General features: G+C 40.8%; 14 protein-coding genes across 25 annotated transcripts; 7 read left to right on the top strand and 7 right to left on the bottom strand.

The window, feature by feature from the left end:
* Positions 1-4,252: 4,252 nt before the first annotated feature.
* Positions 4,253-23,849, bottom strand: b4galnt3b (beta-1,4-N-acetyl-galactosaminyl transferase 3b). Its single transcript, XM_068314200.1, has 20 exons — positions 23,717-23,849; positions 19,770-19,828; positions 19,582-19,662; positions 18,657-18,752; positions 17,514-17,604; positions 17,315-17,415; positions 17,137-17,204; positions 14,800-14,878; positions 14,571-14,637; positions 14,268-14,402; positions 14,052-14,161; positions 13,127-13,227; positions 10,629-10,681; positions 9,688-10,543; positions 9,012-9,256; positions 8,705-8,858; positions 8,546-8,618; positions 8,304-8,457; positions 7,355-7,481; positions 4,253-6,315 (listed from the first exon to the last, which is right to left on the bottom strand). Exons 1-20 carry the CDS (start codon positions 23,847-23,849, stop codon positions 6,204-6,206), a joined length of 2,895 nt encoding a protein of 964 aa, XP_068170301.1. The 3' UTR covers positions 4,253-6,203.
* A 2,011-nt stretch (positions 23,850-25,860) lies between these two features.
* Positions 25,861-33,826, bottom strand: fkbp4 (FKBP prolyl isomerase 4). Its single transcript, XM_068312677.1, has 11 exons — positions 33,385-33,826; positions 32,981-33,125; positions 32,754-32,896; positions 32,523-32,643; positions 31,708-31,864; positions 31,426-31,516; positions 31,267-31,350; positions 30,983-31,168; positions 30,249-30,392; positions 28,829-28,924; positions 25,861-27,137 (listed from the first exon to the last, which is right to left on the bottom strand). The coding sequence occupies exons 1-11, from the start codon at positions 33,481-33,483 to the stop codon at positions 27,036-27,038; spliced, it is 1,368 nt and encodes a 455-aa protein (XP_068168778.1). The 5' UTR covers positions 33,484-33,826; the 3' UTR covers positions 25,861-27,035.
* A 349-nt stretch (positions 33,827-34,175) lies between these two features.
* Positions 34,176-42,868, top strand: ddx11 (DEAD/H (Asp-Glu-Ala-Asp/His) box helicase 11). 2 transcript variants are annotated; one of them, XM_068314052.1, is made up of 27 exons: positions 34,176-34,236; positions 34,519-34,661; positions 34,743-34,946; positions 35,030-35,116; positions 35,222-35,358; positions 35,454-35,511; positions 35,618-35,725; positions 35,915-36,002; positions 36,264-36,463; positions 36,596-36,670; positions 37,143-37,220; positions 37,295-37,341; positions 37,429-37,508; positions 37,615-37,656; positions 37,734-37,801; positions 37,878-37,916; positions 38,024-38,162; positions 39,661-39,795; positions 39,878-39,990; positions 40,067-40,139; positions 41,029-41,132; positions 41,241-41,390; positions 41,481-41,549; positions 41,627-41,812; positions 41,933-42,008; positions 42,091-42,245; positions 42,323-42,478. In XM_068314052.1, exons 2-27 carry the CDS (start codon positions 34,533-34,535, stop codon positions 42,350-42,352), a joined length of 2,670 nt encoding a protein of 889 aa, XP_068170153.1. In that variant the 5' UTR covers positions 34,176-34,236; positions 34,519-34,532; the 3' UTR covers positions 42,353-42,478. The 2 variants fall into 2 exon arrangements, with proteins under 2 accessions (XP_068170153.1, XP_068170152.1); XM_068314051.1 differs by having other exon boundaries at positions 42,091-42,868.
* Positions 42,869-43,046: 178 nt separating this feature from the next.
* Positions 43,047-47,640, bottom strand: wash1 (WAS protein family homolog 1). Of its 2 annotated transcripts, none has more exons than XM_068314054.1 (11): positions 47,504-47,640; positions 46,921-47,061; positions 46,213-46,324; positions 45,937-46,083; positions 44,836-44,972; positions 44,599-44,734; positions 44,294-44,486; positions 44,048-44,212; positions 43,688-43,846; positions 43,426-43,494; positions 43,047-43,345 (listed from the first exon to the last, which is right to left on the bottom strand). In XM_068314054.1, the coding sequence occupies exons 1-11, from the start codon at positions 47,509-47,511 to the stop codon at positions 43,203-43,205; spliced, it is 1,410 nt and encodes a 469-aa protein (XP_068170155.1). In that variant the 5' UTR covers positions 47,512-47,640; the 3' UTR covers positions 43,047-43,202. The 2 variants fall into 2 exon arrangements, with proteins under 2 accessions (XP_068170155.1, XP_068170154.1); XM_068314053.1 differs by having other exon boundaries at positions 43,050-43,345; positions 43,426-43,497.
* Positions 47,641-48,246: 606 nt separating this feature from the next.
* Positions 48,247-73,527, top strand: iqsec3b (IQ motif and Sec7 domain ArfGEF 3b). Its single transcript, XM_068313548.1, has 15 exons — positions 48,247-49,017; positions 54,086-54,160; positions 57,372-57,489; positions 58,427-58,828; positions 59,466-60,190; positions 60,805-60,966; positions 62,787-62,909; positions 67,396-67,562; positions 69,362-69,501; positions 69,627-69,758; positions 69,856-69,955; positions 70,708-70,866; positions 70,982-71,059; positions 71,703-71,752; positions 72,716-73,527. Exons 1-15 carry the CDS (start codon positions 48,485-48,487, stop codon positions 73,133-73,135), a joined length of 3,384 nt encoding a protein of 1,127 aa, XP_068169649.1. The 5' UTR covers positions 48,247-48,484; the 3' UTR covers positions 73,136-73,527.
* Positions 73,528-75,903: 2,376 nt separating this feature from the next.
* On the bottom strand, positions 75,904-117,516 carry ptprq (protein tyrosine phosphatase receptor type Q). Of its 2 annotated transcripts, XM_068312399.1 has the most exons (63): positions 117,359-117,516; positions 117,088-117,213; positions 116,855-116,999; positions 116,464-116,748; positions 116,167-116,384; positions 114,374-114,554; positions 113,804-114,178; positions 113,397-113,708; positions 112,477-112,770; positions 108,236-108,535; positions 107,360-107,490; positions 105,909-106,038; positions 105,584-105,737; positions 105,310-105,416; positions 104,672-104,769; positions 104,058-104,226; positions 103,700-103,960; positions 103,407-103,567; positions 101,439-101,550; positions 100,784-100,892; positions 100,276-100,390; positions 97,974-98,043; positions 97,450-97,649; positions 97,051-97,279; positions 96,819-96,947; positions 96,583-96,729; positions 96,142-96,305; positions 95,024-95,531; positions 94,741-94,902; positions 94,463-94,651; positions 94,258-94,365; positions 93,737-94,018; positions 93,374-93,652; positions 92,839-92,959; positions 91,243-91,397; positions 90,989-91,134; positions 90,717-90,888; positions 89,124-89,444; positions 88,765-89,040; positions 88,498-88,649; positions 88,109-88,250; positions 87,433-87,708; positions 86,997-87,359; positions 86,652-86,761; positions 86,296-86,482; positions 85,955-86,193; positions 85,158-85,227; positions 84,627-84,785; positions 84,121-84,412; positions 83,968-84,041; positions 83,767-83,866; positions 83,498-83,626; positions 82,345-82,389; positions 81,257-81,283; positions 81,038-81,119; positions 80,118-80,208; positions 79,900-79,976; positions 79,468-79,602; positions 79,146-79,271; positions 78,731-78,876; positions 78,392-78,527; positions 76,516-76,639; positions 75,904-76,428 (listed from the first exon to the last, which is right to left on the bottom strand). In XM_068312399.1, exons 1-63 carry the CDS (start codon positions 117,401-117,403, stop codon positions 76,391-76,393), a joined length of 10,806 nt encoding a protein of 3,601 aa, XP_068168500.1. In that variant the 5' UTR covers positions 117,404-117,516; the 3' UTR covers positions 75,904-76,390. The 2 variants fall into 2 exon arrangements, with proteins under 2 accessions (XP_068168500.1, XP_068168501.1); XM_068312400.1 differs by lacking the exons at positions 90,717-90,888; positions 90,989-91,134; positions 91,243-91,397; positions 92,839-92,959.
* A 1,095-nt stretch (positions 117,517-118,611) lies between these two features.
* On the bottom strand, positions 118,612-146,500 carry otogl (otogelin-like). Of its 5 annotated transcripts, XM_068313431.1 has the most exons (58): positions 146,333-146,499; positions 145,908-145,950; positions 145,509-145,554; positions 145,215-145,293; positions 145,011-145,103; positions 143,659-143,813; positions 141,433-141,554; positions 140,999-141,204; positions 140,395-140,519; positions 140,027-140,133; positions 139,826-139,932; positions 139,605-139,730; positions 139,415-139,523; positions 139,284-139,330; positions 139,063-139,208; positions 138,753-138,879; positions 138,425-138,602; positions 137,848-137,972; positions 137,234-137,443; positions 136,908-137,076; positions 136,697-136,771; positions 136,434-136,477; positions 136,118-136,283; positions 134,784-134,891; positions 134,417-134,555; positions 133,614-133,748; positions 133,370-133,516; positions 133,169-133,288; positions 132,910-133,026; positions 131,177-131,333; positions 129,885-129,911; positions 129,611-129,790; positions 129,254-129,532; positions 129,043-129,160; positions 128,881-128,960; positions 127,860-128,758; positions 127,328-127,505; positions 127,093-127,235; positions 126,982-127,005; positions 126,769-126,861; positions 126,486-126,675; positions 126,006-126,223; positions 125,371-125,512; positions 125,105-125,290; positions 124,751-124,963; positions 124,359-124,463; positions 124,145-124,252; positions 123,909-124,010; positions 123,657-123,761; positions 122,551-122,591; positions 122,382-122,445; positions 122,103-122,281; positions 121,870-121,974; positions 121,684-121,803; positions 121,457-121,502; positions 120,132-120,203; positions 119,352-119,431; positions 118,612-119,235 (listed from the first exon to the last, which is right to left on the bottom strand). In XM_068313431.1, exons 1-58 carry the CDS (start codon positions 146,403-146,405, stop codon positions 119,035-119,037), a joined length of 7,899 nt encoding a protein of 2,632 aa, XP_068169532.1. In that variant the 5' UTR covers positions 146,406-146,499; the 3' UTR covers positions 118,612-119,034. The 5 variants fall into 5 exon arrangements, with proteins under 5 accessions (XP_068169532.1, XP_068169530.1, XP_068169534.1 ...); XM_068313429.1 differs by having other exon boundaries at positions 129,043-129,532; positions 146,333-146,500; XM_068313433.1 differs by lacking the exon at positions 120,132-120,203 and having other exon boundaries at positions 146,333-146,500.
* Positions 146,501-148,578: 2,078 nt separating this feature from the next.
* Positions 148,579-153,269, bottom strand: syt1b (synaptotagmin Ib). The gene is made up of 8 exons (XM_068312113.1): positions 153,131-153,269; positions 152,736-152,911; positions 152,223-152,333; positions 151,947-152,114; positions 151,673-151,840; positions 151,371-151,488; positions 148,992-149,125; positions 148,579-148,782 (listed from the first exon to the last, which is right to left on the bottom strand). The coding sequence occupies exons 1-8, from the start codon at positions 153,267-153,269 to the stop codon at positions 148,579-148,581; spliced, it is 1,218 nt and encodes a 405-aa protein (XP_068168214.1).
* Positions 153,270-158,155: 4,886 nt separating this feature from the next.
* Positions 158,156-161,802, top strand: bbs10 (Bardet-Biedl syndrome 10). Its single transcript, XM_068313033.1, has 4 exons — positions 158,156-158,194; positions 158,874-159,066; positions 159,157-160,119; positions 160,272-161,802. The coding sequence occupies exons 2-4, from the start codon at positions 158,876-158,878 to the stop codon at positions 161,008-161,010; spliced, it is 1,893 nt and encodes a 630-aa protein (XP_068169134.1). The 5' UTR covers positions 158,156-158,194; positions 158,874-158,875; the 3' UTR covers positions 161,011-161,802.
* A 202-nt stretch (positions 161,803-162,004) lies between these two features.
* Positions 162,005-170,507, bottom strand: cd9a (CD9 molecule a). 2 transcript variants are annotated; one of them, XM_068313034.1, is made up of 8 exons: positions 170,291-170,507; positions 167,130-167,232; positions 166,923-167,020; positions 166,398-166,472; positions 166,002-166,103; positions 165,405-165,494; positions 163,076-163,159; positions 162,005-162,981 (listed from the first exon to the last, which is right to left on the bottom strand). In XM_068313034.1, the coding sequence occupies exons 1-8, from the start codon at positions 170,357-170,359 to the stop codon at positions 162,916-162,918; spliced, it is 687 nt and encodes a 228-aa protein (XP_068169135.1). In that variant the 5' UTR covers positions 170,360-170,507; the 3' UTR covers positions 162,005-162,915. The 2 variants fall into 2 exon arrangements, with proteins under 2 accessions (XP_068169135.1, XP_068169136.1); XM_068313035.1 differs by lacking the exon at positions 170,291-170,507 and adding an exon at positions 168,752-168,918.
* A 1,351-nt stretch (positions 170,508-171,858) lies between these two features.
* vwf (von Willebrand factor) lies at positions 171,859-193,829 on the top strand. Its single transcript, XM_068312032.1, has 53 exons — positions 171,859-172,022; positions 172,103-172,154; positions 172,267-172,410; positions 172,645-172,747; positions 172,830-173,038; positions 173,310-173,431; positions 174,286-174,505; positions 174,586-174,708; positions 176,587-176,698; positions 176,777-176,823; positions 176,926-177,062; positions 177,174-177,312; positions 177,595-177,695; positions 177,786-177,981; positions 178,057-178,272; positions 178,549-178,795; positions 178,895-178,989; positions 179,158-179,309; positions 179,390-179,493; positions 179,566-179,704; positions 179,861-179,995; positions 180,687-180,833; positions 180,927-181,067; positions 181,435-181,533; positions 181,664-181,820; positions 182,357-182,524; positions 182,630-182,765; positions 182,864-183,170; positions 183,941-185,081; positions 185,158-185,262; positions 185,636-185,779; positions 186,086-186,229; positions 186,333-186,497; positions 186,575-186,621; positions 186,704-186,881; positions 187,036-187,277; positions 187,370-187,559; positions 187,669-188,010; positions 188,098-188,336; positions 188,538-188,640; positions 188,836-188,907; positions 189,011-189,115; positions 189,248-189,453; positions 189,540-189,689; positions 189,841-189,957; positions 190,066-190,246; positions 190,471-190,511; positions 190,607-190,723; positions 190,990-191,088; positions 192,290-192,418; positions 192,518-192,557; positions 192,642-192,739; positions 192,913-193,829. The coding sequence occupies exons 1-53, from the start codon at positions 172,017-172,019 to the stop codon at positions 193,096-193,098; spliced, it is 8,535 nt and encodes a 2,844-aa protein (XP_068168133.1). The 5' UTR covers positions 171,859-172,016; the 3' UTR covers positions 193,099-193,829.
* Positions 193,830-196,171: 2,342 nt separating this feature from the next.
* Positions 196,172-218,328, top strand: ano2a (anoctamin 2a). 2 transcript variants are annotated; one of them, XM_068314056.1, is made up of 28 exons: positions 196,172-196,293; positions 200,245-200,414; positions 200,564-200,854; positions 204,786-204,881; positions 205,094-205,266; positions 205,671-205,725; positions 205,826-205,877; positions 206,018-206,073; positions 206,307-206,354; positions 206,569-206,633; positions 207,209-207,343; positions 207,420-207,580; positions 208,253-208,335; positions 208,700-208,711; positions 209,457-209,531; positions 209,633-209,689; positions 210,218-210,292; positions 210,622-210,823; positions 212,247-212,358; positions 212,441-212,498; positions 212,583-212,683; positions 212,784-212,944; positions 213,046-213,198; positions 213,418-213,470; positions 215,101-215,279; positions 215,508-215,613; positions 216,507-217,062; positions 217,193-218,328. In XM_068314056.1, exons 2-28 carry the CDS (start codon positions 200,286-200,288, stop codon positions 217,849-217,851), a joined length of 3,903 nt encoding a protein of 1,300 aa, XP_068170157.1. In that variant the 5' UTR covers positions 196,172-196,293; positions 200,245-200,285; the 3' UTR covers positions 217,852-218,328. The 2 variants fall into 2 exon arrangements, with proteins under 2 accessions (XP_068170157.1, XP_068170158.1); XM_068314057.1 differs by lacking the exons at positions 196,172-196,293; positions 200,245-200,414 and having other exon boundaries at positions 200,722-200,854; positions 204,990-205,266.
* Positions 218,329-219,132: 804 nt separating this feature from the next.
* On the top strand, positions 219,133-225,953 carry cers3b (ceramide synthase 3b). Of its 3 annotated transcripts, none has more exons than XM_068313575.1 (11): positions 219,133-219,382; positions 220,132-220,305; positions 220,485-220,602; positions 222,293-222,411; positions 222,504-222,561; positions 223,868-223,918; positions 224,016-224,108; positions 224,218-224,346; positions 224,768-224,874; positions 224,963-225,116; positions 225,771-225,953. In XM_068313575.1, exons 2-11 carry the CDS (start codon positions 220,133-220,135, stop codon positions 225,888-225,890), a joined length of 1,122 nt encoding a protein of 373 aa, XP_068169676.1. In that variant the 5' UTR covers positions 219,133-219,382; position 220,132; the 3' UTR covers positions 225,891-225,953. The 3 variants fall into 3 exon arrangements, with proteins under 3 accessions (XP_068169676.1, XP_068169675.1, XP_068169677.1); XM_068313574.1 differs by having other exon boundaries at positions 220,129-220,305; XM_068313576.1 differs by lacking the exon at positions 219,133-219,382 and adding an exon at positions 219,532-219,591 and having other exon boundaries at positions 220,129-220,305.
* Positions 225,954-226,236: 283 nt separating this feature from the next.
* On the top strand, positions 226,237-231,499 carry cfap161 (cilia and flagella associated protein 161). Its single transcript, XM_068313822.1, has 8 exons — positions 226,237-226,547; positions 227,770-227,859; positions 227,961-228,178; positions 228,248-228,329; positions 229,074-229,109; positions 229,297-229,419; positions 229,573-229,646; positions 231,148-231,499. Exons 1-8 carry the CDS (start codon positions 226,476-226,478, stop codon positions 231,332-231,334), a joined length of 882 nt encoding a protein of 293 aa, XP_068169923.1. The 5' UTR covers positions 226,237-226,475; the 3' UTR covers positions 231,335-231,499.
* The last annotated feature ends 5,120 nt before the right edge of the window (positions 231,500-236,619 follow it).

Raw genomic sequence — 236,619 nt, 5'->3', positions numbered from 1 at the left:
TAATATGAGACAATAACGAAGGATTTCAGCACCAGTCCGAAGCAAGAGGGAAGCATTCTAATGTGGGTTAGTGTCTATGTGTATGTGTGTATGTTTTTAAACGGTAACAACAGTTACTATGTGTTATGCTGTGACTACTGTGCATTTTGGATGTGTGCATGTTTGTGAAATCTGAGTATCTATGAAATGAATTTATAAATAATTGCTAATAAATAATTCCCTTTATGAGGATCATTAAAGTTGATTTCACCCATATCTAAACTCCCCCTTGTCTGAGAATAATTCTATGAATTATGCAGTTGTTCATTCATTTATCTAATCTGTCAAATGATGGGACAGTGATTGTGTTTATGGAGACTAGGGTGATGGTGGCTTTATTGATTTTTTTATTAAGAAACAGTATTTTTTCCACTGTGTTTGAAGGTATTATGTATAATACATGATTGACTGAGAAAGATCAGCTCCAAGTGTTGCTATGCATGAAAAACCCTTCTCATTTTCACTAGCTTTATGAAAACAAGGTCTTCCATATCACTGACAAATTGACAACACTCCAAAACAACCACTAACATGTGAAATTTCCATTATACTGTACTTCATCAGTGCATTTCACACCCAGGCCTCCAGTGATGTCCTACGTAGTCAAACTTTAATAAATACGTCTCATAATACTGTAAGCGGCTCACACCTCTGCCCCCAATGTAGCATTCGAGGACTGAGGCGTTCATAACGTCTCTCAAATGGGACAAAGACCGGTACTTCTGGAGACGCATCAGCCCCACTATTTTTACTGTCACTTGCATAGAAGAACTCGTTTTATAGAAGTCACACAACTAGGTCACTGTCAGGATTGGCAGTTGCTCCTTCTCTCTCTCTCCTCTCCGGTGTCACACCTGGGTCCCACCTACCTGGGCATGGCTACTCCTGGCAGCAGAGCAGCACACCTGTCTTCTATTTTCCAATTTCCAGACCTCCATGAGGACCAGCTTCCCACCACTCATCGCCAATTCGTTTGTACTGCTAGTCAGTATCTTCACTGTGGCTCTCATGACTCAAACCTCGACTTGTGGTAACTCTGTTCTCTCCATGTTTCTAGTTCCGGTCTGCTGCCTGTTGCCTGATCACTTTCCAGCCCATCTGCCTGCTTCAACTACTTACCTCTTGCCGACTCACCTGTTCAGCCTGGTCAACCGGTCCACCATCTCTCCACATTTTTGTTAAATACATTTTTTTCTTACTTACCTCTCGTGCTTCGCATTTGGGTCTTACAGTAAACCCTGATAGTCACAGAACAAAACCAGCTGTGCCATTTACATACTGAACAAATGAAACTGAACAAATGAATGAGTTTCCTCTCTTGCACGTAATAAGAATAAACTGTCAGGAAAAAGAATGAATGAATTGGTTTGACAAAACAGGGTTAAGTACAGCTAATTATCTCGTAGAGTTCTCCTAGTCAGACTAAAATTAGACTTTGGACAGTAAAGATCAAAAACATTTTGTATCTACAGTATAATAAGAATGGATCCTGGGTTAGGGGTAGCATATTGGCACAGTTCTTCACAGGAAGAAGGTTTCTGGCTTGATTCCTTTCTTTGTGGCATTTGTATGTTGTCCTCATGTCTGCATGGGTTCTCATGCTTCCTCCTACCTCCAGAAGAGGTCACACCAAATTGTCTGTAGGTGTCAGTGTGAGCATGAGTAGTTGCTTATTTTTTATGTGGTCCTATAATGAGCTGGTGTCTCCTCTGGGTTGTACCCCACCAGCTAAGATATGGGTCATCAAACCCGTGAGCCCCAAAGCAGATAAACGGCTGTAGATGATTGTGATTATCTCGTCTACAACAAGATGAAACACATTTTCTCAGTGTAATTACAACAAGAAATGTAAGTTTTATATATATATATATATATATATATATGAGAATATACAGTATATATATGTATGAGAAATGAATGTATTATATTCTAGCACAAATCCTAATTGTTTTCTCCCTTTCAATTTTTTTCGGGATAACCATTCACCTGTGTGGTCCAGCTGAAAACTGTTCCAATCCCTATCCTTTATCAGCTGCAGAATCTCTCTCTCCTCTTCATGCTCTGGAAGCCACTGCTAGTGTTTGAGACATTCAGATTGATGTTTTTGGTAAGAGGTGGGGAGTAGGTAAGTATGGGGGTGTCCTAGACATTTTTCACCACATAGATTTTCCTTTCTTAGATACACTAGGTTAGGTGGTCGGTGCCAACCTTTCTATTTATTTGTATTTTTTTGTGTCTGCTTTTAGACTAGGCAGGTTTTTGTTTCCATTCACAAAATCAGATTAGGATTGGGGGTTTTTTATTTTGAAATTTTGGCATGACCTTCCCTTCCCTCCTCCCCCACATTCGTTTTCATTTACTTGTTCTCAGAACAACTGATTGTAAAAACAAAGCTTCTTCCTCCTACATGATCCAGACACCTGGTTGGTGTTGGTTATCATTCATTGTCCCAGCACCCTAGACATTCCATCACTCTGGGGTGTAACAAGTTGGAGCTCATCCGGGAGTCGAACACGGGACCTCTCATAACAAATATGAGACGTAATCCAGACGAAACAGGCATTTACACCCAAGAAAAAAAAACCTGTCTTCTGGTACCAGGAACTTATTTTAGCTCAAACATATCACAATTTCTGTCTAGTTCTTCAATAAATTTAATGGGGGCTACTCTGGCATAAAACTTGGTTGCATAAAGCCTCTTGAGAACTCATCCACAAGGTCACAGCTGAAACATAACCCATTGGGTTGAGAACTGAGAACATGTTTGATCTGGATCAGATTTGACGCACTGTGCAGACTCTGGTTTTCAGATGACATAGAATAAAGCCAACATGCAAAGCAGGGAGCTTAATTCACCTGAGTAATAGGTATGTTTAATTAAGTGATGTGAGCTGTTGTAGCTGAACTGAGTAGTGTGTGCTTAGGGTGTGTCAAAGTTTAAAGGTTTGTGAGTTTAAGTACTACCAATGATTCAAATGACGAATACAGTTTCAATGTTTTCTCTCATTTTAAGTTGTTCAAATGTGTGAATTGTTTTGTGAAAATATTTTACTTACAAGATTGGATCATGCTGGAATTATTTTTAAATTCTCTTGACCACAACACAATAACAACTGAATCCCCAAAGGACCACTCCCTTATTTAACAAAGGCATAGGACTGTTGGAAAGTTTGCAAGGATGCAACAGCACAGGCAAGAACACAATATTTAATTATCTCCTTTATTTAACCAGGACGTCCCATTGAAATTGTAAAAAGAGACCTGGCCAAGGTAGCAGCCGTCCAAAGTCAGAAGCGATATTAAACAGGTACTTTTTAAATGAAGTAAACAGTAAAAACGTTCAAATTGAGTGACAGCTGTTCAAGTACAGTGACCTCTCACAAAAAACCGTAACATTCCTCTTTCCCTGCGTCCGTCATGATACTCAAATCATTCAAGTGTTATAAATGTTGAAAATCTGAGTTTTTTGTGGGTTATGGCTGATCAAAACCTGGGGAACATTCGACATGCAGGAGACAGTGCGGTGGTTTACACTCACCCTTCCAAATAAGTGTTTAAACCATCATTGCAAAATCTGGGCAATGATGACAGACTACCTACACCCTGGTTGGTCACAACTAACAGCCAAGAATGAGGACTGCCGTGTCTACCTACTGTATTACTGTATCAGCTGTGGTCTCTGCTGCTCAGCAGCACAGAGTGATGTCACAGGTCTGGATGAGCATTTTCTAAACCACTATAGGTAAGTAACAAAGAATAAGACACAGGGTGCTGATTTCATAACACAAAAACAACCAAAGATATTTTATAAACATTTGTTTGTTCGTTTCATTCATTTCATTTCATTCATTATTCTTGAAGACAGTAGATCAGAAATCACCTTGTTTGCAGCCACTTACCCGAATCCAAGTCATGGGTTTATGCTGGAACCTATCCCAGCTGACATCAAGTGAAACAGCAGGGTACACCCTGGACAAGTTGCCAGTTTTTAACAGGGCCACACAAATAAAGACAGTTGTCCATTTTTAAATCCCTTGAGAGGACATCTAGAGGAGGCCATGGAGGCTTTTAACCTGCATGTTGTATCTGAAACACTGTTTTCATAAACATTTGATACCAGTTCACTTGTTAAATTCCAGGGAACAACTACTTAAAGTACACATAATTCAAAACACAAAAAAGGTGAAGACAAAATAAATTTATTCAACTAGTTCGACACAGCAGTGTAAAAATGGGACAAACTGGACCTGAGAGAGAATGAACCATAAAGCAGATATTAACTCCCAGCACCAAGCAAGATGAGGTATATATCGAAAACAGTGACAGGCAAAAAACATGGAACATTCTGACAAACCTTTTGCTGTATCTAAATTCCCATTGCTTTAGTGAAAGTAAAAAACACCATCCGAGTCATCGGATCAGAATTTATTTACATTTTTATTGTACTGTATAAATAAAAAAACATTTTTCTATTTTTTTTGTCTACGAATCAAAAAGACATGTGTCTTGAACTGGATTCTGAACAATCAGAAGGTCTTAAATAACAGTAAAACAATACGATAAATATAAATATAACAACTTTAGTCCCACAGAAATTTCTATCTGTATTTACTATGCTGACAAGGAAAATATTTCTTCCTATCCATTAGATGGAAAGCTTCACAGACAACAAAAATAAAAAAAACATAGCTTTTGATATTCAGAAAATACACCTCTAAAAAACCACTGTTAAAAGTCAACCCTCAATGCAATATTTATGACCATTCACACGGAAAAACTAACCCCGATACCTGAATTATCTTTAAATCAACTTCTACTGATTATCTTTGGGAAGAACAGTATAGGGAAAACAGATGCCTTTCTTTGAGTCATATATACAAAAGTACCACAAAAATGCGACATTACACTTTTCTATATTTCAAGTATCTGACATGAGCAACAACAATGTCTAAAGACAATATGATTTTTAAAAAATCTATTTCCCTGACCAAACTGAATACAACTATTATAAAAATTGTAATTATAAAAATCCAATTTAAGGCTTTTCCTGACTTCAACACTTTTATGTTTCTCCAGTAACTGAATAACATGTAAGAAGGGCCAATCAATAGTAGGGATAAGTAACTATTCTGAGACAGACCTGTTTCTGATTACATTTATAGAATCATCAAGTGATTCTATAAATCACTTGACAAGAAAGAAAATCCCACAAAAACAGAACAAAAATGAAGTCTACCATTATTTACATGACAAATAAAGTTGTGCTATCCACATACACATTAATTTTTTTATTCATCTTCCTGATTGCTTATTCCGCTTTTGCAGGTCACGAGGGTTGCTGGAACCTATCCCAGCGGACTTACGGGCGAGAGGTGGGCTCCAGTGCACTGCGGAGCCACACGAAAAACAAACAACCATTCACACTCACACTTACGGGCAATTTGGAATAATCAGTTCACTTAATCTGTATGATTTTGAAGGTGGGAGGAAACTGGGGAACCCGGAGAGAACCCAGGCAGACGTGGGGAGAACACACAAACTTGGCACAGAAACCCAGAACCTTCTAGCTGTGAGGTGACATTACTACCCACCGCGCCACCCTCCTGCCCAGTTTCTACACACACTTATAGCAAAAGAATTTACCTGGGCGGCAGTAGGTGGGGACTGCAGGGTGGCCATTTCAGTACTCAAGAGTGTGAACTGGAAATGGAGAGGTGCCAGTTCACCTCCTGAGCACTGCTGAGGTGCCCTTTATAAGGTACTCATTGGGGGCACATCATGAAGGAGCTGCCCACTGCTCTACCTCTGATCTGCAAGCTTGCTTGCAGATCAGAGGTGTGTGTGTGTGTGTGTGTGTTTATTTTTTCAGTATTTCTTATAAGTCATTGGTTCATTTAGTTTGTTTCATCTCCATACACACATACATTATTGCACAGTAAATAACACGCTCTAGTAGTCACCAGTACGTCAAGTCAAACAAACCCTGAACACATCAGTAGCATCTCATTAGCAAGCCACCAAGCTGCTCTCAGTATCCTATGTCACCTTCCCCATTGGTTAGCAGAAATTATGTAACAAGAATCATACTTCTGCCTTAAAGTGCACTGGTTACTGTAGTCGTAACCATAGTAACCATGGTCCTAGATTTGCAGCAGGTGGAAAGATCACCTGGCTCTAGGCGACAGTCCATGATTCCACATGCCACGTTTGGAGTGATAGTAGTGAAAGAAGTGCCTCAAGTAGATCCTATCGACTTCCAGTCCTGACTGGATGATCCTGGAGCACAGAATAACAGTGATTACATGCTTTACATTTTGCTTACCTGTAAGACGGAGTTACCTAAACTTAGTCACAATAACAATAATGTAACAAAATTTTAGGTTTATTCTCCATTCGCAAATGAATATTTCCTTTGTTTTGTTCAAAATTTGTATCAGCTCTAAACTGGGAAAAGCATAAACATGTTGTGAACACAATACTGACATACCATCATCTTATTAGAACAGAGTTGCTGATTTACACATTAGTTTTTTTTGTCACCTGTTCATATATTTACTTTCTTTGACAAATGTTTCGACACTTTTTACCAACAAGTCATTTCCTCTGATTACTGCTGAGCAGACTGTTGTGTGTTTTAGAGATTTTTGAAGGAAAAATTAAATGAAAACAACAAACTGAGGAGGACTGGACAAAAAAAGTACACGTGACAATAATCCAACATAAGGTTCCATAAAACTGAGGGTACTTGCTAATCAGGAAACATTTACATTAACTGTCATCACTTTTAATTATATCCCCTATACAGTTCATCTTAGCGAAGAAGCAGACATACTATACATATTTCAGTACGCTCCATTGTGTGATTCTATCAATCAAACAATCCTGGGAGCGTCAGGGAGAGTCAGTTGTTCCAGCTGCTTTCATAGAACTCATCTCAAGTGATTGCATGGTTTCAGTTCTATGTTTGAAATCACAACATAAAATCAGAGGTGCCAAAAAAGTTTTTTTTTCATGTGGGTGGCAAAACAGTCACTGAATGTGCTGTGAATTAAATCGTGCAAAATTATTTGCCGATCTAAAGCCCTTCATTTGGGATCCATTAATTGTGAACAACAGAAAAACAAATCTGACAACATCTACTGGTGGTCACTTTTACTTGCCCCCTCCACTACCAGCAGCTTCACTGAAGACGACTCTTCCAAGGAAAAAAACTTTATAAACACTGTACGAGTAAACTCCATCCAAGTATTGTTAAACCTGTCTAACACGTTGAAAAACTTATCCAAATAATTGTTCTACTTCTGGAAAAGCATACCTGTCAAGGAGCTCCCAGTCTTCTCCTCCCCAGTTGGCTTTGTATTCCCTCATATTCATTCCTCCAACTGCATCCAGATCTGATTTATATATCCCAAGCAGGCCAAAGCCATTAACCTCCCACAGCCCTGCAACACATAAAATAATTTATATTAAAAGTTCAAGGCACCTTCATCCACTATTTTCCTGCAAATGAAAAACAGCACAGTGTTGTGGCTACAGTCATTATCATAGGAAAAACCTCCATTATATGTCATGTTACAACACAGTATCAGTAGATGCCATCATCTGAAACAGGCTAAACCAGTTGAGATGAGCATATTTCATTTTAATGCTTCAAAGACAATTTAAGAAGTATTTGCTGTTTAAATAAACAGTCTTGTCACAAAACCAATCCCTAAATAAAAAGCATATGAAGAAAACGCATAAAACTAAAAAAAAGGGAAGGAGAAAGCTGGACAAGGCAGCAAGTCTGAACCAAATCAACTCTTTGCAGTGCAAAGCTACACTATTCTCACAGGGACAAAAAAATCAAGTCATCAATGATGTCAGACAAGTTTGAACAAGTTTACACAAGTAAAATTCAAGCACTGTCATCACCACAATTAATGCATTTATCAATGGAAAATGAGTTAAAAATTCTTAACAGAATTCCTTTATGCCAAAAAAGAAAAAAGAAATTAATGCTGTGTTTATTTGGCAGATGCTCACTATAACTTGGCATACTTCTATACTGATTTTTTTTCAATGATTTCTTATGTTAGTGTCAAGAGACAAAGGTTTTTGGCTTGACTGAGTGATTATGTTGAACATCAAATAATATTCAAGGATGAATATTATATATATATATATATAAATATTATTATTCTATTTAGATTTAAGGAACTACTTCCCTGAAAGAATGGCCGGAAATGAGGTAAAAATGTATTAGTATTAGTATATGCATCTACCTCTGGCCTCTGAAGGTGTAGAACCACAGTCCAGCCTTATAACTACTGGAGCAAAGACCATGAATCCCTCCACACAGTGCTTCCTGATGGTATCGATGATGGAGGAATGGAAATAGATGTGGAGGTCAAACAGAAACACAATGCTGTGGGCATCCTGAGGGAGAATCAGTAAAATTATTTCTCTTTGTTCATCGGTCACTTCATCTTAAGGCTTAATTGCTGAGTGATGCTGTTAAACTCACTTTTACAGTGTTGACACCGGCTTGCAGGCCAGCAGAGCGTTGAAAGTTTCCTTTGAGCTTTATGTACTGGTATCTGAATAGTTCCACAGCTGTGGTTAGATCACAGACAATTCTACAAACTTGAAATTTTCAGTATGTAACTGACACACAAGCCTCTACCTGGGGAGCATGGATTTCTCCAAAGCCTTCTTCACATCCATGTCAGTACTGCTGAAGTCAGCGATGATGAGGTTCATGTTGGCATCTTGAGTATCTCTAAACATTCTTTCCATGTCATTAATGAGCTGTTGGACCCACCGAGCCTGGTTTTTCACTGATAGATGCATTGATGGATGACAATAAGAAACATTTTAGTTTTCAAATGTCATCCCAGTAAGACTGTTATTATTCCCATTTCAGACACCAAATCATGACAAGGATCAGCGGATGGAACAGCAGTAATGAACACAAATCAATGTGGGCGTACCAGGTACGACGACATGGACGGTGACGTCTGGTTTCCAATGGAAGTCCACAGGGTTACACAGGACCATTCGAGGTTCTGAAAGCCTGAAATCTTGCCTGTTGTGATCAAGTAAATGGTAGACATAGTGCGACAGAAGGAACAGCTGGCCAGATCCATCTTTGACCTCCAGCTCCAAGAGGTAGCGGCTGCCACGCATGCTGTCCACGCGTTTCACTATGTTAATCACACGTACCAATTTAAACTGTCTGAAAGAGCAAAAAACTAGATTAAAATATGCTACAAAACATGCTGTTATCTTATTTGGTGTGTTGTACTTATTTAAAAAATATTGCAAAACCTTTAAGAAAGGAGGATTTTGTTTTTTCCATGAATAATTTTTAATGTTCACTGATTATTTTCAGTTAGGTTGTTGTCGAGTAACATAAGGTTTAAGATACAAGATAAATTAGCGAGGCTTCTAGGTTATCTTTATGCCTATTTGTGAAATTTTTGATACTTGAATGATATTTTAATTATGGTTTAATCTGCCAATTTAATTAGAGTATGGTGTGAATCTTTCTTTAATAGACATGCAAAGGAAATTCTTTTCATTTATAGATGTGTGAAAAAATCCATACCACATTTACTCTTTTAATCTTATCTTATGATGATTATGAAATGAGTATAACATTTTTACCCTTTGTGCTTCCTGTTAAGCTGATCCATGAACGCCTCAACCACAGGCAGAATCTCACTGGAGTCGGGCAACAAGTTCCCTAAAATTCTGCAGTTTAGTTCAATTGCATCTTTTCGGTGTTTGTGGACGTTCATCTGGTCGACCTGGAATGTCTGGTTCCAGTTCACATCAGTGTCAAAGACCTGTGGCAGGCTGTGGTCCTCTGGAACTGTATTTTCAATACTTTCTTCTTCTAAGTTTCCCTCACCCATTTTGACATTTGACTTTCTTTCAGATTCCGCCTTTGCTTGGTTCTCCTCTCCTTTCGTATCTGACTGTTCTCCATCCACATGTTCTCCATTTACATCTGGTTCTGCATTCCTCCTCTCTCTGTGGATATTGATTTCCTGATCCTGCTGTAGATGAAAATTCCTTTGTATGTCATTGTTACTGATAGTGTCCCTGGAATCTGAAGCCTTTCGAATAAGCCTTCCTAAAGAGTCTAGCCATTTGGGAGTAACCAGATTGTCGAGTTTGTTTCCAATCTTTGGCTGCTTGGTCACTGAGATGAGTTCTGGTGGAAGCTTTGGATAATTGACTCTGATTTCACGAAACTTTGATTTAGGCGCGAGTTTGTCTGATGGGCCCATGGACAACTGCAGATGCTTTGAGGCTTTAGATGCCATTGATTCTCTTGTGTCAGAAGTGATTTTCTGTTTCATGTTGGCTTCTTGCTCGACCAAAAAGGGTTTTCTTCCATGTTTTTGAGCATTATTGTCATTGTCATCACCAGAATCCAAAAAGCGGATATAATCCATCTGGTCTTCTCCAATATCCTCCTCCTGTGACAGTAGTTTCTTCCATGGGAAATGAAATGCTATCATGGAGAAAACACATTAAGTTGGAGAGCAAATGAGAGATAACAAAAGTAAAAAAAGGGATATAGGGGAGAAGCAAAATACCTATTTTCTGCGCAGTAGGATGGTCTAGTGTCATGTATTGAGAGAAGCCATTCCTGAAAATGAGAGGCAAGAAAACAGAATCATGCAAAGAAGAGGTTATTTCTCCCAGATAGTACTACTCACAGCCTCTTCCTCCATCCATCCATCCATCCATCCATCCATCTTCCATCGCTTATCTGTAGTCAGGTCGCGGGTGGCAGCAGCTTCAGCAAGGAGCCCTAAACTTCCCTTTCCCCAGCCACATCCACCAGCTCTGACTGGGGGATCCCAAGGTGCTCCCAGGCCAGTGTTGAGATATAATCCCTCCACCTGGTCCTGGGTCTGCCCTGAGGTTTCCTCCCAGCTGGACGGGCCAGGAACACTTCCCTAGGGTGGTGCCCTAGAGGCATCGGCACCAGATACCCAAACCACCTCATCTGACTAATTGCGATGCAAAGGAGCAGCGACTCTATTCTGAGCCCCTCTCAGCAGTGTTCCTCACCCTATCTCAAAGGGAGGCACCAGCTATCTGCCCGAGCAAGCCCATTTCTGTCGCCTGTATCCACAATCTCGTTCTCTCGGTCATGACCCATCGCTAATGACCATAGGTGAGGGCAGGAACAAAGACTGAACGGTAGACGGAAAGCATTGCCTCTCGGCTTAGCTCCCTCTTTGTGACAACAGTGCAGTACAGTGACTGCAATATCACTCCTGTTGCCCCAATTCTCCATCCAAACTCACACTCCATTGTTCTCTCACTCCTGAACAAGACCCCAAGATACTTGAACTCCTTCACTTGTGGAAGGACCACATTCCCCACCCGGAGAAGGCAGTCCACCGGCTTCCTGCTGAGGACCAAGGCCTCAGATTTAGAGGTGCTGATCCTCATCTCCGCTGCTTCACACTCGGCTGCAAACCAGGCCAGTGAGTGCAGCAGGTCACAAGCCGATGACGCAAACACATCATCTGCAAAAAGCAGTGATGGAATCATCAGCCCACCAAACTCTAAACCCTCCTCATGATGACTACGCCTCGATATCCTGTCCATGAAAATCACTAACAGAATTGGTGACAATGTGCAGCCCTAGCGAAGGGCAACAGCTACTCGGAACAAGTCCAACTTACTGCCAACTTACTCTCATTTTGGGCGAACAGGGATTAAATGGCCTTGAGGAGAGGCCATTGAGGTTAGATCAGGGAGGCCATTCCTCCCAATCACGCCCTTTTAGGTGTCTCCATCATTGCCGATGTATGCACTGACGTATGCATTGATCCAGAACCAAGGCTATGTGTGGAGATAAGTCCCACCAGATCCAACTGGTAACGCTTCACATCCAACACAAGCTCCGGCTCCTTTCCCGCCGGTGAGGTGACATTCCATGTCCCCAAAGCCAGCTTCTGTCACCTGGCTCTGGTCCGTTGTGACCACCTATCATCATTGCCACCCATATGGCAGCACACCTGACCCTATCGGGATGTGCTGCATGTGGTGGGTCCACAGGGGTGGGAAAAATCCAAGTTGCCCTTTTGGGCTGAGCCCATCCGGGCCCCATGGGAGTAACGGCCACCAAGTGCTTGCTGACAGGCCCTCCGTCCAGGCCTGGCTCCAGACATGGGCCCTGGACTTCCTTCGGGCAGGGTCAATTGTTTCCCTTCGCGTTCTTTCATGAGGTCTTCTGAACCATTCTTTGTCTGGCCCTTCACCTGAGATCTGTTTGGCTTGGGTGATCCTACCAGGAGTAGATAGGGTCACCTACTCCCGACTCCTGACAGCATAGCTCCCAGGATCCTTAGGGCACACAAACCTCTCCAAGATAAGGTGGACAGCCACGATAAGGTGATGGTTTCTTGGAGAGGAACCATCACCTTATCGTGGTGGAGAGGTTTGTGCGCCTCTTTCTACCCCCTTCAATTACATGTGTAGTTTCCCATAGAACTTCTGCCACATCCAATCCCATCGCAAGCAGTAACCCTGTCTGAAGTGGGTCATAAAACCCAAGCAGTCATGTGCAACTGACTGATCAAAAGAGCCATTTTACATTTATATTGTCATACAGTCAACATCATAAAGGTGACATTATACTGTATGTAAGATCACATCTACCCCTTTTGGTCTAAAAAATGGTAGAAATGGTATTAAGTGCTGTGGAAAACCAAACGGTTCATTATCACTACAGTGTGACATGAGATGTGTGTAAAAAACATGATCACACCCCTGAAAAGTGCTGATACAGAACCACAGCATCACATAATAGTAAGGAAGTTCCTGTATGAGCTTTGGAAGAGGTTACAAGAGGAAGTAGTGCCAAGGATGTCCTTTTGGAGACAAGAAACAGTGTTCACAGGCATGATGCAGCAGGACTGAATGGCACTCTCTTTCTTCTTCTACCTGAATAAAACCTTCTCAGCAGGTTGAACAACACACCACCATCTGCTGCTGTGCTGTATAAATTTTGTTGTCAGTCTGGCTCACACTTCTCACACTCACAGTTCAATAAACATTGAGTGTGAGGCCTCACGTTTTCTCATGACTGGGGTTGTTGGTGTAGAAGCAGCTCTCCTGGGTCTCCATGTGTGTGAGCCGGGTATAGTCGTTGGGGTAGACGTAAGACAAGTGGACCTGGGGAGATGAGATCTTGTCTGACAAAAATTGTCCAACTCAACAGCTGAATTGAGGGTTAATGCGAATTCAGAGTTAATGCGAAATAAAATTTGTATGCAATAATTTATTTATTGATATATTTTTTCAAAACTACGCATGATGGTTTCTGGAATTAGAATTTCACCATTACTCTGGTGTTTATTATACAGTCAAATGCAAGCTAATCCTGGTTTAAATGCTGAACAGCCATTTGTGTTTTGGGAACCCTAATGTCTTCAGAACACATACAGTTACAAAAGATCTTACAATTAGGTTATAAAATATCATTGCAAAAATCAAAAGGTTTTTAATACAGTGGTTAAACTTTTGAGGTGGAAGGTTTTGTCACCGTTTATTTCCATAGCAAAAAAAGGTCATGGACTGTGGGCATAACAGAAAAATTGGGATCAGTGCTGTGTCTTAGAGAATGCAATATTTGAATCTATATTTCATTCCATATCTGCTGTGTCACAAACATGATAAAAGACTTCAAGAAAAAAAAAAGACACAATACCGACTGAACACTTTCAGAAGCCTCCTGTTTTTGTCTTCAACCACAGTGTGATTGAACTCATATTCTGATTTCTGATTATGAGTTCTTTAAACTCATAATAATAAACTCATAATCTGAAATTATTATCAGACATTTTTCGATGGAACAATTAACACAAAAAGGCTTTTAACAGATCATCATCCTATTAACAATGGTAGTGCTGTTAAACACTCGAGAAGACATCCACAGTTGATCTAGATCCTGCCTGTTAAGAATCAAAGTGAAGTGATTTAACTACATAAATACATACATACTGCAATCCTTGGTAACGGCCCAGAAACCGGGTTTTGATCACATAGCTGGGTTTGTATGAGCAATCAGGGAGAATGCCTTGAAGGAAAGTGTTGTTTAACAAAGGCACTGAAAAGACACACAAAGATTAAGATAGTATTACTTTGTGTAGAAAAGGATTGCACAAAAGCTGCATCTGGAATAGCAGGAAAAGAAATGAATCTCTGTCACTCACTTTGGTACAGGGTGTCTCGTAGATCCTTCCTCAACATGTCTGCTTTGCTGATGTGCTCATTTCTTAAGGGTTGCTGGGTGGTTGCAGCCGTTTGCGGTATGTGGCTAACGTCACCCAATAACAAGGAAGACTCATCTGTGTAGTGCAAACAGGGCACAGCAATAAGAGAAGTGCACTGTATTTATGCAACTAATCCGCAGACACAGAGCGGAATGACATTGTTGCAAATAAAAGCAGTAGGATGATTTTCCCTGATTCTGAGAGAATAAAATTTCAATGATGATGTGCAGTTATTATACTTACTAACAAAAAGGGAGATGTATTTGGAGTCAATAACTGCAAAATTTTCATCTTTATTCAAAAGCAGCCACTGTGTGAAAACAAACACAAAAACTTGTTTCTTGTTTCTTCAAATTTATGACTAAAATTGTACATGAAAATTAAGACATTTCGCACAATTCAGAGTTGGAACCAATGAAACGGACCAAAGACAACAAAACCAAATTCTAAATCGTAAAATGTAATTACTTACTGCCAACTCCACATGATCAGTCCCTTTGTCATCTTGCTTGTGTATGACTTCAAAATAGTACCTTTTCTGAGCAGACAGCCTGTTACACATTAGAAAGGTTATTCATCACAATCATACACATAATAATGACGACAAACATTACACTACAATGAAAACAAATCATGCAGTTGAACAGATGTGGACAAACAGGTTCCAATATTGGCACAATCTGTTTCAGTCTATTTCCTGTAGAGGATAATGAAATGAAATCCATCCATCCATCCATCCATTCTCTTCCGCTTATCCGGGGTCGGGTCGCGGGGGCAGCAGCTTAAGCAGGGAAGCCCAGACTTCCCTCTCCCTAGCCACTTCGTCCAGCTCCTCCGGGAGAATCCCAAGGCGTTCCCAGGCCAGCCGGGAGACATAGTCTCTCCAGCGTGTCCTGGGCCGTCCCCAGGGCCTCCTCCCGGTAGGACGTGCCCGGTGATCGGTTGACAGCTCCGCCCCTCTCTTCACCCGAGTGTCCAAGACATGCGGCCGCAAGTCCGATGACACGACCACAAAGTCAATCATTGAACTGCGGCCTAGGGTGTCCTGGTGCCAAGTGCGCATATGGACACCCTTATGTCTGAACATGGTGTTCGTTATGGACAGTCCGTACAAGCACAGAAGTCCAATTACTGAACACCAATCGGGTTCTGATGGGGGGGGCCGTTCCTCCCAATCACACCCTTCCAGGTCTCACTGTCATTGCCCACGTGAGCATTGAAGTCCCCCAGCAGAACAATCGAGTCCCCAGTGGGAGCGCTCTCCAGCACCCCCTCCAAGGACTCCAAAAAGGGTGGGTACTCTGAACTGCTGTTTGGTGCATAAGCACAAACAACAGTCAGGACCTGGCCCCCCACCCGAAGGCGGAGGGAGGCTACCCTCTCGTCCACCGGGGTGAACCCCAATGTACAGGCGCCAAGCCGGGGGGCTATAAGTATACCTACACCTGCTCGGTGTCTCTCACCATGGGCAACTCCAGAGTGGAAGAGAGTCCAACCCCTCTGGAGAGGACTGGTACCAGAGCCCAAGCTGTGTGTGGAGGTGAGTCCGACTATATCTAGTCGGAAATTCTTGACATCACACACCAGCTCAGGCTCCTTCCCTGCCAGAGAGGTGACATTCCACGTCCCAAGAGCCAGCTTCTGTAGCCGGGGATCGGATCGCCAAGGTCCCTGCCTTCGGCCACCGCCCAGCTCACAATGCACCTGACCCCTATGGCCCCTCCCACAGGTGGTGAGCCCATGGGAAGAGGGACCCAGGTTGTCCTTTCGGGCTGTGTCCGACCGGGCCCCATGGGTGCAGGCCCGGCCACCAGGCGCTCGCCTTCGAGCCCCACCTCCAGGCCTGGCTCCAGAGGGGGGCCCCGGTGACCCGCATCCGGGCAAGGGAAAACGTGTTCCAATGTTTTTCATCATCATGTGGGGTCTTTGAGCAGTACTTTGTCTGGTCCCTCACCTAGAACCTGTTTGCCATGGGTGACCCTACCAGGGGCAGAAAGCCCCAGACAACTTAGCTCCTAGGATCATTGGGACACACAAACCCCTCCACCACGATAAGGTGACCATTCAAGGAAGGGATGAAATGAAATTATGTGTTTTATTCTTATCAGTCAGGTAAATTTTGGTCACAACAATAAAGTGCACTCTTTGTTTTCTCAGGATATCATCCCGACGTGCTGGTCAAGTCAGTGTTAAGAGTAAAACCACGAGCAACAATCATCATCCTGACACAGTCGTGTCTAGTTTGAATTGTTTCAGGTTCCTTTTGGTGAAATTGTTGATCACTGATCCCTTAATAGTTTTAGGCAATAACAGAAATAGCTTCCCCCCCCCCTTCTCTCTTGCTATATGAATACACACACATAAATGTTCTTCACAAATATTTAAAATGTACCTTAAATAAATATAAGCAAATTAAAATTAAAGAAATTAATACAGAGATGCAAACTTCATGTAATCCAACAAAGCATATCTGGAATTTAATTGAATTATATCCAGAGGCTTTTGAATAGTGTACTGACCTTATTCTATGTACAGTGCTGTGAAAACTTGTTTCTTCTGTTTTTATTCATTTCTCAAGCATAAATGTTTCAGATCATCAATATATGTTTAATATAGGAACAGGTACTGCCTACTGTATTAAGTGGAGGCTACTGAGCTGGGAATACAAGAACTTTCCACACAAAAACCGACTTGTCACCCCAGACTGAGAATGGAGAAGCTCAGGCAATGTAACATGCTTTAGATTTAATCTTGTCAAAATGTTTTTGAAGTGTAAATCTAACAACAAAATTCAGTACATTCAACTCACCTTAATGGTGGGGATATCTGACAGGCATACTTATCAAACTCGCCTGGGGCAGTAAATTCCATCCCACTCTAGGAAGAAGGTTCACATGCAGATATGTAATATGGGACAAGAATGAACATTTCATGCAACAATATTAGCTGGTCGGCCACTATTAGGAGAAGATAAAAAACTCAGGTACCTTTCCAACCCACGCCAATAACTCTACGTTGAAGGGAGATTCATCTGTACTGAGCCAAAATTCAGAGTTGTCATCAGAGCTCAAAGCAAACAAATATTCACCTGAGATAAAAATCAAAGACAGAAATTGAGAGAGTGAGCTTTGAGGCACAAATAGCAGTGATGTTATACTCAGAAAACTAGACAAATATCTGTGGTACCATCAGAGTATGGATGTATATAACCAAAAATCCTGAGCCCATAGTCGTTCCACTGAGGAGAAACGGCCAGCTTTTGTACTGTCGTCCTGAACTGAATGAGGGAATGAAAGAGAAAACAAGGATTCAGACATGTTTGTTCAAAGTCAGAATACACCTTCAGTCTAGAGACAGGAAGATCTATCGTGTGGATGTTGAATGCACCTCAGAGGGAAAACTGAGTCTGTATGAGTTTACTTGAGGCCGGGTAAGAGTGTGTGCAAGGATGTTTTACAACACATAAAACACTCATTGTATTTAGACACCTCACAAATCATTATCCTTTAAATCATTAATTCTCATAATTCATGTCATTCTCTCTTGGTTTGTGTGCCAGCAGCTGTGCCACCTGTAATTCTGTGTGCCTTCCCTTGTTTTTTAAAAATAGGTTACTCTATTTTCCTTATTGAATTTCCTTCAATAATTCATAGTTTTAATAGCAGCTTAGCATTTTGCTTTTCTTGTGAAGTTTATTTCTTGTCATTAAATTACTGAGCAATGCTACCTTTTCCTCCTGTTCTTCAGATTTGTCACTTAATAGGTTACTAAATTTCATTTTAATTTTGTGCTTGTAAATATGATATATGGTATGATACGACTGATGGAAACGTGTGCAAATACATACATCTATTGGGACTGAATGGACAGTTTGAAACAACAATGTGCCACAATGACTGTCAAAATTCAATATTTGAACTGGTTAAAAAAATACTGTGATGGGAGAAGTGTTTAAGTTGAATTATGGAGACAGGGAGACATAAGCCAAGACGGCTTCGACCCCTCAATTCTTTTTTATGGATGTCGTTGATGTTGCAAGTGAGATGAAGGTGGTGAAGTCTGTTGTAATAAAATATTGGAAAAAATTGACAAAAAAAAAAATTACATGACCGTTTATCATGGTTTAGTAAAGAATAAGGACTTTCGAGTTGCAGAGCTTGCGAAATATGCTCAAGTATAACATCAGTAGGAAACTCTATATATTAAAAAAAAAATCAAAGTATGTTTAATGAGGGTAATATAAAGTAGTTTTGAGATATGGTCTTTACGAGCAATGATTATGGAAGCCAGGAAGCTGACTAAATGCAGTCATCACATGGATTGACTCACGTGAGGATACAGTGGATAGTGTATGTTCCTGGAGAGGTCAGCCACAGAACCACCACACCAGTCCTCAAAGATATGCAGATTGGCCTGACCCTTATACTGCAGGGAGAAAAGAGAGCGAGGATGACGGGAATGCGCTGCTCTTTGTGTTTTAGTTAGCTGACAGCAGAACAGTTATCCACCCTGCTTCAGGACATTACATACAACAAATACAAACATTTCTTCAACCCTCTTCCTGTGACATTAACTGAAATGATCAACTTGGCCTGAGAATTTTTTAAAAATATCTTAACTTTAAATATTTACAATTATCCATAATGGATTATTTTAGGTAAACCACAGACCTAGCTGTAAAGCTTTTATTTTCTCTGAAACAAATAGGGCGTGTGGGGACGGGCATTTGAGCATAACTGGAGTAGGTTGTGGAAAAATGTATTTTTATCATTATTATTAACTAACTCAATGTATATTCACAATTTTTAACACATTAAAGTGTAATCCCGTTATTTTCCACTGAGTTAGGATGGAGGCAAAATTATGATCTGTTTCAAAATCTCAGGATGTTCGAAAATGGTGGAAAAAAGTCAGGTGGGGTGGAACTGAGTCTTTGCTTTAAAGTGATGCATAATGACAATCAAGGATATTGCTTAACAATTCAGTTTAGAGTGTAAACAACATCATACAGAACGAGCGTCTCCAAAATATAAAGTTATTCTTTCAAGCCACTGTCCAATGCAAAGTGCTGCTAATGCAGTGGAAATGTTATGACTCAAATAGGGTAGTGGAAGCTGCCAGAGCAGCTTCTGCTGTAGGAAATATTGTATACACCAGTACACTGAGTGGGAGAGAGCTAGGCAGGTCTAGACAGGTTATTACGCGTTCAGAGGAGGTAGAACTGTGTTTAAGCATGTGCTTGACATGGACACACCTCTGGTTTCCAGTTGTTTGGAGTGTAGCTGGATCTAAAAGCAGAATCCTCCTTCGAGTTGAGCTGATAGTCCTGTATGTCCTGGAAAGCAAACCAAACTACTCCCTTCAGAATCTTTTCCCACACACCTCCATGTGGAAATGTATTTTCTACTAACGCTTCTTTTTCCGTGCGCCGCCCGTACTTACCCCGATCTCAAACATGGCTTTCTTCCAACTGTCGCTTTTAAGATTCAGACCTGAGAAAGCTGAAGAAAATGAGAGTTCAATGCCTGGCAGACAGATAAATACGCTGCAACTGTCAACAGATGAGCAACACAATACTCATTTGAATGTTATACTGTAAGAAGTGGAACATTTTGGTTTCATATACAAAAAGATACATTTTTAAAGAATAGTGGATTGACTGTCTTCTGGGTGGCATGGTGGGTAGCGGTGCCTCCGCCACAGCAAGGCGGTTCTGGGTTCGAATCTGTTTGGAGTTTGCATGTTCTCCCCGTGTCTCTGTGGGTTCTCTCCGGGTTCCTCCCACCTCTAAAACATGTACTTCAGGTGAATTGGCTGGCTTCAAATTGCCTGTGGGCGTGAGTCCACATGTTTGTCTATACTTGGCTCCGAGGTGCACTGGCGTTGCACCCGGAGTATCCCCTGCCTCACGCAAACAGTTGGCTGGGATAGGCTCAAGCACCTTGCGAAAGCGGATGAAGTGGGTGTAGAAAATGAATGAATGAATGACTGTCTTCTGGTTTGTAATGTTGGAAAATCACTGAACTCAGAGTCTGGGCTGTGAAGGTGTGAGAGCAGAAAACACAAGTCACTCGCTCTTCTCTGAAGAAACCTTTTTTGATATTTAAAAAAGGCTAACACAGGTCCAATTTTCTGCTATTACAAAAATCCAGCAAACTGCTTAATCTGACTCTCGGTGAATGATGTTATATAGGTGTTATGAGTGTTTCAGTCCCTATATACACGATGCCTTTACATTTTCTTGAGCTCTGACAGTACATCGCTTAAATAATGAAGACAAGTGTCACAGCAGAGTTGTGCTCACTCTTTGTTCAAGTTCCGTGCTGATGACCATAAAATTAAATTCCTGTCAGTCTTTGGTAAGCCTCTGTGGTGACAACGTGTGCATGAGTGATTCTTTGTAGCTGCCTCCATCATCTTTATCAAATTACAGGGTGGAGTGCATTTTAAGGACAGCAATGTTTTTTCAAGCTTGAGGTTACACTCAATGAATTGGGGTTACGAGAGAACACAGAGTCTGTAATTATCATCAGGGTGGAGATCTTTTGAGAAACTGGCCAATTTTGGCAGCACCAGAAATTCTAGAGCGGCAGTTAAGAAAAGTGAGGAATATTTTTGTCTCTTTCTGCATGACACCAAGTCTTCATATAACCCTTTTTCTTTTGGCTTTCTGTTGCAATATTTACTAGAGCATTTGCTTCCAGTCATATTGAAGTGTTTCAATGTAAATTTGTCTGCTATAGTGGTTTTAGACACTATTCCTAAACGCACTGCTGCGTTTACGTGTGGACGGAAATTTTTTTGAAAACGCTGTCGTGTGGATGCGAATCATTTTCGATGCGTTTTTAAAAAGCTGCGTTTTTAAAAAAATCCATCATCGTGTGGACGGGGCCTAAGAACGCTACTCTAACAACATCAGTCATTCAATCTATTGTCTTAATCTTTTAGAGGAGGAACATGTTCTTGCTCAGCGATACAGGAGGAAACCACAACAGTATCTGTTTGCAGTAAGACAGCTTGAAGTTTCTATCACTGTATAGAATAAAGAAGCCAAACTTTGCTCTTTTTTTAAATTAATAAATCCTTGTTTCATGATGAAATGCAGTTAAGATTTAATTTTCCCTTATGTTTTGATGTTTAGTTTTCAGTTTTTACGCAACCTGATTTCAGGAGTTTGGTGTGTGAATTTGCAGTAAAAAAAATTAAATACGGGTAGAAAAACAAAGAAGAAAAGGCAACAAGATTTTAATCCCCGACAGTATGATTAATGTAATTACTCATGATATAAAAAACAGCTCAGTCAAGATTTAAACCTATGAGTACATCTGGTAGGTCTTTTAGAGTATTTGATCACAGACCACAGAACTTTGGTATGTGATAATTCAGGTTGTGGACATTTTTCTTTCATCGTTATGAATAGAAGATGACAATCATCTACTTTTGCACCGCTTATCCTAGTTACGGGTCATGGGTCCTGCTGGAGCCTATCCCAGCTGATGACAGACAGCAGGGTACACCCGGAATGAGACGCCAGCTTATCGCAGGACCACATGAAAGACAGACAACCATTCACACATGCACACGCGCACACACACACACATGTTCACACCTACAGAAAATTTTTGAACTATCAATTGATCTATTGATTGCATGTTTTTTGAGGTGGGTGGAAGCCACAGATCCCGGAAAGAACCCAAGCAGACACGAGGAACAACATACAAACTTTGCAAAGAAAAGCCCGAGATGGAATTGAACCTGGGACCTTCTTGCTGCCACTTAAAAGACATGCTTAAACAATAAAAAAAAAGACATTAATGTCTTGAGATTTTTAAAAAATCTCCTACTCCTCCTGTAAGCAGTTGGAAACATAACATTGAAAACAATTGCACTTGACATTATCCTAGAATTACAAGGAAAGTTTCTTTTTTTTAATGTATGTTGGGCATGCGCTTCTGTGTCAGCCTTTGTTCAAAGTACTGTTGTCACATTTTTTGTTTCTCTAGTGTGGGAAGACACATTATTTTCATCTACGATACCAAGGTGGTGACACACCTATGTCATTCTATGCTGCGCTGATTCTGCTTACACCACAACAGACAGTAAGCAGACATGTAAATACGTATGATATAAGGCAGGAAGTTTAATTACCAAGTGTGAGACAACACTTCCTTCTCAGTCCAACCCCACAACCCCATCCCCCTCTCACTCTGCAAGACACACTGTTTCACCTCTTTAAGTCAGCATGTTTTTTCACCTGTCAAAGGGTCATGTTTCCAGCGCAAATGCATCTGAATCACTAATGAAGAGTAAAGGCAAAAATTGATCACCTCTACTTGTTTAAGGGAAAAGAAATAAAAAATTAAAGAAGCATAAGTTCTAAATTGTAATTAACAATCGGTTCAAGGAAATTCGCAAAATCTTCAGTGTCACAGTGTCTTATTGTCTGGCTGGAATTTGCTGTACAGTAAGGCTGTGGCAGCAATTTGATAATTCAGCATCTTCAATTCATTCCAGGACACTTTGTTTAGCAGCAGTGAAGCATTGTCACCTCAACCTAAAACGTAGTTGGGTTGTCAATCATGTTGATTTTTTTTTCCTGCCAGGATCATCCAAGTACATATCTATCTAATATCTAATTGCCCTACAACTTGATAAGAGGAAACTCTTCACTGACTTTCCCCTGGATCTAATGCCAGGTCATAGAGCAGGTTTTTCTTGTAATATCTCAGGTAAAAAGCAGGGATTAAAATTCCAGCATATTTATGAAGTTATTAATGTGATTCACCCACGGGTGTGGGTGAATCAAAATAAAAAATGTTCCACTTCCAAATTTAAATAAGAGGCAAATCCAGTAAAAAAGAAAAGAAAGAAATACGAGCTACAGAGTCATGAATTTGACTTGTTAAAAAGCTTGTCCCACGTGGAGGGGAATTCTGGACTATTCTAGCATTTTCAACTCTTTTGAAGTCTGCTCGGATTCATATTTATGAATGAAGAGGAAAAACATCAGAAGTAACTTTGAAAACGGTGCAGTCTTGCGCACGCACGCAAACACACACACACACACACACACACACACACACATACACACACACACATACACACACACACACACACACAGCGCTGCCTCAGTGGACTTGTTTAACGACGAACACAAGTCAATTCTTCCTTTTGAATTAAAATCAAATGGAGCTGCTGTGTATTTTCACTCTAAGTGGAGACATCTTAAACACGAATCCTTCTACAAGTTCATTTCTTGCTTTCACGCATCAGTATCCGTTATTAAATAGAGAGAATAACGCATTACTAGAACAAACAATTAAACAATAACCACTTGTTGAGTCAGACCTGTGGAACAAGTGATGAGGGACAGTCAAAAACAAACTTACTCCGAATGTTAGTCCATATTTTAAACGCCACCATCTCGTGGTAGACAGCAACTCCCACCAGAAAAATCACCCCCAATGCAAAAAACCTGCTGCGGCGCCGCAGTTTCTTCAGGGGGAAAAACAAAGACATCATCCTAACTCTGGGGCAAAACCTAAGAACACCTTATTCATGAGACACCTCTTCGTCAACAGGAGCTTGGAACCAAAGCGAGCCCATGCGCCTCCCACTCACAGCTGCAGCAAGTCGGTACGTGCTGCTGGCGCCGAGGATGGCACCATTACGCACGGCCACTGGTGGCTCACGTTAAACCCCAGGACCACCTGTGATAATAACCACCAGTTTACACCCAGGGATCCCTCTCATTAATTATTTTGAGAAGGGGTTTCCTCTTCTACCAACTCATTGCTGGTAGATATTCAAAAGTGGCCAGAAATAATTACGCGCGGCAAAATATGAGCAGTGAAACCCCCCAAAAACACACGCCTCCCAACTTCACTGCATGAGGACGAAAAGAAACGTGATGTAGCGGAACAGCGGCTCCGCTTTCAAAGTAAAGGCATCTCCCGTAAGTCAAAGGAGGCGAACTGAACGCTGACAATCTGAGTAAAGACCTTTCAAAAGATTGAGCGCAGAGTCCCCACCGAATGTACTATCTCATAATTGCGTGTCTGGATAAAAAAAAAGTGTAAATGGAATTAACAAAAAAAAAAAAAATTGCAGAAAGGGCTAAACGGAGCTGAAGTCTCTACTAGAGCAGGTTAACTGTATTTGTAAATATACTTCTGGTGTAAGGCTGGACACCAGGTTCTGGTAGAATGTCTGAGGCACCGCAACCCGTCGTCATGGCCCAAGGTGTGTGTGATTTAATCAGGAAGCATCTTTTCCTCCTGGGTAATTGATTTGATTAATTTCTGGTATCTAGACGGACCGGTTACCACAACTTAACTCTATCAAGTCAGAAGGAAATGGATTTTTGCTCAGGGTCTTGTGGACATTTCACCGGCAGAGGTTTCTTCGGTTTGACATGACCGGTTTATTGTTAAACTCTCTGGGTTTTCCCACACACGCACTCCACCTTTAGTTCAAACATACTGTGAAAGCTAACACACACACACACACACACACACACACACACACACACACACACACACACACACACACACAGTCTGTCCTTTACTTCAACAGTTCAAATGTAAACCTCATTTTGTTGAATCATCTATCATTTTGTATTTTTTTGTTGTTGTTGTGTTTTTTTCAGGTAAAATAAGATAAACCTTCATTTGTTCCAGAGCTACTACCAGCCACTGTAAGAAACAATGCATTGACTGGGAATCGAACCCACGCCAACTGCTTGGAAGGCAGAGATGCTAACCACTATACCACCAATGCCATACAAATGAAAGTTCTTAATGGTGAATTTTTCTCCACAATAGAAATACAATGCACTCATAAAAATGGCTCAATATGGCACCTTCAGTAGTTTACAGGTCCTTTGTGATTCTCCTCTCCAGGGGTCTAAATTCTATTCACACAAAAAAAAAAAAGGCAAGAGGATCGATGGTCATTGGCTTGAAATATTACTGACCCTACCAGATCAGTATTTCCTAACTGAAGAAAAAGGAAAAAATGAAAATAAAATGGACAAACACAAAACAGCCACAAAAAAGGACTAAAACACACATCCTCAAGTATCTTTAACGCCTAACCTTGGATAAATAAAATCCTGCTGGAACGTGCATGATAGCTCCTGTTTTTCCCGACAGATGAAGACTTCAGGTCAGCTGTCAAACTGGAGATGGATGATCGATCACACATGGAGATCGATGCCAATGACCTTGTGAGAACTGAGTGATCAGAGCCAGTTAATCGTTAAGGATGGAACACGTTTTTGATGCAGGTCAACACCGTAATTAAACATGAGTTAAATCTAAGTTTTTAACTGATCAACATTTGTGTTGATGACATGAAGTTCCTCATCTTGAAATATTTCAGCTGAAAAAAATTCAGCTGACAGATTTAATTAAAATCATTTGTATTTTTAAGTTTTGTGTCAACCCGTATCTGACAAGTTCACAGTTGATGGCAGTGATTAATAATAGAATATAATGTAACTGGTAGAAAGGTAAAATGACTATCACACAACCAAGCTGAAGCTTTTTTATTTTATTTTTATTTTATATCCTTCAGTCAGGGCAGACCAAGCAGTGACCCATCCAACAGAGAAAGGGAGATGAACACATAACCCACCAGAAACACAGAAATTAGCTTCTTGTTCAGTTTCTGCCCCATCTGGTGAATAAAATGAACAGAGTTCACATATTCCTCATGTGTACCATCTTTTACAGCCTGGCTCTGATGAGCCATATACACACACAACTTTATACAGCTAATATTTATCAGTAAATTAAGACCGACATTTAACCATAACTCGAGTGTGTCCAGGAGTGGACTCATGTCCTCTCTAGGTGGTTTGCAAAGTATCTATTCCAGTTAAGTAAATTGGCTGTATTAATCATTCTGAGAACAATACAGAAATCACAACCACAAGTACAAAGTCAGTATGCTCAAATAAAAAGGTGAACAGTCATTTACCCCACAGGCAATAAGGGAACTTCAAATTTATATCAGACAGTAGCTCAAAATCTGAAAGCTATTCAAGGTTAGCGCCTTATTACTCTATCCACAGTGCTGCTACATACGTACTCTGGGAAACAAGTATGCTAACATTCCGACATACACAACCATCACATCTCCAGGAATTGATCAGTAGGCCAATGAAGAGGGCTGGATGAACAGCTTAAAATGTGAGTAGAGGATGGGCACAGAACAGAAGGGTTGTGCAAGGTGAATGGTCTAGCCCTTGACAGGTGAGCATTTGAAATTCTGCATTTACCACTTCTTTTTTCTTTTTACTACCCAGAATGCCATGAAAACACATGCACAGATAAAAGATGTGGGTTGAAAGGGTTCAGGGGTGAGGCTGTGGTAGAAAATACATTACAACCACATCCCACAGTGGCATCGATTGGGGAGTCCCCACCTGCTCCACTGGCAGCCCAGACACAGAAAAATACAGAGGACGTGGAAGGAATCAGTGATCTCGCTGACACACACACACACACACACACACACACACACACACACACACACACACACACACACACACACACACACACACACACACACACACACACACACACACACACACACACACACACACACACACACACACACACACACACACACACACACACACACACACACACGCAGCTGAAGTTACAAAAGTCTGAAGAACAGATGAAACAATCACATCTTTATCTACGCCTTTGCTTCACTTGCAACTTCCTTGTCTCCATTCTCAATCTCCATCTCAGGATTTCCGTTCTCTTTCCCACAAGTCTTCACCTTCTCTGCTTCCTTCTGTTAATGATGACAGAAGAGAAAACAGCCACAATATAACAAGATCGACAGGATTTTTTCCACAATTTTCAGTCAAAATACAGGTCCTTCTCAAAAATAGCATATTGTGATAGTTAATTATTTTCCATAATGTAATGATAAAAATTGAACTTTCATATATTTTCAATTCATTGCACACCAACTGAAATATTTCAGGTCTTTTATTGTTTTAATACTGATGATTTTGGCATACAGCTCATAAAAAGGCCATCATTGATACCCTCAAGCAAGAGGGTAAGACACACAGAAACAAATTTCTGAGTGAATATGCTGTATCGAGGCACCTCAGTCTGTGGGAAGGAGAAAGTGGCAGAAAATGCTGCACAACCAGAAGAGGTGACCGGACCCTGACAAAGATTGTGGAGAAGGGTCAGTTCCAGACCCTGGGGGACCTGCAGAGGCAGTGGACTGAGTCTGGAGTAGAAACATCCACAGCCACCGTGCACAAGCGTGTGCAGGAAATGGGCTACAGGTGCCGCATTCCCCAGGTCAAGCCACTTTTGAACCAGAAACAGCAGCAGAAGCGCCTGACCTGGGCTACAGAGAAGCAGCACTGGACTGTTGCTCAGTGGTCCAAAGTACTTTTTTTGGATGAAAGCAAATTTTGCATGTCATTTGGAAATCAAGGTGTCAGAGTCTGGAGGACGACTGGGGAGAAGGAAATGCCAAAATTCCTGAAGTCCAGTGTCAAGTACCCACAGTCAGTGATGGTCTGGGGTGCCATGTCCGCTGCTGGTGGTGGTCAGTGTGTTTAATCAAGGGCAGGGTCCATACAGCTAGCTATCAGGAGACTTTGGAGCACTGCATGCTTCCATCTGCTGAAAAACTTCATGGAGATGAAGATTTCATTTTTCAGCACAACCTGGCACCTGCTCACAGTACCAAAACCACTGGTAAATGGTTTACTGACCATGGTATTACTATGCTCAATTGGCCTGCCAACTCTCCTGACCTGAACCCCATGGAGAATCTGTGGGATATTGTGAAGAGGAAGTTGAGACACCAGACCCAACACTGTGGATGAGCTTAAGGCCGCTATCGAAGCATCCTGGACCTCCATAACACCTCAGCAGTGCCACAGGCTGAGTGCCTCCATTGCACGCCGCACTGAAGCAGTCATTTCTGCAAAAGGATTCCCGACCAAGTATTGAGTGCATAACTGAACATAATTATTTGAAGGTTGACTTTTTTTGTATTAAAACACTTTATTGGTCGGATGAAACATGCTAATTTTTTGAGAGACAAGAGATTTTTGTTTTTTCTTTACTTTTTTGCAGATATCATCAGAATCAGAATAGGTTTTATTGCCAAGTACAGTAAAAATTACTATCGAGGAACTTGACGCGGTGTCGGTGCATTGAAAGGTGGAAGAGAATAATAGTGAATGAGGAATAGGAATAGGAATAGAAAAACTATTTACAATTCACATTACGGTCAATATTAAAACAATAAAAAGTTTGAACTACTTCAGTTGTGTGTAATGAATCTAAAATATATGTTTATCAGTACATTACAGTAAATAATGACCTTTATCACAATATGCTAATTTTTGAGAAGGAGCTCATATATATATATATATATATATATATATATATATATATATATATAAAATGACCGCCCTCTGGTGGCTGTTGAAGCAAACTATACCTCACCTTTGAATCCATTGCAGCAAATTTCTGGAACATGTTGGCATAAATCACTTTGTCCTTCTCATGCTGCTCTTTGATGCGTTTCAGACAAAAAGCAAACTGTAGGATGTAAAAGAAGTCATGGAAGAGGTCAGAAAAGCATATACTCCAGGTATAGCAATACCCAACTGATATAGTACAACAAAATACCATATTAATTCCACTTTCAATTGTCACTCGGTTCAGACACAAATCTGGCACACCATAAAAGGCAGTTTGAAATAATTCAACTTAGGCTAATTAGTTAAAATACATTAGATTAATTGCCTATTGATCAATCCACACACACAGGTCAGTTGAGAGTCCCAACACATAGTTAAAAATCAATGAAGGAATTTATAAACATGTCATGATTGTTATTACTATGGACAGGTATTTATACATGACAAATCAACTATCAAATTCACAACACAAACAACCTGCAATAAGCTCTGGACAAACGGTGCAAAAATGCAAATACATTTTAACAAAGTTGGCAAAGTTGGAACCAGAAGTTGATCAGTCAGTTCAAATGCCAAGCATCAATATATTCTCTTCTCTCCACTTATGTCACTGCTGTAAGGACAAGATGTGCTTGGTCTGTCTGCCATGATGACTGGGCGATTCACAAAAACAAATCTTGATGTAGTATGTGTCAGACATGTTGTGGTGGATCAAGAACACCTGAACGATACAAAACACCTGAAAACACATCATTCAGTAAGTCTGAAGATTTTGCAGCAGGCTTGACTGTTCTCTGTGCAGCCTTCAAAACTATATGTCATGATGTCCAGCAGCTGGTGCTGTATATCATGATTGTGCTACAAGGCACTTCCAACCTGACCAAATATTTAAGGCAGCGCTGTGTTGATCTTAGAAATCATATGAACAGTATTGAATGCCTTGTGGTCTGAAAGCCCACATATCATCAGGCAATGTGAGAAACAACTCAGGGACAGCTTACCAAAGACACACCTGAGGACCATCTGTCTACAAATATTGCTCTCTATGTTGAGCACCTCAATATTCAAGCCAGAAAGTTTCAACATGGCTTTTATCTCTGGTGTAACTTCATTTATCCAGTCAAAGAAGTGAAATGTCAGATGTATTTTTCTTTGTGTAATGTTGCTTCTGTCCCAGTATAAGTTCAAGCTCCACTACCCACCAGTCTGGGCTTGGTTCATCTTTGGTTCAGCTTTGACTATCATTCTCAGGCTTTTCTGGTTCGAGTAGATTTACTTCTGGTTATATTTTTGTCTTGTGATACTTTTTTTAATTAATATTTAAGAGAACTATTTTCTTCTTGAAATGCCCTGATCCGAGACCAAAAATTCCACTTAGTGTATTTGTCAAATGAGGTTCACTCACAACTGCAGGCGTATCCTTTAGATACACAACAACACACCTGGGTCTTGGCAGCTTTGTTGTTGGGATAGAGCTGAATAACACGCTGGAAGTCATCTCTTGCCCTGTCAAACTCTTTCATAGCACAGAGTGCCTCGCCTCTTCGGAAAAAAGCTTTCTCATTGGATTCATCCAACTCCAGAGCCTGAATTGACAAAAATAATGTATGATGACATGTTTATGGCATCCTGTATATGATAACGGTGCACCTGTTGACTCAAATAAATCGTATATATCCTTTACCTAGGACCTATTTCTGTTAGTGGCACTGACGTTAACTTTTAAATTAATGATATTAAGTTTGTGTAGTACAATGACGATTGTGTGTTACATGATGTTTTAGTAAAGGTAGTATGTTTGAACACTGAACATTGATTCAAGCTAGATTCCGCAGATAACCAACCCAGATGTCAGCACAAAATTAATGTGGTTTTAAAGAGAAAACAATCTTGCTGCTGTCATTAATGATCACATTAATTTCTCTTCAACACACAAATAGAGAAACTGTGAACATTCTATCTCTGAAGTTTTCAAACACTCAATAATATGCAAAATCATTTCAGAGCTTCCCAACAACGTTCTATTTATTACTGTAATTTCTCTAACCACTACATAATAATGGCTTTATGGAATTAAGACTCTTCTCCAGAAATACAAAATAAGTTGTCTCTCTTAAAAACTGAACAAATCTTTAAGAAATTATATTCAAATGTATGTTGACCTGATGAACAATACCTTGTCACAGTTTTCCAGGGCTTGGTTTGGCTCCTGCAGTTTTAAGAAGCACATGGCCAGGTTCAGATGCGCAGCTAGTCGCAATCCTTTCGCTTTCTTGTCATCTTCCTCCGACAAACCAGATTCATGTTCCAGCCATGATACAATTCTTTTGTACTGCACTGATGCCTGCTTGTATTTTCCCTCCTTGCGTACATGAATAAGTACATTAGAGACCATGAAGCATAAAGCAGTCTTTATCAATTTTCTTAATAGCTGTGAAAATGTTAACATCCTCTACATACTTTAAAATATTGTGTTCCTTTCTCTTTGACAATGCTGCTCTGATCCAGCTTCTCTTCCGTGTTCATCTCCCATGATTCCTTCGACTAAAGACAAAGAACAGTTGTTAAATCACTTCCCCCAGACATCTAACTGCCCAGCTTGAGTCAAAATCTGCTCACCTTCTCAAAGGCTGTCAGCTTAATTTTGTATTGCAGTGTTGCTCCTCCAGGAATGTTATACTTTGTATTTCCTGTACTACCAAAGCCATACCTACAAATAAAATATGTTCAATTATCATTATTCTCAAATACACACTATAAAGCAGAGCTGTCATGATAGTGAAACTGTAGCAGTCAATTAACTGTCATTAAAAACTGCGACAGAAATTGAGAAACTTGTAGAAAACTTTCTTGTTAACTACAATCATTATATAGTCACTTTAAATACACATATGATCATACTTAGGCTTTATAATGAAGAGTGCCTCCTCTCCCTGTTCCATAGCCATGATAGCTTTCTCCACTCCAGCTGGAAAACCAAGCTGTTCTCCATCTCCGATCTCAAATTTCAGCTCTCTCTGGTCGAATACATGACCATTAAAATAACCTTCCATAGTCACTGCAAAGATTTAAAAAATATTGATATTAGCTGGTGCTACAATTACTAACATACAGGCGTTTGAGAGCAGCAGGGAAGTGTTAGCTGATAACAAGCGATGCAATTTCCAGACTGTCAAAATCTGATGATTTTTTAAGGATGATAGTCGTTAAATCATAGCACACTGTATGGCAAACGTCCAACAATGGCTGGTATGTAGTGGGATGAGAAGAACAAAGATGATAATTGTGAACCAGGCCATTCAGTGAAGGTACTAAAGTAGGATTTTATATACATAGTCTATAATCTTTAGTGTCTTTGACTGGATTCAAAATTCATTATGAAATTGAAAGAAACAAAAGCTATAGAAATACATGCTTGGACTAATTCAGTTATACTCTGAGATGTTCATTTAAAAAATGGCTTTCATTACTGTTGTTATAGCAATGCCGATATTACATTATTACATAGTAATTCCATGAAGTATCATTGTATCAAATGTAAAAATGCCTGGGAAAATTTACTGACAGGTTTCCATGGATGGGAATGAATCTATCTTGAAACTTAAGAAATAATTACTATTACAGTTCATATGAATGAATTCTGGAAAAGCTAAAAGTGTATTCTCAGGGGGACTGTAAATTTGAGCAAAGAAATAGATGTGTCTGGTTGAATTTACCGTCAACAGAAGCTCCCTCATTTGGCTTTGAATATCCCTGCCCTTTAGTGATGATGCGACGAATAATTCCTCCATCTTCATCCTCAGTTATGTCCTCACCTTTAAATTCAAACAGTTCCACCTACATGCACAGACATGAAAACATGAAGCTGTTCAAAAGAAAACTATATTTCAAACACAAAGCCAAGAAAAAAAAAAAAGTCAAACCAGCCTAATATCTCTGATGTTTACCTCAAAAACCAGCGTTGCGTTGGGTGGGATCTTGGGTGGGCTGCCAGCAGATCCATAGGCATACTCTGGCTTACAGATGAGCTGGCACAACTCACCTACTTTCATTGTGGCTACGCCGATATCCCATGCCTTTATTACTTGACCTAAACACAAAGGAAGGCTTAGCAAAACTAGCTTTGCAACTGTGTCCGGTGAATGATGATATCTTTGCTTGATAATAAACCAACCTTTGCCCAACTCAAAGGAAAACTTCTCCCCTCTGTCTCTGCTTGAGTCAAAATGAGTCCCATCCAGAAGTGTTCCCACATAATGTACAAACACTTTGTCACCAGTCATGGGCAACTCTGTACCTGTGCCTTCCCTTTTCATCAGCTAGAATACACACAGCAAAGAAAGAATTTTCAAACAAGGATTTTAAGTTTAAAAAAAAAAAATACAAAAAGTTTGTTAAAATCATTTCTTTAATAATTGTGTGCATAAAATGTTAATTTAATATATAACTGTTACTCTGGCTGCATGGACAGGCGAAAGCCTAGCTAACGTTAGCCTAGCCGGGTGAACCAATAGTAGGGAGCCTGTTAGCCACTTTGCTAGCTTGTTTAAATATCGCAGCACCAAAACTTTATTTTACCTTTAATACGCCACCGTCTTTCTTTGGGGTGATGTCCTCGCCCTCCATTGGAATGGCGTGTTGTCCTTCGCTTGTCTGCTCATCTGCCGTCATTGTCATAGAGTAACTTTTAGCTTTCCCTCCTACTCTTAATGCACCACTAATCTAACTAGCAATGATTGATAGCAGCGCTGCTAAAGCTAACGCTACTTCTGAATCAATGCAAAGTGAAACGAGCCACAATCTAAGGTCAAAGTGAGCTAGCCAAATCTAATCTGGCTAAGCCTTTCCGCTTGCCTTAACCAATTCAGTGTCAATAAAGTAAACGCTTTAGGTCACAGCTAGCTGTGAAATCGGTGTGCAGCAGTCACTCTGGTATAAATACAGGTACAAGTTACTGGCTCCCAGCTACACGTTTTGTTGCGGCCAAGCATCTGACAACCGTTTCAAGAAGGGTAGAGAATTTTCCAGACGCTGCAGGAGGAAACACGGGGGTCAGCTTACTTTGGGCGTTACATAATGTTATACGCATCTCTCAAAAGGGCGGTGCACACACACAAATAAGGCCAGATGCGTTATTTAAGGATATATTATGCACTTTTTAACCAAACAATCGTATACTGTAAGTTAAAGTTAAAATCTAAAAATAGGCTAGAAGCACAAAAAAGTTTCAAAAGAGCTAAATTGCCTATAGACTTGCATAGCCCCGCCCAAGCAATTTCTCACGTACAATAAAACACGCAATCTTTATTTCGTCTCACACCCCATTGGTCAGATTCTGTGCTTACTCCGTTCTGTTGGCGGGTAGTTGAACAACCCGGACAATAATATTCTGAAATACGCAAGTAAAAATCTCTTTTAAGGGCATCTGCAGTAAGTATAGTGACATTGTTTTTGTAATGTTAGGACCCGAAATAGATTGGTTATACGACAGCTAGATGCTATTATAGCTAAGGGCTGGAGATTTGTATTTAGGTTAACAAATCACCTGAAGAGTTCTCAGTGAACACGTTTATAATCAAAACTTTGCCGAATGACGTCAGTTGTACAGTAATAGGAAAGCTCAGTTGTTGAGCGATTTGTTTCGTTTCTGGAACTGTTTTTGCATGGCAGATAAATAAAATGTTGAATCTTAACGCATTTGTCGTATTTCAGGCAGGCCCAGGAGCATGGAAAGTGGAAGGGATCATTTTCCTTTTCCCTACCAACCCTACAGCATCCAGGAGCAGTTCATGCAAGCCCTGTACAATGCACTCGACCAGGGCAAAGTTGGCATCTTCGAAAGTCCAACTGGAACGGTGTGTGTGTCCGCATACACATAAAACAGACTACACCATTGAGTGATTTTGTATTTTCATTACTTATGTCCTGTAATGCAGGGAAAATCTCTGAGTTTGATATGTGGAGCGCTGAGCTGGCTCACAGACTATGAGGAGAAGAGAAGACAGGAAAAAGCTGCTTTGCTGCAGGAAGGAGAAGCAGCTCTGTCCACCTCTGCTGCCCAGTCCTCCTCAGCCGAGCCTGACTGGATCACTGACTTTGTTCAAAAAAAGGCTGAACGTGATTTGGTGTCAAAGCTGAAAGTGAGAGTTTCATTATACTTTAATGTGTGTCCTAGATATGGATTCCTTGGAAGTTTTGTTATGTTTTGTTTTTTCCATGTTAGGAGGAAGAATTGAAAAGAAAGAAGCGGGAAGAAAGATTGGAAATGATTAGAAACAACGTTCAACTAAAGTTCGCAATGAAAAGGAAAGTGAGTGATATGATACATTACTGTGTTTAAGATCCCAAGCTTTGGAAGTCAAGTCGTTATAACTCAGTCAATTTACAAATTTCTGGATATGTGATGTGATTGCAGAACTGTGAAGATGAGGAGGCGTTCAAGTTGCTCCAGCTCAGTAAAGAGGAACAGACAGAGTCTGAACAAGGTTGTGAAGATGAGGACCTTGTTGTTCCAGAATATGAGAGTGATGACGAGTCAAAGACCAGAAACAGGTTGGGAAAGTCCCGTAGTGGTTGTCAGTCATTTTGGACATTACATCACACTGAGAATTATAAAGGAACAATTACAGTATTGCTCTCATGCTCAGGTTTAGTGCTGCTGAGGATGACATAGATGATGAACTGGTAGAAGAGCATGTGACTAAGGTGTGTGAGAGATATATTTCCAATTGAATCTGAAAAAAGTGTCAGTGATATACTAAACAGTGTCATGCATTACACTGAAGTAAAATATGCATGTGTATCTTCTTAGATTTACTACTGCAGTCGCACTCACTCTCAGCTGACCCAGTTTGTCCACGAGGTTCAAAAGAGCCCTTTCAGCGGTGAGATCAGTCTCGTCACACTGGGCTCCCGGCAGGTATCTACAGTCACACACAAAAATAAAGCCAGTATATAATAAATTGATATCTTTACTGTCATTTAAATTTGGACAACAGCTGTTGATTGGTGGGGCGTATTTGTATGTAGGTTGCTGGGATGATCTAGAACATTAACCATGATATCTGACAGTATTTTCCCAGTAAACATAAAGGTGTGCCCTTTCCAGAATTTGTGCATCAACGAGGAGGTACGGCAGCTGGGCAGCGTCCAGCGCATGAACGACCGCTGCCTGGAGATGCAGAAAAACAAACATGGTAAGAGCCCCTCTCACACTGACCCCATAGCTCCTTATTCTACTGAAGAACATTTCCATTTCCCCTCAAGTTTATTACATTTTCATCATTTCATTTAAATTTAATTTTGTCTAAGAAAATATTTGAGATTTAATATGTATTTTGAGTGTCTCTTGGCCAAGACTGGCATCTATTGGAAGGAGTTACAAACAAATTAGACACAAAAATGGAAAACTTGCCACAATACACAATTCAAAAGTTCCTTGTTTGTCCATGTTGTAGAGAAGCAGCATGAAGATGGTGTGAAACGTAAGCGCAGCGCAGCAAAGAGTGTGTGTCCCTACATTAAGGCTTCAGCACTGCAGCAGATGAGGGATGACATTCTGGGGGCGGTCCATGATATCGAGCAGCTGCTGAAACTGGGCAAAGAAACACTCTCATGTCCATACTACTCCTCACGCCTCGCTGTTCCTGCTGCACAGGTCACTCTTGGTTTTTCATACATTTCTTAAAGTTAACCTTTTGAGCAGTAGCTGATTAAGTATATTTATTATTTCTATAATTTTACATGCAATTATTGATGTTTATGATTGATGTTTATTGCGTCTGTATAGTTGGTGGTATTGCCCTACCAAATCTTGCTTCATGAGGCTACAAGAAGGGCAGCTGGAGTTCAGCTGAAAGATCAGGTAAACCAGTATCATAACCTCTGGCACACAGCAGTAATACTCTGACCAAAAGCATAAACTGGTATAATGGTGTGTTTCATACTGTTTCAGTAATTCTGCCATACATTGATCAGTTTCAAACAGCCATGAGATCTCATGCATCTCATGAGATCTTATCTCATCTCTACTGCAACTTAAAAAAAAAAGAATCACATGAAGAAAACATCTCCACAAAATGCACAAACAAAGTATTCAAAACATAACATGCAAAAAAACCAACTAGAGGAGCACTAAGAAAGTATGCATCTCCACCAAGGCTACAAATGATGTCTTGCATTCATACCATTATCCATATACTGTACAGTAATTTCAAAATCTGATCACTTCTTCCGTGTCTATAGGCCACCACCTTTTAGAGCCCTGAGAGATAATCATTCTGTGATCTAAAAGAATCAGTCTGGCTTTATACTAATAGGACAAATTTTGCTTACAGGTGGTGATCATAGATGAGGCTCACAATCTCAGTGACACACTCTCATGTATACACAGTGCAGAGCTAACTGGAGCACAGGTAAGTATTCTATGAAATAAAGGTTTTCATGATGCGTGTTCCCTTTAACATGCTAAAATGTGGATCTTTCACAGCTTTGTCGTGCTCACTCTCAGCTCACCCAATATGTTGATCGCTATAAGTAAGTACACACACCTGAACCCTGGACAGTGCATTCATTCACAAATGTAGAGCTGCACCACCTTCCTGACTCCTGATCCGTTTCCAGGAGCAGACTGAAGGCAAAGAACCTGATGTACATCAAACAGATTCTGTTTGTGATTGAGGGACTTGTCCGGGTTCTGGGAGGTGAATATATTTTGTCTTTAATGAGTTTGGATTATTGGTAATCTTCAATCAGAGTACAATGGTGGATATGGCATTTTGAATTATGATAAAAATGTTATCCTTGCAGGTAAGGTGGGGCAGAATCCACAGAATCAGACTACCCAAACAGGTCCGTCTGTAACGCATTCACAGGAACATGCTCTGATAAACACATGAGCTGACAACCATTAACTTTCACTCTTTTAGGCAGTGAAATGCTGACCATCAACAATTTTCTCTTCGAAGCTCAGATCGACAATATTAATTTGTTTAAGGTAGGTAAACTAAATTTACAATGCTCTTAAAATCACAATGACTCCGAAACCTTTTTCAACAACACTCTCTCTTTAGTTACAGAGATACTTTGAGAAGAGCATGATCAGCAGAAAGGTAAGTATGGTATGCACTTATATACAGTATTACTTTGTGCCTCATGTAAATGCCATGCAGTTCAGATGATGACCTGCTGTAAAACCACATGTGTTTCTTCTTTGCAGTTGGGTGGCTTTGTGGAGAAGTATGCAGGATCAGGTGTGAGTCTACACACACAGAGCGCCCCCAACAAGGAGAACCGACGCACCGAGGGCTTACAGCGCTACCTTCAAACCCTACAGAGCAGCCAGGGCACTGTGCCGGGTCAGTGGGCTTGTGTTCACGTCACCCGACATATTAAAAGACATCTTATAGATGGGTATCCTCAGTGCTGATTTGACTTTGTTTATTCAAGTAAATACAAGATCCTATTGCAAGTTGAGAAAGGCAGAAAATGGTTAATTTCAGAAGAAAATGAACCATTTTTAGGCAACAATGTGACTGAAATTTGCTCTGAATTCACATTTCACAGGAGCCCTGACACTGACTTCACCTTTGAAGTGTGAGAAATACAGTAGTTGTACTGCTACTCTAAAAGTCTCCCACGTGACCATAATGGTAAAGGGCACAGACAAGGGGATTCACAATATTGTGATACAGGTAGTCGTCGACTTACGACCGCGATTGGTCCCGACAGATTGGTTGTAATTTGACTTGGTCGTAAATCGACTCTTAAGTAAAAATTCAATCCAGCATCACTGGTGCTGGTGCTTGGCTGTGGGTCATCCGGATCATCAGCTGTGGCAGCGCGTGGGTTGGTGGGAGCGGGAGACGATCTTTTCATAAACATTGTGAGCTTTATCTGACTTGTTCTTTTCTTTTTCTCCTCATAAATTTCACGATATGGACGGAAAGCGTCGTTTGTTTCACTATTTTCTCCCAAATCTGATCAAGTTCTTCGTCACTTTCAAATCCAGCAGAAGAGTTCACATAACGCTTGACACAGTTTTTCCATACGCCATTCATACATTTCTCCATCACAGCCTCCCAAGCAGCCCAGCCCATCAGTAGTGGGCTTTGCCCGGACATTGTGGTCGCAAAGTCATGTCGGTCGTAAGTCGCATAGGTCGTAAGTTGACGACTATCTGTAGATCGTTGTTCTGCAACTTCCATTGCAGACTGCAGTGTGTATGATATGCAGCAAATCATCCTCATTTGATTACTTTGGGTAACCACAGTTGGTTTAGCCCTCTGCTTTTCAACTTTTAGTTTTAGGTATGTGATTCTGACATCGATATTGACAATTAAAACATTGAAATATTAGTCATGCATTTCATACTCTGTAATAAACGATGTTATAGCAGCATTCATATCAAATGGGACACATTATCTTCTTTGGGCCACCATTTTATTGATTAGTTTGATTTGGTGCCTACTTTTTGGTAAAGGTTATACATTGATTGTATGTCACCATTTTGTGATTGAAATATAATGTTCGTAGCAACATTTGTTTAAAAAAATCAATGCGGTAGGAGTTAAAGGAGTTGTCACAGAAAATTAGAACCTTGCAAGTCTCCTTATGTTTGTATGGCCAATTTACAATAGTTTAATGGTTTGTGGTGCAATGTGATTATTACACAATGTTAATAATGACATTAAGTGTTGTGTAGTTTAGGATAGGTAGGAAGATACTGTAGATGTCATGATTGTTGTTATTGTTTGTTATTGTTATTGTTAAAAGAATTTCCCCAAGAGGGATAAATAAAGTATTAATATTATTATTATTATTATTTAACTGTCTGGTCTGTTATCGTGTATGCAGTGACACTGGGTGACCAGCAGGGGTCGACTGAGGCAGAGAGAGTACTTTCTGCCTCTCCCATGATGCAGGTGGAGGGTTTCTTCATGGCTCTCACCAACAGTAACACTGATGGCAGAGTGGTGGTATACAGACAAGGTACCAATTTTAAAGCACAACACCAAATGAAAATATTGCAATGAAATTAAATTGTATAACTTCCCATTTGTTTTATGTCCAGGGACTTTGTCAGAGTGCAGCATCAAGTTCCTGCTGCTGAACCCAGCAGTCCACTTTGCCCAGGTGCTGAAGGAGTGCAGAGCAGTCATCATCGCAGGAGGAACCATGCAGCCAGTAAGTTACTTTCATTCATAAATAAATAAAGACTTTGTTTGGTACATTTTAAAAGTGTAAAATATGTTGTATGTAGGTTTCAGACTTCAAACAAGAGTTACTGTTTGCAGCGGGAGTGAGAGAGGAGCGCATCACTGAATTTTCCTGTGGTGAGTGACCCATTTTATAACACCGCAAGACTTGATGGAGTGTTTTTTTATAATGCACTCTCAGTGATGTGTTTATCAGTATTTCTGTTTGTGGGATTTTTTTTGTTTTTGTTAAATAATACAATGATTGGCAGAAACGTAAATGTTATGTAGCATGAGTGTTAACTGCACTCTGACTGACTAAAAAAAAGAGACATGTTTTTGGTTGAAGGGATGGAGATGAAAGATTACAGTATATAATTCCATCAGAACTGACCACGAAGACCATGGTATCTGTAAGAAGGCCATGGCAATCTGCAGAGGAGGTCTTCCACGTAATATTCGGGTTTTAGAGTACCAGTCATTCCATAAAAGAGCATGGACACCAGGTTTTTGTAGCCACCCCCTGCCTGATAGACCAAGAGTAACCCAGAATCAGGCCTGATCCATTACTACTACAGGCTGTTGGCACTCTTCATAGCTTAGAATGTGCCAAAACAATATGAAACTGACGGCCTTCAAGCTGGACAATTTTACATTGTTTCTGTGGAGACGGGATGCCTTCCAGTATCTAGAGAAAATAATGTCGCATTTCTGAACTGTAGAGATATGACCCCTGACAAACACCTGATAGAAGACCAGAAGGGTTGTTGGTTACTGGTTAAATTTAAGGTAATCTTTAAAAGTTGACAAGGAACGGAATATGGGTTATTTTTGGTCAAAATTACCAGACCAATTTGAAAACAGTGTAGCCTTCCTTAATTCATCCAATGAAGACTTTTACAAGTATCATTCTCTTTCAAGATCTTTTACTTTTTATTAGCATGGAATAAAACTTTATTTTTGTTTCATACTACATGCATTTTATTGCATTTTTAATATTACACTTTTGACCCTGGTATCGTTGTAGGTCATGTTATTCCTCCAGAGAACATTCTTCCCCTCGTCTTGTGTAGCGGTCCATCAGGTCAAGAGCTTGATTTCACCTTCCAGAACAGAGGCTCTCCACGCATGGTAACAATGCTCATTCTCTCCCGTTCCAATTTCCTGCTGTAATGTTCCTGAACGTAGCTGCATTGCTCACACAAGCATTACAGTGAATGTGTGCTTATTTACTGGCAGATGGACGAGATGGGGCGCATTCTCTCCAACATTTGCAACGTAGTTCCGGGCGGCGTAGTGTGCTTCTTTCCATCTTATGAGTACTTGAGACGGATCATTTCTCACTGGGAAACCAGCGGAGCACTGACTCGCCTGGCTAACAAGAAGAAAGTACATCACCTCCATGATTTCTTTCAAAAACCTATCGTGTTATCATGTTTTAACTCAAGAAATTGAGATAACTGTATGTTACTTATTCAGATCTTCCAGGAGCCAAAAAAAGCCAGCCAGGTTGAGCAGGTGCTGAGCGAGTTCTCCCGCTGTATCCAGGTAAAAAATACAGCTCTCACCACCGAGCAATGACAGGACATTCATTAGTACATTATTTATTCATCTCCTTTCATTAGAGGTGTGCTGTGGATCGCGGCGGGCTCACTGGCTCCATGCTCCTCTCCGTGGTCGGAGGCAAGATGAGTGAAGGTATCAATTTCTCTGATGACCTGGGCAGGTGTGTGGTGATGGTAGGAATGCCGTACCCCAATATTAAGTCCCCAGAGCTGCAGGAAAAGATGTCCTATTTGGACAAACACCTGGTGAGACTCCACTGTCCATTGTGGTATCCATAAACCAAAAACCACTGTTACACGAGATGAAGTACATTTTTATTTATAGCATTATTTATAGTATCTTTTTCATCATCTTGTTTTTCCAAGCCTCACACTGGAGGGAGGAGTCCTGGCCAAGCACTGATAGAAAATCTCTGCATGAAGGCAGTCAATCAGTCCATCGGTAATGATGCAGTTTGAATTAATTTATCATCTGGTTAGATAGTGTGATCAATATGCATTTGTCTGATTTAATATACCCAAAGGTAGAGCTATACGTCACCGTGGCGACTATTCCACCATGGTCCTGTGTGACAAACGTTACTCTCGACCCACTACGCTCTCTAAACTTCCCACATGGATCAAAGAACGCACCAGCACACACACAACTTTTGGCCCTGCTTTCGCCGCACTACGGAAGGTGAGAAGCAAGTTGTCCCAATCTCTCCACACGCAAACCTCGTGTCTAAAATGTACTGACGCAATGTTCTTTCCCAGTTCTTCTTGGAGAGGAAGAAGCAAGTGTAGTTTATACAGACGGCTCCTAGAATTAAACTTTACAAGACCGTGGTTCGGAGGAAACCCGATGCGACTCCTCAGCAGCCCAAATAATCAGACATGTTCAAGCAAAAAGGCACTAACATAATTAAAGGGCCTGTGAAATGAGTTCCTCAGTCCAATCCCTCAGACCTGTGTGTGTTACTGGCTTGTGTTTTAAAGGTCAACAAGGGTGACAGTTTTTCAATTTTCAGTACATTACTCTAGTGAACAAAACAATCCAACTTTAATAACAAGCTGACATGTTTAATTTAAAGTACTGTAGTGAAGATAAAATAGAAAATACAAATAAATACAAATATTTGTTGGGGCACTGCTGACAGAGTGCAAAAGAAGCATTTTTTTAGTTTGGCTGGGAAATATTGGTCATGCTTTGTGTTATAATTCAAATTGGAAAATATAAAAAGCAAAAATTATTAAATGAATACATTCTGGAGTGCTGCTTGTGACTGACATACACTCAAAGATACTAAATATTTAAAATTGTTAATGTAAAGTGAAATGTAATGCAGAACACCACTATTTAATAGAGTTGTTACTTGAGGATTTCAGTGAGTTTTGTGGGTTTGCTTGTTTATTTTCTTTGAAAATGTTTTTCACTGAATATTATCAATAAACAAATCTTGAATACATTTTTGGAGTCTTGGCATTTTATTTCATTTGGGAGACAAACCACAACTCTTATTATGAAACAATTTGACCAATGTACATTGAAAGTGTCTATTAGCAGGACATATTATCTTACGGATTTCTCTTTTGTACACAAAATTATCCAACAGTGTCATGTTTTCACGATCGAAGCTTAAAGTGTTAAAATGTTTTACGCTTCCCAATCATCATCGTCTGTTGTTGAATGTGGGGCAGGTAGCGGTGGGATTACATCTGACATCCTGGCAAACGCACCACCCGTACCAGCGGGGACATCGCCCACTTCACCCCCTGCAGGACCCTTTCCAGATATACCTGCAGACGTGACAGGACACATGAGTTACTGTCTGAAGTCAAAACGACAGGCATCAATTTAAAAAGAAAAGGATTCTCACCCTTTCTTCGCATGGCAAGTTTATTGAAGAGATCAGACATAAAGTCTCCTCCACTAGACGCAGCTCCCACTGCTGAACACAAAGAGACAGTGAAATAAATATGCAGTCAGTAAACATTTTTAATGCCATTCAGTCATTTCCTACTTTTTTTTTTGAACAGCTATTACAGCAAGACTTTTTAACTGGTTGGTAACAACAGTCTCCACTAAGCACTGCTCTGGTTCCATGACTTTCCCATCACTTCGCTAAAATAACTGGACACCTTGCTCTTGTTCCTTCTGCTTTTTCTTCTCCATCTTCCGCTCTTTGACATTGCGTAACTTTGCTTTGCCTATGCCTCCAGCATTGCGTATAGACTCCAAGAGGTTGGCACGGCCATCTGACGGCTGAACCACCTCGCTGGGAGCACCAGACACAGGGCCTGCAGCCAAAAGAGACAATCAAGGATGGCAGCCTGTTAATGTTACTCACATTAACAGGCTAATCTAATTGCAGTGACTGAATAAGGTTGCTCTGTGTTTGCGTGTGGCTACTTTTTAACGGTTGTGCTAAATCATATTCTTTCAAGTCCCGAGGTGAGCAGACGAGTAGAGTAAGATTTTCTTGCATGCTTGTGACAAACCTGAACTCTGTGCCTGAGAGACTTCTGTGGGGCCGTAGACAGGAGGTGGTGGAGGAGGTGGTGGTGGGGGAGGAGGGGGAACTCCTGCAGGAATAGCAGGCCCAGGAGGAGGAGGTGGGGGAGGAGGCGGTGGAGGTGGTGCAACATTAGGTTGTAGCTGAAGACCTGAAATGATGTGAAAAGTGAGCTGATGAACACAGAGTGAATATTAACCATAAAGGGATGGTGTAGAGTGTGGCTGGGTACCGGGCGCGTTGCTCTCGGAGAAGAAGGGCAGCTCTGGGATGTTGTGTGTGGGTCCTGATGGGGCGAAGCCGGGCCCTAGGTCTGCGCTGTACGACAGGTCGTCTGCGATGCCTGGCAGGTCGGGTAAGTAAGAAGGCACATCTATCTCAGGCACTTGGCCCAAGTCTGGCACATAAAAATATGAATCTGCAGTCTGTCAGACACAAAATATTATCAACGTTAGTCAGTAAATGTATCATTATGAATATCACAAATAAATAAGTCAGAGCAAGTAATTGTTTCCATTGGAAGAGAACGTTGAGCACCTGTCTTTCCAGTTGCTCTCTCTTTGTAATGGACAATGGTGCTTCAAACGGTTTCTCCTCTTTTTCTGTTTCTAGCGTTGTGTGTGTTTTTGTTACTGCTCCCGCCAGAGGATCAAGGAACACATATTTCTTGTATCTTTTAAAACACAAAAAAATCCAAAGATAGATATAATAAAACAATTTTAATCTCATTTGTGTCTGCAACTAGCATCTGAGGCTACTTGTGTGTGAACTCACAGGTTTTCTGTAGTGTTGAAGAGCAATAGGGAGCTGACGGATGAGATGTTGCGTGGCAGACTGCCCAGCCCCTCCTCCGTCTCATCTTCAGACTTCTTCTTTTTGGTCACACATACTGGGAAATAAATCAGCTTCTCCTGAAAGGCACGACATGGAGTGACAGGAGATGCGGAAAATGTCAACTAAATATTGAATAGCATAAATCACAAACACAACCAAAATGCTTGTACACACAGCAGCGTGCAAACTCACAAACACTGCAATACCAAATGATATGGTGGGAGAAATTTCTTCAGGGGCAGATTAAATAAGGCAGTTCTGCACCTTAGAAAATTGCCAGCACTGTTTTTATTTTTCTCCCACTTGGATAAATACACATTACCAAGACCACGTACATGTAAAGAAAAATAGGTCTGTGTGTGTTTTTAATGTTTGCTAAGAAAATATCAGAACACTGTGGTTTAATGCAGAAGACTGCGCTGAAAAACCTACACACCCTCTTTGGCAAATAAATGAAAAATAAATCCAAACTCATACATTGCATGTTTCTTTTTAAATGTGAAGCTGAGATGTACAGGTAGTCGTCGACTTACGACCTATGCAACTTACGACCGACCGACTTTACGACCACAATGTCCGGGTAACGCGGGCATTCCCTCCAGCCACAGTACTCACGCTCTGAGGCTCCCGCGCTCTCTTCAGTCACCACGGCGCACACACGCTGTTCAGTCACACTGTGAGATCAGCAGCCCAGCATGGGTATTTAAAGGTTGTTAACTATGAGTGTGAGCAATTTGGTGCAGTTTCCACACAAAAATCTTGATCCAACAGATTTAAATTTGCTTTCAAAGGTGGTCTTCTATTCCCTGCAGCTGTATAATAGCAAATGCAGACACTTGAAACTATCACCAATGTGCAGCTAATATAGAACGCTTTCAGATGGGTTTCAGTGTTTTTGAACATTTAAAAAGTGACAGAGACATCAGTGGAGGTATATGCTCTACTGAGCGTCATTTCATTTTTTAAAATTTTCAAATTGGTGGCGTTGCTTGTCGAAAATCCTAATATAGAGTAATTGTTATTTTAATGTATTCATCTTACCTGTAAGGCCTTCTCATCAAAAGGTCGAAGTTTATTCTGTATCCTATGTCGGGATCGAGTTTGAGAGGAGGGATCTACAGCCTCAGTAAAGATTGAAGAGTAATCCTGTAGTCGATCTGGTGCAGGGTACTTGGCACTAGAGAAAACCTACAAACATTAAAGACGTGATGTAATGAAGATATAACGGGTGTAGTTATAGATGGTCTGGTCACTTTAAGGCGTTTGTATTCCATGCACTGTGTGGAGTTGCCACCCAGAGTGAATGAACTGTGTTACCTTGGTGGCCTTCTTACTGCCTTTGATCTTGTCAACACGAGCCTGAGCCAGTCTGATCCGGTCGGTTATGCTCTGCAGCTGGCAGCGGTTCTTCTCAACACTATCAGACACCCTGGAGACACCAGAAGCATACATGTGGCAACATGATTACGGACATAACATAGGTATATACACAATTCAACATGTCTAGGACCTCAATACACAATCCATTCTTCATGAGGGCAAAATCCTAGTCCACTTTTGAAAGGGTATTTCTATAGAGCAATTTGTAAAATGGTCCCTCTTTCCATGTAGCTACAGGACACACTTTCTCCGTTTTCAAAGTGTCAGAGGGACCATCTATTTTAAAAGTAGTGTCATAAAAAGTGACTTAAGATATGGACTCAGAATATAGCATACTAAAATCGATTAAATCTGACAAAACACATTGAGCAATACCTAACGTGGATGTAATGAAATCATCCTATTTCATATTGCCCCTCAAAAGTGCAATTTTTTTCTCATTTGTTGTTGATGGCTGTCAAACATTGCAGAGACACTGCTACCTAAACCACCGAGAACTTCTGTATGCTCTGTAATGTGATGCCAACGTAAAAGTCACTGGTCCCTCATTTTGGATATGCAATCTACTACACATTCACCACTTGTGTGCGGGTACTGTTGTCTTCTTTTTGGACATAAAGTATTAGCAAATAACTCTGAACATACCTTCTGAAAATATCTGAAGATATGACTTCCAGGTAGAGCAATGCATCTGCTATCTGATGGACAGCCTCCTCTCTCCTCAGATCAGGCTGGATAAAAGGCACCGAGTACACCTGGCCCTCCAGGCCGCGTTTCTGGGTCATTCTAAGGAAAAATGACACACAACACATTAATAATCTTATAAAATGTGAGGGTACGTGCACGAACTAACCAGGGTAACTAATTATTAACCAAAAGATAAAAAAATTTGAGAATTGATTAAAAGGCAGTCAAATAGTGGGAAGGTTATTTCTCGGTAATATCAATGAATAACCCCCCCCCCACTGACCATCTGAGTCACACGTGAATGTACAGGCGCTCTAAAGTGGCGACGTTGGGCTTTTCCCGTCATCTGCTTTAAGAAACCACATCGTCATTTGCTAATACTAAATAACCATGAAGCCATACCACCGCTGATTATAAGCAAAGGGAATTCATTCCAAACAATTCAACATAATATTTGCGCTAGACATTGTCTCGTGACTCATCGATTCACGTCCATTGACCGATGAACGTTAACATGTTCGCATGAACACATGAGTCTTACCTGACCATGGAGTAAGTTTAGTTAATGGTTAAAAGTTTCAGAAACCATCCGATCAGTAGCAGCTAGGATAACAATATTACTCTCCGCGACACCTTAACGCCACTGGTTAGCCAAACGTCTGTTCTCATACTTCCGCATTCGCGTGTCATGTGACCAAGCCGGAAGTAGAACAGCTTTGCTTTCTCACTGCACAACGACTTGAACGGAGTGCCGAATTGTGCGTTACGTAAGGATGGTATACACATACAATCAGTTCCATCACATTAGATTGTTTGGTTAACGGGTTTGACCGAATTCGTTATGCATTTGGTCTTCTATTCAAACATTCAAAAAGTTCCATAAAATAAATTACTTTTCATTTCCCGACAGATAGCTTATTTACTCTTTTAAATATAGTCTTTGAACCACATCTCGTTTATTAAAAGATAAACCTGCTAAATTTATTAATTTCTTTTCTCACCTCATCTTTCAATGGTTATTTATTTCCATTACATCTAGGAAATAAAGGCTTAAAACGAGCAATAAAAAAAACCCTGCTACATAGAGAAATAACCACAATCGCAGATACTAAAAGTTACTCTTGATTTCGTGTAGTGTAAAAACTGAGACATTAGCTGGTCATTATTTGAACCCCCTTCGACAGAATAGAGGAGTCGAGCTTTCTCTGTAGTTTTCTCTTGACTGCTTAACGACGCATGCGTGCTGCTCTCCTCCCCCCTCTCCTCCTGTCACATCTGGATCTGGCTCCTCTCATCAGCACCACTCAGCGCAGTGCGAGGGAGAGACAGAGGGAGGGTGGGAAACGACCAGGGAAGTGGAGGCTCGGCCGTTCGCTGCAGCCTCTAAAACGACTGAGCACAACCGAGGAGGGGAGTCAATGAGGGAATATCACCCTCTCTTCTGCATGCCCTCTCTCCTCCATTCATCGACCCACCGTCTTTTTTTCTTCTTCTCCATCTCTTACCTCCTCTTGTCTCAAGTATGATGAGCTCCAGTCTGCTGGAAAACCCTGTGCAGGCGATTCTGTACCTGCGAGAGCTCACCACCATCGTCCAGAACCAACAGAGTCTCATTCAGACTCAGCGCTCACGGATAGAGGAGCTGGACCGGCGAGTGGACGAGCTCATCGGTGAGAACAGGCACCTACGGGACGTCAGAGTACAAGAGCATCATCCGTACCTTCACCATCATCACCATCACTCCGACCCCAGCTGCCGTCATAATCACCACCTCCATCACCACCAAGATCAAGACTCCCAGCACAAGACAGCTGCGGGATCCCTGTCCGAACATGCGGGCGCGCCAGCACAGGTCGAGGCGGCTTCGGCGGTCCACCCGTCGCCACCACAAACTATGGACCCTGGAGACATGCAGCTGGTCCCGGCCGACCCGTCCATGCTTTCCCCGGTCAAAAGTGACTCAGAAAATGGTGGAAGTTGCCACAGCTGTCGCTCTTTGGTTCCGATGACCCCCACAACTCTTTGTCGATCCCTGGCCGTGGTTAGGAAATCCGAGTAAGTACAGGTTCAGTGTCGGTGTGTCTGTCTTAAAATAAGGAGATAGTCTCACTGGTAGATTATTTGTATATCCTATTAAAAAAACGGCAATGACTTGTCTACATTTTCTCCAAAAAACATTAACAAAAAAAATCTACCTTGGTTATTCTAGACTTTAAATGTTCCATAATATTACATTGGCATCCGTCAAATTGGGACACACACGCGTGTTTGCGCTGCAGATAGAGAGGCGTTTAATTGAAGAAGGAGGCGCCTGCAAAATTTCCAATTTTTATCTGTGAGTATCCGCTAAAGACTGTGCCAGAAGTGGAAGAGGTGGATTATTTAAACGCGAAACTAGACCACGATCCCTGGATCATGACATAACTAACAGCTGTAGGCCTGTAGGCCCAGTGTACGTGTGTGACACCAGGAGCCAACTGCTGGTGATGCTGCTGGTTACTCCATTAATTACTATATGGAATAGGGAAACTCTCACGGGATCTTTGGGCCTCTAAAGTGTTAGATCATACATAGGCACACGCTCACGCGCGCGCGCAAACACACACACACACACACACACACACACACACACACACACACACACACTATAACCCCCTACTTGGAACCATGCTACATCACCTACGGTATAATGAAAGACAACCCATCCTCTTCTTCTTATCACATACTGTGTGTTCTGTTCATAAGTTTATCCCTGTAGGAGTCCTGATTGGTCTCTCTGGGACTCCATCCCTGTTGTGGGGAGCATCACAGAAAAGATGAGTGGAAAGGAGCAGGAGCGTGCATAAGGGATACCTTTTTTTTTTTTTTTTTTTAGAAAAAGAATTGTTGGTATTAATATACAGTGCATAATTCAACTGCTACATATATGTCCTGCTCTTGCATTTTTGTGTGTGTAGCTGCTCTCAGAATATCCTCCTGTCATTTAAAAATAGTTTATTGGTGCAGAAGAAATTACAGCATAAAATTCAGCTACGCACCACCTGTTCTGATAGTGTCTGTTCTGTCCTTGGATGGAACCCTAAACTACCGCCTAATAATTGATTTTAAGTTTGTAGATAATTTCTAATTTTGCCTCTGGTTGACTGGGCAGGTGGGGTAATGGGCAGTGAATACAAGCTTTCAGAAGCTTTATGAGAGGACTCACCTTTCCGTCCTTGTATGCTGCATCTTGTCTGCAACTGACTGGAGATCAGTTTTTCCCTTTGCTTTCCCTGTTAGTGACTTGTGTGTGTTACAAATGATTGTGTGTACACTGACCGTCTGTGTATTTGGACACATAATATAGTTTGAATGTACAGGCACATGACTTTATCCCTGTTTTCTCTGCCATGCTGATACATTACATGTGGGCATGTAGGGTTGGCGTTGAGTTTTTGTTTCCTCTGGATTGTTGTCAGTGTTGCTGATGCACATGGATGGGCCTATGGGGGCAGAGACAGGATCTGCTCTTTCGCCGTCTCCTTCTCCAGCTGAGTCTCTGATTTGTCCCACTTAGCCCATGGAGCGAATGGTAATCAGCCATTCTCAGGAGAGAAAGAGGCAGAGAGATACAAAGGAAAAAACAGAGATGCACACTCAGTCATTGTCTTTGATGGAGCCCTTGGACGTGTCTAGAGGAAGGAGCTGGAGGCTGCCATGTGAGTGGACATGTGAAAGGAAGGAGGATGAGAGAAATGGGGAGGAAAAAGGAAAGAAATTGCAATGGAGACAGAGGAGAGCAAGGAGGGTCATTCCATTGCAAGTGAGACAGGTACACAGAAGAACCATGGAAAGGTCTTTAATAGAGTGAATTTTAGATATCTGTCTCCTCAGTTTGTTTATCTCGGAGTGAACAAATAGGTACTTTGGAAAACGGAGCCAGGCACAATGACTGCTACACACAATGCAGTGGCTAGGTTTTATACCAAAATGGAGCTGATCTTGTTTTGTGTGAACACTACGGGATAGTTATAAAAAGATATAGCACTTAAAATACTTTTACAAAGCGATACAAGGAGGTTTGTGTGAGAGAAGGCGGTGCTCAAAGAGACCGAGAGTATTGGCCGACAGGGCTTGGGCATTGTACTGTTAAAATATTCACCTGTTCACTTTGTAAGCATTGTTGGAGGTGGCTGGCCATTCTGTGTGTCTTGTGCAGACCCATAAATGAATCTGCTTAGGGAGGGAAAGAGAGCATGTGTGTCTGTGTACATTCCTTAGGGCTGAACTGTTGTGTGTCAGTCTGGTAAAATTTCTTGTCTCATACTGGTGGTGAACAGGAACTGTTATTTTAAGCACACATCTTGACTTTATGGGATAAAACCTCAAACAGCTGGCCTCCATCTGTCTATATCTGACATTTTACCAAGCAGTCTAACTAAAGCTCAATAACGTGCAATATCTTTATATTTTAGTTAATGTGCTGAGTATGTTTTTGGTCTGGCCCCAAACCCTTGTCAGCCATGAATCGATGTGTTGTTATTTTATTCAAAGACCTCTCAGAACCTCAGTTAAAATTTTAACATTCCACAATGTTACATTTTTTGATACTCGGAAATTTTTCCCTTACTAAGAGATGCCCTCAGAATAGGGCATAGAACTGTGGAATACCTGACGCAACTCTTAAATGCTTTATTTGAAATAGGATGAGACACTCTAAGGTATTTATTCTTAGTAAAGACAAAAGACTCCTGGTAAGACAACCTTTGATATACCTCTACTAGATCCTATTTGGAATTTTACCATCAACCACATAAACAGTGGTATCTCCAGCTACAAGTTTAATCCATTCTGTGACTGAGCTTGTAAGTCAAACAACATTTCCCCATTTAAAATAACGAAAACCTTTTTAATCCGTTCCAACCTTGTGAAAATGCCCCAAACACCTCTAAATTCTGACAAAATTTTATTAAATCAATCAATGCATTCTTTGCCTGTACATAATTAATTATGTAAATTTATGTTAACGATGATAATCTATGAAAAGAAACGCAAAAGTCACAAGCACACGCACCCCACATCTTTTCTCTTTGAAAGACAATGAGAGCCGGTCTCAGTTTATGTTATATCCATCCGCCAGCTCACAGTGGTGTCCTAATGCACTGCGTTTACCTTGAATTGTCGAACACAAATATCTCGAGGTAAGACTGTACTCATCTATCTGCATTAAAAACTGTAATTAAACTGTGTCCATTGTTCATATCTAAAGCCAACTTGTTGACAGATATTTCCAACCTCTGCCAGATAGACAGTCATTACATCAGGCAGGATGCTTTAATCCTAAAGCAATACTCTTGTATTTGGTGGTCTTCATGAGCATGGTTCTCAGCCTCATCTGTTCTCAGATGAGGCAAATCATCTGAGAACAATGATAATACAGCCAAACTTTGCACATACCAATTACAGTTTTAGCATAATTTGTGCATGTGGACACAACACTGTAGACAGGAAACAACAACAACAAACAGAAACGGTGGTGTTAAGTTTGTGCCACAAAGTTGAACACTCTTCCAATGTGATCTGCTGCATCACTCCTGTGATCTTACTGTGTAGTCTTGACTTTGAAAGGGTACACATACAAATAATTTAATGACTCACATACTTATTTTTGCAGATCTGTGTGTAAGGGAGCATTTTGGAAAGGTTACCATGTGAACAGACACATCTGTCCTCTAAATAGGGCCTAAAACTGAGCATTTATTGGAGGTGTCAATGACAGGATGAAATGAGGAATAAACCAAACACCTAAGTATGCAAAGGGATAGTCTGCCATGACTGAGCTTTACACAGTTTAGTTAGGATAAAGCAACAATGACTGTCTGGGATTCCTACATTTTGTGTTGTAGTCTTGTAAAAGACCACATCTAGTTGTCACTTTTCTTTATTTTGTAGAATATTTTAGAGAAACCAAAAATAAGATCATTATCATTCATCTTTTTAGATTTGTATTTTTTCATTCTGTTTTTGACCACAGAAAGAATAAGTGGCTTGTGTTTCAAATATTTTTGTGCATTTTCAAATGAAAATCAAATCAACAAAGATACACTGATCCACCAAAGGTAAATCTCAGCGGATAATTGCTGCAGAAGTAGTGCTAAATGTAGAACAAATATTTATTGACACCATGTTTCTGTTTGAGAGGTGCCAGTCGGTGCTACAACAGATGGAGTACTATTCATGCATGCAAACTGTAGGGGGGGTGTCTATCAGAGATGTTAACAACATTGTTTAAGTTTGCAGAAGTTAATGTAAAAATGCAGGCTTTTATAGCGAGGAATATGTCTTGATTGCTTGTCAGTGTGAATCTGTGTCACAAGCAATATGCTGAGCCCTGGTCAGAAAACTCACTGTCCGCTCATTGTTGAAGACCAAAATGACCTACAGTCACATCCACTTTTCTGCAAAAAATAGACCTCAAAGATTTTTTTAAGACATGGTGATCATGCACATTTTTATACCTATTGCAATAGAAGAAAGCAATTATCCAGAGGGTCAAAGAGTATTTCTATCCGGCATCTTAAAAATGATGTATTTTTGTGAGACTTTCTTTTTGTTCTTCTCTTTCTAAATTGCTCTCGATAAGAACGCTGCAGAAATGCCTAAAATATGAATGCAAATGTAAAATGTATGAGAGAAATGAGAGTCAAACTTAAGAGACCGAGCAAGAAACAGAGTTTGAGTAACCATCTGTCCGGATTGAGTTTGGGAATTCTGCTAAATCACCACAGATGACGAATTTGTTGGGAGGAGACAGAAAGGAACACGCAAACATATAAATACTCACAGTCATTGTAAGTGTTCTCAGCTTCCTATTGACCTACATAGGGTATTTACCCTGGGATCAGTGCCAAATTGTAAACAGAACCAATGGAAGTAATCCAGAGGAGTCTGATGAAAGCCTCTGTTGAATCCTTTGGGATGTTAGTCTTAGAGTGAACATAAGGAGGAACATAAAAAAACAAGGTAAATAACCAGCATCAGCAAATTATAATCGAATGACTTGGTGTCCTTCCAAATTCTGTCAACCTCCCCTCTTTTTTCCCAGTTGTTTACCTCTCCACCTCTCTAATTTACCCCTTTGCAGGAGTGAGACTGTGCTACATCAGTTTTGCTGCCCCGCACCTGAACATCCAGAAACGGACACTACTGGCTCATCCAGGTAAGTGCAGCCAGTCACTTTTATTCTTATGGAAGCTTGCACCCACAGTGGCCGCTGTTCCGCCCACTGAAACTGTATGTCCATCTGCACCACCTGTACTTGCAAGTCAGTGAACTGAGTCATGTCCAGGCTTGTAATCATCCTTGTTAGTGTTTACAAAGAATAGTCTTAGTCATGTGGAGCATAGGGTTACAATCAGAGAATTAAGTTAAAAATGTAGTAATCCTTAAGAGAAAATCATATAGACAGATGGGGAACGGGTGGGGGGATGGATTTGGGGGATACGAACTGACATTATTAAAGTGTCCATGACAACCGAGTATGCTAAGAACAGCTACCTCTGCCATAGTAACCAGAGAATATAACTTTGAGGATATGCTGCAGTCATTTATGCCATCTGGTTCTGTGTGGGCTGCTTGTCTATTTGCTGCATGACTTTGTTCTTTCTTTTTGCATGTGCGGGGGACTGTGAACACACAACATTTGACTTGGAGTGACTGAGCAGAGCCCTGTTGTAGAAATTTGAAAAGCTGATTTTGTCATGTTTCTCAATGCTTACAGTTTGCCCTCCCTCCTCCAGTTTCTATCTTTTAATCCTTTGTGTTTAGAGTCAGTCTTTCCCAGATACAGTTGCTTTTTTTTCTGTGTTTGTCTGATGTCTTTTATGCTTGTGTTGTTTCTGTATGCATCTGTACTCATTATTTATCTCTTAGTTGTAAGACCTTGTCCCTTGCAATCATATCTTTGTAATTATTTCCATCACATCTCTCCATATCAAGTCTCTTACTCTCATTCTGTTGATATTAATATCACCGTCTGCCTGGCTGAAATCCCTCTGTTTTCTCCGATCTGATAATGACTTGGCATCCACACCTAGAGAGCCTTGATTTTATAAGCTAATACCATGGATGCACAGGACAGCCACCTGAAACAAAGAGATGTAGAGGAGCCATGCTGAATCATGGCTCATTATGATAGACTGTGTATTCCATATAGTTTCAGACCTGTCGTTCTAACGGTCAGCCAGGACAGTACAGGAATCTACCCGAGATATCATAAATTCTCCCTCCTCCCCATCCCACTATGCTTTCCTGTCCTATACTCAGGATCCCCCCCCCCCGGCTGTAAAGTACTATAAGTCTCCCAAGAGGTGCCATCTAACAGATGCTCTCTTCCTCCATGACATCATCAAGCAGGAGCAGGACAGCCTGTTGGGTGTGTTTGTTGTTGTCACTAAGCATGTGAACATGTGTGTGGCAATACAAGCTAGAGAAAGAGAAGAATATATAGCACCCATATTACTATGGAGGCTTTTGCTGTCCAGATGCATTAATAGCTCAACTTTTGCTTTTAAATCCTTTAATGCATTCTAATGTACTCTAATGTATTCTGATGCAGTGCAGGGGCATGACAGTGTTTTAATGGAGGTTTTCATAAAGACAGCCTCTAGCGCGCACACACCAACACACTCTTTACATCTTCAGGTTTCCTTTCTGTTCTGGTTCTACTCTATTCCCCTCTTCTCTATTATAGCTATGTTTTATCTCATTTGAAGATATGGCCAAGCTTCTCTGGCCCTATCTTGGACTTTTAGCTGGGGACGCAGAATATTTGCATGTGCATCTATCAAAGGAAACAAAGAGGAACTTAAGTGATGCACTCATTATTTAACCATGAACAGGCTTTCTAGTCTCCCCAATCCTGTTTTGCACTAGTTCCTTTCGTTTAAAGAATATTAGAGTAAGCATTATCTGGGTGGAACAAGGATGCCACAAGCACACAGCATCATGCATGCACACACATGCACCCATAATTGCAAACCATTACATAAACCTCTCGAGTGTGATCATACTTCATTCTCACACTAATCACACTAAGTATTGAAAAGGAGAGACCAGCATCTAGCAGAAGCAATTTGTTGGCCTTGACACATTTTCTTTCAAAATTGACAAAACTTGAGTTTCCCAGATTCGCTTTGATAAGAATCATATGGTTTTCAAATTATTTTTAACCTCCACCCAGGTTAAAACAGGGGTTAAAACATGTTGGACAGGACCTGGTATTAAGAAGAACAACCTATTGGTGGAGAGATAGGGCGTATTTCTGGCCTCTTGCCTGTAACCAGCTCCAGCAGATCCATGACCAGCATAGGGGATAATCAGCTATAGATGACACGATTGTCTCATCTACAAGAAGATCGATGAATGTATTGATGTGACCTCAGCTAATAAGTGATTACTTTTATGTGTCCAGTACAGCCGAACTGAAATGATTATTTGATAGTTTAAGAAAAAATTAGAACCACTGGTCATTGGCTGTAAGAAAATTTAATCTATTCTGTGTGAAGACATTATTTTCATCATTTAATAGCTTTGAGTTACGGATCAGTGACAAATATTTATTAAATTGGGATGGGTAGTTCCGCAGTGCACTGGTGTTGTGCCTGGAGTGTCCCCTGCCTCTGGCCGTAAGTTAGCTGGGATATACTCCAGCAACCCCTGTGATACCCGGCAGCGGAGGAAGCGGTCAGGAAGATGAATGAATAAATGGTTGATGGTAAAAAAAAAACAACTAGACCTGTGGATCTATAGGATAAAGTGGTACATTCTACATCTCACTGCAAGAAATATTACAGATCTGGGGACTTTCTGTGTGGAGTTTGCATGTTGTCCCCATGTCTGTCTTGGTTCTGACTTGGTGTTATTCACCCACAGTCCAAGAACATACAATATATTTTAGATATTGGTGACTGAGGATTCTAAATTGCCAAAAGATGCAAATGTGATTGTGATTTGTCTTACAGTTGACTTTGTCATGACCAGACACTGTGTCCCTTTCCAAAGATAAATGGCAACGAAAATGGATGCATAGATTAAATAAAAATGTTAACAATACAACCAGATAATAATGATTGTGGACATGGGAAAAGTCAACTTGTACATTTTTACATTCTTTTCATTGTGGTCACTTGTCCAGTTTGTCCAGGGGAGCTTGTAAGTTGTAAACAAATATGAGTGGACACATAAATTCAGTTATCCTTGCCTGGAGCCACCTCAGTACTCTCCACCTGATGCTTCCCTCCTAGCACCTCACACTGCGCATACTTGATGACCCTGCCAGTGTGGTAACAGAGTAGAATTTTGAAGGTCAACAGAGAGCACTGATGCCTTTCTGTTTGTTTTTGTTTTTTGTTTTTTTTATTCCATGGCAGTGGACAGATGCTGAGCCTGGAGGATGGAACTTCCTCAAGTGGTGGACAGGAAGTAGAGGCGCCCAAAAGAGAGGGGCCAAGCGAATATGAGATCAGCCTGGAGAATAAAAACAAGCAGGTATGTTCTGTTTGCAAAGTGTGTCTAAATGTGGACCCCTTAAGCACACACTGGGGTGGGGTAAATTCTGCTCCCTCTACTTTGCTTTAACATAAGTTGTGAAGGATAATCCTTTGACATTCACCTTACTTGACAACAAAAGAGTCTCATTGAGATCTATTTCTGTCTGTTGACATGAAAAAGAACAGCAGCCATTCTGCTGGCACAGCGACGGAACATGAAACATGCTAGGTTGTCATGGCAACAGCTAATAACTGCTTCTGGCGGCTTGAGATGTCTTTATTTCTCATACCATATTGCTGAAGGGTCCATGGTTGCTACTGCTGTTGCGCGTGCTGCAGTGGAAGTGTGTGTGTGTGTGTGTGTGTGTGTGTGTGTATGTCCTCTTTTCCTCCCACTCTTTCTCTTCTTCCCTTCTCCCCCCCCTTTTTTTTCGTGTCCCTCTTGCTGAAAATATGGGAGGTTAAAAAAAATTCTTGAGGAAGCTGAGATTTTGAGCTGAGCTGCTCCGCCAACAGACGGCACAGAAATAGGCTTGTGCGAGTGTTTTCTCTTCTATTCATTTTCTCAACAGCACTTTTGTCACAGCCCATTCATCTTCTTGCATGGCCCCTTCAGACAACATTAGCAGTTTAGTGATGATATATGAATTTTCTTTTAGCTATAAGACTATAAACCCTTTCCAGTTTGAACAGAGTGGAGTGGTAAGTAAGAAGAATTCCTCTAAGAAGGGGGTGATGCAAAGCTCACATTCTTAGATACTTTGTGTACATGGAGCACAAAATGGCAAAATGATATATGCCTGCTTTTTGATGAATAAATACTTTCCAGTGGCGGCTGTGTGCTTTGCAATATCACTCTTGCAGCATCATCTGTGAGCTCCAGAGCCTTGTAAACATATTTGATATTTAAACCCTCTCTCTCTTTTCATCTGCAGATAGAAGAGTTGGAGCAAAAGTACGGAGGCCATCTCATAGCGAGGCGGGCAGCCCGTCGTATCCAGACTGCCTTCCGTCAGTACCAGCTGAGCAAAAACTTTCAGAAGATCCGCAATTCTTTGTCGGAGAGCAAGCTGCCCCGCAGGATTTCCCTGCGCCATCCCAGCCCTTCAGGCCGAAACCGCAATGCAAACCAGAGGCACAGTTACAGTCTGCACCCAGGAGGAGGGCAGATACCACTACGTTCCAAAACTCCTCCTCCTCCCCCGTGTCGTTCCACCTCTTTGCCCCCTTCTCCTGCATCTGCCCCAGCAGCGGCTACCTCTCCTGACCCAGGCCCAGTCCCACTCCAGACTTCTGGACAAACACTCACGCAACTGGAGGACTGCTTCTCTGAACAAGTGAGTGCTTTTAGTTTTTGTTACAGCTCCTCTAGGTTTCGTTTAAGTAAGGATGCAAATGTCTGAGAATACATGTCGTATGATATGGCTGTTATTTTGGTCCACATAGATATACTCAAAAGAGTTTGGCCGTGGAATGAGAAGCACCTGATTCAGCTTCATACTTCTGAAAGATGTTTGAACTGTGTTTAAACAACGTCTGGGCTTCATGAGCGTTCATGTTGTCCATCTTTACTTTGTAGTTAGTGGTACAGATGTAAATGTTCGCACTGGCAATGAATTCCAGTGACATCGGGGATCTCCTGGCTTTTCATCTGATGTCATCATCATGTAAAATTTTTAATTTGTCTAATCCCTCACCCTCACCAAAAGTATACACTCAGCAACTTGACCCGCTCTTATACTAAGTTTTATCTGCTTAGACTGCACTACCTTGGCAGACTTTGCTGGGTTGAGAAGCAGTTCTTCTGAATGTAATGGTCTGGTCTGCAGCCAACCTCTATCACTGTTTTATGTTCACTGGTCTTACAAACAGCAATGTAGCAACTCTTGAGAAGAAATTCTTGTCACATAAATCATGTCTCCCATCCTAAGTGATTCATTTTGAATTCTATATTTTTCATGATCATATTTGCAGCTTCATTCCTTGGCCCAGTCAATTGATGATGCCCTTCGTGGTTGGACCTTGTCAGAGGGCGGACAGGGTAAGGGACTGCTGATGGACCCTGGGGCACTTCGTGCAGCTGCTGAAAGCGCTTGCCTGCCCCGCAGTGCTAGTTCGCTGCTCATGGCCTTCAGGGATGTCACTGTTCACATTGACAGCAATAGTTCCTACACAATCTCCTCTGCCACAACCACGACCACCACATCTCTGGGCAATGCAGGGAGCGGAGGACCAGGCAGCAGGAAGGCTTCTCTGAGTGGCATGGGTGGAGGAGGAGATGGTCAGTCAGCAGAGGAGCCGGAGTTCCCTGCACCTCCCCCAAGTGAGGAGCTGGAAATGGCTGATTTTGGATCCAGGAGGGGATCAGCAGTTCCTGCTCCAGGAGGAGGAGGGATGGAGGGAGAGAGTAGTTCAGACAAACAGGGGTCCACCTCCACTTCTACCTCTACGTCCACCTCTATATCCACGTCAGCCCTCTCTAACCAGCAGCCTGCTCAGATTTACACCCAGTACCAGCAGTACCACTACACTCACCCTCAGCAGATCCCTGGGGGGCCGAGCTCCGAGGCCCTGCAGGCACTGGTTGTTTCTCTGCCCAGGGACCGCTGCCAGGATCCATCATCCTGCCGCTCACCAACGCTGTCCACAGACACACACCGGAAACGCCTCTACCGTATAGGACTCAACCTCTTTAATGTGTAAGTTAGATGGCAAGACACTCATGTCCAATGACACATGCAGGACATTGTAGGATATTTCTGCACCCTGTGGATCTGATTTCAAAGCACACTTAATGTTTGTATCCCACAAAAGTTTAACAGTCCATCAGAACTCTTGAAGCGTGTGCTCATTAGCACTTGTGATAGTCTAGAGGAGCTGTCTGTTCGACCGGTTGTGATGTACTTATGTAGATGCAAAAAGGACAGAAGGGGAAAATAGAGAGGGGAGAGGGTGGAGAGAGATAGAAAAGAGGAAAATGCAAATGAGAAGGAAATGCAATAGATGAGGTCTTGGACAATATAATTTTATAAATAGAGTCCATGGTTGGCCTGCGCTTGTTAATAGTTAATACAGATTGAATCGAATGTATTCATGTGCATCAGTGACAGTTCATCCAGAAGTCCAGACTAAACAGCTTTTGTGCATGAATGCATATTTCCTCTCTTTCTTTCTCTGTATCTGTCTTTTTATACACACACTTTTTCTCAGTCTGGCACACACAGCTATCTGCTTCAAAGCGTAAAATTATCACACAATTGCTGTTTGAATTCAAATGCAATCTGTTTTTCTCCATTTGACTACCTGTGGGCAGGAACCCAGAACGAGGAGTCCACTTCCTGATCACACGTGGTTTCGTGCCAGACACAGCCATTGGAGTGGCTCACTTCCTCCTGCAGAGGAAGGGCCTAAGCAGACAGATGATTGGCGAGTTCTTGGGGAATAGCAAGCTGCAATTCAACAGAGATGTCTTAGAGTGAGTTCCGATTGTTAATCAACATATAAGTATAATGCAAATACATGTGGTTGGATTTTGATGCAAAGAATCTTGGTATTGAATTTTAAATCACTCGAGGTACCCTTATTATTCAGTTTATTTGTAGCTTTCCCCTGGTTTGCTCAGATCCAGTTTTCTCAGTTTTCCTGGTGATCACTTTCACAAATTTTTAATAAGAGGTTGTCAGTCATTCTTGGTTAATTTTTTAAAATTTTATCTGATAACTCATGTAATGTTACCAAAGATTGATTTATAAAGTATACCTACTGTATACTTACTATATATCCAGTTAGCCTTTTTTTTTTTTTTTTTTGTAATGTCCGGTGTATCTTTTTGATGGACTTTTCCTGACTGATAAATACTGATGTCTCCTGAGCTCACCAGTTTGAAACTTGGTACTTCCATAATTATCTAATGTCAAGCCTAAACCCAAAAGACTTTGATAACATTCTCAGAGTTTGTATTAAGACTCATTTTTCCGAGATATTTTCACAGATTGAAAGGTAATGTGAAGAACACATGCCAACCTTATGGAATACAATTGTGGAATGCCATTTTATTTTAATCCACTGGTTGTAAAACCCTTCTACCTGTGTGAGACGTGCTTCTTCTTTTAAAAAACCCCAACATAATTCATCATGAAGATCCCTCTACTACATTGTTTTACCATTGACTTTGTGAAAAACCACTGAGGACCCAAATCAATATTTTATTTATCTTATTGGCATTTATACCACTGGACTTGAATTGATGATTTCTTTAAAAAAAATTCAGCTCAAAGTCCATTTAGTAGCTGCTCTGGATGTTTCAGCTGTATCACATGACATCAGCCACCAAAATGAGCACCTCCAGAACCCCTCATCCATGACAACATTAAAGCCAAAAATCAATGTTCCTTCCTGATCTTGGAAAGAACCTGCCCCGTCAACCACTTGGACCATTTAGTAACAGTTCTGGATCTTTCAGTTGTACATGTTTGCTATTTATTCATGTTACTATGTTACTAGGAGATGATGTGAGAGATTAAATAATAGATATCCTCTACTCGGACATTAATAAATTCAGGTATGTTAAAATAGAACGAGTCATTGGACATGAGTTTGAAACATGCACATTGTAACACACACAGAATCACTTGAAATGCAGCACTGGCATACATATATGCAAGACATCAATGGAAACACGCATTTACTTAATGCTCTCACACTCACCCATACTGCATCACATCAGTGGAGACACAGATCCAGGATGGAGAGGCTTTTTGCTGAGGTTGTTGCAGAGACTGTAGAAATAGGTCACTGCACTGAACACACACACACACACACACACACACACACACACACACACACACACACACACACACACACACACACACACACACACACACACACACACACACACACACACACACACACACACACACACACACACATTCTTTCATTCAGACACAGACACACACGCATGTACACAAGATGTGCACATGCACTTGTGCCCCCTTAGTGATAATAAATGTTGTACTCTCACTCTCTCTTTGCTTCTCACTGCCATCAGACCATGTCTCCCTTATTGATCTATAGATAAAATGCATCTTTGCCTCTTTGTGTGTCATCCGGGTCATTGTTTCTGAAAGTGAAGTATGACACTAAGAGACTAAGAGGTTTTCCATCAGTACATGGGTAGTCATAGCTTGATGCACATGCATAAACAGTCACTTTCCTATTACAGTGACATCTTTACCCGATCTCACCCTCTTTTCCCTTTTACCACATTTTGCTTCTCCATCTCTGTCTTCTTTACAGTTGTGTTGTGGATGAGATGGACTTTTCAGGCATGGAGCTCGATGAAGCTCTGAGAAAGTTCCAGGCTCATGTTCGCGTTCAAGGAGAAGCACAGAAAGTGGAGAGACTCATTGAAGCTTTTAGGTAAGACTATCAACTCACTCTCTACCAAGCCTCTCTGGCTATCAGGCTCTGGTTTCACTTTTTCATACAATTCAATACAGCAGCAGACCATAACATGACTAGAAAATATTTTGAAAGACACCTGTTTCCCCTTTTTTACCTGTAGCTGCTTGGAAGAAGAAAAAGGAGAGATTAGTTTTAACCTTACATATTTTGCAATAAAGTAGCAGCAAAAAAACAAAATTGTTTTGATCTTGCACTCTTGGGGTTGCAGACATTTCCAGAAGTGTTTAGCTGGTTCTTTCACAGGCTGTGAAGAAACCAAAGCCTGGTATGATTAACAAATTATGCTGATTGCTGGTAACCTTTGACTGAACTCAGCAGTGTTTGATTGTCAGCCAATCACACTGCAGATCCGAGCTGCAGGCAATCAGTGTTTCATCTGAACAGAAATAGATGCTTTATTTCACTGAACATCACACAGTTGAACATATGCATGTGCTTGACAGTTACACTAAGGATTACGTACAAATATAAGAAGTAAGAAGTGTCTCTTTGATACTCGTGAGGTTTTAGCCTGATTTGGTTTTCTGCCCTGAAGTCACTACAATTCATGAGTATATTTTCTGAAGAGGTAAATAGTTATTAAAGTACCAAGAGGGTCTTGAGAGACCTGCTGTAACTTCAACACTGTAATGTCTGTTCCTCCCACATTTTTATGATCCTATTTTACCTCATGACTTTGACGCCAACACAGAGCAGCTTCGTCAGAAATTAGTGCCTTATCTCTTGACGTACTGTCCTTGAAATGTCCTGGCAGTACCAAAAGACTGCTCCCGGTACTAAAAACATGATAAAATGGCCATTATTGTTTTCATTTTCCAGAGTAATTGGTTTTATTTTTGTGCACATTTTATCTCCCTCTGCTGCTCTCTCCCTCAGGATTGCCAACAATGTCACGACCAGCACATGAGTTGAACTGCTGTCCCATTCAAGTCATTAACCAAGACACCCTTCTGAATTACACTGAATTGCTAGTGTAATTCATTGCTTGGGGGGCATAATCACAATAGAAAATGTGCTGCATAATAATTGTCTGCTTCCATATTCTCAATATATGATCCTATTTCTCTGAGGTGATAACTTTGCTGTCATCTTTTTGTTGTTTTAAAGAATTAAAACTTAGTCTTTAGGTTTCTTTCCCCCCCAAATCTATTGAGTAAAAAAAACAAAAAAACAAAAAACTATGTAGATCCGTTTTTAAATTCTTTCCAACTTTCATCCTATCTGTAGCAGTCAGTCCAATAGTTCCTGAAAATTTAAACCTACATAATTGCTTTGTGAGGCTGTACATAGATTATTGTCCTTTCAGCGAAATGTTGAGGTCATCATCCTCACATTCATAGGCATTATTATCATGGTGATGTTTAAGCAGGTGTAAAGTTTATGTTTATCACACTCGTTCACTTTTAAGCATGCTATGGTTTACTGGTCAGTACAAACAAAAACAGTTCAGGCAATGGGAATATGATAAGCGTTATAGATATTTAGAAACAAGCCATTGATTATGACGTTAAAAGTCAGAGGATCATTAATGTTTCTAAAATACATTCTGAGGGCTACAGGATTTTGGAAATTATTGTAAATTGACATTCCTTCTAGTACTTATTGAGTATTACCAGCAGCTGGGCAGCCTATGTAAGGTTCATTATAAAAAGAACTCCATGTTCATTCTAATAAGCAAAAGTGTCACCTAGTACGGAGGTGAGTCATTGATTTGTATAAATGACTTCAACAGGCTGTGGATAAACATGCAGCTCATGTGAGAGGAATCCCTGTTCCTCCATCGTCAAGAGTTGTTTGAAGTTAATATGATCACTTATGTCTGTTTATTTGGTTGTTGTCTGCAAGGGATCCAGATGTGGATGATTCTTAGGGGTAGAAACGTCACATTATATTTACACGATTTACTGATGATAAACATATCATTGTAATTGCTCAGATTTGACTACCAGGGTCAGTAATTTAGGTGGTATTACTTAGTTAGGCATGAAGCGTTTCTGAATGAAGCAACATGATCATAGTGACATCACTGAAGTGTGTGTAAGTGCCCTAGGTGCAACGATGAAACAATTAATGATGTTCTCATGGTAGTGCAAAAATAAAATCACACATTGGTCAAATTGAGACAGCATTTTTTGCTGACATACAGTAGACTAGAAACTCATTTTGGATTGCTCAGGTTCTAGTGACAATGACGGTGAAATATTACATTCTCTGTGTATTTGTGGTGTGATTGGTAACTACTGAGAAATGGAGAGGGTCGCCATTAAGGAAGGAGCTCTTACTCTCATGCAGCAAGTGCTGAGGAAGGAGGAGAGAAGGAGTAATCATGACACTTCCTCTCTCTGCTTCTGAGTTGAGGGCCAATCAGAACACCCACTGCGGTCATCAGTTAATCACATCACACTCAATGATACATGTTGAGCCCCTGGGTGCAGATTATAAATTCATCAGTGATCTGAGACCACACTGTCAGTAGATGTAGCTTTGAGTGTAGGTCAGAAATGAACTAGCTTTTTTTGGGACGGCCAGACATCCGATGCCATTTCAGTTATGTAACAGTTGTTATGTCATCTGTGCATTACTCATGTCGTGAGTAGTTCCTTTTATACGAAAGGATATTTGTGCCAGCTGGCATGCAACTTTCATATGCAGATATGAAGATAAAAGATCAGGAGCTACTGTTTGAATAAACTGGTTACATAAGGCAGGGATGGGTGCTTGAAAATGTGTAAATGAAGTGCACACACACTCATGCATACACACACTGCTAGCTAAATTTAGCTCATAAACATATGCACTTTACACATTGCACACTCCCATTAGCATATACACATGGCAGATCTTGTCTTGCAGTCAGTTTGAAATTAATTTGCCACTGTGTTACATTCATTTCAGCCACTATCTATATTTGTGTGCATGTGCATGTTTTTAAAGGTAGCAGCATTTGTGTCAGTCAGCTCTCTTCTCCTTCCAACAAAGACATTGCTACTGAGCCTGGCAGTTGTTGGGTTGTACTCTGTGAGTTCTCTGCATGGCCTCAGATCTTGCGTGGGGTCTGGGGAAAGGCATTCTGGCTGTAGTCTCAGATGTGGTCCCTCTCTTGCATACACTGACAAGCACACAGGAATCTGGAGAGGAGCGGTCCTCTCCATGTCTCCCTCCTGCCTGGCTGCAGAGATAAAAGACACCCACCACAGAAATGGCCCTGTTTGCAAGTCTAAGTGACTGTAAAACAAGGGGTGCGTAGAGGTTGGAGGTCTACAAGAGTTTGTGAAGTCTGAGGATGGCAAAGGAGCAAAGCAAGCCCAAACGCACCATCTCTGGTTTCAAAGAACAATGAACTTTGTTACTTTTCCCAAAGCCAAATCATTCAGACCATCAAAAGTATCTAATGTGCTGTCAGTGACTGCTATTTTATTGTATTTCTTAAAATCAGAAGACAAGTTAGAATCACTCTATCCCTTAGTCAGTTTATACTGTAACTTGCTTAGTGACACGTCATCTTTAAATTATGAATGCCAACACTTCACAGCATTAACTACTTGGTTTGTGAATGATCTCTATGATTTCTATAAAATCCAGTAACATTTGCTCGTCTCTGGGAAAGAAACCATAACACACTTTGAGTAGAGCTTTAGCAAATTAGATGTACAACTGGGCGCAATTAGACACTCACAAAGAACATCATTAAGATTTGGTACACTGGCTTTGTAAGCCTGAAAATAGATGTATTGAGTGGTGTTGTTTTTACATTAAGCCTTCCCTAATTGATAATAAATAGGATATAAAACAATGTAATTTAACAACACCAATGCCATTCTCCAAAATGACCACAAAGTTGAATCAGAGCATCTCTAAAATAGTTCAATATTAAAACCTTCATGATGATTATTGTAGCTGTGTTATATTATAGGGTACTTTACTGTTAGCAATGGGTACCTAATAAACTGGCAGCTGAGTGTGATTTGATGTAAGTCTGATTGAAATATGCCAGCATCTTTTTATAAAATCAGTTTGTGTTCATTTTTGTGACTTTTTGGTGTGTATAGTATAAAGTGTGTTTAGAGTGAGCTGGACCGTTTTAAGCTCCCGTTTTGACGCTACAGACAGCAGAACAGTAATTAAGGTGGGAAAAGGTAATATTGCTTCTTTAAGTGATCTTTGCAATAAAATAAGCAAAAGTTCTGAGAGTTTAAGCAATCTTTTCATGAATTTGATTTTAATATGAAAGCGTTCCATTAAGTTTAAAACCCAACAATTTCGGTGCTTTACTCTTCTCAACAGCTACTCCTTTCAAAAGACGAGTAGTACTTCAGTTGAACTAAAAGCTGCCCAGACCCAAAAAAGTTACTGGCATTGGATGACTGTGTAATGATAGTATAATAACATACATAAAGCTCACTTTCAGTCAGACCTATAATATTGTCTGTTTTTCCCGCAGCCAGAGGTACTGTATGTGTAATCCTGATGTGGTGCAGCAGTTTCACAACCCAGACACCATCTTCATCCTGGCTTTCGCTGTGGTCCTCCTCAACACTGACATGTATTCACCCAACATCAAACCGCAGCGCAAAATGGGCCTCGATGACTTCATTCGTAATCTAAGAGGTTGGTGTTTGCCAATGAGTACACTACTGTATTGGGTATATGTCGAACAGGATGGACCCTGGGGGCAGAGCCGGCAAAATACTGTACATCTCAGACATGTTTTAGTTTTTAGGACAAGTTGTCTTAGCCCCTTGACACCTGACTATATATTAGGTCCACCTTGAATGTATATCAAACAGCTTCTGTTGGTATACATACAGAATGTTTTGTCAGCTGCATCTGTATGGAGAAGTGGTTTGTTGCAAAGATGCAACACTTGATAAGGGATTCAACTTTGGCTTTATATTATACAGTATAGTAGATATGTATACACACATTTCAAACGGTTTACTGCAGATATTGATGAGGAATCCAGTGGAAAGAAATGTCAAGAGCAAGGATGATTTTTTTTTTAGCAGAGACCATTGGGAAGTTTTATAACCACTACTGTTTTATCAGCCTTACTAACGGTAAATTGAGCGAGAAACTCCTGAAGTGATAAAAGGCAGCAGATGCTTGCCTCTGCTTGCTGCCATCATGACAACCAATTTCTGATCTCCATGAGTTGGAACTCCGCCCCAGATATCCTGATGCTGAAGGATTTATAGAAGCTCACAAAGAATTAAAACACAAAGTTTCCTGGGGCATTTCATCACCATTGCTCTCTGAGGTTCTCTGAGGTGTCAACTCATTCTCTGTCCATGGTCTTAATAGATAGATAGATAGATAGATAGATAGATAGATAGATAGATAGATAGATAGATACTTTATTAATCCCGGAGGAAATTGCATATATCCACTGCTCAGGCATTACTTAACAAATAATACTGGATAAACACCAGGAGAAAAGGAAACACTGACATCACAGGACATGATGGAATAATAATGGATGGACATATGGTTATATGGTTATATGGTTAATAATAATCATATGGACATGATGGACATAATGGAACGACAGCAAGCACAAAAGGGTTAAAAACACACACATCGGTTGTGTCACAGCTGTAAAAGGTACAATTGAATTGTTTGGCTTCAGTTTCTCAGATAAAATTTATATCATCCCACAAGGCCGAATCTCAGTTAAGTTTGAATTTCAAATAATTTCAACTGTTGCTTTTGCAAATAAACAGAGAATCCCCAAAGTCAAATGATTTCATTCACAGCCTACATGAATAATGAAAATATTCACAAACAAATGAAAAGTAAATGTTTTGATTTATACATTTCTGACACTGAGGAGTATTGACTGTAGCGGAGGCTACTGAAAAAACACCATTGTCATTGAAATATTTATATGAGGAAGTGAATCATGCTCAAAATAAGTGTAATATAGGTTATGTGATCAATTTTTTAAATCACTTTCTCAAATAGGGAAAACATACATTATGTTATCCAACACATCGTGTCACTTAAGTTGTTAATGATTGATCATGCTTTTACTTACCATGACTCCCCATCAGAGTAAAGGTTTCATCTCTGAGACATATAATATCAGATTATTAACACTGTTACTATGCAAAAAGCATTTTTCTGTTTTTCATTTGGGTAGTTTGGCCCATTGTTTTCCCACAGGTCTCAATGCAACTATAAAAATTTGTCTAAATGTTTTAGAAATATCATTTTATTATTGCTGTATTATTTATTTATTCACTGATGAACTTTTTTTTATGTACAGTACTTAAGTAAATGTACTATTCAACATTGAACTAAAGGGAGGAAGTATTTTCAGAGTGATTGTCCAATCACCGTGTCTGAGCTGATAACCTACAGGTTTTTTAGACCACTGCTAGCACTAATGGTGTCCATTCTTTCCACAGGTGTAGATGATGGGGCAGATATCCCAAGAGACATGGTTGCAGGCATTTATGAAAGGATCCAACAGAGAGAGCTTCGCTCCAACGAAGACCACGTCACTTACGTGAGCCGAGTGGAACAGTCCATCCTGGGCCTGAAAACTGTAAGTGATATTCTCTCTTCCCTTTCGTCTTGTTTCAGTGAGCTGACAGGACTACCTCCTGCCTCATGCATTATTTCATTTCTGTACTACCTGTCATCCCCAAATCTTTCACCTTGCCTCTATAGATCCTTGCCGTGCCCCATAGACGTCTGGTGTGTTGCTGCCGTCTGTTTGAGGTGCCTGATGCCAACAAGCCTCACAAACAGAAACTGTCTCAGCTCCAGAGAGAGGTCTTCCTCTTCAATGACCTGCTGCTGGTTAGGAAGCTCTATTCACCTGCTCACTTCACTAATATAAACATAGACTCCGTACCATAAAAATCAGATGCAATTAAACATGTTTCCTCTACTATAGGTTCTGAAACTCTGTCCCAAGAAGAAAAGCTCAGCATCATACAACTTCTGTAAAGCTATGGGTCTTCTGGGAATGCAGTTTCACCTCTTCAGCAATGAATGTACGAAGCTTTTTCTTCTACTCTGCAGCAGCTTATTATTAGTATTGTCCACACTGTAGCTGGAAAAATGCTGAGTTAATGGTCAGAGAGAGTTGTGTGTCAAGCCAGGGTCAAGATGCAGACATGGAATGAATTGCTGGTAAAACAAAATTAACCCACTGTTGCCTTCTTGCAGTGAGGTTGTTTGTGCAGATTTAGTTTTAAAAGAATTACTTGTAAAAAAACAACAACAACCCAAAACAAAATATTTAATCACTCTATGAACTGTTGTCTTCAATAAAACAAAAATTTCATAACTGAAGTCATTATGAACTCCACGTTTATATTAAACAGAATAAAGAAGTTAAAAAAATAAAATTTGATAGTGTCTATAAAAATCAATATTTCTGTGTACTTATTCTACATCTGGGTAATATTTGCTAGCTAAATGTCTTCCTAAATCTATGTACACAACCTATGTTGTGTATGTAGAATGAACCTTCTTCAATCATATACTTAGATCACACAGGAAAGCTGTATTTTAGCAACAGACATACATCAAACCTTAACTTGTTCAAACCTTAACCATGACATGTTCATGAATCCTTTAATACCGATATAGATGATTTTCAAAGCTTGCAAAAATCATTTGAAGTCGAAAAAAAAGATTTTATAGAAAATGTGTTTGAAAATATTTGAAAATTTCCCTGCATCTCCTTTTAGAATCAAATTCTTGGTGAAAGTGCAGTCCTTTTGTCCTTGTTTGTCGTCAGACTACGCGCATGGCGTCACCATGCTGAGCCCATTTACCTCAGAGAAGAAGCAGCTGGTGAGCTTCTGCTCGCCGAGCGGAGAAGAGCTCAGGAAGTTTGGCGAGGAACTCCGAGAGGCAATCACAGAGGTCAACGAGATGGAGCAGATACACATCCAGTGTAAGGAAGGAAACTCTCTCAGACACTCATGAATATCACAATATGCTGATTCAAACACATTCACATCGCACAGCAATGTATGATGCTGGTTGCAATCTCTTTCTTGTGTTTCCAGGGGAATTGGAAAGGCAACAAGGTATACACACAAATGGCGGGCAAGTGGACACACATACAGGGCACGGCTCTCCCTCAGGTGATGGTTTTGCGCTTGCGGCATAAAATGCATAGCACAGCATACGTTACACAGAACAACACATACATCACCCAAGGCAATGTGGAAAATGGGACAACTTCATGGAGAAGGCTTACACACGTTAAAAGAAAGGGGGAAAATGTTTCTTGACCATATGGTTTAAAATTTTACTTATTCTATCATTGATAATTCTTATTGTGAAAAGAAGATAGAGTTCCAAGAAATAACTGAAACAAAGCACAGAATGTTGCTGAAAGGTTAATTAGTTTGGCCTCAGAGATGCTGCTGGGGGGATTCTGTAGATCCAGGTAAGCTTCCCTTCTGTCCTTTTCTTAAGATGCTAGCTCTGGACTCATATTTACTCTAAGCAAGACAACAAGATGAATATACTTCCCAAAATGTTGGAACTGTTAACTGATACAGATTGTCAGCTTTAGAGTCATTATTCTTCATATTTCTTCCACTTTGGAGAAAACCAGTCCAGTTGTTTCCCGTGTTTGTAGCCGTTATGAAAGCATCAATTTTATCTTTTCACTCTCCCTCTGAAACAAATAAGCATGTTTTTAAAGCCCTTGAAATATGTTATGTATATGAGCCTAAAATGTAGCTGTTGACTTACAGATACACTCATTTGTTCCCACAGGCCAACAGGACTTGTATGATAAAACTGGCAGTAACAACAACACAGTAGAGGTAAGTGCTAAAGAATCTTTTGTCTCCCTCAGGTAAGAGCCCCCATCGCCAGCTATGTGGGTGTGATTTATGTGTGTGTGTGTGTGTGTGTGTGTGTGTGTGTGTGTGGTTAGATTTTGTATCATCCTGTAAAGATAATATGTTTAATGCTTTACTTTTAAAAAAGCACCGCCTGAGGCATATCCCCTACTTTGCAGCCTGAGATACAAAGGCCCCTGAATGGGGTCTGCTTTAGTGGCACTCCTGTGAGTGGATCAGCAGTCACTTGACTGGCTGTACAACATCCCTCTTTTCTTCAGCTGCTTTCCAGCCTTACTGTTTAAGCCTTTGCAATCCACTATAAGCCTGGCTGACTCGTAGAATACCATCTACAAAGCCAGATAAGCTTGATAGAGGTAGCAGTTTGTTAAGCGTGTGGGTGTGTGTCTGTCTTTAAAACAAACCCTTCCTTTAACTAGTCTTGGTGATAGATGTTGTTTTACCCTTTCCGTCTGTTGTTCTATACCTTTACCCTTTCTTTCCTCTCTTTCCTACCTTTTGGTCAATCCTTCAGAGCTGTAAATAAGTGTGTTAGGGAGACACCATGCCCTCGGTGTCACCTCTCTCCTCTTCTGACACTCCTTTTATCTCATTCTGCCACTCATTCTGACCCGTTTGGACTTACACACATGAAATCCAATACGTGATAACTCATGATCTTTGAGCAAAAATCTCTTCTCACCTAAAAATCTGTTTATGTCCCTGAGCAGGTGCTTGCGTAAAAAAAAAAAAAATCATTGAGAGAAGTGCAAATCATGTAAAGCCATGAGCGAGGGAAAAAGGGAGAGTGTGTGTACTTTGCATGTGCTCGCTCTGCATACCTGCATGCCTGCATGCCCATGTGCGTAACACACCAGAGGGCTGCGTAGAGGCTGCGTTCAGGCTGGTAACTCCTCATGCATTCTCTGACTGTTCCTAAACTAGGTGTCAATTCACAACAGGCTGCAGACCTATCAACTGAGCCAGCCCAGCATTGAGTCCACACCTTTGGCCCTGGCTGCACCACCTGCCCTTATTAGTCCAATCCAGTCAGGGGAACTCCGCCCAGAAACACTCATCCAATGCCAGCAGATCGTCAAGGTGATCGTTGTCGACCAGAGCGGGCGCGGTCGGATGGAAGCCTTCCTCAGCCAAGGCCCGGCAACTCATCAGCTCATCCAATCAGCCATGTCCACTCCTGTTCGTGTCAGGGAAGGAGAAGGACCTCAGCCCCCTCTGCCGCCCCCTCCTCCACCTTACAACCACCCCCACCAGTTCTGTCCCCCTGACTCACCCATGCCCTTTCATCACACCATGCCTCTGACCCGCAGACGCAACTCCAGTGGCTCCCGCAGCATTGTCTAAGTCACTGGCATCTCAAGGACCCCTGGGCCCACACTGCTGGAATTCACATGCAAGAACACATAGACATACTGGAGGACTAAACAACTCACTTTGAATGGTCTGACAAAGGAATATATACTGTATGAGCCAAAGGAAGAGAAAGGGAAAAGAAAACCAACAAGAAAACACTCAGTCTAGACGGAGAAGACTGAGTAGTGTTGTTCTCAACGTGACATCCATTACTGAAAGACTTTTCTCCTTTCTTTTTCTCTCCAACCTGTCATCCAGTAGCTAATGGTGTTCTCTGCCTAGATTTCACACTCTTTAAGAGAACTTGTGACTGTGCATTTAAAAATATCACCCCTCCGACAAATGTGGTTGAGATATGATTGTGAAAATGTCAGAAAAGCAAAAAAAAAAAAAAAACCGACCACAAAAGGACAAGGGTTTTACTTAAAAAAGAAGGAAAAAACTATTGATATTAAGTTTGCAAATGTTCAGTCCAGATTTTCCTTTCTGCAGAGTTATTCTAGGTTCTCCTCTCTGTAATAATGTTTTTTTTTTAATCTCATCTCTGCAAAATGTGATAAAAAGCTTGTTTTTTTCCTTTAACTTTCTGGGAACAGATAATAAACTAGTGAGGAAGAAGAAGGCAAAGGAAAGGGAATGGGCTCTAATGTCTCTACCCTGTCATGTGTAGCGTAGTGAGGAAGTGTTGCTTCTCACTAACACAAAACCATAACCTGACGACAATCATACTTTGCAGTGCTTCATTGTTGTGTGTTTTACAAAACTTTTTTGATTAGTTGTGATAATGTGTAGGGTGAGACTGTCCTGATTCTGTAGCATGTTGCTTCCACAGCTTAGGAATGGATTTGCTGCAGTGTAAGATGTGATGTCTGCTCCTCTGAGTTGTGCTGAGAGCAGCGTGGTTGTGTACTGTGTATTCAATCTGCTTACTCATGAACAAGAGAGAGTAGGGGTGCAAATTCATCCAAAATGGGGCTTAATCAGCCACCGGAAGCCTTTTTCCTTTATATTTATTCCTAATGGGTTACATAGTGTGAATATTGTTGCATTTGCATTGAGGCAATACTTCTTCCCAGAAAGCTTTCAGTTCGAATTTAGTGATGAATAAAAATGGCTCCACACAGGGTAGATAGACCAAGGTCACCTCACAAGATATATCATCCCTATAATGTCTTACATTTCTTCTTGCACACTTAGAAGTGTTTTAAAAATAGAGTTACATTCCTTTACTGGATGATAATCAGGGGTAAAACCTAAGATGTCCACGGAATACTTAGTGATTTCATCACCGTGTCACTCCTCCCATGTCAGTGGTTTGAGTCTGAGCAGCAGACCACAAGTCGTTCAACCACGACACACCGATTATATATGTACCTTTTGCACCACAGAATATATTGGATATATTGTAAATAGATAATATAGATTTATTCTGAAAAAGTGATTGGTTTCTGCAGTGTGTGTATCTACGTATGTATTTGTACAGAGAAGATCTAGTTTAAAAGAAAAGAAGGATATTATAGTTATTAGAGATAATATTATCATTCACATTCAGTTTCATTTAATAAATCCTACTGCTGTGAGGGACACGAAACAGGCAGCTTTTATAGAACACACTCTAGTTACCATGTTAACAAACAATGATATTATTGCAAATCTACATTCATTATTAGATTACCATGTCCTACTATCATAGGATTATTCTAAGAGATGGCTGTGTCACCTGTGAAGGTGTGTAAAGGGCTATGCTGTATTAACGAATACTTACAAGCACCAACACACAACCATAAAGCATATACAGTATACACACACACACACACACACACACACACACACACACACACACACACACACACACACATGCTGTATACATGTAAACAAACACTGATGTACACAAACTTGCACACAGCTGCCAAAGCAACAACCAGTCTAGCTTAGATTCACCCTTGAAATTGCTTGATTTCTTAAGTCACATTGTTACCAGTAAACACTGACTGACATGTACTATACAGCATGATATGTTTTTTTGTTTTTTTATTTACAGTATCCTGGAGGATTCAATTACATGTTTGTATCATTATTGTCATGGCATGTTGAGTTTATTGATGTCATTCTCTCCTCCCCTCTCTATTTCCTTCCTCCTGTCTGCCTGCCTGCTCCATGGTTGTCATGGAGACGCACCGATCTGAATCCTCACTGTGGAGCACTGTCATTAATCTTTGCACCCTCACGATATTTCTAAAAAAAAAAAAAAGATTTCTTAAAGACCAACATGTTTACAAATGGAATATTTCTAATTTTTTTTGTTTGAAGAGAATGAAAGAATAAAGTAGTTTTTACTCTGTCTCGGACTTTCCGGCTGTGTGGACTGACATGAGTATTGTCTCCACAGTGTGTTGTGTCTGTTGCACTCCAAGCTCTTTAATGAATGAATTTTCACCAGGTGTTCAATAAGAACTGTGGAATGAAGGTGCTCATGAGGAATCAGTCCACGCAGATGACTATGTCCTTTCAGCTCTCAGACTCTGAGCTCATTCATTAGTGGATGAGGTCAACCATAAATACTGAATCTATCTATTTTACGGGATGTCTACAGACGGGTATATGTGTACACGTGTATTAATAATTCAGATTACATCATAGTTATCGTGTCCTCTCAATATCAACTTTGTAATTTGTATCTTCACAATGTCAAAACAGCAATGTTTCATGCATACAGTCTCAGAGGAAAGAGGTTCTAAGCAGTAACTGTCAAGGCCACAAAAAATACAAGTTGCATTTATTTCTGCAAATCACTCTTGAGAAAGGATAAACAAAATAGAAATGCTGTTGACGCAAGCAGAATTACAACGAGAATGAAAAAAACAAACAAAAACTTCATTTTGGCTGAATAAATTATCTTACAAAAACATAGATAATATCACCATAATACAGCAATTATAATACACAGTGAAATCAATTTGTGCAAAGTACCCAGAGGCTTACAGATGTGATCGCACTCTCAGTCATCTCACCATCCTCTCTCCCTTTTGCTTCCCCGGCTGTCTTTCAAAAGTAGTGGATGAGAGGAAGGTTATAAAAGTTGATGACTGTCCTCAGAAGTGGGTCGACACAGCTGTTGTCGAATGATCGCTGTTCACCTCCTTATTTCCTCCCCTCTAAACTTGAATAGCCCACGGTCAACCCCCCCCCAGCGGCCTCAAAACGAGCTGTCTCTCTCTCAGGAAAAGGTGTCCCTCAGGCGAGTCTTTACATTGTGGTCTCTTCCCATTCCAGTTCAACATCACCTGAAAGCCAGTACAGGTGTGAGTGATGACCGTGGTGCTGTGCTCAGTGTGAGGTCTACATGGGGGTGTTTATATGTTGTTGCTTACCTTCCATGGCGTCCAGAGAGTCCATCTTCTCCAGAGCCGAATAGCTGACAAACCAGATGGACTGGCTGTTGCCTTTGTTGTTTAGGAGCTCCAGTGTGCTTTGGTGCAGAAAGATGTACTGTACCTATAACACACAGATGTTTATAGACACTGAGCGAGTATACTAATTGATTTAAAACATTGGTTTTATGGGTTGATCATCTCAGAAAGACAGAAGCAATATTCTCATTACAAGAGAGCAGGAAAAGCACATTGATTTTGGATTGTGAATTGCTAATGTACGATACAACCTTTGACACCTGATTTAATATTTTTGTCTGTCAGGACACACACCGATCCAACTTTTTTGCAGACTGTTTTTCTAACATGCTTGAACAAAATAACATTTTAAAGCTCAAACAATGACTGAACATCAGTGTGAAATCCCTCTATAATGCAGCAGCCATGAATTTATTGCAGTAACAGTAGAGACGCTTCATTCAAATCTATTTTTTACCTTTGTTTGGGGGTGATTTTTTTAAATCTGTATTTGTTTTTTCTTGTTTGTCCGTACTTAAAAATTTCTACAAAACAAATTTTCATGAAGGTTAGTGGAGAGATGGGCCAGGAAGTAACTCATTAATTGTTGGAGTGGATCCAGATAAAGTCTTCATGAAATAACTCTTGTTAACATTATGAGATACCATATTATGAAATATATTTTCTACAATTGAAAAAAAAAATACAAAAGAAATACCCCCAAAACTTTTTATGGAAGAATAGAGAATAATCCATGAAAGCTTATCGACGTGTAGAATAGTTTGGACCAAGGCAACGGTATGTACTGAACAGAGAGAACCTACTAGAATTCCAGGTTTCTTGCTTTGATCATTGACCGTGATACTGCCTAAACTCCACAGGGAATGACATTTCTCCGCTTCTGGGTATTATCCAATATTGATGAGTTCCTGTCATTTTATAGCCGTGAGCTGCAGACGTGGAGATGCAATGTTGTTCAATGCCAGCAGAGACAGGAGCAGTCAGACTTTGTTACAGCTTATAATAAATCCCTATAATTCAATTAAGTTTTGAAATTCCTTAAAAGTAAATATTTAACACACCTGCTATGCTAGTTATCCCAGTAATATTTGTCAGTCTTTTGTCATTTTTCATTGTAAAATAATAGAAATACAACAATGGGAAGCACAGAAGAGCTGATATGTATTTACAATAATAGCTTGTTTTCACTTCCAGTGTTGTGAATAGTGTAGGTAGACTGTCTGTCTGCAGAGGCACCCTGCCTGAGCATCTCAAGGAAATTTGTGAGTTTATTTAACATGACTGGACTGCTATGCTAATAGCTAGCTGTCTGGGGTACTGAACACCGCTGTCTAAAATAATCATGTCCTCTCTAGTTTTGAGCAGCTCTTATAGCTGCAGAAACTACAGGCTCAAACCTTTCTGCCAAAATGTGGCCACAAAATTTTTTTTAAAAAATGCGCAGAACGTCCAGAAATAATAAAACTAAATACTAAGAAGGAGTGCAGGCACTAGGCATATGGTCCCTGCAGACACTGAGGCACTGAAGTAAGGACTCAATCGGGTAATTTTAGGATAGATTCGTGATGTTTTTAAGAGGGGGAATCCTGCTCAGCATATGCCTTTAAACCACCGCCAGATCTTTCCTTTGTCAAAACGAGAATTTTCCAAATATGCCCTCCTGGGGATGAGATCACAGCAGGGCATGAAGTAGAAAGTAGGACAGCTACACTACCCCTGAAAAAACTTACGGGAAAACAGCATGACATGCTTTTCAAAATTTTTTTGTTTATTCTTTCATGGTTGTGAAGTTTAAGAATGGGAATAAAATATGCTGTGTTATTTGATGTTAACCCACCAGATTCTGTACCATACACATCCGCTCACTGCGTAGTTCAGCCACCAGGCCATAGATATCCACAAAGTCGTGATCTCTGACATGCTGGATGAGGTGGTCGAGAGCTATAAACACTCCAGTTCTCCCCACACCAGCACTGAGAATGGAGCAATAAGAAAACAACACACCATTATACTGACTATATTAATGTTACGCATAAAATTACTATTTGTTGGTCAAATTTGGATACATAGATAAACGACTCATGACATGAAACTCAGTTTAATAACCCAAATCGATAAAGTCATTGTCTTAATTTTTCAGGAATGACCTTAAACCTCCACGGACGTCCCACAGTACCTGCAGTGGACCACTATGGTGGTGTTGTCATGCCTGTGGGCTCGGACAGCTCGGACAAATTTAATGAGGGTGCTGCAGGACTCTGGGACTCCATGCTCTGGCCATGATGTGAAGTTGAAATGGCGAACATGAATGTAGTGCCCGTGCTGCACGGAGGAATTCATACATGACAAGGGTCAGTCACTTAAAGTTAATTTGATTTACATTATTTAATGATATGGATGTTAGTTGTTGTCTAACTTTCTGAGGTTTTGCGACAGACAGCACTAACATTTGTGAGAACATGCATTATACCTTACGTGCAGGTCAGCAAGTGTGTGTGTGTGTGTGTGTGTGTGTGTGTGTGTGTGTGTGTGTGTGTGTGTGTGTGTGTGTGTGTGTGTGTGTGTGTGTGTGGTGCTATGAGCTGACTTGCCTTTTCCACTTTTAGGGTTCTAACGGTCCAATCAGGAAGGATTTCCTCCGACACTTTTGAGATGAGAATGTCACTAAACACTGACATGGGCTTATTGTCCTCTGGCCAATACTTGTGACAGCGAATCTGAAATGTCACACAACCACACACACGCACGGTCGCACGCACGCACGCACGCACACACACACACACACACACACACACACACACACACACACACACTCATATAACCCTTCTGGTGTACTTGTAATATAGCTCAAGCCAGAGCCAAGCTTGTTCTGTAAATGCTGTTTCATAACTGAAGCAAATTGTAATGACTCACTCTGCCTTTTTCATAACACTGTGTGAGCATAGCGATGGTGCGGGTCCCCGTTTCCCAGATCATCCTCCAGAAGTCGGCCACAGTGCCAGGCAGAGGACCCTGGGTAGCTATGAACTCATTAGGACAAAGGTAGCCCTGCACACACAGAAAGAGCAGGATATATAAAGGTGTACTTAAATTAAAAATTAGCACCTATAATTCACTCTTGAAAAAAAGTTACGAAACTTGAAGTTTCAAAATTATTTTTGGAAAAATGGTTGAGATTTGTTAATCATCTTCAACGAAGATACATTCCGAACACAGAAATCCGTCAACTACAAAAAATTCTATCTCAAGGCTGCATCACTACATTCATAAGCTGATAATGACTCAGGTAGAGGTAAATCTCCAGGTGCACTGCTGGGTTTTTAGCAGCTAGCAGATAATACTCACTGAGACAAAGCTGGCATTGATGTAGTCGGAGCCAGCACTGCCCGCTTCTGATAGCAGCTTCACTCGGTTGTTATTGTCTAGACACATTTTAGTGAGAAGAGGTATAAACATGAACACAGTATAAATCCATACCAACCCAGGGGCTAATCTAAAATTCAGATCTGTTTTTGTTGTACTAGTGTTATTATGATAGTGTAAATCTAATTTAAACCACCCACAAGGTTTGATGTTTGGGAAACGATTTTTTGATTTGTTCCAGGGCAGGTCAGCATCTGTGGTGCCCAGGTCCTGCAGCAGTTTTGGAAGTTCCTGAGGAGATGAGATGTAATACATCATTTCATATCAATAAAAAAAATGTCAGCAATGAGGGTCCATATGTCTTGGAAAATAAAACAAAGTTTTACTATTTCAGGCCTTTCAAAGATAATTTGTACTTATCAAGTTAACTGAGTGCTGGAGGTCTCCAAGTTGGTTAGAATAAGTTGTCAGATGGCTGCAGTGTAGAGACACAGACCTGTTCTAGCATGAATTTTGTGACCATATGTGATTAGCTGTGATGAATAATAAATTAAGTGATTTTAGGACAAAGAAATATTCTAGCATGAGAATAAATTGTGTCAGATAAAGGTGTTCTTACTTAACTTCAGTATTTACGCACATTTTTTATGAGAAAATACCTGCATATGAGCACTTTTACTTTGCTTTATATATAATATACCATGTGTTGAGTTTTCAGGGTTCCAGATAGGAAACAGGTCCTGTAGTTTGTTTCTCATAAATTTCTTCAAGGTTGATATCATATCATTCCCACCAGACAGACAAAAGCCTCTTATTGTACAAGTAAGTGTGAAGGCTACATCAATTCACATTAAACATTCTTAAGCATTTAAAAAAACAAAATGAAAAAAAAAACCCCATCCTTTTTGTGTTCGTGAAGCAAAGAATCCATAAAACAGAGTTGACTTTGGGACTCCTTTAATGCCTTTTTACTGCAAAACTTGTATTAATTGACTCTTTCTTGCACCAGGCATCTTTATGTAAGCATCAGGGACTTTTCTGTAATTGCATCCCTTTTCCCAAATTCATACATTCTTAAATGTTTGATCCTCTCAGGTCAGGCAGACAGGCATTTACTCACAGAGAACTCCTCTTGAAACTTGGCATTGTCATTGGCACACAAATCCTCGACGTGCTGAAGGAAAGACTTCTTGTTGACAGGCCTGACAGGTGAGGAGAGAAATAACACTGAATATGAGAGAGAAATGAACAAAAACTCTACAACAATGTCATTCAAATTTAATTTGAGCTGCAGCTGCACTGTGAATATTCATATTATTATTTATGCAGGATGACTTACTTGAGTGATTTCCTATAGCTGAGCAGCCTGGACACAAATGGAAACATCAACAAAGTAAACAAATCAAGTAATTAATCACCACCATACTGTCCAGAGCAGTTAAACATATTGCAGAGAATGTGGAATTGTATGAATGAAAAAAAGAAGTTCTTAGTTGATGATGGAACCTATTTGCTGCACTATAATGAGGTGTAAGGTTGCCTTCTCATGGCTGATGTTTCTGTACATCACTGAAGACACGCTGCAGTTACGCTGACTCTGGGGTAAAGATAAATCTTACCCATTCATGTTCTCTAAGTCCGCTAAGCTATCACTGTAATTTCAAGGTAGTGAGATGTAAACAGTCTACAAACACTCAACCAGAAGAATGTTAGCACAACTGCCAGTGACTGAGCGTGAGGAGAAGGCTGTCGGTAAAATGCTGAGGTCGCTAATGGAATCAACTGTGGACCTTCAACAATGCTTCAATATTAAGCACACATGAAGTAATACTTTGAGATATGAGTTTTATTTGTTCTGTGACTGAGCTCGTATATCAAACAACTCGTCAGTCAAACAACATTTCCCCATCTATAATATATAAAATCATTTTGATCCATTCCAACCTTGCAAAAAATCCCCAAACCCCTTAAATTATGAAAAATTATTAAAAAAATTATGCCTGTGCATAATTGATTATGAAAGCTACGTAAAAAATGATCAAGTATGAAAAGAAATGCGAAGGTCACGAGAACACACAAGCTACGTCTTTATCCCGCAAAAAAACGACAACATCCAGACTCAGCTGATGTTTTATTCAACCGGGAATGGATAAAGCCGTGCATCGGAGCTGTGGTGTCCCGAAGCACAGCTCGTATTTTGGATATTGCTAATATGTCGGACAAAAATATCTCAAATAAATTGTATGTCGGGCAGCTTGTATCTCAAGGTACTACCATAGATTTTCTACAGTAATGCAAGCATAGCTGTATATGGGTAACAAGATGATGACACACACATGATGATAGATGAACGTTAGAGAAGAACAAGCAAGCAAAGCATACAAAACAGAGTTTTCTGCACACAAACATGCCCAAAGCCCAACTTACTGGATCACATAAATCTCTTTCCGTCTAAAGAAAAAGGAAGAATACCTGGTGAGAGAAACATGCTGTGTGAGACACAAACAAAGCAAGTGCCAGTGTGCAAGGAAGATTATTTGTGCCAATCGAGTTACAAATAACAAAAAAGTTATTTTTCCACAGATTTTGCCCAGAAAGGTGGTGGTCTCAACATCACAGATTACTCTCTACGCCATGAAGTTATTCTGGTTGCAACAAAAAAGAAAGATACTTTTCTGAAGACAATAGTTTGAACTGACAGGATAGCTGGAGCAGTTTCACGGTGATCACAAACATCAGCTGTCATAAAACAATAATTTTCGCTCTCAGAAAAGAATGGAGCAGCTAAAACAAGCAGACAGCAAATGATCCACCTCCTCATCAGCCTTCTCTTCAGGACTATGAATACTTATTGCATATGAAAAAAAATTGGTTTAATAAGATGGGTCAAATATTTGTCAGAGCAGAGAAATGAGAGAAAACACTTATATTTACGTTGATTCCCTTGTGAGTTTTATGTTTTTAATGCTCTGCTCTTCCTGAAGACAGTTCACACTACTATGGACCCATCTACTCTACTCTGAATTATTTGTGTTCTATCATATTGCCAGAAGTCTTAAGATACTTGGTGTTCATAAGGTTTTATCCACATATTTCATCTTCCAATATTATTGTCTTTATTTATTGTCAGATAACTACATAAAACCAAAAATCTTGCTCTCATATTTTGTTCCTCTTTCTTGCAGGTTGTCGCTTGCGTTATCATTTTAATCCATTCCAAACTTATTTCACTGAAAATAATTTATTTGACTATATTTCTTGCCACTTACCGGTAATTGTTAGAAAAACCTGTGTGAGGAGTTGATTGGCGACACACAGACAAGTTGACTCATCTGTTCTGCAAAGAACTGAAGGGAAGCTTTAAAGTCACAGTGATTCTGTGTTGTGGTACTGCTCCAGCTTCTATTTTCTGCACTTGCTGTGAGATATCTTGTGTTGACAGCAAATCAAGTTGCTGCTGCAAAGTGACTTTTGTCTCGTTGACTTGAATTTTGAATCTTGTCTGGAGTATCTAAATCGAGCGGTGTGCAACCAGCTTCAAACATTTCTGATATATTTGCAACTACGCACACAGACTAACCGGTTAAGTTTTTCTTGTTTCAGCTCCAAATCCGCCACAGCAATCAGCTGATCCAATTTACACTTGTTCTCTATGATTTCTGCCTCCCTGGGTGAATAAGTCCCGCCCTCCTTCTTGCGCTGATGAATCCTGGCACGTCAGTCAAACACAGAACTCAATGAATAAAAAGGGAAACATTGCAGTGCACTTAATGACAATTAAATAAGCCATCTTTAAAAAGTAATTCACACTGTTGCAGTTTCATAATGAATGAATGCCTGTCTTCCTACTTCACTGAGCCACAGATGATGATGATGAGCAACACAGCCAGGAAGAAGGAGAGCAGGACTCCCAAAATGATCTGTTCGTCTCTGGTCAACAGGCCATCCACTGTAGAGAGGAGAGGAGACTTACTGTTATAATGTCATACAATCTATGGTTTCAGTCTATGGTTTCTGTGTTTGAATAGAAACAAACGTTAGAATAAATACCTGCTGTTTTGACATGCTCTGAGTACTCAGAGTCTGTGGATTGGCCATTGATATTTGTGGCCCTGAATTTAAACCTGTGAAAAAAAACAAACAGTCAGATGTCACCCTGAGGGGCTCTAAAGCTACAACTGTCTTTAAGTTTGATCCACTCACACATAGACTGTGTTAGACTTCAGGGGTCCATTGCAGAAATGATCAGTGTTGTTCTCTCTAATGCAGTCATCGTTGTCTCCGATCACGTACACCCCTGCTATCGTGCGGTTGTACCTCTCTGAGGGCAAGCCATCGCCAGGGGTGCTGCGACGTCCTCTGACGTGTGCAGCCGAGCGTGATGCTCCGTCCCCCAACAAGCACAGCGGGTTGGGGAAACCCTTGTCAGTCAGGTAAGGGGCAGGGCGATCAAAAAATGCATTCTTCCAGTTGGTCAGGTTCTGGATGTCCTTCACTGTGACAGGACGAAAGCCGTAGAGGAAATGAGGTGTGGGACAACGGAGTCAAATTTCTGTAGATGTTTAGGCCGATTTTTTCTTGTTTTGAGCTTAGCACAGAGTGACGCCCTATAAGGCAAGATTCTACTAGAGGCTCAACGCTTAGGCAGGACCGAGACCCACGAGTATTCAGCTAAAAGGATGACTGTCAATGTTTTAAAAGAGTCATACCCCCTGACTCTGCCACGATGACCTGGATTTTTGTGATTGGTCCATTGTCGTCACTATAGAAACAGGCAGGCATGCGGATGGTGATGGTCCTGTGGGTTACTATGGCAACCCCTCCATGGCCCAGCACTGCCTGGGGTCTTTGGGCTGGTTTGGCCGGAGCTAGAACACAGAACAGATGTGTTAACACAGGACCACACACACACACACACACACACACACACACACACACACACACACACACACACACACACACACACACACACACACACACACACACAGTTACAGTGATGTTTTTAACAGGTTGTTGCCGAGAACAGTGAGGGAGAACCTGCACCTCTACATCATCGACCCACAGCTGACAATTTAGCTGAGTTGCATCTGCTGTGTCAGAGGACGCCTTCTGCATTCTGCTGTACTTAGGGATAATACTATGCGGCTTTGATTGTCTGTCAACAATCTATGCATCAATGCTGCAACAAGGGGAGAAACTTTGCGCAGTGCAGAGCTCACACGAGGAGTTGGTACTCATACCTTTGATCCCTGTAGTTATCTGGACGTGAGGGCTGGGTGGGCTCCTCCCAGCAGTGTTCCTTGCAGAAATCTAGAAAGGGACAAGTAAATCAACCTTGGTATCCCCCAAAACACTACAACAAATGTAATAGTATTTCACAAATCCTGTGATCATTGAACAAGCCTGTAGCAGTGTATATTGTCCTGAATATAGTATACAGGTAGTCCTCAAGATACGAACATCTGACTTATGAACATTTGGAGATACGAATAACCGTGCGCTGCAATATTCAACTACTGTAGTTCTGCTTTCTGCACAACCCCCACCAAGCAGCACCACTGTGTCCGCGCATCTCCAACACTCATCTCCCCTATCGTGTTCTGTAATTATTTCTGGTAACGTCTTAGGGAATAGTGCTTTTGTATTTTGAGGAGTAATGGTTTAAAGGCAATTATAGATTGACATTTAATAAATAACGAGTTACATGTCATTCAGCTTAGAAACAACCTCTCAGAACCAACTGTATTTGTGGGTTGAGGACTACCTGTATTTGTAGGGTAACAGGTGTCTAACCATTAAAATAATTTTCTCCACAGAAATTGAATTGGTTATGCTATGGAGAGTTTGGTAATGCTAGAATGAACAAATGAATGAATGAATGAATGAATGAATGAATGAATGAATGAATGAATTTATACTGATAGATAAAAAGAGAAAAAAAATACAAAGAGGAGTTAAAACTTGTGACCTATTCTTTAGCTAAATGATGATCTGACCAACTTGGAGGTTTATTTAAGAATGCCTGTGTGTTCGTCACCTGTATGCTGTAGCTGTGGCCTCCCTTTAGACCCCCAATGATGGCTGTCATCATGTTCTGGTCTCTCTGGGTAATATTGAGGCTCATGTTTAACAATATCTGGCCCTTTTCATAGACGTACACATAGTAGTCAGTTATGTTTCCATTGGGCTCCTCTGGAGGGGTGAAAGTTACCATAACACGGTCCACTTCTTCTGGAATAACTGATACAATCACATTCTTGGGAGGATCCTTGGGCTCTGATGACAGATACAAAATAATCATATACAATAATTAATAGTGTACATATTTGCTTGTATTAGAACGTGTAGCAGCTGTCACAGGTGCAGATTTCAACATACCCTCCTCTAGTGTTTGAAATTCGATCGGCCCAATGGCTTTCCCATCACTGGCAGCGTTCTCCAGCTGACCAGTGAAGGCAGTGATAGTCACCAAGTAGCGAGTGAAAGCAGTCAGGTTATTCACAACAACTGTCTTCAGCTCTCCTGGAGCTCGAACCATCGAAATATTGAAATCAGGACCACCCACCTGGTATGACAACAGGGTCCATGGAGAGATTCATTACATCTATGTGGATAGATTTGTCTTCATTTTACCACAACACAAGTGAAAAAACATTAGCAAAAACATAACAGCAGGTTCACATGTTGGTCTGAGAAAACCGGCCTTGTTTAAAAATTAAATTAAGTGAAATGACCTGCACAAGATACGACGTTGGTCCAGAGAGAACAGCTGGGGCTTCCCATGAAATGCGAAAGCCATTGGAGGTGGAAATCACATTCAGGTCTTGGGGAGGAGCATCAGGATCTAAGAGAAACGCAGGTTGTTATGTATAATTAATTAAAATAAACTCAAAATTATCAAAATCTATCTACCAAAAAATAAATTATTATTAAAAGAATTATCATTTCTCTGCTAGATACTGACTTTAGCTACTAACTCTTCTATGCATTCATTAGCACTAGTAGAGGAAGACAGATACAGTATGACTAACCACCATCCTCAGGCAGTAAAAAAGGTCATATCACTGTGATGTTCTTACTTCCAGCCAGGGTACGTGCATAGTTCCAGTGTGTGTATTCTCCAACTCCAGCATTGGTGACTGCAGCCACTTTGAAGCGGTAGTACCTGTATTTAGCCAGGGACTGGAGTGTGATGCTCTTTTCAACGCCATTGGAAGCATTCATTGACACAGTGGTATTAGAGTCCACACAGTCTGATGTCATTTGTTCAGTGTTTGGCTGCATGGTGGTTAAAATGTCCAGTTTGCAGTCGGTAGAAATCAGCTGTGCAATGATGTGGTACTCTTTTAGCAGACCTGGGATGGAGAGTGGAGGAGCCCACCGAAGGGTCACATTGGTAGGAGTGACATGAGAGGTGGTGAGAAAGCGAGGGGCAGCTGGGACTAGGAGAGATAAGGAGGATTTAAGCATTCACTTTTTTTTGATGTACGTTACCATTGGTATTATTCTGTCTACCTGACTCAGGGAGGGTGGACGCAGTGCAGTTTACTTGGTCTCCAGGTCCTACAGAGTTGACTGCAGCCACAGTGAGTGTGTACTCCTGCTCTGATGACAGCCCCGTCACTGTGTACCCTGGTGTGTGAGCCTGGTATGTGAAAGATTGCATGGATACCTCCAATAGAACCTCATAAAAAAGGATCTGTCCGTTGGGATTGGCTGGAAGTTCCCAAGACAGCTGAAGCGAATCCCAGCTCACTCCCAAGCAGGACAAGTTTGCCACAGCATCAGACACTGGAGGCGGAGACGTTGTTGTTAGAAAAATATCAGCCTTAGCTAGCTTTCTTCATCTAATTTCAGAAGAAAAAAATACACATTAACTCACAAAAATGAAAAACTTGTGGACTATAGACTGTAGAATGGCAGATTTAATATATATATGTCTAATGAGTTGCATTTTATTTGTACAGTGAGACTGATTTGAAGGAAGTTACCTCATACTCCTACTTTAAGACAAAGAGACAAGTATTGTCTTTAACAATACCTATAAAAATGGTACAGTATACAACTCAGAATTCATATGATCACACTGATAAAGGCATTACAGCTTTCTGCACTGGATGACATGCATTTCTGGTGTTGGATAAGGTTGGGCAGAATTAAATCCCTTATGTGTCGACAATGTGCTCTTTACCTGACTCATTAGTTGTGAATGTCACTGGGCTGCTGAACTGATTCCCATGGCCCACCCTGGTGTAACTGTAAACACTGATCTCATAGGAGCTGTGAGGCCTGAAGCCTGAGAGATGCTCTGTGGTTGACGGGCCAGATGAATTCTTGTGCACACATAAACCAACACTTTAGAAAGACAGCAAATAAAATCATCCAATCTCAATTACTGGAGTAGCTCTTATTATATCAAGATACATGTGCAGGTTTGTGTACATATAATGTTCCTGCTGAGTGCTATCTGGAGTGTGAAATTAGAACTTTGGTCTGTGTGGCAATGTCTGCTCTTGTAAGTGAGTGTCAGAATGTGTACATTGTTATTATGTAGCTTTCGGTGTGTGAAATTAACAGTACCATGTGTGTGACAGTGTGTGTGATGAGGTCCCGGATCCGGAAGCCGTACTGTATTACTACTCCATTGGGTTCCAGAGGAGGTTCCCAGCTGAGCCACACAGACACAGCTGTGTGGTTGTAAATAGTCAGGTTACGAGGCGGAGACATGGGCCCTGAAACACACAGGCAGACAGCAAAGACTGAAACTGAAAATACACACACGCATCATTGTTTCATAAATACATATCATCTCATTAGGATCTTAATGAATAGTGCTTTCAAACTGACCTCCTTCATCAGTGTGCAAATGCACCAGCAGATAAGGCCCAGAGCCTTTGCGTGTTGCAGCTGTGATAGTGAGGTTATAGGCTGTGTATGGAATCAGGTTGGTGAGGATGAATGAGGTGCTGGTGGTATTTGTTGTGCTGGAGCCTCCGGGGCCAAACAGAGTTAGAGTATAAGATGTTATCTCCCCGTTTGCTTCTAGGGGGCGCTGCCAGACCAACGCAATGGAAGACGATGACACATTTCTGGCGGACACCAGCAACGGCGCAGAACTAGGAACTAAAGGCACCAACATATATCAGTTCACAAAAAATACACAGGGCATCCTTTCCATAAGTGAATGCTTGAGTAGATGAACTCACTGTCGTCATCTGTTCTCAGGTACATTGTACTAGTATGGTTGTAGGCGGGGCCAGCACCAGTCGCCGGGGTAACGGTGAACACATATGGGAAATACTTCTTGAGTTTGGTGAATAGGAAAACAGTGTCAGTGGTGGTGTGCTTGATGGTCTTGCTGACACCTGGAGTCCCTTGGTTGGAAGTGTTAAGGGGGATGCCAGCCTCCTGGAGGGTGAGGAGGTAAGAGGGACGACCGTTTGGCTCCAGAGGAGGATCCCAACTAACAATGATGGCCGTAGAACTGAATATCTGCGCAGACAGGTTTTTGACTGAGTCACTAGGCACTGAAGAGGGAAACAAACAGACCAACATTACTATTTAATCATCTGTAATAACAATGGTTGAAAACTTTAAGTCAATCAATCCATCAGTTTACTAAACTGAAAGGTGATAACATTGGACATCAATCAATTAAACACATCATCATCATCATCATCATCATCATCATCACCATTATCATCATCATCATCATTATCATTTGCTGTTATAAACCCCATTATAATAATTTGGGCTATTATTAAAATGAACTAAATCGACAACCACACAAGGACAAAATGAAACGGAATCTCTTTGGCAACAAAGACACAAAGACGTATAACAGTACAGTGAACAGTAATGGAAACGACACCTACAAGATGAAACGTACATTACATAAAGAGGCATTCAGTCAAGAACCCGGCACACTGAAAACATTATGAGAGATAGCAACTGAGGAGAAAATACTCATCCTGTTTGTCATCTCAGCCCCTCTGAAAATACATGGTACAAAATACTGTAGAAAGAGAGAGGGAGATGAATGGGAAAGAGGAGATTAAACTTGAGAGGTCCATAGGAATCATGAGTGGATGTAAGGGGCCAGGTGTGTGTGGGTCTGAGCCCAGGGGAGTAGGCCCCTCTTGAGCTTGGCTGTACAGGAGAGACAGGGTGCCGTAGGTCCGGTGCTTGTGCTGAGAATGGAGCAGCTGGGGCACAGCAGAGATACAGAGTCAGTACGAGCGAGAATATTTCACAAGTAAACCGTTAACACAACAAAATAAATCACAACATACAAATGTGACAAAGACTGAGATGGTTTTTCTGCAGTCTTTGTTTCCCAAAATCACATAAAAACAAAAGGATTTGCAGGTTGCTATTTCACTAAGTTTGTCAGAAAGACAAGAAAAAATATCCATGGCAGCATCACTATTGTCCTACTCTGATGATTTTTAATACTGTACAACAAGTCAAGCTTGAAAAACAAAAGGCAAACTGGGTGGTTTCAAGGCACAATGTCACAGGCAGTCTAAAACAACCAGTATGCCAGACAAACTCCTCCATCCTTTACAAATTGACAGAAAATGTTTATAAGTTTTTATGTGATTTTTCTTTTAAGTTGAAGAATTTTTTAAAAAGTGTGCGGAATTACCTTCTACCAAAACTGAATTGAACTTATAATAATTGTATTGGTGTGTTGTTGTTTTTTTGCATTTTATGCTTATGTTCTTTTTTCATAGCGGTTTCATGTGGGATAATACTGTATATGTGCATGTGTGTGTGTCCCTGTGTGTGTGACTGACCATCTTCCGGTAACAAGAGGTTTAGTGGTTTGCTCTGCACCCCTCCATCCCCTTGCACAGTGCTGGAGGTCATCCACACTGTGTAGTTGGTGCCCCCAATCAGCCCAGTCAGAGTGTAGGAGTGGGCTGAATCAGGAGAGGCGAGGGCTGGCAAATCTGAAACAGGAACCCTCTGTGGACGACACGAGAGAGCTGCTCTCACTAAACTTTAAATGATGAAATACTGAGTTGAAAAAAAACAAACTGTACTCTATACACAGCATGTGTCTCACCTGTGCAATCACAGTGTTGTTATCAGAGTAGTAGATAATATAGTGTACAATGATTCCATTGGGTTCAGTAGGAGGATACCAGAGTAAGGTGACGGCAGAGGCAGTCACATTTGTAAAAGTGATATGCTGTGGGGGGTCAAATGGTTCTAAAACAAAAGACACAAACAAATATTCAGGACATGAGCTGAGTGTCATTCAAATATTTTAGGAGGATAAAGTTATCTGTTAAAATTGGTTGAAGAGTTGTCAAGTACCTGCATCGAGGGTGGTGAAGCTGATGTAGATCAGCACTCCTCCATCCCCCAGTCTGGTCCAGCTGGAGACAGAGGCGTTGTACCGGCTCTCTGAATCCACATTAATAACCACTGATGTCTCTGTTACATTCTGCCACAGTTCAGTTGTTTCATTCCTAAATAAGACAACAACAATTTATGTTATCTTCTTATTTATAAATTATTTAAAAACTTCTGCCAAGAAGATTATGTTTTCACCTGTGTTTATTTCTTGATTGGCCTGATTGTTGGCAATAGGATTTTGAAAAACTACTGACAGGATTTTCACTAACTTTGGTGGGAGGTTGGTGTCATCCCCAGACAAACCCCATTAAACTTTGGTACAACTCTATAGTGATTTTTTAAAATCCACCTTTCGACCTTGGGTCCTTGGTTTGTTATTTCTTCAAGAAAAACCCTGCCAACCTTCTTACCCTGCCAACCTTCTTACCCTGCCAACCTTCTTACCCTACCACCATAGAATGACTTATGAAAGCTTTGCAATATTTTACATGGTTTGTGTACAGCAGGTTTGATTAACATTAAATCACAACATAACTTCAAGCTATTGTAGCATAAAGTGTAACCTGTGTAATTTATATACTGTATATATGAACCAGTAAGGGATCAGAGCTGAGATATTTTGTTTTCTGTAGCTACTTTGAACAGGTACATTATGAATAATAGTATTTGTTTAGTGTTCTAGCTTGCAGTCCTGTCATAATCAGCTTTTTTTGGAAAGTTTGGAACATGTAAGTTTGCACATAAGAATAGTTAAGAAACCTGGTCAAAAGACCAGATTTTTCAAAAGCACTTGTTTCTTCTCTCTTTAACATCTTGAGGGTCAGTCAGTCATCTTCAGATTACCACCGCTATATCCACCGCAGCTGGCACAGTGGTTAGCGCTGCCGCCTCACAATACGGCGGACCCGGGTTTGAGTCCCGCTCTGTGCGGAGTTCGCATGCTCTCCCCGTGTCTGCGTGGGTTCTCTCCGGGTTCTCCGGCTTCCTCCCACCTCCAAAACCATGCGCTTCAGGTTGATTGGCCGGTCCCAAATTGACCGTAGGAATGAGTGTGTGTGTGAGTGATTATTTGTTTCTATGTGGCTCCGCGGTACACTGGCGTCGTGCCCGGAGTGTCCCCCGCCTAATGCCCTGAGACTGCCGGGATAGGCACCGGCTCCCCCGCGACCTGCGTTAGCGGATTAAGCGGGTTGGAAGATGAATGAATATCCACTGCAGCGGGTCACGGGGAGCCGGAGCCTATCTTGGCAGCATAGGATGTGAGGCAGGGGACACTCCTGGCACGACGCCAGTGCACCGCGGAGCCACACACAAAGACATACAACCATGCACACACACACTCATTCCTACGCTAACCACTGCGCCACCGTGCCGCCCCATCTTGAGGGTATTTTTCCATATTTTAAAGTTACAAATCCTATATAACTCTGAGTTTGAGTTCAGCTAAGGTCTGTTAGAATTTAAGGGGACTATTGGTTCTCGGCAGACATTTTTGTTCATCTGACTGTTATTGGAGTTCAACATTATGTCAACTAAACAGAAGAGTTTACTCACCAAACCCTGACGCTGTAGTAGAGTATCTCTGAATTGCCTTCAAGTGGTGGTTCCCATAACAGCTCTACCTGGTAGTCGGATAACTTCCTTGCATGGAGGAACTGAGGAGGTGTGTCTGGAGCTGAGATGTAGCAGAAACACTTTGCAATTCCGTAATAAAAACAGGAGCACAGACTTTTAGCTCAGAGACTTTGTTGAAGATTGATTTTTTGAATATAAATTTTCACTTGGCAAATAACAGTCTCAGACAGCCCTGGAGGAACACGGACTGAAAGAAAAACCCTGGTTAGTTTAAATGGATGATCTTGTTTGTGTTCCTCAGTCCTGATGGGAGACACAACAGTCAAGTGGCATCAGGTACCTACGATATAACATTTTTATTAGCATGAGTGGAAACTGGGAAATGGAACTGGGGGAAAACCAAAAGGAAAGATTTAATCAGATGTTGAACTCAGTCATGATGTAATCAAGCTGCAGCTGGAAATGAATAAACAAACCGTCCTCTCCCCTCTTTTGCCCCAAACATGCTTCTCACCATCCTCCAAAGTAGTGATGTTGAGTGGCTCGCTGTAGTTTCCCGGCCCTACACGCGTGTGTGCTTGAACCATAATGCGGTAGTTTGCATACTTCCTCAGATGAGTGATGTTGATGTAGTTGACTGGGGAGGTGAGGTTCAAATAATGACTGGAATTCCAAAGCTCTAAGCTGTAGTGGGTAATGACGCCATTTGGTACAAGAGGAGGTTCCCAAGTCACGCTGACCTCGCTGGGACTGATTGATTCATAAGTAACGCCATATGGAGGACTACCTGGGACTGAAGAAACAACACAAGAAGACATTTAAGCCAGTGCTGAAGGCTCTCCCATGTGCGTTTATGTAAGAACAACCATCAACTCACCGTCCTCTCCAGAGAGCAGGTATAAAGTGTCTGACGTTTGGTTGCCATGGCCGTAACGAGTGTACGCTCTCACGGATACGTTGTAGTATGAGAACGGTTTCAGGTTGGCCAGCGTGACTCTGTTAGAGGATGAATTCATCACTGCAGAGAAGGACTGATTTTCATACAGGACCTCATAGTACTGAATCACTCCATTGGCATTCTCTGGTGCAGACCAGACCAGTGTGGCAGTGGAGGGGCTGGTGCCGTCCACTGTGAGGTTCACAGGAGGAGACTCAGGCTCTGAAAAAGGGATGGATGAGACATATCTCAGATTGAATAGAGCGAGTCTTAATGTGATCAACTCACTGAAACAATTTTTGTTTGACTTCACAAGAGGAAACAGCTGCACAAAAACGCCAGATGTTTTATTACAGCTCTACTCCACTTTTTAATCCATCCCAGATTTATTTCAATTATTCAAACAATCATGATTCATTCATTCTTTTTTCTTATGTGTAGAATTTATGGGTGACACATACCATCCTCTAAGGTGAAAACAAAGATGTCATCTTCTTCAGACAGAGCACTCTCCCCCACAGCTGTAGATGCAGCTACACGTAGTTTATAACCAGTATACTTGTCCAAATCTATACATTAAAGCAGAAATACAGTGAGTGTAACTGCTGTGTTGATCTGTGCAATTTAATCATATGAAATAACAAATAATAACAATGAAATGACTACCTGTTATCAACATACTGGTAGTGTTTGTAGTGTTAACAACCCACTTTAGGGCCTGACTGCTGTGCAGTTTGAGGCCATAGACTGTGTAATGTGTGATCCGTCCATTGGGGTTGAGTGGGGGCACCCAGTTTACAAGTATGGAGGAAGAGCTGATGTTTTGATAGGACACATCAAGGACTGAGCTGGGGACTAGATCACACATAGGGTACAATGCATTGTGAGGAGAAAAGGAATATTTAAAAGCTTTACATTATTGTTGAAAGAGTTTGAGCACCCACCTTGCTCCCTGGTCTTCTCTGTGATATTCATGGCAGGACCCTCTCCAATAGTTGTGGAGGCGGTAACTCTGATCGTGTAGTCGGTGAAAGGAATCAGATCCAATACCAGGTAAGACAGCTCCTCAGACAAAACATCCATCACCTCCTCTCTGACTGTTACACCTGTAGCATGCATGCATATGCAGACGGATACATGAGACTGCAAAGGCACACAGGATTTATAATGGAATAGATAGAAATCGTTGAATCAGAGCAGCAGCATTTATTTTTAATGCTCTCCCACCTGTGGCACTAGAAGCTGCTGCACTGCGTGTTGAAAAGTCTCCTGTAATTGATGCACCATGTGTGGACAAGCGAAGCTGCCCTCGGGTCAGGGCCAAGGGGGAGGAATCTGAGGTCACATCCCCATAAAACTGTGATTGCTCTGTCAGCCAGGGTGGAAACGTAGCAGGTGGAGCAGAGGTAATAGAAAAGTCAGAGGTGTCAAAGACTGCAGAGCCAGCAGACCGCGGATCTGTGCTGTTAGAGTGTGAAGTAGAAGCATAAGCGGTGCTGGGCTTCTCAGTGATAGTGGAGACAGCAATCACTTGACCGTCAGTGTTTGTGATTTGACGACGAGAACGTGTGGGATTGGAGGCCATCACATGGGTAGACACTGGGCGATCAGAAATGGTGGCTGTGAAAGCTTGAGGTGATGTGACCAGACTGAGGTTGGCATTTCTCTTACGTCGCCCAGGACTGTTCTGGACATTAGGGGAAAGTGTCTGACCTTCACCCAGATCTGTTGAATTCTGAAAGGAAGAGAAAAATCTATTTTTCTTCAAACCTGTTGATTGGATTGATCCTTCCTAATATTACTTTTGAACATTTGGCACAGCTGTGTCTTTGCTTTGGATAGCATTACAGTATAATGAAAACCTAAATGCAGGTCCTTCGACTGCCCGTCCATCCTGACATATCTCTGCCGAATGTTGACAGTGGGGTATGTCCTAGACGCATTGCCAGGGCATCGTGGGGCCACACAAAAGACACACACACACGCACGCACACACGCACGCACACACACACTCACTCCTATAGTTTTTGAGTTTGGGGTGATCAGTTCACCTAAATTGATTTTTTTTTTTGGGAGAGGGAGGAAGTCGGAGAACATGGAGAGAACCCACACAGACACGGGGAGAACATAAATCTATTTAAAACTTCTTGAGACAGACTTTAGAAAATGCAACTGTCTCTTCAAAATGCATTCATAGCTTTACACAAGCTTTATAGACACTAATAATAATGTATACATATAAACATCCCTTTTATAAACATTACAGACTGGGCTCAGGTTTGAACAGCAGTGCTGAGCTGTGATGGGAGTCATTCTGTGGCATGCATGACCATAATCTACGTTACCTCTTCTGCAGTGAGGGTGATGTCCTGCAGCAGGATGTCATCAGTCAGAACCTGCAGTCTGTACTGGATGATCCTGCCGTTTGGCTGAGCCGGGCTTCTCCAACTCACACGGATTGACACCGAATCCTCAGCTGCTGCTCTCAAGTCCTGCACTGCACTGGGTGCTACACACACAGACACTCATACCTGTCAGTAGTTTTATCATGTTACTGAAAATATTTCTACATTAAGTTAGTCTGACTTTTTCTGTATCTCTTTATATTCTACGTTTTTACCACATTGTCTAACTCACTAAAATATTATCAGCAACTATTTTAAAGGTCATGCTAGTTTTCATAAAGAAAACTACAAATCAGTAAAAATGATGTTAAAGAATAAAAAAAAACATTTATGTTGAGTTTAATCCATTCTGATGTGTCAGTATTTACATATTCTCCTGACCTTCAGAAGGTGTGATTATCACTTCCTGTGCCGCTGGGCCCACCTCCCCTGCAGCCTTGGCTCGCACCATCACTGTGTACCTTATGTAAGGGGTCAGACCCATAAATGCAAAACGCATGTCTACCGTGCTGTTTTCATACAAATACCCTAGAAAGAAGAGGAAATAGATCACTGTGGAGTTGGAGTATGTTTATACACTCATGTCTGTATGTATTCCAGATTTTATATTTAGGAACCTGTTGGTCCATAAAGGTAGACCATGTAGGTAAATTTTCCTGTTATGATGTTAGGAGAGCTCCAGGACACGGAAATCGATCTAGATGTTGTACTCAATACAGAGAAGTTTTGTGGTGGGTCTTCTGGGGCTGAAATGCAGAGAAATAATGATTTTTATAGATTATATGTGATAACAATTATTCACAATCTAATAACAAAACTACAACCCGGGTTGCAGATTTTTTTCCACACCTGACTCTGGCATGCGGACCATAGAAGAGGCTATTTGTCCTTCTCCATCAGAGGTGAATGCAGACACTTCGAACAGATAGGCAGTGTAAGGTCGTAGCTGATCAACTCCTACTGATATGGGCACACTCCAGGAGGCTGCAGGTGGCACGGCCGAGAGGGTGATGGGTGGAGACGAAGCTGTCATCTCCAAGGGACTGAGAGTTGCACGGGACAAAATATCAGCTGCATCCTAAACACCCAAAATCAGCCAGGGATATGAAAAGAGGGAAAAGAATGAGGAAACATTCACTCCTGGCCTTGTGTTGCACCGGTGGGCGGCCTTGTGGCTTGTAAACCTCAACAACTCAAAAAAACAATTTTATTTTTGGATGTCTTGAAGTTGAAGGTATAATACAGTACATTGCAGTGAGGCAGTGCTATGGTCATGATTTCCTCGGCGTTGACCTCCAGCGTGCGAACTGTCTGTCCAGTACGAGCGTGTTTTGCCTTGACAGCAAACTTTGTGATGAGTCCGTTGATGCGGTGCGGTAGGAACCAGGTCACCAAGACGGAGGTGTGGTTCTGGACAGATGTCGTCAAGTTGGTCACGAAGCCAGGTGCTGCAAGGAATGTACACACACACACACACACACACACACACACACACACACACACAAAAATGTACACATAAATATGTTGTATGTGTGTGTGTGTTTTTATATTACAGTATTTTCCGCACTATAAGGCGCATCTAAAAGCCTTTAACTTTCTCAAAAACTGAGAGTGCGCCTTATAATCCAGTGCGCTTTATATATGAAAAGAAGTTTTGAAATAGGCCATTCATTGAAGGTGTGCCTTATAATCCAGTGCGCCTTATAGCGCGGAAAATACTGTACATCTTGAGATTATTTTGCATGAGTGTGTGCACGTGGATCAATACACACGGGATTCAGCTGTTTTTATGTATAAAGATTTGCTGAACGCTCCAATTCCAGCTGGGGATATGGCTGCAACCTACAGGGAAAGAGAGAGGAGGCAGGAGAGAGTTAGTATAATTAATTTATGTTCCTGTCAAAAGGGCAGTCATCAGATCCAGATAAGCTTTGTTAGAGTTGATGGAGTGAGCCTAGGCGCACACACACACACACACACACACACACACACACACACACACACACACACACACACACACACGCACACACACACACACCCACACACACACACACGCTGTATACATGTAAACAAACACTGATGTACACAAACTTGCACACAGCTGCCAAAGCAACAACCAGTCTAGCTTAGATTCACCCTTCACAGGCACACACACACGTAAGAAAAAGGTATATGTTTGAGTATATGTTAACAGTATCTAGACATTCCTCAGCCTCTGAACTGCTGCCCTCATCATGTTTCTTTCAAGATTCAAGCAGCATGAACTGAATATAACAGTGATGTGGAAATGAAATTGAATTTGAAGTCTGATTATCAGGGTACATAACTAAGTAGACAATGATGGATGGCACCTCCAAAGCCTCCGTTTTCAGCCGTCATATGCTTTCTATAGTAGAGATATATGACAAATATTACATATTCACTGCTGTCCTGCTGAGCATCAAGATTATTTCTCAATCATCACTTATGGGTACTAGAAGTGTGTGGTGAAGAACTTGTCTGCAATTTTTATTCTTCTCATTTCTCTACATGGGGGAGGTCTCCATACATCAGCCCTCAGGCAGTGGGCTTCTAAGGCCCCAGCCAAAAACAGGTAGGTGAGGTCAGGCAGTGGGTAGAAAATATAGCAACCACCTAACGTAATTATCACAATCCGTGGTTCACAGCTTCCTCTTAATTCACATAAAATCCAGTTATTTTGTTCTGTTAAGCAGGGATGTGCGAAGATATGTTTAAACCGTACCTTGGAATATAATTGCTATGAAAAAAGAATTGGAAAACTTTTTACATCACTAGTTTTCTATCTTTCTTTGCTGGACTACTACTGTTTTGAGCAAGGAAGTGGAACTTAAATGCTAAACAACCTAAACATCATTATACATATTGCAGCCTTACTGCATATTGGTAGGAGCCACTATGCGAGGAACCATTATGCGATGTCTGCATAGGTTTTCCGTCATGCAACTCTAGGTAAAAAAAGAGCGCAAAATAATTTGCTTTAGGTTTAGTTGAGGATGTTTCACCTCTCATCTAAGATACTTCTTAAGTTCAATATCAGTAGGTAAGAACTTAAGAAGCCTCTTGGAGAGATCAAACGTCTTCAGTCAACTTACAGTAAGTCCAGTTAATTCTTTTTTTCCTGTGAATAATAACTGAAAATAGCAAATATGACACAAAAAATGTGCTATTACAGATAAGTATGTTCAGTTCTAGATGCTCAAAGCCATTTACAGACCTATTACAGAATTACTTACAAGTTAACTACATATTTTCTGTCTTTATCCCACTTCTTTTATTTTCAAGAAACAAGCTTTTGCAGTGTGGAGCGGCACAGCTGCGATTTCCACATTTTCATCTAAAGGACTCTCGAATGCCCTTGTAAGAAAAATACTGGTGTATACAGCTAATGGAATCCTATACATTTGTTCTATTGAGCATTTATTTCAATGTACGTGAAAATAATCCGATGCTTTAAAGGGCTGAATCTTTTACAGCTTGCAGTACGTGCGTGTGTATATTTATTTATTTGTTGATTTGTTTGTTTACATATTATTCTGCAGTATTTTCGATTGCTAAGTTTATGCAGTATATTCAAGTAGAAACATTTTCATCAGTTTCTCAGAATCCACTTGTATTAAGGTCAACATGGGTTAATGAATTCTGAAAACTAATAAGCTTGATCCCATTCAAGCACAGTGACAACAGACAGCGGAAAGAGCCAAGGCTGATCCATAGATCTGTTTACCTGTTTAATAATGCAATCAGGATCAATTTCCTGTATTCAGCCTGATCAAGAGAATGGTCTGAAACTGTGGGCTCTGTGACAGCCAGCCACTTCCAAACGAACATACATGATGTTTGTTATGAATGTATCTTTATCTAAAACAAATAAATACCTACCGGTAATTCTAAACCTGTATATACACCCATGCATTAGTAATATCATTGAATTTTTGACATGTGTATCATCCCATTAGGATTTAATGCATAATGGTTTCATTGTTGTTTGGGATCACTGAAACCGATTCATGTCAACTAGTCCGTCAAGGCAATAGAGCTGAAAATCTTTCCTACCTGAATGTGGTACGTAGAACCTGAGGTGAAGTCGGTTAGCAACGTCTCTGGTATGTCCAGATACTTGGTCACCTGTGTGAAGGTGGGATCAGGGTAGGGACACACCTCCTTGTATCTACAGGAAGACATACATTCTCAGGATTACAGTTACCCATATATTTCATTCAAGTACACTTTTTCATACTGCCTGCTCCACAATATAATGTAGTACTCTAAAGCATTTCATAACTCGTCATGCAAAACAGAGAATGGGCTCCTTAAATCTGATCACCTGTCCAGTAATATTGATGTATTGAAAAAAAACCAGCTTAGACTTGAGTCTTTTCTTACCATTACTGCAACAATTAAAAAATCAAACAAAACATCCCAGAAACTCTACCAGTGCTTTATTAACATTTTAATATCGATCATGACTGGATGATTTCATACTCAAAAACCCACTAAACCCACTAAAGTAGACGAATAAATAAATGCCAAAGTACTCTTTTTTTGAAAGATCAACAAATACCTGATGACATATCCGTCATAATGTTTTGCATCACTTGGCATTGTCCAGGAGAGCAGGATACCATTAGAGCCCACGGCCTCTCCTTCCAACTCTGTAGGTGTAACAGGATCTGGAGAAGAAGATGGAAATAATGGGAGGGAGAGAAAAGAAGAAGAAAAGTATTTTATTTCCATTTGTTCATCTGTGCCCCATCTCTTTTAATACGACACAATATTTTGATAAATATCTGAACTCAACCAAGCAAATGAGTCATTTGAAGAGCAGTGTTATTAATGCCGACCCTCCAAGTGTGTGTGTGTGTGTGTGTGTATAGGGGGCCTCTGTTAGTGTGTTGTGGGCTGAACGCTGATGAATAAGAACTCACACAGCAGTGGCATTTTACTGACATTCAGTTCAGACCCATTCATCCAGTAGCTCAAAAGCTCGGTCTTAAGTTACCTAAGAAGAATTAGACAGGGAAGAGAGTATACCCCCGCATTTGCACACACACACACACACACACACACACACACACACACACATACACACACACACACACACACACACACACACACTACTAGTCCCTATCCTTCACCTTCACTGATTGTGTCTATGACTATTATACAGAGAGTGAATGGCAGAGGGCAAGCGAGACCCTGATGGCACTGAGTCTCACCGCTCTCATTAGTATTGATCATACGGCTGATTCCTGGGCTGATGTTGGACGATGATGCGGCTGTGACTGTGGCTGTATACTGTGTCCCCGGACTGACATTCACCACGTCCGCCTATGAAAACAGGAAGATACGGACATGTGGTCACGACACAGGAATAAACATGCACTGTTGCTTCAACCAAAATGTGTTTTTAGTGATTTATTTTGAGGAGGACGCTATTTAAGTACCTTTGTTTTGAAACTTAAGGCTGACATTTTGTTCAGACATGTATAAATTGAAAATGTGAATGTTGTACTTGGTCTACTGACTTTTATATTAATATTTTTTCCTGAGATTTGTTCACTTTTGGATTCTTTAAGCAAAAACTGTATGTTTTAAACTCATCCTTTAGTTTTAGCTAAGTCATTCAGCTGACTTTCTAACTAATTCCTAAGCACTCTGTTTTTATGTAGTTCGATGAAGGTAAGACATGAGATGTCTTTTTTTTTTTTTTTTAAAGTTCATAGGTTACAATACAAAAAAGACAAACAGTTTAACTGTTGGCATAGGAAATATAGTAACAGAAACATGTCCATTAAATATCCACAGTCACATTGAAGCCCATTGTTAGGTAATATCCACCCAAATACGAAATGACAGGCCTGGACAGTCTCTCCTTCATTTATAGGTGATATAGTGCATGAATGCTATAAAAAAGACATTTTTTGTTAATTTGGTTTCAATCTACTCTGTTAATTAATCTGTTAACTGTTCCTATTTACAAGTATTTTGTGGAGGTAGTTTTTCTTTCTTACTTCTTTGAGCAAAGTACAGCATCACTACAAATACCCACAAATATAGATGCAAAATTAAAACAAAATAAAAGAGTGTGGAAAATATAACAATGTTGTGGATCTATATCAACATGAAGATGGTTGTGCTGGAAGGATAAAGGCTCATTTATGATTTTAATTTGTTTACTGTCAGACAGTCTTAGTCTGTGTTAGTACTGGCAGTCATGTCTTCATCACCTTACATGCTTTGAATGAATATGTATGTGCATTTTTCTGCACAGCCATGGCTGAGGCTGAGTGTTCAATTCTTACCTGAGAGCACATCGGTCCCAAGTAGAGTGTGAGAAGCAGGACTTGAGACTGGAAGGCCATGCTTGGTAGGAGAGTTAGCTTTTCTTTAGACACAGCAGGTTAGAGGCCTCGCCAGCAGTAATAGTGAATCGTTAGCAATGATCAACAGGTAATCCGCTCAGTTAACCAGGAGTAAGTCCACGTCTAGGTGCTGGTTAGTGGCATGAGTAAAGGTCACAGTTAGTTGTCCAGGCATTGGATATTAAAAGCTCTTGGTCTTGAGGTATTCCAAATTTTTATGATCTAGTCAGGGAGGGCAGAGGGTGCTTTCATTAGCACAAGGCTAACATTCTCCCTCTGCTCTCTCTTCTCTCTCTCTCTCTCTCTCTCTCGCTCTTCGGGGAGAGCTGCTCAGGCAAATGAATGATTCAGGGTTGAGCTCATGAAGCAAACTTAATAAATAATGAGATCTATTACTCAATTCCATGGTCTGTCTGTGTGTGTGTGTGTGTGTGTGTGTGTGTGTGTGTGTGTGTGTGTGTGTGTGTGTGTGTGTGTGTGTGTGTGTGTGTGTGTGTGTGTGTGTGTGTGTGTGTGTGTGTGTGTGGTGTGTAAAGTTACATTTTGGGGACTATCTGACACCTGGCAATCGGGTAGAGGCGGGAAGGGGTAGGACTTTACCGAATGCGAGGAGTGATAATTCATGCATGTTTGAATGTGTAGTTAATTCTTACATTTAGTATCATAACTCAGCAGCTAGTCTACAAGTCATCCTGCATTTCACCAGGTTTAATAATGATACACACACTGTATTTAGATAAAATGTGCTGTCCAAGAATCTAAAAACTCAAATATACACTTACAATAGAAGCATTGTGTTGCTCACTGAGTGTGTGTCTGTACCTGAATGTAACCATCACGTGCAGGATGCACTCTGACCCCTCCCTGGTTTGGTTTCAGGGTCACCTGGTAATGATCCACACACCCCACTGCCTGCTCCCAAAAAAGTGAGAATGCTCGTGCAGAAACGTTGAAGACGTGTAGTCCTTGTACCTGGGCTGGCACTCATGAAGGACAGGCAAGGGAGAAATACCATCAGTGTGGTGGAGAAAGTTTGGGTATATCTGATGAACGGTGATGGGAACAGTTGACAGGAACACCAGGTTGACCTGTACCACACTTGTAATATGGTCTACCTGTGGTTACAGCCAGAAAAGCAGCACTCCCTGGTGTCACTCCTCTCACTCGCTCAGCACTAACATTGTAGCTGCAGCCGTCCGCCAGCCCCGTAACCACGGCAACCTGCTCCTCTTTGGGTATGGTGAATACGTTTGTGACAGAGGTGTTTGCCACAGTGACTCTGTGGAAGTCGAACTCTCCAGGCGCATTGTCCCATCTCACAGACACAGACGAGGTGTTCATGTCGGTAAGGCGGAGGGTGTTCAATCCCGCCGGACCTGGACAACAGTTTTGGGTATTTTTTTTATATTGCACAGTTTAATTGTTCATTCAATAAACTTTAAATTGCAGTGTGTTTAAATGTGCGTCTCTTACGTGTGCTGAAATCTCTCTGGACTGCCTCACTGATGTCAGATCCCAGCACACTTTGAATGACGACACCATAATCTGACCCCGGGATTAAGTCTTTGATCTCATAACTTGTGCCTTCCACAAAACTCTCAATCCACGATCTCCTGTTTACCGACTGCTGGCCAAAAATAATCTGAGAAAATAAAACATGAAGAATCAGTCTTTTTGAAAGGAAACACTAAATCCTAATTTAATTTAATGTTACCAATCATACATACCTGTGGATTTGTTTCTGTTTTGTGTGTGTGTTTGTGTGTGTGTGTGTGTGTGTGTGTGTGTGTGTGTGTGTGTGTGTGTGTGTGTGTGTGTGTGTGTGTGTGTTTGTAATGTGCTTTGTCATTGGTCTTGGCTGTGTGTCCACAGAGGTCATGTATTTTTAAAGAGCAGGTAACCAAATCTGTGTGTGATGACAGTGTTTGTTGAGGGACCAGCAGATGAATGACAAACCTGATGGAGATGGCCTCATAAGGCCGGGAAGGCTGTGAACCACATTACCGTGAGTTACTGTACAGTAACATCCCATAATGACTCTCATTTTGTCATTACTCTGAAAGTGAATAGATCCATGAGTGTCTTACCTTGTACCCCTCCACCTGCCCCGGCGGTGGTCTCCAGGTGATGAACGCAGCTGTTCCTGCCTGCTCTGAAAGAGACACTTCCTGCGGCGCCTCTGGGACTGCAGACAAGATTACAATTAGCATTTAACAAAAACTATTTATCATCATTAACAACTGTCAATCTGTGAATATGTGTTTGAAATCAACCTTTTAAAAGTTCTTTTTGGAAGGCAGACACAGGCGGATCATTTTATACCTTTACTTTTATGAGAAGAATTTATAAAAACTTTGCACAAAGTATCACATCAAACACACTATTCATAGCCTCCCAAGCAAATATTGATTCCAAATATGTTGAGGATGTGCAGTATATAAAAAGTGGAAGTTCATTCCTCCCTTTGAAGCTTGATCTCTTATTTCCTTTGAGATGGTGATTTTTTTTGCCAACTGCCGACCTACTCCAATGAAATATTTTATTAAAATATTAAGAATGAAGTAAGGCTAAGGCTTCATGTAAATAATTTCTCATGTTAATATGTGGAAACCTGCAATTCTTAGATATATCTCTTCAATCTCTATGATATATCTCTTTAAGTTGCATTAAATATTTCTAACTGACAACATTTATTTCTTCCACATTACCTTTATCGAGAACTTACTAGTATGCAGGATCATTTCAGCAGGTTTGCTCCTTTTTCCTCTGCTGGTGCTCATCACTTCAATTGTATATTGACTTCCAGAAGTGAGGCCTTCAAAATTGTAAATTCTGTGAAACACAAACAGCTGTGGTAATCAGACATAAACACAATTATCATGTTAAAATCTGTTTACGAGCATAATTCAAGTCTGATAAAAAATATAACAAAGAAGAATTTCACATATACAATCATTTATACTGTATATGTACAGGCCCTAGGACATGCACACACTAACCTGCGCTCCTGATCATAAATGATCAGCTCTTGATTGGTTGTCCTGTTTTTGATTGACAGGACAAGTCCGCTCATCCCTCCCCGGACAACACTCCAACCAACGCATATGGATGATGAGGTTTTATTGACAAGAGAAAGCTCCGCCAGGGTGGGAGCTATAAGAAGTACATTATGTGTAATCGTTAGGGCATTTTGACTGCTGGCGTGTGTGTGTGTGTGTGTGTGTGTGTGTGTGTGTGTGTGTGTGTGTGTGTGTGTGTGTGTGTGTGTGTGTGTGTGTGTGTGTGTGTGTGTGTGCGTGCGTGCGTGTGTGTGTGAGCGTTTACCTGTAGTGATGTTGATGGAGATGGGGGGACTGTCCGTGAAGGACTCCTTCTGAGTTCTGACAGTGAAGTGGTACAGTCTTCCTGGAGTCAGACTAGAAAACGCTGCACTATGACTGACAACCTTTTGTACCTTTAGCACACAATGATATAACCAAACAAGTTGAGCATTGTTGATATAATACATCGCTAACAGCTTCAGTTAGAGAGTAAGAAAGGAAACTAATGCTTGAAAATACAACTCTAACTGCCAAAGAGTTGGGGATGCTCTGTAAAGCATTAATAAATAAGTGTGTAAAAACAAAGTCACATATCAACTATGTCCAGGAGTGCCGCTGACCTCTTTGGGCTTGAGGTCATTGAATAAGAAAAGTGTCTTTTGGTTTGAGAACTTGATATTTCATATTTTTCATTTTTTTAGAACATGGACATCGTGTTCCCTGGGCTAAGGATGAAAAAGGCCATCAAGATTGCACTGTTCTCTTTTTCAGAGATGTCCCTGTTTATTCCAGCAAGACAATATTGAGCCACATTCTGCCACCTTTCAATGGCGGTGAAGTAAGAGTAATGATACCAGACCAGCCCAGCAAATGTCTAGACCTGTCCCCACTGAAAATAATGTGGCATATTATCAAATGCCAAATTTGACAAGGGAGACCTCGAACTGTTGAGAAACTGAAATCATATATCAAGTAACAGTTCTTCCAAACAAGGCTGAGTGTGTACACGTTTATGCCCCAGTCCGACATACGCTGCGATTTTCCAGTGATATTTCTTGCTTAGATCTTTTTTTGTTTGTTATATAGGGCTAAAAAAAAGGTTGTGCAACAAGATTGCAGCCATCAAATTCAAAATCAATGTGTATTTTTGTACATATAATTATACATTAATTTGGAATTTGTTTATTATATATATATATATATCAGGGCTCGAAATTAATTTCTTTTCGTGGTAGCACTGGTGCTCCCAAATGTAGAAGTTAGTAGCACCAGCAAAGACTTTAGGAGCACCTACCCAAAAGCAAGGCAGTGACAGAGCGATAGAGACCGTTCCGTCCATCTCCGTTCCGCGCGCCGCTCTCCCTCGCCCAGGAGAGCAGCCGCAGTTGCGATATATATATATATATATATATATATATATATATATATATATATATATATATATATATATATATATATATATATATATTTTTTTTTTTTTTTTTTTTATTATTATTTTTTTTTAAATGATGTCCTAACTAAAGTGGAATTAAGGTTGTCAAATCCTGCCAGCTATTGGACAACATGAATATCTCATGAAGTGCTGACTCTGGCTTTGCTTGAGGCATTGCATTTCTCTTTTTCTGTCCTTGTCAGGCACTCTGGGAAATCAAATATTTACCTGAGCAAACCTGCCTCTTAAATCATGTACGTGCAAAAACATTCACAGATTTTAAAGAGTTTTTCTGAGTTTACCGTGTGTGGATGGTCACAGTTGAGACAGTTGACCTCGTAGCTGTGAGCCTGTCCTTTAGCTGGATCCCAAAGTAGTTCTATGGAGGAATCTGTCACCACACCCTCCCTCACTCTCATAGGAGGTGCCAGACCTAAAATTAATCAATCCCACAAACAACACTGACATTATTGGTCCTGCATCACTTTCAGTTGAGGACATTTTTTAAAACCATAGGAATCCTGTCAAAGTGCCTCATTCATCAAACAAGAATCATTGCAGGTCAAATGAGATGAAATAGAGTGCATGTATTCCAGAGTTAGAAACAAATTGGAGTCCAGAACAACACAACACATTAAAGCTTATATGGCTTTGTTTTGTTTTTTTGATCATGGTATGAAGGTACTTCTTAATTTCAATCTATGAAATTTGTCTGTGTTATAGTTTGATTTCTTATGAAAACAATAGCAATTTTGGGGACCATTAAATGTTGAGCTGTGATTTTAAGATGAGGTTTCATTTAATCCTGTTGCTGTATTATGCATGAGATGACAGCGTGCAAAATATTCACAAAGGAAAACTATAATCTGAGTTTATTTGTTTTCTTATGACTACAATAGCAATATATCATACATTTATCAGTGACTGAACTAAGTAAGCAAAAAAAATTATCAACTGTCAGGTGAAATTTGTATGTATGGAAAACAGGAACTTCTGGACTCATTGATGACATCATTAGACAAGGTTGTTGCTAATGGCCCTGCTATGATGTGAGATTATACAAGTCAATATTAGCATAAATGTTTATATTCACACCTTTAAGTCAGAAGAATTTTCAACATATCTGTCCCACTCATTGGATTACTATATGGGCATTATTCTGTGTATCCATCACTCACCTGTTTTAACAGAGCGGCTCAAGAAGGCTGGTCCCATCTGCTCTCTGCTGGTGCTGTGCACCCGGAGCTGGTATTCTGACCCTGGACTGAGGTTGTGAAGGCTAACAGTGTGAACACCAGTAGGGAGAGGGTGCCAATCACATGTGTGCCCACATAGTCCCTCACACATTTCGTCACACACTCCTGGACATACACACACTTTCACCCCATCAATCAGCCCCAGCTGTGGTCGCTGGATGAACAGCTGTACGAAGTTTGTACCTACTGAATGAGGTACTGCTACCTGAACTGGCATTGGATCTGAGGGAGAGGGAGAAAAAAGGAGTTCAAAAGATTTTACAAAATCAATCGAAAAATAGTGTTGGCATATATCAAGCTATGGTTCAGATTTTTTTTAAAAATATTGCTTTATCTTCTTCATGTTCATGTCTTCTTCTTCTTCATGCAGACCTTCTGTCAAGTTTATCTGCAGTTGACATGATCATTTTGTTTTTAGTTATTTGCAAAGCTCAATTTCCAAATTAATAACATAAATTACGTTATTTCCAGTATGAATTTTATTATGTCTTTCTATTTAAAAATAACATAAGGGACAGTGTGTAAAGAAAAAACGCAATTTGTTTGCAGGGTTGTAAAATGGCTGCTGACTATATCAGCAGTAAGTGGTGTGTAATCTATGTATACAGGTTGTCAATTACGGCAGATAGAGACAAACAACCGTTCACATTCATACCTATGGATAATTTAGTACCAGTTCACTAATATAACATGATTTTGCTCCAAGCTGGAGGAAATCAGACTGGGAGAGAATATACTAAATTCAAACTGAAATGTCCCCAGAGTGGGTTTGAATGTACAACAACCTTTTTGTCAAGAGTAGTTGACAGTGGTAACCATTGCTCCACCACACTACTCGTGGATGATGACAAAGAACGGATTATTTACTAAAAATTTCAATAACTTTAGAAGAGACTCAATGGTTTTGTCGGACCTGACTTATGAAGCCTCATAAGTAAACAACTGAATAAAGTAGTTTATTTTTGTACTGTATACAATGTAGCCACAAGAGGACACAAGCCAGTGTCTTATTGTGCTGGTCCCAAGCCCGGATAAATACAGACGGTGGCGTCAGGAAAGGCATCCGGTGTAAAACTTTTGCCAAATCAAACATGCGAATCAAACCTATGATTTCCATACCGCATTGGTCGAGGCCCAGGTTAACAACAACCGCCATCGGTGCTGTTGACCTACTGGGTGCCGGTGGAAATTGGACCACTGTTGGTCGAGGAAGGAGAGGAGGAAAGTGTATCCGTAGGAAGAGAGAGAAGAGGAACACCAAGAGTATAGGACTGAGAGTAGGGACGTTGAATGTTGGAACTATGACAGGAAAAGGTAGAGAGTTGGTTGATATGATGCAGAAGAGGAAGGTAGACATACTGTGTGTCCAGGAGACCAGGTGGAAAGGTAGCAAGGCTAGAAGTTTAGGAGCAGGGTTCAAGTTGTTCTATCATGGTGCAGACAGGAAGAGAAATGGAGTAGGAGTAATCTTGAAGGAGGAGTTTGTTAGGAATGTCCTGGAGGTAAAAAGAGTGTCAGATAGAGTGATGAGTCTGAAGCTAGAAATAGAAAGCGTGGTGTTCAATGTTGTTAGCGGGTATGCTCAACAGGTAGGATGTGAGCTGGAGGAGAAGGAGAAATTCTGGTTGGACTTTGACAAAGTGATGCAGAGCATACCTAGAAGTGAGAGAGTTGTCATTGGTGCAGACTTCAATGGACATGTTGGTGCAGGAAACAGAGGTGATGAGGAGGTGAAGGTCAGGTTTGGTATCCAGGAGAGGAATGCAGAAGGACAGATGGTAGTTGACTTTGCAAAAAGGATGGAAATGGCTATAGTGAATACTTTCTTCCAGAAGAGACAGGAACATAGGGTGACCTATAAGAGTGGAGGTAGGAGCACACAGGTAGAATACATCTTGTGTAGACGGTGTAATCTGAAGGAGATCGGTGACTGCAAAGTAGTGGAAGGTGAGAATGTAGCCAAACAACCTAGGATGGTGGTGTGTAGGATGACTCTGGTAGTGAGGAAGATGAAGTGGACAAAGGCAGAGCAGAGGACGAAATGGTGCATGACTTTTAGGAAGGAGTTAAAACAGGCTCTGAGTGGCCAAGAGGTGCTTCCAGATGACTGGACAACTACAGCTAATGTGATCAGGGAGACATGTAGGACAGTACTTGGTGTGTCATCTGGTAGGAAAATAGATAAGGAGACTTGGTGGTGGAATGAAGTGGTACAGGAGTGTATACAGAGAAAGAGGTTAGCTAAGAGGAAGTGGGACACTGAGAGGACTGAGGCGAGTAGACAGGAGTACAGGGAGATGCAGTGTAAGGTGAAAGTAGAGGTGGCAAAGGCCAAACAAGAAGCTTATGATGATTTGTATGCTAGGTTGGACAGTAAGGAGGGAGAGACTGATCTATACAGGTTGGCAAGACAGAGACACAGAGATTGGAAGGACGTGCAGCAGGTTAGGGTGATTAAGGATAGCGATGGAAGTCTATTGACAGGTGCCAGTAGTGTGATGGGAAGATGGAAAGAGTACTTTGAAGAGTTGATGAACGATGAAAATGAGAGTGAACAAAGACTAGAAGAGGTGACTGTTGTGGACCAGGAAGTAGCAAAGATTAGTCAGGTGAAGTGAGGAGGACATTGAAGAGGATGAAGAGTGGAAGGGCAGTCGGTCCTGATGATATACCTGTAGAGGTTTGAAAGTGTCTACGAGAGATGGCAGTAGCGCTTCTGACTGGGTTGTTCAACAAGATCTTAAATAGTGAGAAGATGCATGAGGAATGGAGGAGAAGTGTGCTGGTACCCATTTTTAAGAACAAGGGAGATGTGCAGAGTTGTGGCAACTACAGAGGAATAAAGCTGATGAGCCATACAATGAAGTTATGGCAAAGAGTAGTTGAAGCTAGACTACGGGCAGAAGTGAGCAATTTTGAGCAGCAGTATGGTGTCATGCCAAAAAAGAGTACTACAGATGCAGTTTTTGCTTTGAGGATGTTGATAGAGAAGTACAGAGAAGGCCAGAGGGAGCTGCATTGTGTTTTTGTAGATCTGGAGAAAGCTTATGACAGGGTGCCCAGAGAGGAACTGTGGTATTGTATGAGGAAGTCTGGAGTGGCAGAGAAGTATGTTAGAGCAGTGCAGGACATGTAGAGAGGACTGTAAGACAGTAGTGAGGTGTGCTGTAGGTGTGACAGAGCAGTTCAAGGTGGAGGTGGGACTGCATCAGGGATCAGCTCTGAGCCCCTTCTTGTTCGCTATGGTGATGGACAGGCTGACAGACGAGGTTAGGCAGGAAACTCCATGGAGTATGATGTTTGAAAATGACATTGTGATCTGCAGTGAGAGCAGGGAACAGGTGCTGGTACCCACGTGGAGGTTTGTCTTGGAAAGGAGAGGAATGAAGGTTAGCCGCAGTAAGACAGAGTATATGTGTGTGAATGAGAGGGACCCAAGTGGAAGAATAAGATTACAGGGAGAAGAGATCAAGAAGGTGGTGGATTTTAAGTACTTAGGGTCAACAGTCCAGAGCAATGGAGAGTGTGGAAAAGAGGTGTAGAAGTGTGTACAGGCAGGATGGTACGGGTGGAGGAAAGTGTCAGGTGTGATGTGTGATAGAAGAGTTTCAGCCAAAATGAAAAGAAAAGTGTACAAAACTGTGGTGAGACCAGCGATGTTGTTTGGTCTAGAGACAGTGTCACTGAGGAAAATACAGGAGACAGAGCTGGAGGTAGCAGAGATGAAGATGCTGAGGTTCTCTTTGGGAGTGACCAGGAAGGATAGGATCAGGAATGAGTACATCAGAGGGACAGCACATGTTAAAGGTTTTGGAGATAAAGTCAGAGAGGCCAGACTGAGATGGTTTGGACATGTCCAGAGGAGAGATAGTGAATATATTGGTAGAAGGATGCTGAGTTTTGAACTGCCAGGCAGGAGGCCTAGAGGAAGACCAAAGAGGAGGTTTATGGATGTAGTGAAAGAGGACATGAAGGCAGTTGGTGTGAGAGAAGAGGATGCAGAAGACAGGGTTAGATGGAGGCAACTGATTCGCTGTGGCGACCCCTGAAGGGAAAAGCCGAAAGGAAAAGAAGAAGATTTTTGTACTGTATAAACCTAATCTCTTCTTCATTTGACAAAATAAAGCTATAACTCTAAGCTAGATCCATTTTGTTTCTCTTACCTGTGGTGTGTCTGATGCTGGTCCTCTGGCTCCTGTCTTTTCCCCTTAAGGCTATAACTCCAACTTCATAGGTCTGACCTGGAGTAAACGCACCAAAACTAACACACACAGACTGGTTTACCCGTTGTGCCCCAGGGCTGGACTGGTTTATCCACAGTGAGGTAAGATTAGAAGGAAAGAGTGGGTGGGATGTGACATAATAACCATCTGGTGGGTCATCAGGTGGAGTAGTCCAACAGACTGTCAGATTTTCAGTCTGGCTCGACACCATCAGACCATCTGGGGCCCTCACTGCTAAGAGCCACAAATGGAGAGAGTTGTTTAGTTGTCAGCCAAGGACAAAGCTTCCACTGCAAAAAAGTTATAACTACGTTTTTTAAAAAGGTTATCCTTTTGATAAGAGAAGCAAATAGCTATATAATTATTTCTTATTTACTTAGCTGTATTTGAAATTGAGTATTACAACCAAATCACGGAAACGTATTTGAAAGCTAAATGATTTAATTTGATCATTATCACTATTAGGTTACAGAAGTCAATTAAACCCACTGACTGTATCAATAGCTTGGTTTTAAGATTTTAAGCTGCTTAACCAAATTGCTTCATGCAGGATTTATCTTCAGGAGAGTCCACCTCAATTTCTACACCTTGAACTGAAGATGCTACAGTAACTAGAGTAACAGTCTAATGGCACAAACATCCCGTCAACCCTCAGCTGGTGAATGCTGGCATATATTTAAGCATCTACTGTATTGTGTGGGACAACTTTCATTAATTATAAGAAGCAATGCTTAAAAGACAATTTTATAAAGAAAGGATTAACAATATGAGCAAAGGCCTTTATCAGAAAAGGGTTCTGTTACTGAGTCTTGTCACAGCTTCATAGAAGACTTTCTGTCTGCTATATGTTACATGCTTACCAGTCTGCACAGTCACAGGTGTGTGTCCGCAGCTCTCTATCCCATGCTGGGCGACTGTGAATACTTCAATCCTATATTTCTTATATGATTCCAGCCCTCCGATGATGGCTGTGTATGACTGCAAAGAGCCAGTCTCAAAAAATCTGGAAATGCTGGTCATTCCAATGATTCTCTCTTCTCTTGTAGACGTGTCCATATAGCGCACAACAAATCTCGATTCACCCGTTACATGGGCGTTTCTCAGCAGCCAGTGAACACAAACCTGATTGAAGGTAATGTGTCCGACAGTGATATTTTTTGGAGGAAGTGGTCCTGTGAGAATGACGACATGAATATTTCAAGTCAGATTGTGTTGTTGGACATTGTTAGTTCAACTAATGCGTGTGACAGCTTGTCAGCAGACCTACTGGTGTATGCAGTCCGTGTCTGTCCCAAGCTCCAGGTGGAGCCACGAGGGTAAGCAGCTTGAAGGGTGAAACGATAAATGCTCCCCGGTGACAAACCTGCCACAGTTACCCCTCTGGAGGTGAGAGAAATGGGAACCCTGACAATTTTTTTCACGCTTCTTTGGTTCAGTGTGGCCTCTTTTCCCTCTGATTCCCTGCTTTTATCCTCTCCACCTTGACCCATCTCTCTATATGCCTCCTCTTGGTACTGGAGGAATATCTCAAAAGATGACAGATTAAGTGAGTTCAGGGACGAGAGGTCACTCCAGCGAAGCTCGACCTGTTGCTCCGTCACCTGACTCAAGTCAAAGGAGAATAAAGAAGGGACTGGGGGTACTGGGAAAGAGAGAGCGAGACAGAGCAACATCATCACATCTTGAGGACAAATAAAGGAAAGAAGTTCATATTACTTATATGATTATAGTAAACTGGTGAAGCCATGAGTTATCGAACTTGATTCTGTCAAATCAGTCATAACAGGTATTGACAATGCAATATTTGTTAATAAAGTTGTATGACAAAGGTTATTACTCTGGTACTGGCAGATGAAGGGTAAGCGGATGCTACAAAAGAACGGAGTGACAAAGTATCCCAGCCCTGTGGCATTCCTCTGAAGGACGAAACAGCCCATGTGATTGGTCGGCGGTGATGAAACCATAGCGTTTGTAAGGTTACGGGCTGCGCCATCAGACCAGAAAGGCCGTTCCTCCTCCTGTGGTATGGAAGATCAGCAATATTACATGATGTACTGTAAAAACTTCACAAATATATTCCACAGTCATTGACTTATTATATCACTCTGTTCACTGTCATTAAGTAAAAACATCAAACCCAGAGCTCCTATTTGAGAAGAAACTGCTGCCATGCGGCTTTTCCTGTTTGAGAGTAAACCACTTTGCCTCATCAGAATTTCAGATTACCATAACACAGATTTACGACTTTGCTGCTGCTTGGCCTAAAATTAAGTCAAAATGTCTTTGTGGTCTCACTGGGCTATGATTTTGTATGAGAAGATAAACAAAAATATGTACGGACCTCACTGCAGGAGCTGGTAAAGACAGTACAAAAGAAAGCATTTGACTCATAAGGCCAGCTTTAATTCCTATGAATAAGATATTTATTTTTCTAAATTATTTTGAATTGTCTTTAAAAAATTGTACAAAGAGGATTATGTAAAATTATACACTTATTTATTCATTGCAAATATAAATTAATTTTCTTTTGCTATTAATAATAATAATAATAATCAGTCAGTCAGTCATTTTCTAACCCGCTTAATCCGCTAACGCAGGTCGCGGGGGAGCCGGTGCCTATCCCGGCAGTCTCAGGACATGAGGCAGGGGACACTCCAGGCACGACGCCAGTGTACAGCGGAGCCATAATAATAATCAGTACTTTATTAATCCCTCTTGGGGAAATTCTTTTTACTCTTCACACTCACGCATGTACATATATGTGTTAATTACACACAGGGTTACAGGTTACAGGCCCTTGAACACAGCACACACTAGGGGCCTGTAGGCATGCAATTAGTTGACAGAGAGGACATATAATGGTACAAGGGAGGCGGAGTGACAGGTCGCGCACAAGGGTCGCGCCCCAATGAGCATCTTGTAGGGGGACGGCTAGGCAGTGGTTGGGAGGTGAGCCGACACCTGCCACCATCAGCTCACACTCTGATGGATGTTCTGGCGGGAGCGGGATTCGAACCTCAGATGGCTGTCTTCAAGACAATTGCTCTACCACTGAGCCACTGCCGCCCCCTAAAATTTTGATATATTTCTAAAAAACGTATCAAAAACAGCCATTTTTATTTCCTGTATGTGGGGTCCCTCACGCAGAAAGTATAAAAATATACTTCCTTACTGTGAACACTTGTGAATACTGGAATATCTTTTGGTTTTCGAAGTGGCAATATGTATGATGAAATTTTACGAAGGAAATCCTTTTTGTTCATGCTCTTCAAATTCTGCATGAGTATGATTGTCATGCTGGATAGAATATCTAGTGACAGCCCGAAGGATATAAAATATACAGTATGCATGGATTTGTAAATGTTTAATCAAAACTCTTTCTTCATAAACCAATCCTTAAATTATCAAATGAGTTATTCATGAAAACTCCTACTAAACCATGGTGAGTAGGGTTCACAAAATAAATATGCGCATTATCAGAGAAATATTAGCTATTCTTACAATATAATAATACAACAATAAGGTGATAGCATCAAGTTAATATCTATTGTGTCTCTTACTGAGGAAATGAGAATAAAACAAATTATTGGTACTTATTCCTGGAAGTAGAAATTGTTGTAAGGAGGCTACCTGCTGGTCATTGTATCCAGTCCACAGCAGGGGGAGAGAGTTCTGGCCCACAAGGTGGGATGATACGAAGAGCAGGTTTTCAGTGGTTTTCAGATCAGCCAGGCGACTTCCAGCTACCAGCTGTCTGCATCTGTGGTTGGCCTCCATCCAGGTCAAACTTGTCCTTTTCACAGTGTAGCAGCTTCTGTCATTGGGGAACCAATTAGGGGGACACTGAGCTAAAGAGAGAAATTACCACCAGTTAATATCAGTGGATCCCTCCCTCTCTGCCATCAGCTGGAAAAACACAATTGTCACCTGTTTCTGCATCAATGCTGAGTGTCTGCTTCAAGGTGAAATCATAGTCTTTGAAGAATGTTGTCACCACAGCGATGGCCTTAAAGCGCGTGCCAGGAAGAAGACCTTTCACTGTGTATTGAGACATAGGCTCTGAGGAGTTTATGTGAAATATGTGTGTGACAGAATGTGTGTGAGTGTTGTAAAGACTTAAGGTGGATAGTGTTTGATGTCTGTGAAGCGACCACATCAGGATAGCAGTAGTTACTGAGCTGAGTACACGGATGGAGGACATGGAGACTGGAACTGGACCCAAATACAAAGAAAAGGAGGAAAGTTCAAATTAGTTGATTGATTAGGAAGTATTTTGTTATGTCTGCAGCAAGACTTCTGTATTCACGTTCACACTCACTGAAGTGAAACGACTTTTCCTCAAAAATAGCCTGATCTCGGCTGGATCTAAGTGTGATGTTATATCCACTCGGATTCTCAATCAACTGCAGAGAAATCTTGCAGTCAGGGGAGCACGCTGAATGAGTAATGGGCTCCACATACACCTGCAGAGACATAATGATAATTTTGTTTATTCTTAAAACAAATGGATGTAAATAATTCTGCTATTATCTCTACGACAGGTGTTCTCACCAAATGGTTACTTGCAGTCCTACATGTGACTGTGTAGATGTCTGACTTTTTAGCGGATGGAAAGGACTTAAAAACCAGTTCCATCTGCACGGGGGTTAGATGCTGTTCAAAGGTCAGCAAGAACAGCTGAGGAGGAGGAAAGCAACATGCAGTCACAGAGGAGAAATGCAACCGTGGATACATGTAATACCAGTACAAGCAGGGAAAACGAGCTGAAGGCACATCACACAAAACTGAACAGAACGGACATTTTTACGGGGCTATATCTTACCTGGTATAAACTAGAAAGTAACCACAGACGCTCCGCTCCACCCATCGGGAATGTCACGTTACCTCATCAAGCGTAAACTACATCCATCACTGATTCACCTGGTCAATAAAAACACATCACATCCCAAACAAGAAACAACGGGTCCCGGCTGTGCTTCCAGCCGCTGGTCCGCTCATAAATAAACTAGAGACAGTCTTGCGTAAACATCGGTTGTGGAAAGTCCCAAACTATTTGGGTCGCTGACGCAGAGCTGGGCGTCAAAGTTTACTTTTAACTGTCCCAAAACTCTTCAAAAGTAAGTTACAACTACGTAGCGATCTCAGATGGGGGGGGGGGGGGGGGACCTCCACCTGTTCGTACGTGAGATTTACGCACAGCCAGGACTTTGAATTTAGCGCGCGTTCAATTCCGCATCAGCGTTCAGTGATCGATGTTCCAGCCATGAAGCAGCCCCTGGTTTGAGGGGGGAGACACCCCCGGAGAGAGGAAAAAGAGAGAGAATGTGTCCCATTCTACCAATTTGCTCCGACTCTTTGTTGGGATAAGAGTAGCTCTCACCACGACAACCTCGGGCACATGCCCGCTCCAGAGCCGGGCTCCCGAGGAGAGGAGAGTATTATGGAGGGATGGGGGATGATGGGGCGAATTGAAAGGAGGAGGGGGAGGGATGAGATGCTGTGGAGCTTTGTGGTAAAATGAGATGTGCTCAATGACCATATCTACCAGCTTTGCGTGTCTGTATGACAGTGAGTCGCAGCAGAAAGATCCAAAATTTTGTTTTCATGGGTTCTTTTATAACCTCTGAAATAAGTACGTGCAGCAAATTGTTCAGTGGTGAGAATGCTTTGGCTTGGACTTGGAGTGTGGAGGCACCACTGACCAGCGTGGAATGGCAAGAATGTGAAAGGGAGAAATGACTGACATATAGAAAGCTGAGTCCACCAAGGGGTTCTTTTATGAAGAGGTGACTCCCACACAACAATTTCGTCTCTGGGATGAAACACAAACACATATCAGCTCTACAAATGCTGAATCAGACAGTGTATGTGGTAAGAGTGTAGGCTAAAAAACTGTGTGTGTGTGTGTGTGAGTGTGTGTGTGTGTGTGTGTATGTGTGTGTGTGTGTGTGTGTGTGTGCGCGCGTGTGTAAAGAGAGGGCAAAGGTCAAATATTCTAGTGATGAACCAAACAGAGACAGTGTTAAATCTTTTATTTACCTACTTCCCTTCAAGTTAAAGAAACTGCAATCACATTTTAGAACTTTTTTAAGCACAAAAAGCATTTATTCATACAAAGGCTAAATTTAATCCAAAATGCAGATACAGTAAACAAAATGTCAGACATACTTTGTAAAACAACTGCTGCATGATATCAATTGTTAACATTCAGTAGATAAAAGGCTAGTTGCATCAAATGATCACTTGAAAGCTAGAAAGTTGACTGGGTTTGTACAGCAAGAAAATAAAAGTAGCTTTGAGGACAGAATTACTTGAAAACAATCTGCTATTTTTACTTTCTTATAACTATGACTCAGACCAGTGTTGTAACTGAGCTATACTGACAAACATGGCTGTTTTTCATGTTTGTTCATCAGGACTGTTCTCCGGTATCCTTCTATTTTTTCATGCGCTTAATTTATTACGTTTTCATTACTTTTTCTGCCTCAACTCCTGCTGTTAGTTCCACTGGCAGGAACAGTCCAGAGGCTCCTGAAAGCTATAGTCCACCACGGTGGCGTTGCGAGAGCAGTAGAGTGTGACGGAACGGGTTTGTAGTCCACTCTCCCGGCAACACTTACAGAACCGGGCGTGACTGTTGATGTTAAAGTTGAATATGGTGGCAGATGGACATTTTCCATCACATGAATAGACTGTAACCTGCAAGAGGATGGAGATGAGATGATGACAGGAAGACATGAATAAACGTATGGTTGTTTTTGATGTTTTCTAATTTAGTTTCCTCATTCTATGTTAATGTTTCTCTCTGCACTCACCGGTGCATTACTCCTGCAGTCGTCTTTTCTAATCGTAGTCCGAATGGCCACACGTTTGCATGTCTTACCATCCTCTTTACCTACAAAAATGTTCAGACAGGCATGAGAAGCATACACGGAGTAACAGATATATCTCCCTACACACATCTTTGGAAAACATCACAAACCTTTAAACTGCAGAAAACATGAAATCCAAAAATACACAGAGAAATGCACACACTTGCAAACATATGCTCACAAACACAGCCTGGTATTGTTTTACCAAGGAGATCTGCCACTCGGGACTCTGACAGGCTCGCTCCACAGGGATCTTTGATGCCCAACATACAGTAGGTGCTCACTTTGATTGACAGCTGATGGAGGCACAGTTATAACAGAGATCCAGCTCTCCTATTGGCTATAAGTCTAAAGCTTCTGTTTCTTTTAAGCCAATCAAAGATAGTAAAAATAATTTGTGAGAGAGGTTCAATGTACAGTATGAGTAGATAAGGGAAGATAATCCCCTGCTTTTTCATAAAATTACAGATTATTTTGGTAATTTAACACTTAGTTTGTTGAAATTTTTATCACTGCTTTTTGTCTGATGGATGATGAATGAGTAAATTCATACAAGGTTAGGTGTTGTTTGTTTTGTGCTGTTTTACTGGTTAACCAGTCAGTGATTAAAAATAAGACAAAAAATAAATCCACAACACACACATTCAGACAAAGCTTGAAACTGTGATTGGATCACTGCACCAAAAGATCAACATAAGTGGAAATATTCCAAGGTGATGGTACCTGTGTCACAGTTAGTACTACCAGTGGGGGTTACAGGATTAACGGTAAATGGTAAAACACCCACTCCAGCACCTGGGAGCATCATCGGGACCGCGGCCGTCCGGTTCAAAGAACGTCATGAGGACACACACAAGGTTACGTTTGGTTCAGAAAACACATTTCACACACAAATGGAGGACGGAATCGGTGCAGCAGGCATGCACAAGAATTTCACTTGTTTCCCGGGTCGTTCTGGGCACCCAGCCAAAGCACTCAGTCACTTGATGAACTAGAAAGAAAAGCTCAGCAGGGCTGCAAAGTCTAACGCCCTGAAACTTCTGGGAACTCATGGGTAAAATGCTCTCTGTAGAGTGTGCTCAATGGCCAAACTGCAAGTTCAAGGCTGAAGCAGGCAAGAGGGCAAGGCTGCAGCGCCAAATCCCCAGACAGACATAAACACATTGCTGCATATTTATCATGTGTTTGACCTAAACAACTTAGAAATATCTTTTCTGCTTTTGTAAAGACAAGAAACAGCTCATCATCGTAAAAGCGCAAGTGATTGTAAGCCTGAAGATATTTCACCATATTTGTCATCTTTTATTTCCAGGATTAATTCTGCCAGACATTTCCTCTGCCTGGACTATCCTGGGTGCAAATTTGCAGATCCCACTATGATGAGGGCATGAGCTGACTTTTTCTTAGAGTAGCATAGCAAATTGATGACCATTGACACATTGTCCCAACATGAAAGATAATAACACTAATAACAATGATGATGATGATGATGATGATGATGATAATAATAATAACTATTATTATTATTATTAAAATTATTATTGCAGTAGTAATAGTCGTAATAGTAGTGGCATTTATTATATATATATATACATATATATGTATATATATATATGTACATATATATATATATATGTGTGTGTGTGTGTGTGTGTGTGTGTGTGTGCGCTTGCGTGTGTGTCACATACACACACACACACACACACACACACACACACACACACACACACACACACACACACACACACACACACACACACACACACACACATATATAAATATCCTCATGCCATTGCATTGCCATAGTGGGATTTGTAAATTTGCTGGTCTATTAATATGTGAACTAAAGTTTATGGGACATACTGGGAAGCCCAACGGACAGGAAACTGTAGTGATAGGCCAACAACAGACATCCTCTACCTCTACAAACCGCACCCCCAACCATTCAGCCAATAAGCCCAACCACTGCCAGGCAACAAGGCGCTCACCCCCCTGATTGCCAGCTCAAAGCAATACCAGAAAATAGGTTAATAAATTTGGAGACTCACATATTTTGCAGCAACCGTCCACATAGCTCTGAACTACACCGCCATTCTGCAGGAAAAAAATAGAAAAGGAAACCAAGATCATAGAAAAACATGCAAGTAACTCCAAAGCATCTAAACAAAAATAGAGTATTGCTTCAGATAAGATTGAAAATAACGCTTAAATCATAGGTTAATTACTGTACTTTAACCTTAAAAGGAGATATTGTTGAAAATGTAGAGATCCTGACCTGTGTACATTCTGTGTCATTGAACGGTGGGCAAACCACACCAGAGGCGAGTATTACCGCTCCCACTTCTGTTTCCATACAGTCATAACGTGTGCAGTTCTCCACCCAGGAGCTTCTTGCCTGCACGCACACTCAGAGTCAGAACAGCTCAATGAAGTGAACGCTGACAAAAGTGTGTGTTCTTACAAGAAAAAGATCAGTTGTCCCATTTTCATTGGTGAAAGAACAGGAGACATTTTTGCAGGAGCCGCAGCACACCTGGGGGTCAGTGGAAGGTACATACATCTGGTGCTAAGATGAGGTACAAGAAGCAGGCAGACAGAAAAGTTAATGAGAGATGGTATAAGAGCTGGAGAAGATATCACAAACAATCCTTCTTGCAATGACTGATCATAATGTTTAATGTGTTGGAAACATACTGGTCCACATTTCTGGGAACAGTTAACAGAAGTAATTTCCATGGCGTAGAAGCCAGAAACGGGATCTCTGTGGTGCAAGCAGTGAACGCTGTAACAGAGCTCTCCTTCAAGGTACTGAATGAGAGACTGGCCTGGGCTCAGCACCGTTACCCCTTGGAACAGGCACACCTCTGCCTTCTCTACACACAGACCAAATAAACCCAAAATAGAACAAATTATTCATTCATTACACTGTAAGTGACAAGTATTAATGTCAGGTGTGTCTGTGAGAATTCATACGGCATGTATGCTGAGGACAGCCACAGTTTGTGCTGTTGTCTGGAATGTCGACCAGCACCTCCCCCTGAGAGAAAACAAAGTGCTGACTTCATTGAATTTGTTCACTTTTTCTTCCTTCTAGCACAAACCTGATTAGACAGTAACTTGATTCAGCTTTTTGCTGACTTACCACCTGACAGATAGGGAGAGAGCTGTCCTCACACTGGCATTCTGGGAGTGAAAGAGAGAAAGTTAAAGGGAGCAGTGGCAAGAAGTTTATGCAAGTACATGGGCTTTTAGAGAAATATTTAGCATGATGGTGGTGTGGACATTTGAAAATTTGAAGTGAAAGTCGAACCTTATGAGATAAAATAAAAAAACCTCAACGGTCCTGATTGTTTTGGGGATCGCCTTTGTTGGTTTTGCAAAAAAATCTGTTTTGGGTTCGGTGACATATCACCTCCCATCCATGAGGCTTGGAGTGCCATGCTTTGTGAAGTGGTCACTTGGTTTCTCCTACATACAGATCTATCCACTGTGCTGCATAAACTAAATTGCTGAGTTTTTGTTTGGGTGTTTTGTCCCACCCCCATTTATCTCAGGGTGTTGGTTTGAGGTGAACGATTTTTTGGTGCTTGTTTGTTGGAGAAAGGCCAGTTGCTTCAGCTCCAGGATTATCACGACCTGGATAATAGTAGAATGTACTTTTCCCTTAGACAGTCCTTGGACTTGAAAAGTCACAAATTAGAATTTTGTTCCATTTCAGTAGAGCCCATTAATAAGATTTCAGAAATTTCACAAGAACGTGAATGTGGATGGGACAAATAGAAGCCACAGCAGACTTCTGAACAACAAGAGTCAATTCAATGTGGAATCAAAGGTATTTAAGGCCCTCTGATGGAGTCGATATTTTTGAGTAATTACACCATTTTTAATGAGCAAACAATTACTTTACAGGCATTCCTCGTATAATTTTAAAGAAACAAATTGTTTTAAAGAAGATTACATTTTGCTTGACAGCATACTGTTGAGCCTTTATAGGCTAAAAAGGCATTTTAGTATGATGGCACAGCTCTCCTATTGCCTTGTGGTATGTGACAAGCATTACAACATAGAAGATTATTCCAATCATTCCAAACGTGTGTGTGTGTATGTGTGTGTTTGTGTGTGTGTGTGTGTGAGAGAGAGAGAGAGAGAGAGAGAGAGAGAGAGAGAGAGAGAGAGAAAGAGAGAAAGGGAGCAAAAAAGAGAGACAGAGAGATTAAGTAAAGACGGTGAGTCGTTCTCAGTGCGTACCACAGTGGTGCTGGGGGCAGCAATGCCCAGGAATAGTGGTTTGAACCAAAGAGAGGCCAGGTGCACAGCTCACAGATGATTCGGTACACATGTTGACATCACAAACTACAGCAGATGGGAAAATGTACAAAGATGATTTTAATGACATGGACGCATGCGCACGCACGCACACATACACACACACACACACACACACACACACACACACACACACATATGAACACCTATACTCTCTCTATTATGGACACTTACCACAATGATACTGAGGACAGCAGCTGTTAGTGTTGTTAACATCCACAGCCAGAATTTCTCCATGTGAACATGTTGGAATGGGTTCAATGCAAGACTCACACACTGCTCAGACAGAAAACACAAACAACACACTCAATTTATTGCTCTAATTGATGGATGTGTCAAAGCAAACTTCCTACCAAAGACTTATGACTTCAGTTTTAGACTGGCTTGTGAGCTGCAGTGAAAAAACCTACCACACATATAAGAGTAGCAGCATGGTTTTTGTCCCCTGACCTCCACTAGGAACTGATCTTCCCTACAGTTGGGGGCAGACACAGATGGGCACACCATGGGGTCACACTCTGAGAATGACAAGTCACAGCATTCAGTAAGAATGTGTAATGAGAGCCAATGTTCAGGCCAAGAGATGATATTTAATTTTCATTTTAAGTTTGATAGGGTTCCTACCACATCTGTACTCTGGGCAGCAGGACAGAGCACTGTAACCAATCACTAGCCTATTTCCGTTATCACAAGGCGGGACTTCGCTGTCACAGATGGTCATGTTGCATTCTAAGGCGTAAAGAAGCAAAAAAAGATCAGATGAGGAAAGATCATTACATGTCTCGTGTTCAAGGAAAAAGTTTTTGCCACTGAAATTCAAAGGACTTGGGGAATACTGTTTAGCTCCAGAAATGGCAATTCATCTTCAGGAAAATAATACAACTATAAAATACGAGGCTTAAAAGCAGGAAGAAGGGAAAACATGAACAAATTATCTCTAAAATGCAGACTCTAGAAGTTGAATGTTTGGATTAAATGCTTTACTTGGCAAACAAGAACTTTATTTTTAAACTCACCGCAGATCTTCTTTGGGCAACATGCTCCTTCTTCCACCACATCCAGTACATACTCTCCCTCCCTCTCACACAGTGGTGTGGGGACAGAGTTGCAATCTGGTTGGACAGCCACCACAGAGCCGTTCTCCATACACTTGTAGAGGCAACAGCTGCGAGCAGAGCCATTCCAAACCTCACCCGGGGCCCTCGGGTTACCTGCATTATCTGTGCAAACTGAATATATGAGAGCCAAATGAAATTGCTGATGGTATGAGTAGTATGAGTATTATGCAGTAGAGCAAAGCCGAAAACTTACACAGACTACCAGACATTGCAGACTTCATCATGAAGGCATGTAATTACTGTGTCACTCACCACAGCGGTCCTCAGTTACACAGTATGGAGAGTCAGCCCGGTGCAGGATAGTTCCACTGCGGCACACACACTCCTCTCTGATGAAGGAGCAGGTGGTCTCCTCATAGTACTCTCTGTTCAGGCAGGTGCGGCTGGTGCAAGTACTCACGCACGGCTGGTACTCCTTACCAGGGGGGCAATGCAAAGCTACAGGAGGACAGGGATTTGCATGAGCAAATTGGAAACATCAATGAGAACATCAGTGTTTCATTTCTTTGTCTCCGTACGGCAGAAGTTGTGTCGTCTCCAGTTGATGCAGACTTGATGCGTGTAGCAGACCGCCACATACGCCGCCAGAAAATCACACTGGTGATCCTTATAGTGCAGGTCCCCTGCCCATATGATGTCACAGAACTGCTCTGGGGTGACCTACACGCATGCAAAACATGTAGGTATTTAATTAAAAAAAAAATTTAAATTTATATACTGGTTTGATCCCCGAAGTAAAATTAAGAAAGCACACTCTATTTAGTGTTTCAAATGCATACATGCATTTATTAGTGAGTGTCAATTTTCATTAGTGACAATTTTCATTAGTGATTCATTTGTGATTTTATCTGTGATTCTGTAAATCACGTTAATTCTGTCAATCACTAATGAAATCTGTGATTTCATTAGTAATTACATTTTTTTTTAAATTAAGAAAATTTTTAATTTTCATTAGTGACAATTTTCATCAGTGACTAATCTGTTGAGTTTTGTGGGTATCATTTTATACATGAACATATCACAACCAATGATTTACTGTTTCAGTGAGGTTGAAAAATAGCTTGATTTCTCTGACCAGGAGCCCAAAACCCATAGAAATTCAATTCAGACTAAAGCTTTACAATCAAGCATAAGAAATGCTGCATGGAGCTACCTTGCTGTGGCATGGTGTGAAAGCTCTTTGGCGGAGCATTGAGAGACAGGTGGAGCAGTCACCGGTGGTGCAGTTGTCTCCAACTCTGCGCCTGTGTTCGGTTTCATCACTGGTTTGGACTCTCCAGGCCTGAAGGAATAGCATCATGTCTCCGACCTCTCTTACCACTGTGCCGTTAGGCAGCTTCAGGTCATCCTCTGGATTCCCATCACAACAACCTGGCATCATGGGCAGACAGATGTTTTATCTATGTGGATTATATTGACAGTGAGCAATACAAATGTGTGTGTAAAATTGCCTAATTCAAACAAACGGATGTCATCATCCCAAATTGTCGTTTTGTCACAATTCAAGTCAAAGTCATTCCACTGTTTGGACATTATATCTATAGGTACTGACAGCTTACACTCACATGAAAGAGTGTGGCACTAATACAGTCACAACTGGGCTGTACACAACTGTGTCTGTGTGACAACTCACCACAAAGGCCTCTCGTAGGCATGGAAGCATTATAAGCGGTGAGGTATTGCAGCACCATGATGCCAGTGCTGTGATACCACTGGATGCTGACCCCACCAGGTGTGTGGAGACGGTACATGGTGCCTGTGTCTTCCACATAAAGAGAATGACGAGAGAATGGAAGTCTAGCAGATCTGTAGTTTACCATTACCTGGAGCCAGACGGACAAACAGGCACTCAGGAACCAAGTTATTTACATGGGAATAGTCATACCGCCGGTACTCTGGTCAGTGCAAGGATTTACCTTACGGTCCAGGCGGTTAATAATTATTCTATAGGAGGAGGTAGAGATGTTCAGCTTTTTAAAGCACAGACCAGATGTTCCACCTGTAGGGCTCTATGACAGGAGTCACATTAGAAAACGTAGTGATGTATAACTAACACTCACATAATATGCTTTTCTTTATGAAAAGAACCATCATTGCGGGATGCAAAGAGAATTTAAAGAGACACTCACAGGTCTTCTGATGGAGTTTACACTCTGCAGAGGACACAAAACATTTGATAAAAATGTTTATTTTCAGACATTTTGTCATATAGTTCTTATGTTATTATTTTTTACGTTTACCTGGCTGGTTGGGCATTTCTCCACAGTGCCGATGATAGTCTCTCTGGGTAGGTTTACCAGGATGTAGGACCCATTATCATACAAGGCCACATTGTTGCCATCGAAGGTGATCACACGCAGGTCTGACATCACAGTGCAGCGACCTGGAAAATTAATTGTATTGTTAAATGAAATGCATCATCACAGCAAATAAGGGATTCTAATAAGCTGGCCTGTCTATGACTGAGTCACTGACAGGGACACTGCCACTGTGGACAGCAGGGGTCTGTGTTGATGAGAACGGGCATGCCCAGGAGGCTGCACTGGGGCTGGACGGTGTTGTAGCGACAGTGTAGAGACGAGTTGTGAAGCAGCAGTTCTCCATTGAAACAGATCAGCTCAGCGCACTCATCAATGCGGTGGGAATATGGAGGCTGTGGAGACAAAGGCACTTTCTCCGTACTACGTTATTACACAGGGCCTTTCTTTATACACAGATTGATTATACAGTATTTTATCTGTACACATTGATGATATAAAAATGTTCAATATAGTGTTTAGATTGCTATTTCACCTGTTTTTTATTCCATGACAGGTCACAATATCTACTGCATAAAATTCCTATGTAATAGATACAGATACGTATAACTATTTTAAGCCATTCTGTAAGTAAAGCCATTCACGAAGTAATCAATTAAGAGTTAAGTGTGAAATTCAAAACACTTGTTTACATTCAAGGTGTTCAGGTGCATGTGTTTGTAGATGTGTACAGATACAGTGGCACTTACGATGCAGGGAGTTGTGGGTAATAGGAGAGGATGCGTGGTAGACCCCTCCTTTGTTACCGTAGAGACGTCAGGGATTGTGATTATTTCAGGGGTTACCGATTCAACAGTGATCTCGGTGGTTGTGGAAAGAGGCGTAGTTGTGTCGACAACTGGTGAAGTGTCTCTTGGTGTGGTGGTGGTGTCTCTGGACATGGTTGTATCTGGGTGGGTGGGCTCAGGGGTAGCTGTGGTTTCAGTGGTCATTTCAGGAACAGAAATGGTGGAGATGGGGGTCGTCATGGTGGGAGTGGAGGGTGATGGCGTCTTAGAGGGGGTAACTGGAGGAGTTGGGGTTGAAGTTAATGGTGTTGGTGGAGATGGTGGAGATGATGTTGATGCTGTAGTAGTTGTGGTTGAGGCAAGAGTAGAAGGTGATGGAGAAGAGGAGGTGGAGGGGAATGTAGTAACTCCTGTGGAAACAGTGGAGGGTGATGCCGTGGTATATGTGGTGATTTTTCTGGTGACTGTGGTTTGAGCAGGGGTCATTTCAGTTGTGCTAAGGGTGGCTGTCTCTGGCAGGGCTGTGGGAGTGAGAGTGGGAGAAACAGTAGTGGTGGTGGTTGGGTGAGTTGTTGTAGATGGAGATGTGGTGAGTGGGGTAGTGACGTGCTCAGTCTCTGAAGTTGTTCTGGGAGTGCTTGTTGTAGGCCTGACAGTTGTGAAGGTGGTAGTGGTTGTGCTAGTGCTGGTAGAGGTAGTAGCAGTGGTGGTCGTAGAGATTGTGGTGGCAGCAGTGGTTGACGTTGGAGGCCTTGTAGCGCTTGCAGTAGTCTTCATTGTAGTGGGTGGTGGTGCCGAGGTGGTTCTATTGGATCGTGTCACGTAGGCAAAAGTTGTAGGAGTTGGGGGAAGAGACACACCTAGTGGATACAATCAGTATTTTAAATGCATAGTTTGTATTGTTTTTAAAAATGCAAAAGTAAATAATATTGCTTCACATGAGTAAACCAGATATTTAAAAAAATACTTCTGTTGTACTCACAGTCCCCCACGTAAACGCATCTTCTAGTGACTTCATCAAGCACCATGTTTTTGGGACAACGTGGGAAGCATCCCTCCACTCTGCAACAAGCAGGAATTATTTCAGCATCTGAACAAAGCATGGATTCTGTGCTGGGTGTTTTCAATGTGCCAAGTTTCTTACGGAGGCAGGAACTGGCAGCGTGTGGCGTCTGGGTCGTCACATGTCTGAACACAAGGGCTGGCACAAGCCTGATAGCGCCACTCACACATCATACGGTATGGTATGACAAAACTGCTCTCTGTCAGAGGAGGGAAAACACACCTGATTAGCACATGTTTGTCTTTATCCAGAGGCACATTACCTGTGTTGGGAACATCTCCACATCTCTGACCCTCTAATGTGAAGCTGCTGCTGCCTTTAAAACCATCTGAGTTGTCATATCTCTTAGCTTGTGCAGCAGCGCTCGTCAGCGTCAGAAAGATTCCAGGCTGGCCGACAAGTTCGAAAGAGGTGTAACCCGGCAGAAACAGCCCCTGGTGCTGGATAAAGGTCGCCTTTCGAGTAAAGTTGTCAGCCCGACTCCAGCGCTCCATCTGCAGATGATTGTTCCCTGACACGACGAGAAAATAGTTTGGCCTCTCTGCAGACTCCAGCGACACCACAGGGACACCTGGCAAAAGACGCAAATGAGGATTCATCCACCTGTAAAAGTAGTGTGGTGTTATTCTCTTAATACTACTGCTCTCACGTGATGTTCTTTCCTTCTGCAAGCCTGTGGTGATCATAAAGTTGAACAACAGGCCAGGTGCAGGCAGCTGACCCAGTCTTTCTCTCTCTAGAGAAAACACTGATCCACTAGTGCGATTCACCCCAAACATGGTGCTGTTAGAAAGAGCGCTCACCAAGGAAAAGGGACCAGTGCCTAGCTCTGTGGGAAATTTAAAAAGCAAGGAAATAAGGAATGTGTAAAATTTGAGAACAAAATCGCTTACTAAAAACGACTAGTCCTCAGTCATACATACCTTGATTATAGTATTCACAATCATATGCTGAAAAAAAGGAGGTCAAAAGTTACAAAAGCACTTAAATGCATCAGAGAATATATTTAACAGCAGACAAACAATATAATATTAGCTGATAACGGGAGTAATGATGGCGTCACACTTGTGACTCGGGCTGTGCAATACAGATCTCATTTTTTGATGTAAGTCATTTCATAGTCACATAATGATATCTATCATATCACAATTTCTATAAAATAGGTAAAGAGAAATATGTTTCAATATTATCATTCCGAAATGCTGTTTTTAGATTTATACTGGTTGAATCACTTCTATGCAAATCAAATAGCTCCTGTTTTAGGATTTCATCTCCTTTCTTAGTTTTGGCTAGCCAAAGCCCTCCTCCTGTCCTGCATGTCCCCAGCCTTTATTCTGCTCACACTCCTGTTCCGTTTTTGTGGCAGTCAGGTAAATGTCCCTCCAGTAGCCATGACATTCAACAGAAAGCGTTGACCAACAGCAAACCAAACTCAAAGCTTCACACCATTTTGTACCTTTTCAAAGATTGTAAACTGTTGAAAAAGAAAACTACATATCAAAAGTAGAGAAATCTGCATTTGGTAGATTACTTCTCTGTTCTAACAATGTTTCTTGACGATTAATCCTACACTATTGGATAACTTGTTTATTTCCATTTTAATTTATACCATATATGTAAGGACCATGTATTGGTGGAATGAGCAAGAGTTGAGTTTGTGAGTTACAGTATTCCCAGGGAAAAATCTTCTCTGCCAAAGCCCAACAGCTTTTCTATCAACTCTTGTTTGGTGCTGTTTGGTGGATTGATAGAAGCCTGAAGGACTTCTTGAGAAACTCACTTAACCTTCCTCTCTTTAACATCTATATAGAACCTGACCTTTATTACACTAGGGCTCAGGTCAAATAACATGTCTTCACGTCTGTTTCAGATGTGATGAAATTATGAGAACAGGGTGGATGCAAGGTTATTGTCCTTGACCTTTGCTCAGTTCACCCTTACATCTAAGTGGATTCTTGTGCAAAACCTGCAAATAGTTTCTCAAAGTGTTTATGAAATATCCTGAGAATGGAATAGATCAACTGTGAGTACAGATTAATGGATGGAAGCCTGTATGAAAATGTTGCTCTAAACAATATAATTTGGGACACAAGAGCAGTTCATAATAAAAAAATCATAGTTTTATATTATCATATCATATACTGTACGTTATGGCATTGCACAGCCCTTTGACTGACACACTATGTGCATGGGAGCATATGTCTGTGTTACTCACGACAGACAGAGGGTGATCTCCAGTGTATTGTGACCCCTTGTTGACAGCACTTGTGTGCATAAGCAGCAATGGAAGTACAGAGACACTCACAGTCCCCCCCGCGGTTACAATTGCAAGTGTCTGTCAGGCAGTTCCTATAGAACCAGGCCACATCCACCTGGAGGGTACACATCATTACATACAACACAACACAAACCAAACAAATACACACACAGACACACAATCATGAAGGGAACCAGGCCAAATCTTGCTGGGGGAACTAGAGGAGGTCTTGTTTGGAGGGTGAGTAGTTTTCAATAATTCAGAGGGAGAAGGAGTGATGAGACATCGGGACAAAAGGAATGTGGGTCAACCTCTGGTGCAGTAGGGATCAAGTGAGCTCTATTACAGTTAGACAAAATGTATCAGCGATGAGTTGGTCTGCCCAAAGGTGAGGTTAACTCAACCCTTGTGTTTTTTAGACACTGACTGTTGTTATGTACTTGAATAGGTCACATCATCTAAGAAAAACATCATCAGCATTTTTTTTACTGATTATGTAGAGTGGTGCTTACGAGTGGAGTAGCAGGCTTGTAATTAATTGCATTTGTGATGGATAAATACTCTAGAGAAATTCAGATATTGGAAATTTTTATTTGAAAAGTTCCTACAGCCCAAAAAACTTTTAAAAAAAATTCAAAATGTTAAGTGTCAAACTAGTGTGATCTTCAGTACTGATTTAAACAGCAATAGTTTAAACTTGTATGACAGGGTGTTGTGTCTCTGTTTTAAGTGTTATCACATAATGTGTGGGAAAATTAAAACTAAACCATCAAAATGATCTTCATTATTACTCCAATAAAATGAATCAGCAAGTGTCAAAATATTATATATGTACAAGCAAACCTTGGTTTTCGAATGCTTTAGACATCGAACAAATCGGAATTCGACCAATAAATTCTGAATTTTTTTGTCTTAGAAGTCAAACAAAATTTGGAAGTCGAACGCGAAACCAACACCTTTTTGGGGCAAATGTGTGTGATTGTTCCGCTGGTGGTCGGAGGGGCCATAGGCGCAGATTGACAGCCACGCCGCTACACACATAGTCTACAATCACCAAGTATGAATGAGGAGTGAATGAATAATGGATCCAATGTAAAGAATCTTTGAGTGTCCAGGAAAGCGCTATATAAATCTAATCCATTATTATTATTATTATTATTATTATTATTATTATTATTATTATTATTATTATTATTATTATTATTATTTCTCGCCGCCAAGCGCGAGAAAAGGCGAGAAAAGTCGAGAGAAAGCATGAAATTAATGTGCTTTTTATTTTATTTTACTGTATGTAAGTATGTGCGTATGTATTTATGTATGTACGTATGTATTTATGTATGTATGTATGCATGTACAGTATGTACAGTATGTATGTATGCATGTGGCACCATCTGCTGCCAAGAAAGAGTAATACTATATTGATGTGGGTATGCTTCCCCTTGTCTCTGGTTTGGACACTGGGATCAGTTAGGAGTTGTTCCCATAACCCCTCACTCACCTCTATTCCCCAGTTGCAACCAAACCAGGCTTTTTACAGCTACCTTCACTCTTCATCCATGCTCTCTCTCTCTCTCTCTCTCTCTCTCTCTCTCTCTCTCTCTCTCTCTCTCTCTCTCTCTCTCTCTCTGTCTCTCTCTCTGTCTCTCTCTCTCTCTGTGTGTGTGTGTGTGTGTCAGTTCATTGACACTCACCACATTGTGGCAGGGTGCAAAGATGTCGCTGTAAAGCAGAGCACACTCCCTCTTGGCATACGGTTGTCTGCTTAAGTCCCCCTCGCATGGTGGCTCAACAATGTAGTCACTCTCACACTGGATGACACAGAAACACACAGAGAATGAGATCAAGTGTCTGATTACTCTTAAATATCACAGTGGACTCAAGGTAGAGAAAGAACTCCTACTTGAGAATGGCTTGAGAGTCATAGAGGAGAGAGGCTGAGGTGATTCATACCTGTCCCAGAGCCCAGCTGTCTCCGAAGGTCTGTGCATTATTGACCTCCATGTGGCTGGAAGTTGTCATATCGTTCACTGTCACACCATCAAAATTTCCACATAGTCCATTGAGAAGGCCCTAGAGAAACAAAGCAGATGTGCCGACATGCTTTAACATGTTTAAACTCTTTCATTTGCAAGGCATGCTTCTGGATCGTACCTTCCACCGAGGTCCAACTCTGATGTGCACAGTTGTCTTGTGGTCCCACAGTATGGTCAGGTCCTGATTAGAGAACTGAATCACAGTGTAGTAGCCTGCTTTCCACAGCTCGAACTCTGACCCTCGACCTACAACGGTAGATGGACTCTAATGCAGGACAAACCAAGTAGACTAGTGAGTAGAAACACAGAAACAATGTGGAATTGGAAAAGAGATATCATAACAATGTGTGTATTGTCCATACAGGGCTGCCAGAGTTGTCGGTGAAGTAGATCTTGGTAAGTCCCACGTGAATGACCAATATTTTCATACACACAATGCCGCTCTCATAGCAGTCTTTATTCTGGGCAACAATGGAAACCTCCGTTTCTCCTGGACTCTGATGAGAGAGGAGGAGAAGTGTGATGACAGGGAGGGAAGATATTCCAATCCTTCTTCTCTGTCCTGAAAACACAATTGAAATTTTTCTCATAAGGTAATCACAGCATATAGAACGGCAACATTCCAACACAACATGACGAGAAAATAGCGTCATTCTGTATACATTGAGTGTGAAAAAGAAAAAACAACAACTCTAGGCTATTGAGACACAGCTCTGACCTGTTTACCCATTATTTCCAGGCTTGCCTGGTGGCTGACAGTCTTTTAGTTCTGAATTGGTTTTTCTGTTTTTCTAATTCTAATTCTATATCCCTGGGAGCGCAGGAGCCCTGGGGTTTGAAGTGAACACTGGTCTCTTTGTGTTGCTGCAGCTTTGCATGTCTGCTGCCATTTCTACAGTGCACAGCCACTGACACAAAAACACATGCACATACCTTAATTTGTTATCATTAAAAACCAACGACTCTTCAAAGATCAGTGATGAGCTTGGGTTCTTTTTCAGGTCAGAATCAGCTGAGACCAGGAAATGTGGATGATGCCCTTTTAATGATTCACACTCTTCTCTCAGAGTCCAGCAAACCACTCTGACATCACTTGATTAGCATTACAGAATGAATCTGTATGTATTACATTAGTTCTAAACTTTTATTTACATAGTCTACTAACTTTTATCAGATAGACCTGACAGTCTGATTGGTAGTCATACTCAAGGCCATCAAAAGTGTGGTAGTGTCTGTCGCTGTAGACGGTACACACAGCAGGACACGGTGAGTAGCTGCAGTTAAAGAAACCTCTGTGACACACACTGTGGAGAGGAACATGGAAACAGGTAGAAGAAAACCAAAGTTGGACAAACATGGAAGCTCATACAATGGAGTTTGACAAATCTAGCTTTTGAGACAGTTTGTTAGAAATGATTTCTAACTTAACGTGAAAAATTCCACATCCTATATTGAATTAAGTGAACGTGAACCTCAAATGTAAAAAAATATAACTGCATCACTGAAACATACATTAAAGGAAAAGTGTCTACCATTTGTGACATGGTGTTTCCACTGTTTCTCCAGGTAGGTACTCCAGGCCTAGCCAGGTACAAGGACAGTTCTCTGGGTAGTAACACTCTCCATGGTGGAGCACCAGCCTTCATAGATGAAATGGTAGTCAACAAAAAACACGGACACCGCAATTAAACCGATATTACAGTAAGTTAATCCAAAGTTTTTTTTAATTAAAACTGTCATGTAACATCAAACATGGAAATGCCACAATCTAGTTTGTGTAGGGAATTTTTCATTTAACCTTAAATAAATAAATAAATCTGTTGTACAGCTTTTCCTCTGCTGAATAAGTATTACAGCTGTTCTGTCTGTGCACAGCAGATTGAGCATGGAGTATAAGTATTAAGGACAAGTGTAGCTGTGGTACATACTTCTAGTGCTTTTCTTGATTTTTTGTACAACTCTAAATGTATATTGTATTTATATCTGTGTAAAACAGATTATAATTATAGATGAGTCCTTCAACTTTAATTGTCTATCAAAAAGCCACCCCTCAGTTAAGCTTCTCCTTCCTGTAGGCAAGAATGTTTCTGGAACTGATATCCTGTTCTGAAAATAGGAGGGTCTGCACCTAATTCTGCAGACAGTGTTCAGGCTTCAATTGCCTCTGCTACATATTCAGGATAGTCATTGTGGCTAATGAGGGTTGCATTCTCCTGTGATCTCTACATCTTGAAAATCCTCGCAAACACAAGACTATTTAACCGGTTCTCATGTCATTACAGTGACAGCTGGTGGAATTAATCAATCGTCTGTATATAAGTTTCTTACATGAACCCTATATGTTTGGAATTTTCCATTTATGATTTTGTTATTCTAAAATCATTTAACAGAATTTACATACCAATAATTGACTGTAATATATATGGTCTCCATGATAAAATATAATATGCAGAGATAACATACACCAAAAAAAAGAAACTGCTTAACACTCACTGGTTTCAGTTGTGGTATAATTTTAATATTATCAAACTGATAATAATTATTGTTATCCAATGTTAATCTTACCAATTCATTAGAAATAACATTTTCCTCCCTGTTTTATGCTAAGACAAATAAATTAAACCCTACTGAAGAACAGGTGATATTAAAGTGGGTGTTTTCTTTCACATACTCAGGGATGGACTCACAGTACCAGTTGTGTTCAGGGAATACAGATGTTCCAAAACACTAAAATTTAAACTTAAAGGTGAAAATGGCAAAAAAAAAGAAAGAATCCTGGATAAAAATAAATCTGTTTGTATTGCTGTGTGACACAAATTCACAACACTAAAAGGCATAGGGTTATAAAACGTTGGGGATATGTTACCCAGCAGAACACACACAGCCAGGGATGCATGGCGTGTTGGGAGGGCAGGTGAGGTTCAACATCAGGTTACGGCAGGTCGGTGCACAGGCCACACCTCCTCTCTGTTCAGCGCAGGTATGGTACACCTTCCCTTCAGGACACTCCCCAACCTCCACACTGTCTGGCTCTGAAAGTGAAGTGACACACACAGCGAATCACACATGGGAAATAAGCTACAACCACAGACACAAGACTCTTCATTTCAGCAAGATGGACACAACCTTAAATGGTACTTAGTTGTTGAAACGAACAAGAGCAGGACATGAAGACAGGTTACCTTTTTCCTCTGGCACACACTCCATCTTCCCATTTCTACACAGGCTGATGGATGAGAGAGGATGAAAGAGAAAGAAGGGGTGAGTGCTTTGGCAAGGGAGTAATGTCATCAAACACAAGGTTAGTTTAAGTGTTCCACATCTCATTTTACAATCGCTTAAGCGTTTATTCACTTCTCAAACGTATCAATGTGTATAAAGATGTCATGCAGGAGAGACGACAAAGTGAGTTTTTGCTTTTCAATCAAGGGCAGTTGTGACTCACCACGGCCCGGAGGCACTGAAGGTCACCTCCCCTGGTTGTGACACACCACCCATAGAGTAACAGTGACACTGAGACCTGGGGAGTTATTCATGACATTATTATAATTGGATTAAATAATGATGCTGCTCTGTGTTGTGTATTCTTGGGTGTGTTTCTTTCAAAGAGCAACTAATGATCATTAGTAATGGTACATGAGGTGCTGTGGTCTCACAGTTGCACACAACGCTGGCGCACATCATCAAAGTAACTGCCTTTTGGACAGCCACACCCCTCGGCACAGTCGTCAGGGTTACACGTCTCCGCACTCGACAGAGCGCGACAGGACCGCCCGCAAGGTGATACACAAGTGTGGTACATCATTCCTCCAAGACACACCACCCCTATTTAGACACACACATAAACACACGCACATGCGCAGACAGAGAGAGAGAGAAAGACAGAAAATAACGCTTATTTTACACACTCTGAATGTCAAATGTGGTGCAATTTGAATCTACAATAATACACTACTGTATTAAAAGGATTAAAACAGCTCACCACATTCAGAGACATGTGATCTGAAATTGATGTCGACTCCATGCTTGGAGCAGAGGTAAGCGTAGTGAGCAAGCGCTGTGCACAAACAACTGCTCCCACAGCGGCAGGCCTGGTAGCGGCACTGCTGCTGGTAGACATCTGGACTCATGTAGCCGTGGCACGGTGCAAACATGCTGCCCAGAAGTACCTCACACCGTGAAGCATAGAATACTAGAACATACACATAGACGTGATCTTGTTAAACCCATTCAAAATGTGTATTCAGAAGAAGCTAAGCACCTTTAACCAATAACAGTCATCTACAGTAGAGTAGAACTTTATTGATCCCTTAAGGATGTTCTGTCAGGGAAATTAACTTCTCCGTCACACAACACACTGCACAGTTAGTACACAAAAACGCAGAAAAAGCACACAAAAAGCACCAGCACTTAGAAAGTAGCAGAAATCTAACAACACCAAATTGAAACAGTAATAAATAACCCATCAAGAATATACACATAGAAAGGCATAAATAGACAAATAAATTATACAATGATACTACACTGACAAATAAATTATAAAAAGTAAATAATTAAATCTAAAATTACTATGCAGACACATCATTTCCATGTTACCGTTGTTCTGGTTCATCTCACATGGATCCACGATGGGCAAGTTGACTGGAGCGACACAAGCAGATGAAACCTTCCAAGCGTTGGCATGAAGCTGAGGCGTGCCTTCAATCATGCCTGCTGGGGAGCTTCATCCACCATAATAATATTGATAATGGATTAGATTTGTATAGATATCTAGATTTATATAGCGCTTTTCTAGACGCTCAAAGTTGCGTTTACAATGGATTCATTATTCATTCATTCCCCATTCGTACTTGTTGATGGTAAACTACATGCGTAGCAACAGCTGCCCTGGGGCAGACTGACAGAAACGTGACAGCCAATCTGCGCCAACAACACCAGAAAAATCACACACAATTCACACACCAGCAATTGCCTCACTGGAGGCAAAGAGGGTAAAATGTCTTGCTCAAGGACACAACGACAAGTTACTAAGGGAATGGGAGTAGGAATCAAACTATCAATCCTACGATCATTGGGTGACCTGTTCTACCAGTGAGCCACTGCTGCCCCTTAAACATGGTCAGATAAAGATAGAATCTCAACAATGATCTACAGGAAAGAAGGACTTGCTTACAGAAAATCATCTCGTAGATTTCCATTTAAGGTTCCACAAAGACCCAGTGTCTGGCCATGCCACTGGCTGTCCAGCTGCACATAGACCCGCCCCCCTCGACTATCGTAATGTAGGGTTAGACCAATCGCTGCCTTCAGCAGCGTAAACACGGTGGTCAGTTTCCGAACTTCCACTGCGTCTGCATTGGAAACAAACAGCAGCAGCCATGATCAAAGGTGAAAAGATTAATTCAATAAAATAATTACAATTGATAAAATCAATGATGACAAAATTATTAAAAATTGTTTCATATTTAATTAAAATCTGCGGCATAAAGAGTGGCTCCTACCATCAACATAGGGCAAGACAGGCACGGGGTTGACACCGATTATAACCTCCCCTTCTCTGGTCAACGTAAGCTGATGACTGACATCTTCATCCAACACCACTGTCACTGACTGAATACATACTTGCTGCTACACACACACACACACACACACACACACACACACACACACACACACACACACACACACACACACACACACACACACACACACACACACACACACACACACACACACACACACACACACACACACAAATGCTGGTAACATCAAAGCATGTGTTATGTGTATGTTGGTAATCATGCATGCTACCTCTGTACAGGTGGTGTACTGCAGTGTGACAGTAAATCTGCTGCTACTGCGGCTCTTTGCCAGGACATACTGGCACGCCCCCGGCTGAAGGAACATCCTTCCATCAAATGTCGTCACAAACATGTCACCTATCACCGAACATTCCGCTGAGAAGACAACAGAGCTGATGAATCTGAATTCAGTTTTTGCACGTCAGAAACACGCTGTGAGTGTAAACTCACATGTGCAGTTGCTCTCAGTGCAGTTCCACACTCCTCCCGTGCAAATGCTGTGAACAGGACATTAATCAGGTTAGTCGCACATTAATAAAGCCACAGTATATGTGCTCTGGTGGTTATACATCCATACTCACCAAACATTGCATCCTTGTTCAAGCACATGTCCTTGTACATATGATGTACCATGATAAACACATGGACACTGAGCCACAGCGATGCATGTTCCATTTTGTAGAATGAGTCCTATGGGAAGAAGATTACAAAGTTTAGGGACAAAAACAACTTTAACATACCACCATAGAAATTAGGAGGACAGTCAAATACCATCAGGGCAGTAGCAACCATCCAGACAATGTAGATTGGTTCCCAGGCATTCTTTTTCAAACGTACACGTGGGTGGGCAGCAACTAATACAGTCTCGGTGAACAAAACTCTCCTCACAACCATCATCTATGTAAAGACATACACAATGACAGAACATAGAATGGAATAAATAATATATATGAAGCTGATTCTGAGAACGTGGCGCTGCATTGGTAACTCACTACACGAAGGGAAGCTGTCTCTCCACTCTCTCACCGGATAACCAACATGTGAGCAGGCACGAGTGTATTCAAGCAAGGCTCGACAAAATGTTTCCTCATCATCAGAGCTACAAAAAAAGAAGTTATTTCTTCTGCAACTAATAGCAACACAGATAAAAGGGAATCAAAGGTGAAATGTATTGGTAATATTTACTGACTTACATACAGATGTCGGAAACACAACTGGCCACAAAAGGATTTGGATCAATGTTTTCATGACAGGACAGAAATGGGAAGAAAAGAAGTGCACTGCATTTCTCTATGGCATCCTGCGCACATTCAAAGAAAATACGGTATGATTGAACATGATAAATATGACACAAGGAAAACAACAACAGGGTGGGGTGGTATCAAAGTCATACAACACACAAGGACCACTAGTTGAACAATCAATGGCAGCTTTTCAGTAAGATTGATTTTCAAATTATCCATAAAAAGAGAAAAATAACCTGACTTATTCTGACTTGTTATACTTTGACCCATGACTTTAAGTAGTGAACACAATGGACTTAAGGTTGTGTAGTACTTACATCCATGTCTGACTCAGACTGGCAGGGCCCATTAAAGTCCACATCGACTGAAGGACAAGCTCTCTCATGGGGCAGATCCACTGCCCAGCTGTTGGCAAAGAGTGCAGGCTCATCGGTACGACTTCCTACAACACACAACCAACACTTAGAGGCATGTATTGTGTATGCATGTAGGTACACACAGAGTAGAAATACTATACTGCCATACCTTTCAAACATACAATCATTATTCACACATTTACAGGAAAAAGAACTTTGATTAAAAATAAAGCATAAAGATGAATAAAACAGTAAACAAACCATAGCACATTCACAGTCATGGTTTTTCTATTAGTTAGCTCTAGTCTATCTTCACTCTACTGGGTAGCTGTAGTCAGATAAACACAGAACCACAGTTCATATTACTGGTCAGCAGAGCAATGATTTGCTCCTTCAAGCCATTCAATTACCCAAACCATCAGTTCTCCTCTATCCTTCCATTCTCTCTAGGTCTCTCTACTATAATTGGTCAGGATCAGTACTGAGTGTATAATAATAATAACTGAGGTGAGTGGGTGCTGAGAGAAGGGATAAGAGGATGGGCGGCTGATGAGGCCGCTCTTACCACGGGTGGTGGTGAGGTCATCACCGGCCAAATGATTGAAGTTCCCACAGAGACCACAGGGGGCGCCATGATGCTCTTCACTCATCTTCAGGTATACGCCTGAGTCTCCATCCCAGGCCAAGGAGAAGCCAAACACACTCTTCACCAGCAGGTAATCGGCCAATCGCTCAATAAAAACGCTGCCAACAGTCTGAGGGAGACTCAGCCTGACATTTCAGAGACATACACATAAAGATATGATTGCACAAAAGGTGCTGGTTTCCCTTTCCTATTCTTACAGGAATTGTAACAATATGTTCTCAGTGAAGACTACAACTACTACAGCTAACCTCTTTTCCTCTCTCTTTCTCTCTCTCTCTCTCTCTCTCTCTCTCTCTCTCTCTCTCTCTCTCTCTCTCACACACACACACACACACACACACACACACACGCACCTGCGGCCTCCCTGGTGGACCTGATATCCAGAGATGTGGATCTCCTCTTCATTTGGAAAGAACAGACTGAGTGCTCTTGGACATGAATACACACTTCCGTGGCACACTCTGCTGTTGTGGACCTATGAAGACAAGAACAATGAAGAAAGAAAATTTCAGTTGGATTCAACAGGGACATATAGTGGATCATTAATCACGAGAATGAGCTGTAGTCATTCATTTGAGGTGAAAATGCTCATGCCAATGGCTACGGATGGTTGTTGTGGCCCAACCTCTATGATGTTGCAGCAACTCAGTTAGCTCAGGTGACTATGATTATCAAGCTCTTTACAACAGAGCGTGCATGTCATAGGCAAATCTAAAAAACAGTTTGAGAAGCTAGTAGTCAGCATTAGTTGTCAGCTCATAGGTAGGTACGAGGTATGCTGTATAGGTTTGCCTATCTATGTGTGGCCCTTAGAAAAACTGGCAACTTATTCAGGGTGTAGCCTGCCTGCTGTCCGATGTCAGCTGGATAATCTCCAGTGTAACCTATGACACGGATTCGGAAGATGAATGAATGAATGGCATGAATAGACCACAACCAGCAATCTATTAAGACATCTCTTGCAACTTTGAGACGTCGTCACCACATTAATGACTCTCAACCCCAAGCTCATCATTAAAGAGGTTTGACAAACAAACCATGAAATGTAATTACCCAGTAAATTTACTCAAACCGGAGGGGGTAGTGAAGTTGTTTGGAATGCAAAATGAATGATTCATTTTCATAATAATGAATAACTACGTGCGACAGTATAGCCTATTGATGTGTCTGTAGATGTTTTTGATAGTCAATCAATCAATCAATCAATCAGGTTTTATTTATATAGAGCTTAATCATGGCAACAGATATTTCAAATCGTTTTAACAGAAAAACCCAACTAGGAAGGGCATCCGACGTAAAACTTTTGCCAAATCAATATGCAAATCAGGCATATGACTTTCATACCGGATCGGTCAAGGGCCCGGGTTAACAACGACCGCCATCTGCGCTATTCACTGCCAGGGTGCCAGTGGAAATTGGATTACTGTTGGTCGAAGAAGGAGAGGAAGAAAGTGTGTTCGTAGGAAGAGAGAGAACGCCAAGAGTATAGGACTGAGAGTACGAACGTTGAATGTTGGAAGGCCAAAGAGGAGGTTTATGGATGTAGTGAAAGAGGACATGAAGGCAGTTGGTGTGAGAGAAGAGGATGCTGAAGACAGGGTTAGATGGAGGCAATCGATTCGCTGTGGCAACCCCTGATGTGAAAGGCCAAAAGGAAAAGAAGACTTTAACAGAAAAACCCAACTGAACCCTCCAGAGCAAGGATAAGCGACAGTGGCAGGGAAAAACTCCCTCAGTGAGAGAGACTCTTTTGGGCGGCCATCCACTTTGACCGGTTGGGTGGAAAAGAAATAAAAGGAAGACAAGAACAGGGTAAGAGAAGGAGAGAGAGAGAGTGGCAGATGGTCTAGATGGAGTCAGTGTCTTTATGGTAATAGTTAGACGATTTGATGCAGGCGCTGAATTTGAGACGGGAAAGTCAGGTTCACCGACTCCTGGGTTGTTGCTTTCAATACATGTTCCCCAACATGTAGTTGGATAAGTCAAGGCACTATTACAGCTACATGGATGACTGTATGGTGGCATGGAGAAAGAAAGGCAGCAGGACCCCAGCCCATGGATAGATGAGCTGTACGGATTGTTTGGACGGAGGAATAAGACGGCTTTGGATAAAACAGGTAATGCTAGTTAATAGGATGGATTTTTTTGGTCATTCTGGGATTTTGGGGGGGATTTGTAGGCAATAGCAATAAATCATTATAACCAAACGTATCCTTGAACAAGGCTAGACAAAAATTAGCTTTTGAAAAGTAGCTTTAAACACAAGATGAGATAAGGAGAATAAACAGTGTAAGTTTTTGGTTCCAAAACTTTCAAAATGTAAAATTACATGACAGGTTAGAGGAGCGCACTGTACATCATACGCAGCTTTTACATAGATGATAAAAACTGCTCATTAGCGTACAAAGTGCTGTTATTCAACCCTTTGGTAAAGTGCTGACATGCGTCATTATTTTAGCATCTTGACATCTATGGATATTATTTTAGCATGACAGCAAAAAAGTCAGCTGCTCCATATAGATGTAGATTTAATACAAGTTGAATATGTCGGTGACGAGTGTGGATCAGTATGCTCTTACCCACACTGTATACTGTGGTGATGCTGAGTGGCAGTCCTGGGCCAGAATATAAGAGCAGGTTCCAGGGAAGTAGAAATAGATTCCATCAAATGTTTCGTAGTGGTGTTGACCCCACGACCTGCAGATACCGTCTCTATCCTGGCCCTGGTTTGGAACTGAGAGCAAAATGGCCATTTCAGTCACACTGATGAAGTGGATCAGTTTCATGTGATTACCCAAAATAATGTCGGCAGAAACCGACGACTAAACTGAGAGTGCCTGTCATACAACCTATCTCCTTTATCATCTTTATCTTTTGTCATCTTTTATTTCATTGAACTTATCAGTGGAAAATGAATATCTGAAATTCTAAAAGGTCTTTTGTTGCAGGAATTCCCCATAGCTGGTGATGCCAAGATGCGGCCTAAGATTCTACCCCCAATCTGAGGGGGAGGGTGGGAAGTGGTGACAGTGACTCACATCTTCACGTTTTGTCAGTGAAAACCTATTCATCTTGATTTGCTCCAAAATAGTACGTTTAGGATTAATTAATTAGAAGATACGCATGTCTTCCCAAATATCCCAATTTTTAATGAATGTTTTCAGAACATGTTTTTCTGTGGCATCGGCTCAGTTACTGTGATCAAATTTACATTACAGCTGGGAACATACTGAATTAATAATGAATTACACTTTTATTTTTAAGCTTTGAAATGTTTTTTTAAATCTTGCTATGGCCCACTTTCTTGAAATCTATAGACCCTCTAAGTATTTCCTTTTAGTTTCACTTCAGACACACATCCTTCAGTAACCGCATTGTTTCTAACATGTTTGTCAACAGTTAATTAATTCAATGAAATGAAAAATATCTTTACAATAATTGTGACCTCAGTCTGTGCGTGTGTATGTGTGTGTGTGTGTGTGTGTGTGTGGGTGTGTGGGTGTGTGTGAACTGATTGGATTTGTTTAAAAAAAGAGATAGAGAAAAGGACAGACATCTGGGAAAATCTGATAATCAGTGTGTGCAGCGTATCTGTAATTAAAGGTTGCTGAGAGATTGGAGAGTCTGATTTGTACACACAAACAATCTCACACACACCGTTTATTCTTGTACAATGAAGTATGTAACAATATACTGGTATTAAAAATTGGAAGAGTGCTAATGAGCAAATCTGTTATGCACCAGAAATGGTCTGTCAATCAGCAATGTTGCCATGAGAATGAAATTTCAATAAATGTGTGTGTGTGTGTGTGTGTGTGTGTGTGTGTGTGTGTGTGTGTGTGTGTGTGTGTGTGTGTGTGTGTGTGTGTGTGTGTGTGTGTGTGTGTGTGTGTGTGTGTGTGTGTGTGTGTGTGTGTGTGTGTGTACTTACTGATTTGGCAGCGGTCTCCCAGTGCCTGGAATTGAGCACAGTCACACACACCACCCTCCTGACACCAGCCACCATTAAGGCAGCCACAATATTCTAGGAAAGATGCAAAGAGGTTCATCTACCCTGTTTATACCCAGTTTATACCCAGCATCTTATAAAATAAATAAACGTATTTAAGGAAAGGCTCATGAAGAACGCATTTACCTGAGGAAGCATCTCTGGCTGTGTAGTTGTGTAAAATGCTGCGTGACAGGGTACCCTCTGGGAGCAGTGGTCTGTATGTCTTGCAGTAAACAACACATATTTTTAAGTAGGTTCAATTCATAAATGTCATCAGTGACATAATTACAAACTCAGTTACGTCAGATTGAGTGGGCGAAAGTGTATGTGTCAATGAGGGTGTCTCATTCATTACAAAGACAGCTTTGTTAGGTTAGGGTGGTGTGCGCATGTGGGTGCCCTGGCCTGCTCTGGTTCTCTTAGGTGTAGTGTACCAACCTCTTCCCCAAGGAGATCCCGTTTCCTCCGAAGTGCATTAGCCCTTCTACACATACACACAAACATGCACATTAGTGGGAAAAAAACAGTCAGAGGGGAGACTAGAGTGCACTTTACACCCTTTGAATTCAGTATCCAAACTACTCTTTCCTGAACCCTCCTATACACAAGTGCAAAGACACACACACACACACACACACACACACACACACACACACACACACACACACACACACACACACACACACACACACACACTACAATGCAAGAAACAGCAGCACAAATGCAGTCATCGATGTCAGTTACCCATGAATACTGACAATTTACATAAGATTACTTCTAATTTGGTCACACAATTAATGACAATAATCCTGTATTCAAGTTCTTCCTTTGACTTACCTCTGCAGTCTTCGTTCTGCCACTGAAAGTTGGCTATGAGCTCCTGAAGACAGTGAGAAACCTTTAAAACTCAATGTACGAGAAATTGCCAAACTTTTTAATCATCTTTGAATTTGCAGCAAGAAAGGTAGATCGAGGGGTGTCCTATCAAAAACACATTAGAAATTCCCATTTGGAATGACTTAGGAGTTAGATGTCATGTGAGGACACAACAATATGAGACAGCAGATTTATATAATTTATGCTAAATATCAAATAAACTATGAGAGATATTATAGATAAACGGAAAGTAAGGTTACTAAAATAATACTCTAAAGAATTTAAAACACACCGATGAAAATAATCCCCCCTGGCTACAGTAGAACTTTTAATATATTCAACACTGTATAAAACAATTTAAAATATTTCAGGACTGTCACACTCACCCTCAAGTAACAGCAAATGGGAGATTGAAAACGACATAAGAAGAAATCGTTTCACTGTCCACTTTAAGTTCATCTCAGAGTCTGAGAGTTAGTCCCGCAGAAACGTTAACGGCGCATCTCAGTGACTCGGTGGAGGCTGGGTTGGAAGGATGTCTGCGGGCGCCGGGACGATGCGCGCTCGTCCAGTAACACCTACCTGGCAACAGCCCCCACCTGAGCGGAAGAAGAGCGGTTTACACCTGTGTGGGCAGATTAGTCCGCATTGCGCTCTCTGTCACAGAGACATCCTCCCCCAACGACGCGGTCAACCCCAGGTCCGTGGCGCTTTCACGCAGGTGGGGTGACGGCCTGGGTGGGACGACTTTTACGCGCAAGCGGAGGTAAACAGTAGCGCCATTGAGTTAAACAAAGAGCACGGGAATTTCTCCCCGCTCTTGAGACCCCTAGCAGAAATTAAAGTGATGATATCTAGGTTATGTGTTGTCAGATTGGAAAAGAGTGACGTAATAATGTCTTGGCTCCTGTACTGATAAAAACTGTTGTAGCACAGACTCAAGTTATGCCAGGTAAAGGTTATGTGGTGAACTAGAATAATTGAAAGACAAACTGAAAAGATTTCAGTTAGGTAATTTACCAGGATGGCATCTTTTATAGCATCTCTAGTTACTTTAATTTTGTAGTGTTATGACTTTTTCCCTGCAATAGCTTGATTTTATTCTAACATTTTTTTTCCACTTTTTTTACGATATATATTCCATTATTGCACTAAAATTACTGAACAAGTTTCCATAAACCTTTGCTGATTGGATGAGAATTCGGTCAACTAAACAAACAAAGAAAAACTGAACCCCGACTTAACATAATTTTATTTTTGTTAATAGGATCTACAATATAGTGATGGAATAATTGCAAACGAGTTATTTAAGTCAGATTTTTTTTATTGCTCAACAGATATGTTTACCTTAAGAAAATTTAAAAAAAACAACAACCCGAAAACAAGCAGCAGCCCTATATATTCTTTTTTTTTTTATTTAAAGCATGTAGAATTGTTTGAAAATGACACTTAAATGACTGCTCACCATCATTCAGACTTGTCTTCTTATTGCATTGAAATGAAAGGCATTTTTTGCCTCTGCCAAGGAGGCAATGCTTTTGTCAGCCTAGATTTGTTTTTGTCTGTCTGTCAGCAGAATTATTCCAAAAGTTGAGAATGGCCCACTTTCTTGAAATAAAAATGTTTACAGAGAGATTACATTTGGCCCAAGGTGGTGATCTGCATCATCATATCGATCTAGAATTTCAATTAAAGTATTCTTTGATATGAGAGATACTTGTTCTTCTAACTTCATGGATAATGCCTATGTTGGCACAAAAAAACACAGAAATTTTAAAATGAACATCTCATTTCAAATAGCTTGATCCAGAACATTACATGTGTTCTGGAAATTCATCACTGTGACATAACAAATAAAATGCTTCAAAGTTGCTGCAGACAAAGATCAAATTAAGGCTGAAACTGTGCTGATTCAGAAAGGTGTCAAATTTCACCCATTTTCAAAAGATACTGATCTCCTGGAGTGAACATTAGTGAACTGTCATTCATTTTGAATGACAAGCAACTAATGCATCCAAGTTTAGGTTTTCATGGTGAAGGAGTCAAATTATGAGGATTAAACTGTAGTGGGGCCATTGTTTTTACTTGCTGGGACATAATGGGAAGTTTGACATGCCATAGACAGGTTTTTGTTGTCCTGTTATCAAAATAAAACCACCATAATCTGTAATTTCAAAGACTTTTTTAGGCATCCTTTCATTTTAAGTTGTTGGGATAGAAGAGAACTGTTGATGGGAATAGAGACATAAAGATCCGTCATATGAGGATTTCATGTTCTTACTATCTGGATCTTTTCCTCTTTGTATTTTAACTGTAGAGTCTATGTTGTTGACCAGGTCAGAAGAGAAAAAAAGCACAAAGGTTTGAAAAAAATCCAATCTGCTTTAATAGCTCTGCACACAGTGATACATCTATGATTAAAACCATTCATAGCAGTTGGCAGAAGCATGAAGGGATTAGTCTGTAAGAGTGTCTCAAATGGTGCTAAGAGTTAAATAGGATATTAATGGGTAGATTTACTTATTTAAGTACCTTTTTTTGTGGCATTAGAAGAGAGGTAAGATCATGTACAGTAATAGAGAGAAATGGAGCTAAATGCAGCAAGGTTTCATTGCCTACTCGGGTCTTGGCTTCATTTCTTGGAAATAAGTACGTTGATTTCATCCTCTGGCTTGAGGCTATGCCACTGTGCTATTGGCCTCCGTGGGTTTGCCAGCATATCTGACCAATGGCATTGCTCAGTCCCACTGCTGTTCCCACCCAGCAGCACCTTCCCGATGGCATCATTTTTCCCAATCTTATCATAGTCCAACACAGTCGCCGCTATCTGCACCTTCTATAAATCAAAATGAAAACACACACACAAAATAAATGCATTTTTGAAGAACTGTGTGTGTGTGTGTGTGTGTGTGTGTGTGTGTGTGTGTGTGTGTGTGTGTGTGTGTGTGTGTGTGTGTGTGTGTGTGTGTGTGTGTGTGTGTGTGTGTGTGTGTGTGTGAGTGCGTGCGTGCATGTGTGTGTGTGTGTCCAAATTAATTTATGTACCTCTATCTGTTCACATGCCACTTCAAAGCTGAAAGACTCGTTGTAATACGGGTTCAAAGTGTTCTTCTTTATCGATGTTTTCTTTTTCTTGAGTCTCTTCCCATTCTGCATTAAGTGGATCTTCACATAAGGGTCTGAAAGAGAGAGAAGGGAGGAACATCCTGGCACTGGTGCAGTTACTCCATCAGTGAAACACAACATCTATTGTAGCAGTTCTTGAAGGTTTCCTCAAACAGAAACTGCTTGAAGGTGATCACACCACTTAGACAGCAGTTATAAGGATGTAATGCTTCACTACAGTTAAAGTGGGCAGTTTAGGGTGACCATAACCATATCATATTTCTGATTGAACAAAGACCTCTCCAAGGAACCATCACCTTATCGTGGTGGAGAGGTTTGTGTGCCCAAAGGATCCTGAGAGCTATGTTGTCGGTAGTCTTGTGCTCCTGGTAGGGCCACCCAAGGCAAACAGGTCTCAGGTGAAGGACCAGACAAAGAATGGTTCAGAAGACCCCATGAAAAACCGAGAGGGGAAAAATGTGACCCTGCCCGGAGGTAGCCCGGGGCCCACGTCTGGAGCCAAGCCTGGATGGAGGGCCCATCAGCGTGCGTCTAGTGGCCTGGTCTGTCACGGGGCCTGGCCAGGGTCAGCCTGAAAAGGCAACACGGATTCTTCCCACCTCTGTGGACCCACCACCCGCAGGACATATCATCGGGTGTGCTGACATATGGGTGGCAGTGACAACATGGGGTCACGACGGACAGACCCAGGCAGCAGAAGCTGGCTCCTCAGCCTCCCTGGGAAAGTTTACTCCAAGATGCTGGAAAGGAGGTTCCGGCCGATTGTCGAACCTTGGATTCAGGAGGAATAATGTGGATTCCGTCCTGGTCGTGGAACAACGGACCAGCTCTTTACCCTCGCAGGGGACCTAAAGGGGGCTTGGGAGTATGCCCATCCAGTTTACATGTGTTTTGTGGACTTGGAGAAGGCGTACGATTGGGTCCACACAGACTTACAGTGGGAGGTACTGCGGGAGTATGGGATGAGGGGGCCTCTCCTTAGGGCCATCCAATCCCTGTATGCCCAAAGTGAGAGCTGCATTCAGGTTCTCAGCAGTAAGTCGAACTTATTCCAAGTGTCTGTTGGCCTTCGCCAGGGCTGCGCTTTATTACCACTTCTGTTCATGATTTTCATGTACAGGATATCGGGGCGTAGTTGTGGTGAGGAGGGTTTAGAGTTTGGTGGGCTGAGGATTGCATCGCTGCTTTTTGCAGATGATGTGGTCCTGTTTGCATCATCGGCCTGTGACCTGCAGCGCTCACTGGTCCTGTTTACAGCTGAGTGTGAAGCGGCAGGGATGAGGATCAGCACCTCTATATCTGAGGCCATGGTCCTCAGCAGGAAACCGGTGGACTGCCTTCTCCGAGTGGAGAATGAGGTCCTTCCACAAGTGAAGGAGTTTAAGTATCTTGGGGTCTTGTTTAGGAGTGAGGGAACAATGGAGCGTGAGTTTGGATGGAGAATTGGGGCAGCAGGAGCGGTATTATAGTCACTTTACCGCACAAAGAGGGAGCTAAGCCGAGAGGCAAAGCTTTCCATCTACCGTTCAATCTTTGTTCCTGCCCTCACCTATGGTCATGAGCGATGGGTCATGACCGGAAGAACGAGATCGTGGATACAAGCGGCTGAAATTGGATTTCTCAGGCAAATAGCTGGTGTCTTCCCTTAGAGATGGAGTAAGAAACACTGCTATTTGTGAGGGGCTCAGAGTAGAGTCGCTGCTCCTTTGCGTCAAAAGGAGTCAGCTGAGGTGGTTTGGGCATCTGGTTCGGATGCCTCAGGGGCGCCTCCGTAGGGAGGTGCTCCTGGCCCGTCCAGCTGGGAGGAGACCTCAGAACAGACCCAGGACCAGGTGGAGGGATTATATGTCAACCCTGGCCTGGGAACACCTTGGGATCCCGCAGTCAGAGCCGGTGGATGTGGCCGGGGAAAAGGAAGTTTGGGGCTCCTTGCTGAAGCTGCTGCCCCCGCGACCCGACTCCGGATAAACGGTGGAAGATGGATGGATGGATGGATGGATAGATGGATGGATTGAACAAAGAGTGCAGTCATTTTTTAAATATTATTATTGCAATAACGTTTATATTAAAAAATGCTGCCTTGTTATGGAACATTCAGAATCAGAATACTTTATTGATCCCCGAGGAGAAATTTAGTTTTGTTTCAGCTGACTAGGTCCAAAAAGTACAACAAAAACAGACAGAATAAGAAGAAAAAGAATTTATAATAGAGAGCTTAAAGAATTAGGAATTAGGAATTAATGACTTAAACCTGAATCTAATGCAAATCTAGTTTTTTCTGTCGCTTGTGTGACTCACCTGATAATCCACCCACATCCATTTTCTTCAGGTTTTTGGCCTCCAAAATTACCACTGTCAGCTTCCCTGCGGTTGGCACATATCTCAAAGACAAGCATATGTCTCCAAGCTTCTCACTCTAATAAAAAAGAAAAATAAGTATGTTGTGACCTGAAGTTTAAGTATCGCACAAGGTTACAGTTTACCTCTGCTCCAAATAGAAGATAATCGAAAGTAACATTTGTTTTATCCTATTTTGTTCCTATATCTAGAATCACCCCCACAAGGTCAACCTCTCTGCTCGTCTCATAATGTTCTCCCACCTCCTCCTTCTCGGCCTTCTGAAGGTCTCTCCACTCCTGCAGAGATTGGCTGAAGTCCACACTGCTCATGGGGATCTTCACAGCTCCGATGGCGTCATGCTTTGAGAAACGGTCAAAGTCGTATGTAGTCATGACCAGCGTCTTTCCACCCAGCTCGGTGTACGGTACCTAGAGAAGGCACATCAAAAACCGTCATTTGAATCATGAGAACAGATAGTGAATGCCCAATCAGGATCAAATGCATCACATTTTTGGTCTTGAAGACATCATTTACCTTAAATGTGAAAGTCTCATTGAAGTTAGGTTCAAGAGTCTTCCTGTGAACTTTTGTTTCAAACTTTTTCTTTTTGTCCGGGTGCAGGTAGAGTTTTACGTAAGGGTCAGAACTTCCTCCCACATCCATAGCAGGAAGTTCAGCTGCTTGTAAGATCCCTACTACCAACTAAACAAAACAGCAAGAGAAAGTAAAGACAACAGATGAAAATCCGACATGTGACATTTTAAAGCTTTCAAATAGCGTGCAAGCAGGCAGTGAACGATAGCACCTCACCGTGTTTTCTGTGAAGTTGTAATCTAATGTGAAATGCAGCCTGCCTAGCTTCTCGTCCTTTGGAGCCTCATCTGACGACTCTGCTTCTTTGCAAATTTTATCGTTTAATGGCTAAACACAGACACAAACACATCATGTTCAGGGGCAATTTTTTGCTCTACAAGTAATCAATGAAGAAATTCTGCCAACATGTGGATCAGCTCTTTGTCTTTTGTTATGAGAATATATTATGGAGCAATACATAGTAAGAGCCAATTAAATAAAGATTAATTTACCATATAACCCTAATGAATTGTTTAAAGTGGGCAGGGGTGACCTGAAGACCGTACAACACCAAAACGTCTCATCTCAGACTTCAATCTTATTTTAGGACACAAGCAATGTACAAAACATCCATTAGTTTTAATACACACTGACAGATTATTATTCATGGGTGACCCCTCACCTCATACACAGCAAGGACAATACATCTGCAGGGGGGTGGACGTGTATCCTTGTGTTCTGTGTATGTACCTTGTTGTTCACTTCATTCATTTCAGTGTCAAATTCTCCTTTATTCTTCTTGTTTGACTCTTTCTTGTCCTTTTCTTTGTCCTTCTTTTTTAGACATTTTCTCCAAACACACACGATGCACGACAACACCAAGCAGATGCTGACTATGCAGAGAGCAGCAGCAGCCCACGACGGCACTGTAGAGCCACATGAAACACACAAATGTGATTACTCCTAATTAATATGCTTTTACCTTTAGTCGAATATTTGAATATTAGCTTTATATTTTATTTCTGCTGTTATAAAACTGTTATAAAATAACAATTTTTAATGGCTGCACAAGCAAAATAAATGGTTAATTCAATACATTTTTTTGCTCTAACCCCAAATAGAGATGAATTGTGTGCTGAACTCACTGTGGATGCTCTTCACTTCACTCGTGAACTTTTTTGCATTGTGGTTCCCAGATTGCTTTTCTTCTGTGGTGGTTATTGAATTTGGTTGGGTCTTGTTAGCAAGGGCTTCAGATTGTGCAGCTTGGTGTTTCTCAGTCATTGTTTTAGAGGTAACTGCAAATCCACAATAAACTAGCAGAGGAACACAGGTATGGAAATAAGATGGTTCAGCCTTGGCAACATACTTACAAGTTATGCATTATATGAACCCTATGCCTATAAATACCAATACATACATTTGTAATTAACCCCAAATGTGCGAAAATGCTACAAGAGGAGCCATTCAAAGAACCCCAGAAACATGTATATGGGGAAAAATATTCCTGAGAATATATCGATGAGATATTTTTAAAGCAATAATCTGTTCAGACGCTGTATGAATATCGGTGTCAAATGACTTCTCCTGTTTCTGCTGGCCTAGCACTAGCACTTTAACACAGGATATGCAAGCCGTTCTTTCTCCAACAAACCTGCTGACGTTGAGGGGGCAAAGGATGGAGAGGGGAAGGGTAGAAATGAAGTGTTACGCAGAGACCACTGCTGTTTCACACTGCGGTGAAAATTGTTTACCAAGGTCATGTTTAGTGCAGGTTAACAAAGTAGAGGAGAAAATTCTGACTACCAGGAGTTTAGTCAAAAGCACAGAAATAATTTGCCATCTGACAGACATTATAATTATTCATATATGGAGTTGAGTCAGTAGATATGATCTATTACTCTTAAACAGCATTAGCATCGGTTTAGTAACTAAGATTCAAGTAACTGTCTAAATTGTCATCTTTTTCCAATTTTGTCTCAGACATGATAAGGAATGACAGATACCTCAAATTCGGCTGTTAATGCAGTTGAAAGTCTTTTAAAATCGAATCCATCAAGATGGAAAATTCATAGCAGTATACATAATATAGCATGCAGTGGTATCACAAGGTAGAAACAGTCAAATCAAAAATGTATCCTGTCTACAACAGAATGTCCTGCTTGATTAATCTTAAGTATCTTGTAAACATTCATGAGTTTATTTAGAGTTAACAATCTCTTGAAAAAGCAATAAATTAAAGTGCTTTTTACTGAAGAAGTAAAAAAGGGGAAAATAATGTTTTCAGACACATACCTGTATTCTGCCACCCAAGCAGGTGTTTGGACACGGTCCTAGTCCGAAAAAAAAAGAAAAAAAATACCCTAAAAAGTGGAGGAAGAGGTAAAAGATATAGTGGTGTAGGAAAATGGTGACATAAGAGACATGTTTGTCTCACCAGTTCTTAGACAGAGCGATTAGTGCAGGTGTGTGAACGCCTGATCAAGAGAGAAAGTGAGACGGAGGGTAGGACAAGATAGCGTTATGAGATAGGTGGGTTTGCAGGATGGTCAACTTGTGATGCTTCCCTCTGTGTGTGTGTGTGTGTGTGTGTGTGTGTGTGTGTGTGTGTCTGTGTGTGTGTGTGTGTGTGTGTGTGTGTCTGCGTGTGCGTGTGTGTTATTTTCTGTACATTCAGGGTCTCATGGGGGAACTGCTGCTTGTTCCTGATGCCCCACCTTTTGTGACCTCTATCCTATTCCTACAGGTCACCCTCACCGAGACACAGATGCATATTCATTAGTGTAGTGACATGGCTTTTTAAAGGCTTGTTAGCATAGTGAGAGTTCAGCAATTGAGGGCATTTACATTCAGAGTGCGCAGGTCCGTTGGTGTTCATACATCTATACATCTGGCAGCAGCTGCAGAACTCTCACATACATAGATGTTGTTGCCTGATTTAGAAACTTAGGATGTGGTTTCTGCACCAACATGAAGATCAAGTTCTGGCCCCGCCCCGTTCACCTTGCACAGAGACAGAGTACAGAAGGAGGAATGAGACAGGAAAGACAAGTGGCAAGGGGATGGGGAGGGACGAGGCAGCTCGATATAACCTTTGTCTGTGACAAAAGATGTGTGTTTCTCCTGCTTATGACATATATCTGCTGCACCTTTCTGTTAGCGTCAGTCAACTCAATACCATGCTGATATCTCAAATGAGCTTTTTTTAACCTTTACAAAACGAAGCTTTATTGTTCACAGAAAAATAAATTTAGAAAAAGGTATTGTTCAAGCTGCTTCCAAGCCAATATGTGAAAGACATAGCAATAAAGAGACTCAGACACAAAATTTAAAGTTGTTCCATATATTAATAAAAGTCTTGAGTTATTGTTAATAACACTGGAATCAATTCATCATGCTAAACATCTTTGAAAATATCTCTCCAGTAAATACCTGAGATGTGGAGAATAACTTAGAAGAGAGTATTTTTATTTGTAGTAAAACATTTTATGCCACATGTGCTCAGAGGTAAACTGATAAATACTGTAGTCTACCAAACTTGAAATAGAAAACAGCCACCATCAGTTTTATTGTTTACGCTGGTGCTTCTACTAACTGAGGTCTATCCTGTTACAGCTTTTATTTTTCATTTTTCTTTACCTAACATCTTTGTTATTTGCTTTGTAAGTGGTGATGAGTAGATAAAAGGAAATATAAATAATTAAGAACCTGTAAGCACCTTTTACATCATAATGAAAACACAATAACACCTTTACATTGAACACAACATTTACATTTGGCATGGGAATTAGTTTTCAGGATGTAGGTAACTTTTACATGAAAAGCAACACTTTGAAAGTTTTATTTTTGTAAAAAAAATACCTTTCTTTTGCTCCACTGCTACATTTTGGTAAACAAATACATAGGTGGACATTATAGCTTCAACATCATTCATCAAACTTTTGCAAATTACAAATTATGCAAATAAGTTAAAGCAACAGCTGGTTTGCGATAAGGACTACTGACACCTGCAATGGTTATTTTTTCCTTTTAAGCCTTTGGGTTTTTACTTCACAGCCAGCAGGGGGCATACAGTCCTGCGCTCCACTGAAACATGGACACATGAGATCAACGTGCATTAATCAAACCCACTGAATTTTTCAGGGGCCTCGTTCCTGAATGCTGTGCTGGCCTGTTGTTTTTTTGCACATTATCACGGTCTGAAATTTAAAATTTACAACAAAATTAATGTATGTATTACATTTATATATTTACGTGACCGGGCTATGTGTGGCCAGCCGGACAACACACAACACCGAGACACACACACACTCTGATGGCTCCCCAAATGTGGGCTCTATTTCCCTGTTTCACTGCCCCCCCCCCCGTCTCAGGTAGAGGACAGCATTAAATTTGGTTGAACTGGCAGTTTATTAAAACATAAAGAATAGAATATTTAAACGATTTGGAGGATACTAAAGGAAAAATAAAAGATAACAAATAACAACTTCTTGATTAAAACTAAAAATTAACCTTGAGTCTTGAAAATGTGTTTTTTTAGGTTCCATTCATTCTGCAAGAAAGAAGAGACATAACTTATAACATGTAACGCATCAGCTGAACAGAACGGCACAGAGCTTACTTCACCAAAACAATAATTAACAGCCTTGTTATATAGTGATTGAGCTTATATTCTGCTCATAGGGTAAGCAGCTCTCAGACCTTGTGCCTGCTCTTCATTTGGATCACATTTTGCATTTGATTTTCTTTCTTTGATTTGGCTGCTGGTCACTGTTTGAATCTCCCAGTTATTCTTTGTACTCAAAATATATTTGCAAAGCATAACCTCCACTGACATGAAAGTGTGAGTATGGGCTGATTCAATGCAGTTACTTCCTTTGTTGATAGCTCAGAGGCAGAACAAGAATAGCACCCCAGGATTACAGCTTTTTAGGTTGGTAAGGCACAGTAATGAGGCGTAGTGACTCTGTGGTAGAGTGGGTCGTCCAATGTTCCCAAGATTGGCGGTTCGATTCCCACTCCTGCCCAGCCACCCAGAGTGTGAGCTGACAGTGGGAGGTGTCAGCTCACAGTCTGGTCGGAACCATTGGCGCCGTCCCCCTTTACAAGTAGTTCATTTGGGGCACACCAAGCAGGGGCTGCCCTCCACTCTACCGCCCATTGCATGTTTACAGGCCCCTTGTGTGTGCGTGTGTGTGTGTGTGTGTGTGTTTTACAGGGGTCTGTATACAACATTTAAATATACTGTGTGTATATATATATATATATATATATATATATATATATATATATATATATATATATATATATATATATATATATATATATATATATATATATATATATATATGTATATATATATATATATATATATATATATAGAGAGAGAGAGAGAGAGAGAGAGAGAGAGAGAGAGATAGAGATAGATATATATGTGTATGACTAACACTAGAGTGTGCTCTTAATTTCCCCTAGGGGATCAGTACAGTATATAAAATAAAATAAAATAATGGTGCACTGGTCCTGCCTTCAACAAGCCATGTAAAAGGTGCATCTGTCAGACCTGTGGTGAAATGATGATTTGTCGAGGGAACAAAATATCTTCTTCTTTTCCTTTCGACTTTTCCCTTCAGGGATCGCCACAGCGAATCAGTTGCCTCCATCTAGCCCTGTCCTTTGCATCCTCTTCTCTCACACCAACTACCTTCATGTCCTCCCTCATTACATCCATAAACCTCCTCTTTGGTCTTCCTCTAGGCCTCCTCCCTGGGAGTTCAAAACTCAGGGACCAAAATATAACCTTCATAAAACCCAGAAAAATGCAAGAAAATAAGGAACACAAACAAGAACATTCATTGGTTGTGGGCAATCTCTAGATTATAGAAATAGTTTAACCTTAGAGCTCAGCCTATAGTCATTTTGGTCACTGTCTTACTCAAACTGGGCGAATGGCCAAACGGCTCATGAGAGCTGCTAACATGTTGTTCTGTTGTAAATGTGCTTTAATACAAACACGTGCCTTTGATTTTCCTGACTCTCCACCACGTGATCCAAGGAATTCCACGCCGTGTTTTCTTTGGGGTTGTGGACAGAAAACCTTCGTCTCAACACGCTAGGTGGCGGAAGTGAGCTCACATCTAAATTCTGACTGAAACCATAGAAGAAGACGCATCAGCGTGAACAGTGACGTCCGTCTCATTAGACTTACAGTGAGTCCTTCATGTTCACGTCAACAAATGTGAACATCATTGTTTTTTGTTTGCTAGACATGTATTGAAGGTATTTTATTAGTTTTATACTACAACAAATGCACGGGAGCTACTGAATAGTTGGTTTAGCTAATTTCTTCGCTAACGTGTAGCATTGCACCTCATTGGTGTACGGTGTTAGCTACGTTGCTAAAGTTATGTTTAAACAACACAAACACGAAGTAGTGATCCGCTCATAAATCTGACATGACGATTAATTCAAGAGAAGTACAAACGAATTCACAAGAGATTTCAACTCGTTGACGAAACAGAGCATCAACTCTTAAACAACGTGACGTGATGTTCTGTTCTAAAGCTCCTGTTTCTCAAGAGTAAGGTCACATTATAATATTGGAGCAAAACTGGATCGAATCTGTGCCAATGTGGAAACGAGAGATAATCAGAAACTCTTCATTCAAAAATATCTGTCTCCTGAATTTCTTTCATTTATCCTTCTATAGCTCATCACTACTTTTGAACACTACACGTTGAATGACTTTTCTTATGTAAGCTTGTGTTGCTTGTTCAGATTAAACACTGCCTCTAATGACAAGACAGTGAGTTACAAAGATAAAAGATCATGGATGTTTTCCATGTTTTTAAAGGTATTCACATATTACAATTAATAATTTGGTTGTAGAGATGCTACCAGGGAACCATCTTCACTTGAAAGATGTTCTGCAGTCTGTGTCTGTGTTGGAATCAGTCGTCCTCCGTAGTTTTGGCCCTGAAGGAGGACAGGTTCTTTTCACCCGAGACACAGGACAGGCAATGCTGAGTCGCAGTGGGATACACATTCTCACAGCGCTCCGACTTAAGCATCCAGTGGCCAGGTAACACACACACACACTCACACATCTGTTCTGTCACTATGATTATTTGTCAGGTGACAGTTTCTCTCTTGTGTTTGTTTTTAATTTAAGGATGGTGGTCGAGTGTGTCTCGAAACATAGCACTTTATCAGGTGATGGATCCAAGACATTTATCCTACTGCTGGCATCATTACTAAGGATGATTCATTCAAAGGCCTGCAAAGACACTGATGCGTCTCACACATACAACTCTAAGGACGCATCATACGCTGCTACTGCCAGGCACTTGGCTGAGGAATTGTTGGCCTTTGGATTGGAGGAGCTGGATGATGTCATAGCTTTGGGAGTGATCCCGTATGGAGATCGCCTTTCATGGGAAGGATACTCACAAAAAATACAGTTACCAGCTCACAGAAACAATGTCTGTGCTCAAAAGCTGTTGGCATCATTCTATCATTCACGTCTGGGTCGCACTCACTGTGACTTCATGAGCAACCTCACCTGTGAACTGCTCACCAGCTGGAAATTTAAACACAGTCAACCAACTTTATTTTTTCAGTTTGTAAATGACAACTTTCCTGCATTGCATACAGCTGTGGTGGGTTTCCCTGTCAGTTGTTCTAATTTGATTGAGGGCCAGATAATTCACAGGGACTTTGCTACGCCGTGCCCTCAGACTGACAAGCAGCCAGCTAAAGCTGTAGTCTTCCTTGGGTACCTGCAGCCAAAGTTGCTCAATGCAGGGGAAGTCCTGGAGTTGGGATGTGGAGAGCAAGAGAAAGAAACAAGTATTATACAGTTTAAGGCCTGGTCAGAAAGGTTTTTGGCCTCTATCATTGCTAACTTGCAGTGTTTGGGTGTCTCTGTTCTCCTGTCTGCAGTCAAACAGTCTGCTGCTCTTATTGCTTTAGCTGCACAGGCAGACATGTTCATCGTAGAATGTGTCAGTGAAGATGAGCTGTCTCTCTTTGCCCAGCTAAGCGGTGCCAAACCCGTATCAGACTGCTGGACTATTAAACCAGAGCATGTTGCTACACTGACATTTTGCCGACCAATAGTACTGGGAGCTCATAGGTAAGAAAAATGTCTCTTCTTCTCACTCATATTGTATAACTCCAAAATCATGCAGAATTTACTGGACTGCATATGCAGTACTCCATAGTTTATGTTTCTTTCAGCTGGTTTTTATTGAAGTAAACTTTGAACTCTTTTCTTCTGTTACGCAGGTATGTCCATGTGGGTTTCCATTCAGAGGAAAGTGTCAGCATCAGACCCTGTAGTCTGGTCATTTGTGGTCTAGGAGAAGGGCAGACTGATCAGTCTGCTGGTGCTATTCAAGATGCGGTTCGTATGCTACTTACAGCATGGGAGCCCATATTAAATACTGACCATCAGACTCACGGCGTGCCTGTGTTTGAATCAGGCTGTGTTATCCCTGCTGGTGGGACATTTGAGTTTCTCCTAAATCATGCCCTTCTACGACATGGTCGCAATTGCTCAGTTTCTGTTGACACAAATATGGGTGACCCTGCTGTCTCCCAACTCTTGGCAAATGCTGTCCTCAGCGTGCCTCGACAGATCTATTCACACAGACCACGATGTTTCCTGCGGGCTCAAACTGGACTTCTGACTTGTATTCAAAACTATTCCCACCCTGTCAGCCTTGTACACAAAGGAGACGATAACTCAAACCTCATGCAGTGCCAGGGCAACAGTGAGCACCCTCCGGAGGAGGGGAAAGGAAGCATGCATTCCTATAGAGAGACTTACATGTCACCAAAATATTTAATGTTGAACTTGGGACTCGAATCTGTCTCCTGTAAATACCAGCTGCTTCTTGCTGTGCTGCAGTGCATCTCCAGCCTTCTCCAAGTGGACGCCGTGCTGCACACACACACTCTGTTATGCAAACAGTCACGCAGACTTGCAACCATTTCCTCGGAGGGCTCAGAGGATGAGGACTGAAATTTTGTTGTGCCCCAAGTTGAGAGCATTAACATATTGTCTATTTGTATTTACTCAGATTTCTTGCAAATATTGCCAGAAGTGATATGCACTACAATGAGAACTGCTAGAGTAATTTATTATTATTTTTGTATCACTACAAATCATTTGTGGTGTATGTTTTTATAGAATAAATTTGTACGATGATATTAAATCATATTTCATGGAGGTACTGCTGTATAAGTAGCTTGTGGGGGTAATAAAAATAATTAACAGTAAAGTAAAAATAAAAAATAATGTAAATCTTTGTTCAAGACAGAATGTGCAGCTGTTATCTAATGATTAGATCCCATCTCCTGTCTGTTAATTAGGAGCGTGGTAGCTTGATAGTGTAAGTGTGTATTTTGGACTCTTTCCTATTACCTCCTCGTGGCTCCTATTTTTTCAGCACTTTTCCTCCTTATCTAATTTTTTCCTGCCCTCTTCCCTTGGCCAGTACACGCTGTTACATAAAAGTTGCAGACACTGAAAACAAAGAGACATCGTTTGACAAAAATGCGCACCTCTTTTTATAATCAGTGTTATCTCTGTGTTGGGGTGGGGTGTCTGAGAGGGCAACACCCTGCTGTCAACAAGTAAATCAATGTGTGCTTCCCTGGGGTGTTATCAGAAGAAACTAAATAGTCACCACTTTCATGAATCATTAGAAATGAATTAAGATCAGTCTTGAAATAAATAATGCAGTGTTTACTGTAATCAATGTATGCTACTTGTTGCTCTCTAAATTAGGGCCAATGGAATACAAAACAATTCATGTGTTAGAGACTAACACTACATGAGTCACACTCGATAGTTGGCATGAAGGGAGAAAACAGGATATTATTCATGTCTCTTTTCCATGTGTTAGAAAATATTGTTTTCAGTCTCATTAATGCACCCATACCCATTTAACCCCCATATTCCCCAAAGTCCTACACAATTAAAACCAATACACCAGGCAGTCAGTGTGGTTTTGTGTCCTTTTAATAGTGAAGATTTTGCTTTGTGATCATCTGTCCTCAGAGATCACAGTGAATAAACCAAAGATATATAGCTCATTTCACTTTTTCCATATGTATGAGTGTAACACCCTACAGAAATTACTCAGTTTTATTTATTGAGCTTGTAACTGTTATCTCTGAGTAACAGTGCACATGGTATAAACCCAATATGTGTAAAATGAAAAGGACACTATAAAACACATCACCAAGAACACATGAACCATAAAACCACATTGAGCGTAGTAAAAATCTTACAAAAAAACCAAAGACATTTACAAAGTGTGACACATTAAAGGCGTTCTCAGGAAGGACACATTGGAGGACAGAAAGGAACAAATAACATGTCACAATGAAGGAACACAAATGATATTCAAACACTGTACCAAACAATAACAAAACAGTTTACAGCTTGGCATTCAGTTGGCCTCTAGTCACCGTTTTATGGAATTTCATTGGCTAGTGCTGTATTGCGCTGAAGAGGTGGCGGTGTTCTCCTTTTTATGACCTTTGTCCATGACTCTTGCCACTGAGAAATGTGATTGCTATACATTAATATGAGCTTTTGATTGGATAATAATTAGCTCTTCACATACACTTATCAGTCAAATGACCACAAAATTACACATTTCTCTTCTACATTGCCACTGAAGCAGAGATGACACCCATTCTATAGTTGGGTAAAATATCCATGTTGCATCTATATGATCCAGGAAGGTGGGCCGAAGTGTTGGTGGCACGATTATCAAGTGATCACAAATATCTGCACCCAGCCTGGCTTAGGCTATCCCCTATAAACAAGCAAGTGTTTCTATTGGCAGTGGAAAGTCATGTGACTCTAGGAATGACATCATGCAACATTGATGAGTCTGGGGTGTGATGGTAGATGTCACACCACCTCCCGAGACTTCCTGATGGCACAGCAAAGAAGCATGCTAAAGATCATCCCAAACACCTGTAAGAAAGAAGGAAGGAGGTGAGCATTGCTTGTGTTTCTTCCTCTGAAGCAGCAGACACGGCTTTGATGAGTCGCGGTTAAGGCCCCTCACCATAACAACGCCGATGGTTATGCCCACTCCTCCAATGATGTGTAGCTTGGAGTCAAAAACGTCCTCAATGGCATCTGGACAGCTCTGCACAACATAAGCACAATTCTTTTCAGGATTCTCCAAAGCTGCTGAAGACATTTAGTGGCATGGTACACATGATACACAGCCTGAGATCTTGCAGGCTTCAGTAAACCATTGTTGCCACGGTAACATTGTAAGAAGGATCAGTAAATAGTTCTTTGACAGGAAGACTGATAAATTTACATCAGACAGTATATTTACCATACAGGAAACGTACAGGAAGTGTTCACACAGGGCTTGAGCTTTGCTGATGTTAGATTTTTTTGAATGTCGCTTTTTCACGTCCAGGATATGTTGGTAAATTTAAAAATTTTAATAAGCAAGTATGCTCATATCAGGAAGTCTTTATCAGTCTAGAACAATATCTAAGCTGAAGTACTTTTTATCTAAAAAACAACCTTGATCAGTCATGCACACATTAATTAGAGAGTAGAGTATAACTTTACCCTTTAAGGAGGTTCCGTCAGGGAAATTAATTTCTCTGTTGCACACAGCACAGTAAGTACACAAAACACAGACAAAGCACACAGAAAGCACCAGCACATAGAAAGTAGTACAACACCACATAGAAAGATTAATAAATAACCCACCAAGAATATATAAATAGAAAATCATAAATAGGCATAGAAATAAAAAATAAACAGACCTGGTTAAGTATGGGTATAGTGAAATGTCTATAGTGTTTGTATTGTTTTTGCTGCATTGTCTATGTCATCCCTCAGCTCTCGTGTGGACATTCTTCTTCAACGCCCCCAGAGAGGAGTTGAGCAGTTTAATGGCTCGGGGGATGAAGGAGTTCTTAAGTCCGTTTGTCCTGCATGTTGGGAGGCTTCTCAGGCTTCTCTGGTTGTTGGTAACGGTGTGCAGAGCGTGGCTGACAGTTTACCTCACGTTATTACAGTTTACCTCACGTTATTACCTCACGTTTACATTACATGCTTAACCTAATACAGTATAAACAGACTGCAGATACTACAGAATGCTGCTGCAAGACTCCTCACTGGTACCAAAAAAAAAAAAAAAAAGAGCACATAACTCCCATTTTAGCCAAGCTTCATTGGTCACCAGAGAAATTTAGGATTGATTTAGTTTTACATGTTTTTTTTTTACATCACTCCAAACCTTTCTGTATATCTCTGATGTTGTCACATCCTGCTGTGCTTCCAGGCCATTCAGGTCCACAAAAAAACAGCTGCTTGCTATCCTATCGACACACTTAAAAACCAGAGGAGCACCAGCCTTTTCTGGAATAGCCCCCAAACTTTGGAACTCCCCCCCCCCCATATCGAATCATGAAACACTACTGTCAGTTTTAAGTATAACGTGAAGACACACTTTTACTCTCTTTTCTTATTTTCCTTTTTTATGCTCTCTTTTATCCTTTTTATTGTATTAATGAATTATTGTATACTTGATCTGTATTTTCGAGGCATGTTTAAAGCACTGTTTTGCCTTCCCCGTTATACCTTTATAACTGTTACAGCAGGAACCTGTGGAAATTCCACAATAAAACAATAATATCAGACTTCATACCAAACATATGAAAATAAATGTATTGGTATTATAAACCAAGCGCACCCAACATAGTCAAAAATAAACGTGGTGACGTAACGACTTTGTGTTGGCAAATCATGGATTGCGGTGGACGGACATTGTGAAGCCGTAGATGAATGTTAGCAGGATAACTGGAGAAAGAAAGATAACTAATCGTGCGATTGGAAAACGGAGCTAACGTTAAAGGAAAAGGCACCTGTCAAAAGAGCAGGTGGAAAAGAAATTTTAGAGAAGTGATAGTTCTGTTAGCTGACTACATGAACAGAACTGTATGTAGTTACTTAAAGAGCTTTTTTGTCAGATGCCCTAGGAGCATTTTGGATACTACATCGATTGTCCCGTTCCAAACGGAAACCATAGCTGATGCTAGCCTGCTAGTTTCACTCAGAATTTGTTGTCGTTTTCTGTGTCGTTCCTGCTGTTTGGACTCTGCTCAATAACTTGAAAATTGTTGGAACAGTTATGACACTCTATAATTATGTTAACTGGGAAGTCCGTGTATACATGTAGTTATTTTTTCTCCTAACATAGCAGATGCCTTACGCCATATTGTTCACGCGATTCCTTCTGGCAGATGCGCTGTGATTGGTTGGGCGCTTGATTGACAGATAGTGGGTGGAGTTGGTGACAGTGTGACAGCGTTAGACTTTTCAAGTGAGCTTATTCAAACATATAGGTGGGGAGATAACTATACCTTAGTAATGAGCTTCTCGAGGGGCTCTCCGCGGGGACACGTGTCTTTAGCAGCATCGAACACAGTACCAGTTGGTCCACAACAGTTTAGCTGTAAACAGATGAATTACCACATGTTTAGAGAATAAGATGAGTTGCGGGGAATTAACATATCTTCCAGGAATACTTGTACATACATACTTCAACATAGTGAAAGGATATTAAATATAATCACATAAATTTACATATTCACCAAAGAAACCTGTTAATATTTTAGTAACGCAGTTGTGCATAAATATTTATTGACTTTTAGAGGTGTGGTAGATGTGAATCCTACTTTTTCATATTTAGGCAAAGCTAGGCTAATTACCTCCTAAATGCTTAACCCATGAACATCATGATTTTGAACCTTTCATTTACCTATCATTAAAAAGTGATCTAAGGTTATTTGATAAATAGCAAACATCAACATTAATATTCATGTTTTAGATTTTGTCCAAGTCTTGTGAGACAAGAACAACTTCCTGCGGGAATATTTTTTATGTGCTTGTGCCCAAGTTGTTTTGAGAGTCAGTGGTTCTCAATTAGTAGGAATAGAAATGGAGCAGACGTGACTCACCCCAGTTTGGATCACTCGCAGTGTCTCTTTGAGGCGTTCATCTCCTGTCCTCTTGAAGTTATTGTAGGTCTGTACGTAGAATGCTGTGATATCATTCACCACCTGAAACACCAAAACAAGTTGGAGAAAAATATTTCCTGTACATAGCATTAAAACAGATAAAAACTAACATCTCTTTAGACTACCTTAAACCTTAATTCATTATTTAACACTATTATTTTACTCAATTTCTTTTATATGGCTGCATCTGAAAATTTGGAATTATTTTTGCATTTTTTTGTCTGGTACATTTTTTATCTGATGGTTTATCTTGTATGACCTCTGTGGTGCTAACATTGGATCTTGGTGACGTGCTTTTAACTTTACTTAAATGTTTATTTATTTATTTAAAATTACCTGGGTTTGGTTGGAAAATCCCCAGATGCCAGCTGCCACCTCAATAGCAAATATGATGAGGAGAAAGAAGAAGAACTGCACAAATGAAAGACAAAATTAAACTCAGCTGATTGTGTAACTGTGTGCTTCCATGCATGTGTGTGCATGTGTGAACAAGTAAGGTCACTGGACTGTAGCTAAACCTAATTTAAATCAGCTCCTCCCCCCAAGAGATTTATAACAAGAAGATTAGGGCCAGACTTTGAAGAGGGAGGGAGGGGAGACTGTACAGAGAAATAGGAACCCTTTCCTGGCCTTGGTACCATTCAGTACACACTGATAAAGGCAGACAAGCCTGTATTTCTTAGTGAAGGTCAGTGGAACAACAAGTCCAATTGTTGTTAAATGAAATCGTTACAAAAATGTGAAATCAGAGGGTGAGAAATAAACTTTTGATTAACAGTTAAATCGAGTGTATGTTATTTAAGTCAAAGAAGCTATAGATAGAAGGAAACATTACATTATGAATTAAAAAGAGATACGAACCAGACCCAGCATACAGGGGGACTCCTGGATAGCCCCACAACATCCCAGAAAACCCACCACCATCATCAATGCTCCAGCTCCTATCAGGATATACACACCTATACACACAAGTAAATACTCCCTGAGCTCCCATAATCAAAAATACCTTTACACTTTGCTCAAATGATAAGGGGTAACATTACTATTCATCGGTTGAAAGCATCTTACCTGTGTAAAACACATATGGTGAGTCTGATCCTTCAAACAAGCCTTTGGTTTTTGGGTCTAACCTCAGCCACAGGCCAATTGCAAAGACAGCAGTACCTGCAAGCTAAAGCAAAACAAAACAAAACAGCATCAAATCAATTATTATTGCACCAAATTTTTTAAACACATTTTCCCTTCCAGACTGACAATTTGGCTCTAAAAATTATTATAAATATTATTCTAGGCAATGTGAAAAAGTACGCTCAATCAAAGTTCAAACAGGAAGAGCAACACACATGCCTACTCCATATTTATGCCCATTCGCCACTCATCTAGCTAATTAACTGACTACCAAGCCAATTATATATTTTTTCTCACTGCTTCTAGTTATTTCAAATCTGTTTCGACAGGCGCCATCTGCCTTCCTTCTCATCTTTGTAGGTTTTTTTGGTTCAATGTTCAGTCAAGGGAAATGTTTCTGCAGTCAACTTGTCTTAAGCAAACCCTCACAAACACGACTGTCTTGTCTTTGAAGGGATGAAAGTCTGTCTGTTCGTGTGAGACATACTGTTCAGCTGCACAAAATCAGAGTTCCTTATACATATCACAAATTATTAGCAACTTAACATCACATTTCAGAAAAATCCACTGAAAACCACAGATGGTAGGTAATAAAGTACAAACAATTCATTAATGCTTCTTTGATGGACTACTATTTTACAGCATTGTGTGGTTCCCTAACATCCCTAACTAAACTGATGCCATCCTAAATGGACTGGACAGTAAAGTACAGAAAAGATAATCCCTGGGTGAATCTGTTCATGGATATCAGGGATGATGGATGAAATATATTTACAAGGCTTGACCAGAAAGAAAAGTTGTCATATTGACACTACTGTAAATGATAGTGTTACCAGCTGAAATAAAAATACTCAAACCTTAATTTAATATTAATTTAATGATGCCAAGTTCAGTTACATTTTGCCAAAAATGGCCTGGAGACTTGTCCCTTTGAGGACTACTTTTAATATTTTTGTAGACATTTCAGATCCTGTACTTTTAAACTTTCACGAGAGTAACAAAGTTGAATCAATGCTTCTTCTTTTACCAGTGGTTTATTACATAAGTAAACATATCTCTACTCGAGTAATGAATGTGTACTTTTGACATTTTGTTGAAAAATCGAGAGGATGAATACCTCTGCCAACAATACAATTGTACAACTGGAAACTGGCTACATCAAAACAAAATGTGTTTATCTTACAGTTTTTGTGTATTTTTCTGTTTTTATTCACTATCTTCACAACATGAACAAAATAGCATATTTCTGTGCTTTGCACTGTAAATATCTGTGCATGGTGTATTTGCAATGTGCGCATACGCAGGGTCTTAAAGCCTCACTAGCATAGATGGGCTGGTGATTTTCAACTCTACTTGACAGTTGCCATCAATTATCATGGGCACCATTAATGTGCTATAGCAGTTGTTTTACTTTTCTCTTATTCCATGTATGAAAAAAATGTCCCATTAGCCCTCAAAGGTGAAAATCTGCAAATGAGAAGGGTGCTCTTCTTCCTGCTCTCCTTCTCTCTCACTTTCTGTCACACACACAACATAACACAATAGAAGTACAGTTCACCTACCCAGAATATAAAGTTGCTGACAAACATGAGATACTTCAAACACTTCATTCCTCCGGCGACAGCCATGTCAACACAGTGCACCGCTGTGTCCTTAAAAACTAACCTCTAACCAGGAAGAAGTGAAACGTGCAGTAAAGGTGTGAGTTGACAGGGAAAATATGGTAAATACCACACCTTCATTTAATCACCTGATCATTCCGTTAGGGAGTGGCGTGATCAGTTAAAAACTGACCTCTATTGTCTACACGATGCAAATTCCTGCCTGTGTTCCTTCCTCTGTTTTGTTCCATATCTGTACACGCAGTTTTTGTCCTTAGTGCTTGTGTGGGCAGACAGGGTTCTTGGTCTGGGAGGTATCTGCACAGAGAGCTCTGTTGAGGCTTGTCGGTGGAAAACATTTTGTGCTCTACTATCTGAACTGTGTGTGAGTGTAGTCGTCAGACAATATGATTACTTCCCATTCCAAACAGATCTTTATATTGATAGGTGTAAGAAGCCTGATCTATAGACACAATGATACAAAACTGTGCTGAGCTGTGATCAGATGTGTGTCATGTGATTTGTTATGCATTATGAGTTCACATAACTAACAAATACACAAATCCTTCACTGTAAGTGGGATATCATTGGAGAACGAAAAGTTTAGGTAATATTTGTATCACAAAATCAGATTTTAAGTTATGTTCAAGCACTTGAGATAAAGAGCAGTTCTTGTCTGTTCTTTCTATTCTACAGATACAGCAATTGCCCCAAGGCAGGAAGTTCAGAGCAGACTCTGGCTCTGAAGGGCTGAAATTTATTATCACCTTATTGGATTTTTACAGGAGGGTTTTTTTTATTATTTGAAATAAGTTTTTGTTTTTCATTAGGCAAACAAAATAAGTTTTGTCTAGCTTCTCTCTCTCTCTCTCTCTCCCACACACACACACACACACACACACACACACGCACACACACACACACACACACACACACACACACACAGCCATGTAATGGATACTTATGCTTTGTTCTATCTATAGCTGCACAAATTATAAACCTTCATAAAAGGGCAAAACATGCATTGAGCCCACGCAGCGCGGGAACGCGCACACAGGCTGACTCCCTGACTTATGCACCTTCCCACATCGTGCCACACAGCTGAAGTTGTAATTATTATATCAGTCACACACCCTATCACGATAAATCGTGTACCCAGACACCGACTATAGATAACCAAATGCCATACATTCATTCTCTGCAGCGTCGTCTGCGTGGAGGAACTGGGTCACTTGGCCACTGGGGATTATTCTTCCTGTCCCCTCGGTCTCACACTTTGGGACTCTGTATTTAGCAGTGGCTGGCCCCCACCCGCAATGTCCTGGGATCACCAAATCGACGCGGACTGTGCGCGCTCGGCGAGATTCTGCTTCTTGGCCATAAATAAATGTATTTCCATCCATTATGTTGGTGGTATTCTACTGCGCGCACGGCTCCATCACGCACAACACAAATAGGATGTATTTTTTTTCGTAAGAGAACAATACGTTTCAAACTCACCCAGAATATCAGATTGAAGGCAAACATCAGATATTTGATGCACATCTCTCCTCCTGACAACGCAGCCATTGCGGTACCTGACCCTGTGGAACACACTTTAATCGGTACGACCTATTCACAACGACGGTAGAATGAATATAAGATAACAGTCTGTGTGCAGAATGAGCTTCTTTGGCGACGCGTCGGCATTGATACGTGCTTCGTGCTGTGCGCGCCTGTGGTCCGCCCCCATATAACGGGCTGCTTAGGCAAAGCCTCGGTTTTTCCCTCACCAGTACTTCGAATTCGCGTCCCCCCCTCCCCCCAACATAAATTACATTAAACATTAATTTATTAGCTACATCCTTGTATTTTCTTCTGCACATGACTTTCTTTATGACGCTATCAAAACCATTACATTTTTAAAAAGGCTCAGAATAACAAGTGTCACACAAGAAACGCACCAGTCCGATTGACATATTGCGCGTGTTTTCTACCTTCTAAATACGATTATGCATTGCTCTATTTTCAAATAATACCCCACTACTATCATAGTAAAGCGAGCCAGTAGTCTGAACAGTAGCCTGTGGGTTTTCCTGCGGCAGGGCTATGACGTAATTCTCTTAGAATATAAGATGCGCGTTCACAGTTTGAATACACTGTACATGAATGAACGCGATGCACGAGTAAAACAGCACCAGCCGTCTTTTGGAGACAGTACACACCAAGTGATGATGTTCCTTTTTTTAAAAAAAACAACAACAAACATTGCATTTGCAAGTCTATCTATGGGGTGCGTTGGAATATTTTTTTGTGGTCTTCTCCAGGGGCGGTTCTAGGGTCAAACCTTTGGGCGGGGTGCCTGTAAAATAATTTTGCAGCCATGGTTGCGTGAAATTGAGTAAAAAACGCACGTAGCAGAGAATTGTGCCAAAATTCTGGCACATAAAATGTGACTAATTTCACATAATTTCGGCTCACGACTCACATTCATTAATATATATATAATGTGATTGTAAGGTAGTTATATTGTAGTGGCTATATACACAAACTATGAGAGAATGAAGGGCGTTAAAAAACATTTCTGAACAATTCTGGAACAATTTCTTACTTCTGGTCTTGTCCATATTTGGGAACCCGACGCTGCTTATCAATGTTTTATTGTCTTAATCTTTTTACCAGAAGATGTTTGAAATGTGCACTTGAGAGTGTTCATCCTTACACATTCCCAGTGTGTTTGTGTATAATTATGGCACCGCTTAGTCATGAGTTTGGCACCACCAAAGCAATGCTATTGCGTGAGATATCTCCAATAAGTGTGTTTTCCACAAGAGTTGTTTGTGTTGGCACAGATATGTGTAGACTTATCAGTCAGCCAGGCGATCAGTGGGCATATCCTGGTATTGTCCTGCTGTTGGTGTTTGATGGTGTCAGTCTGCAGGCGCAGAGCTGAGGAGTGAATGGTGTTCTGGGCTTTTTGACATAACCTGGTCAAGAGGAGGGGTCTTATGGGAAAGCCAGTCACATCTGAGTATGTTTTTGCTATAAAATAGACCTTTCAGAGTTTGAGAGTCTGTGTGCGTTGCTTCTCCGTTTGGCTTAGGGCATACATAGACCACTATGCTGTATCATTATGCCTTGACTGTTTGAGGTCCCAGAAGTTCAACATTTGGATTTTTGTATTGGATTGTGTCTGTCTTCTTTTTTTTCTTCTTTTTTTAACCTTTTTGTCATTCAGTCTGCAGCCATGAAGGTATGACTTAACAAACAGAGGGATAATGCTGGTGTAGAAGATGGTGATGATAATTTTGAGTACATTCATAATTCTTTCAGGTCTTTTTGAAGAAATATTTGTGGGGAATTTTGGTTATTCTGCATATGACTGGTGAGTGTAAATCAGGTCATGCAGTCTTTGTACTACAAACTCAAAAACTATTATAATGTGAAATATATCATATAAGACAGCAGTAAACGGCATATTTTTGTATTTTTTCCAGCTTGTGCAGCTGCTATGACAGGCAGATGCAGCCTTTTCGCACGACATCACATTCACACATTTGATGGTGTTTTATATGAGTTTCCTGGGGACTGCAGCTACCTACTGGCTGGAGACTGCAAACATAGGTCCTTTACACTGCTGGGTGAGTCACTTGAGAAAAACTCAATTCTAATGGTGTTTATTGTCTATCCAGTGCAGTTCAGTGGCTAATGTGTGGCCACTGGTATTTGACAACTATAACAGCATACTGTGATGTTTGTGTATTTCTATATCATCTATACAATATTGAGATTTAAAGACTTAATCGTTTTTAAATTGATTTCTGTCAGTCAAAGATTTGATGTAGAATTTGATGGTATTTGTGTTCAATGAACAGGTGACTTTGTTAAAGGCAGAAGAACAGGGCTTACTCTGTTTCTGGGAGATGCTTTTGAACTGTTCCTGTCTGTAGATGGACGCCTTTCTCAAGGGGACAAAAGGTTGGTAAAACAAATCATCACTCATTTGTGTAGTATTGCAGAAAAAGTACCTCATGTTTTTTGTTTTTGTTTTCTTTCATAGATTATCTCTGCCCTATGCAGCTCATTCTGTATTTGTGGGCTCAGAACTTGGCTATTACAGAATCTGGAGTGAGGAGTTTGGGTTCACAGTCACCATTGATAGTGCAGCCAACATTGCTGTGACACTAACCAAACACCATGCCAACCGCACATGTGGGCTCTGTGGCAACTTCAACTCTGTGTCAGCTGATGAGTACACTGCTCAAGAAGGTAAGCTCATTCAGGAAAATTGAGTTGAGTATTTCTAACAGAATGCACATACAGTATATAGGATGTATACATGCTCAGGAGTGAAGGTTTGGAGAGGTCATTAGTGCTGGAATCTTGGAAATGATTTGACTCACCGGCTCTCAGGAACAGGAAGAGCAGAAAGTCAGTACAGGAAAAGATAAGACATTAAAAGTAAGCAAGAGAGAATCAGTCTTGGTAGGACGAGATTAAGGTGAAATCTGTCATCTTGTTTTTTTGTGTATGTTTTCAGGATTTCTAACAGAGGATAGTTATGACTTTGCAAACTCCTGGGCTGTTAAGGGTGCCGGTCAGTCGTGTCAGCGTGTGTCAAATCCAGACCAAGCCTGTAACAGTACAAAAGAGATGTCAACGGTGAGATAACAACATAGACACACATACATGTGCTGGCATAACTATGTTAATTTTTGTGGCAGGATGTCATTATGTTTTATTTGATAGCAAATGATTACATCCTGCTTCAAAGCAGTGATGTATTGTCAGTGTTTGTGTGTTTGTCCGTTCGTTCGTTAGTTCACCAAATATCTTCGCAACTGTTACAGATACAAAGATGAAACAAAAAGCAAATGGCAAAGGGGATCAAAATGAGACGATGACCTTGACCTTGAGAAAAGTAGGTCAAGGTCAAATTTCAACTTCTGTACACTCAGGAACTCAATAAGACAGAAAGAGGAGGGACAAGGCCAGTGTGAGTAAGACCATAGATCAATGCTAGTGCTTTGATCTACCTATGCACTAGCTTTGATCTATGGTCATAGCTTGTGCATAGCTTTGATCTGCCCTGAAAGGTCAAAGCTGTGCACTTTTTAGTTACTACTTTCAGGGTACCATGACTTAAGTCGCGGGATGTTGCAATCTCTGACTGCCTTGGTTCTTGTTTGAAAATGTGCTGGAATTTCTCTCTTTTTTTGCATAACCCTTTATACACTGGGGCATAATCAGATCTGAACCTTTGATTTAAGACCATAATGTGACATTCAATTCAATATATTTTTAGTCGGGCAATCATTCAGATCATCATGATATTACCAAGAATTGTAAGAAGTGTGCTATATATATATGAATTGAATTTTACTTTGAAAATCAAGATTAATTTTCACTTTTCTTTTGAAGTCTCTCAGAAAAGTGAAATACTGTCACAGTCTACTGCAATATAGGGAACAGTTCACATATCATTTGAACTTAATTGTGCATCTGTGTTGGTCTAGATTTTGTCTGGCTGCAGTGTGTTGCAGACATCCAGTGTGTTCCTGCACTGTGCCCACCTGATCTCTCCGGAGGCCTTCTTGTCGTTGTGTCAGGAGGAGGTGTGTCATTGTGACCAGAGCAATGGGGAAGATTGCTACTGTCCAATCCTGTTGGAATACGCTCGCACATGCCAAGCACACGGGATTCTTCTTCGGGGCTGGATGGTGGAGAGCCAATGCTGTAAGACTGTCAGCGAGTGAGATGTTGCAAGCTACAGTTCTTTGACAAAAATTTAAAATAAAGTGTATGTGTGTATTCAGTCCCCAAGTGCCCAATTGGGATGTTGTACAGTGAATGCACCAAGTCCTGCTCTACAACCTGCCATAGCCTTAACATCCAGGAGGTCTGCAAGGAAGAGTGCTTGGATGGGTGCACATGCCCTGGTAACCATCCACTCACTACATCTCCCTTTTCTCTGTCACTTTTCTAGTGGTGTTTAACACTCAGTGTACCAGGATTCTGCCACTACTAGAACTACCATAGGCAGTCATTTTGACTGCTTGGACATTATTTGTATATAGTTTGGCTTATCATTAAAATATACATGAGTACACTGCTCAAGAAGGTAAGCTCATTCAGGAAAATTGAGTTGAGAATGCACATACAGTATATAGGATGTATACATGCTCAGGAGTGAAGGTTTGGAGAGGTCATTAGTGCTGGAATCTTTGAGTAAATTGGTGGAATAGGTAATTACACATCGGGACACAAAATTAAAACTATGATGATTGAATTTTTTATTTATTTAATTGACATAACACAGCTTCTTTGCAATTACACATGCAAATTTGAACTGTAAAATAAAAACAACAAATGTATCCTGGTTCAAAATAGGTCTGTGTCATCGTTAGACTTTAAAATCCAAATTTTTAACTATTATGAACATTCAATAATGCTGTGGTGGCTGCCAGCTAGCTTAAGACATTGATGTTACAATTCAAGTTTTTTTGCGTATGTATCCCAATCACTCAGTCAACACAGGTAACTTGTGCTAAGTGGGGGAAATATCACCACTGATAACTTATTTACTTCTCTTGAACTTTCAAAGGTACTAAAGGCACAGAAAACCTGCCTGATTGGTCCAGTAAATAAGAGTAGACAAGAGCTTCCTCCATCTGTAGAGGAACAAAGGGCCCTGCACATTAAAGAGGTGCTGAAATGTCACATTACAACCCTAACAGTCTATCAATGCTAACCAAGGACAAATGTCTCCATTCTAATCACAACCTCCACAGCTGTCAACGTCACAAGTGGCCATGAGGCTAAACTGGAGACTGTTACGTAGAGCACCACACCAGAAACTAGGTTGGAGGAGATGTGCTTGATCAAATGGTGAGGAAATACCCAGTGAAAGCTGCTACATGAAGATGGCCATTGGTGGTGTTTCGTAATATTCTTAACCTGGATGCCATAAATGCTTAGATCCTGTTCAATAAGTCCACCAATAAGATTATGTCACAGAGGAACCTCATAATGCGACTCGCAAAGGAACTTTGCTCAGGACACATGAAAGCAAAAGCCTGATAAATGATGGTGCAAGAGCCCCATTTAGAGCAGCAGAAGATGGAGAGGAGAAGGCAGTGCCAAGTGTAGAATGTGTAAGAAACATAAAGCAAATGATAATTGCGTCAAATGCCACCAGGTAGTGGGAGCTGCATAAGGAAGGTACAGGTTACCTGTGTTGACTGTGAGTGATTGGGAGTCATAAGCAAACCATTTTGGCATCGTAACATCAGTGTCTCCAGCTGGCTGGCAGCCATCACAGAATTATTGAATCTTCATAATAGTTAATAATTTTCATTATTAAGGTTTAATGATGATACAAACCCATTTTGAACCAGGAACCACATTTGTTTATATTTGACAGTTGGGGTTTGGATGTGTAATTGCAGAGAAGTTATGTTGTGTCAATTAAATAAATAAAACACTGAATCATTATAGTTTTCATTTAGTGTCCTGTTTTTACTTATCCCACCAATTTGTTCCTAAATATCTTTAATGATAATTCAAATTATATACAAATAATGTCCAAGCAGTCAAAATGACTGCCTATAGTAGTGTTCTAAGTAGTAATACTCTGTTCTCTTTCAGTTTTGAAATTTTAATTGTTATTCTAACAATGTTAGAATAAAATATACACACCTTTAGGAAAAGTCAGGGTCCCATTGGTACATATGTTTTTTTTTAAACCAAGTAATGACATTTCAAATGTTGAAAGCAGTTCCGGTGTTAAAGGGCATGCGCTTTTTGTTTTTTGTCAGTTGGTAAGGTTTTGGATGGTGATCGCTGTGTGGAGGTGTCTCAGTGTTCCTGTGTGCACATGGGACGACATTTCCCTCCAGGGTCTACAATTTCTCAGGACTGCAACACCTGGTCAGAGAACATTGTGAACATGGAAACATGATAAGGAAGAGAACAATGCTTTCTCATCAATTTACGTTTTTCCTGCAGTGTGTGCCGTCATGGTTCCTGGGAATGCACCAATGAAGGCTGCCCTGGTGAGACAGCTCTACAGTAGCAGACCATAAATCAGTTATACATTGTTCTGGAAAAAGTCCTGGGTGGCTCATTTCCAATATTATGTCTTTCTCTGCATGTAGGCGAGTGTTTGGTGGTTGGTCAGTCTCACTTCAAGACATTTGACAATAAATTCTTCACCTTCACTGGTCGCTGTCAGTATCTTCTGGCAAGAGATTGCACTGATAGTGAATTTTCTGTCATAATCGAGAATGTACAGGTAATAGTTTTTTTGTAATCATCACTTTATAAAACATATTTTTCGTTTTTTTGTGTGAGCCACTGCCTTCGTGTCATCTCCAGGATCCTAGTTTTTGGTTTTGTTTTTCAGTGTGCAGACGTTCAGGAGGCAGTGTGCACACGCTCAGTGACGCTCACACTGCCCTCTCTGGAGGACATGACAGTAAAACTGAAGCACGGAGGAGTTGTTTCTGTCAACGGCATGGACATCCAGACCCCAATGCACCATGGTATGTCACTTTGATATAAAATCACACCAGACCATGAAATATGTTTATTGTTATGTGTGTTTCTGCTGATTTAGTATTGTGCATAAAGTACAGTATATCAGGCTTGCAGAGACCAAATGTCTCCATTATTTGAATATCTTTGTTGATATGATTTTCTTGACATCATCTCTGATCATCTCTGTAGGACAATCTGACTTCCTAGGAAAGGTTTTATTTTTTTCTGTTGTAACCATATGTATATTGAAAAACTCTGATCAACTCCTTCAATATGATAAATGCCAGGTCACCTGCACATCCAGAGATCTGTTCGGACATCTGTGCTTGTAAAGTTTGGAGTCGACCTCCATCTGGACTGGGATGGACGGGGTCGCGTGCTTTTAAAGGTATGTACAATTTGAATGGAAGGAGGTGAAATTTTAGTGAAAACACAGAAACAATAGCAAACAGCCACACTTTGCTGTTTACTTCCCCAGCTGGGACCACGATGGGCGGGGCAGACTTGTGGTCTCTGTGGTAACTACAATGGCAACCAAGGCGATGACTTCTTGTCTGGATCTGGTCTAGTCGAGGCGGAACCACAGGCATTTGGCCAGTCCTGGAGGATCAATGGAGATTGTGAATCCAGCCACAAACATGAGGCTGATCCGTGTGCCATAAACCCTAAAAGAGGTACGTAGTCCTCCCTGCAGACACACACAGCGCTGCAAAATGTACAAAAGTAAACAATCCTCTTGCATCTTCTAGTGCATTTTGCAGAAGAGGCATGTTCAGTGATCATGACAGATGTGTTCAGTCCATGCCACTTTATGGTGAACCCGGGTCCGTTCCAACGGTTCTGTCGCTATGATGTGTGCGCATGTGTGGATGGTGAGGAGTGCCTCTGCTCAGCTCTGTCAGCCTACGCAGCCGCCTGCGCAGCCAGAGGAGTCCTGCTTAGGTGGAGGTCTCCCTCACTCTGTGGTAACTCAAACATTGAAATCACACACAGCTTTTTCTCTTCATACATGTACATAGTAGTGAAACTCAAATGTTTTATTATGTGTTACTAACAGGAAACAGTCCTGTAGAGAAAAGACAATGTCAATGATAATGTGTGCAAAGCGTAATTTTAAACAAGTCAAGATTAGGACATGCATTTTTTCTTTGTATGATGAGAATAAAGATTAATATCTTCTTTCTGATGAAAACACAGCTTAACTGAGATCATATCCCTAATCCTACTTTCAATTTTGTCAGACCTGGAGTGCGCCAAAGGTCAGGTGTACGAGGCTTGTGGGAGTGTCTGTGACCGGACGTGTCGCTCTTTGTCTGGGCTGGAGGCAGGCTGTAAGGAGGAGAGGGTCTGCGAAGAGGGCTGTTTTTGTCCAGTAGGAAAGTACCTCAGTGACTCTGGAGAATGTGTGACAGCTGACCTGTGTACCTGCCTGCACGATGGACAACTCTACCAGCCTAATGACATCTACGCAGATCACAACAGCATCTGGTTAGTGACTGCTCAGTTTTAGACACTTTTCAATTTACATGGATTACACAAATATGGTGTTTCTATGATGCACATGTTTTTCTATGCTCCTGCGTATAGCTACTGTGAAAAGGGCGCAATGCGCTGTAGCTCCCCTGAATTGAGTGGTTCGCTATCTGACCTCTTCTATGATGACGACCTGGCACTGGTCAGAGGTACAATTTCAGTTTTGTCTCTGGTCTGATTAGTCTTAGATGCCCTGTTAATTTTGCCCAACAATTAAAATCATAGTACTTCATCAAGTTTGAGCCCCTAATAATCTATAACCAAACTCTTGGGAACTGACTACTGTACATATTGCTGGTTCCTTACTGTGCTTGTAGATCGCCGGTCAGCCCAGTGCCCTCCTCCACTCATACGTACAAGCTGCAATGCTGGAGACAAAGGTCTTGAGTGTGCTAGAACCTGCCAGAATTTGGATCTTCCCTGCATTAGTATTGTCTGCATCCCTGGCTGCCTCTGCCCACCTGGCACAGTAGGTGATGTGTGTTTAACATAATACAGCACCCGACGTCAAAAACAGAGCATGCCGATTAATTAAAGCATTGATGTCAGGTACGTCACCGCAGAGACTGCATTGCACCGGAGGAGTGTCCCTGTTACCATAACAACCAGCCATATGCATCAGGACAGTCCATCTCTGTGGAATGCAACACCTGGTAAAATTATTGCTTGTACGTACAGATTTGAAGGGAATCACCTGCACTATGCTTAACGTGCTCTCGTTACAGTGTTTGTGAGAACAGGAAGTGGCACTGCACAGATAAAGTGTGCAATGGTGTGTGCCGCACAGTTGGGGAAGGGCATTACATCAGTTTTGACGGCCTCACATATTCCTTTCCTGGCCTTTGCCAGTATGTCCTGGCACAGGTAAGAGAAAAACCTAATGTTCAAGTTGGATTGTCGGGTAAATTATTGTCAAAACAGAAAAATGTGCACTTAATATGCAGCACACAAGTAATCTAACATCTAACTTCTCCTATGTTCTTCTTTCTTTTTGTCTTTCTTTTAACTGTCACGTAATAGGATATGTGCAATGGAGAAGCAGGTTCATTCAGAGTGCTGGTAGAGAATGAGGCCTGTGGAATTGTTGGACGTCGATGTGCAAAAACTGTCACAATCTTTTACCAGGAAGGGTTAATTTTAATGCAAGATGGAGAGGTGAAATTCAAATTCACACATCTTTGCTAATCAGCATAATTTGCAAATAGCATTACATTTTCTGCCTGTTTCTATAGCCATTAATGATGTGTTTGAAAATAATAGTTACACAGGCCTTTACCCGAACATTTCTACTATTAAAAGGGTCTACATCATGACACAATTAAGATGAAAGATGAAGATGAAGAGTACTTTAATAATCCAAAGCGAAATTATTTACTTCTGCTCATAGAAATAAAATCAGACATTGCACAAGAATTCAGTTAACACAAGCAGCACAGCAGTCACAATAAATAAACATAGCACATAGGGATGTACAGGTAGGACAGAAGGACATGAGATATAAACACGGCTCATAAACATAACATATAAACATAACTTAATTGACAAACACCTAAGAAATCTAACAGCAAAAAAGGAGAGTGCAGAAATTGTAAAATAAGTCCCAGATCTCAGTAGATCCCAAGCTAGTCACCCACACAGTGGGCAGGCACGTCCATCATAACATAACAATCACAAGGGGCATGGTTCCTTTTGCAAAAATTTGGAAACGAACCATAGAGGAGTAGTACTTTGTGATACATTCATGTATATAAAAATATAATTTAAAAAAAATAGGAAATAACAAACTTAAAACCCAGAACCATGTAAGTTTGTTTGTGCATTCACTGCTGCCATCTGTGACTCACAGGTGAAGATGAAGAGGCCAGTGCTGCAGGGTTCACAGGTGGAAATTTTGAGATCTGGTCAGTATTATACCGTGCTGCTGGGGAAACACATCTCTCTCACCTGGGACCGGGGGACTCGTGTCGTAGTTCACATCTCAGCAAAATACAGGGTACTGATGGATGACACGCTCGCCTTACTGTACATTGATTCTGATGTTATAATTAACATGCTCACTTTTTTGTATGGATTGTGTTGTGTGTAGGGCAGAGTGTGTGGTTTGTGTGGCAACTTTGATGGGAATGTCAACAATGACTTGATGAGCAGTAACAACCAGCTGGAGGTGGACTCGTCACACTTTGGGAACTCATGGAAAGTTATCCCCAGCTGTGCTGATGTAACAGTGGTAAAGGATTATCATCAATTATAGGGTCAATTCACTTTTGCAACATTTAGATATTACAGTGAATTGAATTCCACAGACAGACACTAGAAATGACCTCTTGTGCCTATGCAACAATTAAAAGAACCATTTAATGCAAGTTCTATAAATGTGACCAGCTGAAATGTAGCCGTAGACAGTCACATTTTATTCATCAACCATGGAAATAAGGGCTAACTGTAACAGATTTTCTACCTCAAGCAGGTCTCAGTATGTTACCAGTGGCTGCCTGCATTGTTTGAAAGCCTCCTCACAATATAAATAATGCCTTGTAAAATGATTAGTGCATGTTTTACAGAATTTTTAAAATCGCTAAATATGTACGTTGTAGGTACCGACACCTTGTGGTGACAACATTGTTAAACTGGTAACAGTGGAGCAGTCATGTCGTGTGATCACCGGTCCGCTCTTTAGGGAGTGTAACAGCCAGGTGAGTGGAATGACAGACATGCTTTGCATTCTATGCATTGTTTGGTTTACACACACACACACACACACACAAACACACGCAGGCACGCACACACACACACCCCTCTCTGCCTATCCTTGTGTGGCTGCAGGTTGATGCAGAGCCATATGTGGACATGTGTGTGGAGGCAGCGTGTTCTTGTCCATCAGTGGGCGACTGTGCGTGTTTCTGTGATGTCATCGCTGCCTATGCTCAGGCCTGTTCAGAGAGTGGTGTATCAGTCAGCTGGAGATCCAATAATCTTTGCCGTGAGTGTAAAGTATTTGTCAAAAATCAATTCAACATGGATAATTGTCTCATATTTTCCTTGATCAAAATAATGTTTTCTTATGTTTCAAAATCAGATCTATAGAAAAAGAAAAACATTTTAAGCAGTTCATTACTGCTTGAGATGTTTTGAAAAGCAGTGTTGAGACACTGAAATGAAAAGCAGTGTAGAGGCATTGCTTTTCATTTCCACTGTTCTGTTGTATTTTAACAGACTTAAAAGATTTGTAATTCTACTTTGTCGATGACACATGATTTAGTTTGATTACTGGGGGTCTAGATTCCTATTCAGATCCATTATAATCTATACTCATATATTGGATTTGATGTTCTGAAAATGTACTCTTAATTGTATTGCCGACAAATACAATACTGCACTGACTACTCCCTTTGTGAATACTTTATCCTAAAGGTCACAGATTATATTTATCTTGAAGAAAAATACTATGAGGTGTGAAGAGCCAACAACTAATACTATAGTATAAGCTAAACGAGTGATTTGAATGTTGTTTCTTAGCCTTGAGTTGTGAGGAACTGAATCCCAAGGATCCAGGTCTTGGAGAGGACCTTTGTCAGTGGAGGTATAATTCTTGTGGTCCTGCCTGTCCGATCACCTGCCAGCACCCGGATCCCCTCCATTGTCCACTTACATGTGTAGAAGGATGCCATGCCTATTGCCCCCCAGGTGTCAACAGTTTTCTCCATATAAACTAAAAATACAGTAGAGATTTCTTTTGTTACATTACTTTACAAAAGTGTGTGTGAATTTTAAGTCTACTGTTTTTCTCAGGCCAACTACTGGATGAGGTGGTCATGCGTTGTGTTGAGCCCACTCAGTGTCAGGTGTGCATTTATGAAGGCCAGAGAATCTCCCACGCTAACAAGGTCATCCTGAATCATCATGACCCGGACCATTGCAGGATATGGTAATATTGACTCACACACTGGATATTTTTTTGTTTCTAATTAATGTTCTGCAGTATTATTAACACATTTTAAGACCCTTTGTTTTTCTCTTCTAAAGTCACTGTGAAAACAACACCCTGAACTGTGAAGTTTGTACCCCCTTCACTGTTAATACTCCTACACCATTGCCCCCCTATTCCACCCTTTCGACCATACCCTTCACAACTGTGATGCCAGAGGACACGTGTGACCGCGCCATGGACCTGGCATTCCTGTTAGATGGTTCGAAAGCCCTGAGTGAAGATGAATTTCAGGCAACCAAGGACTTTATCCTTGGAGTGGTCAATCGATTTCGTATGGGGTCAGCTCACACGAGAGCCACAGTCCTGCTTTATCACTCTGGAGTAAAAACATATGACCTGCAGGTAGAGTAATCTATTCTGTACACATGTGACACAGCAAAGTATATGTTCTCATGCGTAATAGTTGTCATGTATTGTCATGACTCAGTGTTGTCATGACTCAGTGTTGTTATGACTCAGTGTTATGACTCAGCTCATCAGCCTTGACAGAAAAAGGGAGAAATGCAGTGGAAAGGTTTTATAAATATACACCAGAATGAAACTCTGTAATCAATGTAACCAACCAACCAACAAACCAACCAACCAACCAACCAACCAACCAACCAACCAACCAACCAACCAACCAACCAACCAACCAACCAACCAACCAACCAACCAACCAAAAAGCAGACACAGGTGAAAACAACCAGTCTCTGGAGGGCCAAAGTGATGAGTGGTGGTTGGTGTATGGTGCAAAACATGAATGATTATCAGGCCAAACCAATTAAACAGAATATTGTACCAGAGGGTGCAGAAAGAGAGAGAAAGATGTGGACTGAATGCCAGGTCTCATCCATTATACATTGGAAACTGCAAAAAATATTTAACTACATAGTTGAGTTGAAACGGAATTTTACATTTTGAGACATATTTTCCAGAACTTGGGAATTCCCAAAATGGGAATACAGAGTTCGCCATCACAAGGTGTTCCTAGTTGTACTCATTATTTCATGAGTTACCAGCAGGTCATACTAAAGAATGAGGGCTTTCACAGTAGAATAATACTTCACCTTTCAAACTGAGCTCAGACACAAAGTAAATGTGTTTACACTTCTCTCTATCTATGTCTGTAGGTTCAGAAGTGGTTGTTTAAGAAGACTGTGCGTGAGCTGCATTACACCGGAGGAGATGCGGCCTTCTTGGACGAAGCAGTCAAGTATCTGGTTATTAACATCTATGACAAGAACAAGCGTGAGCATGCGGGCCGGGTTGCCATCATCTTGACTGCTAGTGCAAACCCTCGCCCTGTCCGTGCCCTCACAAAGATGCTCCGCAAGAAATCCATTACCACCTTGACGGTGGCATTGGGTCCTGGGGTTAACATGGGGCAGATTAATGATATCAACAAAGTCAACCCAGAAAACAGGGCATATGTGCTCAGCAGCACAGGTGAGTTGTCTGATCGTCTGTTAGAGCTGACAGATCACCTGTGTACCTTGGGAATGGAGCCAGAGGTGCCCAAACCTCCAACACCACGGTCCACTCCTAAAGCTCACCAGGGCACAACTATGATGACATTGGCTCCTCTGGAACCCAACCTCACACAACTTCCCAATGTCCCTACACCCACCCCACCCTCTGGTTTGTCTACACCATCTCCCACCTCTTCAATTAAAGATGTGACGTTCATTCTGGAAGGCTCTGACTCAGTTGGTGAGGAAAACTTTAAAAAGTCGCTTCTGTTCTTAGAGGAGGTTATTTCACAGCTGAGGGAGGAAGAGGAGATAATTCGTATCACCGTGATCCAGTACTCGGTGACAGTCACTGTGGAGATCAGTCGGTTGCAGCTAAGGCGGCAGAAGTCTCTGCTGCTGCGCAAGCTGAGGGAGATCCGTTGGAGGGGTGGCAATAAGACTAACACGGGCACAGCTATCAATATGTTTCATGAAATAACTACGGTTCCACCGTCACGTGGCCCTACCCCTCCACAGTTGGTTTTTCTAGTGACAGAAAACCCCCCTACTGACACAGTGACGCGCCCGTCATCTACAAACACCTATACACATGTGTATCCCATTGGCGTAGGACAGAAAGTGCACGAGTTTGATTTGCTGCCATTTAGCTCCCCTCAACGCCCTCTGATGGTCGATGAGTACAATCGTCTGACAACTCTTGTCCACCGTGTTGTCAACATCACACGCAACACAGTCAGGCCCCGATTTCCTGTACTGCCACACCTGGCCACTCCAACTCCCCCCAGCCTGCCGCCCTCAGGTATAACGTAATGTCAATCATTCAATTCAGACAGAGTTTTTAGCCAATAATAAAATTTTGACATACTTTTGCACAGTCCCATGTAAGACGCCTGTGGATGTGATGTTCCTGTTGAAGGCCGGAGAGCAGATTGAGGACATGAAGACATTTGTCAAAGCTTTCATCAACAGTGTGGACATCGGTAGGTGGGATCTGCATTAAATTGCATTCATGAGCTACACTGCATTTCACTGATATGGATCACTGTCATAACTTCCACTTTTAGTTATTTTGCCTTTTGTAATTGTTTTTCAAAATACTAAAAACATGATTTTTTTAATTCAAATGATTAACTTTAATTTTGATTTTGCCACTAGTTTAAAAAAATTGTCAGTACTATGGAAGTAATAATTATAATAAGCAAGCACCTTTAAATAAGCAGTGGAGAAATTTAATTTCAGTGGGACTGATTTTTAGGACTCTAACAAAACTATAATTTGTACATTTGTGATTTTTGTGATTCTGGCTCTCATCCCCTGTATTTTTATGAAGGTATAATGTCTTTATGTGTGCAGGGCGGAATGGCACTCAGGTAAGTGTGGTTCAATATGGAGACATCAACACAGCAGAGATAACCTGGAAGGAGGAACAGAGCAAATCCCATCTGCTCACCATGTTGAAGCAGATACCACGCAGGATGTCTGCTGCCTCTGCACTAGGTAGTGGATGCAAAAACTAACATTTCAAAACTTGGCAAGAATGATATTGACTTTGGAAAATCACAAGTGTTCAAAGTATACTCATATTCTGTATCAGTTACTGAATTTTCTTTTCTTTGTCAGAAGAAAAAACTTCTAGTATGGCGTGTTTGCATCAATTTGTCAAACTTGATATCACATGTTCTCCCTTGTGACTTCTGCACACAGCCACATTACAGAATTGATGTTGGAAGGACACATTGTAAATTCCTTCCATAGTAGTATTTAAGCAGACATACACACATTTACAGCTCCTTCTACTTCCAGGCTCTGCGTTAAGGTTTGCTGTCCAAGCGGCTGTCTCCCCGGTCAGTGGGGGAAGAGTTGGTGTGGCCAAGGCTGTGGTGATGCTGGTGAATGACATATCAACTGATGATGTCAACGAGGCAGCATATGAGGCAGTGGTAGCTGGTAATTAAGTCACCAATGTCAAGATCAAATTTGGATCTGTCAGGACACTGTTGATGTGCTTCATCTGTCTGGTTTAGTTTAATCCTTTAAGTTTCTTCCTCAGGTGTATCAGTATTCCCTATCGGAGTAGGACCAAACTATGACAGGAGTGAGCTTAGTGTGATTGGCCGCCATGGCAACCAAGACAACACTCTTCACTTGGACAGCATGGATCAATTACTGATGCTGCTGACTCTGGATCATAGTTATGCAGAGAGAATATGCAGAGGTGTCTGCTGACACACATACATCTTTCTGGATAAAGAGCATTAATTAGATGTACTGAGTTTTTGCTGTGGTTTGCAGCTGGTCCTCCGGGATTGTGTGTTGATGATAATGGAAATGAGAGAAAGGTGAGTAATGCCTTCTGAATAAAGCGATAAAAAAGCTTTTAAGCTATCAACAGCTGTGTGTCTGTATTTTAATGTGATTCAGCCTGGCGAGTCATGGCTGCTGGAGGACGGCTGCCACTCTCTCCTGTGCCACCCCAGTGGGGCAGTGACTGTACAGAACCACAAAGTCAGCTGTGACCGACTAGAACCACCAGCCTGCAGCAACAACATACCGCCTGTCCGCGTTACAGAGACCTGTGGCTGCCACTGGGAGTGTCCCTGTAAGCAGAACCAAACAGCATCTGAAGGGTTTAGCAGTGCATTTAACTCTGTCAATATTTATACTGAGTACACATCGCTTCTCAGTACAAGTAACACTGAAGGGGTTTGCCATTAACGGATTACATGTTTCTGCTTTTTGGTGTGTATTCACAGGTATGTGCATGGGCAGCTCTACAAACCATGTTGTTAGATTTGACAGCTTAGCGCTTAGCCTGAATAGGGATGGATTGTGCACCTACACACTCCTCACCGTCAGCAGAGGCACTGGCGAGGAGTCAGAGGTCAAACTCTACACTGGTCCTTGTCAGGACTCAGCAAATTTCAACCATATCTGCATGAAAGCCATGGAGGTGATCCATGGGAAGCATACGCTGCTTCTGAGGGATGACATGACGGTAAACCTTGTGTTTTATACCTGTTCTAAAACTGGTCTTTATAAATTAGTCTCTAATGTTGTATTTAAAACTCGTGTGTCTATTTTCACTAGGCAGTGGTCGATCAGGAAGAACGATCACTTCCGTGGCGGTATGCTGGCATGGAGCTGGTGCGTTATGGAGGAGTGATGCTTCAGCTTAAGTCTGATCACGGCTACGTCCTCACTTTCACTCCTCAAAGCAATGAGTTTACCATCACACTGCCAAACTCCTCAACCGCTGGTCACAGTGCTGGACTCTGTGGTAACATATTTTTTCATATACTGTAGTCATCAACCCTGTTGTATTTCCTTAAATTGCAACTGTAACACTCCTTCACCTGTCTTCCATTCTCTCTGTGTCTTTTGTCCAGGTGCTTGTGGGGAAGAGAAATTTAACAACCTTTTATTACGTGATGGCAACTTGACGACTGACCAGTCAGAGTTTGTCTCAGACTGGACAACATCTATAGACGGTGGTGTGTGCCTACTGAAACAGAGGCAAGTGTGTATGCTTGGAGCAAAGATGGGGTGTCAAGCTCTACATTCCCAAGTGTTCGAACCATGTCACAGTCACATTCCTGTCGAGGTGTTTCTTGCCAAGTGTGAAGAGCAGGCATGTAAGGAGTCAGATGTGTGTGAGATCATTTCTACGTACGCACACTTCTGCCGACAAAAAGGTGTGTGCGTGGACTGGAGGAGCCCCCATCTCTGCCGTAAGTGATTTTTTTTATGTTTGTGTTTTCCAGTTTACTTGATGAAATGGATTCATTTCAACAGCAGGCCTAATCTGTGTTTTACAGCATTACAGTGTCCCAGCTCCATGGAGTATGATGCATGTCGGACAGGGTGTGTAGAGGACTGTGGAAGCTTGAAAACGTTGCGTGGTGACTGGTCTGTTGCCAGGGGTAACGAATCATCCTGCATGGACACACCGACTGAGGGCTGTTTCTGCACAGCTGGAACAGTGTTGCATCATGGACATTGTGTGTCACCAGAAGCATGTCAGAAGTGCGTCGATCACCAGGGACATTCATATGCGGTGAGACGTATGAGAATTTGATAAAGATAATAAAGTGCAGTAAATATCAAATGTGTTAATTACAAAGACTTTAACAGAAGAGGATGGGGATATTTTGATGTGCTCACACATTTTAGTGTGCTGTGAGCGCCCTCTAGTGCTTATGTACATTACAACTCAACACTGCAATAAAAATGAACGCCGTTTCATTTGTTTGCACAGTACATGCAGAGTTGGGTACCAGATGAGAATCCATGTTTGATTTGCATGTGCTTGGACCAACAACGCATCAACTGCACGGCTCGACCCTGCAATGACAACAAAGGCAGGCACCCTTTCTGACAATACTACTTTCTTTTTCTGACTGAAAAAATTAAAAGATAATACTAGCAACTGTTGCTGTACATTCAGGATTTTGATAATGAGTCACCTGTGTGTGTGTGTGTGTGTGTGTGTGTGTGTGTGTGTGTGTGTGCGTGCGTGCGTGCGTGCGTGCGTGTGTGTTTATGTGTGTGTGTAGCTCTGCCGTGTGGACCCTGTGAGATCCAGAGGGAAAGAAAAGGGTCAAAGTGCTGTCCAGAGTTTGAGTGTGGTATGTGCTATTATTGTGTTGTGATCTTCGGACCCCTCATTTAAAGATCTGTCAGTGTTCAGTTGCAGCAGTGTGTCTGTGGTCTCACTCTTTGTCCTTTCAGTGTGTGATCTGGTGAGTTGTGACCTGCCTGAAGTGCCACAATGTGCGGATGGTCAGACAGTTGTCCTGAAAAACCCAGGGGAATGTCAGCCTATTCATGAGTGTGGTATGACATCTGCACATCATCTGTCATGTTCTAGCTTTGCTATGCTCTGGCACACATGCACACATAAAATAATGAACAGCATACATTTATGTGATTTCTTTCACATTTTTCTCTTCTCTTCTTTACCCTCAGTTTGTAAAAAAGAAGAGTGTCCCCCACAGAATCCCACAGATTGCCCTGCACATCGCCAACTATATGTGAAAAAGACTAAGTGCTGTGATGTGTATGAATGTATGTGCAATTGCCATAATGACACCCACAGCTGCCCTACTGGGTTCATCACCTCCTCCTATACCAATGATTGTGGCTGCACAGAAACCAGCTGCCTGCCAGACAAGGTCAATTTGAGTTTGGAGCACCAGTTTGTACTTTATGTCCCATTACTGGTTAAACTATCCTGTTTTATCATTGCTGATGTCTCCAGGTGTGTGTGGTTGGTGGTGTGGTTCACCCAGTGGGCAGTGAATGGGACGAAGGGTGCAAGAAGTGCAGTTGCACCCAGCTGCAGGACAAAGACACATCGCTCCACATTGCTCAGTGCATCCCACCTGTGTGTGATCGAAGCTGTCCTCTGGTATAACACACACACACACACACACACACACACACACACACACACACACACACACACACACACACACACACACACACACCAAATATCCTTGAATTAGTCCTGTAATATATACAGTATCTTATATCTTACATATTTTTAAAATGCCCCTCAGGGCTCTACATACATGACATCAAAAGAAGAGTGCTGTGGGAAGTGCACACCAGTCCACTGTGTGGAGTCAGCGGGACAAATGCGAGGGGACTCACTGACTGGGGGAAAACTTAGACAGGTGTGTTTATAGATATAAAATTATAAATTAAACTTTTAATAATGAGCTTGTGTTGTTGTTGCAGCTTGTTCTCTTTTCTTCATGATTAAAATTTCCATCATTAAAAAGGTGGGGGAGGTATGGCAGTCTCCTCAAGACAAATGTATCTTAAAACAATGTATGAAAGTGAAGGACGAGGTCTTCATTTCCACAACAAATGTCAGTTGCTCTGCTATGACTACTCCAACCTGTCCACTGGGAACAGAGTTACGCTGCGACATCCAGGATTGCTGCCCCCTTTGCCACTGCAGTAAGCACACTTAGATATGCAGTTACACACTTATGGATATAGCAAGAAAATACAGACTTTATAGTTGACTGAAATGATAATTTATTTAGTTGCAGTTGCTGGAAAGTTCCAGCAGATGTCTATCTTATAGTTATTTTCTCTCCCTTTTTGAGTTATGCTAAGGCAGCTTGAGGTTAGATATCCTCTTTAATGAGTAATAATAATTTCTACTTTCCCTTTTCCAGCTCCTGTCAATGCCTGTGTCCTCAACAACACTCTTATAGGTGTAAGTTATGCATGAATACAGCAGCTTTCTTTCATTTTACAGCCATGTGAATGATGCCTTCAGAGCTCCATCTTAAGCTGCATGTGTCTGTACAGGCAGGAGAAAGGCTGATGGTGGATGTGTGTACACACTGTGACTGTACCGTGGAGGAGGGGGCTGTGAGAAAATACAAACTGTCCTGCAAGAGAATCAGTTGTCCCACTTGCCCCATGGTAACCATTATTATTATATTATTATTATTGTTGTTATTATTAGTCATCATTCTCATCCTACTAACAGGTAAATTCAGTAATCGCTCATTTTCATCAAATACTATCTCATCGACTGACTGCATTCTTTCCTTGATCATCAATATATTCTGATCACATTTATTTGTCATGCATAAAGGTAAATAATTAAGCATTCATCAAAATTTTTGTATGCACATTAATGACCTTTCTATATGAACTAACAGGCTGCACTTACCTGATGTTTTCAGGGATACACTCTGCAGAAGGAGGAGGATGCTTGCTGTGGTCGATGCGTTCCTACAGCTTGTTTCATACAAAAGCCAGATGGAAAACTGATCAGTCTGGAAGTAAGCGCCTCTCAGACAATGCCTGGTCATTTCACAAAAGCTATTATATTAAAATGTCAAACTTTTATATAAAAACTATGATACTATACTATACTATACTATACTATACTATACTATACTATACTATACTATACTATACTATACTATACTATACTATACTATACTATACTATTGGTATTATTGGTATAATATTGTATTATTATACAGTATAGAATTTTTAATTATCTTCTCATGTATATACGACTACTGTTTTATAGTATTATACTTAATACTTTTTCTAAATTTGCGACCTGGCTCTGGGTAATGAGCTGATGATGACAGGAATTATAGTCTGACGATGTATACAATTCTTTATTGTAATGTGTAATACTTCAGTATACTGCAATACTATATCATAAAAACAAAAAGGCTCTGCTTCTGATACTACACTTAACTATTCTTTGCTATAACAGAGTATAATTTACAATACTATATTAATCTGTCAAACTCTTTTCTGCTATAATTTACAAAGAAATTCTTTAGTATCTGTACTTTATTATAATTTACTACTGCCTAATACTACTATTTCTACACAATACATTTCTGTGTCAGCTACAGTATATTGTACAAACAGTCTTCAAGCTGACGGCACGGTGGCACAGTGGTTAGCGCTGCCGCCTCACAACACAGTGGACCCAGGTTTGAGTCCCGCTCTGTGTGGAGTTTGCATGCTCTCCCCGTGTCAGCGTGGGTTCCCTCCGGGTTCTCCGGCTTCCTCCCACCTCCAAAAGTATTGATTGGCCGTTCCAAAATGCCCGTAGGAATGAGTGTGTGTGTGCATGGTTGTCTGTCTTTGTGTGTGGCTCCGCGGTGCACTGGCGTCGTGCCCGGAGTGTCCCCCGCCTCACGCCTATGCAGCCGAGATAGGCTCCGGCTCCCCGTGACCCGCTGCGGCGGATATAGCGGTGGTGATCTGAAAATGACTGACTGACAGTCTTCAAGCTGGCCTAATACTGTATATTTTATTTTCTGTTATGAATGTTATGTTTGTCTTCATGTGTTTAATTCAATCAAACAAAAATAAAATAACATGGGTTCGGCTCCAGCAATGCCCGTGACCCACCGTAACTTGAACAAGCGGTAGACGATTCAATGAATGAATAAATATTAGCACTTTGGGTATAAATAACAAAATTCTTCATGTGTGCCTCTCCCCCTCAAGGTGAATGCAACTAGCCAGGATGGTTGTTACTTATATACTTGTGGTGTAAACAGTAAAGGAGATCTCGTCCTGCAGACCAGGGTCACCACCTGCCCTCCTTTTAACCGCCAAGCTTGCCTGGACCAGGGGGTACAGCCATCACACAACATGCCCTCCCTCTATCCTAAAGTATTCCCACACCAACCTACATCTATAAGTTATATATTAAAACTTTGTTTTTCCCCTCAGGGAAAAGTGAGCCAGATTGGAACTACCTGCTGTGAGCTTTGTAAGTAGAACTGTAACCATCTGAAAGACTTTTAAAAAAACATTCTGATGCTTTGATTGTAAAAAGATGTGTGCACATGTGAAGGTACAGAACCAGAATGTCGGAGGACAGCAGGAACTCTGAACTTCATCAAAGTGGATGACTGCCAGTCAGACCACCAGATAGAATTGCACTATTGTGAAGTAAGAGGCTACACACACTCACACACATTTTTTAAGAATCGAAAATCTTTTCCCGCTAAGATTAGCCTCTAAAGTTCAGTGAAATTACTGTATAACACTGTGCCTGACTGTGCAAATCTTTCTCTCTCACCTCTGGTGCTGTCCATCTCTCTATCTGTCCATATGTTTGTCAGGGCAAATGTCACAGTAAGTCGATGTACTCCTTGGAGAGAGCTGCTGTGGAACAGGCCTGTGTGTGTTGTTCTGCTGTGGAGACAGAGCCTGTCAGTGTTCCCATCATGTGTGCCAACGGCACTCGTGGCCACCATACTGTCCTGTCTGTCACTGCATGCGAGTGTCTGTCCAAACACTGCACCTAGGCTGAGGCACTTATGAGCTGTACAGAGGCTATGATTGTATCCAAGTAAAACATAACTATGTAAATTACTGAATTACATGAGTCATGAATTAAAAAAAAAAATTCATGACTTCAGTGATAGCCACTGAAGTACTGAAATACAGTACTTGACTCATCAGCTTCATTACTAATTACTTTGTTGACTAACAATTCACGCACAACAGAAGTTATGTATACAACCTCCTAAACTTACACATAAATACATCACTAACAATATAATATTAAAAGTGATCATTCTGTACAGTGAGTTCTTCTATTTGTAATGTCATTCTGTGGAGTAATCAAAGAGGCAGTTCTAGGATCAGACTTTTGGCGGGCTCAGCTCCTGGGGTTGGACAGATGTTTATGAGTGCAGAATTCTTTTGTTGTCATAACTACCTAAGGTAGGCTAAAAACACAGAGAATTGTGTCAGAACATCTGACAAATATCACAATATTCCAGAGAGAAATTGTTCACCATTTCATCATACTCATCATTTGTGTAGCACTGTAGATGTTACAGAAAAGCTAAAGAAAATCTCTAGACTCAGACCAGCAGTTATTATTAAACAGAGGAGGCAATGACTAGTGACAAATGGGTGGAAATAAACTGTCAGCATGTTTTTATGGAATTAGTTATTAAGAAGACACAGACAAAACAACACAATATGACATTAATGCAGACACAATAATATTAAACTCATAATAAATCTATTGACTGTGTGTTTGGCTCAATCAATGCTATTTAGCTTTCAGATCTATGTTCTATTTTAGGATCCTCTGTTTCTTATGTAAGTTATTTTTATTTTAATTGACTAATATTCCAATTGTGAACCTCAAGTAGTCACAAAGGATACCACAGTAAAACATCATTAGTAAACAATTAGACTGGTACACAATCAACTGAAAGCAATTATTAATAAAGTAAAAGTAATCAGGTCTTTTGTTAACTCTTCTCTGGACAAACAACTTCAACTGTGTCGCTGACATGTTGAAGGGGGATCTAGTTCTAGTTCCAAGTGCTTTTATCTTGTATGAAACACACCGTATACCGTTTTCTAGTTGTGGACTCCAACATTCACAAACTGCTCCTGTCTGAGATTTTTTTTTTTTTGTAGCCAAACACTCTGCAAGTATAACAGAAAGCACCCTTGTTCTAGGTGAGTCCTCTAAACACCTACAACTCTGGAACCATTTTGTTTGTAAGGCTCTTTTTTCGTGAATTAAACTGATGTTGTTGATAATGAGAAGTTTCAACTGATTAAGACCCTTGTCTTCTCTAAATCAAAACAAGTATCTTCAGGTCCTGCTGCTTTAGTAAGGTGCTCTCTCTCTCTCTCTCTCTCTTCTTCATTTGTCTCACCTGTCTGCTTCATCTTCTCTTTTTTCTTGTTCTGTATTGTGGAAACAAACAAACAATATACAGTATAACGTTTTAATGATACAAAATTTACTATAAACAAGCTTTAGATAGGCTCTGAAAGGGTCTAAAACCACATGCGATTGTTTATGTTATATTTTCGATTTAAGCACAGTATATAATTTTAACATTCACTGCATCGCTGGATGCATTGCTGGATGTTAACTGAGAGTTGATACTGGATAATTCAAAGCGTGATGAGTAAACAGTCCTAAGGTATTCAATTTAATATTGAAAAGACTGATTTAAGCAGAGATTACGGAGGGTGGTTTTATGTGGTGTGGATGTGGTATGAGTGAATGCTGGGGAGTGGTGGTGAAGGTGTTCCGTTCTGTGCCACCTGCGGGCACTGGCTGGGGGGCGGAGGAGATGGCAGGAAAAGGTGGAAGAGGAAAAAGCGGGAAGGAGAATCTGATTGTGGGAGAAGATATAGATTGGACGGACTGGTCCTCAGGGCAGCGTGGTTTATGTTGTCCCTGCAAGAGTAACGTTGAGGCAACAATTAATCTTTCGGTGGGCAAGTAGCTCATTGATTTGTGGACCACGTTAACAGCGAGAGAAGTAAACACCGGGTCCCGGTGTGTCAGCCTGGATCACCGGAGCGAGAGGTGGACTGGCCGGGCGACCCTCGCATCTACTAGACGTCAGCTTGGAGGAAGTTGTCGCGGAGAGACTGTTTCCCTTCACGGTGGACGTTGGACACGTTTGGCGCAAGTACTGTAGGTCGGAGTTGATCCTACAGTGTCTACTAGAAACTGGGAGTTGTACTGTAATTGTCGGACTCTACTCAGGACCGCGTCATCGCCGTCATCTTTTCAAGTCCATCTCAATGTCATGATACATTTTATGGGTTAAGTTCAACTGATATATTCGCAAATATAATTTAATTGCATTATTTGAGTACACCTCAATTTTTGGAGGAGTCCGCATCTTATGGTCATTTTGATGTTAAGGGTAATAAATAGTTAGGGAGAGAGATAGGGGGATCAGTGGTGAGTATTTGAGGAAATATTTGAGTAGATTATATAATTTAGCAAGTAATTCATGTATACAATTCATGGTTTGGTAAAATCATCCATTGGGGATGTCAGTGGATTGAGGTAAAACATTGTGTTCACTCTAAGGTTTTTAAAACCTTGTGTCATATTCTTGGCATTTCATTGTATCTTCTCATTTCATTTAATATTTTATTTTATTTCTTTCATAAGAGAGTTTTTCTTCTAAATTTAAAACAAAAACAAAAAACAAAATATCATTTCAGTAAAGAGATTCCTTTAAATTTAACAGCTGTTGTCTGGGTCAGTTATTTCATTATTACTCCAACTCAATACCCCCCATGGCTCATGGGGGCGCTACAATTGATTGAAATAGGATCACTCACGTACTGATTTATCCTATCTGAGATGAAAGCCTGCAGACAGAATGAAGCTTTACGAACTCTTCAAGTCTCGCCACCTGTAAACTGTTGCCTGTAAACACACACACACACACACACACACACACACACACACACACACACACACACACACACACACACACACACACACACACACACACACACAGGTATTATACATCACACCTTCCTTCCTTCTTTCCCGTATGAATCGTTAAGAGAATTAGCCTTCCTGTGCGCGCGCGTTAAACCAGTGGTTCCGGGAACGCGCGCGGATTGTCCACCATCTCAGCCTCGCGCCAGGCTGTGCAGCTCGCGCGTCCTCACCACCTCCATGACCCAGAGCTGATCCTGCCTGAGCACCGGTGAGTCCGCTGGGGCACATTTCTGTTGCGTCTGATGCTTGAGAACAGGTTTTTATCGCGTAGAATGACTGTTTAATGTTCAGCGTTGTGCTTGTGCTGTTCGTTATTTAATTGTAACTCCCATCAATTCAGCTCGGGCCTGAACTCTTGTGTTTAGTATTTGTTATGTTCATTCTCGTGTATTACGGTGCTGACTAACTATTTTCATCCTGCCAATTGGTTGCGAACAATTCTTGGTGTAATTAATTGAACATATTTGTTAAAACAGCAGCTCATGACAGCTAGGGATTAATTAGTTCAACCGGGCGAAACTTCATTTCAGGTTTGCTGTTCTTGCTATTGTCCATTATGTCTGTAAAATACAGTTTTACAAACATGATGGACAAGTGAAATTTGATTCATGATAATTTTACTTGAAATGTTTTCTGGAGTTTTATGTTTATTTTCTGGAGTGTAACAAACAATCGCGATGTGTAATCTGTTGTATTCCCGGACAGATTATATCCCCGCTACGCCTCTGACGCCTCTGTGAGGGTGTGTCTGACCCTCTAGTCTCTGCTGCTGAGCTGTCAGCAAGTTTCTTTTAATTTAAACTCCGTGTTGACACGAATGTTGGAAAACATTTCCGCACTCTCTTGTGCAAAACCGTATCTTCCACAGTGTATACGGTCCACAGTGGGCTGACGACAACATGCAAATATGCTATACCACATAAGCATCCATAAAAATACATAAACTGATATTATGAATAGTAAAATCCAAAAAAAAGTATGGCAGAACTTGTGTGTCACTATTCTCCCTGCTCTTAAAGAACATCTTTTTTGCAAAAGTAACAAAACAGTGGAAAAATTGGCTGTTGATTTTATTTATTTTTAATAATATAATTTTACTTTTTGACCTCATACATTTTGTTGAAGTTAATCCCTTTTTCCTTGAGTGAGCTGTCAATCAGCAATCAAAGAACAGACATTGTGAGAAGAAAGAGACTGTCTCCCACTACATAAGATTTCCGATCCAGTTCCAGATTAATTCTAAATTTAGATACATACCAGCTGACTAAGAAAGCTGTTTTGAGGTCTTACCAAGTTGATTCAAAAGTATACCATTTGCATCTTTGTTGGACAAAGTAAATTGTGAGGACGACACCAAAGAAAGTGCAAAGTATGATGGCCTGTCATTGATAATCTGGAGGATGCCGGATATCAGTGCCTGCAACTCGTGCTTGGCCGTCACTGCATTGTGTGATGAGTGTACTTCCTTGGTGATTTGAAAGAATCTCACTCTGATACCAACTGGAATAATAACAAGTACCATATGTCTATAATGTGAGGTTGATTGCACAAACACAATATTTCAGGTGACAAGCTATAATGTTTGGGAGCCATGCTCTTTCACCATTTATAAGTAACCTTCATCAAGTATATTTGTGTACCATGTGTTGTCGTGTCATCATGCAAACTCCCGGAAACCCTATTTTGTAAAGAATTATAACTGATAAATTTCTGTTGTTGTTGTTACATAAATTAAACCAAATGTGTCCACACTAAATGATTCAAATAGGTAGGTTTAACCTTTTACCGCCTCTTCCCAAGGGGGAATCCACCATGTACTTTATCATTGGTGTAATTTAATAAGCTCCTAATGGAAAAACCCAGGAAAGACTGAACAGCAAATGAAAGTTGTTCAATTATGCCTAACACTGATCTTATCCCTGATTTTGAAATTCAATATCTGAGTATGAATCTTCTAAATCATCTACTATTTATAAATCTAAAATTTTAATTTCTAAGAGTGTTTACAGTCACAAAGAAAGACTGTGTTTGAAGCAAAATTGACAGTGCAAGTCTCTATTGCTTGCAATAAACATGACAGGATCGGATGATTTGGAAAATTTATATATGTTGCATGAAAACTGGTTTAGCGTGGTATTCTTGGTAAGTGGTGCAGAATTTAAACAGAATTTATTGTTATTAATTTCAAATCTGCAAATCTCAACCTGGCAACAAGCAAGCTTTTATTAGTGTGAGACTTGATGACTCCTGTCAAGTGATGCATTACAGTATTCTGTCTCTTTAAAAAATGAACCCAGTGTCTGAAGTACTCCAACAGATTGTGAACTGTAACCACTTGGATTGCAGTTTGTCTTAATCTTAGCCTACAGCTTCATTTAGTTAAAAAAAGAGATGAGGCAGCTTAAGGCTTACAGTGAATGTGACTCTCTAATTCAGACAACCCTGTGTGATTTTTCAAAGAAGACATTAAAAAGTTGATTCACAATGTACCGCTGACTCGACAGACAAGCAATAAACAAATAAGTCAGATAAAATACCCTGTTAATTTATAGTTGTAGTTACTAAAAAGAAAACTTTATTACATCCCGCTTCAAAGCGGGATGTAATAATGCGATATTGTAATTGTCAGTGTTTGTGTCTTCGTCAGTCAGTCCGTTCGTTCGTTCGTCCGTTCGTATGTCCAAAAAATATCTTCGCAACTATTGCAGATAGAAAGCAGATTATTCGAGCAGCAAAGGGAATGAAAATGAGGTGATGACCTTGACATTGAGAAGACTAGGTCAAGGTCAAATTTCAACTTTTTTACACTCCGGAACAGGATAAGATAGAAAGACAAGCTAGTGCTTTGATCTACCTGCACTAGATTTAATCTATGTCAAAGCTAGTGAATAGCTTTGACCTACCCGGAGGTCTTCTTTGTCATTTGACATAATTTGTAGTAAGTAAAAGATGAGTAGCAGAGGTTGAACTAGGCACTGAGAAGGCAGAAGGACATGGCTGTCAAGACACATAAAGTCCTGATTAGGTCCTAACCAAAGACCAACAACCTTGAGATGAAAATTCAGGATGAAACAAAGGCCATGCATGATTACATCAAGATGATGAAGTAGAGGATGCATCATAGAAAACCGAATCCCTCTCTGGGATGCAAAGAAATAATATGAGTACCTCCTGTGTGCTGGAAAAGGGCAGCGGTGGACAGAGGCTCTGAGGAAGTCCCGGTGGAGGTCTGCAGCACTCATGACCTTCTAATCGTGCGACTTCTCTACAGTAGCAAGGGCAAGACTAATCCAGCGACGGGAATATATTTACAGCACAAAATGATTTCATTTCCATGGTGCAGAGCCGTATTGTTTGTGAAGCCTTAGGTTGATCATAGGTAATAAACTACTGTTATTAAATGCATCAGTATTGATAAAGTGTGTAGAGGATTGCTAACCACTCACCAACTCACCAAAATGAGAGAGGATTTTGAATGCTTGAGCTAAACAAGAGTACATTAAAATTTGTAGCATGCACTGTCATTGATCGCTATTATTAGGAATAGAACTGAAAACAGATACTGCTGAGAAGCAAAAGATGCTTTCTTTGTCCAACAACAACCATGAATGTGTCATTATATTTACCACAGCAGGTAAGCACATTGAGTTTTGAGTGTGCCAAAGCCCTTTTACACTTATGTTGCAAAATAGAATGTATAATGATCTCTGAAAAAATACTCTGCACCTATTTAAAAAATATTTTGTCCAATTTGGAATTGATAATGTTAACAGCAAATTATTTTACATGCAATTATGATGCTTATTTTGTTTGTTCTATTGTTTGCTTTTTTTACTTGTGGATTCTTGAATAATTCTGCATTATCAGGCCAAAAAATAGCATTGGTCTTGGGAGACTGGGAGACTTATGACCAGTAATGATAATGATGATCGGAAAACAGAAAAATATTGGGCCAAAATGCCAAACTATTATGATTCTACAAGATGGTTCTACTGCGGTGCATTGGTGTTGTGCACGGAGTGTCCCCTGCTTGACACCCCCAGGTGGCTGGGCTCCAGCAACCTGCAACAGCGGATGAAGCGAGTTTGAAAATGAATGAATGAATGTAAGATAGTTCCACTGTTATTGAAACAGTTTTCTGTCTTTTCTGCACCAACAGAGGGATGAAATGGAAAAGAGCATCTGCCTGTCATCACAGAAATGAATGAGTCATCATCCATTAACTCATCAAAGCTTGTGTCATTGGCCCGATCACTGTCTGGGCTTGGGCTTGATGCTGCCAATGGAGGCCCCATCAGTTCTGCTGACATTGATGAGCCTCCTCCTCCGGTATGATGTCTTCCATATGTAGCACATTGACGTTCAATCCTACAACAAGATATGAGCTATCCCTCAGCTTATGGTTCTCTCTGAGCTGACACCTTTTCTTATGCTGTACCTCATTAAATGTGTGTGTTTGATTTTCTGTGTTTGTGTAGGAGTCTGGCATTGATATAGGAACAGGGCTTTTTTTCACTGATGGCAAGAGAAAAGTGGACTACATCCTTTGCTACAAATACAAAAAAAGGCGTTCATCCAAGCCACGCCTTTCCCTTGCATCCAATGGGAGTATACCAATACCAATACAGGGCCGATGGGAAACAGAAGGAGAGTCTGGTGTTGGAGATGTGGAGGAGCCAAAGCTGTCTGAGGAGGAAAAGGTTTTGATGAGAGAAGAGTTTGAAGCCGGTCTACTGGAAGCTGGTCTACAGCTTGAGCGCGATAAAGAGGTGTGTACCTCCCTTTACGATGTGACATTATATCATCTGCTGTAGACGCCAAAAGCTATTTATACTTTAAGTGATGTCATCTCATGTCCTGCTATTGGATGTCTGCCAAATAGGTTGAGGATAACACTCAGCTTGGCTCCTTAAGCTCAAGGACGTACCTGCAGGTTAATTAAAGAGAGAACTCATAAATCAGTGATCTATCACAGACTACAATACATGTCAACATTAATAACTTGTTTTATGATTTTAAATGTGTTGATTTGTGTGTGTGTGTGTGTGTGTGTGTGTGTGTGTGTGTGTGTGTGTGTGTGTGTGTGTGTGTGTGTGTGTGTGTGTGTGTGTGTGTGTGTGTGTGTGTGTGTGTGTTTGTGTGTGTTTGTGTGTGTCTGTGTGGGTGTGTATCTGTCTTTGACACTCGTGTGTTAAATAAGCTGCTGTTTTAGTTGGGGATTAAACCTCTGACTAAGTGTGAAGCTAAAGGCCAGATTATAGGGATTTATTAGAGAGCGACACACCACACAAGTACAGTGTGCATGTTGGGCAGACATGGGAAGATACAAAGTCTACGTACCTCAGGAAGAGTTTTGAGATATCCATATTTTACATATGCATTTATTTTCTTCTTATTGCAATACAAAAATATCTTTACTTTTTACTCCTTACGGTTTCAGAACAAGCTTGTACATTAACAAAATTGGACTGTTCTCAAAAACTGACAAAGACGTGTGCAAAGATGCACGCCTATTGGACTGAATGGACAATTTAAAACAACAATGCACCAAAATAATATAATTGATATTGAACTGTGACATGCAATGTATGCATTTGGTTGACAACGTGCTGCAATAGAGAGATGTTTATGATTTAGGGGACGGGAACCTTACAAGCCAATGGCTTCTACCCGTCAACCCTTTTTTTTCTTTTTGGATGTTGTTGCTGATTTTCCAACACTGATGAAAGTGAAATATGTTGTAATAACATGTCTGGAAAGAAGAAAAATAAACTGAATAAATAAATAAATAACTTCAGTAGACAGCCGGCAGAACGGTTAGCACCTCACAATGCAGCAATCAGCACATTATGAAAGAAAGCCATGCATGCATAATATAATAACAGCTTAGAGCACAGTGGGGGTGCTGCATGGCCATAGAAAGATTCCTTTGTTTGTTTTGTAGAGTAGACAGGCCAGATGCAGGATATTTTTTTCACTTACTTTCACTTTCTGTCTAGGGAGATGTTTTCCCCTGTCCAAACAAACTTGGTTCACTGCTTACAACATAAATAGGTTTTTGTCATTTTCACAATTAGAAAACAGTAGCTCACTCCACTAAGGCTGGGGACCAGTTCAAGGCCTATGTGGAACAAAAATTTTGGAGCGTATACTGGCATTGGAGAGGTGTCAGTTCACCTCCTGAGCCCTGCTGAGGTGCCTCTGAGCAAGGCACCATCCCCTGCACAAATTGCTCATTGGGCGCACCATGAATGACTTGCCTGCCTCTCTACCCCCCACCTGAATGCTTTACATGCAGGTGATGGTTAGATGATGAGCATGTCACAGGACTACACATACTGTATAAACGTGTGTGACTAACAAGAACTAACACTAGAATGAACAAATAATTTCCCCTCCTGGGGATTAGTCGAGATGATTTTTTCTTTCTTCTTCTATTCCCACCTGGTAGTCTTAATGCAATCCTTTAGACTGGACTGAAGACACCATCAGAAAAGTATAATTCCAGTCCCACGGACAAATCTAATTCCAATCCAATTCAGAAACATCTCAATGCCGTCCTCAGACAACACCTAATGCAATTCCTCAGTCAAGTCTCATTGCAGTTCCTCTGACAAGTGTCAATGCAGTCCTTTGGACAAATATCAGTTCCGTCCCGACAGGCTGCCCATTGGTCCCACACTGTGGACTGATCTTTTCCTCATGGTGGCCCTAATGTTGATCTTCATTATGATACTGTACCTAATACTGTACCTGGTACTGCACTTATTGATTACCCAAATTCTTTGTGTAATCTTTGAGCCAGCACTGTCTAGGACACGTGTAATAATGTTTTGTGTTAGTAGTAGTAATATACTAATTTTTATACAAGTAAATGAACTTCTACTTGTGTTCTTTTGCCACTTGTGATGCATGGACACGTGACAGGAAGTTGATGGATTTAATGCTGTTTGAATGGGTATGTGGTCACTGCGTACAGTGTGTATGGGTATCTTGTCTGTGTGTGGTTGAATTTAATTAGGCTAACATTCCCGGAATGGATCAATTTCATGCTCAGTTTTCTTGTGGCAACATGAAGAAGGTGGCAACATGAAGAAGTTAACACTAGTTTTCTCTGTGTATTGTTTTATATCCATTTGATTCCATACAATTTCATTTTGCAGCAAAACTGTAGAAAGAATCTTTCTTATGATGGTAAAACTATTGTAGTATTTTATGAAATCTACATTTCACCTCATGTACCGTAAATTCTGTCATATAAGCCGCTTCTTTTTGCACATACTGTAGTTTGAACCCTGCAGCTTAAACAAAGATTTTTCCAGGCTAACGGCCTCCAGTGGGCGCTCTAGACTGAGACAGACTGACAGACAGGTGGAAAAGATAATGCAGGAAGACGCTAGTATAGTTTGATGTGTTTGAACTGCACATCATGCACACCTTACGATGGAAAACACTCAAAGAATGCCATATGATGCAGCTTAAAGTTAAGTTACAGTTAAAGATAATCAATCTGGTTGTCAAAGTAGGTAAGTCACAGAGCTGCTCCACCTAAGCTTGGCATCAATGAACTGATGGTAACACCTAGGACACGGCAGTGTTGTTTTACTACCCTGTTACAGGTACCTGTTTGTAATTAAACCATTTAAAAATGTTCTGTGCACCATCTTGCGCCATCTCATGTTACAACACCTCGACATGTAGGACTTATAGACTGGTTTGGCCTCAATCTGCATAAAGGTTTTTCTTTCAATATTTAGCTGGTATTCAGGTGCGCTCAATATTATTTAGATTTCCTTAAGAAAATTTATTTTGTTAAGTTGTACCATAACATTAATGCAGAGTCTTGTGACTGTGAAAGTGTTGTGATTTTTAATTTTATACAATTCCTGGTCACACAATATTACAGATGCTGCAGATGTTGTTTACCCATGTAGTTGCATCTACATTACACTGCGTTTCTAAGTTCATCATAGTAATTACATGGGCTGTTTGAAAGTCTGTCAACTGGCAACATCCGTAAAGGGTAGGTCAGGGTACCCTGAAAGTAGTACCTGACAAGTGCATAGCTTTGACCTTTCATGGTAGGTCAAAGCGATGCTCTAGCTTTGACCATAGATCAAAGGGAGTGCATAGGTATATCAAAGCACTAGCTTTGATCTATGGTCTTACTCACACTGGCCTTCCCCGTTGTCTTTCTATCTTATCTGGTTCCTGAGTGTACAAAAGCTGAAATTTGACCTTGACCGTAGTTTTCTCAAGGTCAAGGTCATCATCTCATTTTCATCCCCTTTGCCAACCGAGTAATCTGCTTTTTGTTTCGTCTTTCTATCTGCAATGGTTGTGAAGATATTTGGTGGATATACGAATGGACGAACGAATGGACGAACACATGAACGCTGCCAATTACACACATCACCGCTTTGAAGCTGGATGTAACAAACTTATCATAATGCAAAGTAGCCTACTTGCAGGTTTACAGACGGTTCATCGACCTGCCTCATTGAAAGCAGCATAAACAAAGATAAACAAAATAATTACACATTTACCCTGTGCAAGTCACCCTATAATAATAACAGCAAAACGTATACTGTATTTCCTATTGCGATCCAACTCTACTAGTGGATACAATATTGTCGCACATAGTGAAATTTTTCACATTTTCTTATGAACATCTGTGTTAATGTGTGTTTCTATGTGTAGAGGTCAAACGGTTTAGGAATTATTCGGCTGCACATCCCATGGCCGATTCTGAGTCGAGAGGCAGAACTTCAGAAGATCAAGGTTGCTGTGAAAAAGGTCTGCAGCTGGGCACAGTTAATTATATACTGTTTATTATTTTTTTTATCTTCTAGTTTTATGTAACATACATTGAAAGTCAATTTGTTTGCATATTTTTCAATTAAGGAGTTTTGTGCCAGAAAGGTTCAGAATTCCTGGTCTGTCAAACACATTATATGCTGGAGAAGATTGGATTCAACAGTTTTTCTATGTGTGTTTTTGTGGACCAGAAATGTGAATTGCGAAAAAGGATGGGCGTTGCTGGGATATGGGATTGGATCATGACCAAAATCACCACTCCATTTCAACCAGATGTTCCTGACTTCGACGTCCACAGAGACGCACAAAGTCGCATCCACTTTAAAACCCTCAAACACCCGTTCATCAGAGACAAGCTCCATCTGTGAGGAACAGAACTGTCTGACACACACACACACACACACACACACACACACACACACACACACACACACACACACACACACACACACACACACACACACGATGGACTATTGGTAGGAGTAAGCCTTGGCTTGCAGCATAATTAATATTAATTCAGCATATTCAGGATTAATAAAGGATTCTGATTCTAATTGTATTTTTGTTTAGTTCTGGTTAATGATAACACCCTAAAATCTGAATTTTCTGCAGGTTTTACTCATTTAAATTTTACATCTTTACTATGAGCTCTCACATAAATAGAAATTTAGTAATCCCAAGACTCTTTATTCCATGACTCTGAGGACCACGTTTATTGTTACCATTTAACATTCACTTTCGGTTTGTTTTTTTAATCTTTTTTTGTAGATATGACATCAGATCAACAGAAACCGTATTTGACAATGCAACACGCAGCAGAATAGTGAGTACAGAAGCAAATTAGCTCTCATTTTTAGGCCAAAATGAATACTTTACTTTGTTTTGTAAACTGATGTTATACCATCAAAACTTTTTGCATCCAGGTGGCTGAAATTATTTCACGTACTCCCTGCAGACAAACTTGCCAAACAACTGGTAAGACCTACCTACTTAGTTTTTGTTTTATTGTCCAGTTCATACCCTCTATATGCCATGCTGCTTGAGCCTGTGCAATACCAGCTATAAGTCTGAATGCATGCATGACATTGTGTTACACGTCCTGTTTGTGTCACAAGGCATCAACTCGTTATTGGCTCGAGGTGTGTACGACTCTGCCTTTCCGCTGCATGATGTGAGTAAAGGAGATGATTCTGACCTCAGAGTCTATTCATATATATGGCTTTTCACACGTGTGCTTTGCATGTGAAATACATTATAAAATAACTCTATTAAGATTTTACTTCATGTTGTGCTACATTTACGGTACATAAAGAACCTATTTTAATGTTAAATGTAGGACAGGCCAGCATAAAATATTTTAAGACAGCGTATGAAATGTGTCAAAACAGTTGGTAACTTTTTTAGGGGTCGTTCACAAGGAGAGGACGCAAAGATCAGCGAAATGACAGACAGGTGAGTTGAGTGGCCATCAGGGTTTTCAAAATATCCTTTCACGAAAATGAGAAGATAGGATTGTTTGGCTTGTTTGACATCTGTGCTCCACTGAGTGACACTGATATTATATATGATCAGGTGTAAATTGATAGCAGTTTGCTGCAGTATTCTTACAATTCTATCATGAAGACTTTCATCAATCACTATAGACTATTTATTGGATGTCTGTCAGATCCTCCATGAAGAATGGGCCAACTATGGAGTCATGCATAAATACCAACCTGTGGACCTGATCAGGTATTTATTAATTTAAAATTAATCTAATACAAAAGCATAATTTGATCAATACGCCAATATTTTTTATAGTGACTAATGTAATGGAGTTAAAATGAACACGTATAATATTTTTTAGTCTGTGGTGCTAAGTAAATTAAGATTATCTTACTGTAATAATTTTTTTTAGAACAGAAGCAATCATTCCAACAATTTTTTCACTGGTTTTGGTCACCAAATTATTTATATTATCAATAAATAAATAATATATTATGAAAGAAACACTTTGTTTTGAGGGTCTTTTAACCTCAAGATTAAACTTTAAACTCTTAAACTTAAACTCCAATCTAAACTAGAAGAATCAACCCTCCAAGGACTTATGAAAACTGTAAACAGTAATTTTGATATAATTCTGCCCTGTACATGATATATCTAGAAAAATGTAAACAATGAAAAAATGTATAAACAGTTAAATTTTATATTGTTGCCAAAGGAAAGGTTAACGGGTTTGGTGTCCTCAGGCTTTATTCCAGGTGGAACACAAATATGTATACCTGCTAATCCCAATAGCTAGCTGATGCACATCATTATTTTACCAGGAAGTACTTTGGAGAGCAGATTGGCTTGTACTTTGCCTGGCTGGGAGTTTATACTCAGCTCCTCATCCCCCCCTCTGTGCTGGGCATTATTGTTTTCCTGTATGGCATATTCACTGTGGATACCAATGTGCCAAGGTAAGTCACATTTTTATGTAACCATCAAAATATATATCATATCTATGTTTTATTATTTTCCATTTGTACATTTCAGCAAGGAGACATGTGATGAAAGCCTGAATATCACCATGTGTCCACTGTGTGATACAGTGTGTGACTACTGGCGTCTGAGCTCGGTGTGCTCCCTGGCCCGAGCGTCATATCTATTTGACAATGGAGCAACCGTCCTCTTTGCTATTTTCATGTCTCTGTGGGGTAACTATACATTCAGATACACTTTACTGATTATGCACATTTTATCTGCTCAGAGTTTGTACCTTACTTCCCACAATGTGAGTGCTGAATAAAACAAATAGGAGAAAAAATTACGTAACTAGCTAAAGACAAAATAATGATTTGATATTGAAGTCACTGAAGTATAGAAATGATGGTCTGTGTATCTGAGTGGAATAATGAATTTACAGAAACAAGTTAATGCTGCATATTCAAGCCGGCAATCTACATAGATAGATGCTTAAATAAGTGAAGCCACTGATATTTCAATATCAACCTTCTACCTGCCATATAAACTTATTATTGGCCAACATGTAGGTGGCATTTAGAGTTTGTCACAATCCCATCCTTGTCAGGAGTTCAGTATTTGTCAGTGTGTCGTTACTGAACGTTTGTTCATATTAATAGTTAATTTTTTACTATTTACTCTGGATTGAACCACGATAGGAAGACTGTCACTGATTTTTTGCTTTATATAAAGTAAGCACTAGATTCAGTGCAAATATTAATGGCATAAACGAGGCACATTCAATTGTAGGTAATTCTTTTTTACATTGAAAAGTGTTTTACATTATAATACTTCTTTGGAGTGAAACCAAAAAATCAAGGGTGTTAAAATCATTGTTTTTAAAAATTTCCTTTCTGTTGTTGTAGCCGCTTGTTTCCTTGAACATTGGAAAAGACGACAGATGTGTTTAAAGCATACCTGGGACCTGACAAGCTTGGAGGATGAAGAGGTACAAAAAAATTATTCAAGAATATTTGCACTGTTGTAAAACAAGAGGCTGTTTTGTCATTATGCTTCTGAATCACTCTTTTCTGTCATACTGTCAAGTCAGTGAGGGTGTTAACCTCATGGCTAGGGTCAACCATGACGACAGAGATCAGTTGTGGTTTGCTGTGTAGATTATCATTACTGTCAGCCGTGCCCTCGGTTAACACAGACTGTACACAAATCCTTGTGGGCCCTTGTATACAGGATGGTAATGGGCTTGACCTGTTCTTAAAACAGTGCATTTGCTGTGTAAGAGGATGCACAGCATAAACACTGTCAGGCTAATTCACCTCTCTGTCTGCCATTTTTTTCTGTGCTGCCTAAAGGAGCGAGTCCAAGTAAGTTGAGGTTTTATTTATGTGTGAAATGTTGACACATGGAAATTCCAATGTTTTCAAAGAAAATGCAGAGTTTTGAATTGATATTTATTTTAAATTAAGTATTCGGAATCCTAAAAAAAAAAAGGCACAGTACCTTTTTTATTGTTAGACTACCAGTTCATTAACTTGCTAAAAATATAGATATCTTCGATTTTAGATTATTGTCAAGAATCAGAATGCATTTAAGTGAAGCCATTCATATCATGTGTATCAAAAAAGTATACCAAAAAAAAGCATTTCTGCACATGTTTAGTCCTCCTGTTTCTAGGAAAAATCCAAAACAACTTCTAATATACAGAAATTTAAAGTTTCTGGTTTCTCCATATGTCAATAGCTAGCTCCGCCATAGAGGCGATATTTCTGGATCCAAGTAACATCTGGATCTAGTATTCCAGAATATTTAAAACTATAGATTTCATGGTGAACATTTCTTTGGTGAACATGTCTGCTGTACGTTGTTCCATCTAAAGTGCTGAAAGAACAAAGTAGTTGATTAGTTACTGCTTTCTTTGTGCCATTGTAAGTTCTTTGTAAGCACTGATTAGTAGTTACACTAAGGGTGAACTTGTTCCACTATAAGTAACATTGAAGTAGCTGATATGGCTGCGAGTATGATTCAAGCACCCTTTTGTCTTGATGGATGTAACTCCTTAATGTGCGCTTGTGTCCCATGTGGTCTAACACGTGCTTGTGTGTCCCGCAGGAGGAGCTGAGGCCCGAATATGAAGAAGCTCTGCACGATAAAAAGGCTAAAATGAAAGCGCAGACTAAGAAGAAGGTTTAGTATTTAATGCTTCATATACAATTACAAACTGGACCCATAGTTCATTTTTCTCATTTATTTCCTTCATCACATCTGGTGATTTGCTTCTTTTGTAGTCAACCCAAACCGGGGATGGTGTAGCTGGAGAAACAGACCGGATGCTGGTCTCCCAGGTAGCACTGCACTGCTGTCTATGATAGGAGTTAACTGACCTGTGTCAGCGCAAATACTTCTTTCATTGCTACACTCACTTAAGGCAAATGACTATACAAGCAAATTATACTGCCAGTTTACTAACATATCACAAATAAAGTCTGTAGTACTTTATATCTTATTGCGTTTAATAGTGCACATTATAAAGAAGAAACCCCCTACACTCAGGGTGGGTGGTTGAGTCCAAAGCTGCTTACCTGGCTGAGATTAGCCCAGATTACTGATGGAGAGAAAAAAGGGAGGAGGGAGAGGAAGAAGGAGAGAGGATTTCCGTCCTTTCAGATAGCAAGCATGTTGCTGCCAAGCAGAAAATATTTGTGTGTGTGTGTGCGTGTGCGTTTGCGTGTGTGTGTGTGTGTGTGTGTGTGTGTGTGTGTGTGTGTGTGTGTGTGTGTGTGTGTGTGTTTACACATTGCATACATTGCAGTATTACTGTGCATACAATTTTCTGTTTGTACTTGGGTAATCTACATGTTCTTTCCTGACAGCAAGACCCAGAGTCTCTGGATATTGAGGATCATTTGTCAGGGTACCTCATCAATGTCTCCACTTTACTTCTACTGGTACTACATTTACTTTATTTCAATATATGCATCCTATTTTTTGTTTTTTTTAATCAAGGATAATATAAGCAGTTTTCACCATTGCCTTAAAATTTGTCTGCATTCTGTAATCTTTTGCTATCTAAATAAATGTCACTTACTGTATCCATGAATTTCTTATTGGCTTTTTATTGGGTAATATAGTCAATAGATACATAGAAAATACACAGGAAACTATTATTTATACTTAATAAATACTAAAAATAACAAAAAATTGTCATATGAACAAATATTCTGTTACATCTGCTATGTCATGTAACCTTGTTGGCATCTGCTGTCTGTGTGTGCAGGTCTTCGTAACCTTTTCAGCAGTGTTTGGGGTGGCAGTTTATCGCATCTGCATGTTAAGTGTGTGGTCCATGAACCCTGATCCTGAAGCAAAGGACAGTGTGAGGATGACCGTTACAACCACAGGCATCATCCTCAACATGCTGGTTGTTCTGGTGTTGGAAGAAGTCTATGGAGCGATCGCTGTGTGGCTGACTGAACTGGGTATGAATGATATCAGTAAAGCATCAAATAGGAGAACATCATGACACACAGTTCTAGTTACCTCTGCCAAGGAGGTAAGGTTTTTGCCAGCATTGATTTATCTGTGAACAGGAATACAAAAAAACTACGGTACTTGCTTTATTTTTTGTTATTACATTTAGTGGGATGTTTGGGGCGTAACTATTGAAATTCAAAGTAAATCTGTTTAAGAAGGAAGATCAGGAAATTTAATTTAACTTCTTTAATGTCATGAGGTAAGGTTTTCTTTCACCTTTTCCATCTGTCAGACATACTGTAATTTTGATTTATCTGATGATACTATAGTATTAAAATTATCTGATGGATAATTACCGTAATGGCCCGAATATAAGACGGTGTTTTTTGCATTGAAATAAGACTGCAAAAGTGGGGGTCTACATTCAGGGTCTAGACATTATACCCATTCACAACGCTAGATGGCGCCAGATATCTTTAAAGCAAATGCTGAACTTTTCTCCCGAGGCCAAAGCGAACCCCTGTCACGAAGAAGAAAAATAAAAATAGTGGTAGCACGAAAAAAAAAAATGGGAAAGAGAAAAAAATAAGAGAAGAGATAACAGAAAATGGGGAAATGTAGCAACAATCTGGAGAAAAGTGGGTCGAAGATCGGCCAGGTTAACCGGCGGCTGAGATATTAAGATGTGATAGACAGTTTTTGCATGATTTGAAAGGCAAAATAACATGCTTTTTCTCTGGAATATATTGTTATAATCATTTGTTTCAGATGTACTGTAATTAATTTCTGTATAAATATTAAATTTGGTGTTCAAAAAGTATTTTTTCAAACTTGAGTCTCGAAAAAGAGGGGGTCATCTTATAATCAAGGTCGTCTTATATTCGGGCCAATACGGTATGTATAAATTCTGATAGATGAAACTTCATGCATGTTCTGTTAACAAAACTCATTGTAGAGATGATATGGGTAAAGTGATGACTTCAGCACTCACTTTCTCCTTTTTGTACCCTTGCAAAATAGTGCTTTTTGGACTGTTTTTAAATCAATTAACTTAATAGATTTACTTGATATTACTTTAACAGAATTAAACTGTAACTGAACCAAATGAAATGGAACCAGACTCCCCTAGTGGATGGTGATGCAGATTTAAAAAAAAGCTGGTGTTGATTGTGGCCCAAGACCCATCTTTACACCAAGAATCGTGGAAATCTCTCAAGCAGTTTTCCTGCGTAATTCTGCTGACAAAGCAGCAAACAATTGCTGATGAGTGAAAACACAACCCCCTTGTCAGACGTAATAATTGATACTAATGCTGGCTATTTCATCAACGTGGCACTTAGGATTTCATGAAAGTCTGACTTGAAACATCTAAGTGTCAAATTTTTAAGCATCGAAGTTAATTTAAAGTTGTTGATTCTTTTTCAACAGAACTTCCTAAGACAAAAGAAGAGTTTGAAGAGAAGTTGATCTTTAAGTCTTTCTTTCTGAAATCCATGAATGCTTTTGCACCAATTTTCTATGTGGCCTTCTTCAAGGGAAAGTAAGTGTGTCCTCCTTTATTTAGTTCTTACTGGCGTCTGTCTTCATTCCATATCATGTGACTTGATCCTCTATTCATGAAGGTTTGCAGGGCGGCCTGGCGATTATTTTTATGTCTTTGGAGACTATCGAATGGAAGAGGTAAGTTTTAACCCCAGAAAATGTGTAGGTTCATGTACAGTTATTTATCGATATCTTGAACGTATGGGTAATTCTTTTCAACAGTGTGCTCCACCAGGCTGCCTCATCGAGTTGTGCATCCAGCTCAGCATGATCATGCTTGGAAAGCAACTCATCCAAAACAATGTGTTTGAGGTTCTCATACCGTATGTATATCCATAAAAGCATATTTTTCAGTTGTTTACCAAAATTTCAAGTACGTGCTGTCTTTTCGCTGAAGACATCCTCTGTGGGATTATTTTGTAGCAAGATGAAAAAGATGTACAGAACAATGCAGGAAGAGAAAGGACAAAAAAGGGCAGCAGAAAATAATGAGGCAGACGAAGAGAAGAGACCAAAGCAACAATTTGACAAAGATTTTGTCCTGGAACCCTATGAAGGAGTGAGCCCAGAATACATGGAAATGAGTGAGTCTCCCTTTTAGCCACTGAGTCACACATTATAGAAATCACATAATGACATTTTTAACAAAGACCACCTTCTTCCATGTGTCTATCATTGTTTTCAGTTATCCAGTATGGGTTTGTATCCCTATTTGTGGCCTCGTTCCCACTGGCGCCAGCTTTTGCTCTTCTCAATAACGTCATTGAAATCCGCCTTGATGCTGCAAAATTTGTCACTGAGATCCGAAGACCCGATGCTGTGAGATGTAAAGATATAGGTACTGACACATTAGAGCAGATTTAACCTGTCAGTCTCTGGATGAATGTGATGTATATTATTCTGGAAACTTTAATCATTTTCTTTTCCTTTACTCCACTCTGCCCTTCCTTTTTTGTATCTTTGTGTGTCTTCCTGCTCCTTTCTTTTACACGAACACACATGGGCGGACACACTTTCTTTTTCCCTCTGTGTCTTTTCATTCACATGCCCGTTCCAGGGATTTGGTACAATATTCTCTGTGGAATAAGCAAGTTCTCTGTCATTACCAATGTAAGTGTGTGAGTGAGTATGTATGTCTATTGTACTCAAAGCCTTTGACCTTTAACAAAGTCACTTCAGTAATGTGCTCTTAAATACTGAGACCACTATGAATTTGCCGGTTCAGAGTGAAGACATTTTTGTGAGATCTGGAAAAATCACATTTCAGTTAGGAGAGACAAGTGAATGGAGCAAATATAATCATTTATTGCCACAGATAATACCTGATGTAATAGTCTGTCAGAAAGACCTTGGTGCTTTTTCTATGGGAAAGTGTGATGGAGCAGCAGCATAATAATTCCCACCATTGAGTTTAAGTAGTGTGGTGGTGATTTCTGCATACTGTGTAGGCTTGGAAGTGATTGGGAGATGGAAGGAATGAACAAAGGTTCATAGTTAAAAAGGCAGCAGAGAGCTATGTTATTGGAGAGATGGAACCCGCTAATGTGAACAGCTGATATTTTCCATAATAGACAGCCTCAGTGGCAATGGGAGTAGGAAATTATAACTGAGCATCTGCAATGTGTCAATAAAAGGCTGGCTTGTTTTTTATTGTTTCTCATATTATAGCTGTTAGCTTTTAAAATTACTTTGGGCCCTCGTGTTAAAACTAACCTCTTTTCACAAAACCACATGCTGTCACTGAAGTCAGCAACCACATTGAACCACATTTCATGTGCATTTAAAAGCATTTGTAATAATTTACATGGAATATTTAAGATATGAATTTCCATACATGTTAGCTAGCTGGCTGTTTTGTTTTTTGGCCCATTAAAGTTGAGATAGTGCTTCACAATCATGAGCTGTGTTTCCTCAATAATAATAATAATAATAATGAATGTAACCACAGAGGACTGTACACTTAAATCACAATACCACAGTGAGCATACTTGCAGCAGATGTGACCTATGAATAACCTTTTACTATAGCAAGTTCACAGTTTGCACACTGAAAAATCTCTAAATACAATGTTTGTTGTTACAGTAAATCTGAATTGATTAGGGTAAAATTAAACAGGTACCTGAAAACACTGCAGAGAGCAAAGCTACTTTTTCATGCTTCAGTTCTGAACTGACGAAGCCTCTTTCAGGAGAGGTGAACTGCCTTCAAATTTCTTCGTTCTACACAGTAAATAATTGAGGCGATTAACTTCAGCAGACTGACATTTGCTGTATATTTTTATTATCTGTTTGTGTGGAGCTGCGGTGGCTTCTTGGTGTTTTGATGGTTTTTCATTTGCTCTTTCTGGCTCAGTCACAAGTATCTCATCAGAGTGACTGATATCAGGTGATTCCACCATATGCTCTTCCTCTTGTCTGACTACATACAACTGGTTGCAGTATTTTGATTTTCTGAGAACAAGGCCATGTAGTTTTCTCGTTGGTTAAAAAAAACTCTCACTTTGGCCTACCTTGAAGGACTGTTTTATGGATCCATATATAAAGAGATAGTTTCAGACATGTTGCACTGTGAAAGCTGAGCTCTACCAAAGCGCAAAGAAAAACGCTGTTAACTAAATCAACAAATCAGTTCAAAAAAACTGATTTTTAAAACAAAAGTCCACAACCATTACAGTACATGACATGTACTGATACTGACATTTCAATACAGTGTTTTAATTGATGGTGCTCTATCTTCACAGGCGTTTGTCATCTCCTTTACATCGGAGTTTGTTCCACGAATGGTTTACCAGTACATGTACAGTGTAAATGGCACCATGAATGGCTACACAGAGCACTCACTGTCCTACTTTAACGTCAGCAACTTCCCAGCGGGTACTGAGCCTAATACCACCCTGACCACTGGAGTGTCCTTGTGCAGGTCAGAGTGACTCTTAATTTTTACCTACATGAATTTTCCAGTAATCATTTGAGCTTTGCAGCTTTTCTCCTCCTGTAGTTGGCAGAATCTGTAAAAAACAAACATTGAACTGTAGCAGAGATTTTACACAAGCAGATCTTTTTCAGATGAAAACCATGTCTATTCATATTGTTCCGCATTCATCCTTTCTCATATTTTATTACTGTTGTCTGTTTGTTTGTTTCTTAGGTATAAGGATTACAGAGACCCACCTTGGGAGCCAGATGCCTATACTTTTTCTAAACAGTATTGGTCTGTCCTTGCTGCAAAGTTGGCCTTTGTAATATTCTTCCAGGTATGTAAATAATATTTAGAGGAGTGGTTCTGTTAATCTCATTCCCTTCTTCTCTGACAGATGAACAGTTAGTTTTAACACACATACCTCTACATCTAAGCCAAACAGTAATCAATTACAATATCATAGAAAACTCTTTTCCTAGTAACTGCATTTTAAAAGTGAAGCTAATTATATTCATTCATTACACACAGTGACATATTTCAAGCCTTTATTTCTTTTAATTTTGGATAGCTAAGGCCTGCCAATGAAAAGCAAAAAATCCGCATCTCAAAAAATTTGAATATTAAAGATAGCCAATTAATAAAGGTTTATGTCTGAAAAGTATGTTAATTTGTGCACTCAGCAGTTGGCCAGGACTTCATTTGCATGAATCTTACATTATTTCTGTAACATTTTTACCCTGTTTTTATTTGAAAGAAATTTGTTATAACTTATTCTGGTCCTATATTTTGTCAGTGAGTATGTATTGACAGGTCAAAAATATATTTTTTATTCATTCATTTTCTTAACTACTTCCCAAATAATATTTTATGAAGGTGTTGAAGCCTATCCCAGTTGACATTGGCTGGAAGGTGGGGTATGCTCTGGACAAATCATAGATTTATTGCAGGGCCACATGAAAGACAAAATTCAGTCACACTCACATTCATCATCCAATGTAGAGTCACCAGGGCAAACCATTTTCAAAAATTAAAGCAAAACACGGTGACATCTTATCCACACTGTAATGTTACTATCCATCCATAGCAACAACAGTCCAATGTAGTGTTGTGTGCCTGTAAAGTGGGGTAATATAAGGGCTAATTCACTCAAGAAATGTTTTGTATGTGTGTATATTATGATGTTTTTAATAACATAAAAGAAAAATAGTCTCTGCATTTTCCCAACAGAATCTTGCCATGTTCTTAAGCATGTTGGTTGCCTGGATGATACCAGATGTACCACGATCTCTGCGTGAACAGCTGAAAAAAGAAAACATGATGCTGATTGAATTTCTGCTGAATGAAGACCAGAAAGCAATTGTCAAATCTCAGTCCCAGAAGCGCTCCAACTCTTGCTTCCCTGCTAACATAGACATTGTGCTGGAGGTACCGCTAGAAGAACAAGAGGAGAAGCCAGAGGAGGAGAAGGAAGCAGGTGTTGAGATCAATCTGGATGAATCGGTAACTGGCAACTGTGATCCAGAGGTCAGGAAGTCATTCGATAAAGTTGAAGAAAATTTACAGGAAGACCAAAAAAGTGATGAGGAAGATGAAGGTGGAGTGATAGGAGGAGAAAAGGGAATAAATGAAGTAAAAGAAGAAGAAGAAAAAGAGGGGAATGAGCAACATGGAGAAGAAGAAAAAGAAGAAACAGCGCAAAGACCAGAAGAAGAAAAGGAAGAGAAGGCCGATGAGAATTTTTCTGTAGATCTGGACTCCTTCATGAGTGAATTAGGCCTGTTAGGTGAGTGGAGAATATTTACTGTCCACTAACTCTATTCGAGATTTCATCAGCCATTCTTAATGCATCTATACGAAAAGTGATTTTGTTCTGTTTGTGTCTTGCCATTCATTGTTTGTTTCTTGTTAAGCAGATGATGAGCCTTCAGTGAGCACAGCTGCAACTTCAGAGTTTCCCCACTCGGTTTCCAAACACTGGAGAGACCAGGATCCTCTGTCACTTCCATCATCTAAAAGAGGCTCATCTCAGAGTCTGAAGAGCTCAAGGACAAACATTACGACATCAGATACTGACGCTAGGCTCTTCACACGAATTGCACCTCCTCCCAGAGAGACAAGTTCAAGAGCAGCAGCCCGCTGCTCCACCCTGCCTTCCCGCCACAGAGGAGTCGAGGCCTGTTACAGTTTACCTCGACCCAGCCACTCCACCAGCCTCACAAGGTTCCAGCGCACAGCCACGCCTACTCACCCAGTTCCTCAAGGCTTATTATCGGCCTCATCCAACCCATTCTCTGCCCCGCACACACCGGTGTCACCGTCACCTTCACATTCCACAGAGTCCCTGTCAGCCCAGGAGCCCAAAGGACCTTGTGAACTGTTTGCACTTAAAGGCCCTCCGCCTCAGCAGCCTCGCTCCAGGATCAAAAGGAAGTGCTCAACTCTGCCACCACGACAAAGAGCCCCCGGTTCTGAGGATCGTACCACCAATCTTAGCCATTCCACCAGTTTAACAAAGATGAGGGAGGGCATTCCCCCCTCCCCCAGTGAACTGAAGCGTAACACACCAGTATGAGGAAAGCTGAGAGGGAAGGGAAAGGGACAGAGGGAGGAGAAGGAGGACTATATAGATTAGCCTCTCCAGTCTGTGCCTGGAGCCTCCGTTTGCCACACCCATCTGCGTACATAATACCTGAGACTGGAGGTATTATGTACCTCATGAACAGACAGTTGTGATCAACAGAATATCTTCTTTATTTTCACAGATATGTTTATACTAGTGATTTTGGGCTGGTCTTAACAAAGGGAGTGCACAAAAGATTACTGTGCTACTCTGTTGAAGGAAATACCAAAGGACTGAACTCTTTGTACTACTGTTTTTGGTTGTTTTTTGCTGCAATGTTTTTGTTCTCACAAACAGCTCGGATTTACTTTCAGTAGCCTACATGCAGCACAGCTGCCTTGTAGACTAGCAAATCTAGTATTGACATTCATGCTTGTAGATGTGTTTATTTTTAGAGATTTTTATATTTAAAAAATACAAAATGGCAATAAAGACATATTTTTTGATTGACCTTTCAAGAATATGGGTTATTTTATGTTACATCTTAGTTTGTAGATTAAAAAAAAAATCATCTTATATTTGATGAGAAGAATCACAGCGCAGGTAGTGCTACTGTCTTTTACAGATTTTATATTAAGCCACAAATCTGCAGTGGGAGGAAGTGACAATATCCAAACTGCTAGTTGTATTGTGTTGTCTCTGTGGCCCTCCTCTGGCAGTGTTTTGTGTTCTTTGTTTAAAATGGGATGCACAGTAACCTGATGCTTTTGTACCATTCTGAAACCAGATGGTTTTACCTCTCTCCTGCAAATGTATTAAGAAATTAAATCAACTTGTGAATTAATGACCAGACATTTCTCAAAATTAAGGCAACAGTTGAATGAAGTCAAGGTCACTGGATTAGTTCTGACATGTTTCATTATCAACAAACAAAGCTAACATGGAGTGATTTTGTTACTCTCTCTTTGTGTGTGAAAGTTTCCTCTTCTCCTCAATGCACAACATTCATTGGCTCCTCCCTTGCCCCACCAGTGAATGGGGCCTTTGTGGGGGCTTCCCAGCATTCCAAGGGAATACTCATAGGTGAACCGAACAATCATACACGCAAATAGCTGCTTTACCTTTACTATTTACATCTAAAATTACAAGTTGCTCCAACTGACGCTGCTTAGTTATTTGCAGTATCCACAAGGGTGTGATCACGTGTGCAAGGAAAGTGGGAGGAGAGGATCTCACTCTTTCTACACAGGTGAGCAGCCAGACAAATATCAACATGCTTGTCACCTCACGTACGATGAGGCACATCGAACAGATAAAGGGAAAGCAATAACTCATAAGTAAATGTTTGTTTTGCTGCTTTTTCTTCAATTTGTCTTGCTATCTTCGAAAAGAAGTTCCATAATAGCTCAAAGACAGAACACGTGTGATCTCACTGGACTGTTATCTGATGTAAGAAAGTACAGTGCATGAACTGTTTGAATAATACTTGCTTCACCTGGAAAGGTCCCTGGAACAACAGCATCTCATAATCAGCACACCAAAGGTGAGTGTATACATGCGTATTCATAAATCTAATCCATTATAATTGTTATTACTCTTACTTTAATTATTTGTATATGTATAATTACTTTTGGATGTATTCTGTATCTGGACTGACCATGCAAACTGAAAACAACATATTTGTTAGACGCTTCTTCGTATTCACCTTGGCTTCCTTCTCTGCTGTAGGATCTTTGAAGACTTTGTCTGCAGGTGTGTGTAACTGTGTTATGACTGCCGATCCGTTAATCTCACGGACACACTAATCCAAGACTACACTCATCTAACATGATGATTAACTAACTGAATTCACTGAAGGTTATTAATATTTGTTTAGCAGCTCCAATTTGCATACCATGTTTGAAAAGCACTTGAATAACAGGTTTTTATCTACACTGTGTGGAGCAGAGTCCACAGGAAGAAGGACTTTAACTTGTTGAATAGCTCCTCACCTTTCTTTATCTTTCTTGCCCTTTGATATCTTTTGTACTTATTCACAAATAAATTACTCTCACCTTTCATGATTGCATGTCCACGGAGAGTGGTTAAAAAAATGTCTGTGTAGATGCATGCGATTACAGTAAAAATAAGCCAAATTGACCATATCGCTTTTTGAAACATGGAAACATCAAGTTGCATCTCCACTTACGTTTTCTATGATTGTAAATGCTGATACTGGATTACATGTTTTGCCTCATCATTGTAAAACTGAATTTTATTTTGGTAATGGGTGTGTCCTGTGTTTCTTAGCAGCATGTTGCAGACAGTCAGTGAGTGGCTGTGGTGGGAGCGTCTGTGGCTGCCAGGTAACGTCTCCTGGTCAGATCTGGAGGACAAAGAAGGTTACGTCTACGCTAAAGCATCTCAACTCTATGCAGCTGTGCCCGCTGCCCTGTGCATGCTCTTAGTCAGATACCTGTTTGAAAGGTTGGAATATACAATTCCTATGTCAATAATTGTATACACAATATCTGATTTATAAATACAGGGATTAAGCTGTGTAAACTGTGTCTTTCATAAACCTTCAAAGAACTGGTGCTCAATCAGATGATTTGTTTAAAAGTCTGTCATACAGTAACTCCAATGTTGCTCGTGTGCTATTGCAGATACCTGGCTATACCACTGGCTGATAGTTGGGGAATCAGGGACAAGATACGTTTTACAGTGGAATCAAATCCCCTCCTCGAAAAATTCTTCTGTAGCCAAGCACGGACTCCCTCACAGGTATGTTGAAAGAGGAATTTCATTGTTACGTCAAGTTACGCTGTAGAGGAAAAAAACAGACAAGAAAAGCTGTGTAGATCACACATCACCCACTGTTAGGGACAGACAATTGGAGGATGTCCAAGAGTAAAAGAACATTTGATTATTTGAAGGATACATGTCCATTATTATTACAGCATTTTGTTATACAGCTATCAGTGATAATATATAAGGTGGGCACTTGCTAGACAAATCTTGTGATATTGTTTAGTTGTTATTTGAATGATGAACCCCCTGCAGATGCTCAAATACTTTCTCTGTCACTTGGATCTTCTCGTCTTTTTAACTTTTGTGATATTACATTAGGTCAATTACATTAGGTCATGACTCAAGTCATGTTAGGTTAGGTTAGGTTATTTCACGTCACTTCATGTTATGTTATTATATGTGGTGTCATATCATCTTATGACATCTCTCATCTTGTTAGGTTAGATTACATTAGGTTGAGTTATTTTAGTTGGACTTTCATTAGGTCAGGTCAGGTTAGGTCAAGTTATGCTATGCTCTGTAATTTTCTGTTTGTTTATGTTATGTTTATTTATTGTGCTTATGCTATGTTATGTTAGGTGAGGTTGTTACTGTCAGGTTCAAACAACGTAGAACATTCAAAATATACTCACAAAAAGGAGAAGACAACAGTTATATTTTTTACTCGCAAGTAGAACGGACAGAGATGTGATCAGTTACAGATCTCCATCCCGTTCTCAACATGTCTCTGCCGAAACCTCTTTTTATTTCAGTTGGGCAGTCCCTGTTTACAATGTGTCCTAAAGGATGGGGGACAAAATCTGCAATGCAGCATGTATGGTATACCCTGACCTACTCGCATAGGTCAAAGATCAAAGCTAGTGCTCTGACCTACTTTCATACATCAAAGCACTAGCTTTGATTTATGGTCTTACTCACACTGGCCTTCTCCCTCTTCTTTCTATCTTATCCAGTTCCTGAGTGTACAAAAGTTCGAATTTGACCTTGAACTTGTTTACTTGAGGGTCAAGGTCATCATCTCATTTTCATCCCTTTGACGCCCAAGTAATGTGCTTTTTGTTTCATCTTTCTATGTGCAATGGTTGTGAAGCTATTTGGTAGACATACTAATGGACAGACGGACGGACTAACGGACGTACACATGAACACTCACAATTACAATACATCACCGCTTTGAAGCTGAATATAATAATACAGCATGTTGGCATAGCGAGTAGTGATGGTGCCTTAGAACGAGAAGATTTCGGGTTCGAGTCTTTTCTGTGCAGAGTTTATATGGTCTCCCTGTGTCTGTGTGGGTTCTTTCTGGGTTGTCCAGCTTCTTCCCACATCCAAAAACACACTGCTTAGGTGAATCGGTCATGCCAAAATTTTCTGTGAGTGGTTGGTTAACTTTTGTGAGGCCCCATGATAAGCTGGTTTCTTATCCGAGATGTACAGCGTCTCACCAGTGGCCAGTAGCGGACATGTGACACCAGGCTGTTACTTTACGTTACATTACTACATTACGTTACTTTAGGTTAGGCTGTGTTAAGTTTCCATGTGCTACATTAAGTTACAGTACATTTCCTATAGAGACAAAAACTTAATGCAAGTGTATACATTCAAAGTGTGTGCATCCAAACGTCAAGTTAGTAACTAGATGGCCCTCTTTGTGTTTTAGGCTGATATAAGGTCTCTTTGTAAGAAGACAAGTTGGCCAGAAAGGAGAGTTCAAGTCTGGTTCAGGAGGAGGAGGAACCAGGAGCGTCCAGGGCTTCGCAAGAGGTTCTGTGAAGCCAGGTATTTATGTTTGATTGCACAGCACAGTGTCAGAACGCAATAATGTGTTCAATATACATGTAATATTTTCATTTCTTTCTCTTTGTTGACAGTTGGAGAAGCGTATTCTATTGTTCTGTATTTGTCTATGGCATCCTAGCTCTCTATGATGTAAGTAGTTTAGCTGTTTTCTCCAATGTCATCATAGTCAATTACGTCTGATATTGATGTTGCTTCAGCTCATTTTTTCCACTTGACACTTTGTTTACAGTTTTACGATGCTCATTTCCCTTCTCTTCACTACAAACTTTTACTATTAATTTGTAGAAAAATTTGACCAAAATTCTGTGGAGCTCATGTCATACAGCGACATGCTGTATAGTGCAAAGCAATATGTGAGAAATGAAATTACATTGTCAATCTCAGACTGCCATCATTTACAGTCACCATCATAACAGTTACAGTCATCATTTACAGTCACTGTTATTTACACTATAGTGTAAATTATAGTGCAAACAATAGAGCATCATGGGAAGGAGGGTAGTTCAATCTCCTGTACCTAGAGTACATCTGTTCCACTGGTTTGAGTGACTGTGAAGTATAAAGTAGCATATATATAATTTAGAAAGTTATTAAATCACTAATCCACATTTACAAAGACAACTAGAACCAATGCAGTCACAGACTGCAACATCCTGCGACACCCCTGAATTAAAAATTTACCCTGACCTATTTGCATAGGTCAAAGATCAAAGCTAGTGCTCTGACCTACTGTCATTGATCAAAGCACTAGCTTTGATCTATGGTCTTACTCACACTGGCCCTCTCCCTCGTGTTCCGATCTTATCCGGTTCCTGAGTGTACAAAAGTTCAAATTTGACCTTGAACTAGTTTTCTAAGGGTAAAAGTCATCATCTCGTTTAATCCCTTTTGCCGCCCGAGTAGTGTGCTTTTTGTTTCATCTTTCTAACTGCAACATTTGCAAAGATATTTGTTGGACATACAGTACTAACGGACGGATGAATGAACACACGAACACTGACAATTACAATACATCACCGCTTTGAGGCGTGATGTACTAAAGTGCCATTGTCCAACTATTTGTCACTATGAGTGAGAATAAAAATTGCAAGTCATGTTTCTCATGGACTTTGCCTTAATAATGCAACTCTGGACATCTGTATCAATTGAAAATATGTCTTCAACTTCCCATGATGCTGTGCTTTTTACAGTTATTTTACTGCACATTCCTACACATATTCCTATATTATTAAATTGCAGCAGCAACATTTTAGTTTTCCTATATTACAGTGTAAGCTGTAGAATGTCACTGCATGGATTTATTACAACAAAACACTGTTTAGATTTCACTGTACAATAATGTCAAAGCTAATAATTTCCCTACGGGGATTATTAAAGTATGTGCGTTTACATTTTGGTGTGTGATGCTCTTGTCCTTTACTTTTGGCAATAATAGAAACCTTGGTCTTATAACCTGAAGGAGGTGTGGGCGGGTTTTCCTAATCAGGTAAATGTTTTTTCATTGCTTTTCTTCATTGCTTATACAGTATTATAGTATGCCATTTAATAAAACTTCTGTATGTCCTTGTTATGTGCCCATGTAGTCCCTGCTGCCGTCTCAATACTGGTATTATACCTTGGAAACAGGCTTTTACCTTTCTCTGCTCATCAGTCTCCCTTTTGATGTGAAACGAAAGGTGGATGTTCAAAACAACTTTCTTTGCCCTTTATGTATAAGAATACAATAAATTAAAGGTGCTTAAATGAATATGTGTATCTATTTGACTGTTATTTGTGTATGTGTAGGACTTTAAAGAGCAGATGATTCATCATTCAGCCACTCTGACTCTTCTGAGTTTCTCCTGGATTTCAAATTACATTCGGATTGGAACACTTGTAATGGCAATTCACGATTGCTCTGACATACTGCTAGAGGTCAGCTCCATTTTTACATCAATGCATGTATAATTACTGTCATAATTTTGGCTGGTGTTCGTTATACAGTGACAGACAGACCAAAGAAATGTCTGCTTTTGGGGTCAAAAATCCAGTTTTTTTGCACAACCTCAAGAACTACAGTACCCAAATGTAAATGTAATTATAATAATATATTTCATGATATATTCTGCATTTCATGCAAAATGCTCCGTTCTTGGTCAGATTTACAAATAGTTCTGAAATCAAACTTGAGATTACTGCACTAGCAGTATGAGGTTAATAGTAGTATGTATGTAAACGATGGCCTAATATAAGTGAGATATAAATACCAAACATTCCTACACGAACTATGGCTGACTATAAAGTACTAATTTAAATGAAAGAGCAGAGCCTGATTCCTTTTATATGTGTCTCACAGGGTGCAAAGGTATTCAACTATGCCAAACGGCATCAGACTGCTAATGCCATGTTTGTGGTGTTTACAGCTGTCTTTATGGTGACAAGACTCATTATTTTTCCTTTCTGGTAAGTATGTGAATTGGGTGGACCCAGTGTTAAAATGGATGGCAACCTTACTGTGAGATATGAAAATATATATGCCTATCATCCACAGGCTAATCCACTGCACCTGGGTGTACCCACTGGAGGAGTTTGCTCCCTTCTTTGGCTATTACTTCTTCAACGTGATGCTGCTGGTTTTACAGATGCTCCACATCTACTGGGCTCTTCTCATATTACAAATGGTTTACAAGTTTATCTTCAGCAAGGTGTGTGCTTGCATATGAAGTTTAGGGATTCACAATAGATTGCCAACATCAACATTAATATTTGTATGGTTAAAACGAGGGTGTACATGGTGAAATAAATTTAATACAAGCATAAACATGTCATGCCCCAGGATGAGCTGGCATCTCATCCAGGGTGTACCCCGCCTCTTGCATGTAACAAGCAGACCTGTGTCGTACAAGGTGATGAAGCAGCTGAAGACTAGATGACTGTGATCCTAACATACAAGACGATAGATAAATGGATAAACATGTCATGCTGCAACTTTTTTGCTCCTAGAGAAACAGGAGATCTCATTCCATAACTTCACAAGTTCTTCTGTTAAATCATGACACTATCATAGAATAAAATAGTTCATTTATTTTATTTTTGCTTTATTATTTATCATTAGTTGTGAAACTGTCAGGTGTTTAATAGTGTTAAATCTACTATTATGACATAATATGTTGTCATTGTGCAAGACATATTATGGAAGATATTGAAATTATAATATTGTAATTCTACATTTCAATTTTATATGAAAATGGAAAAAATTATTGAAACTATACAAATATTACAAGTTACACATCTTGATGATTCACCCCTTTTTTTCACCTTTGTTTTCTTCCTCTTCTCTGGGACTCTTCATTCTGCAGCTGGAAGGTGATGACAGGAGTGATGAAGAGGAGGATGACAGTGACTCACCAAAAGAAAGAAACCACAAAGTGAACCACAAAAATGGTGTTGGACTGCGGGGCCGGGCCAATGGTCACTGAAAGACAGAGAAAAATAGGAAGTGGGGAAAAGAGGAAGTGGACAGTGATACATATATAATAAATTTTTTTAAAGGATCTGTGAAAAAGTTTAGATATAAATTCTGTGTATAAATTCTAGAACTCACTTTTTTCAGTATTTCTAACATAGAATTATATAATTCTTCTTCCAATTAAAAATATAGGATGATTCCTAGTAAATGTTTTTTTTGCATTTTTATACTTGCTTGATTGTTGAGACTAATTCTGATGATAATGAAGTGAATCTATGAGGATGTAAAACCAATACAATACAACGAGTTTCATGTTTGTTACACTTCCTCTACCTGTGTGTATCTGTTCCGTGCAGTATGAGCATGTTATGCTGGTTTGAGTGGAGGCAGACTGAACTATTAGTTCACATGCAGCCCATCATGGATCAAACGCGCCCTCTTCTGCCAATCTACCAGAACTGCCATATGTGGAAAAAGTCAGCTGACCTGTTACCACCAGTTACCATAGAAATCAATACACAAACCAGTTCCATTCCGCTGATCAACTCCGAAAAACTTAACCTATCAGTGCGTAAATAGTTATATCATCAACACAATGGCTCATGTTAGAACTTATGGCGCAAATGTGAAAATTGGAAACTGGAATGAGGACCTGCGCTTAAGAGAGGTTCGTTTGAAAATACTGTATAGCTGTCAGCATGTTTTTTAAATGCACCAAAGAGGCAAACATGTTTGCTTTACAATGGATTTAAATGGTAATTTAGAACATCGTGTTCACTTAACCATAATTACTCAATACCATTTTTAAACAAACATTTTTAAATTTATCTTTATTTTAACAACATTTTCGTTTATTTTCACATTTTATTTTTTATTCTGTTAATGCTTTAAAGTTGTTGTGGGTAAAAACAATGTATAACTCTTATGACTAAAGATATTTTGCTGCAATGTGAATGATTATTTGAATGAAGTCAAAAGTCAAGAAACACAACAATAGTCAATATAAACTGTCACAGTCTCTCTTGGTTTTAGAAATGGTGGTATTCTGTTATTGAGCACTGAATTATTTTTTTAGTTCACTTAGTAAACTAGCTATACTTTATGAGAGTCATACCAAAGACCAAATTACAGTATGTGACTTATAAAACTAATCAACTCATGTCCAACATTTATTGAAAGGTTAATGTCATCACATTCAGTTAGAGGTTTTAATTTTGGAAAAAATAAAAGTTTAATATAATGTTTATAATATTTGATAATATTTATTAAAAAAATAACATTTTGAAGAAAAAGATCTTTAAGACATTGGGTAATTCAGCGATGACTGCTGCTGTGTTCACACATTTCCTGTGAATAATTCACATTCAGTTCTTTTTGATAGACAAATGATTATTATTATTAGGTACCTCAACCTCTTATAAATAACCAAATCTGTAAGGTTTGACAGAATTCAGAAATCAAGAATATTGCCATTAAAACTTACATTTAGACTTTTGTTTTTTTACCCCTTCTACTTCTGCCTTTCAATGCATGCCTGTTTGCACATCTTGTAGTCATGGCCTTGATTGGCCTTGTCCCACCCACTTGTACAGCTGGCTCACCCTAAACGACTGGAAGAATATAGGAGAGCGTGTTTTAATGGCTTATAAAAATGTTGAAGTTATTTGAGTTCCCCACAGAGAAACACCCTTTTGTGTGTGTGTGTGTGTGTGTGTGTGTGTGTGTGTGTGTGTGTGTGTGTGTGTGTGTGTGTGTGTGTGTGTGTGTGTGTGTGTGTGTGTGTGTGTGTGTGTGTGGGTGTGTGTGTGTGTGTGTGTGTGTGTGTGTGTGTATGTGCACGTAGAGTCGTGAGTGCTTGCGTTTATAAAATGATGCATCGTATTTTCTAGGATGAGAGGAAAGCGTATCAGGAGAAAAAGGAGAGGGGTGAGCTTGCAGCCCAGAAAGTTGACTTCCTCAAAGAGAACATTTTGACACCGGTAAAATAAGCTGAATACAAACAAATACAAACACATTTTTAACACGCAAAAACAAAAATGACAAAGATGGTAATGATTATGATGGCTGTGATTTTGTGTAGGTGAATCTCAGTGTGACCCTTGATGGAAACCTGCACTTTGGTGATATTGTGATGTTAGTTAACATAGGAGGAGAAAACAGGCAGTGCAGTGCAGTGAGTATTAATGCAGACATTAACAGTGTGACCAAAAACCCTTCCCCTGGTATTCAGCCGCCGTGTGGAATCAGTGCCGGACAAGGCATTCAAGCTTGCACACGCACTGCCTTTGTCATCACCAGGTAAAGGCATTAACACTTACAACTCCTTCAGTATATATGACATTTCTGACACTTGTTGTATGGTTACAGTGTCGATGGAAGCCCTGAAGGATCAACTCTATGCTTTGAACAAAGTTTTGCCCTGAAAACTACAAGTGGCTTTGCCAGGGGAGTAAGTGAACTAAAATTAGCCTACACACAGAATATGCATCTGTGTCTCTGTAAGGGTGACCTGTAGGAATAGGACAGAGGTCACAAAAGGTGGGGCATCAGGAACAAGTACCAGTTCCCCCATGAGACCCTGCTTTGTGACAAATTTGCTCAAGCTTCGGTCGAGAATAGATTCTTTTTGTTGGGGATTTTTGATCCATGGAAGTTTTATATTTTTAATATGTTTTGAGAATGTTTTAAGAACGTGTGTCTTTGATTGGTGTATGTACCATGCAAGTAATTCTGATGGCACAATTTATATGCACAGTGCTTGGGTTTATCACACTCATACAGGGCACATTGATATTTAGTGAATCATCACATGCATTTGTGCATTCATCTTGTCCTCTGTGACAGTTTCTACTTCCTATATGTTTGCACATCCTCTGATGGTATGAGCACACATATTTGTTTATCCATGAAAGGAAAGTGCACCAACTGCAATACTGCAAACCAAAAACTGGTTAAGCAAGACATGAGGTGTAGTTGCATGTTCTATCTGCTCTATAGACGTCTATAAAGTCAGAAAAAGGCAACATTAAAAATATCAAGAGATGGCTGTTTTTCAATCAATTCTTTCTTGCTGACATTTTGAACACAATGTTTTATTAAATTTATTTGCTGAGTTTATGCTCTTTTATTTTACAATGTAATTTTGTTGATATCTCATTGTGTTTACACATATTCTTTTTCTTTCGTCCTTCAGCTTTATTTGACAAGTGACCTTCTCAATTTTCAAAAGGTAGATGCGTTTTAATATAGATATTCCCCTGAAGATCATTGAGGAGAATACATAAAACTGAACACCTATTGTGATAATACTCAAAAATAAGTGGATAAAATGAAATTCTTATTAAATCCAGAAGGCAGTGATTGTTAAATTTTAAAATTTTTCTCTATTGTTGACTTTATATTATTGTGACTTTAAGTGTGCAAAAAAATCCCATCTGCAAGAAGTGATGTTGGATGGTTGTAGCTCCTTTCTGTCGTGGTGGAAGATAGTGCACTTTGACCCCCAAGAAAGGCTTGAAAATGAGGGCCAGCCTGTCCCAGTAAGTGTTCATTGTGTCATTATGTTGACAATTATGATTTCCATTGTGGAGATCTTGAAATGAAGATTTTTTTACGTGTTCTTTTTCTTTTTGACTGGCTTCAAATGAATGAATTTATATGCAGTTATGAACAGATTTTTGTTTTATTTCCAGGCCAACACGAAGGTGTTAATCATTCACTGCAAGACAAACCAGGCTCTCGCAACTCTTGGTGATCAAGTACTTTGGTATCTTTTATTTCCTTTTACAATAACCTCTAACCAGGGATATACAGTACTTTGCTTTGGCAAGGGCAATGTAAATACTGAAGATGCACCGTCTCTATAGCAGTGTTTCCCAACCATTTTGTCATGGCACCAGAGTGTGCCATGAGAAATAGTCAGTTGTGCCTTGGAAAAAGTCTATTTCACCTAACTGGTACTCTGATCGGCAGGTAGCGATACACAGAACAATCACATCCTCTTCCCTATAGAGGACACTATCATGCAAATATATAAAAAGTACAAAGTCACACAGTGAGTGAGACAAAGCCGCAGGCAATAATGAAGGAGAAATATTTGGGGGGGGGGAGTGGTCCTGGGGAAATTTCTTATCCAGTGCAGGCCGTGGCATGAAAAGTGGTCAGAAGAAAGCAAAAAAATGTGAACTCAAGACAGTACAATGAAAGTTATCTTTGGGTTTAGCTATACTGGGTAACCAACCATTATACCTGGTGTGTGGGGAAAAACTGTCAAACCAATGGTTGCCAGAATCTCGTCAAGGACCAATAGTCCTCCTCTACAGGATTCCCGAACACCTCCCAGACCCCCGTTTCTGACTCTATAAACAGTCAGACAGATGTGCATACACTGGAACAGGGTGTTCTTTGGGGACAAACTGTGACTAGCACATAAGTCCATTAACAGAACCGCTCATGTTTAGATCAGCGAAGCCATTCTGTACCACTCCTTAGGACTCCAAGATGGTCAGGTACTCTTTACTTCTGCTCAGTCCGTAGGCCAAAACAGTGAGACACCGGTCCTTAGCCCTGAAGGCACAGGAACGCGACCCTCTCATTCATTGGGGCCAACTATTACACTTGGCAGTTGAGCTGTGGGGCTATATGCAAACCTCCATCAGCTGGCTACCTCTTACCAAAGGCACTGCCAGAGAAGTGGACAGGGGCTAGTTTCCAAAGCCCAAGCTGTACATTGAAGGTAGCCTGACTGTATCTATACGGACACAGACTCTGTGTTTGGGGATCAGGTTGTCGTGCCTTCTTTCGTTGATTCCCTACAATTTTCATTATATTTCAGCAAATATATTTTTTGGGACATTTTTGTTTGGTGGTGTCGCTAATTTTTCAAATGTAAAATAGGACTACAGCTATGATATTTGAGATGCATGATGAACCATCAGTGTTAAAAATCACTCCTAAATGTCTGACGGCAAATTGGAGGTCCATGAAAGAAAAAAGATTAAGCTTCTGGACAAATATTTAATGCATTTTGATTTTAAAATATCCTGAGAAATTACAATGGGGAAACATCATCCAGATTTCTTTCATTTGATATTGCAGAGCTGAGTATGAGGAGACTTTTTACAGCTGATCATAAGGGTGTGGACCTACAACACAGCAGCCAGAAAAGTCATATTACAGTTTTGTGATATGACCTTATACATCAGTCATGTTACTAGGTGATAATCCTCAATAATTTCAGCTCAAACACTACTTTTTTCCCCCTACAGGACCACATTTGGCAAGGAGTATGAGGTGACGGCTCGCACCTTCTTCGACTCCCATAAAGCTGAACAGGACAGCAACCATTGGATATTATGTACCTCTGACCCTGTGGGAAATGGACTTGTACTTTTCAACCACCCGAAGTCAACAGCTAACAAAAATGAGATCACACAGGCAGACCCTGAGACCTGAATCAGAAACAAACCTCTTTCATAACTATAATGTTATAGAATAAGATGTACATGTTAACTATTTTGTAAATTCTTTTTTAAAGGTCCTATATTATCCTTTTTATAATTCATGTCATTCAGCTGCAAGATGTCCAACTACACTGTATTTAAATGTCTTTCCCCAAAGTATTCCGTGGTTCTCAATATCTTTGATTGAATATTGATAAATTCTGTTCCACTCCCAAAAGGTCTGTTTTAATAGGGCTTAGCTCTCAGCTCCCTATTTCCACCCCTCCCCCCTCTGAGCCATTCCTCTCTCCTTCGCTCAACACTGCCCCCCATCCCCCCACACCCCCTCGCTCACGTGCTTTTGTTTACTTGCGCCACTCGAACGCGCCTGCAATACAGATCGATCGGCATAGTCTCAGGTTTTTGGACAATTTGGACCAACCAATTCACCTCGAGTGCATGTTTTTAGAGGTGGGAAGAACCCAGAGAACCCAAGGAGAACCCACACAGACACAGGGAGAAAATATATTCTCCGCACAGAACAGAAATCGAACCCGGACCGGCTCGCTGTGAGGTCTAAATCACACTTATCTCCAAGCAAAACATTTTGTGCAGAAAATCTTTGCATTTTTTCCAAATTTCCTTTGGATAATGTTATAGATAATCTTTTCTGTTTGTCACCACATTACAAACATGCAGATTCAGTCCTCTACAATAATATTTGCAACATTTCCCCCCAGTTACTTCAAGCTACAAGACAGGAGGATGATTTGGGGGCAGTAATGAGAGTCTGGGGGAAGCTGCACTGGACTTAGTACATACCTCTTCTCTCTGCGTTAGAAATATCCTGATTCAAATGCAAATACTACATTGGACTAGGATCAAATTAGCCAAGCCCGGATAAATACAGAGGATTGTGTCAGGAAGGGCATCCGGCGTAAAACGTTTGCCAAATCAAAGGTGCGAATCTAACCTATGACTTCCATACCGGATCGGTCGAGGCCCGGGTAAACAACGACCGCCATCGACGCTGTTGACTTACAGGGCACCGGTGGAAATTGGATTACTGTTGGTCAAAGAAGGAGAGGAGGAAAGTGCATTTGCATGAAGAAAGAGAAGAGGAGCGCCAAGAGTATAGGACTAAGAGTAGGGACGTTGAATGTTGGAACTATGACAGGAAATGGTGGAGAGTTAGTTGACATGATGCAGAGGAGGAAGGTAGACATACTGTGTGTCCAGGAGACCAGGTGAAAAGGTAGCAAAGCTAGAAGTTTAGGAGCAGGGTTCAAGTTGTTCTATCATGGTGTAGATGGGAAGAGATATGGAGTAGGAGTTATCTTGAAGAAGGAGTTTGTTAGGAATGTCCTGGAGGTAAAAAGAGTGTCGGATAGAGTGATGAGTCTGAAGCTAGAAATAGAAGGTGTGATGCTCAACGTTGTTAGTGGGTATGCTCCACAGGTAGGATGTGAGCTGGAAGAGAAGAAGAAATTCTGGTTGGACTTTGGTGAAGTGATGCAGAGCATGCCTAGAAGTGAGAGAGTTGTCATTGGTGCAGACTTCAATGGACATGTTGGTGCAGGAAACAGAGGTGATGAGGAGGTGAAGGGCAGGTTTGGTATCCAGGAGAGGAAAGCAGAAGGACAGATTGTAGTTGACTTTGCAAAAAGGATGAAAATGGCTGTAGTGAATACTTTCTTCCAGAAGAGGCAGGAGAATAGGGTGACCTATAAGAGTGGTGGTAGGAGCCCAAAGGTAGACTACATCTTTTGTAGACGGTGTAACCTGAAGGAGATCAGTGACTGCAAAGTAGTGGTAGGCGAGAGTGCAGCCAAACAGCATAGGATGTTGGTGTTTAGGATGACTCTGGTGGTGCGGAAGATGAAGAGGGCAAAGGCAGAGCAGAAGACGAAATGGTGGAAGCTAAAAAAAGGAAGAGTGTTGCATGGCTTTTAGGAAGGAGTTAAGACAGGCTCTGGGTGGTCAGAAGGTGCTTCCAGATGACTGGAAAACTACAGCTGATGTGATCAGGGAGACTGGTAGGAGAGTACTTGGTGTGTCATCTGGAAGGAAAGTAGATAAGGAGACTTGGTGGTGGAATGAGGAGGTACAGGAGTGTATACCGAGAAAGAGGTTAGCTAAGAGAAAGTGGGACACTGAGATGACTGAGGAGAGTAGACAGGAGTACAGGGAGATGCAGCGTAAGGTGAAGGTAGAGGTAGCAAAGGCCAAACAAGAAGCTTAAGAACAACCATTTTTAAGAACAAAGAAGATGTGCAGAATTGTGGAAACTACAGCTTATAATGACTTGTATGCTAGGTTGGACAGTAAGGAGGGAGAGACTGATCTATACCGGTTGGCAAGACAGAGAGATAGAGATGGGAAGGACGTGCAGCAGGTTAGGGTGATTAAGGATAGGGACTGAAGTCTATTGACAGGTGCCAGTATGTAGCAAAGATTAGTCAGGATGAAGTGAGGAGGGCACTGAAAAGGATGAAGAGTGGAAAGGGAGTCAGTCCTGATGATATACCTGTAGAGGTTTGGAAGTGTCTGGGAGGTGGCAGTAGAGTTTCTGACTGGGTTGTTCAACAGGATCTTAGATAGTGAGAAGATGCCTGAGGAGTGGAGAAGTGTGCTGGTGCCCATTTTTATGAACAAGGGAGATGTGCAGAGTTGTGGCAACTACAGAGGAATAAAGCTGATGAGCCATACAATGAAGTTATGGGAAAGAGTAGTGGAAGCTAGACTAAGAGCAGAAGTGAACATTTGTGAGCAGCAGCATGGTTTCATGCCAAAAAAGAGTACTACAGATGCAGTATTTGCTTTGAGGATGTTGATAGAGAAGTACAGAGAAGGCCAGAGGGAGCTGCATTGTGTTTTTGTAGATCTGGAGAAAGCTTATGACAGGGTGCCCAGAGAGGAACTGTGGTATTGTATGAAGAAGTCTAGAGTGGCAGAGAAGTATTTTAGAGCAGTGCAGGACATGTATGAGGACTGTAAGACAGTGGTGAGGTGTGCTGTAGGTGTGACGGAGGAGTTCAAGGTGGAGATGGGACTGCATCAGGGATCAGCTCTGAGCCTCTACTTGTTTGCTATGGTAATGGACAGGTTAGACAGGAATCCCCATGGACTATGATGCTTGCAGATGACATTGTGATCTGCAGTGAGAGCAGGGAACAGGTGGAGGAGAAGCTAGAGAGGAATGAAAGTTAGCCGCAGTAAGACAGTAAATGTGTGTGAATGAGAGGGACCCAAGTGGAAGAGTGAGGTTACAGGGAGAAGAGATCAAGAAGGTGGAGGATTTTAAGTACTTAGGTTCAACAGTCCAGAGCAATGGAGAGTGTGGAAAAGAGGTGAAGAAGTGTGTACAGGCAGGATGGTACGGGTGGAGAAAGGGTGTCAGGTGTGATAGAAGAGTTTCAGCTAAAATGAAAGGAAAGGTGTACAAAACTGTGGTGAGACCAGTGATGTTGTTTGGTCTGGAGACAGTGTCACTGAGGAAAAGACAGGAGACAGAGCTGGAGGTAGCAGAGATGAAGATGCTGAGGTTCTCTTTGGGAGGGACCAGGAAGGATAGGATCAGGAATGAGTACATCAGAGGGACAGCGCATGTTAGAGGTTTCGGAGATAAAGTCAAAGAGGCCAGACTGAGATGGTTTGGACATGTCCAGAGGAGAGATAGTGAATATATTGGTAGAAGGATGCTGAGTTTTGAACTCCCAGGCAGGAGGCCTAGAGGAAGACCAAAGAGGAGGTTTATGGATGTAATGAGGGAGGACATGAAGGTAGTTGGTGTGAGAGAAGAGGATGTATAGGACAGGGCTAGATGGAGGCAATTGATTCGCTGTGGCAACCCCTGAAGGGAAAAGAAGACCCTCTTGTCCACATTGTAAAAGTCAACCTACAAATAATATACATATGTTATGGCACTTCCCATATGTAATATTATGTATATTAATATACAAAATAATATAATATAATAATATACATACAGTATGTTATGGCACTTCCCAATGTAGCCACAAGAGGACACAAGCCTTGAATGTTGGAACTATGACAGGAAAAGGTAGAGAATTGGTTTACATGATGCAGAGAAGGAAGGTACTGTGTGTCCAGGAGACCAGGTGGAAAGGTAGCAAGGCTATAAGTTTAGGAGCAGGGTTCAAGCTGGCAATGGCTTCCAGAGCATGAAGAAGAAAAGAAAAGCGAGACTCTGCTGTGTGCAGCTTGTAAAGGCACTGTTGGATGGTGATTGAACAGTTTTCAGCTCGACCACACAGGAACAGCATTTATTCACTCCTTAGAAAGAATGGAAAGAGGGAGGGAGAAAACAGGATTCTGCTAGAATGTAACACCACCACCCATATAATTTCAAACATTTATGTTTGGAACCATACAAACCTAAAACGTATATGACAAACTGTCAGTGTGAACTTTGTCAGACTCCTAGTTGGACACATAGTCAGGAATGTTCTTTGTTTAAAAACCAGTTTCAGCAAGATTGACACCTGGTGGGCGGTGTGGTACCGGGGGTTGGATCAGGGGTCGGTCATGGCGGGGGGAGACTTGGCTGTTCGGCGGCTGCCAACCCTGAATGGTGTCCTTATCCCTTGCCCCCTGAATGGTGTCCTTATCCCTTGCCCCCTGGGCCTGTCCTGGGTGCCCTGGCGGTGGCAACCACTGCCTCCTCTGGTCTCTGGGTCAACATGGTTCTCGGCTCCACCAGTGGCTTTTCAGGTAATGACTTGTGGATGCTCCTGGTTGCCGGGGTTGGGGGTGCTCAGCTGGCGTGGCCCTGCTGGGTTTTGGTCGCCTCTCTGGGCGTTGGTTTCCATCACACATGCATGTTGGTTCAGGGCTTACCAGCTTCTGTCGAGTCCAATTGTTGAGAACCATTGGGTCTCTCTTTTCAGAAATCACACCTATCTCAGGCCTTCTATCTTCCTTCTGCACTGTTTTCCTCTGGTGGTCTATTCTATACTGTCAGGGCCTCCACTAATCCGGTGTTCTTTAACATTGGTATTAAGGTATCAGTTGTGAGAAATAATGAAACAGCTCAAATCTCTTCCACTCTAACAGCACTGCCTGTCTATCCATCCCTTGTTTGTGTTTTCTCTCTCTTTGTTTTCCCTACTAACATACAAAGGTGCAGCACTTACCTCTCTGGTTCACAATAGGAAATTCTAATAAAGACTAATAACTTAGTTCCCAGAGAGGACCAGTGATGGTCACATGCACACATTAAAATATATAAAAGATCTTCCTGCAAGACTAAAACGAGCATTGATCACATAAAAAGTT

This window comes from Antennarius striatus, chromosome 4 (genome assembly GCF_040054535.1).
Source record: "Antennarius striatus isolate MH-2024 chromosome 4, ASM4005453v1, whole genome shotgun sequence".
In the NCBI taxonomy this organism is placed as follows: Eukaryota; Metazoa; Chordata; class Actinopteri; order Lophiiformes; family Antennariidae; genus Antennarius; species Antennarius striatus.
Note: the sequence above shows the minus strand (reverse complement) of the source record. Positions and strands in the feature narration are given on the sequence as shown.

Coding starts and splice junctions, on each gene's coding strand:
- b4galnt3b (XM_068314200.1), bottom strand. CDS start 23,849: ATGATGTCTTTGTTTTTCCCCCTGAAGAAACTGCGGCGCCGCAGCAGG. Junction 14,638..14,799: donor CTGATCATGTGGAGTTGGCA/GTAAGTAATTAC, acceptor GTTTTCACACAG/TGGCTGCTTTTGAATAAAGA. Junction 10,682..13,126: donor AACCCCAGTCATGAGAAAAC/GTGAGGCCTCAC, acceptor TCTCATTTTCAG/GAATGGCTTCTCTCAATACA.
- fkbp4 (XM_068312677.1), bottom strand. CDS start 33,483: ATGACAATGACGGCAGATGAGCAGACAAGCGAAGGACAACACGCCATT. Junction 31,865..32,522: donor TGAGGGAGCTTCTGTTGACG/GTAAATTCAACC, acceptor AAATCTTTGCAG/TGACTATGGAAGGTTATTTT. Junction 30,393..30,982: donor CCCTGGAAAACTGTGACAAG/GTATTGTTCATC, acceptor TTGTCAATTCAG/GCTCTGGAGTTGGATGAATC.
- ddx11 (XM_068314051.1), top strand. CDS start 34,533: ATGGAAAGTGGAAGGGATCATTTTCCTTTTCCCTACCAACCCTACAGC. Junction 38,163..39,660: donor CAGCCAGGGCACTGTGCCGG/GTCAGTGGGCTT, acceptor TCGTGTATGCAG/TGACACTGGGTGACCAGCAG. Junction 42,009..42,090: donor GGCAGTCAATCAGTCCATCG/GTAATGATGCAG, acceptor ATATACCCAAAG/GTAGAGCTATACGTCACCGT.
- wash1 (XM_068314053.1), bottom strand. Junction 44,973..45,936: donor TTGATGAGAAGGCCTTACAG/GTAAGATGAATA, acceptor CGTGCCTTTCAG/GAGAAGCTGATTTATTTCCC. Junction 44,487..44,598: donor GAGAGCAACTGGAAAGACAG/GTGCTCAACGTT, acceptor TGTGTCTGACAG/ACTGCAGATTCATATTTTTA.
- iqsec3b (XM_068313548.1), top strand. CDS start 48,485: ATGATGAGCTCCAGTCTGCTGGAAAACCCTGTGCAGGCGATTCTGTAC. Junction 62,910..67,395: donor AGACTCATTGAAGCTTTTAG/GTAAGACTATCA, acceptor TTTTTCCCGCAG/CCAGAGGTACTGTATGTGTA. Junction 69,956..70,707: donor TCACCTCTTCAGCAATGAAT/GTACGAAGCTTT, acceptor GTTTGTCGTCAG/ACTACGCGCATGGCGTCACC.
- ptprq (XM_068312399.1), bottom strand. CDS start 117,403: ATGGGTGGAGCGGAGCGTCTGTGGTTACTTTCTAGTTTATACCAG. Junction 106,039..107,359: donor ACTGTGACCATCCACACACG/GTAAACTCAGAA, acceptor TGTGTGCTAAAG/GTACAAAAGGTTGTCAGTCA. Junction 90,889..90,988: donor ACAACACTGTGATTGCACAG/GTGAGACACATG, acceptor TGTCGTCCACAG/AGGGTTCCTGTTTCAGATTT.
- otogl (XM_068313429.1), bottom strand. CDS start 146,405: ATGAACTTAAAGTGGACAGTGAAACGATTTCTTCTTATGTCGTTTTCA. Junction 125,513..126,005: donor TCACACCATGCCACAGCAAG/GTAGCTCCATGC, acceptor GCATGCGTGTAG/GTCACCCCAGAGCAGTTCTG. Junction 121,804..121,869: donor GGACAACTGATCTTTTTCTT/GTAAGAACACAC, acceptor GTGTGCGTGCAG/GCAAGAAGCTCCTGGGTGGA.
- syt1b (XM_068312113.1), bottom strand. CDS start 153,269: ATGACTGAGAAACACCAAGCTGCACAATCTGAAGCCCTTGCTAACAAG. Junction 152,912..153,130: donor TGAAGTGAAGAGCATCCACA/GTGAGTTCAGCA, acceptor GTGGCTCTACAG/TGCCGTCGTGGGCTGCTGCT. Junction 151,841..151,946: donor ATGAGACTTTCACATTTAAG/GTAAATGATGTC, acceptor TGCCTTCTCTAG/GTACCGTACACCGAGCTGGG.
- bbs10 (XM_068313033.1), top strand. CDS start 158,876: ATGCTACCAGGGAACCATCTTCACTTGAAAGATGTTCTGCAGTCTGTG. Junction 159,067..159,156: donor CTTAAGCATCCAGTGGCCAG/GTAACACACACA, acceptor TTTTAATTTAAG/GATGGTGGTCGAGTGTGTCT. Junction 160,120..160,271: donor ATAGTACTGGGAGCTCATAG/GTAAGAAAAATG, acceptor TCTGTTACGCAG/GTATGTCCATGTGGGTTTCC.
- cd9a (XM_068313034.1), bottom strand. CDS start 170,359: ATGGCTGCGTTGTCAGGAGGAGAGATGTGCATCAAATATCTGATGTTT. Junction 166,473..166,922: donor CCCCCTGTATGCTGGGTCTG/GTTCGTATCTCT, acceptor TCATTTGTGCAG/TTCTTCTTCTTTCTCCTCAT. Junction 162,982..163,075: donor TAACCATCGGCGTTGTTATG/GTGAGGGGCCTT, acceptor TCTTTCTTACAG/GTGTTTGGGATGATCTTTAG.
- vwf (XM_068312032.1), top strand. Junction 173,039..173,309: donor TGAGTACACTGCTCAAGAAG/GTAAGCTCATTC, acceptor GTATGTTTTCAG/GATTTCTAACAGAGGATAGT. Junction 176,699..176,776: donor TCTCAGGACTGCAACACCTG/GTCAGAGAACAT, acceptor TTTTTCCTGCAG/TGTGTGCCGTCATGGTTCCT.
- ano2a (XM_068314056.1), top strand. CDS start 200,286: ATGAATGAGTCATCATCCATTAACTCATCAAAGCTTGTGTCATTGGCC. Junction 207,344..207,419: donor GTGGATACCAATGTGCCAAG/GTAAGTCACATT, acceptor TGTACATTTCAG/CAAGGAGACATGTGATGAAA. Junction 210,824..212,246: donor TGTGTGGCTGACTGAACTGG/GTATGAATGATA, acceptor CTTTTTCAACAG/AACTTCCTAAGACAAAAGAA.
- cers3b (XM_068313575.1), top strand. CDS start 220,133: ATGTTGCAGACAGTCAGTGAGTGGCTGTGGTGGGAGCGTCTGTGGCTG. Junction 220,603..222,292: donor AAGCACGGACTCCCTCACAG/GTATGTTGAAAG, acceptor TTTGTGTTTTAG/GCTGATATAAGGTCTCTTTG. Junction 225,117..225,770: donor ACAAGTTTATCTTCAGCAAG/GTGTGTGCTTGC, acceptor TTCATTCTGCAG/CTGGAAGGTGATGACAGGAG.
- cfap161 (XM_068313822.1), top strand. CDS start 226,476: ATGGCTCATGTTAGAACTTATGGCGCAAATGTGAAAATTGGAAACTGG. Junction 227,860..227,960: donor AAGAGAACATTTTGACACCG/GTAAAATAAGCT, acceptor GATTTTGTGTAG/GTGAATCTCAGTGTGACCCT. Junction 228,330..229,073: donor CAAGTGGCTTTGCCAGGGGA/GTAAGTGAACTA, acceptor TTCGTCCTTCAG/CTTTATTTGACAAGTGACCT.